At 32.1% G+C, this 288,358-nt stretch overlaps 1 protein-coding gene and 1 non-coding gene across 2 annotated transcripts; both read right to left on the bottom strand.

The window, feature by feature from the left end:
• Positions 1-61,512: 61,512 nt before the first annotated feature.
• On the bottom strand, positions 61,513-273,545 carry LOC149422472 (uncharacterized). Its single transcript, XM_089633303.1, has 3 exons — positions 273,440-273,545; positions 193,174-193,251; positions 61,513-63,185 (listed from the first exon to the last, which is right to left on the bottom strand). The coding sequence occupies exons 2-3, from the start codon at positions 193,249-193,251 to the stop codon at positions 62,322-62,324; spliced, it is 942 nt and encodes a 313-aa protein (XP_089489429.1). The 5' UTR covers positions 273,440-273,545; the 3' UTR covers positions 61,513-62,321.
• A 14,503-nt stretch (positions 273,546-288,048) lies between these two features.
• TRNAF-GAA (transfer RNA phenylalanine (anticodon GAA)) lies at positions 288,049-288,121 on the bottom strand. The gene has a single exon. It is a non-coding gene; the product is annotated as a tRNA-Phe (tRNA).
• Between the last annotated feature and the right edge of the window lie 237 nt (positions 288,122-288,358).

Below are 288,358 nucleotides of genomic sequence, written 5' to 3'. Positions count from 1 at the left end.
GTTAAGCTCGGAAGACTTTCAGCAAAAGGACAAATACATCAACTGCACCATAAACCTGTACATGCTTTCTACTGGTATTTTTGCGTGTGTTTGGTCATTTGATAGAACTCTCTTGGTTTGTTGTAGATTAGTTACAAGGACCACACTGCGTGGCATGGTACTTGACGTATGGTGTGACATGGTCGATTCGGTGTCAACACTTAAATATAGCTCTGCAGTACCACATGGGGACTTTTGGCGTTTTCTTCTCCGCGTAGATGGCATGAACTTTTGTAATGGGGATTGCAAAACCGAACCGAGGCAAAAGCGATAAGCCTTTTTTTCGGTGTCTTACGATTGCATTCCGTGAAACATGTAAGCCAATGCGTGAGAGCATAAAACATTATAAATAAATAATGGAGCACACTTTTGGAGACTCTTTGACACAAACATGAACGTAACCTTTAAATAATTTCCGTACATTCTCTCAACTTGGTAACACGTGATTGAGATGTAGTTGTGATTTAGTGTAATCATATAGTTAATTTGATCAGTGAGTATAATAATAATAATATTTGGTTGATTCGAACCAACGAATGGCAAAAGCAAAATAATGCGCTTTATTTTTGATAAATGTTTTCATAGCCCAATTTTTAGAACCAATGATTTTGGTTTGAGTATCATTATTAACATTCAAACGCCCTATATATTCTTATGAATTAACAAAGTAAGTTATGAACTTAAAAAGAAGCCCTTCCTGCAGATGTAAAGACGATTTTTTCAACGAATTTGAATATCAAAATGTTGTCTTAGCCAAGAGTTTTCCCCAGATGGTTGTCTTTGTAATTTTTTGGGGGGATTTAGATTATAGGGTTGTAAAATGTTCAAATAGCATGGTACAACTTAAAAATGAGTCCTGTGATGAACTGAAGCCAACAAAATAGTGCGATACCGGGACTTCTGGACTAATTGGGTCATCTTTTTTACTAGAAATAGTGAAAAAAAAATTATCCAATTATCCTTTTTTACCACTTTGTAATGTCTACGCTGAGCAAAAAGGTCCCTTGACCAGCAGTTTCCGTTGACTGTCATTATCAGTGGCTGGTGCTGAACATCACTGTACTGCTGATCAATCGCTGTCCCCCTTATCACTTCGTCAGAACAACCGGTAGGCACTGTCCTCGAGGAGACGTCGATAATCCCTTAATGCCAGTGGTTCTGTTTTCTACCGTGGAATCTCCGCTAACAAAGGCGCAATCAGAGGCGGAAGTAAGGAACATGCTGGCTTATTCAAGATCTGATGGTGAATTTTACACGAAATGTTCGAATTTAAGGTTTGTAAAATTCTTTGAGAATTTCGTGTTAAGTCCTAAGTATTAAAAAAAGCACACAAACACAATTCCCTTTTTCCCCTCTTTTATTATCTAATTTATTCTTCATCACCATAAGATGAATCCCTTCTCGGGTTAAAATTATTTTTAAAAAACATTCCAAGCTTTAAAACCACTATCAGACAAAGAAACTACATTTAATTTGCAACAAAACTCCTCAACAACCTTTCCCAAATATAAAATTAATAGAAAAGTTTAATGAGTCCAAATCTAGATTAAAAATATGACTGAAAGAGGTCAAAGAAAAAACACCACAAAAACATTAAAAAAACTACATGGACAACAAATAAAATAGAATTAAATAACTTTCGTCCACCGCAGGACTTCCTAGTGAGGAGGACTATGAGATTCCATTACTTTACTTAAATTAACCATAATATTACAGTATTTGTAGGTACAATGTTTCTTAAAGTTCCTGAAATGAAAGTCAAATTTGTCCTTCTAAGCATTTCTACGCAGGTTGTTGCCTATGCGTAACAACGAATTATTTTAATTTTAAAAATTGGTGCATATTATATGTAATCGTGAAAATATTACTGCACTCCAATATTGAGAAAGACCTAGTCCCATTGGCTTCGACAATTGTGACACCTTTGAAATAGTTGACACATAATCACACAAATATCATTGGAAAACATTAATCTATAGGTAAATCATATGGAATTAGAAAATTATGCGCTGTATTCAGTTCAGTGAATCAAAAATGTAACCCTTAAGACCTGTTCACATAAATTTCAACAAATTAGGTTTCAAAGGAACTCGATTCGAATTTTAAGCCATTTACATTTGAATGGTCTTCAATGGTAATTTGGTGATAGAATAATATTACAGATACTCAATAATAATGTTATTCTTATCATATAACCGTAAAAACCCTTTAAATACTGCTTACCAAGCTTGCACAGGTTTAGAAACATTTTAAATTTTCAATAATTTCAATCGAAAAAAAAAATTATAATTACAGATTTCGAAAGGCGAGAAATAATATCAAAAGAAAAAAATATCTTCCAGATCACAAATTAATTTGTATTCTAAATTTGTATTTAGAGTTATGAATTAAAATTATGGGAAGTGTAGGTATTTAGCCATTAAAGTATATAACAACCTTCCACATAACATTAAACAAATACAAGATACACACAAATTCAAATCGTTACTAAACACTTTCCTTGTTAATAAATGTCACTACACGTTGAGTGAATACCTCACGTAAATGAAACACCTATTTTTATTGGTATATATATTTGTATTTTTTTATTTTTACATTGGTATATTGTTATTTTATCTGTATAAACATTGTAATTAAATAAATGTGGTTAGCTGGAAGAAATGGGGTCTACCCATAAGCTATACCTTTTGTAATTTTAATTTTACAATAAATAATTTTTGATTTGATTTGATTTGATTTGATTTGATTAGCATATCCAAAAATAATGCTTACTAGCGCAGGCCCGTGAAAAATCACGGGATAGTCATAGAAGCACCATTGTGTACTAATATATCGTCGAAACTTTTACTAATTATTACTATTATCACGAGTTGCAATTCGCAGGGATCAAATTCGGTAGTTTCTTGTCGTTTGGTGTTACAGCGTTGGGAGCGTTGGAAGTTAAATTGTATTAAAGTGGAGGTAAAAATGTAAATGTAACTTTTTTTTCGCTTCGTGTCTCATCTATAAAACATCGACGAGAGTAGTCTAAATTCTCGACAAATTAGTTTTTTTTTTGGCAGTAATTTTTTTTTTGTTAAGCATGTTAAGGACTGGTTCTTTACGAGAATTTGAATAATTTTAAATATTTTTAGAGATTTTTTAGAAGTTCTGTTAATATTTCAGTTCTGTCAAGCAACTAGCCTATAAGTAAAAAAGAACTTGAATAGGACTTTCGCAGAACCCGAAAATGAACGATGAAATTTGATGAATTGTTCAAATTCTGTGAAACAACGCAGCCTAAGTGATAGGTAGTTAGTTTATCGCTCATTTGATTTCCCCGTTAAATTTTAAAAAAAATGGAAGTTTTTGTTTTGAGAAATAATATATTTGTAAATAAGACACATACATTCAAAGCAAGAGTTCTAGAGTTCATTGAACATAGGAGATCACTAGCCCGGTTTACAAAAAAGATTGGTTATGATTAGAGAGGTATTGGCTATTATTATGAGGATTATGAAATCTATTCCAACACGTACGTTATTCAATGTTATAATAAAAATAATAAAAATCAACATACTTATAAATCTTAATTATTTTTTTTAAATTTAAAATTAAACAATAACTTTGTTAACATCACTTATAGGTAAATACTTAATGCCGACCAGGTTTCGCTACAACCGTAGCTTCATCAGGACAGTATAATACTTAATTATTTTGTTTTCCATTATTACATCTAATATTTTCAGAGAGAAGTTACAGAATTCGCATTATATTAAGAAAACTAACTGACATGAAATATTGTTATTTTATTAAAAATCTGGTCAAATTATTCGTTTTCCTGTTAAAAACGGAATTAGAGACCTATAAAGAATGATTTGAAAATTTTGAATCAACTAAATATAAACATAATCCGACTGCCAAAGTTCAACAAATATTATGATTACTAGGGCAGATCTGTAAAATTATAATTGTAGGATTTGTGAAGCTGAATTTATAAATTATTTTCCTTATCCCATCCTAGCCCATCAAAAATTAATTAGAGACAATCACAAATTTACCATTACAGTGAACACTGTTTTAAACTTTAAAAATAATTATTATGATTTAGATATGTCAAAAATGTTAACAAATTAAATTAATAATCCACAATATTAACAAAAGAAGTGCTCATTTCAAATATATTATTATTAAATATTAAAATAAAATTATTGTCTACTTTATCCACAGACATATGAATATATAGACTAGAAATTAAAGATGAGGGGTAAAATCAACTGTTGAAGAACGAATGGGGGTAAAGCTGACTGTGATTCGTCAATAAATCAATCTGACAGTATATAGGCATCTCGCATTATAATATCACCATTTAATTCTTAAAAGTAAAATCTGCTTTTGAATGAATAGACATTTTTACATGGGAGCGCAAATTACTCGCCACGTTATGAACAAATTTGCGAAGTCCAAATTCGGCAAAATAAATTTCTTCTATTTTCAGAGTCGAATATTTCGTTTACGTATTTAGTTAAGACACTTTTATAAATGTTCATAATTTACTTCCCAGCAACCAACCAGCTTTGTGTTTCGCGTCCAGACGTATCTCGATGTGATAGTATATGTTTCTACACTGATCCATATTATACGATGTGAATATGCTTAAAATAAAGTAAAATAATGCTTATATATGGAATGTAATACGACAACTGGGTTTATTCTCTTTTTACATCTATTTTTACAAGTTTTCATACCACAAGCCACCATTTTGCCGTGTTATTTCGTAAAATGAACCGATGATGCCTCGACCATAGCTCGAGCAAGAATGATGACGTCACGTTTTAAAAATTTCATTGAGGCCATACGCGAGCCCAGCCGGCTCCAATGGAACCGGTATGGGGAGTGGGGAATAATACGATTTTAATCACTTAGGGCAGGTCTACTAATATTCATATGTCTATGACTTTATCGCTTTTTTAATATGATTTATACTTATTAAATTCAATTTATTAATATTTAAAATTAAACTTGAATAATGTACACATATTTATTGTGTAGGAATATTTCAGATCATGCATGTATGCAGACATCTAGTGGATCCGCAATGCTTCGCTAGTTCTAATGTATTTTTCATTCGTCTCCAAAACTTCCACCATTCTCTACTGTGTACCACTGTTACTGTTAAAAAACTGCATTTCATCGACTTCAATTCGACTTCGTTTCTCATTCCGGTTCAGATAAATTGCGTCAAGTATTCATCGGACGTCACCGACTTCTTCTGCCATCCATTTAGAAAAAAACTTTGAAATTTTCAGCGATATCGGTTGACCACTTTTCGATTTTTGCTGAATGAATTAAAATTAAGATTACATGAATTGTAACAACTTTTAATCAAATAAAAATCATATACGAATGGAATTAAACCATTAATTATTTTTTTTTAATTTCGTAATAATTAGAATTGGTGATTATTAGCTTTGAAAGCACATTCTTGGTGTAAACCAGTGCTCTTAATCTCCTTAAAGCTCTATGCTTATTGGGTTAAGCTCGCGAGTGTCCATAAATACTCTTACTTATAACTTAAAACCCCATCGTTTTGTCCCATATCACAGTTGGAAGTCGGTTATTTTAAATGTATCAAATTTACATTTGACCTTAAATCGGATTTTTTTTTTGTCCTGTCTGTGTTCAGAAGTGTTACTTACTATACAATATAAAGTTCAAATGGTTTTTTGACAACGAAAACCATTTACTTTTCCATTTTGGTGAAATAAATAAACAACAAAAAGAGATTATGATTAAAAAATATATTGATAGGTATTTACTTTTGCCAACACTCACCACGTTACCCATGGCAAAGTTGAAGTATGTTGTGAGACTGAAGGAAGTGGGTAAGGAAAGGAAAGGATTAAGAGGAAGTAAAGAAGTACCTGGTTATTCAGATCTGGTCACCAAACACGCAAAATCCTTTTCAAGCAACGTTTCGATTCAGGACGGTGGTTGTTCACCAGTAATACATATCCTGAGAGTATCTTTCACTCTATCTGTTTCATAGTTCACAGTATTTTTCGTTCACAATCGTACATAATTTTTTAAAAATCTATCAAACGTAGGTAATTTGGTTGTTAGGTACTGAAATCAAACGTATATAGGTTAGTATGTAGGTAGGTACTAAAACAAAACGTGGGTAGGTTAGTAGGTAGGTACTGAAACAAAACGTGGGTAGGTTAGTAGGTAGGTACTGAAACAAAACGTGGGTAGGTTAGTAGATAGGTACTGAAAAAAAAGACATTTTAAGTCAAATTATTACTTTTGAATCTAGAGCTATCATTTAAAGTATTCTAGTTTCTGCGTAGAAAAAAAATTGTGCAAATTCAATTACAGATACCTATATAGTTTATTATTGAATTAAAATATTCACTTTATCCTAAATTTCGTATGACAATATTTTGACTTTCAAACTTCTATAATATGAATATATTCTGAATCTCATTAATACCAAACACTTGTAACTTTGTTTATAACACGACATTTTTAATTATGACTCAACATTTTAACAATTACATAAACACTTCGGTATAAAATACATCTCAAAACAATGTTAGGTGTTGCCTCTGACACGAATACATAAGAATGTCTGATATTGGGTGCTATTTTATAATATATATAGACTGGAAGATTTGATGTTTTTTAATTACACATTAACAGGCTTTTAATACAAAAAGCAATACACCAACAGGTGGGAGATCAAAATTATCACGCGATGAATCTGAAGAATATTTTTTTTTCTTTATTTATATCGTTGGAGTCTTGATTTACAGCTCTTGCTTTGCATTTTATAGCATTGGATATCAATAAATTTTATAATTGTGAATAATTTTTAATATTTTTTTCTTTGCGATTTATTTGACGTGGTAAAATTAGAAAACGTATTATTTTAAATAGAGCATTACAAAATTAATATTTCTAACATCTCAGAGGAAATAACATAGTTATATTTACTTGTTTCAATAAGTGGTTTTCAGTTTTTGAATAAGATAACACCAATATTAATGGTTATTTATTTCTCTCAGTATAAATTCCAATACTTATTCGATTAGTTTCCATTCTCAAGATGAAACATTAAATGGATCAATTCTTAACTTATACAATATTTGAAATTTTCACGGCCAAAATTATTAAAGAGATGTATTTTTAGGGTCACGTGCTGTCCGAAACATAAAAAAGTTGGTAACACAAACGGCTTAATAACCCAAAAATAAATCACTGTCAGACAATATTGGTGAGATTTTAGTCGAGTAAGCAAGGTATTGATAATGCAAAGTAGATTGATAGTTGTACAAAGAGTTAAGCGCAAAAAAATTAAGTTTTACCAAAAATCTATGTAAAAAAAGTAACATATTTATGAGTACCTGTAACCTTCAAAAGTTATTCTAATAAATTGAATATTATTTCTTAACTTGTAGAAATTTTTTAAAAATAGGATATGTAGGTATATCCGAGACACTGTCTAAGCTACACATATATACGGGTAGAACTTTGTAAGTATACAAACATAACAGCAAAAAAAAACGAGAATTCGTGTGAGAAAATATCGTTAATTCTTATATTAAGACATGAACTCAACAAAAATGAAGGAAAAATAAACATGTTTTCTCAATGGACGAGTGGTTAAGCGTTGTCTCGGTAAAACAGAGATCCTGGGTTTGATTCCCAATTGCGATCGATACATTTTTAATTTCGTGTCTTGTTCTGTTACATGTTTAGTTACAATTTATTTATTAGCATTACATATCTTCTTCTTATAATTAACTAATTAATTCCCTGGCGTTGCCCAGGCTTTTTTTAAACTCAGATGTAGAAAGTGACCTTCCTCTTGTTTTGATACGGCAGAACCGCCCGCCATAGACACTCTTTTTTATATAAAGAGACTTATGGATCCCCCGAAATGCTTCGCTATTATGTCTTTCTCAGGCGCCTCTGACTTCTTCCACCATTCACCACTTTATACCATAGTGTTACTGTTAAACTACATTTCATTGACTTGAATTCGACTAAGCATCTCATTACGGTGCGGAGATATTGGATTAAATATTCCTTGGGCATTCCCAACTTTTTCTACCATTTAAACATCTCTAAATACTCCTGGCACTAATAACAACAAACTATTAAGTTTTGCGAGCACAAACATAATGAGACAGAATTTTTACATATTAAGATGTTTCCGAACATTCTAGAATGTTCCAGGATGTTCTGGAATGTTTTGGAATGTTCTCAAATACTCTCGAATGTTCTGGACTGTTTTAGAAGTTTCTAAAGGGCGAAACCTCCAGCCCTTATATTTTCAATAGCACGCCTTTTAGGTAAAATCGGGAACCTTCTTCATGGATGTGGGATAGAGGGCTACGATACCATATAACTCCTTTGATCGTACCGGCACTTCTTTCTAAGTTTTAGCGGTACGCACATTGTTCACTTACATAAGGATTTATTAATAAAATATATTTAAAAACTGTTTCTCGATCTTTTTTTTATTTTTTTATAGTGAATACCTCACAAGAGTCCCAACTGCTCCCGTCTGGAGCCAGTGAGACTATGGCATCCCCAATTGGGGTATGTTGTGAGGCTGAAGGTAAGTGGGGAAGGGAAAGAGGAAGGTGGGGAAGTACCTGGCTATTCAGATCTAGTCACTTAACACGGCTAAAGCCATTTGGAGCAACGTTTCAATTCTGAATGGTGGTCTTACACCAGGGCGATACTGGTAGTATCTTCCACTCTGGAACGTGCCGCAAATATACTATATATTATTTTTTATTAATTAATTGTGAAATAACACAAATTAATCAAATAAATTTTATTTGCGCACGCCGGGTTCGAACCCGCGACCTTCGGAATGGCAGTCCAATGCGTTACCACTGGATTATGCCGGCCGTCTACGACTAGAAGTAACGTGATCCGCTGGTTGGTGGAAATTTGGACAGAAAGAGTAAATCTTTCAGCTAGTACAAACAGGAGTTGTGCAACAAAAATATCTTCAATTTTAAAAGTTGATCAACTAAATTGGTGCTTTATTATATTTGAAATGTATTGGAGTCATTAATTATCACAAATTATAATGCTTATAACCACTTAAAAGACACCAAGTAGTAATAACTATGCATGTAGACATTCCAGTAATTGAACGAGAGAAATAAATTTCTCTAATAATTATATTCACGATAAATATTATAGCTGGGAATGAAGAACGGATGTAATTAATTTTTATTTATCGGCTCGCGTGCGAAAGATGCTCCACGGCTTCAATTAACCCACAATGACGTATAACACCTGCATAATCTCCTTTCGCATAGAACTATTTCCATTTCCCATAAGGCTACGTTGAGGCTGTGCGGCGAGTTGCCCTCTAAACTCTACACCTGCAACCTGCACCCAGTGGATTAACTCGGTACATTAGAAATAAGACATTGCTTCATTTGTCTCGGCCAGGGATCACCAAAACACATTACAAAATAATACATGTATATTTTATAGATATTTGGGAAAAATGAAAAAAAAATGGGCAGGTATTGCACCACCATCTCAGTTTTATTCAAATAAAACACATTCTTAAAAATAATTACTTTATCTAATCTGTAACCTACTTTTTATCTTAATATTTACCATAAACTTATTTTCTCTTATTTCTACTTTGAATGACTATTACGTCGATTCATTGGGTTCCTCTCTTATTATTTTGTTTGCTACAGTACCAATATGGATACATTAAATTGCAAATCAATGTATCCATATTTGTACTGTATTGGTACAAAAATTAAATCGAGAGATTATCCAACACTCCTAATTTTTTAAGAATTTAAGGTATTAAAATTTAATGATCTTGTCCAAAAAAACATAATAACTCAAATAATAAAAGAAAAAAAATCACAGCTTTTTAACTGAAAGTCGTACTCGTCAAAAACATATATTTCCAACACAAAAATGTAACACCACTTTCGCTCAACATCATTACATATATCTAGGGAAAAAATTACTTCAACAGCCTACGCGAAAATATCAGAACAATAAAAAACGATAAACACCTGCTTAAAGCAATAATTGAAGAGAAGTTCAATGTAAAACTACCAAAATGATGAAACTATCTTTTTAATTAATTATAAATTTTAATATTCATAATTACAAACACTAATTACATTTGATAAAAGCTATGCAACAAGTCATACAAACACAAGAAACAAAAACAGAAAATTACAGCTATTTGTAGGTTTACATGATGTATTTAGGAGTATTGTTGAAATAATAATAATAAATAAAAATTAATTGTATGAATTATTTTAGTTAATATTATTGATTATACTCTGTAATACTATTATACTGTATATTGAAATCCCACCCATTTTGCTGGGATTAAATATATTATTTTTATGTTTCATTGTTGTTCAATTTATTAAGACTTATTTTGGGCAAAAACAAAAAATGAAATAGTAAATAAATTCATATTTTTAATGATAAAGTTATGTTTAAGAGACAAGGTTTTTTAAGCATAGCACAAAGGATAACGTATTATTTTGAAGCAATTACTATTAGAAAGAATATTGAGATAAGAAACACCTATATAATTTGGAAAAAACTACTGAGAAAAAATATATGATACCAGATTTATTAAAATTAAATAAATTATTAAATTGACGACATCTGCATGGAGCAGGTCATCTGTGTAAAATCCAGATAGGCGCAGCAGGCAGTCTGTTTTTAGTTCCTATTCCAACTCGTCTAGAAGTTCTCGAGTTCTATGCCCGTTAATTGGCTCACACTCTGAATCGCATTATTACTATGATCCGATCACTAACGAGCGCTTTTGGACAATTTTCATCGTTAACAATTAACGAACAATTCGATATAACCCGAGAATTATTGACATGATGTATAGACTATCCGGTTACTGGACCATTTTATGGATATAAATCTCGATCGTTAAAAATAAACGGTTTTACTGAGAAAGTAATTAAAATTAATCATTTCAAAATTTATTTCATTGTACGTCTTTGCTATGGAGCTATTTAGCTGAACTTGGTGGAGTTCAAAGAATTATTTAATACGTAACTGGAGTTAAACACCTCAAGTTGTGAACTATTGTGCGATGATTGACGAAATCAAAAAATACACACCACATAAAAAATATCCAAAATTTATTTGATTGAATTTTTTCATATACTGTGAGACTGCCATATTATTGCTGACTTGAATCGTATCAGGAAAAAGGCTGAACATTCAAGGCAACTTTTAGCGCGTTGTAACCTAGGTTTAATTTATGTATATTTTACATTAATTTCACGGAAAATAATTTCCTTGGGGATGCTCTGTGGAGGGTCATTTTGAGGAGAGGAAGGAGTGGACGTGGATATTGTATGGACCCATGTTGTAGGAGGGAGGAAACACAGATGCCGGCAAATCGTTCAACAGCCGAGGTGTTGAATTCTAGAACGAGTTGTAGAAGCGACCCGTTCTCATGTGACAAATATAAAATGTATACATATGTTGGGCGAGCGTTTGACGTGTTTCCCAATTATGCACCGGTGCTGAAGGGATCAATGATGCTAGTTCTTTCCAAGCATCTTCCATTGTAATACCGGTAGAACAAGCATAGTATAACTACCTGACGCCTGTGCTCTAAATATTGCAATACGCTTTTAAGATAGGTGAATCTATCAAACGTACCGTCCGTTTCTACGCAGACTTAGATTCAGGTTTTTTCTGGTATTTTGGGGCTCCATACCAGAAGTGCCTGTCAAATTCGACAGTGGGGCGTACTTGCGATTTGTACAGGGTCAGCAGTTGTGTATTATTAAAGTATCTGCGTGCCCTGTACAGTAAACCCAGATTATTTGTACAGGGTCAGCAGTTGTATACTATTAGAATATCTGCGTGCCCTGTACAGTAAACGCAGATTATTTGTACAGGGTCAGAAGTTGTGTACTATTAAAGTATCTGCGTGCCCTGTACAGTACACGCAGATAATTTTTACAGGGTCAGCAGTTGTGTACTATTAAAGTATCTGCGTGCCCTGTATAGTACACACAAATTATTTGTACAGGGTCAGCAGTTGTGTACTATTAAAGTATCTGCGTGCCCTGTACAGTACACGCAGATTATTTGTACAGGGTCAGCAGTTGTGTACTATTAAAGTATCTGCGTGCCCTGTACAGTAAACTCAGATTATTTTTACAGGGTCAGCAGTTGTAAACTATTAAAGTATCTGCGTGCCCTGTATAGTACACACAGATTATTTGTACAGGGTCAGCAGTTGTGTACTATTAAAGTATCTGCGTGCCCTGTACAGTAAACTCAGATTATTTGTACAGGGTCAGCAGTTGTATACTATTGAAGTATTTGCGTGCCCTGTACAGTGTTCAGTACACCCAGATTATTTGTCGAAAGATGTTCTCTTATTGATTCAACCAAACCAACCTGCGAACCAATTTTATTAAATGTGGATTTTTATGAATAAAAATAATTTTCAAGTTTACTGCCTCAACACAGGCAAGCCTGGTGAGGCAGGTTACGCGAAACCTCAACTATAACTATTTATTTAGTATAACTATTTATATAGTATAACTATGTATATAATATAACAATTTTATAACTTATAACTATTCATTTTCATTCTTAACATAGTATTACCTTCTGTTATACATTACTTTCTAGAGTTCATTGAGTGATCTTTTTTGTAAACCACTTTAAACCATATGTATTTTTGGTTATAGTTGCTAATGTATTAAGTACGTGGAAGATATTACATATATTTATAAAAAAAGTCGTATTTTCCATACTTTATAATTATTAAAAGTAAGTATAGGTACTAAGCGATGGTAAGTAAATATGTTGTAATTTTGATTGGAATTTAAATAACACACTATAACAACAACAAAAAAACTGACTTCACTAACTGAAAATGTTGAGAAAATTCGTAATTCAAATTTCCAAAATTCCATATTTGGGGAAGTGAATCTAACGCCATTTCAAAAATTATTTATTCGAACAAACGAAACGCTTATTGATAATAATATCACGCGTGCAATTTGTTTCATTTTTTTGACCCACCTATATTTTGTATGAAGATTAATAATTACGCCTCAACCTCGTGCTCTAAGTACCAGGATACAAGATATGAAATAAAATATTATGCGTGGGTACAGTTTGTGGAGTATGAGAGTTGAAGAAAATTATGAATTCAGGTTGCGATTCTCAAGGCGATACTAGATCATCTTGACCCGTGTCCCATTGGGAAACTATAACATTTCCTGTTACCTTGTAATCGAGTATGATAAACGCATTACGGAGACTTACTCTGCTCTAAAATACATGTCTTGAATACATTAACTAATAAATCGATGTTGACAAGTGACAATAAATATTATGTCAATGTGCTATCATGTTCATGCATAAGCGTCAGGTTGACGACCTTCGTGGCAGAGCAGTTAAGAGGAGCGGCTGTAGCCATTTTTATACAAAAGGTAATTTTGGATTTGATGTCAAAATGATAAAATGTAAAGGTAAATATGGCAAATAATATCTAGTATGGATGAAAACTATTTTATTTATTTGTGTTTTAAATTATAAAACTTAGGATATTAAAGAAATCGATTTTCTTATTATCAACTATTGAAGAAAATAATTTTACCCTACCTAACGTAACTAGCTTATATTTCGTTATATTAGCACAAAAGGTTGGGAAGATTTTTTTTTTAAAATTACTAAATATCAAAAAATATTGCCATATTTGTCTTTGTACCTAAACGTGTAAAACCGAATCTTTTATTGGCCTATGTTTTGTAATTCAAAACACAAATAAATAAAGCTCATGCAGCTCAAATCCATTTTAGCTCTTTGCGAAACATTTCTATTTTTTATAAAATTTGGTTCGATATTTTGGCCTCAAATTCAAAGTTAATTTTTGGGTGAAAAGTCCGCGCAGCCGTTCCTCTGAGGATCATTGGCATTCATAGATCGCGGGTTTAAAATAATATTATTTCTGAATTCAATAAGATATACAAAAATGTTTACCATATTTGCGTCACATTCCAGACTTAGGGGTTAGGTTATTCTCAACTTTCGTCTTCTCCATACCCTTCCCCTCCCCAATCTTTCACCCTCCTAACATACCCTAATCGGGGATAACAAAGCCCCATTGACATCGGGCAGTTGGAGCTGCTTTTGTGTTCAAATAAATAAATAAAATGTGGCCAGGGGATCAGGTTTTACTTAGGCTTTCACCCCATGGTGATATTAGCAGTCGATTTAAATTGGTGAGAAAGGTAAAATAAAATTGTTTTAGTATCTACCTATGAAGATTTTTTTTTTCTTTAGTTTTTTTGAGATTGAGGCCAATTTTAAATCTGAAGAGATATTCCGTTGGAGTATAATAGTCACAGATATGTACAAAACTTAATAAAATAAAAATACTGACTTATTGAAGTCCTCCGTTATTTTCTGTAAGATCCTAGATATTAGTGAACGAGCTCACCCATATAAGGCACTAGATTAGTCTATTAGCTTACCCATAAATGGCATAAGCTTTCAAGAATAACAGTAAATTAATAAGGTGAGAAACTCAAGGTCGGGGTCGATATTATTTATTATAATCACATTAAAAGTCCAAGTGTTTGGTTGAAGCCGAAGTTTAATTGATTAAGAGAGTTTGTGAGAAACTGGCGCAGCCGGTGGGGTCTGATTCCACGCTCCCAAATGTTAAGCTGATCTAGATGTCTTTTATTATCTTTTTTAAGGATGTCACATTCCAACGTTCCTAATATTTATCCTGAATCAATTAGAAATGTATGTAGGTACCAATATAATATTTAGTCATTACGTTTAAGCCATTGTAAACGAAAGCAGTTTCTCTAGATGGTAGCAATTCTCCATTCAAAGATAAATAATGGTTATGATCATGATAAAATATACTGGTTTGATATTACATCCTTGTAAGGAGAAACATTTCACCTGGTCGATACCTTAAAAGCTTGCCGAAATTAATTTATTCATAATATCATCAGAACTAAAGACTTTATTGTTTGTACGGTACTTTGTTAATTGCTGATGGAAAAATAATTATTAATAAAGCACAACACCGTTTAAAGAATGGTCCATTTGACTTACACTGTATATTCATGAAACGAGATGCAAAAAGAGAAAATGATTTTCGAAATACATTACTATGATTCTCGAAAGTTATTTGGAGAGAGAAAGTATTTCTGAAGTTACTTTTTTTTTGAAAAATCAGACACACTTTTGAAATATGGGCTCTGGCTTGATGTAATTTCCGCTGTCTTAGGTCTTGAGGTTATAGTTCAATAATTTTCATTATTAGCTACATATGGAACATTTAAATATCTATAACATATAAAAAAATTGTCCCATATTTTCAAAAAAGTGTTCAATTAGAAAAAGGTAATTGAAATTTCAAACAAAGCCGGGAAGAACATATTCTGAATAATTTTCTAATAATAAAATTCAATTTTTGTAATTGAACATTGTTTGAAAAAATACCACTAAAATACAGAGTAAAAGCTTTAAATTTTAACTTTAAATTTGTTTGATTGAGACACAAAGTATTTTTGTAAAAAATCTGTCAGGAAACACATCTATCAAGATATAATACTTAGCGGTGAATAATTCGCTAGAAAAATGTAGCAAGGCAACTTTTAGCATCGCTTATAAATTTACACGATAAATTTAATAATAATAATTCAAATGGTTAATGCCTCTTTTTTACTTGATCTAAGATTAAATTATCCGCTTAATGTGTTAATAGAATAAAAGTGGGAGTTGTTATTTCGCATACTAGATATAACAGGGTGGATCATAATGTGAACCTAAGGAGGATATGCGAGAAGATACAGATCGATAGGCTCTCTCAACATCGTATCGGGTTCTAATGCCCCTTAATTATAGGCTGTCGAGATATAATATTTCAATTAGCTTTCTTGCGCCGCGACCTGCTGTTTCGATAACCCTGGGGATGCCAGACGCGATTCAATTATTAATCGATTTTGAGTTAGTTATATTATAATTTATAATCCAAATCTTGTATATTATCTACTAGAGTTAAATTTTTTTTTCGTAATATTTTACTGTATGTATAGGATTTTAAGCAAAAATTAACATTGTTTTGTACACGCGTTTATTTAAATGATAAATAATCTAAATAACAATTTTACAATATCGGATATGGTATACCCGATTGGGGTATGTTGTTATAAGGTAGTGGGAAGGTGAAAATATCGGGAAGAGTTAGGTGGGGAAGTACCTGGCTATTCAGATCTAGTAATAAAACAGGTCCAAAGTCATTTCAAGCAACGTTTTAGTACCGAGAGTATCTTCCTCTCTAGAACGTGTACAAATATACCAATATTATTTTATATAAGTAAATTGTGAATGAACATAATTTTTTAAAAATAAATTTCAAATAAATCAAATTTAATAATGTTATAATAATTATTAAGTTCTGCAAGTATTTCTGTTATTTTTACAGTTTTTAATGTGACAGCTGTTTCGGATTTTTGAGGCCATTATCAAACTGCGGATATGTCGACACGGCGACGACTTATTAAATCATTTTATTTATCCCCACCCATTTAAATTTCTATAATGTTCAAAAATGATTCTTAAGAATTGGAATAACCAAAATATTTGGAAATCCAGCAGTGTTTATACACCTGTTAAAATTAATGACCTAAGGGTTTTCTTAATTGTTGGTACGTGGGTGATTATGTTAAGGAATTATATTTTTTGAGTTTTTTGAAAATATTAAGCAGGGGAGAATTGATAATTTTTGTTTGATTATTAATTAGGGTTATGTTTGGATCATTAGTTCTTTTATTTATCTCTAATTGTTCTAGTAAATTTAATCTAAAACCCTTTTTTTCTATGTGTAAAGGTTTAGGCTCGTTGTTGTCAAGCGTTGCAGAACTTAATAATTATTATAAAAATATTAAATTTGATCTATTTTAAATTTATTTAAAAAAATTAAATGGAGTTCTACGAATTAAACACCAAAACAATAAAAAAAATGAACACAAATTACGCAACATTTACGTGATATTAACCCGCGACTTCCGACTTTCTAGTCGAGAACCTTATCTCTTGACCACGGAGGTCGTCTTGCATTTCGTTTAAGTATTTCACGATATGTTCTTTAAAATATTGCAATTGAAAATGACTAATTATTTTACTGTAAAACTACTGCAGATATTTTGCCGAATTTTCCATACCAATATTCTGTTTTCAAGACAATCTATTTTTGTTTTGGTACCCATAAAATAATTATTGTCCTTCTTCACTTGTTAAACTGTTTTTTTTATTATTGTTCTAGAATTTATTGAAAAATAAGTTGCCTAACATGATTAATGTTCTTAGGAATAATTCAGTAAAACACACACTTGAAAATAAATAAAACGTCAGAGCAATTTGAAATAAACTGACAACCAAAATATCTCAATAAGTGATGTAGTTCATTATTATTTGGTTTTATTTACCTAACCAAAAAAAAACGTTAGTTGTTTTTTTATATATTGTTCATGGAAGTGAATAGAGATCGCCTTAAAAATCTCGATAATGCACGGACAATTTTCATTTGTTTAGAAAGCAATTTGATATTTTCTCTGGATAAATTATTATCAAGATAGATTTTTGTAATCAATATCAAAAACAACATTTTTACTGGCTGTCTAACCTTGTTAGAAGTTATGTTACACGAACAGTATAAATATCTCAGAAAAAGCGAAGAATTCATAAATCTGTATTCATTTCAGGGTTGACGGAGATGTGAAGAGCCGCCGAGGGATGCTGTATGGATTATTTTATGATCTGATCACGAACTAGTTTGATCAATGGTATTTAAGATGCAGGCATCGCTCACGCCGTTAAATTAGGGACTAAACGATACCACAACAGGCGCTAAGCGGCTCTAATACTTTTCACCCTCGACTTCATAGTTTTTTTTCTGATTAATTATTATTATAAAACCCGCTTCAATTTTGGATTAATAAAACATCTACTTTCTCATGAGAAAGTTCTTGCTGCAGCATTGTGTTAAAATATTGTTTATTATATACATATTTCCTATCTAACATCAAAATACATATCTTGTTCTGACCAATATTAGTATACGTTCATTTAAGTTATAAGGATAATATTGATAAAACCCCACCTCCAATGGGAGAGGGTACAAGAAAAGAAGTGAACAAAATGTTTTTTTAATGTTTTATGCTATGAGATCAAAAACTATTTCAAATATTTGAAAAGTTAAGGTTTGGAGAATCAACTAAATTAATATTTAATTAATGATATTTTGGCGTACTGGATACTTTAATAAACATCATATTTAAACTCCCTGATCATCTGCAGAATGACACATGTTTTCTTATTATTGACATTAAGAAGAGAACACCTCTTCATAAATAAATTAGTAAAATTACGTGGCTATGACTCATGCTCAAAAAAGAAAAAATATCAGAAAAGAAAGGATTTTTTTTTCATATCTGAGGAACGTATTATTTCACTTTTTTACTCAGGTAAATATTATTTTTCTACTTCATGTTGCATAAATCAGATATCGAATTCAAACTGCTGTTACCTTTGCTAGGAAACATAATTTAAAAGAATCAGTTGTAAAAAAACAATTGTTTTAATTTCATCAAGGGTTTGCATTCTACATAATATGTGAAGCTCGACAATTGTGCATTCTTCTAAAATAGGAAATAAAACAATTTTTTACAAATTTAAAAATTAAAAAGTTTTATTTTCAACAAATTAACGCCTACTTAGATACATCAGCATTACTTTCCAACGTACATTGACACATCTAAGAATAGACATAAATTTTCTACTCACTGCTGACTGGGTCGTCACAAATATTTTTTAGAATAACATTGACTTAAAAAATAATTATAAGCAATAATTATTTGTTATCCTTTATGCTATGCATAAAACATTGTCTTATAAACGTTATTTCATCATTTTTTTTTTTTTTTTTTTTTTTTTTTTTTTTTTTTTTTTTTTTTTTTTTTTTTTTCATTTTTTTATACCGTAATTGTTACATTATCTAGCGATTCCGTTCATTCAATTTTGCTATTGACTTGCCTACCAGTGGACAATGGACAATATCAGCGGGAACATAACAAGTTAATCGATTTAATTGTTGGCAGATGAATCATCTAAATGCGTTTAAGATTGGCGATTGATTGATTTTATTCATTAATTTAATTCATTTAACATATAATATATCCAGCTAACAATAAATTCACCCTAATATAATAGAACTTCCTTCTTCTTCTGGCGTTAGTAAGATTAAATTGTTAATTTTAATTTTAGTTTTAAGTTGCCAAATATGTAAATACTCGTGTATATGTCGTTAAGATAGTAGTTATAGGCCTTAGTCGTAAGTCACTAGATATAAGTCTTAGAGATAAGTCAGTAGTTCTAGTATTAAATATTTAAGAAATATATTTGTACAGCGCCCTTGAGGTGATTTCTCACGAAAACGGCGCTATATAAATTAGCCAAATATTATTATTATTATTATTAAACAATATCATTGACTTAATTTTATTTAAGAGTTGAAACAAAAAAAATTCAACCACACGAATGAGTCACATCTCTAATCTCTACGCTTTCCAGACGATTCAATATGGGATGTTTCATTCCACCAAGGCCGATATCAACGAGTTCATCCTTACCAGAGTTAAGTCGGAACTTTATGTGTTCCACAATTAAAAAAGCCTGCAAACGCCAAGGCTTACGCGTCGTAAATCTGTTGGAAACCTCGGGGGGTAGGTAGGTACTAGGTAGCGAGGCGTTTTGCCTAGGCCTAGGAGGCAGATGAAGTAAGGAATGCTCCAGCCAGCGGCCATGTATCAACATTGTTAATGGATTTATGCAAGTAACAACGGTGTGATTTACTATAAATGGTGTTGGGGGATGATGCCTAATAAGCTCGAACAAATGAAACGATCTGTTCGCGTTTGAACGAGACAAGACAGATGGTCGAGTCACACGGATTATCGTTTACAAGACGGCTCGCTGGAACTAAAATAATAGAAGGATGCAAGAATATGAATTTATTGAGGTATTACTATTTATTTTACTGAACAGATGCGTTATAGTTGTTACATCATGCGTTTTTGAGTCTTTACGGGAAACTTTTAAATCTGATTTTCATGTGGACCTACCTATTTTTAACATTTCTTCTTTCATCATAAAACTTATAAATATAGGTCGACAGTTTAAATAAATATCGATCTGAAATAGGTACGTAACCTAACGAGTCTAAACTTTATTTTTGGTTGCTAGCGGAAATAATCTAAAGAAAAACTGTCAAAAAACGATTCCGGGCAGTTACCTTAATTCAGAAAAACTTAAATATACGAGCATGATTCTTTGGCACGCCAGTAAACCAAGTGATAAATATCAATAGAAACAAATCATTTAAAAGAAAACAGACAAGTATTGCCTTGTTTGTATGAATGTATGCTTGCTTAGCATTAAAAAAACTGCCCGTCGGACGAAAGTAATGTAGCTATTTTAACAAGATTCTCCACATTTATATAACAAGTGCAACAGTAAAGGTAAATTTTTAAAAGATTTGTGAATTCGTGTCAGAAAATTATTCTGGTGAATATTTTGTGATTGTTTTTAACCCCGCCCCATTTTCTATTTGTATTTCTAAATATTTAATAAATTTAAAAATACACTCGAGGGTTTCACACTTACAGAGAGAGTAATTATTTAAAAATCTACAGTTCATATTATGTATTTTGAGGTACTGAGGTATTTGTGGATGTCCTGCTATGGCCGCGCTGAATGTTAGGTATTTGGGTTAAAGTATGTGTAATGTAAGCAAATTGCTGTCTAGCCACTGTTTTTTACACTGCTTTTACCAGTATTTGCAAGGTGGTGTGGTTTTTTCCAATTATCTCCGTCAAACAATATAACTATATCATCTACGAACGTAATAATTTTCCCCCCTTTATGTTGCTTACAGAGTTCGTTAATGTACATAATAAAACGAAGAGGTTCTAGTGTACTTCCTTGTGGCACTCCAAAGTTATTTTATAGTGAAGTGCTAATAGTCTAATTAATTCTTGTTTATTAGAATATATAAGATATATAACTTTGTATCCACTGAAAAGCTATTCCCGTTATTTCTATAAATTGTAGTCTCTGAAACAGTATGTTATAGGAAATTGTATCTAAAGCATTGACCAGGTCTAGAAATAGGGTGTTTGCAGTAAAAATCGTTAAGGCTGGCCGCATACATACGTTTTTCGTATTCGATTTCCGAATTCGTTTTCCGTATTTGGACATCCGAATGCACGGAATCAGTAGAAAATACATTAACTGCCGCACACGTTCGTTTTAGTTCCGAACGGAACAAATTCCTTACGCACGTTCCATGCGGCCAGCCTAAAAGGAAAGGTTTGATAAGGAAATTGATTGTTTAAGGCTGGCCGCATACATACGTTTTACGTATTCGATTTTCGAATTCGTTTTCCGTATTCGGAATTCCGTGAGACTAGCGCAAACGTTCGTTTTTCTCCATTCGGAATGTATAAACGTCAGTACCAGTGTTGCCAACAAGGGCGATATATCGCCATTTAGGCTACTCAGAGCGAGAATCGGCGCCGAAAAAATCTAAAAGGCGACTGGTCGCCAATTAAGCTACTTCAAAAACATCAATTTTAAACATGTCCCGAAATTCTCTAGCCCACCCCCCCCCCCCCCCATGAAATTTATTTTTCTGGGAACAAATTTTATATTTTCTTGAAACTCTCTACCCACCCTCCCCATGAATTTTTTTTTATTTTCTGGGGACAAATTTTATCTTTTTGAAATTCTCTAGCCACCCCCCCCCACGAAATTTTTATTTTCACGTAAAAACATCAATTTTAAACATGTCCCACCTAATAGCAAATTCGGCTACTTTACGCACCCTTGTGTATGAGAAACGGCGATATTAGGTCAAGATCCGTTGGCAACACTGAATTACGAACGGAAATTTCCGTGCGTTTGCGTCGGCACAAACAAACTGTATGCAATAGCTGCGTTCCACATGACGTCATTAGGTTTTTTCCATTCGTTTTCTCCGAATGCGCCGGCTCGCATTCGGAACGTGCGTACGGAATTTGTTCCGTTCGGAACTAAAACGAACGTGTGCGGCAGTTAATGTATTTTCTACTGATTCCGTGCATTCGGATGTCCGAATACGGAAAATGAATTCGGAAATCGAATACGAAAAACGTATGTATGCGGCCAGCCTTAATTCCTTTGTCCTACACGTCAAGACCATATATTGCTTAAAACGAAGCAACATTTAATTATTATAAATGACTCTGGACCCTCCTGTGTCCATGCATCCAGCTTTTGTTAGTACATATACTCTCCAAATAATCAATTCATGTTGTTTTGAACATTTTTTCAATTACTTTAAATATCGCGATTAACAGTACCTAATATTGGCCTTTTTTATATTGGATCTCTTTAAGTGACAAGGAAATATTATTGAAATATATATATATTATCTGTAAATGTCTATATTAAATATCATGAATTTATAAATAAATAAGATAATGCCAAAATTATAAATATATGACACCGGAGCAGTTTAGACTATCTGGACCTTTTGCATGTACGTTTTAGGACTGTTGATTTTTTTGATCTACAGTAGTTGTTTTAATCTCAAATTAAAAAGTTGATTCGTTCCGGAATAAACTCGTTATTATTATAATTTGTTTCAATTTCCGACCCTAAAGTTTCTTCAGTTTTCCGAGTACATTTAAAAAAAATTTTGCTAGCTTAGGGTCAACTGATAAAGTATTGATTAGTATGACATGCAATTTTTTGAGGGTCAGTTAAAGACAAATTTCCGATCCTTTATTCAGATCCTTTAGATATGCCAGTATTTCGTTTGGTTTTAGTCTCTAACAATTTTCAAAATCTTTTTGCTGGAATTATCCTTATCGAGTAGGGATTTATAATGCTTTTTACGTATATTTCGGTATCGGTACTAGTTTTGCTATTTAGCATAGTTCAATGGATTACGTTCCGCTATTGTACGTAGATGGCTCCTTTAATATATAGATTTAACAATGCCGTTATGATTGCAAGACTCAACTCGAAAAAAATGCAATCTAGATAGTGTCTTAGATAATACATCCTAGTTTAATTTCAATGTGCGACATCTATTGACTCTTCTAGAATTTATAGATGGAATATTTGTTTATGTGAATAAATAAAACCTCAAATTGTAATATTTAATTATTGAAGACAATATTAGCTTTTTTAAACGTAAATTGAAAAAAAAGCATAAGGTCGCATCTAGGACATGAACAAAATCAGAAAAAGATACTGTCACATCTAGGACATGAGTGTAGTGTAGGACATGTATACCGAATCTTTTTCTGATTTTCCTGTTTCAGATTTTCGTTTAAATCGCTAATAATTATGGTGATTTCAATATTGCATTAATGAATTCAGTCAATTAAAATTTTGATTTTATTGATAATCATCGGTGTAAGAATCTAAAAAAAATTACCGATCGCCGTTTCTAAACAAATATTCTAAAAAAATTTGGACCGTTGAATGGTGCACCAAAAATGGACTGTATTTTAAATATATATATTATGATCCAAAGTCCAGTTAAAGATACAGAAACCATAAGTATAGGGTTTCAACTAAATATGGCAGCGCTCTGACGAGGCAAAGCAAACAAATAAAACGAAAAATCGGACAGGGTATAATTTTTGATTTACTTTTGCAAAAGAATTGATAAAACCGTTGACCTATTGAATAATAAAAAAATACTCTGCATTTGGCAATCATAAACCAAACTATTCGCACAATAATAATTTAAAAACCATTAAGAAAACGATATCCATATTCAGATAATTGGTGAAAAGGATGCAACACCACGTAATTGCTACTATTATAAAAACGGGCAGTTCATCAAATCATATTTTTTAAATGTTTTCAGCTATTGCGTATTTGAGTATTTAGTTCTGTTGAAAACCATATGGGAACTAAGTGATGTACTGAATTATTAACTGCTTTAAATTAATCTGTGTCAATTGATTAAAACTAACGATTCTCAAACTTAAGCTTACGAAAACTTTTGGAGAATATTAATAAAAAACCGCTTTATTTATTTATTATTTTTTTTTTTAATTTTCGAGAAATCGACAGTTTACTATTACTTTATTTTATTGTTTTAGTTTACTATATTTTATATTATTTTATGGACCTCTTGTATTTGGTAAGTTTGCAACTGAAAATATCAACCTTGGATAATACGCTATTGTAATTATTGCATAGTCTGTTTTGCATTGATCAATCCTGAACAGGACACAAGAGCGTGTTATCATTTGAGTAACAAACAATACTAACTGTTCTATTAGGCTAACTAACAGAACCAACATTTTGGGAGGGGTAGGCAGAGAAAACCGGTACAGAACTCTGTCTTAGAACACGCATACATATTCTTGCATCGTCTTATTCTTACCCGATTAGGACCTTGTCTATCTCAGACTTTCCCAACTTCTTTAACCGTTCACTTTCCCATCCAATAATATCTCCTAGCTAAAAGTTCTAGTTCGATTCAGTGTGTTTTATTAATCATAGGAAAATTCAAAGAAACGTGTAAAAATTTTCCATATGATGAGTATTAGAAGCCTAAATACCAAAGTTTATACTAGACCACATAAAGTAAATCTATTTAAAGAGTAATAAATAAAAACCTGTATTTAGTTAAAATAGAATAGTGTTATGTAAACCGTGCTTACTTCAGGTCTTCATTGATATAACTTAAAATAATTAAAAACAGGGTGTTTAGGAACATACCTTTACTTTAAGTGTACCTGGAAAGACGCATTATGGGACCACGAGATATAGCCTAATTTCAAATGACAAGAGTAGTGAACTGTATGAAAGGAACCGGGTGAAATGGGACGCTCAATGTGTCCATGGTTTGTTAATAAGTGTTCACGGGAACTATCCGTAAACGATCTCCGCTTAAAAAAAAATTAAAATGTGTGTAATTTTTGTACAAGCCATAAACATTGAAAATCAAATGTTCACCACGCCATAAAAGTGTTCGAACCGAATCATTATATTAGTTTTGATTGTGTAATTTCTCATTCATCAGTAAATAATATAATATGACCGTGGGACGGCTGCTTCTGTAATGAGCGCTGTCTACCGCTTATTATGAATAGTAATATAAATTGTGCCACCTTAAATGTTAGACGATCCGGGGTGAGCCATATTTGGATATAATTATTACGCTAACCATATCGGTTTCGAAAATAATTTATATAGATTTAATTGAATACCCCGAAGCGATTGGCCAAGTTTACAATGTTCCGGAAATGTTGATTAGAAGTTTCCTGCTATTTTAATGTATCTTCGTTCGTTGAGCTTCTTCAGAATGTAAGTAATTGATTATTTGCCTAACCTAATTATGAAGCTACATGTTAATTTTAAAAACATATATATGTACTTAAAATAAATATATACTAACTAACCGTCGGGCCGTTTTACATCAGATGTAGGCAGAGAGGACCGACCGCCAAACATCTCGGTCATGGCACACACTCCTTGCCTCATTCACATTCATACATCGTCTCATGCATACTCTGACTCTTGACATGGCCCGACTCAAGTAACTGATTCACTTGATCGTGCCATGTCTCCTTCGTGCGTCCCCGACTTCTCCTACCATTCAAATTTTGCGTATTTCTTTATTTATTGGACAATTTGATTTGATATCACCTCAGGGGCGTTTTACGGTTGATGCGTAATACATTATCTTTAGACTGCTTTCTTCGTTTATTCGCCCGAACTGCCTAAGCGTCACTTTCTTAATCTTATTCATATAATTATAATTACACTAACACCAGCGTAGCGGATCTCCTTATTTCTCACACGATCACACTTGGTTTTATCGCACATACACCTCAGAGATCTTATTTCTACAGCATTCAGTCTACTTTCATCCTTCCTCTGCCAGTTCCATGCCTCACTGCCATACATCAGGGTAGGTATCAGCACTCTATTGTGGACTGCTAGCTTTGCTTTTTGGACTTTATTTTGTTAGCGCTAACCGCGCTCAGTCCTCCATTAATGAATTTACCTGAATTTAACCTTTTTTCAATAGCCTTGTATCTCGTAAACATACATAAATTCGTCCACCTGCTTCAATTTGGAAGACGGGTTGAGGTATCGCCGCCCCGGAAAACATTTATTGGATAACCAACACCCCTGCCATAGGTCACGCCAAGTGGTTTGCCACGTTTTGTGACTATCGAGAAGGGCTGGTTTGGCGGACTCTTTAACCTCTCCAACAGGTCTCTCGATCCTTCGCCCCGCGGTGCAGTGGAAGGGATGTAGTCATATGTCCATCACTCCCATACATACTGATCCCTAGATTCCAACCCAACCTTCATACCCTTTACCTTCCCAGAACTTGTTCACCTTCCTTTCCTAAAAAGGCCGTCCACACAGCATCACAAAAGATGAAATGCCCTGAGGAAAATAATTTGGTGGTGATTGTAAAAAAACATTATTATTCATCATTCACAACCATATTGCGTACTGTTTTAGTACTCTCCCTTTCAAACACCATGACTGAAGAAATTCACCATAAACTCATTCTTTATACATACTTCGTTCATCCTAGACATGAGAGAATGTAGATCTTCCATGCAGTTAGCAATCAGCACCGCATCATCAGCATAAAACAGGCAACATTAAAAATACCTTGTACCAACGACTTAACGACTGTATTATTTAGATTGTTTAGAGTAATAGGTATTATATAGATTCAAAACATTAAAACGATTGTGGATATCAGTGAAAAAAAAATTGTTCAATTAATTTCTCATTCTCTCGTAATTGATTGAAACTGAAACAATATTTACATTTGCATGAATGCCGATTACGCAAAATCTTTTCATAGCGTTATATAAAAAAAAACGATTCAATTACTACAATTAAATGCGGAAAGCACCCAGTGAGGCTCATAATTTTCAAAAATGTCAATTCAAATAATGTCTTAAAATAATGAAAGTTATTGCATCAATTTTTTTTAAAATCGCAATTTGTTGTTAAAAACCCATTCCAGCTTGACTGCAAATTGCTGATGAACAAACAACACCCAACAACGACTAAGTGATCTTAATTCATTCTACGTGTACTGTTGTTTGTACGTTAGCGATCTTCAGTTCTGCTCAGGAATGATGACAAGTTATCGACGTTATCGATAAATCCTTTGCCGACCCACCCTGCTGGATACCCAGGAAGACAAAATCATTAAAACTTTTTACGGTCTACTAATTTATCATGTCCAAAAGGAAAGTATTAATAGTTTTGATTGAATTTATTGAATAAATTATGAACGCGATGTTATTTTAAATTCAATTACTCTGTTTTGGGATCTTTGAAAGGCTTATGGTAGAAAAAATGATATTTCGAAGAGTTCTACATGTATGCGCGAAAAAAATATTGATTTTTTATTGTGTAGTCGAATTTTAATATCATATTTCATTGTTAAATTCTTTTACGGCAGATGGCGCGCATAAATTGTTAAATGAAGCACCGGACTCGGGCACTTACGAAACACAAAGGCATAAATACAAAGTTACCTTGTGTAATGAGCGCGCAAGAAAAGTATTAATTTATTGGCAATAAATGCTGATGATTTCACTGTCGCTCGTTTGTCTCCCGCTGATGGTATCTTGAGGCATACCGACGGAAAAAAAAATTGGATCAGAATATTTGAGGAATCTGAACCAATAAATCATCAACACTGTGTACAGTGTGCACTCAATAACCAGATAAAATAGTCGGGTTCGTCTCGACCGGCTTCGTCACCGGACAGTGTGCACTGACGCGAATTTAAAGCAGGTACCGTAAAGTCAAATACTTTGCCCCTTAAGGGGTGACTTGGCCTATATTTTATTTTGTTTGTTTTGGGAGGCGGTTTTGGGTACCGCCGCCTCGACAAACATTTATTTGATAACCAACGTCTCTGACGTAGGTCACCCCAAGTGATTCGATTTTGGTACAATGGTGAGTACTTAGCAGGAGTGCCCGGATTCTGCTGCTTGGAGGGTCGGATCGGAGGGGACTGATTGAGGGAAACCCTTTGAAATCTCCAGATTCTGTCAACCGATCACTTTGCACCGCAGTCGGATGGATGGATTCATTCGTCTGTCACTCCTCGATACGCTGACTCCGAGATTCCTACCCCACCCCTCATACCTTTTCCTTCCCAGGACTTCCTTTCTTTCGTTTACTTAAAAATACTCCACACAGTATCCCAAAGATGGCAGAGATATTGTAAAAAGAATATTTAAAAAAAAATAACAATTTTAATCGTAAAGTAGTTAACGTACTTTGTTCTTTGGGGTAACTAAATTTGATCATGTATCACAAACTTTTTTGACCGATACTTCCCTTCAACATCTCCGATTATTTCAATTGATTAACTGGTATTAAAAAAAAATATATATTATTTAGAAACACAAACACAATCCTAACATTAACAACCTTATTGTTAATAACTCGAATAAATGTGTTCACAACATGTTTAAAATAAAGCTTTAAATAACGAGATTTGCTCAATGGAGTAATGACGAATGATCTGCAATTAACTCCACTGACGCTATAAGTACATACCAACCATTTTAAAAATGTGATTAAAAAATTGGTAATATCTACATGATTTTATCGTAAGAAATACCGATGAATTTCATCTCTATAAAAAGTAATGATATTTTTTACAAAATCGCAGTGGGTGTTTACAAACAATACACTTCATTTAAAATCTTGCAAAAGTTACCCCTGGTGGGCGAAGTAGGGACTCGTTACACTAATTAAAACTTCAATTAAAACAGCCGAGCTGGAACAGTGGCGTAACGAGTGTGTATTTATGCAAGTGGCGACCCGACTGCGCTTGTGAAAAAACTGCACGTGAAACAGCACTCGCGCTACTGAGAACGTCAAATTGATGGCTCTTTCTCCTTGCATACTAATGTAATGACAAATATTATAAAATTTTAAATGAGTAAATTATTATATTTTATATAAGTTTGTAACACTGTTTACTGCAATTCCGCACAAATGGCTTCGGAGCAACTCTCCGATAAATTGTCCAACGATGAAATAATGATAAATTTGGAAAATGTCCAAATTTTTTTTTATATTTAATCTTTTAATATATAATATAAAGGATACTACGCTATATTGACCTTTTTGTCAATAGAATCAATATAATAAAAAATAAGATGGATAAATCGTAACAATTTATTGTCAAATAAACATTTTAATAATAATTTTAAAGTCATGTATAAACGAGATTAATATTTGTGGGTATTTTTTACCCATAGATAATACTTTTGTATTTCCTTATTGAAAGTTGTCAATAAGACTTATGCAGTGTCAAGAGTGAAACTGCAACAGACAAAGGTTTATAGATAGTAGTATGGGCTGCTCACTCGATTTCGAATCCAGAACTCCATTAGCTCAGATGTTAGTTCTCGCAATATCCATTGTTTCTTGTATCACGTAAATAATTATTATTATTGTGTACTGGATCTATTTTTGCAGTACTAAGCTATATACAGGATTTCCAATAAGAGGTGTTATTTTGAATAGCCCGCTATTTCGATAGATGTTACTTTTGAAGCTGTCATTTTCTGACATTTGACAAGTAGAAACTACGTCATTAATAAAAATGGAACGATACACGCTTCAAAAACGCATTGAAATTATTAAAATTCACTTGAGTGAATCAAATGAAAATCATCTTGAGTGATGAGGCCCATTTCCACCTCGGTGGCTTCGTCAACAAGCAAAATTGTCGCATCTGGAGTTCAAAAAACCCAAGAGTTATTGTTAAAAAGCCTCTTTTTTCTCAACGTGTGACTGTTTGGTGTGGTTTATGGTCCGGTGGAGTCATTGGATCTTACTTTTTCGAAAATGAGGCTGGAGCAACAGTTACGGTGAATAGATTGCGCTATCGAGAGATGATTAATTATTTTTTATGACCAAAATTGGATGGTATTAATCTGGACAACGTTTACTTTCAACAAAACGGCGCTACGTGCCACACAAGCAACGAAACCATTGATATTTTACGATTGAATATCAAAATAACACCTCTTATTGGAAAACCCTGTATAATAATACCTTATTTACGATTTTGCCAATTTTATCCATGGCATCTTTCAAAATATCCTGTAGGTACCTGTATGAATGGTTCTTTTATTTTTCCAACATCTGTAAGGGATAAAACAACTGAAAAAATCTAGGGATGTTTTCACTTATAGAACTCTTTATTTTATTACCAGAATTAATCCCACAAAATATAAGCTGAAATTTATGAATGTTATTTATTGAAACGGTTTTATTGCAAACATTTCCAAGAATGGAACGTGATATTTTTTAACCAAAATAACATGCATAAAAGGTAAGGTGAACTTCATACCTACGGCTATTTTTTCATAGATTGGCATTTTTGGCTGGTTTTTGGTTACAATTTGGGAGTCGGGTATGGGTACCGCCGCCCCGGGAACCATGCATTGGATAACCGACATCTTTGCCATAGGTCACCACATATGGTCATCATTGGATGAGAATTGTCTAGGTCAGGCGGTTGATGTATTTGCCCACGTACTGGGTGGCGTGCCGGATTTGGAGCAACTGGTTGAAGGAGATATTTTTACCTCTCCAGCATGACTCTCTCGACCCATTGCCTCGACCACAGTGAGAGGGATATATTCAAACTCCCATCACTCCTGGACACACTGACCCCCAGAATCCTACCCACCCCTCATACTATTTTCCTTCCCAGATCTTCTTCTCATTCCTCTCCATCCTTTCCTCAAAAAAACCCTCCACCCAGCATCCCCAAAGATGCCTTAAGCCCTAAGAATATATTTTTATTCAGGGCTCCCTGTATGGAGCGAATATCAAAAAAAACTCCCGTGAGAAATTTGCACAGTTTCTTCTCCTCACAGAGTTTCTAGATTGTAAAGTACATGTTGAAGAAGTTAAACAGCTTTGTCATTTAAATTAATTATTTTCTTAATGCTTTATTTTTAATCTACTAAATAATTAATGGCCATATGTGAATTTAATTTCTAAGAAAATTTGCAAACTTTCAGCACAAACACACACAAGAGACGAAAAAAAGAAATGTAATAAGATTCCCCTTCATACAAAAAAATTTGAAGTCAAAGATATTCGATGAATTACTATAGTAAAAACAATTAGAAGAAAACATAAAAAAAATTAAAACATAATAAACGACAAACATTTGATTGATTTATTCTAAAAAACTTTTTTATTAAATACATGTATAAGGATTTTATTAGAAAATAGATATCCACCACTTTGTCAACTGAACTCTTAGATCAGCAACATCATCAGTTGTAGGTAGACTGATGGAACCTAATTGCAAGCCAAATACGCGTACTACGTTTGCAGATCGCGCTTTCGAAATATCTAAGATAAAGGCTTGGAATAAATTCTCTTTAGAACTAAGATGCATAACAAGCTTGACAGAATTCAGTTCTAAACTAAAAACTTACCTTTTTAGGCTCTCATACCCTTAAACTAAATATGAGCCTGAGAGCCTGAGAGCCTGAAAGCCTTGCATATACATTATTTGTAGCCTATATATACTCGTACTTATCAATCGGTCTCTGGGACAAATCACGTTTGGGAAGATAAATTGTAATCAAACCCTTATACGTTTTTACCGCCCAATATAAGAGTTGCTTTTCCTCTCCTAAACTCACTCATTAAAGGACATAAGTTGATAACAGTTTGTCTAGTCTATGTTTATTAATAGGATAGATCATTGTAGAAATATATTATATATTTGTACAGTGACTTTGAGGTGATTTTTCACATAAACGGCGCTTTACAAATCATCCAAATATTATTATGATAATTATTAAGTACTTATTTAAAATACCATAAATAAATTTTAAAAAGCCGAGTTCAAAGAATGTAAATGGTTTAGAGAATTTCCACATTTCGCAATGCAGAATATAATAATTTGTTCCCCGTTTAATGCTCGCAGGTACGGTAATACTGTCATATTTTCATCACCGTTGACAGTTGTGGTTAAACCGCTCTCGAAGCATGCCTATGAATAAAAACATAAGCGTTAAAAATGCACTATGGTCTTGCCTTTATAACTTACGATAGGTAAAAGTACCTCCAGTTCGAGTTCATCCACAACAACCAGCTCATAGCGCATTCTCCTCGCAAGCGGTTATGCTCTGTAATAATTTGTTACAGTTTTTGCGCGGTGCACAACAATAGCTATTGAATAAAAGATTGTCACGTATTGTGATTTCCTCCGGTGGATTTGCACCTAAAGCACCAAATGGTTGAAGGACTTCCTTCGTTAAGAGCGGATAAGTCGGAAATTTCGAAGGACTTTTTTCTCGGGGAGCTCGGGAACACACACAGAGTGACATTTATAGAGCAAGTCACTTAACTGTAATGGCGCGCAAACAGCGGCCACTGTTGGTGGCAACTGGCAACTTGCAACTAGCAACATTCTGTGGGAATCTAGAAGACTCCGCTAATTAACTGCCGATAAAATAGAAATTTTCTCGCCACAAAAATGGGAGAATACAGCGAGATCCACAGAATTCTACGTCGCCGTGAGTGATGTGTAGACACGACCAGTATTTAGCTACACACATTTTTAATTAATACTTTTTTTTTTACTTTATTCTATCTCCTCTCTTCAACGAGAGAGCAGCTTCCGCGGCAAAGGATTAAAAGAGGCAGTTAATATAAATGGCACCTCTTATCCTCCACCAGCATTAATTGGATTATTTTTATGGTTACAGTATGGAAAGAAATAAACACATATAATATGTTTTTTTTTTTTTCATTTTTAACTATGGCTACTCGATGATAGAAGAAAAGTTGTTGAATGGTTTCAAGAAATGCCAGATGAAATCTTGCTGCAACAGTTTTAGTCCTGATATAAGGTTTGATATTTTAAAAAAACTCTCATTTTTAATAAATGTTAAATTAACACTACAATAATGTACAATAACTACGTCTGCGGGGTGGGAAGGAATCTGGGGTTCAGTATGACCAGGTGTGACGGACGTATGAATCCATCCCTCCCACTGCGGTACAAGACAATAGGTCGAGAGAGTCCCGCTGGAGAGGTCAAATTGTCTCGCCAAGACCTAAAAAAACCTCATCACCGATGAATATACACATATAATACAATATTTTTGCTGGGTTTTAAATCAATATTAGAACGTCAAAGCTACAAAGCACAGGATGGAAATAGCATCGAGGGATAGTGCTATTTTACCTGCAAAACAATTTTCTGAATGGCTTATACCTACCTAATTTAGTGTCTATGAAGAGAAAGTTCTTGGAAGGAAAAAGTAATTATATCGAAATGGATAAACTTAAGCATTAATTTATGGAAAAAGTATTTCGATTCTTGCCATACATCACCAGTTTGAATAATAATAAAACAAACTATAGTTGATATGTACAATAATATTAATTTATTTATAAATATATGTGTAGTGGTACGCCACTATTCGAGTCGGAAGGTGTCTAGTACGAGTGTTACAGTGCAAAACGCTAAGGTACCTAGGCCCTCATAGAACATACTGGAAATTTTGGCCGTTTCTCAGCGTTAGAGTAGCAATATTTGTAGCCATAGCAACTAGAATGTTCGGGAACGTTTTTAGGTGCAACTTGAACCGTATTGGCACCAATCGTATAAGCGACAGCGGGAAGGTACTCAGTCCGTCTACAACGCGTTACGTTTTAACGCGCTAATCAAAAGAGAAATGAGTTACTCTTTTCGCGCCGCGATTACTTAAATAATCCTTGCTGTAATAAATATTATATGGTTTATTTTCAACCTTCTCATCATATATATAAATATATCTGTGTATACCTACGAGCTTAACCTTTAAAGATTTGAAATTGTAAATTTTTTTTAGGGTTACTCTTCATTGTTGAGTACATTTAGTACAATTGAAGAAAAAATATAATAGACTATAATAAAACTTGATGTTACCTTAATAATTTGCTTCTTTGCAGTTAATGCTTCACTTTTCCAAATACGGATCGCTTTAACAGTCTTAAGACTTACGCATTATCAAAAATAGATTTTTGTATAGATTTTCAAAAAGGGAAAAATAAACCAAAGAAAATAAAAATTATTGCCCCGATCTGAAGCATTACAGTAAAGTTTTATTGTGCCGGTCTGGAAATGGCGTAATGACCTATTATCTTGTTGACATATAACGCTTCTCCGAGACTTATCACATCTCAAAGAAGTTCGCAATAAAACTTAATGTCTTTCAAAGTGTTGGAGGACGCGATCATACTCCGATTAAATTTCAAATCGCATTTATTGTCATAAAAGCCTGTATTTTTATTCAATTATTGATACAACTGGTACGGAGCGTTTAAAGGTTTGTTTACCCGATGAAAGATTGTAAAAACTTTTAATTGAGGCAGTAAAATATTATGAGACAGAATTATCATTTTTAACATAGCTGCCTACTGTCTTCGATAGCAATGTTAATTTTATCACTGACTTTATTGATTTTATTAAAAGCTTTACAATCTTGCAAACGGAATGCTGGAGTTTATTGCCAAGTTGATAAATAAAAGCAGTTCTATTTTAGATAATAAAGTGAGACCATTTTTACCTATTGAAAAAGCTAATGGATCATGTTTTAAAAGGGCGCTTTAAAAATTCTATTATGTGTTGAACCACCGCAAAAGTGCTACGTTAACTCCTGGGACTGGCTGTTCCACAAAATTTTAACAATTCATCATATTTGAAAGTTTAAATTGAAGTTCTGTTGCTATCCAAGTACCTACCATGAAGCAACCGGCCCGTGGTGAAATAAGAACAGAATATGAATAGAACATTCACAGAACTTGAATTTCGACTATGATTTCGATATGAATTGTTCACATTTAGTGGAACAACCTAACCTTAGTCTGGTTGCGTAATATTCACAATTAACCTACACAAAATTGTGTAAAAAATTATTAAGGAAAAATTAAATTTCTAAAAAAGTATAACCGTATTTATGTCTATATATTTTCTTTGTATCTACTTTCCAATAGAATCGTAACGACGTATTTGGTAATCCGTTGTTGTATTTCAAACCTATTTTTCCTCGGTCGCAAGATGGTATAGTGAGGCAGTGAAGCAATAAATATTACAAAGTTATTGTTGGCGTTTGCGATTACGGCCACGACGAAGGAGCACTCTACAAAGCAGGAGACCAATGAGCCAGCGAGCCAACAAGAGGAGTTCAACTTCCACATTTTCATTGCAAAAAGTGCCTGTAATAAGTCATCCGCCAGGGAGCGGCATTAAGTTATAAATTCCTTATCAAGACCACACCGCAAGCTGGTGAATAAATGCGTATAAATGAATTGAGGCAACGATCGCATTAAATTAAAATAGTCTTGTGGAGCAAAGTCTCTTTGTATGGAACGGAGGCGAATCATGTTATGCCCGCATCTCTTCGCGGACGGGTTGAAAAATTGCAATCAAATTGAGAGTGATGACAGCATCTTCTGCGGTGATCGATAGGAAAGTGGCGGATTACTACTTCAGCTTGTCAGTTGTTTATAGTCTATTTAAGAGTTATCTGTGTGCTTTGTAGCAGCATGGCGTATTTCTGTACGTTTCTTTGCTATTGATGTTGAGAAAAAATAAAAAATTTAAAAAAAAAACAAACTTTTTTTTCATACCAAGTCCAACTTCATGAAGCTAAAGGATCTATAGTATCCAAAATTCGAAAATATTGTGAGGCTAATGGTAACTATATCTAATATGTTTACAAAACATAGTGCTAACCATTCAAGCCGATTTCAAATGTGGAATCTGAGTGGAGACAGTAAAAAAATTTTTACATAATTTTTTTTAATATTTGAAAAAAAGCATTATTAACTTGGTGGCTCGCCATAATTTACAATATAATTACGTAAATTTGTTTTTGACTACTTTATTCAATATATAATTTTATGCAGTATATAATAAATAATAACGAATGTGGTCAAAAACAAATTTATCTGTTTATATTGTACATCTATTTCAATATTGATTATGTTTTCGTGAACCTTGGAGGTGAAAATTAACCCACTTTCCGAATCCGATCGATCTGAAACTCGGCAGATAGACTTGTTGTCGATGACAATGTATTCTATTAACTTTTGAGAATAATCTCGCATATGCATTTATCTGAAATTTGATGAGCATACAGCAGTTAATATGTCTACAAGTCCTTCCCAATTAGGATGTTGCTCAGTTAGAGCGGTTGACTCCAATACCCGAGGAAGATAGTTCAATCCTCTGTCAAACCATTTTTTTTTAAGATTTAAAAGACAGCAATAAGGAGTTAGTCTCGAGGAAGAGAGGCAAAGAAGGTTCAATCCTCAGTTAAACCATAAAAAAAACTTTTAAATACTACATCTTTTAATCAAATTGGATGTAACATAGTAAAAAAAATTTCATTTTTACTGTGTTGATTTTTTTATTTGTTCAGTATACTATGATGATGCTTAAAAACGCATTTTATACGAAAAAATAATGTAGAAATGGTAATTATATTATTAGATTGTTTGCGAATTTTCAATTGTCAGCTGACAAATAAAAACCACATGGTTTTACCAGCAGCAAAACGAAGACAAAAATGTTTTTTACGATAATAAATTCCAATCCAATCTAAAAAGAGAAAAAATCACATTTGTCTGTAAGAATTTAAATTAAATAAAAAAAATTGTTTTGACCACTTTATTCAATATACAATTTTACACAGTATATAATAAATAATAACTACAGTGGTCAAAAACAAATTTATGTGTTTAAATAATTTTAATGAAAAACATTCTCGTGTATACCATAGAAATTAAATTCTTGTTTACAAAAAACTAGCAATTTAACAAAAACACAAACAAAAAGCAAATGTCCTTCTCACATTAAAAAAAAAATCAAATAATTATGTACAAACTTTTATTGTAACAGTTTGACTATAAATCTAGTAATTAACGAGGGTAAGAAAGACAATCTTTTATATTCTTAATTATATTTACTGAACTTTAAATTGGTTGATTATGGCAACAGGAATATAAACACACATTTTTATTTTGTTTTTAGACATGATCATCAATCACATATCGGTATTATGTAAGTTTTTAATATTATATTATATTTTCTTCTAACACAGCAAACTTATTTTGTGGCACCATTTTAATTGAAATTAATAAAATTCTTCGTTTTTACCACTTTTATTAAAAGTGGTAAAAACGAAGTATTTTATTAATTTCAATTATATAATATTACCAATAATTATTTAAATATATTTTGAGATACTTACATTCTTAGACAATATTCACAAAAAGGTCTGTGAACAAGAACAGAATATCCTTTAATATAGTAATTTGACGAAATTATAAAGAGACCCCTCTTGCGCTAGTGGCCTCAATTATTTGAGGTATATTATTGAATGAATTTTTGATAATTTATTTATTTATTTTAATATAAACGCTATAAAATATACCATATACAATAAATTATAAACAGTGACATCAGAAAATATACAGTTAACAGAAACTCTATATGGATATAAAAAATAGGGATACAAGTACATGCAAAACTCATAGGTAGACTAGGTTAGATTAGTATTGATTGAAATATATGATAGTATAGATACATGATATAATATATTACAATAGGTAAAATGTGTGCATTTATTTTCAGGTTTTTGTTGAAAGTAGGTAAGTGCCAATCAAGCTGTTGGTTCACCGTATTCACTATTATTATTGATCCAAGTTTCCTCAGTTGCCCCAAGCAGTTCATTTTATATACATATTTATTTAACTTTTTAAGTAAGTATGAGTAAACTTACATTTTATTGGTCATGATTTAAAATATATGATATTAAAGCCTTTTTTGTACCTAGCTTCTGTGCAGTTCAACAGATCCGCTACATCTGCGTACCTATTAGTAATTTCATGTAATCTAGGTACAAGCGAGTGTTTGAAATGTTCAGTCTTAGAATTGTTACAATTGAACAGGGTTTTAGAACGAGAAGCTCTTAATAATGCTTGACTGTCTTTTTTACGTGAATACCACACAAGAGTCTCAACTGCTCACAACTGTCTAGAGCAAGTAAGTCTATGGCATTCCAAATTGGGGGTATTTTGTAAGGTTGAAGGGAATTAGAAAGAAGAAAGTACTGAAGTACTTGAATATTCAGATCTGGTCACAAAACACGACTAAGTCATTTGAAGCCAACTTTTAATTCCTGATGGTGGTCTTATCAGGGCGATACTTAGAGTAATTTCCACTCTGAAACGCGCCGAAAATACACCATGGTTTGTTAATTTTAATTAATTGTATAACAATAAAAATTAATTTAAGAAAATTTACTTGCGCACACCAGGATTAGAACCGCGCCCTTCAGATTCATAGTCGAGAGTCTTGCTGCTTGACCGCAGAGGCCATCGCAGATTGTGATTTGATTCCACTTAAATTCCAGTATTTAAACAAACATAACATTATTAAATTTGAATTAAATTACTTTTAAAAATTAAATGGAGTTTTTTGATTTGAACACAGAACAATTAATAAGTATCTATTTTTAATGTTTTAGAAATTTCGATTGCATTGTTAAAATAATTTTCAAAGTTTGCATTTATCAAAGCAGGCCAAAACGATTGAAATCTGGCGGGATACGCGTGACGTCGCTTGCGCCCTTGAGGTGATTTTCTCACGAAAACGGCGCTATATAAATAATCCAATCATTATTATTACGTCATACGTACCTAGGTTTTGTAGGTTAACAGTAAGGTCAATCCCTCTCAAGTCGGTACGAAATCAACTAATCACAATATGAATGTTATTAAATATATAAAAAATGAACTCTTTTCAAATAATTTATATACCACATTGGCAACCCGTGTGCGAGTCACGCAGCGTAACAAAATTCATGGACCATCCACAGTGCTTTTATGTCTCGTACGGTTTTATTAATTTTTAAATGACGATTTACTAGTTTTATGTATATATATTAAAACTTATATATAATCAGCGTTTGTTGATCTGCATGAATATGCGTTAAAAGCCATAATATTTTTCACTGAAGTTCTTCATTATACGTATCCAAAAGCATGCCCAATGTCCAACACTGGATGTTTCCCCTCACATCAAATATCTACCATCTACGCCCTACAAATCTTAGCCAATCGTATATCGGTAATAGAAAAGTCGTCTCCGCGCAATTCATTCTACCTTCTGCTATGGATGGTCTCCTGGTATGCCATGTCAACCGTCCTGCAGTATTAACTCCTGTGCCTCAGTCCTAACTCCTGAAGCAACTCCCTTATAAAATGACAATCGATAAACATCGGTACATTGCTCTTGTAAACGCATCGAATATTGAGCAAAAAAGCAACCATATTTATCGTAAGCATAATACGTTTCATAAACCAGGTTATTCAGTTCAATATGTATGAGATGTGATATAAAAATGCAATCATAAATCATTTCGCATGAAGTATGATTATGATTATCTTCTTTATGTCAACATATTGCACAACTATTCAATATGGATATAAATATTAATTTCATGTCCGTAGATAAAGTTTATTTTGTGAAAAAAAACTACCGAAGAAAGGTAGTTTCCTCTTTTATTGTTTTAATTATTTCATCGTTTATTGTTTTAATGTAACAAGTTTCACAGCCCGAATTTACGTCTCTCAAGTTTTGAAATGAAAAAATGTACTCTTGCGTCTGTTGTAGTTTTTCATGATATTGAACTTGAATTTAAAAAAAATTCTTAACTCAATATGGTAAACACGATGCAAGTCGAAAAATGTGGCTTTCACCTAGAAATATCGAATCTAAAAACTAATTAAAATTCGTGATGCTAGACTTATAATAAATAACATGAAAGGTTTCGGGTACAAAGCGCAGTTTTGATCTTCAAATAATAACTCTCTCTTCTACCAAAAATATCGTGGGTTAATAGCGATTGGTGGCTTTTCAGTTTGAGATTTGAGAAATATTAAATATTCAAATTATCATTTCGTATTATATTTCAAAGATATAAAGACATTGTAAAGAACACTTTTAAACTCATTTTTGCAAAAAAAATAGTAATCTTAATAGACGGTGTACGTAATAAAGGCTTGTTCGCCAATCATGCAATAAATACATGGGTATAACAAAAACCTATCGGAAAAACTTATTTAATCATATACCTACGAAAAATTTATCTTAAAACATACTAATGATTAATGCTTTACGCTTTTATATCAAACAAACTGACGTATACCTGGCGTAGATCGGGGTAGTATATTTATTGTTTATTTGTGAAAATCAGTGATCCCAATAACATTTTACAACATTTACATTTACAATTACAATTAATCATCTAACTAACAGTACATTAATCTATTCTTTGCATTTATTGAATCAGTTGAGATAAATCATCGTGTTAAAAAAAAATAACTATAATCTTGAATTCATTGAGGTGTGACTGAAACATGTCTATCTCTGAAGGAAGTTGGTTTAAAAGCCGAGTGATTCTCCCCCGAGAATTGGTGGATTGGTCCTAACTCTTGCAAAAATAAAATGCCTCTGCTGCCTATATCTGGTGAAGTTATCGAGAAGATAGTAATACGCTCTAGAACACCAGGATTGCAAATGTATCTGTTGAGCAGCTCATGTGGTGCTACCACTATTGCAATTTTTCTCCTACCGTATAGACGATTTAGTCCTAGCATTCCAGCGAAAAAGTCAGAGGGAAATAACAAGGGGTAGTAATTTTCGCAAGTAAAAGTGTCGCATAATTTTTTTTGCACCTTTTCTGTATCATTTGTGTGTATGGCATCTTTGGATCCCCAAATTACCGAGCCACTATCGATAATGCCACGAGTGCCCTTGTAAACCACATAAGTTTACTTTCATTCGACTCCGTATCTAATTCCAGTGAGAAATGATACGTTTAGTCTTCCTCGGACGTCCCTGAATTTTTCGAACAATTCATTACTGTATTCGACATTTTTACTATCAAAAACTACGTTATGTCGATCTTTACTGGACTCCGTATGTCATTCCAGTGCAGAGATAATGCGAAGTCTTGTACAGGCGTACCCGACTTTTCCTACCATTTAAACCACTCTCTAAATACTTCTGGTAATAATATTTACCAATCTTTGAAATTTCAGCAAAATCAGTCCAGTGGTTTTTGAGTCCATATGGGTCAAACAAACAAAGAAATATTTTTTATATAAATATAGACTAGGGCCATTCAGAAAGTTAATTTGGCACACCTGGCATGTAGAGAGGATCCTAACGGTAAGTTTCTAAGGTTCCGCTTGTTTGTTGGCCATTTTATTCAGTCACAGTAAATTTTTCTGTGCGAAATCCGCAAGAATTTTTGGATCGTTTTGTAAAGGTGGTAGAAACTTTTCTGGACTATATCGTGACAAGGGATGAGACGTGAGTGTCACTAAACCTTGGAATCCAAAAAATGATCACTTCAGTGACGTCATTTATCTCTCCCAGCCACCAACAAGTGTTCAAGACGACCCATCCAACCGGAAAAGTGATAGCTTTTATGTTTTGGGACCGTAACGGAGTCTTTTTAGTAGATTATATGTCTAAAGAGACTACCACTAATATAGATGCTTAATGGAACATCCTAAAAAAAAGAGCCATTCAGAACCGCAGAAGGAGAATGATGACCCGGGGAGTCACCCTCCTGCATTAAAACGTCAGGCCCCACACAGCACGAGTTTCATAGAAGCTGCTGACATCGTTTGGATGGGATATTTTCAAAGAAGCCGTGAAGTAGTGGCTGAAAGAGGTAGCGACAGAGGTCTATGATACTGGCATACATAAACTGGTGCCTGGGCAACAGAAATATTTCGATCCTGAGTTGTCGTAAACTTTGAAAGTATCCTATGAATTTCAATTAAATACAAGCATTTTTAGATCCCACATAAAAGTTGTAACCTTACTTTCTGCATGACCCTCGTAGATCAATATGCATCTTATTTGAATTGTAGCATCATAAAAAATATGCTTCATAATATTGAACGGTTTACGTTCGCTTACATGAGTTTCCTTTCATTAGTCCGCTTATTATTAGGTCAGTCAGCGCTCTCGTATTTTAAATCTCAAATTTAGCATCTTAATCGCGTAAAGCGTGCAGCCGGAAATCCAAAGGACCCAAAAAGAAGTCCGTGTCTTTTACGACTAGTAATTCTGAATTATGAATCTGTTTAAAATCATAAAAAGCCGAGGCGTAATTACCTAAAGCGTTTAATAAATTCGACCCAAGTGAGCGGGGGGCTTGAAACTCGTTCGAGGCTCCTGGAATGCTTTGTATCATATTTATTATTACGTTTCACCAAAGTGGATCACGGCTCACGGCTACTTCATTTTATTTCCAATATATCAAACTTTGACGCCATTATGTTCTGGCAGACAAAGGAAAATCCTAAATCACGGGATTTGTTACCGAACATCCAGGCATGCTACTGGGTAATAAACATTTTTGGAGTCTGTGAACATCGGATATTTATGATCTTATAAAACATCTTTTGGCTCCTAAGCCCGAGACCTCTCCTACACGTGATAAAAACAATAAAAAGCTTTTACAGCCACTATCACGGCTCAAATCCGGAATGGATTATAAAAAAATGAAATATTATTGAGCTATTTGAGGGATATTAAACTAGCGAAGTAAACGCGTTATTAATTACATGTTTTTATTATTATTTATATGCATCATACAAATGAACAATCAGCAATATAACTTCAAGACTTACAACTGAGCAATAGTACTAACGTGACTGTATTTGAAAATATCCCAATGACCTATTCCGCTTATGGTAAAAATAATCCACATTATTTTTATGTTCAAACATAAACAAACAAATTAATTCTTATATTTATAATGTTGTTTTCGTTGTATGTGATTTTATTTTGTACCAAATTAACAAATAGAAAGGCATTAATTTATTGACTTTAAAACAGTTTTTTTGTACGTATCTTATGACTTTGTATTATAATTTTTTAATAAATAATTTGTTTTTGTTGCACGTACACTTTAAGAATAGTTAGCCATCGAGCAAAGAACTTCAGTAAATTTTAAATAATTATGAAAAATTGTATGATGCAAAGCATTGAAAATCTTTACTTTTATGAACTGGAATTTCTAGATATACAAGTCTTTTCACGTAGATTTCAGAAACAGAAATAGCTGTAACGTATAAAATTATTGAATATATAATATTCATATTTATTTTCTACGAATAGCATATCCTTCTTTTGGTTTAATCCAGATTTAAAATAGCTTTCTGAATCACCTATTAAAAAACTGCTTGATTTAATTTCAAGATTACTAATCTGACCATTTACATCGCCTCACCATAAAGGAGGTGTTCTTGTGCTAGATGCATACATATTTAATTATTTAGTTGCTTGCACCAGGAAGCCTTTTAGTAAAAGTTCTGACACCCGCACGGTGCGCACTTTACGGGAATATTCCGTTAAACTGGCGGTAAATCAAACAAGACTTGCACTTCTGACCGGCAAATTCTAATTTCCATTTCCCCTACAGTTTTCCGTATTAGCCTATTGATCACAGTGACATATTTGTTCGGGACTCGCACCGAATTCTCTATCCTCAATTGGTACTAAACATTGTAAAGCTTCTAGTCTGCGAAGGTTCCATGTATCGTCCGTGGCGGCTCCTTAGAAGAATGACCGCTTATAAATTAATCAAACGGCCTAGGCAGAAAGCCTCTTATGGTCTTGGCCGAAACGGTCATATAGGGAGGCTTCGCCGGTTGGTCGACCAGCACCTACCTACCATTCTACTGACTGTAAAGGATCGACTAAACAATTGAGTCAAGTCCTGGTAAATAGGTTTATTGCAAGTTGTCATCCAGCCTTGCGTTTGATGGCTTTGTGCTCATCTAGGGACGGGTGTATAATCAGTTTGAATTGACTCTTTAAAACATCATTGAAGTTTTTGCCGTCATGTGTAAAAAATGAATTTATTTTTTTAATGTTCGGCAGTGGCGTGGAATAAAGAATTACTTACATTTTATTACATTCCAATTTAGTTTTAAACACTTGATTTCGTTAGTCTTCAACAAATTGCTTTCGAGCACAATATTTTTTCTTCAGAGGCGATTACTGTCTTATAATATTTATTGTTTCTTTAAATTGTATAAATAACATAAAAAAATATTCTACAAGAAAAAATCTACACGTATCTCCAAACAGTATAAAGTTATTCAATTAGGTACAAATAATAGATGTTAATTTGCCAACGATGCTTATAAAGTTTTAAGAACTTTAATAAACAACATCACGATATTTTCATTTTCTGGCAGCGCCCATATTATATTAAATATTTGAGGGCCTAATCTAACAAAATAAGTTGAAAATTTTTCAAAGTGAAGCAATAATACTTTATACATAAAATAACAAACAACCTTTTACCAAAACACTTTTTAAACAAAATTGTATGCAACAAGGACATTCACAGGCACAATACGAACGTGCAATGAAATTGGGCTAGAAAAAGAGGTCAAAACCAATACACAAAAAAGTTTACTATATAAATAAATCTTATATTATAATGCACTGACGGAAAGTATAAAATCTGCACCAATTGATAAATATAAATTGGATTGTATGAGCGATTTTAATTTTAAAAAAATGGATTAATTAGACATTAATTGTAATAAATTAGACATTTTAAAATAAATTGATAAAAAGATTAAGATTATCCAAAACCTCTTAACTGGAAGTCAAATACTCAGCCGTAGAACACCTAACTATGAAGCTATCTTACAAGTCTGTAGTATATTTGCGGCGCGTTCAAAAACGAGGATACTCGCAGAATTGAAATGTCTTAAGCTGTGTTGGTGACCAGATTTTATTAGCCAAGTACTTCCCCAGAAAAACCAGAAGTTATGATTTATTAGTTTATTTATTTTTTTTGAACACGGCATTATACCCCAAAAATAAATCACTATAAGACCTGAAGTTAATCAAAAGGTACACAAGGGAACTTTTTTTGGTAATCTCAGTGTCAAAGTGCCTAGAAAATAAAATAGCATTATCATCCCCCTATTAAAATAACATAATATTTAAAAAAAATATATTAAGACAGTTTCTAGTTTATTTGATTAATTTCTTTCAATGGCGCATTATGTATATTTTCTTCTAATGAAATCGGTCTTACACCGAGGGACGAATCACATTTAGGAATTCTGATCAAAACCTTTTACTGTAGTACCGCCCAGCATAATTTGCTTTTCCTTTTTTTAAACACGCTCATTAAATATCATTAGTTTATATTATTAAAATAAATACTGGAAAGTCAGTCATGTCCAATTTTACAATTTTGTCCCAAATTCTGTATCTAAATATCGCTAATAAAAAATGAGTTAATGTTTATTAAGTGTTAATCTCAAGTGACCTACCAGGTAAATATGGTATTGTATATTATCTCCATACATAGTTAGTAATAACATTGATCATTGCAGAAATGTATTACATATTTATTGAGATGATTTTGCACAAAAACGGCGCTACACAAATCATGAAAATATTAATATTCACTACACCGGAAGCCTACTTTAGTTCTATCAGTCTGAAAGTAGGTGTCGGTTGTTGTGTGAAGGGATGTGTCAGGTTTCTTCCTTTCAGGATTTGACTTATGTTATATTATTCGATTAGTATCAAAAACACCAATTTCGGATATGTCTCTGTCTGTAACTCCGGTCCAATGAACTCTAGAACGTTTGCTTTTCAAAATTGGAAGTGTTTATTTGAAGACATCAGATAAGCACACAATATTTTGAATAGAAAATTATTTAATTGCCATTTTCAAAATTAGAACTGATTTATTGGAAATTCAAACCACCCAATTAGATGAGACACAAAGCTAACAAATAAGTTCCACGTTTTTCACCTCCAGTTAGTCTAATTTGACCTCCAACATTGCCAACACTCTGACACCGAACCACCGGAAACAACCGAATCGGGGGCCCTGCGCTCTGTTGCTCACATAATAATAATAGGACGCATTTTCAACGAGATATTGGTTCGCAATAGTGCCTCTATGACTTGCAGTGATTCTTCACAAATATAAATTGAGTGCATTTAGTTATTAGATCATGTAAAAAATGGATGTTGTCATTAATACAGTGGGTGGCCAAATTATAGAAAATATTGTAATTACACAAGCAAAAATAACATTAATGCCGAATTAAATTTTTAAATGGTGGAAATTTATACTTTTATTTGTTTTGATAGTTAAATTATGTGTTTATGAGAATTAATCTTTTTTTTACAAAAAATACTTATTTTAGAAAAAGTTTTCATCAAAGCACAAATAAAGAACGGGAAAACGAGAGGTATGGGAAAGCTGGTAAAAAAAAAAGTGAAATACAGTAAGTACTGTACTGTCCGAGAGTACGTTGAAACGATGTTAATATTCAAGCAATTTTATTTCAATTTTCTTACCCACGGTCGGTAACTTGGATTGAATGTGAAGATCAGGTTCTATGGTAAATAGGCTTACGGGAGAAGCGGAATTTTTTCGTGTCGAAAGGCCACAAAATTGATCAAATCAAGAGAATTTATTACATGTATTTATAAAGATGAATTAAATGAAAGAACAAACATTTTAAAGTATCCTGCGATATTGCTTGCCGCCACAAAAACACACACAACAACTTTAGTTTAAACATCCGTAAATGATTTTCTCTCTTCTATAATGATAACAAAAGCTAGGAAAGCAACACAAAAAATGACAAGGTAATTTTTAACTATCCATAGCACAATATAAATTCATAAAAAAAACTTATCCTCGCTACAGATGGATGGTTTATGTCTGAAATTACCAGAAGTATATAACTTATATGTCCCAGACAAGTATACTCGTGGAAGGTCCCATACCCTTTTTTATGCTCCAAAAGCGAGGACTTCTGCCTATCAGAACGCCCCAGTCAACAGAGCGACTGAACTGCTCAACGAGTCTGCATTGACCATCGACATTTTTAACGTAACCTACAGGCAGTTTAACAATTATCTTTTGACGTATGTCACAAAGTAGTGAAACTGACCTTTTTATGTGTTTTGCTATACTTTTTGTCTAATTTGTAATCTTCTCCATAATGTATTGGTGAATAACCGTTTTACGGAGAACATGAAAATAAATAAATAAATAAATAATAAATAAAGCTGAAAAAGAACGAGTTTCTTTTCCAGCCACTTTTCGAATTAGATATCTTTCTTCACTATTAGTTTTTTATTATTTTTCTCTCTTAAGATTAAACGCAACGTAAATTATAATCTAAATTTTCATAGAAAGCGATAATTTGTTAAATTCATCTTATTAAATTACGCTTTTTGCAAGTTATTGCTTCAAAATATTGACGATTTTTTTGTTTGCGCCCGTACGTATGCAATATGTATAATAGTATTGTCCGTTTAAAAACACAATTCTTTCTAGAAAGACATCAAAACAATATTCTAAAGATGATGAAATCCAATAATGTATTTGCATGCCTTTCTTGAAAGAATTTAGTTTTAATAGGGACTCATCTATTTATTAATATTCATAATGTAAATGTACGGGCGCAAACAAATAATTCGTCTTAATGTTTTAAAGCATAACTTGCGAAAAGTGTATTTAAGTGAAATAATTTTATTAGCGCCATCTATGAAAGAGCAGATTATGGATTCTTTTAAGTTAACCCTTAACCCCTTTAGACTTACTTATTGCTTTATTGCCACCGACGGGGGTTATTCCGAAAATAATTGGTTAATCTGAAAAAGATGTTTATCTACTTATTTTGTTTGTTTTTATAGTTCATTACAGACATGAAAATATGTTGATTAAAAAAATACATTATTTATTCTCTATTAACAAAAAAAATAATTTTTCCGAATATTGTGAACGTAAAACACATCAGCCTGTACATCCAATACATTCTTCATTGGCTATGCGCAGGATTTTATCAATTCTCTTCTACTACCATATTCATCGGCGCTTTCAACCCACACCTACCTAGAAACTGCGTATGACAGTGACAGTCTAACTCCGAAAAACAATTTCCAATGGGAAATGTAATAAACCGTTGTAAAAATAACCATGGAAACTATTAAGAAAATTTCACTAGATATTTTTACACTGCCCCCTCTAGTATTATTTTTTTAATGATAAACTGATGTTTATAAGACAAGGTATTTTATGCATAGCACAAAGGATAACAAATTATTAAAAGCAATAATTAGTCGACTGAAATATCCATACAAATTGAAAATATCTCCTAGTAAAAATAAATGCCGCCGACGGGAATTGAACCCGCGCCTTCTGATGTCCGGTCAGGTGCTCTGGACCACTGAGCTACGTTGGCTTATTCCCAACACGCTAAATAATTCAAAATCTACTAGTACTTCAATCAAGAATTACTGCTTGGGTTCAATTCCAGTTGGCGGCATTTAATTTTACTCGGGAGATATTTTCAATTTGAATGGATATTTCTGGCGATTAATTATTGCTTATTATAATTTGCCCCCTCTAGTAGCTAGTGGATTGCTTGGCGTATCGTGTGTTGTATGATGTTTCAATGATGCACCAAAGCTGCGTAAGCATTTTTGTATGTATTCTTGTTTACATTAAAATTATTCCATGTTTTTTCTAATCTCCATCCAAAGATTTTTTGGCTCATTGAAGTTATTAAAAATAAGGTGTAAGACTGTGATAGCAATTACATATCCTTACATAACTAACCAAAAACAATCATGAATGTATGTAGATAAAAACAATTTTATTTAAATTAATCACATCTGACCTAATCTACATGCATATTATTTAAGGTAACCGGACAACTCAGGACAGTGGAAATTCAACACACTTTTGAAAATTGATAAAAAAACTAGGTAACGTTGGGTTAGGTTGATATTCATTTTTTTATTTCATCACTTTAATTGATTGAATTGAAAAATGTGTTGAATTGCCACTGTCCTAAGTTGCCATGGAACCATTATTTTTAATTAATTATTTGTGACAAAACACAGATCATTTTTTTGATATTTACTCGCTACAGCCATGATTTGAACCCGTGACCTCCAGATTAGTAGTCGAGTTGCTCACTAATTTATTTTGTCTGAATTTAAGGTAAAAATTTAACATTTTAAAGCTTTATTAGTGCATTTTTCATTAATGTGTAATTAAGAAAGATATTTATTCAAAAAATTTATCAAGCCTGTATCTGACTATTAAAATAGATTTCACTATCAAAACTATGATACTTTGCCAATCTTATCACTTTAAAATTCAGCAACTTATTCATATTACATTAGAAGCAGTAGCATAAAACAACTTATCGACGAACAAGGTTCATAGTTTGAACTTCCCTGTTTAACAGCGCCTCTGAAAGTTATGCAAAAGAGTCAGTGACGTTTGCGTGGCCTCAAAGTGTTATACGTGAACTTGAACCACGATAAGGCGGTGCAATCTACGCAGTCAGAGCTGCACAACCGTACCTACAATCTGTCTAGAAATTGTAGAGAAAAATAACGAAGGGCGTTGCGATAGTTAAAAATAATTTTAAAACACCAAGATTGTTTCAAATCTAAAATCATAATAAATATTTTTCTCGTCAATATCAAACGGTGCGAGTGGTATTTCCTGAAATGGGATGATTCTACATAATATTCTAAGGGGAATTCTAAATTCGAACTTGTTGTGATTTTTTAACACCCTACGGGATAATTGCGTGTATTTTTTTTATTTGATTAGAAAAACTCCAAAAAAGTCTATGCAATAAAATCAAAATAAAACCTAATTAAAGTTGAGCACTATAGTAATCTTTTGACAACAAGTCCCATTGATATTAATTAGAATAGTTTGAAAAAAATTGTTATTAATCTGTTAAAAATCTATTTTTCTTCAAAGCTGTTTTGGCATGTTTGGTTTTAGTAGGAATCTAACATTTGATTTAGACCAATAAACTTTGAGTCCCGTTATCTCAATGCAACATATTCTATTCGTTATATAGGCTCGTTAGGCTCTTTGCTAATCAAATACAAAAAAAAATTAGATGATAAAGCAAAATAAGAACTGTGAGTAAGAAAAGTGAAATTGAAGCATTACAAAATAGAAGCTGTAAGAAAAATTAGTAATGTAATTTTTCCAGTTTAATTCCATTTCAAAGATCAAGCATAGCCTCACATTTAAATCTTTTATAATTTGTTCTAAAATCGCTGTTATTCGGTGTTGCCATTAAAATGAAAAAATTATGTTCCATTTTATTGAATTTCTAAAATTAGTTGACAGACTGTAGATTGTAGATGCTATGCAGTTGTGCGCAGTTCAGTTGAGCGGTAACGACCTGACGGTGTACCGATCAAATTCGCGGGTTGTGCGGGCTTAATGATTTCTCGCCTCATGGGAACGCGAGCCATTAGGGGTTACGATCGGGAAGGTTGTGGGTTTTAACTATTTTACTGTTGGTAAACTTGGCACTCGTTTATGAAGATGGCTGATAAATTTGCATTTTATTTAAATTTGTGCCATCCAAAATTCATTACCGACCTTTCACACTATTCGATTTGTTTTATCTGCAGGCCACATAAAATTTAGCACGAGAGAAGCCATTCCTGTCACATAAAATAAAATAAAAATATGCTCATGGCATATTCGTAGGTAGGTACCTAAAGATATAATTTTTTTTTTAATTTTAAGCAACCGTTTGGAAGGCAACGTTGCTGACATTAAACCACCGACCATGTAAGAACGGCGGTATAAATTCGTTATATTCTGGAGGTAGTGAAAATATAAGAATTTCATTTTTTTAATTTTACAATTAGCATATATTTTTTTATAAACATTGTTTTGTTCAATCAATGAAGTGTGGTCCCCAAATAAAAATTTTTCAGGTCAGGTGTTTTCCAGTTTTGATTTTTTGTTTGTTCTGTTAAAAAAACATATTGTGTCAACAGTTATCGTCTCAGTTTTTGTTGAAAAAATCATAAATAATTAGAAAAAAGTAATTATTTCCCTACAACTACCGTTTTTAATAAGCATTTAAAAAGAACAATCATTTGATCAACTTAACGACAATAAACAACAATTTTTTGCATTTACGATTATGAAAAATATTGATATTTAATATTGTTTACGTAAATAATAATTTAAGTGAAAATTTTTCATATGACACACCATTTTGACAGAACACCGATATGAACATCGCGCATAATTCACGTTTATTTGTAGGCAGTGTAGAAAACATGAAAGACATAATGATTGTTTTTTTTTAAGCGTATTAAAAACTATAGTCGTAGGTAAAAATTTACAAAAAAAATTTAAACCTATTCTGAAACCTATAGAATAAGTATTTATTTTACCTTCTCTATATTTGTGAAAATATGGTGTCGTTTTTATGTAGGTCAATATCAATGGTGAAGTTTGAAAATATACTTTTCGAAATAAATCCTTATTCAAAAAACCGTTTTTTCGATCGTGACCACTCCGAAATATTTTTTTTTCATTTCGCAAAAACCTACATTTCCTCTAAATATTCTTAAATACTTACTGCGTAGTTTTTACTGAGAAACCAAATGTTGAAATCGGTGAAACATTTATTTGGTGGTTTTCCTTGAGAAATGACCAAATTAACACCCACTGACAAACTTCTGAGAATATAAACCTTTTTACAATAAAATGCGTTCTCTTGATTCACTTTTCATACATATGATATGTGTGAATTGAAAAAATCAAGAAATATGATCTTTTTTCCGCTTCAAATAGGATTTAAAAAAACAAAATTATTTCTGTGTTCTTGACAGTATCTTAGATAACATCTTCTTTCATGATGCCATAAATTAATAAAATTACTATATACTACTAGCTAAATTTTGTTCATTTTTCTTTTATGCAAAATATATTAATAAAAACTCAAAAGTAATATGGTGTTCACCAAAACCTTATAACAATAAACAAACTTTTCTTTCTTTGTACAAATAAAAATAAAGGCATAGTGAATATTAAATTTCTATGTTCCCTCTCACCTTTTTAAAATTTACGTTCTCTCCTCAGATTGTTCTGTCTGTGGTCCAGAAGTGGAAACATTAAATCGCATATTTTTCTCTAATCTCCCTCTAAACAAATATCAACTTTTTTATCAAATCCATATCCAAAATTGCCTCATCTTTTTTTTTTTTTTTAATTATTTATTAACCAATAAATTAACATACATTTTTTTTGGTATAATCCACCTCACTAGGCTGAGCCTGTTCTGAGGTGGCGGGAGTTTGATTTAGTTTTAGATAATGCGAATTTACATAGAATCAAAAATATAAATAAAAAGATATATATAAAATATAAATAAAAAAAGATATATAATAATTAGAAAGATAAGAATTTTAAAAAGAAAAGCATAAGAAATAATGAAAATACAAATAAATGAGTTAGAACAGAAGAGAAAAATTCAGGCGTGGAGTGTGCTATAATTTATGGTATTGTAAATGTTATCTGTCCGCAGTATACAATGCCTTTGTTGACTATCCATGTGTGGATTTTGTGTCTTATATTTACACTTGTTGCCAGGTCTTTAATATCTTTTTCCATTAAATTGAAAATTTTTGGGGCCAGATTATGAAAATGTCTTTGTCCATAGGTGGTATTTATCAAATCATCTCATTTCAATATTTTATTTTTCGTCTAAATTCGACTCTAATCTTCCAAATTATAATTTATTAAATTTGCCCAAATAAATAACAATAATAGATATATAAATTAGCATACCCTCCATCCATAATTTTAAAAAATTAAATTTTAGAATACAACAAAAGTGTCAAACTGTGAACAAGTCAAAATTTCTGCTGCTATAAAAACCTAGAAAACTATGTGTAAAGTGTGATACTAGCGAAACCCGACTTCTAATATCAAATTCTAACATCTAATCTCAATTTCAACGATAATATTTGTCTAAAACAGTGCCCGAAAGCGATAAAAAACTAAAATAAAAACCACTTCTGGTAATCGTGACAGTACGATATTGTGAGAAAACTTGGTGTTAAATGTGATATATGTGAAATCCCAAGAAAAAAATAAAATTCAATAACAACCATCGTCTAAATAAAGTGCACAAAAGTTTTAAAAAAACTTAATACATTTTAGTGCAAATCGCTGCAACACTGTGACATTTTGCGAGGTTAAGTTGTCAAATCATTGACATCAACAACACCATCGGAAACGAAAGATTACTGTGATAAAAACAACTGAACTTAAACTAAAGTTAAATAAAAGTATAATAACTTGCTAAAACAACAAATAATTACCAATTATTTCCTAATTTTGAAATACTACTACTCTTAAAATAAAAACAAAAGAACTACAGTGACATCTATTGACACAAACTCAAAGCTAACATTAATAATAATACATACAGTTATAATTGGCATAATTACTCATCGGGGCCGTGGTTCTGTGGTCTAACGCGCCGACCGCTCTCTATAAATTAGGCTACCTCGGTTCGATCCTCAGTCTGGCAAAATCTTTTTTTTAATTTTAAATTTTAAAATTACATATTACAAATCACGTCTCTAAATTTAAAAAAAAATACACAATGAGTAGACAAAGAAAGCCAGCGACATCTAGCGATGCAGAGGAACTTGATGCACCTACAAATAAGACCCAAAATAGCTCCAAACAGAAGACCAAAGACACCCATCAGAGTGCAAGTTCAAGTGACATATACAAATCGAATGAAGACAATATTACCCTTTATGAACGTCTTACAAAACATTTCGATAGTAAAATTACAGAAATTAAAAAAATGTTTACAGATGAAATCAACGATCTAAAGAGAAGCAGTGATTTCATTTGCAATCAGTACGAAGATCTGCTGTCGAAGTTTAAAATAATGGAAGATCTACAAAAGGAATCTAAATTCTTGCGAGAAGAAAATGAAAACAAAAGAATTAGAATCTCTTCTCTGGAATGCCGTGTCGCAGAATTAGAGCAAGAAAAACTCTCTGATAGCTTAGAGATGGCGGGCGTACAGTTGCAGCCGGGTGAACCACCTGTGGAAGCAGTACTTCGGGTAGCCAGTTCCCTGGGATTGCCCCTGCTACAGCAGGACATACGACTGGTGACCAGGACACAGGATCGGCGACAGAATGCCCCGGAAAAACTCCGTGCTTCCTTCCTCAGCCTTAAAACCAGGGACTCTATTTTATCACTGAAAAACAAGGCTAAGACTTTAAATACAAACTCTCCCATTTACATTAGTGAAGTGCTTTCACCGTACTACAAAGAATTATTATGGAAAACCAAACAATCGGCCAAAGAAAAAAATTTCCAATTCGTGTGGTTTAAAACGGGCAAACTGCTAATCAGGAAAGGTCCGGGGGAAAAAATTATGCATATTAAAAATGAAAATGATTTAAAAAAAATGATGTAACTATTGTAGGTCACTCAGACCTCATAATAACATTTTTCTTATTTAACATACCACCATGGCTGATCTACTCACAATGAACTTAAATAGCACACACCAACATCACACAACCAATGATACAAAACTATGTGATTCTATTATTAACACCCCAGGTTCTCTTACAATATTTAACCAAAATATAAGATCCCTGAACAAAAACTATGATGAACTTGACATACTCTTAAGCAACTTTAAAACAGATTTCAAAATTATAATCCTAACAGAATGTTGGATTTCAACAACTTTTACAAAAAAATACAAAAATAATTATACTTCATTTCACACATTAAATAATAAAAATCAAAATGATGGCATTGTTGTATACATAAATGATAGTATTAACGCTTCTGTTTCAGAAATTGACTTAGTAAATTCAAACTGTCTACAAATAATCACCGACTGTAATACATGTATCCTCGCCCTATACAGATCACCATCCATACCCAATATTACACCATTTATAATGGCTCTGGATTCTCACCTAAAAAAATTAACTTCATTCAAAAACATCATCATAGCTGGTGATCTAAACATAAACATACTTCCAAATGGTCACCCTCAAAACATTGAATACCAACTGATGCTCCTGGAACATGGCATTATAAGCACCATTAATACTCCTACCAGGGTAACCAAAGACTCAGAATCATGTATAGACCACATTATGGTTAAATCAAAAAGACCAATAAGTAGTGCAGTATACGAATCAACAATCACAGATCACTACACAACAATGATAGGCCTGACTTCCCCAACTATGAAATCAACTTTCCAAAATAACACTGCAAAAAAATAATTAACTACGAAAACCTAAAACAATGTTTAGAAATACAGACATGGGAACATCTTACAAAAATAAACTCAACAGAAGAAGCCTGGAATTATTTTTTAACATATCTACAAACTCTCATTATACAAAATACCATAAAAACATCCACATCTATTCCACACCGCAAAGTTAGACTAAAAAAATGGATTACTCAAAGCATCATAAACAGCATTAAAAAAAGGGACAAACTACACAAACAAGTTAAACTGAATCCTTATGATACCTCACTTTATTTCTTCTATAAAAGGTACAGAAATATTTGTTCCCTTACAATACGTAAAGCCAAAGAATTATACTACCAAAACAAACTGATAACAGCTAATTATGACCCTAAAACCGTATGGTCAATATTGAGGGAAAGTACGCATTCACAGAATAACAAAGACGATACCATAAAAAAATTACTAATTGATGATGAAGAACTCCACTTCCACGAGAATTCTACACGTATCCTCAATTTTATAAACAAACACTACACTAATATTGGTGTTAGCCTAGCTGAAAATATAAAAACTACGTTTCCTCTCAGAGATATCCAGGAACCTCAAAACAATACAACAAACATCAATAATGATAATTACAACAGAGATTTCAAATTACATAACGTTACGCTAGAAGATACTAATAAAATAATTCAATCATTAAAGAATAACACAACTACAGGACCGGATGGTGTTGACTCTAAAACTATCATAACACTAAGTCAACAACTACTAAAACCACTCACATACCTAATTAATCTTAGTCTAAAAGAAGGAATCTTCCCTAGCTTACTAAAAAAAGGTCTTATTATTCCAATTTACAAATCAGGACCAAAAAATAATGTAAACAACTACAGACCCATAACGCTACTAAATACCATTTCGAAAATTCTTGAAAAAACTATTAAAATACAGCTTCAACACTATCTAGAATCAAATCACATACTCTCGATCAACCAACATGGTTTCAGGAAAAACATAAGCACAGAACATGCAATAGCTACTGTAACGGACTTCATTACAAAAAATCTAGACACAAAGAAAAAAGTTGTATCTATTTACTTAGATCTTTGTAAAGCCTTCGACACAATTTCACACGAAAAACTATTCAAAAAGCTAAAAAGCATGGGCATTAATGGAATAGAATTCGATCTAATTAAAAGCTTCATGTCTGACAGAACGCAACAAGTAAAAATTGACAGCAAGACAAGTCATCCACTTTTGATCACGTACGGAGTCCCACAAGGGAGTGTACTCGGCCCTTTATTGTTCCTCATCTACATAAACGAACTATGTGACATAGAAATTGAAGGTAAAATCGTGACCTTCGCTGACGACACAGTACTTCTCTGTCAAGCAGCCACATGGAAAGATGTATTTATAATTGCCGAAAAAAGTCTATCAGTTGTCAAAAAATGGCTAAACTTGAATACTCTTACCGTTAATACAATAAAAACAAAATACATCACACATAGTATTACACAAAGAGGTCAACCTCCACCTAACATAGACCTGTTTCTACATGACTGTGAACAAACTTCACCCAATTGCCAGTGCAAGCGTATAGAAAGGGTAAACCAAACAAAATACCTAGGGGTCATTATTGATTCACACTTACGCTGGACTGACCACATAACTTTCATTACTAATAAACTAAAAAGAGTCATGCACCTAATAAAGTCAATCAAAAACATTTTCCCACATTCAATACTTAGATCTATATATTTCGCACTTTGTCAATCGATTGTTACATATGGCATTCTGGCTTGGGGAAGCGCTACAAACACTGCAATCGACCCAATACAAAAAATTCAAAAGGCAATAATTAAAATCATCTTACAAGTACCATTCTACACAAATTCAAGCGAAATTTTCAAAACATTAGACGTCATGTCAATAAGACAACTTTATGCCAAATCTGCACTACTAAATTTCCTACAACAGAAACTACACATTCCAATGCCAACTCAAACAACAATAAAAACAAGGTCGACAACAAACAATACCCTGAACATACCGATAACATACACCACACACGGACAAAGACACTTCCAGTATTACGCTACAAAACTTTTTAATTGTATGCCCACCACTCTGAAACTACTACTAATGGGAAATACATACACAAACATTCACAAAAAACTTATCACAGCCTGGATCAAAAAACAAGATATCCATTTTATACAAAACATTATAACACCAAACCAAACATAATCATTGATGAATTTGTATTTATCTATGTATGCGTGTGTTTACTATATGTGTGTATGCATGCATATATATTTATGTATGTATACATGGGTGTATATATATATGTGCGTATAAATATATTTTTTTTCCTTTTTTCTTTAAATAACAATGTACAATAACCATTTAAAAAAAAAAAAAAATTTAAAATCTCAACTTACACTTATATAAGAAAATTTAACCAATACACATAAATACATGTACCATTAAATCAAAACCACGCAAACACCTCAGCACAGGTTCTCCTAGTGAGGTGTTCACGAAACATATAACATTACCCACCACAGTGTCACCTACTCAAACCTGCCTCACACCCAGCATAAAACACCAAATTAACAACAGTTCTAAATTTATGTATTATATACAAATGTAAATATTTGGTAGACACTGTAATGTATGTATAGAAATAAAATAAATAAATAAATAAAATGATGTCCTAAAACAACTTAGAAGGGTCCAAGCAAGGAACATTGAAAAGAAACATGGTGTTGCGTGAAAAAGGTTTAATATTGCTGATAAGATGAGATGATGACAAAATGAGTAATACCGCGTTGATGTTTGTTCAGTGTCGCTTGAAAGGAATGCCCCAGAAAGTCGGAATAGTCGAGCAGTTTGTTGCGTAACATCTGAGGCATTTCCTGCATAATTTCCCGTCTGACCTTTATTATTTCCCCTTAATAATTTGCAGATGTGATATTTCTCATGTAGTTCAGTGTCGTGACTCATGGAGGAAACTGCACAAGACTGCATAAAACTGCATTATGCTGGCTGCACATTATCCGGTCGTGGGACTGCAGACCGAGTGCGGAGTGCAGCGAGCACGCTTATGATGCACTCAAATGCATTTGGATGCGGTCAGAAGCATGGAGGAGTAGACCCAAGGCAGGGATAGGAGAGATGGGAAAGTCTGCTCGATGATCGGAAGTTGTTGTAAGCACGAGGAGCGTGCAACTTATTCATGAATATCAAATCATACCCCATGGGAGAGTATAAACCAATCAAAGTATGATATGAAAATAAAACTGTTTTTAGAATTTATTTACACCATGAAAAAAATAGCTGCCGGGCTGTTGCCTGCTAAACTTCAATAGAAAAGTACACAATATAAGAATTTCCAGAATGTCTTTCACCTATGAGGGAGTTTTGAGTCAGGGAGGGGAATTAAGCTGAGTAAGATAGCACCAGTAGAAATCACCTGAAATTCCAGTGTAACAAGAAAATTGAGAAGGTGAAAAAACTAACTTACTAACTAAGAGGATATGCCGCCACGACACTGCCTTGGCACATATTCATTGATCCATTCACATTCATGTATCGCCTCATACATACTTTTATATTATTCTGACTCTTAACATAAACCCATTTACTTCTGCGTAATACATTCCGCAATCTCACACTCCTTTCTTAAATAAATACATCATATGAAAATAATACATTGCCAAAACATTCTCTCATCTCATCTCTCTGGCAAGATTTTGCTTATTCTTCCACAGAAATAGTCGTCGCAAAACTTGACTCGCCTATGAATTTATTCCAAACAGGCTTTATGATTTTAATTACACTTGCCAATTGAATGAGAATGCCCATCTGCCAGAACAAGGTAACAGTAGTTAACACTTGAAAAAGTACGAAATAATAAATGGCTTATCTTTAAGATATGGAATTATCGCATCAATGGCAATTGTTTATTGCGATTGCTCATTAATAAACGTTTATGAAATCGATAATTATTAAGGTGCACATTTTTAATAAATATATAGAAACTACGTAACCCTCCATAAAACTTCAAAACCTACCCCTTCTGGTTTCCCTTGATATATGTAAGTGACTAAAATTGTGATTGAAAGAACAAGATAAGATTTATTCCGCGGAAACGTGAAATACAGTTGGAGGTTCTATGTAAGTTATCTGAACTCATATAAATCAGAAGGTGCTTACACACAAAAATAAGAAACCTTTTGAATTTTCAGCGATAAACAATATTACAAATAAACTTCAGAGTCAATTCATTCAAAAATTTAGATCTTGACAACGGCGCCACCTAACGGGTCCAGATCTATTCTATATTTCAAGCTGGAACTAACCATAAACATTCACAAAATTTCATTGAAATCGATTGGGCGGTTTCAGAGATAAGCGTGTACGAACACTATGTTTTTTATTATTTTTATATACGAAAATTATCTGCCTGATGAAAATAGATACACTCCAAATTAAAATTATGCTTTTTGAAATTGCCAAGAGACAATAATGACTAATTGATTCTTAGATAAGATTAAAATAGTAATTTAAATATTCTCTCTTTTAAGTCTTTATTTTATTTTTGGTCGTGCTTCTTCCCTTCGAGTGAAGGTTTCTTGTTGTAAATGCTTTCTGGTTTGGTTAACTCATTGTTAACAATTATTATTGGTATATGTCAATATCACCTGTCTTCATAGCGTCTCTCACCAAGGATAGGTAAATCCTCTTGCTCTGCTGGGAACTCACGTCAATTAGAATGTATTTATACATTTATGCACCGCTTCACCAATTGGTTATGTGTCTAGGCAAACATCGCTTGATTTGTGTAATTTGTTGTTTAACCAATGCCAACATAAATCATTGATGATATTTAGAAAGTTCCTCATTGTGAACCTAGGACAATCAAACAGATGCTGAATTCGTAAACTAATTTTCTTTAGTCAACTAGAGCCAAATTTTTCACAGATTCTGAAATGCAATAGATTAATATTTTTAGTTCTTATGATCTCTTTTAAAGTTAAAAGTTGTTTCAAGACGACACCTCATATACTGCACTAAATAATAAATAATCTTCCAGAAATTATCTAATGATTTGCAATACACGAGTTAAACATGTTTCTTTTTGTTGTTCTCATATAAGAAAAAAAAGATGTAAAAATAATGATGGAATTTGTAACTAATTTTCAAAATTACATGAAGGTTAAGGAATATAAAAAAAATATTTATTTTACTAATCAACAATTTTTATTTTTCAAATCATCAATTTCATCAGTAACAAATTTAACACTCTTAGCGACTACACACAAAACAAATGTTTAACCAAAACAAATAATAATCATCGAAACCGTATCCAACGTGCAATTTAAAAAGAAAACAAAATAAAAATATTTTTTTCTTTCTTTTCTGGCACTTGAAACATAAAACATAGCATTAATTATTGGCATGCTTCATTAGATACTGATTTTATCGGCAGTCTCATTATAAATATAAAATATTATTGCATTCATTCAATACATAAACCTACATTTCGTTTTTCACTGATACAAAAACTACTGAGCTCTCAAATTAATTATAATTTTATAATAGTTAATCTCGAATAGAATCAATTATTAAAAAAAAATCGGATTTAAATATGTCCAACATGTTGGATGATGAGATTTTAATTGCTTTTTATAATGAGTTTCAATTAAATTAAATATATTTTTTTTACAGCAAAATATTTTCTGAAAATTTTTATGTTAAGGAAGGAATATCTTTTCACGACATTATATTCAATAATAAATAAGCATATTATTATTTGTATGATAAAGTAAAAAAATGATTTCAAAAAATTATCTTGTAAGCTTATAAATATAATTCATTAAAAAACTACAACATTCCTAGAAAATTAGATATTTATATATATTATTGATCTTTTATTCTAACATTAATGAGTAATGTTCACCTATTGCTAAGATATGTAGAAAATAACAACGTATGACTAAGGTTATTACAATGTATTCCTATTTTTCAAAATGTTTATAGAAATATTTTTATTAAAATAATTATTGTAAGATCACAATAAATAATGGAAATGATAGCGTCTGTATTCAATAAATCTTACATTATAGGAAAATACCAAAAGTACCTTTTTTAATAGGTGTTGTCATTTACGTTATATTTTCATGGCAGTGTGAACTACGTTTTAATGGCAATTTATATCAATCAAGTTAATTTAAAATAAATAAATTTTATCAATTAAATTCAATTTATATTATTGACAAATGTTTTAATGGAATACGGATGAAATAATTTTGTTTCATTCCTTCAGCCATCTGACTTACAAAAACTGGCCTTTCTGTAATAAATATATTTTATTTACAATTTTCTTACATAATAATTAAATATAACACTGGCAATTGGTCCCTCGTATGAGCATGTAGTATAAAATGTATGTTTAGTTACATAGTATTCATATGCATCATCACAAAATAAAATAATAAATTAAACAGTTTTAATTGAATCACACTGGCCGATTCATCAAAGAAAAACAAAGATTGGTAACAATATAATATTTTGAATAATAAATACAAATAATAATTGGTTCGTGAACCGCTCGATACAATTGACAATAATTAATTTATTCTAAGAGAATCATAATTTTTTTCATCGAAGTACTTCACAACATTGTTCGCGTAATAAATATCTCTAAACATTAGTTTACCATTTTACAAAAATACGGTTACCAGAAAACACTGGCATATCAATTCGGATTAAAAAAGGCACACGATCAAGCCTTGTAATAGGGCTACAACTGGCACACTAAATCACAACGATATTTTTTAATGTTTAATCCTTTATTAATACTTTCTCAAAATTATGAACAAGCTTCACGGAGCTACTCGCTACCCCGTTAATTCTTCGGATCGTTTAGATACTAACGTTAAATCTAGAGGTGTTTTTAAGTCGTGTGCGTCCATATCATCTTTCAGGTCAATACTGAGTTCAGGTTCAGAGTCCGAGCAATCATCATTAATAGAAGCTCTGCACGTCATTGCTGATGACTTAATCGACAAGTCTATAGGCTGGTCTTGGTCCATCGCTACTCCCGCAAGAGCTGGGGAGCAGAGTAACAAATCTCCTCCAGTCCTCACGGGCCAAGATGTCAAGGAACCTGCAGGATGCGGTCTCAGCGCCGGGATGAACGGAGCGCTTCTCGCCGAGAAACTGTTAATCGAAGGACCACTTCCGAAGGGAGAAGAAGTAATGTGAATAGTGGGATGTGAGGAAAGCTTTCTTTTAACGGTTTCTTTATTTTTATGGCTACTGCTTGAAAAATAGTCTTTGTCACTGAGGGGTGATGACGTTGGTCTTAGAAAACTCATCGCACTTGCACTTCTAGAACTATCATCTTCAGGGTCAGCCGAAGAAGCTCCCGAATCTGAAGGGGTCACGCTTCTTCTATGTTCTTCTTGAGATTTTGGTTGTTTGTAGTATCCCGCTAATGTGGCTGCTGGCATAAGAGCTGGGGGGAGAAGCGGGTAGACTGGAGGTGATTTCTGTTGCTGCTCCTGTAGGAGGCAGTGTATCTTGAACCAGTTGGAACGGCGGCCATAGCGGGAGCCGCTCTTGGACATGCCCACCAGCAGGCACTTGCGCAGGCGGCACGCCTTGCATGCGGTGCGGTTCTTCTTGTTGATGACACACTCGCCGTTGTTCTTGCACTCCGAGATAGAGCTCAGGTTGTTGTAGGTGCGACCGAAAAACGACTGAAACAAATAGAAACATAATAAATTAGATATTGTGTATAACATTATGCCTTATTACCACGATGACCTAGAAAATGAAAAGATAAGTAAACATTCTCACGCCAAAGTTATCAAAACAATTATCATAAAATATGTGTCAAAAGGTTCGTTTAAACACTGCAGAAAACCACAGATAATCTCTAAGATCATAATAACGTGGGTGATTTTAAATATTCTCCACACTTAATGATCGGACATTATTTACTTTGTGGCATCCTCTATTGAAAATAGGAACGAGTAATTCGATTTAATAATTTTTAATCTTATGGTATAAATTTATGATTGGACGGTGTGAATAATTTTTAATCATCGCTTTTACCCCTTGCTCGCAACCAACAATTTCTTGATAATAGAGCAAACCTGGTCTGAGAATTAATATACAAAAAAAGCTACCAAGTATTACGATTCCTTACTATTCGAGATAGGTAAAAAATGATGTTCCTCTTTTGTGAAGAGGTTTAAAATATCCAGCCAGTTGGAGAACTTGTCTTAAAGGGATGCACCGACAAGCACGTGACGTCTAATTATTTTAATAAACTTTTGTAAACGATAGTTAATATTTAAGTGCACCTATTAGGATCATGAATAATGCTATAAGTGATTTTAAACCACCTGATTTGATACGCTGCACCTTCCTGTACTTAGCAGCTTAGATGTGAGCGGAACGAGAGAGAACAAATTACAATCATTTTATTAATGCAATGCACTACGTCGTGTAATATTTTAAATCGCGCCATTATCCATAACACCCCTTACGTAGATGGCGATAAGGTTTAAATTCCCGCTTAACACCTTCCGCCTGTTTTGATTTATGCAAGAAAAAAACATGGCTAAAGAGTGCCTTTTATTTTATTTTGTGGATGTTCAGGCATAAATATTTAATTTTTTCGATCATTTTATAAATAACTTAATTTTCCACATAATACAATAAAATGACAACCGAAAATGGTTTTGTAAGTAGGAGATTTTGAACATTAAAGCAGTTTTCATAGGCCTTATACATTATTTTTTTCTGGGCTTAAAAAAAGACTTATCTAAAAAATACTCGATTATTTCAAAGGCCAAGATGTATTCCAAAGATTAATATAATAATAGGATAAATTTAAAATTATTAGACAAAATTTTTTAACCAAAAACACATGATTTTGCATTACTACGTAGTGCATCGTCTTAATATAATGTACTAGTATAATGCATACTGCGATGTATTTACATACACACACAAAGGGGTGATGGACAGACCCATTATTTAATATTGCAAGTGCAATAAGTTGTGGAATCGTATTAGTAAATTAGCATTTTATCATCCGACAGAATGCTCCACATATTTTTATCTGGTTAAAAAATGGCCATTGACATAAACGCGAGGCGAACCAACCTAATGATTATCACGGTAATAAAAGTCAGCCCAGACAATTTATCTTACGCCTTCTGGTATCTTGGCTTCACTTAAGGGCGTAAATAAATGCCCAATAATCTGATATTGCATTTTTCAGTGGCATATTCCATCAACATAAAGGCCTACGCACTGAATTGACGGGACAAGAAAATTACTGCTTACTTTCATTCGCAGTGGAAACAGTTTTTTTTTTAAATAAATAATGTTTGCATTACACACTAACGTAAATATTCCATTATATGTGATATTTTAACTTAAATAAATCATCAGTATTTATTTTGAAACATGCAGTACGTAAGAATAAACATTTTTGTGTTAATTTTCGGCAGTAAATATGATGTTTTTTTATTGCAATTTGAAAATAGACGACCTTAGTTTGGTGACCAGTAATTTACCTGTCATTTTTTTTATAGTGAATACCTCACAAGAGTCCCAACTGCTCCCGTCTGGAGCCAGTGAGACTATGGCATCCCCAATTGGGGGATGTTGTGAGGCTAAAGGTAAGTGGGGAAGAGAAAGAGGAAGGTGGGGAAGTACCTGGCTATTCAGATCTAGTCACTAAACACGAGTAAAGCCATTTGGAGCAACGTTTCAATTCTGAATGGTGGTCTTACACCAGGGCGATACTGGTAGTATCTTCCACTCTGGAACGTGCCGCAAATATACTATATATTATTTTTAATTAATTAATTGTGAAATAACACAAATTAATCAAATAAAATTTATTTGCGCACGCCGGGTTCGAACCCGCGACCTTCGGAATGGCAGTCCAACGCGTTACCACTGGACTATGCCGGCCGTCAACTGTGGATGGGATACCGGTGTCCTCCATGCAAATCTCAATGATTTTTTTTAAAGCTATTTTAACCCTTATACAAGGGAATTGTATATAGAATAACTTCAGAATTGCTTGCGCTAAATATTTCTTTCAAAAATATTTTTTATTGGATGTATGCAGCTTCTCTAATGGCTTGGGAATAAATTATCTACGATTTTCGGGTTGTCATTTTTTCTCAAGGTCATGGACATTACCACAATCAACTGGTTTAGCCAGGTACTTCCCGACCTTTATCCTTTTACCACTCGAACTCCCCTCAGCCTTGCAGGTCCGAAGCTCTGTAATCTGTGAAATCCACACAATTAGGAGAATTCAAACTTCATGACGTGTGAATTCATCGATCGAGAGTTTATGCAGCTTCGTATAAACGGATTTCTGATTTATTATTTAAGAATTAAAAAAAATATTGAGTAGGTATCTAACATTATGTAAAAATTGAGATAGTTTAGTATCAGTTTATTCAATAGCTTCGTAATTGAATAGTACACTCACCCGGGGCATGAGTAAAGATTTATGCAAATGGTTTTTTTTTTCAATTCATCATATTATTATATAATTGCTATCGTGATTTATAGAACGGAGTTTTTCGTCGGATATTTTACGCCATTTACGCAAATTTAATTAGCCCATAAAGAGAGATGAAATTCAAAACATGTTATTTAAAATGAAATATAGCGCAATCGCGTGTAGATAAAGAGTTATCTAGAGCCTTTGGTATGGACTTTGCAAATTACAAAGTTGTTAATACATTTTTTAGTTTGTTTGTTTCGCTTACGAAATTTGGAAAATAATATCGTAAATCTTTTAGGAATTCAAAAAAGTGAAGTAAATATTATTGTGCTTTCCCAATATAAAATTTTTACGATATCTCAACATGAAAGAGATAAGTTTTTACCCATGTTTGTTACCAACATAATTTATTCTGAATTGTATCTGCAACGTTAGTTTTAGAAGAGATATCACTTTACTGCTGACGGTTTAGAAGATTCTGTGAGACATGCGAAACATTCTGGCTGAAACAGGATTCTGTCTCGGATAATTTCACGCGAGGCCGTCAACACAGGCTTCTTTCCAGGAGCAGGAGGAAATTATTAGTTACACTGCATTTGTTTCTTATTATTTCAGAATTAACAGCATTTAATTCATATGTAAATTTAATGGTAATTTTATTAATAAATTTGATAAAAAAACACCCATAGAAATTCAGAGAGCAAGAAAATGAGGATGAAAGCGATACACTGCACGTTGAAATGAAGGAAAAAATCATGAGATTTCCTTTGAAAACAAGAGAAAATTTATATCATCATGGTTATATAATATCCCTCATGGTGGGTATGCTGTAAATCCACAATATCATATTTAAAAGGTTAAATTAAAATTACCTAGACAATTCTGGTTAAGTAATTAATTGAAGAATTTACAAATCAAACAGGAAAGCGAGAAAAATATCATTTTATTTCACAGAACTCACACTTAAATATTGAACATGCTTAATAATTAATGAACTACAAGCGTGAAAGCGATGTGGACAAATGTAATTTTCGATAAAACACACATACCAAATCGTGATAAATGGCATCCAATTCTATTCACTTTGCAATCGAATAAAGAAGACATTTAGTAAAATATCGAGCGCCATTTTATTTTTAAAAGCATCACCGAAAGTTTTATTAAGATCACGAAGTAATTTCCACCGGCTAATGTGACATACTCAAATGACCGCTATTTGCGATGGTGAAAGATTTGTGAGGGTGTGGTCCATGCATTTTTGGAATGTTTTCATTACTGCTATCATTAAATCACGAGTGAAGTGATTTAATATGGTAAAAAAAATGTTGTTTGTGTTTTTAAGAGGAAACTACAAGCCAAAAATGTGTATATTCTTGGTATACCTTATATCGTAGGTAATAGGCATTAAAATCGCGAGTCTAGAAACGTTCGATTTCAAGCAAAAAACTTGTTTTTACTTAATTATTTGTAAATAATTTTATAAGAAAGCAACAGATAATATTAGATATAAAACTGTATTTTTTAAAAGTTGTGTCCTTTACGCGTACATACATTTCTATTGAAAAAATATTTTTTGTAGTGGTTGATTTATTTTTTATTTGTAGATTGAGTAGAATTCAAGCAAAGCGAAAGGAAAACCTTCAATTTAACTAAAGCATATTTTTTTGTTTTCATAATTTTCACCAATTTGTTATAAAGATTAATCAAAATAGTGATTTGGCATTAAACTTCGCCTTAAGATGTAAAATATTTTTTTGTTCGACTCTAGTTTTATCTGACGGAAAACTGTAAAACCACAAATATTAAGACATTCTATTTAATGTATGTATGATGGATTTATGTGCATAGTAAACAACTATTGGCTAAAGAATGTTCTGTACATTTCAATAATCTCAGAATCTTCACGATGCTTCTCTAATCCAATCGATACAAATTACACCGGTTAAAAACGTGACCGTTTGGTGTCCAATATCGTGAGCTGGTGGCAACTTAATTAATGTAAAATTCAATTAGTACGTAAAATTTGTGGGTTTTTAAAACATAAGCTATATTTATATAATCTACTCAGTTTAAGAGCCATTTAAAAATGCACTTAGAACGTTTTTATGAGTTGTCGAATTAGAGTAAGTATTGAGGATCGCTAAAATCGGCAAATTTATTGAAAGTCCATTAAGATTAGCTTTAAAAAGGGTGTCCCATTTCAAATGCAAAATAAAAATCTTTTCCGTAAAAATACCGAAGACAAAACTAATCTAAATTAATTTATTGACACCTTTTCGTAAAAAGTTGAGGGTTCATGTTATGGTGTCTTTACACATGCGTACCGAAGTTACAGTTATTTTATTTTAAGCAATTTGTAGAAAAGTTTAACATGTGACAAAAGCGTACACCTTTTATAAGCCTGACATGACTTCTTAAAGTTATTGCACGCTCATCTGCACATACTTTCATCAGAAAAATAGATTTATGTAATATTTTTACTAAATACAACCAATAGTCGAGTTTCTGTAGAATTAATTTTAAAATGTGGAGTTTTCATTGCCCAATATGAAATTTTATGTAAGAAGGCTTTTAGGGGCACTTACCTACATATTTGATGCTTTTTCCTGCAAAACGTTTTAAACCTATATATAAAATGATAAGCGTGTTCGGATAATACATGTGGTGCAGCTATAATATTATGTTGAAACATGCATCTCAAACGGAGTAACTATGATTTATGATACAGAACAGGAACGATTTGATTGAAATATTCATAGATCCTTTCATTCTCGACAATGTTCAATCGGCAAGCTTGACGTTCAGTTTTATTCTCGCATTTCCCACTATACCTATAATATTCTCCAATGCACCACCATACGGGATCGCTAATAATTCACTTTGGAAATGTTCGTTATACGAGTCTTCGGTACTGGAGATCGACAGTTAATAATGCATCAATCATCTTTATGAGAGACATCTTTAGTTGTTTTGTCCATGTGCCCCATTTTATGGCACAGGGATGCCAGCAATAATAGCGATGGTAATAACATATTGAATTTGAATTGAATTCTTGTTTTATTTAAACGGAGAGTGATTTCAGGACTCGAATAATATCGACTGTGATATAGCCAAAGCGAATCAACTACAAATGGAAAATGTCACAGAAAAAGGAGAAATCTTTAGCCTTTCATCTCCAGGAGATATTGTTTTCATTAAAATATTCACGTTTTTTTAAATATACTTGTGAGAAAATAAGTACACTTTTGAGTATCACATTCCTTATAAATCATAAGAAATCAACCACATAAAATTTACCAAAGCTTTGTCTGGCTTTGTTTATTTAAATTATTTGTAAAAAGTATCAAGTAAAAAACTTCTGGTTGCTAATAACTGAAACCATTTTTGTTGTAAAAAATGAACATAAAAAACATGTGTTATTTTGTAATAATTTTACCTAATTGTTTTTTACGATGGTTACTACTAAATTATATTCTCCCGCCGCTTCGTGTTATTTACATTAAATTAAGCGATCGCTTCGTGTTATTTACATTAAAGTAATATTTACATTAATCATTTACATTACATTAAATTAAACGAAGCGGCGGGAGTATACATATATTTAAATTTAGCGAGAATTTTTTTTATTTTAATTATTCTTATACCTATGCCTTGATTTTTAGTAGGTATATTTTGTATACTGGTGAAAAAACCTTTGGTATTGAAACATGTTTATAATTTTAAAAGATAATTTAAAATATCAATACGTAAAAAAGAATTTCTTTCAAATTTAAAAAAATAGACTACACACCGCCTTATTGATTTCGCCAGAAGATCTACCAACGACTCAAGTTTGTCTTACTATAAACACTTCATAAACGTATCTTATAATTTCTTAGAAATCCATTTCTGAAAAACGTAAGTGTCCATTCTCAGTGGAACAAGTCACATTTATCGTAAGTTTGAAGAATCCTCTCCAATAAGGCCCGACATGTTGCATGTCACTGCTACTCACCACGAAACCGTAATACAATAAATAAAACACGTCGCTTCCCACAGATGTTCTCGGAAATCAAATGAATAAGCAAATAAAATCAATGTGGTTTAGCATTTTGTCCTGTTTTACAATAAACTGAAATTTTAGTCTGTCAGCAGTGATTTGTGATATGATTTGATTCCAAATTGAAACACAGCGATACTTAATCAATGTTTTCATTGTGTGGTGAAATGTACAGTTCTTCCATTCTTCAAGGAATAAATAATTGTGGTTAGTTAAGAAGTTCAATCGAAATAAATGGTTATTCAAAAATATTGTTTTCAAAAAATACGTATTACAAAGCAGAATTGACTTCAACTAAATTAGAAATGTTTCAAGTTTTCATCTTAACAGATAGGCAATTATCATACAACATTTATTTTCTAGGTGAAATAAAAGAATAAAGAAAGAACAACGTTATTCAAAGACTTAACTTATATTGTGTAGATCAACGTTAACAAGGTGATCAATAAAATATGGTAGTTAACAGAAACACAGTTCCAACAACATCATAAATATTTTGTAATTATTTGTTTGATTACACAGTAGCAAAATGTTACCAAGACGAGTTGCGGGTAGTTGAATGAGGTTAAGCTAGGCTTGAATCATAGAAAATCAATGGTTATTGTGAGAAAAAAATAATTTTTTCAATTTATTTCCAGTCTGTTTATTAGAATAGGTTGTATTTACTTGATTGATTTTAGAACACATTAATGTAACATAAGTAAATACAACCAATAGATGGTAATAGTAATAAGGCTAAATGACCCGCAGTACTAGTTAGTTAGACACATGAAAGGGCAGTGTTATTCCCCTAGCTAGTAAGAGGATTACGAAAGAATCAATAAAATCAAAATCAAAAATACAGTACAGTACGGTTAATCTTTGCCGCCATTTGGTTCTTCAAAACTGCGCGCGCAATTTGCCAGCGGCCATTTCGATAATTAAACTCGAACTGTCAGCAACGTCAATGGCGGGAAAAAGCATGGCGAAATGACTTTTTCATTTCTAAAGAGCCGAAGACAAATTATTCAAAGGTGACCCCGTAATAACTTAAGATTGGGTGGCGGACAGGGGTTAAATTGCTTGTCGCGGGATTGGAAGATCGCACAATTGATTCTGCGCATTTTTCATCCGCCATTCGCGTATGTGTCACAGGTAAAAGTCGGATATACGTTCGCCATTTTTGATTTACGCTCTCTTGTTTTATGAAGCTCTTTCTCGAAGCTCGCCCGGTCGGTGGGTGGCACACATGCACACGCTCACACACGCACACACGGACACACGAGGCAAGTATTTACTTCAGATTTATGAAAATCTAACGAAATAATGTTATGTATTTATGTGATCTGTTTTCAATTTTGACATTTATAGACCTAGAATATCGGAAACACATTATATACTTTGACATTAATTTTATTTTAAAATATGGGTTAACGATTGACTACGAATGCGCATTAGCTTGACTGGCTAAATCATTCTTCATCCTAGTTCATAGATGATACAGTTTTTTATTTATTATTTCCACTTCATACATTTTTAGCATGATTTGTATGGTGAAATTACATGTCACTTTTTTCATAAATACATTTTTAACAAATTTTGAAATTATTTTTTCAAACACATTCCAGCGGAGAACTACATTTTTCTTACCAGAAGCTCCCAAATTCTTCAAAATTTGATTAAAAGATTAACTTTTGTATAATTGCTTTTGCACTGCACATTTTTCCTTAGTGAATTTACACAACTCAAAGATGTTTAGAAACGTATTTTTTCCTAGAAAAAAAAACTTTTCGGGCATAAAAATGTGTACCTTAAACTTTTTTTCATCAGATTCGCGAAAATATATTTTTTTCCTGTAAGTCAATATCTATTAGTTGTACGGTGTCGTGTTGAAGTAAATTGAACAACAAATTCTAGCAATTAAAATTGACCAACGTATAATTCACACGGTGCACCGCTCGCGTTGTTAGATACGTTCACACTCATTTCGAAACATCCATTCTCTTGAATAATGCACACCTATAACCTGATATGGATACCTTCATACATTTTTACCATCTGTTCATAAGGATACCTTATTTACGCAAAACATAAGTAGCGGATGATACAAAACAAAGTAGCGGATGATACAAAACAAAGTAGCGGATGATATAAAACATAGTAACGGATGATACAAAACAAAGTAACGGATGATAAAAAACAATGTAGAGGATGATACAAAACAAAGTAACGGATGATAAAAAACAATGCAGAGGATGTACAAAAACAAAGTGACGGAAAATCAAACGCTACAATGTTTAATATATTATTTCAAGACATTTATAGTAATTTTGATATATGGAACTGGCAGAGATAGGATGAAAGTACACAGAATGCTTTTAAAATGGGATCCCTGAGGCGTATGTGGGATAAAACCATGTATGAGTGAGAGAAAAAAATCACGCTTACGTAATAAGCAAGATTAGGAAAGGTACGCTTAAATTGTTTGGGCATGTAGAGCGAATGGGCGACGAAAGGAGAGTATGGAGAAATTATGATGCGAATGCGAATGGTAGCAGAAGTCGGGATCGCCCGAAGAAGATATGGCACGATCAAGCGAATCAGATACTCGAGTTGGGCCATGTCAAGAGTCAGAAAAATAGAAGAATATGAATCACATGCTGTATGAAGGTGAATGAGGCAAGAAGTGTGTGTGCCAATACCGAGTTGTTTGGCGGTCCGTCCTCTCTGCCTACCCCTGCAGTGAAACGTCACGATGGTTAGTTAGTTAGTTGATGTACTTAAATTTAAATGTATTATGACTGAGGTGAATTTTGTGATTTACTTTGGATTTTATCCACTGTTGTTTGATAAAACCCACAAAATGAAAACTTCACAGAAGACGATAAAAACGAATATTTACAAACTCTTAAAACTAATTAAAAATCTTGAAGTATTTAAACTTAAGTTCGTATTTGAGACCAAAATACTTAACCAAACTGAAAAAAAAAATTTCAAAAGAGATAGCACATACGAATGTGGATACTAGATTTTTTTGTGTTTCAAATTATAATGCAATTAAAGAAGTCCATTTTCATGATTTTAAAGGAAACGTTGACATTAATAATAATTGTTTAGTTAGAAATATTAAAAAAATTAAGATTTGCATTTTGGTGGGCTTAAATTTAACTTACAAATGACCGGTTTGCGTAGATCACATAATTGTCCCATATAAATTTGAAATTTTAACCCAATGATCGGTTTTTTAAAATGTTTTCATTGTATTATATAAATAAATTAGGTTGAGCCAGACTGCTTTATAATAACTCTTAACTCACATTCACTAGTATTTTAAGCATATTTCAACAAAAATGCCGAAGATACCTCTAAAATCATGAAAAACTAAATTCTTTAATGGACCGTATTTTATAAATAAATAAAGTGCTCGTAGTACATGTTCGTACTAGATATTTGCTATACCTTTTGATTAGCCTCAAATTCAAATTAATGTTTCTTATGAAAAAGGCCGCGCAGCAGATTTTGAAGATGGTTACTAAATTCAACCAATTTCTGTATCTAAGTTATCACGCCCGCGGCCCGCTCTCCGTTTGCAGTCCCGAGTTCGCTACATTAAGGCGAAGCATAATGCTAAATAACAATTTTGATTAATCTTTATAACGAATTGGTGTACATTATGAATACCAAAAAATATGCTTTGGATAAATTTAAGGTTTTCCTATCGTTTCGTTTCAGTAGAATACAAATAAAACAATAAATTACTCAGTAAAAAATATAAATGTAAAACACTAAAAAAAAAATTTTTTCAATAGAAATGTATAAATACGTAAATGAAACAACTTAAAAAAATACAGTATTATAGCTAAGATTATCTGTGACAGTTCCATTTGATTAACTTTTTGCTTTTTTATAAAATTATTTACAAAATAAATAAAAACCAGTTTTGTGCTTGAAATCGAACTTTTCTAGAATCCGTTTGTCAAGCGATTTTAATGCCTATTACCTACAATATAAGGTATACCAAGAATATATACATTTTCGGCTTGTAGCTTCCTCAAATTTGTTTATTGTCATTGCTTCGGTCAACGTTCTCTATTCCGTGTCATTGTATCGCGTCCTTCTGATATTACCATCGTTAAAGAAAGTGTTTCGTATTTCTAATAATTGCATGACAAGTCGAGGTTTTATTCAAAGCCTCCCTCACAAGACAAAAATTTCATTGTTAACATTTGGAATGTCTTAATAATAATTTTATTTGATAATTTCTTCATAATATCACAACCTACAGTTGAATAAAAAAATGTGAAATTTACTGTATAATTTAAAGCATGCATATTACAATACACGTAGTGTTAAGAAATGCAAGTTAATATACAAAAGGCAAGAGATTGTTGCTGTTGAATTCAGTTGAAATGGAAAATTAATGTATTACAGTTCCTCCACATTGATACAGAGGTCATGACACCAAGTCCTTTCGTCACAGTCAAGGATGGACTTATGTTCCTACGTTTGTGTGGTACGTGGATTAAAACCTGCAAATAAATCACAAACACCATGCAGATGTGAACCAAGCATTACCTGCATGCGCGAAAAGCCATGCAAGAGTTAATTTATATCTTGTTACTTATTAACATGTTTGTTTTTAGAGTTGTTTTTGAATAGTAAATCACTGATATTATTAACCAATTTTTAAAGGACGAAAATACTGTAAATGAAATTTAATAATTTTGAGTTGTATTAATTTTCGCAACTTTCATTTTGTTTTATAGCAATTTTCAAACGGTATTTACAACATTATCAGAAACATATTACTTTAATTAAAAAAAATTCCATAAATTTAACAAATTATAAATTTACAAAACAATTCTGTAATAAGCAAATAATGAAAACAGCGATGTACCACAAAGATTTTTTTAAATGTTACCGCTACTGGAAGATTTTATAATAATTAATGTTAATGATTAATACCTAGGGTATGAAAAACCCTAAGACACGTCTTTTCAATGTGTTTTTCTAACCCAAACTCCAGACATTAGGAGCCTTACTTTTAATTAATTACTAATAAATTTTATATAACTGATCGTCAACCATAAATGTAGGGAAATTGTTATTTATCAGTAAGTTATGTAAAATTTTAAACACGTTTTTTAGAAAGAAGATAAGTATTTAAATGTCGACACATTATTATTGATATTTGTTGATATTACCAATACCGTTAAGTTGAAATTAAAACTATGAACGATGTTTATTGAAGAAAGTTATAATGTTAGTGAATTATTAAAATATAAACAAAGAAATAAACTACAAATTAAAATTTCGTCATCACTTAAAATAGATCATAATTGCCAATTTTAGTGAGAATAGAAACAAATATACAGCACAGGTTTTGGCGGCCGAGCGGAAAGAGTCGACAAGTCACGAGGCTAGCTGAAAGCGGGGTTCTGTGCAAGAGTATAGTCCAGTTTCCGTGAAAGAGCGTCGTCCCGTCTTGCCACGCTAGGTTTTAACCCCCTAGGCGCAACAAAAGATAATTCACATCAATAATTATTATTGTGCAAATTATTATAACGTTGCGATTTGCTTGAAATTCTCATAGCAATGTTTTTTAAGAGACCCGTTTTCTATACTCCCTTCACTTACTTAATCTTCCGAGCAAAACCACTTATTTGTCATAACGTTAAAATTTAAAAAATATTAGTTAAGCAGGTAAAACGCGGTATCCAAAAATAATTCAAAATAACACTGGGAACAATATCCTTCTAGAATGCTAACATATCACTTAATACAAACTGCATCAAGATTATTAATCGAGATATTGGCGAAAAGCCAGTGAAAAGTGTGGATCCCGTGTGAACAAAATTGAAAGGTTTTAAATATTCATCAAGAAAAAACGTGACGTTGTTACACCTTCGGGGGGTCCGTTGGCAAAACCTTTAATTCATTTTGGAATGAAACAAATCGAGATTGGCCCAATTCGAAAAACTCGGAAGAAAGTAATAACAGATCATTAATATGTAAAATTACTAACTTGAATTCCGATACGATTTTATTTAAACGAGAACTTCTCGTTTTCTTTTATTTATAAATGGAAATTATTCCAATATCCCTAATCTGGCATCTTTTAGTTTGCTTCCACTTAAATGCAGAAAAATGTAATGGTATTTTTTCCGTACTATACCTAGTTTTCACGCAGTTGCGAGATTCGTTGTGTCATGATAAAAAAATAATGATTTTCTTGTGGCAGAAAGGAATTTAATGTTCTCTTATTTTGTCATTTCGTGAGTCACTAAGTAGCGAAGGCGCTCTGGTTATTTCAATAGAATCCTCTGACACTAAAGATTGAATTATTTATCGACTGCAATATGTATCTGTCCCAGTTAAAACCGTTCCAACCATCGTTCTTCTTCTGCTCCTCATTTTAAGTGGAATAATTTTCTTTGTTAGTAGCAATATTCTACGAACTTGTAGTTTCTAGATAATTAAATGTCTGTTAATTTATTGGAAGTCGTATTCTGTCCCATTAGGTTGTTGTATGATTGGTTTAGTTCACATTGGTAATGACGAGGCTGCGGGGTAAAAATTGGAAAGTACTCATTGCAATGATGGGGATTCATCATTCACCGCACTGATTGTACAGTAGATTTATGAAGGAAGTTCACATGGGCGTCAGAAACAACAAATTATACTAACACTTCGAGAACGGGCAATACAATTCTGAAACAAATTACTCCCTCATTAAATAATCCGGTGTAATGGACTGTCTGTTTTAATCTGTAGCTTCCCGACGATCGAATTTAAGAGAATAAGCGAAAAAGTTGCACCGCTACGTGAACTTTACATTCATCAGTACATGTGGTTTTTTTTTATATTTCACCCTCCATGCTAGCGATGACCCTGTGCTATTATTATTAAGAATGGGTTGAGGATTTGATCAATTCATCACATTTCAAAGTAGATTTTCTTATTTTTTGAAGGTTCTATTCAAGTTCTGTTATTATTTCAGTTGTGTGTAACAACTGGCCAGTAATCATATTATAACAGAACTTGAATGAAACCTTAGCAGAACTTGAAAATTAACTTCGAAATTTCATGAATTGTTCAAATTCACCGAAACAACCAATCCTAAGACAGTAAGTTAAAATATCAAAAAAAATGAAAGTTAAAATATCAAAAAAATTTAAAGTTAAAATCGTTAACAAGTATTATGAATGCTCGACAAAATAAAAACCTATATTTTTATTTACTGTTTCATACAAACTACATGTTCCAAGTAAAACTATTCAAACTATTGCAGACGTTCATACATTCGAACCGTTATCGCAAACCGGGTGAACTTCTTTTGATCACTTCTCGATTTCTGACATCTATTACTAAAGAGCTATTTATATAATAGTACTTTTAAAATCTGCATCAACGAATAAGGAATAAGTCACAGAAGATATGAGATCCTTAAAAAATATATATATCTCTAGTCTTTTTTTGTTGTTTGTTTTTGGGGTGTTATGCCGTGTTGCGCTAACTCCTTCTTTAGCCGACGTTTCGGACAGCGTTGCAGTGTCCATCATCAGGGCAGATCCGGTAGATCCGAAGATGTGTCCGAAACGTCGGCTAAAGAAGGAGTTAGCGCAACACGGCATAACACCCCAAAAACAAACAACAAAAATGCTTTTGGCCGTGAGAATCTAAAAACTTATATCTCTAGTCATTTAGAAACATTTATTTTTTACAGATGCCTAAATTTAGAAAAACATAAACTAAATGATTAAACTGATCCAATTTTTCACATTTTTAATAAATTGTGTACAATATTTCGTACTGATATCTCAGTAGTGTTACTTAAAAAAAACTTCACTCCACTACACCATCTCGGCAAAACGTCGTATGTGAATACGTGTTTTAATGGGACATTGATTAATATCGCACCAAATTATTTGTGAAATATTGGGCTTAACCCCCTAAGGAGATTATGACCCCACGTCGTATTTCTCTTGTTTCGTGAAAGACTTATCGTGAAGATCCGAAATGGCTCGATCGATAATCGCACGCGATACTTAAAAATCGATCACTAAATAACAGCCTATACTGGTTAGTTCCTCCTTCAGCGTTATCTCCGAGCAGTAAAGAAGCTCAACTTAATTGAGTCAATAAACTAATGTATTGAACATGTTTTTCAATTAATTATCTGCCTATAAAGTGTCTGCAAGATACTTTCCGATGAAAAGTCCATGCTTTCAAATCGAATTTCGTTCCAATTATCATCAGCATCAATAGTTTCTCATAATGTCTGAGAAGTGTCTCAGATGAGCGTGTATTCTTATATGGTTAATGAAAATGTTAGAGCATAGAGCATTTTGGGCCAGTAGACAGCTCACTTCTGTCTTCGATTAACCCTCAGTTTTCTTTTTTTTTTGCCATTTTTGGTAAAGCTAATTATTGACAAAGATAAAAAACGTCTCCAGACTTATTAGTTACATAGTTTCATTTTGCTATATGGTGAGTGTGATATCCTTGATATTAGTGTAAAAGCTCACCCATATAAGGCACTAGATATGAGTCTATTAGGTTAGTCATAGATGGCGTTTAGCTGAGAGTACTATGACTTGGCCTCCAGTGTATAATTAATAAGGTGGGAACCTCAAGGTCAGGGTCCAGATTATTCCAACCGCCTGCAAATTAAGACATCAGGGCCCATTGTCAATCTACCATATCAAAAGTGTTTTGCTAAGCCGGAGTTTTATTTAATTTTAGAGTTTGTAAGAAGACTTCGAGATTCAACCGTTAGCTTTAAGGGGATCTTTAAAAGGATTCCCTTGGTTTCCATGTGAGTCAGTTTCTAGAAGTACAAATTCCAATATAGCTTCGATTATTTTGCAGAAGTTTACAGCATATGTACATTTTAATTTAAATAGATAATAAAATCTGAGTATCCACCCTAACACGTCAAGAGAACCCACTTATTACCCCATACGAAATAAATTTTGGTATAATTGAGTTTATCGTCTTTGGAACGTATAACACGATATAGATTTATTTTGTTAGATTAAGTTAGTGTAGTATATTCGCAATTTCTACTTAAGTATTAAGTTATGCAACAGATACTTTACTAGGTTATGTTAACATTATCGTTGGGCGCTGATTGCTCTCTTGTGAGGTTCGGATGACTTATCGACACGTCGGCAACCGCGCTGTTCTCACACTTACCTAAGTGTTTACAAGCGGTACGTGATAGAACCTTCGAACAGGGTGATTCAGTGCTACATTAATCATTCACTTTCTTTTTTTAACTTTTTACACATTACATATTTTATATTTTTTCATTTATTTGAAACAGTTATTTCAAAATACAAATCCATTATAATAATGCATCACAAATACTTGTTTTTATGTGTAGTTAAGTCGATATTATGGCTTTTAGCATTTTCATCAACGTTGATGCCATTAAAGCCTAGTATCATAAATTATTATGAATCTAATCGTAAATCTGTGTTGATATGGGTACTAAAAATATGTATTAAAAATGTATTATTTTCACCATATAATGGTCTTTCAATCTGCAAGGAAAGTATCCAATCTAGGATGAGTGGCCCCTTTCAGTAACGGAAATTAATAAAATATTTTTTTGATTCCCACCAATTGTTCATACCAAACAACTACTACCAAGATCGACTACTCGATTTTCTATCTATGTCACCACAATTTTTTATTATTATTTTAACATTAGGAAATTGCTGGTTCACCCTGTAGAATAATTCCCATGGGTGCTTGATCGATGAGCAGAGTATAGTTTTAAACTCTTCATGCATGTTTTTATGCATGTACCAGTTTAATGCTGTACCACTGTGTTGTCTGCATAACTATTCGGCGAAAGAATATCCGTATATTACAAGGTCAATCTCACCATTGCGGTTACTTGAAAGAGTTTTTTGCTATTTATGTTTACTTAAAGTTTATGATATCAGAACATAAACTCGGTTATAGTTCAACAGCAAGCTTATCCACCGATAAATATTTTATTTTTTCTCTGACTTCGTGAATCATTTAGCTTATTTAGTTCAATATTTTTGAATGGGAAGATGGCTAGTTCTTTCCACTTCAAACAAGATATCTCATATTATATTATAATTGATTGAGAAATACTAAGTCCTGTTATTATAATAATTACAAGAAATATAAAGAACTCTTTTCCAGAAAAAATAGATTATCAAAGACAAAAGCTACTTTCAAGAACTGGAAGAGACATGAATCGCATGAGTGTAAGTAAATGATTAGATGCAGATAGTAAAATTAAAATGTAGAATCATTAGTATAAGACCAATAATTAATTCGATAATAAACATCACACTATTCACTTACATTGATAATTTATTTAAAAAAAGTAAAATTTATTTTGTGTGCGGAAATCAAACTCTAAATATTCTTACTCAATTCGGACTATGTATTGCATTTCTTTCCCATTTTTCTGGAGCGCGGAGGCTTAAGTTCGAAAAAGACATTTTCGTTTAATAGTCATACGATAATATGGAAAATTTTATATATAACGGCAATATCGTGAAAGTCATCTTTAACAGCATCTGTGTTTCTCGAGCTCAGCTACGTTGAGTTGTACCAAGCGGCGTATGTCTTGAATTTATTTATTTTTTAATTACTTATGTTATATACCACTTATGTTTCCAAATCATATTAAGTACACTAATTCCTTTGTATTGACAGACGATTGTCTTAATATTTTTTCATTCTTGTCCTTTCTTAATTAATGAGATTTTAAATAAGTCCCATTAGCTAAAAACTGAATGTCACTCGAGCTGTCTTTATTATCTACTTGTTTCTTCTTGAGAATAATGATAAATAAGTAGTTATGGTTAAAATATTGTTACATTGTACTGTCAAATTACTCATCCGGTAACTTTAAAACTTTTTGTATGTAGTATTACTTTATGTTTGTGATTACTCTATGTTTGCTTCACTCAATTGTAAATTGTGAATCTCGATACAGGCTTACTCCTAGTAAGATTGAAGAAATACAAATATTCCAGAATTACGAATATCCTGACAGAATTTTAAAATCTCCTTCTAGTAATCAGAAAATGTTGCTTGGGTCGTGATGAAGGATTTGTACTCATGACGCAACACGACGCCAGTGTAAGACCCAGAAGCGATGCCAACTCAGCCACTGACCTTGATAGCCAACCTTCAATTGGAGAGAGTATCAGAATAGTAGATAGGTACGCATAAGACATTCTGTTTACATCCCTGTTCAATTTACGCACTTCTTGCTAACGAGAGGCACCACGTGGAAATTACACGAAAATGAAGGGAAGATAATTGTTTCGAATATGCACTTTAACCAAGTGCAAGTTTTTAAGTGAAGGAAGATAAAATATTTAACTTATTAACATAAATAACACTTTAGAAATAAAGCGCAGCTACATAAATCTAGGTTTTATTATTTGAAATATTTGCACGACTCGGTCCATTTTAAAGAAGCTCAAACCATCGAAGGTTTATTGTATGCTTACCGGCTACATAAAGCTCACGGAAAGCTTAATGGCGTCAGAAGTCTGATGCGATCTTACGAGATATGATTTTGGGACATTTAATACAGCAACTTCTTACGCGGAATGCCTCACCAGAGGAAGATGCGAACTATTTACGACACAGCTTCCCCGAAATTACTTTCACGATTTCCCTCCCAAATTGATGATCTTATAAAGAGAGTGGGATGATAATCCGCTTCTTTATTTACTCATACCAAATTACGGTCGTATCTTTTGATATGATCTGTTGAAATATTTCAATACCGAAGACGCAGTGAGGAGACTGAACCAATTTTAAATTAAACTTGTTTGTTTTCTCCGCAATTTTCTCGTAAATTGGCGCGTTTAATATGATATTATTTTCTGTTTCATCTTGTATTAAATTCGCATTCAATTCTGCCAAGATTCGGTTTTTATAAACGCATCCCAAAACAATTTCTTATACATATCGAGTTAATACCTACAAAGCGTGAGTAACCTATCGGCATACAAAAACCATACAATACTCTTCAAAAGCAGCTAAATATATATTTTTTTAAATTATGGCTATTAAACTTGATCGCCAAAAAAATTTAAGTATGTATTAACTATAATATAATACTCTAAGCAAAATTCTTGTCTGAACAGACTATTCAATAATTACAATAGCGTTTTATCTAAGGTTGATATTTTACCAAATACAAGAGGTCGATAAAAGAATATTTCTCTGATGGTTTGTGAATAATCTCTATTGTTTATATCTTTATTATGATTTGATTTATATCTACAACCTCTCTCCATGGCTATAAATGTATTGTTTTGTAAATTTTTCGTTTTATATAATTTTGTGTTATATAAATTTTTTAATTCATATTGCTTTTTCACAAATTTGAATAACTTATTCCATATTATGCTGTCTCAGTTAAAGTCACAAGGAGGAAATCCATAATTAGTTTTATTTTACCATATAATACTTATGTACAAACTGATTAAATGTAAACTGTCGATTTCCCGAAAATGAATAAATAAATAAATTACGAAAACAGGTGACACATAGGCGTAAAATCATAAATATAGTCTGAGCTTTTGTGTTCGATTCTAAGTGAAGGTCTAGTAAAAACTGACGTAGAGGATATATTTATAGTTTCAATTTGGATTGGGACTATTAAAATAATTTCCTGCTAAAATATTATACAATAGGTTAGCACGTTTTTGCTTATTTGAATATTTTTAACAAAAGTGGTTCCATTTTGAGCATGAAATTTCGTTGATAATATTATTTTTAGGTTGATAGGTTTTTATTTTTTCATATATATTTGATGGTAACTTGATAAATAATCGCAGGCCTGTATTTTTCCCAAGAATTCAATTGCAGAGAACGTTAATTCGAAATTTAAATTGAACCTACAAATTTCTCCGGGTCAGGCTCCGAGCAATAACTCTCATAAAACACAGTGCAGCATTACGGAAATCTGCAAATCTGGGATATCTGTTATCTGTTCCAAGATCTAAGTGCGCACTGTACAGTGGTCACAAATCCACAACGGTCGTTGGAATAATAAATTATGATAATTCCTGCTCCCTGGCAAGACATTTATTCAACTCCTATTTGGCTTCTTGAATTGGAGACTGCCCTGAGTCCAAAGGAACGGTGAAATTTTGATTCAACACCACAAACAAAGATGCAAATACAACGAGTAAAAATTTATCTTGTACATCAAATATCACATTAACAGCACGCATCTGGAAGAAGATGTCTTCACATTAAGATAATTTGTAAATTTGGTTACAAATTCGTCTAGTTAACTAAATATATAATTAGCTATCCGCTGGAAATCATCCCATTCCCTTGTGAAAATGTTGTTTATTGAAAATTGTAATTAAAACATTGAAGCACATATAATATAAACAATGTGAATCGAACACTTAATCTGAATAACAGAAGAGGGTCTATGAGACGATGTATGAAAGTGAATGAAACAAGAAATGTTTGTCAGGACAGAGTTAGTGGCGGTACGTACTGACTGCCTACCCGCGTAGTGAAACGGCGTGATGAATAGATGAAATGATGAATTTTGAAAGATTTTTTGGTCATAACTTTGAAATATCCGATATCATTATAATATAATGATAAATATAGGTATTTTATACCCGTGGCCATTCTTCCGCAAACAATGCATCGGTTCATATCTTATTTTCCGTGGCCGATGCGGAATCAGATGCTATCTCTAAAGTAACGATTAAGTGACCCCTGTAGCGGTGACCGTTTGAGAATCGCTGGGTCACTGCTCCGATTCGCACGCCCCTGCCTCGGGGTGAACGAGCGGCTACCTTGTATGCGAATGCTCTCAACATGTGAGGAAGATAAAATAAATTTAAATTGCGTTCTGGCATTAGAATTTATAATCGTCATTTATTGAAATAAACTCGAATATTATCTTATAGTATCCTAAAACCATTTGTGTGTTTACGTATATAATACTTTCAACAAAATTTTATCTCTGATTCATAGATAGGCTAATTAAGATTACCTCTTTTTTGCAATACATGTTAGCCAATAATTAATATCGCACTTAAAATCGTCAACAAATTAATAATATGAAATTGGATGTACCTACCTACACGGAGAAAATGAGAAGTGCTAATTTATTAAGAATTTCTTCATATTATTGGTAATCCGGTTGAAAACGGGATTGCAGGCCTAAACGATGAATTAACAGGTTTCTTTCTTGAACTATGTACTATGTACTGATATGATATAACTATGTACTATGTACAAAATTATTATTAAAAATGTTTTGTATTGTCAAGTTTTAGGAAAATAATATGTAGTAGTAATAATATGGAGTATTTAAGATCGACCACTCTTTTGAATTGTAATTGGTTCACAAGTTCCTCCTTCGTTGGTGAAATCTACTAAGGCTAAAGTTATGGTGTCATAACTCATTTGTGGCAAAGTAAACCCCTCAGACAATCGTCTATTCGTCTCAATAACTCAATACGCTTAACTCAAACTCATTTTTCTTATGATCTCCGGATGCTAATCTAGTAAAACGTAGTACCAGGGCCAGATCGGTCCTGTTTTATGTGAAATGAAAATGAATGAAGTAATGTGAAACATGAAGCTTCACGTTTTACATTATTATTTCAGAACGCCATTCATAATCGAAAGGGTACTTGAAAAGTCGTGTTTAGTGATCAGATCTGAGTGGCTAGGCACTTCGCACCTTTCCACTTCCTCATCAGCTTTCCTTTCCTACTCCTTTCAGCCAAAAACATACCCGATCGAGGATACCACAGCTCCACGGTTCCTAACCTTTTTGAGATTAGGAGATTCTTTATGTTGTCATTTTCATGACTGCTAATTAGAATCTTTGTTGATAAATACAATTTTTATTGAATTTGGTTTTGTATCACCCACAGGGATACCTGAAATTGCCTGAAAACTGTCGTCAAATCACCAAAAGTTTCCTTTATTTTTATCAACGAACTGTCGGTACAGATTACTACGAATCTAGTGAAACCAATTTGTCCCACAAGCGGGATATTATTTTTTTATTAATGAAATACGGTAATTATTCGTGTATTTTAATTTCACAATCATAACTTTTGGGATCGACCAAAGTTTGCTTCAACTGGTTAACCGATTGTAATATTCTTACTGATACCGAGCAGTTGGCACTGTATCAAAGGTGTTTTCATATAGTACTTTTCAAAATCTGTGCAACGAAGTCATTTCATTTTGCCTTTGTTCAATAAGTTGTTTGTCACAATGATCTAACCGGCTTAAAATTAAGATACAATTGAACAAAATATTTATGTTTACTAATGTTGGTACAAAGTGCAAAGCACCCGTGATACCCCTAATCCGACCCTGGACCCCGCATCTCAAACTGGGCTATGTGTAACCGTTCAGCGCAGGGCTCAGACCTCTGGGGTGAACATTATTCAGGATAATGTATTCGCTGCGAGAATTTACGATGATTAGTGGGAGGCTGCGCCGGTAACGCGACAGACACTCTGCATAATAAACTATTATTTACGGCGACCCGGGAGATTTCTTACGTTTGTGCACATTTTAGCAATATTTACGAGGTATGAGATACTAGACTGTCCACTGTGTCTTGTTGGACTTGAGCAGTATATCACGGCTTTTTGTACAATGTCTATATTTGCTCTCATGGGTCCATAGATAATGAATATATATTTAATAGCGTTGTTGGATAAGGTATATTAATACGTTAATTGCAGTATTCGTAAGTTGACTTGATGTCTGTAGGTTTTGGATTACCTACGTATATTACAGCTCAGGACGCCCTGGACTGTAAGACCATAGGCCGTTGGTTCAGATCCGGCTCGAAGGACCATAAACTGAACCATACCATGAGGTGATTACTGATCACAAATTACTAATACGTAAATTGAATTGATATATTATAATGACTGTACTTTTTTGAAAATTTAATTACTTATTGAACGCCCGTGGGGCTTTAACAGATAAAATAAAGCAAAAATTTAACAGCGATCGGTGTTAAATTTTTGTTAAATCGGTCAATTTCATTTTGCACATCCAGAGTCTTAACTCTGTTTTGTTTATAATGGTTTACATTTCACCACATAAATCAGTTTTATTTGAAGTCTGGAATTGGAACTGGAATTTCAGAACATTGTTGGGCTAAATTTATCTACAACACCGGGTATTTGTTTCCAAACTTTGGATTTGTCTCATAGGCGCATAATACTGTGACGTTGTAGAATTGCTTCAATAGTATGGTAGGTACTGTCTTGTAACTGTCCTGCCAGGAATATGAAAGGAAACTAAATGTAGCAACCCAGGGATATTCAATAACGAATTAATAATTTTAAACAAACACATTAAATCTCAAATAATTCTTTTTTCCGATAATTTTAATAAATTTAATGAGTAATAATACCTACTGGAATTTTTTTAATGGTGTGTGCATGAATTACATGATTTGGAGACAAAAACTGTGGAATTATACTCGATATGACTCTGTTTTTAAAAAAAACATTTTATATAAAATATTTAACTGGCTAGGCACTATTTTTATTATTTGTAAAAATGAATAACTTACATCAGTGAGTATCGGTCTAAAAAACGATATTATGTTTACAAACTCGTTGGAATTAATTAAAATGTAAACCTCGCGCAAACCCCTGTTATTTGAATATTGTTTCGTCATAATGGTTCCATGATAACTCAACACAGTGACAATTCAACACTCTTTTACAAAGTGATATAAAGTCATTTGAAACGATGAATTTTTTTTTATAACCTAACCTAACCTACTTAACCCAGTTAATAAAGTTTTTGTTTCATCACTTTCCATGACTTTGTATAACTTTTTAAAGATGTGATGAATTATCATTGTGATGATTTATCCGGTCACCCGTCTTAAGACACGAGTAGTATTTCATAATTTGTGACAGGTTTATGGACAGTTTTTTAGACAGTTTTATGTAGATATTTGGATATTGACAGTGGTAAATGAAATTGGTTTATTAAAATGTATTTACGTAATTTTTATGTCTAATTAAGAAATCTAAATTTTAATAAGTTTGCATGTCTCAAGATAAACAAAACTCCGTTTTAACTATATCTTTAAAATGGTATAAGATACACGCATTAACGATCAAGTAACAGACAATAATTTGCAGAAAGTTTTATAGATACTTACCCATATGTTAACGATGAAAACAATGTGGTCTTCATTAATGTCGCTGTACTTTGTAAACATTTTAAGATTAATAGAGAATAATGTAAGCTACGTTAAATACCTGGAGCCTTAATAATATACTTGTTTACATTTAACGGTGTGTAAATGTTTATTAGTAAGAGGGCTTAATTAGAAACAAGCGCGTGTAAGAAGAATTAGTTCATATATATATTGCAGATACTTAAATGCCTATTTATGGTGGAAAATAATTATGGCTTCAATAAAGTCTCTTTATACCTAACCATAGTAATGGTAAAGAGGGTAAAAAGCTTCACGACAAGTCAAATTCAGCACTTTACGGGATTAAAAAAAGGCCTGCTGTGAAAAAATGTGAACGTATTGAAATGCTCACAACAGTCTGAATATGAACATGAATTTGGCTATTGTATAGCTAATTTGAGAACCTTTATTATAGGGGTATATATCGGTTAATCTAAATAGATTCGTGAATAAAATTTCACATATGAAAATAGCAACATTTATCCGCTTAGAGTATGTGTTCCTATTACATGGTACCATCTTCATGCAGTTTTCTAGTTTGCGGTGGACTAACAATAAATTACTATAAATTTAGTTCTGCGTTCAAGCAGTAAGTCATTGCGCATAATGTATCGCGCATTTCTCATCAGCCAGCTGTATTCATAAACGGGTAAGGTTTATCTATTACCACCTATTTGCCGTAGTTATTCCGAGTTATTACTAATAGCGTACGGTAAAAGCCTGACAAATCGATAAGCAGCAAAGAAAAGCGGTATATTACCAGGTTTTACTGCATTTCCGCGCAAAAGGTGAACAGAACATAAAATCAAATTTGGTTTACCCGTAGGTACATGATATTTTACACTTTTTTATGATAAATTTAAATATATGTAGCCTTGAAAACGACAAAATAAAGATTTTTCTAGATCTTTTAGTACCTTGTTGGTAAGTACCTAATACATATCTGCTTAATTGAGATCGAATACTTGTAAAATCTCCCTTTAACTTTTCCTTAGACACATTTTTAATGAATTTATGGCATCCCTAATTGGGGTATTTTGTTAAGGCAAAGCAAGTGGGGAAAGGTATACGATAGAGAAAAAGAGTGTGGGAATGTTTTTGGCACTTTACATATTGTAATAAAACACGGCTGAAGTCATTTCGAGCACCTCTTGCCATACGTAGAGAATTTTGTTTTGCACATTGTACATACAAAATATTATGGTCACTAAGTTCTTGGTCTTTGTCACTAAGGGGTCCTGTGCTTAGGACTAAATTTATTTAATATCATTTAATAGTCTTCTATATCGTTTTAAGTGTTTTGTATTGACCTCTTTCAGCCAGATTCTAATTCTTGATTTGTACTCATTTTACTACTATATTCGTGAAGGAATCTATATACGATCTGGTGGAAGGATTTTGCGGCGTTTTATTGCAAATGAATTGTAGTTTCTACAACCATCTGTAATACAAGTTTTATTTTATTTTATGTAATAAACATCATCATTTTTCCTTCGTTATTTCACAACTGGCCGAGCATTTACAAAAATCGATAAAAATACATGTTAATTCCAACAACAACATGCATTAATTTAGTATCCTTTGGGTAAAGTTTACGTTTTTCGTGTTTCTGTAAAATTGTCGCCGGCTAACGAAGATGTTGTAAACACATTTTTTCACTGTTCATTTCTTTATTTTATTTTCCAAAACAAACACATTCGTTGCGCAAGTAACGCCCATACCCATGGAAACCAACAAGCAAGGCTGGAGAGTATCTTCATCTGGGAACAACACTGAACACATAATCCCCAGAAGTATGACCTATACCTATTTTAAAGAAAACTGTTGTGCCTCCGGGGTTTCTCACGAACCTGATATAATAAAACTTCGGCTTCAACAAGTGACTTTTAGTATGATAGTTTAATAATGTGACTTTACAACGGGGTACCCCAGTAAGGTCACATTCTTTTCAACAAATGAAAAAAAAAAAAATTAAATAAAAAAATGGTTTTCTAATATCTTAATAAGCAAGCGGTTGGAGTAATATGGTCCCCGACCTGTAGGTTCCCACCTCATCTATCATCTGCAATCTTTGATAGCTAACGCCATATATGGATAACCTGATAGTCTAATGTAGTGCCATCTATGGGTGAGCTCCTACACTATTTATTTATTACAAAATAATAAGTTATAATGTATTATTCCCAGTGAGTTTACGAAACTCATTTCGGGAAAGACAACATTATATTAAAGACAAGACAACATAGATACATTAAAATAAATAAACGCAGAAGTTATTTTGGAGTTCTAAAGCAAAAATGTGTCAGTCATTAATAAAGCTGCTGAGGAAATAGCTTTTAAGAGCTTTTGCCAATGTTTTTTTGTTCGTTGCCGGAAGTTTTAGATTACTAGGTAATGCGTTATATTGCTGATGTGCAATGTATTTTCAATAATATTCCAAAACCAACGAATTTACCGAAATTATTAAACTGATAATCAGGGAGACGAATAGGTGCGAACCGCCCTAGACACAGCATTCTATATTGAAATGGTATTAATCTTGCTTACGTGTAAAGTGACTAGATCTGTAAAACCAGGTATTTCCTAACCTTCCTCTTCCCTCCCCGTTTCTTTGAACCTCAAAACGTACGACCTTTGGATATACCATAGTCCCACAGGCTTCAGTATAGTTGGGACTCTTGCTATAGCTGCTCTCTTTAAAAGAAAAAGAAAATATTTTAATGAAAATATAAATGTTTGGAATAAATAAATAAATGCTAATTAAATAATTTAGACATGTGAAAATTTCGAATAGTATTTGAATTTCTTCAAAAGCAAGAAAAAATCGAGTCTATTTCTGGCACACTGTTACGCCCACAAGAACTTCTATATATTTATATCTTCAGTGGTGCAGAGATACCTCCGTGCATTTGCCGATCGGACGATCAGTATGGGAGATAAGCGAACAGAGAGATAAAGATCATAATTTGTGTGTACAGTGCTGCAGCCGGTGCATTTTGTCATATTTAGTGTAACTCGCAATGCAGCGCAAACTGCAACTGAAGCTGAACTGCGACTGCAGTGCAGAACTGAAACTGCAACAGCAGCGCGTAGAAATAGAGCACTGTAACTACAGTGCACCGCTGAACTGTAACTGCAGTGCTTAGATTAGCACCGCATACCGAAGATAAAGTCCCAGTAGTCGTGATATTAGTATAGATGTTTCAATTGTTTGAGTTAATTTAACCCTCTTGTGTTTTATTGCACCGGATAAATAGAGCAATGTTTGTAGTAATGCAGTTAGAATCAATAATCAATGTAATACCCCATAATTTTTTTTTCCATTATAAAAGACGTGAACGGAAGAGATAGGAGCAATAAACCGAGTAAGATGAAATTAAATTAATTTATTACTCGTTTTATAGTAAATTCTTACTGATTACTGTTTCCATAATAATTATGTTGGTAAAACATTGGAAAAACAAAAAAATGTGCGCATTATAAAAAGGTATAATTACGTCTTACATTTCTACTTAATGATCACGAGCTTTTTTATTTATTTTTATTGGCGTTGTTTGGTTATAAGATGTTTTATCAGTTAAAGTAAAAATTAATAAAAAATGTATTTTTGTGTATGATCAAATAATTTAGAAAATTTTGTAAGTTGTTTACTAAAAATAATAATTTTGATGTTGTATATCTGTGACCAAGTGTAACTCGGGTTCATTGAACTCTGGAACTAAGATTGAATTGATTGTGGGAATGATTCAGATAAACGATAAAGTAGTTAAGAAAAATATTTATTTAATTGAAAATTCTACATTTCAAATGTTCTTTTCGTTTGTTTTAAAGGCAATGCTACTGAGGCATATATATATATATATATATATATATATATATATATATTTGATAAATACTTTTAGCTTCAAAAAATCCACATCTATAATATCTCGTGATTTTTCACGGGTATTGAAATTGTAATACAATGTTATCGTTTAGGAAATTCATCAATGCATTATTCTCTTATTTAATAAGAAAGTGTTTACGCAATATTATAATGTTCCACTGAAAAACCCGAAAGGGCGGTTTTCAGCATGGTTCAAAAAAAAATCATCACTATGTTACATTTTGGAGACATCATGAGTCTTATTTTTGAAAAGTCACTTTGGCGATTTCCAACGAAGAAAGAACAACTATGCATCAAAATTCAATTTAGCGATATCGAACGAAGAAAGAAAGCTCTGCTGTACATCAAAAGTCACTTTGGTGATATCGAACGTAGAAAGAACAGCTGTACATCTAATATATTTTGGTTAGTTTTATGAAAGTAGGGATTATTATTTTATTATTTTTATTTATTCTTACCCAACGGGAATCGAACGAAAATCCGGAGTCAGGTGCACTAGCCACCATGCTATGTTGGCTTATTTTTAAGCCGCCAAATAATTCAATAAATACTAGTATTTTATTCAACCATTATTACTTATAAGATTTTTATTTTTATTTTTAGTTAATTTGTATTTCAATTGCCGGCGGCATTCATTTTTAGTAGGGAGATTTTTTCAGTTTTTATATGTGTTTCAGGCCAATAATCATTGCTTATAATAATTTATTATTATTTTAGTTTAAAAAAACTACCAGAGAAAAAATGAATGCCAGGAAGGCTTCGTACTATAAAATGCTACTTTGTAATATACACATTATTTAACTACTGGACATGTTTATTGGCGCGAGTCCTCTGAACATGGTACTTGCGGTGAGACGACAAATTCGTTGCTTTGACAAACCTGCATCGCTGCAGAAACTGGATGCAGCAGTTGCATAATTCTGACTTATTTACGAGCGCATTATGTGGAAACACTAGTCGCTACTGCAGCCTGCGGGGTATGGTGCATTCTGCATGGACCAGTTGATCAGTTGATGGAGGCAGTTGCCTCCGCGGACTTTACCTACACTGCTCACTGCTTACTGCTCACTGTTCAGGAAACTAGATGATGAACGTTTACAAACAAGACAGGGGCTGGGGCATTACTAACGTTCAGTAAAGTGATACAAAATTATTATAGTTTGGTCTCGTTTTTTAAACCATATGCGAGACTTATCCTTTTAAATTTAAATCAAAAAAAACAAGACGACACAGAATGGTTGCACATTTGCACATCGCAAAGTGGTTGTCATTATTGCGTGAAATCACGACGTTTCCTCAAAAAAAATACATTTAGGACGGGTTGTTTCGGAGAATCTGAACAATTCATCAAATTTCAACGATCATTTTCGGGTTCTGTGAAAGACTTATTCAAGTTCTGTTTTTATATCATTGTTGGCTAGTTGCTTGACAAAACTGAAATAAAAACAGAACTTGAAAAAATCTTTCACAGAACTTGAAAATGAACGTTTAAATTTGATGAATTGTTCAGATTCTCCGAAACAACCCGTCCTTATTCTATATTTATGATAAAATACATAATTTTTTTAAAAGAGTAAAAGTAAGAAAAAGATATATTAACCACAGAAAATCGAACACCGCTTGGAAGGTAAAATATGCTGACAAATACACCCCCAAATATTGCGTAAGAACGGTGGCAGAAATTAATAATATTTATGTAGATGTTGAAAATAGAATATATGTATTTTTTTATTTTTAGAATGTTTCTTATATCACATCCGAAATTGTATTGCTTAGTAATAATTGTAAAAAATAGAGACATAGCAAGATATTTATAGAAAAATTATTAATCAATATTTGATGTTTGTTATTTTCATTTAAATAATATTCGGAAAAAGTGACCTTACATTTAACATTTTAAGGTCACATTGTACAGGTTTTATAAATTGATTAAGAAAAGCTTTTTTGGTTTTTTGACATATGTAAGATCAGTGAATATAAATGAATATATATTATATTATAAGTAGAGCTAATAGAATAATTAGAACACTAGTATAATATGATAAATAAGCAAAGATATATGTAAAGATATTTTATTTTTTATTTTTTATATAAACTCCACACAGGAGGCCCTGAAGAAAATAATTTCCCTCAGGGCCTATGCCATCTTTGGGGATGCGGTGTGGAGGGGAAGTTTTTTTGTGGAGAGGAAGGAGTGAACATGGGTCTTGAAGAGTCCCATGTTGTAGGAAGGAGGAAACACAGAAGCCGGCAGTTCGTTCCACAGCCGAGCTGTTGAACTCAAGAACGAATAGTAGAAGCGACCCGTTCTCATGTGACAAATGTCGACCGTGTACAAATGTTGGGCGCGCGTTTGGCGTGTATCCCGACTACGCACCGGTGCGGAAGGGATCAATGACGCTAGTTCTTCAGAGCATCTTCCATTGTAATACCGATAGAATAAGGACAGCATACCTACCCGACGCCTGTGCTCTAAAGATTGCAGTCCGTTTGTTAAGATTGGGGAATCTATCAAACGGACCGCCCATTTTTGCACAGAGTCAAGGGGTTTTTTCAGGTATTTAGGGGCTCCGGACCAGATATGAACTTCCTAATTATTTAAGACCTAACTTCATTCCTTTCTCGATATTATTATTAACTAAAAATATTCTGAAAATACATCAGTTTCATAAAAAATTAGTATTTTCCGTTATTAAATAGTCATTTTAAAGCTTTTTTGGTTAATAAATATTACAAAAAATAAGAATCGTTTCAGTACTACGATTGTCGTGAGCATCTCGAGGCGTGAGGCGAATCCAAAAATATCCACACCTTTCTGTTAAATTATACGGCCACTACATTAAAAATGTTGTCTTTTTACTTGGCATTCATTACGGATAAATCACCGGGTAGCATTAGGACGAGAAGATCTCAGATAAATATAAAAGTGGTTTCACACGGCTGAGAATTCCTCCGACTGGGCTGTCCGCCGCTAGTTCCGCGTGCTTCCCTAGAAGTCCACAGATAGTAAAAGTATCGACACCAGTGAGGAGAAGCACGTCCATAGCTAAGGAAATAATATGCGAGATTTCCAGAGGAATTCAATATGTCCAAGTAGGGAATACTTGGCACGGACGTTGTCCCATCTTTGTGATAAAGGTAATTAATTTAAAAAGCTGCTATCAATATCTCCTACCTACAGGGATTTCTTTATGCAGTCTTTCTTTGAATGTACACAATGATTCCCAATACAATTACAGTGTGATTATTAAATAAGTGACCACTGATCATAGACTGTGGCAACAGGTGACTATTTCTTGATAAATATGGCTAAGATTGGAAGAAAAAAACGAACTAGTACTTGGGCCACCTGAGAAGAAAACCATATTAAATTGATTGCTTCGCGATAAGAAATTCTTACACTTACAACTCATTAATCATGATTTTTTTAACATCTTCTTGTATATGTTGAATAAAAGTTGTTAAAACGATTTAAAAAAAGTTATATCGTTGTTAATTTGCAGAAAAGTTACAACGACCATAAGAGCAAAGGTACGAACCGCCAACTTTCAGGTGTGTCAATTTGAGTTGTAATGGCTGCAAATAATAAAATAATGTGTCATCAAAAATATTGAAACTTATTAAGTTATTTGAATAATATTACGTTATCATTTCTCCATCCCGTGATTTCAAAGATTATTTAGTCAAAATTTCCCAAAATTTTTGTTTAACTGGCACCAGGCAATACAGATAAAATACAGTTAAAATTTTAGATATTTAGATCGCTAAAAAAATGCATAGTTAGGGACAGAATTACTTAAAAATTATTTTTTAAATACGCGAGTATTAGTAAAATACAAATATAATATAAATTAATAAAATAATCAAAGAACGTCTACAATAAAATAACCTAACAATATAAATTGAATCCAACGTCCAATTCATATGCAAATTCTCGACAGTATCTCGCATACGATCAAAGAATCAAATTAGTTTATTGCCGTGATAAAACTTGTATTCCGTACATTTTAAAGAAAATGGCAATTAACACCGTCTCGGCCAAACCAAATACACCTGTTATAATGGGACCGCGATGTTAATTGGTGCATTTTCACTACTGGCTGGAGATAAGGTATTCACAGGTAATTATTGAAGCTAGCGTTGTTTTACATACGTCCACGCTCCCTTGATAAAATATGTATGACAAACATACCATATTCAATCTGAGAAATTATGTGTGTTTTCACACGGTTTCGAAGCAATTTTTTATTGCTTAGTTGGACCGGTGAGTCGTAGCTAAAATGCAAGTTTTGCGTGAATATTTTTTATTACTACCTCCACACAGGAGACTATGGGGGTGTTTATTTTCATTTTAATTTATTCGTTTGCCCACATAATTTTCGGGTGCCACGTAGAGGATCCTGGGTCTTGAACTCACCCGTGTTTTAAGGGGAGGAAATTTTGTTACATTATTTAAAGAATGTTGTCAAACAGGATAAAACTGCAAGACTTCCTTGCATTTTATGCGAATTAAATATTGTTCATTATATTTCAGTTTTGGCTCTATAGCTGAAGATCAGCAAATTGCCGTGTTATAAAGCTCATCTACTAGCCTTATTTTTAAATGTCAAGCGCTCTACATTTAGTTTTATTTATGGAATACGTGTTATATTTTAATTGGGTTGATTAATTAACACCTTCCCTTTTAAGTGTAATAAGCCCATGCGATATCAAAATTCAGGGCGAATTAATCATTTGCACCTCAATTTGTCAGCATATTGTGTAATTGAGATATCTAGCACATTATATAGTCGCTCGCCTTTTAAGTGTATCGCACATTTTACAATGTACGACATGATTTTCCAATCTTATGTGAATGGACATCAATAAAAAAATAAAAATATAGCTCTTCCGATAATAGCTTAGGTACGACAATATCACATGAAAACTACTACCAATAGCCTATTTTACTGCGCAGAAAGTTTCTATCTACCTAGCTATTTATTTATTATTTATAATTAAAAGTAGCACACTTAGTGTTTTTTAGGCCAGGGTTTAAATAACAATATTAAATTATTTTTAAGCAATAACTATAAGCTTGAAACACGCTACGTTTAAATTGTCCAATATTAGCGCAATTGGTAGAGCACCTGACCGACATGATCAGAAGGCTGAAAGCTTTATTTTAGAGTAATTGTTATTGTTTGCCAACTATAAACGTACTGCTCAGCTGCAATTTTTGTTTGTTCAACCGTATTTAGTGATTATTTTTATAATAATTTGGTAGTTTTATATTTTTAATATTATATTAAATTATCTGTATTATTTTTGTATCCATAATCGTAAAGCTGCAAATCTTGATTACAATATTGTTTTAATAAATAAATAAATAAATGAAAAAACTATTCAAAAGACATACTATACTTAGAGTTCATACATTATATAGATACTTTGACTAGACTTAATCGATTGCTTATAAGAATCCGGTTCATTGAATATAAATATAATACTTCTGTAATAATAAAGGTACTGCAAATTTCTTCTGCTATATTTGACCTGCTGGTAAATTTCAGGTTTCGTAATTCCATTGAATACGCGTTCCGTTGTTTGTCAATCAACACATCAGAGGTTTTTTCCCTTGCGCCAACAAAAGACAACTCAATAGGTCCGATAACAAAGGTTGTCTAGAGAGAAATGTGAGTGTAGTTAAACGGAATTCATTGCTTGTTCGATTGGCGAATGTATTCAAAATGAACAACACTGACTATTTACTTATTAATTACTACTACTGATTATGCAGCTTTTTTATCACAAAATCTTGATGAAAGCATGAATCTATAAACCTTATATAAAGATAGCCACACACGTTGACATGGTATAGGCATTTCAGGTGATTGCTAAGATCCCAATTCCCCTCTATTCTCTCCCCAATCGTCTTCCCCTTGAATTGGGAAAGCCATAGTATCACTGGCTCCAGTTGGTTGGGATCAGTTGGGACTCTAGTGCGGTACTTACATAAAAAATAAACTTCGAGATGTAGTTTTTTGTGATAATAAACGATTTCTATCTTAAAATAAATTTCATTTATTAAATTTCAGAAAACAAAAATAATTGTATCTATGGTTAGAAAAGTATCAAAAAGAATGTACGAGGAATATTCCGAAACAAAAATAACCTGTAACATGGATAAGAAAATATGCTGAACTTTTTTTTTAAATGGTCATTTATATTATAAATAATGTATAACACCTCAAAGTAACTTTTTTAAGTCGCCTGAATTTTTTTAAATTGTATTTTAAAGCTCAGTGATAAATATTTCTAAAGAGTAACGAATGTTGTAAATATGACAACATTATTTAATTTGTTTCATTTTATTGCGTTGTTACGAAATTACCCGAAGATGATTTAGTTATATTAATATCGAATAAAATAATATAAGTTTAATGATAGATTTTAAATAATTTACACACAGTTTTTAGTTTGAATACTGCACTGTACCTATTAGAGATATTTCACCATTGCATTTAATGTGCATTGTTATCTCAGGAGACGTCGCTAATCCAACTCAAAATCTTTCGACACAATCTTTATCGTCTAATGAAGCGATGCGGGAGATAAGCAGCCGATTCGAGATGGAGATAACCAGGGTTCAAGACCCTAACTCGGTCTAGGTATTGGTACATGGACCGGCCTACCCTCTTGACCCCACCACATTCGTTAGAGTCCACATCGCATAAAGTCTAACACTTATCTGCGACCACGCACTGAAACTGTGGGTATGGCTGGGAATAAACCAACATTTATTTTAATGCTTTAGTCGTAAAGTTATATCGATTAAAAGTAAACGTGGAAGGTGCACTATCTAGGAAAAGATATTCAAAGATGTTCGATACAGGACATAAATTTTAAACATAGATAATATCTTTTATTTCACAGGGACAGTAAATTAATAAGTCATTAAAAATTACTTGACTGCAATTAAAAAAACTTACTTTTATATGCTTCTTGAAAAAATTAAACCAGTTTATTTATTAAATGCAATTAAGAACGTTGTAATTCAAAGAAATAATATATTTTTTAATTTGTAATAAAATAAAAACAAAACTTTGTGTACACCACTACTTAATCAAAAAAATGTTTCAAATCCAGTGGCTCCTTCATCAGGATACATGTATAATTCATGTCATAATAATAAATATATATTTATATACATTTGTACTGACGAATAAAACATTTTTGTGTAACATGCAATAACTTACTTTGTAAATTCCACTATTTAACCCTTCAGGTTTTTAAATATTATTACAAACAAGGCCATGGTGAATTTTCTTAGAATATCGGAATGCTCCCGAAGTATCTAAAATGTGATACATATTACTTATTTTTGAAGTTGTCGTTAAAATAAATACTACTTCAAAAACAAGATGAAATTTTCTTTGAATTATTTCCATTTAAAAAAAACATTGATCTTACTAAAATTAATTTTTCAATGTCAAACATGAAAATGTTAACAAAAAACTTACCAGGACATTTTGACTCTGAATTTTTGAATTTGAATTTTGAAAGAATTTGATATTAATAAAACTTATTCCTTTTGTGTACGTAATTAATAATAAAACTGTCACTTCATTTTTATGTCGCTTGTACAATAAACAAATATAAATAAATTTTTCAACTGTCAATGAAAAAATGCCGATAATTCGTAATGATGCACTTTGAGAATTTTTTAAAATTTTTATCCATGTAATAATGTATAAATATTTGTTACAAACTGCGAAAAATATTTTTTTTTCTTTCCAGTGAAGAAAAAATCACATATCTACGCGTTAAAGAAAAAAAGATAAAAATACTGTTATAATGTATTGACACACCGGTCAGATCTGTCCTTCAGACACTAAAATGGAATATGAAGTTTGTTGCTAGTTATGTCCTTCCGAGGCTTGAATGGTTAATCAAAAATAATAAATTTCAAAACCAATGGTTTCTTTGTCTAAATATATAATACATACAATAATAAATACATAATTATATACGTTTATCCTGACGATGAAATTTTTTGAAAGGTTTTGAATCAGGTCGATCCTTTTTGATTAAATAGTGGTGTACAAAGTAATTCATCTAAAATAAATTTAAATGTATTTGCAATTATTAAAGAAATAATATTTTACTAACATATTATATCATCAGCATTTTTCGTCTATGATCAGATAGGGAATGGGAAGAATGCAGTAAATATTATATTGTTCAATTGATATTATTACTAGATATAATATGATTGACCCACAAAGCACCTCTGACTTTAAATACTTCACACCAATATGAAATATTTCAATAGAAAATGCTACAAATCCATCACGAAATCAGCGTTATACTTAAATAATTGTGTGAAAATGAAAGAAGATTTTAACAACTTAATTGTCAGAACTATTGCTCTAGATGCGATTGTAAACTTAAAACGTTATTGAGCTATTCATTCCAAGATGTTAAAAGCAGTTTACAATGAAACAATTACTTCTCTTGAAATGCGCGTATTGCCCGAGGTAATGACACCTTTATGGATCAATCAAATTGTTATTACTCGGAGGTGGGTACTTCGGCGTCTGTAACTTAGTTTGAGGTGGAACTTTGTTGTTATTTTTGACAAGAAACCTAATAATGGTACAAAAATAAACTTATATAAATTTCCTAAACACAAAGTTGAAATTAATGTAATCTACTATAACCATATTGAACTATTTTTAGTATTATATTGGTATTTTTACTTACGAGACATGTACTTTCAGCTTTATTATTTGCATACTCGTATACTGTTTCTAATTTATAATTACATCTACCTATAAGCATACAATATTATAATTATGTATTAGAGATATTTTCCTATAAACACTGCATGGGTATTTATGATTTTACGAATCAGTTTTATGTTAACTTTATTTTAGCCTGTAGATAAAAAAAAATGATCACTCTTCTTAAAAATGTATGTGCTTAGAAATCGTCAATCTACCTATATCTACTATATGTGTATGAATAGATTGTTTAACCTTTTTTAAAAGGTTTTACCTCTTGATTAAATTAAATCTTTTAATTTAATCATTTTGGATCACTCATGTCGTCGCTTATTTTCATAAATCCGTGTAGAGCTCTGTTTTGATACAATCCATATTTACTTACTTCATATGTACTTATATATATTTTAAAAAAAAAGAAAGACAAACATTTCCGGGTTACGAATAACCTGACAATATTTGAAAATCTCCTACTACCGCCACAGTAAGCTGAAAATATTGCTTATGTTGTGATGGAGGACTTTGCCAGCCGAGGAATTGAACACACTACACTTGGGTGGGACCCAAACGCGATGTCAACTCGGCCACCGACCGGTCATAAATATACTTGTTTAATTAATTTTCTAAATAAATAAAGTAAAATAAAGTTATTATTATTTTCTTATTGTTATTATTATTTACTTATTGTTATTATTATTTACTTCTTATTACTTCATTTTCGTATTATTATCTACATTAATTATTATTGAGTTATCATTACCTATCTGTTATTATTTACCTATTTTTATTTAGTTATCTTATATTTTTCTTATAATTTATTATTCCTACTATCCATCTTCTTATTTAATTTTTTTTATTAACGACAATTATAATTACAAAGTTAAGTATATTATTCGCAGTCCTCCTCACTAGGTATTCCTGTTCCGAGGCGGACTGTAGGTTTTTGTATAGGTGTAGATCGTGATTTCCTTGTTAATTTCTACAAAAAAAATTTAAAAAATTGTCTTCACATTTGTTCAGTTCATAATTTTATTGATTTCCTCATCTTCATGTTATATTGTTAGTATCGTTACCATATGCGGGAGTATAATAAGCCAGCACAGGTACCTTGTTCTTTAATTTACAGAAGATCATTATTGTTGCCAACTGACATATACAAACTGCTCAATGTTTCTTTTGTACACATTTTTGTTTTATTTTTCGTACATTTGTTACTAAAAATTTGTTTATTTTTGCTACCGGTCTCAATACAACCGTGTCATTAACTTTTCTTTTGAGGGTTCAAATTTAATTTTATTATTATATTAAGTTGACTTACATGTATTTTTTTTAATGATTTAATTGTAAAGCTGCACATCTTAGCAAAGGAATGCCCTAGTGAGATGTGCAGATTATGTTTTTTTTTATGTTAAAAATTATTTTTTTGAATAAATAAATAAAGTCAATATTAGCGATTCTCAAATGAAAATTTGAAACAAAAATATTATAATATGAGGTTAACGTCATTAAGTTATTCCAAAATAACTCGTATACCCACCGTCGACTATTCCGTAACCACCCGATACTGGATACAAATGCGATGCAAATTATAACACAAATAATTTGCATCACAATGTGTTTCATTTTTCAAAAATTCCTTCCTCTCTTTTTAGGTATTGTTCAGCTTACTCGAACTTTTCAACCTTCTAGTGCGTTTACTAAATTAAACAAAAACCTTAGGTAAATCAATTATATTTCTATTTAACTATAATCAAATTAATTGTTCTCCATAAGTTTAACCGCTTTCTCAATTAACCTTTTTTTTAATTCCGCGAATCCTTGATACTCCAGAGCATTCAGAATACGGTCATCACAGGCGTTGATTGATCCCTTGTGCTTATCAATAACCCAACACTTTTCAACTTGGTATCCACATAAGGATTAATATAAAAATATTTTATGTTTAATAATGGGCTAGCGCTCGAGGCTTAGAGGTAATGTGCAACAATGAGTTTTACGTTGATACTGAAATAAGAGTTACTTTGATTATACTAACAAGGACATCGTGAAAGAATAACTGTGGACTCAAGTCCCCTGATTGTTGTGTTTAAATAATAATGTTACATTTCAAGCAGATTCCACCCAATCAGAGCAAGGAATGATTTAACATCGTAATTCCTAAGTAATTTATATAATTTTCCATGTTTGCTGATAAAACAGAGACTGTTTGAATTGAGTGAGAATAGTTGAGATTTAACGCATGGACGAGTTTGTATAAAGTCTACCGCTTCTTCAATAGTAATTCAGGTGAAATAATTGAAATTCGTACATTTAAACTATTTAGAATTGGCTCTGCTCTGTTGGCCGTGAGTGTAATGGAGGCGAATGAAGCAACTTGTGAAATTATGCCTGGGAAACATAAAGCGAAACTAAGACGAATAGATTGATATTGAATTACATTTTTAATGATATTAAAGGTATAATTGCGTTGTGTAAATAACGTGGCGAAATACCTTTTTAATAATCAAAATGAAATTTGCTGACCAATCCGAGTGGTCAAAACAAAAATTTGTTTATAATTTATTAATTTAATTTCTTAACGAAATTAAATTTAAATTTCTGAGTTAAATTATTTTGAATAAAACCAACTTTCTTTCAACAGGCTTTCAAATATCTTACTTACAAGTCCCAACGATATGAGATAACGAGTGTTTCCGAGTTATTTTATACTATTTACCATTTTTTGAAGTAGTCATAATGAAGGACCATTTTAGAAACTCGATAAAATTATCTGTTAGATGTGTGTATTTGAAATAAACACTATTTGTAGAAAATATTTGATCCTCACTGATATTTCTGAATAATTCGATTACGACAACATTTAAAACAGTGCGCACGTCAAATAATCGCTCCACAAAAATCGCTCAAATTCATAGTTAAAATCTCACCAAAATCAAACAACCGACGGTTGGTGTTTACCTGAAAAACCAGTGAAGTGATTCATCCAATTTAGTTTAGTCTAAACGGCCTAGTCATTACAATTTTAAGTGATTAAAGTGACAATTTGAAGTGACAGTGACCGCCTTGCAAACTCAATCAAAACCTTTTATTACAACAAATACAAACGGACCTGTGCCCTCACAATTAATATTATAATTATTTATCGATACGTCACAGGCGGTCAGTAGCCTGGTGGTATAAACGTTTCGCCAATTCTCTCCGTGGAATACGGGAAGTCAGTTCAAACCCCACAGTTTCCAAAAAAAAAAAAAAAACTTTGCTGCTTTTTTTTCAACCGCATTTTTTTTTTTTTGTTCTTTTAAATTTAATTTTAATCTGCATTGTAACGTGTGATATTTTTGAAACCCTTTAAACAAAAAATATAGAACATCTAATTAAACAATAAACTTATTTTAAAAAATACACAATGAGCAGCACCAGAGGCAAGACAACCATTCTGGATAGCGAAGATAAAATCATACAGTTCCTAGAAAAAAAAATGGACGTAATGAAAAAAGACATAATGTCTCAAATAGCTATTCAAAACATTGAAAACCAAAAAAACATCGATAGCTTAAAAAAAGATATGTCGGAAATTATAGAAAAAAAATTCTCTGCTGAATTAAAAGATGTAAAAAACCTCAAGAACCAGCTGTGCGAACTCACCAAGACCATTGACTTTCTTTCACTAAAAATCGATGACTATGAAGTAGAGAGAAATAAACTACACAAAAAAATTAAGGAAGTGGAAAAAGAAAACAAAAATTTAAAATCTGTTGTAAATCAATCTCTACAAAACTGCCTTGAAACATCGCTCGAAATCAACGGAATCGAAACTAAAAAAGAAGAAAATCCTAAATTACCTATTGAATGCATCTTTAAAAAAATAGGGTGTGAAGATTTACTAAATAATAATTCCATAATAAACATTTACACCAACTCACTAAAGAAATGTATAACAATAAAGATGGCTACAAAAGAATTGAAAGACAGGATCCTTTCCCAAAAAAAGAAAGCGGGATATTTCTCCGCCAAAGATATAAATCACTCCACCTCGATAAACCCTATCTACATAAATGAAAAGCTGACGCCACAAAACAAGCAATTACTCTGGCTAGCGAGAGCAACAAAGGCGATGGGTTACCAATACGCGTGGACGAAGAACGGGAACGTCCTTCTCCGCAAAAATAAGGATACTCCAATTATATACATCAGAGACGCGAGCGACATACCCCTTCAATAACCTGGACTCCCTCCTGTACCTTCAAAGATGACCTCCGGACTCAACTAAAAATGGCCCCTTCAGAAGAAAACAGCATCCCTGAAACTCTTGAATGTGACAATTTTGAAGATGTAAACACACTTTTCTACGACACATCTTTCAACATACTAAACATGAACATCAGAAGAATTCGAAAAATTTTTGATGATTTCTGTATCCTTTTAAATTCGTTAACCTTCCAAATTGATTTTATTGCACTCACTGAAACACAAATGCGTGAATGTACCCCTTTCAACTTACCAAACTACACTACTTTTTCAATTCCGTCTAGACACACCTCTCACGATGGCATAACAATATTTTACAATATACACACCATATCCAACATTAGCATAGACAACACTCATTTCAAATATGCAAATGCCGTCCATGCAACCTTCTCCTCCAAAGGAAAAAAATACTCAATTTTAACAGCATACCGCTCCCCTTCTTTATCCCCAATTTTGTTTACACAAGAAATCAAAACTTTTATCAACAATAACAGCTCTAATCAATTCGATTTTGCATTTTTTATGGGTGATATTAACATAAATATACAAAACGCTGTATTAAATCCGACCGCAAACGAATATCTAAATGTTCTATACTCCACAGGATACCTATCATATATAAACAACACTACCAGACCTAATCATCCAAACGATACATGTCTTGACCATATATTTCTAAAAACACACAAAAATTTCCAACATAAATCCGCTACATTAAAAATCGACATAACTGACCACTATCCCACCTTTTACGGCCATCATACACCAAATTTATCCATCTCTGTTGAACCGAAAAACAAAGCAATGATTAAAATCAACTATTCAACTTTAAATAACTTACTGAACGAAGAATCGTGGATCGCTGTCCTATCTAATGACAACCCAAATTTGGCTTTAAATACCTTCTATGAAATACTTCAAAATTATATTAAAAAAAGTCAAGAAACAATAGCACCGCCAAAAAGTAAGCACAAACACATAAAACCGTGGATTACGCGCGGACTAATAATCTCAATACAACACAGAAACAAACTTTTTAAGATCTATAAAAATCACGAAAAATATTGCACATCCAAAAACGAAGCACAGAACCACACCAAACGGAACGAATACATTTTATTTAGAAACTACCTAAACTCAATCATAAAAAAACAAAAACAACAATACTACTCTACACAACTACATAATGCTCATAACGACTCCAAAAAAACATGGCACGTCATAAACGAAATCTCAAACAGGAACCAAAAAGTTCATAAAATTCCTCAAAAAATCATTACTGACAATAACACAACCATCGAAGACGCTGAGAGCATTGCAAACAATTTCAATCACTTCTTTACAAACATCGCCTCAACCCTCATAGATGATAATCCCAGTCTTAGCATTCACTCGAATCAAATTCCTCCCGGCCTTTCAGATTCTAATGTCACTACATATGAACTATCTACATTCAACGAAATAACAGAACTTGAAATCTCAAAACAAATTGACAACCTTAAAGAGAAGTCTGCAAATGGCCCAGATAACATTAGCAATACCACAATTAAATCAATTAAAAAGCATATAATCATTCCAATACATCATATTTTCAACAACTGCATCAGGCATAGCATTTACCCCAATGACTTCAAACTCTCTCACATCATTCCAATACATAAATCCGGATCTCAATTCAAAACAGACAACTACAGACCTATAACTTTAACTTCTCAATTATCCAAAATCTTCGAAAAGTGTTTAAAACGACAAATTATGAACTTTCTAGAATCTAATGATATCCTCTCAGCTAATCAATACGGCTTTAGAACCAAACTGTGCACCGATGACGCTATCTTTAGCTTAACCAAAAGCATATACTCTAACCTTGACTCTAACACTAAAACGCTAACCATTTTCTTGGATTTAAAGAAAGCGTTTGACACAGTCAACCACAAAATTTTATTAAAAAAAATCTCTAAAGTCGGTATTAAAAACAAAAGTTTCATGTTATTAAAAAGCTATATATTGAATCGCCAACAACGCACAAAAATAGGAACAAGCTTAAGTACCTATGACTTGACAAAACATGGTATTCCTCAAGGAACTGTCTTAGGGCCACTACTCTTTCTAATCTACATCAATGACCTATGCAATATTGCAATACCAGGTAAAATTCTCTCTTTTGCCGATGATACTGCAATAACAGTACAAGGTAAAACGTGGGAAGAAACAACCAGGAAAGCCAACAAATGTATTGCAACAGTCAAAGATTGGCTTGATAGAAATCTCCTCAGTCTAAATTTGAATAAAACTATCTTTATTCCCTTTTACAATTCCCAAAAGTCATCCCCTAAAAATAATCTTAATCTGAAGTTCCACAACCCTAATTGTAACTTTGCGACATGCTTAAACTGCGAAGACGTGAAATTCGGACAATATATCAAGTATTTAGGAGTTACTATAGACTGCCAACTCAAATGGACTTACCATATAGAAAAGACGGTCAATAAACTGAGATACCTAAGTTACATTTTCAAACGAATGAGCAACATTGTCAATATAAGAACCATGAAACTTGTTTATGACGCGTTAGTGCTTTCATCTATTTCCTATGGAATAATTGCCTGGGGAGGAACTTACAATAATCACGTAAAACCCTTAGAAATCGCTCAGAAATCCATCATTAAAATAATGTACCAAAGGACCAAGACATATCCCACCAACCAGTTATTTCAAGAAACAGAAATCATGGAACTAAGACGGATCTATTGTATTCAATGTCTCAAATTTATATTTACGCGTCCTATCAATTTCACCAAAAACACAAATCGCTCGAGCCAGAGACATACCACATGCGTGTTCACAGTCCCTCACTGCAAAACTAGGCTGGGCCAAAGGCACATCAACTATATTGCCCCAAAATTGTTCAATTCTTTACCCAATTCCATCAACATGTCTCAAAACCTGAACTTATATAAGAAAAATGTTAAAAGTTGGATAAGAAATAATTTCGAAGCGAGTAACTTTTTTCTATAATTTAAGCCATCTGTTTCTAAATAACTAAACTACCACATGTCTCTCTGTAAATTAAAGATTAATTTCTTTAAATCAAAGAAATATATACATGCATCTATGTTTTATGTGTGTGTGTGGGTGTGTGTGTGTGTGCGTGAGTGTGTGTGCTTGTGTCTGTGTGTGCGTGTGTCTGTGTGTGCGTGTGTCTGTGTGTGCGTGTATCTGTGTGTGTATGTGTGTGTGTGTGTGTGTGTGTGTGTGTGTGTATATGTTTGTAAATTTAAAAAAAAAAAAAAAAAAAAATAGAAACTTCTCTAAAAAAAAAAACCAATCACATTGATCTCTATAGATACATTTAACAAGTTTAAAAAAAAACTATATTTTAAACACCACTGTTTTATCCTTACACTATAATACCCACGCTCAGGCTTCGCCTTTGTGGGATTTTTTTGTTACTCTTTCATTCTATATTACTATGTATGTACCTGAATTGTATATGTATCAAAAATTTTGTTAATAAAAAAAAAAAAAAATAAAAATAAAAATAAAAAAAACACGAAAATGTTAACTTAAATACATTTTGACTCAAAATATCTACAATTTTGAAAGAATTCGATATTTTGTTATTTTCTGTAGGGAATTAGTAAGAAAAATGTTTTGCCATTTTAATGCCATTTATACTACAAAAAATATGAGTCATTTTCTGACTTTCATATGCCAATGAAAAAATCCGGCCAATTTGTAATAATGCATTTTTGAATCATGATTTTTTTAATGATAAATAGAAGAAAATAATTTAATAATTTGGCGGGTTCTGAATAAGCTGACGTAGTGCAATTGGTACCTGTAGGTTCGATCCCCGCCGGTGGCATGTATTTTATCTCGGAAGATGGATGCAGGTAAATTCTCTAGTTGATGTTTTGTATATTCTTGTCAATTGATATCTGTATCTGTTTTTTCTCCTAAATAAAAAAAAAAAAAAAAAAAAAAAAAGATTATTTCACTTATTAAAGGTGTTTCAAGCTAATTTTTTTTTTTTTTTTTATAGTGAATACCTCACAAGAGTCCCAACTGCTCCCGTCTGGAGCCAGTGAGACTATGGCATCCCCAATTGGGGGATGTTGTGAGGCTGAAGGTAAGTGGGGAAGGGAAAGAGGAAGGTGGGGAAGTACCTGGCTATTCAGATCTAGTCACTAAACACGGCTAAAGCCATTTGGAGCAACGTTTCAATTCTGAATGGTGGTCTTACACCAGGGCGATACTGGTAGTATCTTCCACTCTGGAACGTGCCGCAAATATACTATATATTATTTTAATTAATTAATTGTGAAAATAACACAAATTAATCAAATAAAATTTATTTGCGCACGCCGGGTTCGAACCCGCGGCCGGCCGTCGACTGCTTAAAAATAATATGTTTTCTTTTGTGCTTTACGTAAAAAACCTTATCTCATAAAACATTTGTTTATCATTACAAATAACTAAAGTATAAATATTTGAGAAAAACTGAGTATAATAATTATCATTCCAACCACGAACAAATCATGTACCTCCGCATGGAAGAATTTTTTGTTTAATAATGTAAGAACGCCCCGATCAGAACTGTTCTGTCAGAGGTTCTAAAACTTTTATAATGTATGGACACCCCGGTCAGATCTGTCCTTTCAGAGGCTCTAAAACTTTTATAATGTATTGACGCTCCGGTCAGATCCGTTCCTTCAGAGACTCTAATGGAATACGATGTTTGTTGATAGAAATATTCTTCCGAGGCTTGAGGGGTTAAATGCAACACGAAATCTATTTTTTTCAACAAAACCCCATTAGGCGGACAAGCAATATATCTGAAAACAGTATTTAGATAGTTTAAGTTAATTTGCTTATGGTTTTATTGATTTCCTATAAAGTTATTGATTTATATACACACACAGTAATAATTTCTTTTCTGACATTTAATTTCCGTTTAGCTAAGATAATTCTGCAATCTGCAAATGAAAGTCTGTACCTAATTCAATTACAAATAATACGAGAGTAATATTATTAGTTTGTCATACCTCCGAGCTTGTTTGTCCGAATAAATTAAAGTAAAATCAAGACACAATTTAGTGCTGTCAGCGCGATGTACGCGGGCTGTAATTAAATACGAATTTCTATATATTTACTTACCGTCTAATACGCATTGGTTTAAACAAATTTTCACTGAACACCCATTTATTTACATATTCAATTATGAAATCAATTAACGATCGACCTACCAGTTAGTACGAAAGACGTACTAAAAGATTTCTAAAGTAGTCTAAAAAAATACATTTTTTATTTATTTTTTAAGTCAAGATTAAACTTCCAGTGAAAAAATAGCATTAAGGACGGGTTCTGTAAAAGTCTGGTCCATAATAAGCAATAACATAGATCATTGTAGAAATATTCGATAAGACTAGATTTTTATCAAGAACGGTGCTAGAAAAATCGTCCAAATTTAACAAATATTATAATATTATATGTCCTCCAGATGAACTCGAAATGCAGCGGTAGGATCCTGGGTTTCTGGCTGATAATGTTCTATTTTTATACCGCATTCGATATTAGAAGATGATCCAAGAAATTTCCTGGTAAGTGATCATCATTCGAAATATATTTATTTGAATTATCCTAAACTACATATAGGTCTTTTTTTATCATTCTTTAGTAACTTATAAATTCCTCTAAATAACATTCCCAAAGATTTCCCTGTTAAAAGTTGAGAATTCTATATACCCACCTCCACCTGTTCAGTAAAGTGAGACTTTTGTACAGTATCACATACTAATCATCAGATTTCAATTTATAAAATAAAAATTATGTTTATGATGGGTTATAATATACAGATCGTTCTTACGATGAACCATCCAGTAGCTCCTATACAACTTAGACACATTAAATATCATGCTTATTTTTTTCACATCAAAATTAACTTTGATTGACGATAATTGCATACGGATAATAGAGTTTTGTCCATAATTTGGAAAGATCTAGCTCAGTAAGGTTGGCATAAAAAATAAACAATACCGCCTACAAAAACTGTAACAGTGAGGCTACTGTTCGGGCTTCTTTGAGCGCAGACTCAGCTTTGTCCATCGCTAACGGTCAATTTTGGATTACAGAGCGGATACCTGCATGGATTTAACCCTTGCTGTACCATAATTTCACTATATCAATCCAATAATTTAATATTATATTACGTTTTTGGAAGAGAATCAACAATATTCACAGTACTTTTGAAATGCAGCTTGCAGGGTGAAGATTGCTCTGACCATACTCAACCCATGATAAGAAATGATACCAGATAAAGACTATTGAAAGAACTCACCGAACGTAGTATGTGGTATGTGCTTTGCTTCCTTCAAACTTCCGATTTTTAAGTTTGTCGAGAATTGGTAATGCCAGGAATGCACAGTTATGATAAGTAAACCGTAGCGATTCTCTTAATTGACTTGAGTACAGTCCAGCATAGCTTGAACTGTATTCTTTCAGGAAATTTGGGCCAGTGAAGATTTTTGAGATGCTCTGCAATCTGAGACTATTTAATATGCTAAATCGTGCTGTAGCGTTGAATACGTATTGTATTTTGCTTATTTTGGGTTTTTAAACGCATATATTCCTCAAAGGTATTTATCATTTTTACTCAATCTTTTCAAGATTAAAATAAAGTGATGAACTAATTTCCTGTTTAATACGAACATATTAAATACAATTATTATTCATAAAATGGTTTGCAGAAGAATACTCAAAAAAATATTTACATTTCGATTGTTTGTTTTGGAACGTCAATAGATTTTAAATGCCTGTCATCTACGGAAACTCAAAAGTGTTGCCAAAACAAAATAAGAAAAAAAACATCATTCATGAAGTTCAGCTGACATTAATTTAGAAACTAATGTTATACATAAGACCAGTCGGTGGATGAATCGACATCTCTTGTGGGTCCTACCCAGGCATAGTGTGTTCAATTCCCAGGCTGGCTTAGTCCTCCATCACAACACAAGCAACATTTTCTGCTTACTGTGGTGGTAGTAGAAGACTTACAAATATTTTCCGGTTATTCGTAACCCGTGAATGTCATTCTTAAAAAAATAAATAAATGTTTTAATTTTAAGTATTCATTACGCCCGCAATCAAAACAACACCGGGTTAACGGGTTAGAATCATCCAATTTTTTCCACCTTATAAAGCATCAATCATGCGAGACAGCGCATAATTTATCTGGGCTTTCCTATGATTATGTTTCTGAGCGCCAGCTATACGACTTTAATTGCAGTGTTATTAAATACACACTAGTACACGTATATTTGGCTAAGAATTCACCCAGTGAAAAGACGAACACAGGCTCTCTAGTGATGTGCGCTATTTGATGGCCATAGAATTTTTTGTACTCCGCATCGTGTTATTATCGAGAGCGTATTTAAAATGTATTAATTATTTAGCCGATCTTTTAGAGATTACACTAAAGAGTTTGATGTTAAATATGTGAAAGGATTATCTAATTAACACAGTGTAAAGGTAGATACTTTTTATGTAGATATTATATATAACTCATTATCTAGTCAAAAGCCATTAAACATATATGTATGCATTTATCGAGTCTTTGCTCTAACAATGTTAACATTCTAATTTGGTTAAAACAATAAAAATATGTAGGAATATTTATATTAAAATACAAATAACTTTGTTTACATCACTTTAATATATATAACCTCTACATGTTTCATGAACAAAGTTCACCTCATCAGGAGCAATTATATACTAAAGTCATAAATTAAATATAGATTACAATTGAACAGTAGAAGCAGTGGGGAGGGGTAAGACCCCTTTTTCATGGAATATGTAAAGGTTATATATATTTAAGTGATGTAAACAAAGTTATTTGTGTTTTAATATAATAAATAATGACATCACAAAGTGATAAGCTTTCAGAAGAAATTTTCTCCGAAAAATTAATATGTACGACTATAAATATATGTATATTGTCTGTTTAAAAATATATTTAAGCTGCGTACGATTGAGAAATCAATAAATGATATGCCGAATAATATATTTGCTCTGGTGGTGATAATAAATGTATTTATCAATGAATCGGTAAAATAATAATACACGATAAAAAAAGTTTACTACCACTATCTAATGTTAAGGTTAAACGCGACGCTCGTTATAATATACATGTTCAAAGATGGCTTTAATTAATTATTAATTTAAAATACGCTTTTTGCAAGGTATGTTGTACAATATTAAGACAAATTATATGTTTGCGCCAGTACATACATATGCAATATGAATATAAATAAAAAAAATTGTTCGTTTAAAATCTCAATTCTTTCAAGAAAGGCATACAGACACAATATTGTACAGAAGATTCAATCCAATATTGTATTTGTATGCCTTTCTTGAAAGAATTGAGCATTTATACGGGTAAAACTGTTTATTCATATTCACATTGCGTATGAACGGGCACAAAAAAATAATTTGTCTTAATATTATAATGCAATGCCTTGCAAAAAGAGTATTTTTATAAAATTAATTAATTAACGCCATCTATAAAGACGTAGATTAAAACGAGCATCGCAATTTACCTTAAACTCCGGGTTCTACCTTTCTTTTTAAAATTATTCCTAATTCGCTCATTCTTAGATGGCGCTAATTTAATTATCTTAGGAAAAAAAAAATTGTATTTTTATGCCTTTCTTGAGAGAATTGAGTTTTTTTCATCTCAAGACTATTTTTTCAATTTCATATTTTGTGCGTACAGACGCAAACAAATAATTCATCTTAATATTTTGAAGTATGACTTGCAAAAATTTTTTTGTTTAAATAATTAAATTAGCGCCATCTATGAACGACCAGCTTATGAATAATTTTAAGCTTACTAAGCCACTAAGCTATGACTCATCGCAAACTGTTTCCAGGGCATGTATTTATTTTGGTTTTATTTCCTGAACAGGTTCACCAAGAAAACAAATTGCAGTAATTACCTAACGATCTATTTTATTCGTTATGTGTGCGTGTTTTTGTAATACTTTAACAAAAGTACTCTCTTTAATGTTTAAACTCCACGTTTAAGTATTCACGTCAAGCTTATGGCACTTAAATCTTTATTTGTTTAGCTTTGCGCTATAAAAGATGCATGTTAAGTTGATTTAACACGAATCAAAGTCGTTTATATACTTACGGTTTAATAGCTCCGAGTGGTTTATTCCAAATGTAAGTTGTTTCCATTCCACTTAAGTTGGTAACGCCATAGAAACAAATGAATAAATATCACGCATACGAGAGCGTTCGTATCACATCCAATTAAAACAATTGGCTGAAAGTTTTCACATGATAAACATAATTTGGTACAAACTAAGTATCGTAAATATGAAATATTCAATGATGCTTTTCTAGCTATATGGAGTATCCCTTTCATTTTCAGTGTCCAATTTACACCGAGTTTTTATAGTATTGTGATATCTTTTCTCTTTCTGGCCAGCAGAAAGTTCAACGATGATCTTTTCTGTACTAGAAGGTTTCGGTCGTGGGAACTAATGTGTAAATCCCAGTTCTCAACTGTGAAAACACCAAAATTATTACAGTAAAATAAAGGCGTAGCGCAAAAAAGGACCACGATAAACATTACACCACTAGAGCATCGGTAGTTATTGGGTGATTTTTTTACTAATTTGCCAGTTACTTTGCTAAAAAGTTGTTGGATTGGATACCTGAATCAAGTGTGAATCAGAGTCAAAGAGTGCTAATGTTAGAACTAGGTGCGTTGAAGTGGGTGGTCCATAACAGTATATTTTATTACAATAAAATAAATTATGACAGTCGTTGAGATAAAATTACCTGCCGTCATCTGCTGGTGCCCTGGTATCTGTTTCCATCGAGTAACCATATAGGTATTAAAATTTTATGGAGAATGGATAATTTATCAAGTCGAATTATGTCTTTTCAGAGCATAAGAACATAATATTACATTATCGTGTTTTTTTAGAAAACAGACTAATTTCATGATTTTTTTCTCGTTTGACACCTGTGAGAGCATGTTCTAAAGTTCGTTCATATCCGTGGGAGGTGAGAAATTTGACAACTGTCGAAATGCAGTATAAAATACTGGTGTGTGGGTTGCACCCCGTTTTTATTTTTTCCCCAATTAAAGCGCAATACTCACTCTCTGAAAACAGCCAATAAATACATAAAAAAGTGCTGAAATAGTTTTTTAAAGCACTTTTTATAGAATTATTCTCTATTCACGTTTATATTAATGAAATAAATTAAACAAAAGGTAGGTAGATTAGATGTCACCACCACAATATATTGCCCAACCATTGTTAGGGGTATAGAAAATTGATTGTACATAATTTCTCCGGTTCTACATGACTGAATTAAATGATAGTTTTAATGTAAAAGACAGTGTTATGAACCTACCTATTACAAAAATAAATGGCCTAATTCAGTAAGAAAGTTATCGGAAGTCATGAATTTCTTCAAATCCCATATCGACATTGTGAGTGTCAGCAAACATTTCGTCTGCATTCTGAGAAATATGATTTTGAAATTGAATAACATCACTTACTCATTATTGTTATTATTGATACCCATTTCATGTTTTTTTTAAATCAAGAAGAAACTTCAAAAAACACTTTATGTACCATTTATAGTTGAAATTTACCCAGACTTCTTATATTACTTTTTGATGCATTTTTTTATCTGGTCTTAAATTTGAATGCCTTTATTTTATTAAATTCCTAACACTGTAAAATATGAATGTTTATAAACAAGTAAATAAATCAAATATTATCACACACACACGATGCAATCTCTGAGAGCGAGAATTATACATAAAAATAGTGGGAAAAGCAACTACATTAAATGGAGCCTGGAGACTAGTGTCATCTGTCTAAACGTCCGTTAATGATTTTAAATAAAATAAAAACAACAAAAAATTTACAACACATATTTTCTTTTTATTAACGTCAGTAAAGTTAGGTTTTGTCCTTAATTGTTTATTTATTCTTCTTCATCTATTTTTCATTTTTCACATATCTATTATACAAAAAATGTGTATATCTTAATGGGACGTGTGGGATTGCACTAACCTCCCAACATCCTGGAACAAAAATTATTGTTATTATTAAGTGAACATTGGTCAAATGTACGCAATAGTGTCCCGTGAACCAACATTTTGATGGCATTTTCGTTACTATTCACTATTTTCCATAAATTCAATATGTTCTGTCCTCAACGTGCTATAATTAATGTGATACATTCGCCAAAAAAAACTGAAATTTCGGAGACGACCTCATTTTGACCAAATCAAGCTTTTTAAATAACGTATTTAACTAAAGGCGTTTACAAATCTTTAAAAAACATACGACTAATTTTATTTATAATTTTTTTGAAAATCATTAATCTCAATCGGCCATTGAGCGATGCCGTATCGACGTGCCCATCACTGTACAATATTGTACCTATCCAATGTGGGCGTGACCATATAAATCCACCTTCACGTTCACCCGCCATATGATAATGTGTATCGAATCTTTGTGTGATATGATGTGATATGCTCGAGGTGCCCAGTACTGTACAGTTGTACACTCTTCTCTGTACGGCCAGCCGTTAATTATTTATCGATAACCTTACAGACTCGCTAGTGTTATTATCGACGATGTACGACGAGGCACGAAGTAGAGAGGGAAAGCCAATTAATATTATATTTAGTATTTTGATATAAAAGCGATTTTCTGCTTTATGGTAATGTAATTTTTTAGTAGGTCTACAAAGTATGTGCATTTTAAATTCTAATAGTAATGACCCGGTTTTGCCAAAGATTCAAGACAAGTTTTTACGATATAAACATACGAATTTGTTTGTTTTTTTTTTCTGAATGTAGAACAAAGTGCTATTTTATTTAATATCTCTATTTAAGTTGATGAATTTATATTTCATTGCTAGTCGAATTGCTTGTCACTAGATCTTAGATATCATTTTTTTTTGGTTTTCAGTTTAAGTGCGGTTGGGTTTACAAATTGTGGTAACTTTTGTATGGAAGTTTTACTGTAAGGTTCAGAAAAAGTTACCATTACAAAGTTAGGTGATTTTTTAATGGCGTTTTACCATGAAAATCTATATCTCATATCTAAATCTATAACTATATCTATAAATCTATATCTATAACCGCGGACGAAAGAGAACACTATGCTTTTTATGAAAAACGTTTTGCTGGTCGACGATGAACCTGAACAAAGAAACGTAGAGGGCGATAGATAAGTTTTTTTGAAATACATATTTTTATATATAATATATAAGTTTATTTGTAATTCCAAAAGAAAGGTAAAATAAAGCGATTTAGTCCATTTTTCGCTGTAATACCATAAAGTACACAAGTGCCGTCATTATGTTGATACCCCGACGATTACAATGAATACAATTTATTAGGAAAAAAATATGTGTTCTTAATATATTCTGAATGACTCATATTTTATCACGAATTTAGCATTTTTTCACTTTTTTAACAGGATCATTTTGCATCGTGTTAATAAATGAAAGAGGCGACCATTCATTAATGCAGAAATAGAACAAACTTCAAACCTTTCTTCTTCAGAAAAACGTAGATATAAAAGACTTCGATATAATTTACATATTCAAAATTATCAACAGTATTATTGACTCGCTTGTTTTGTTACAATACATCTAGTTCAACATTTCTTCCCCTAGACTCCGAGATAATGGATTGCTATTCTTTAAACAATTTCAGAAAACAACAAACAAGTCCAGAATATCGTGACTTGCCAACTCAATTACAAGATTTTTGTCAGTCGTTACGCCAATAATTATATAATTTTGAATAATAAGACTAACATATTGAACTATATCAAATCCTTAATTAGAGGGTCGATTGCCGTTCTACGTAATGATAAGTAACTGTCATTAACCTTAAAATTAAGGCGACACAAGACCGCAACAACAGGGGTAGGTTCCGGCGAATTTGTAACGAAGGTACACACTTACGAAAAACGTCAAAATTCATTCCACTCGAACGACGAGTGGGTCAAAACACTCTTTGTTCAAGTGGAATGACTTCGTCGAAAATCGAGGCCCAGGCGCCACGGATTCACTCATTTGCTTGCTTAGACCTCCATCATTGCACAAGAAACCTTTTCAGCTTATAATGATTGAAATAGGAAGAATTTAAGAAATATTTTAATGGTTTCATTGATTTTGTCCATCACCTTAATTGTAAGTCAACGTGGTCTAAGATTAAACACATGCTTTATCGTTGATGAAACTTTTTTTTAAATGGACAATTTTAATAAGCGTTATTTAAAATTCAAAAAATATATAGTTATTCAATCAACGCGCAAATCCGTGAAAATCGCAGAAACAGTTTTAAATTTTTAATGTACCAGGTCTACACGAAGAACAATTTACAGCATATAATGGTACTTCAACGATTAAAACATTTTCAAATTCCCTTTTTATAATAATATATTAGAATCAGGTTTTTCTGAGAAGACGTCGAATGTTCGGTTTCAGGGCTTTATTTAAATGTTTTATCGAATTAATGTGATATTAATCATCACTTATTTAAGATTGCCACTTTATCATAGAGATCAGCTATAGAACGTTCAATAGTAAGTCTGTCCAATGCACAGGGCCAAATCGTTAAGATTATCCATTCCACTTAAGTTGGTAACGCCATAGAAACAAATGAATAAATATCACGCATACGAGAGCGTTCGTATCACATCCAATTAAAACAATTGGCTGAAAGTTTTCACATGATAAACATAATTTGGTACAAACTAAGTATCGTAAATATGAAATATTCAATGATGCTTTTCTAGCTATATGGAGTATCCCTTTCATTTTCAGTGTCCAATTTACACCGAGTTTTTATAGTATTGTGATATCTTTTCTCTTTCTGGCCAGCAGAAAGTTCAACGATGATCTTTTCTGTACTAGAAGGTTTCGGTCGTGGGAACTAATGTGTAAATCCCAGTTCTCAACTGTGAAAACACCAAAATTATTACAGTAAAATAAAGGCGTAGCGCAAAAAAGGACCACGATAAACATTACACCACTAGAGCATCGGTAGTTATTGGGTGATTTTTTTACTAATTTGCCAGTTACTTTGCTAAAAAGTTGTTGGATTGGATACCTGAATCAAGTGTGAATCAGAGTCAAAGAGTGCTAATGTTAGAACTAGGTGCGTTGAAGTGGGTGGTCCATAACAGTATATTTTATTACAATAAAATAAATTATGACAGTCGTTGAGATAAAATTACCTGCCGTCATCTGCTGGTGCCCTGGTATCTGTTTCCATCGAGTAACCATATAGGTATTAAAATTTTATGGAGAATGGATAATTTATCAAGTCGAATTATGTCTTTTCAGAGCATAAGAACATAATATTACATTATCGTGTTTTTTTAGAAAACAGACTAATTTCATGATTTTTTTCTCGTTTGACACCTGTGAGAGCATGTTCTAAAGTTCGTTCATATCCGTGGGAGGTGAGAAATTTGACAACTGTCGAAATGCAGTATAAAATACTGGTGTGTGGGTTGCACCCCGTTTTTATTTTTTCCCCAATTAAAGCGCAATACTCACTCTCTGAAAACAGCCAATAAATACATAAAAAAGTGCTGAAATAGTTTTTTAAAGCACTTTTTATAGAATTATTCTCTATTCACGTTTATATTAATGAAATAAATTAAACAAAAGGTAGGTAGATTAGATGTCACCACCACAATATATTGCCCAACCATTGTTAGGGGTATAGAAAATTGATTGTACATAATTTCTCCGGTTCTACATGACTGAATTAAATGATAGTTTTAATGTAAAAGACAGTGTTATGAACCTACCTATTACAAAAATAAATGGCCTAATTCAGTAAGAAAGTTATCGGAAGTCATGAATTTCTTCAAATCCCATATCGACATTGTGAGTGTCAGCAAACATTTCGTCTGCATTCTGAGAAATATGATTTTGAAATTGAATAACATCACTTACTCATTATTGTTATTATTGATACCCATTTCATGTTTTTTTTAAATCAAGAAGAAACTTCAAAAAACACTTTATGTACCATTTATAGTTGAAATTTACCCAGACTTCTTATATTACTTTTTGATGCATTTTTTTATCTGGTCTTAAATTTGAATGCCTTTATTTTATTAAATTCCTAACACTGTAAAATATGAATGTTTATAAACAAGTAAATAAATCAAATATTATCACACACACACGATGCAATCTCTGAGAGCGAGAATTATACATAAAAATAGTGGGAAAAGCAACTACATTAAATGGAGCCTGGAGACTAGTGTCATCTGTCTAAACGTCCGTTAATGATTTTAAATAAAATAAAAACAACAAAAAATTTACAACACATATTTTCTTTTTATTAACGTCAGTAAAGTTAGGTTTTGTCCTTAATTGTTTATTTATTCTTCTTCATCTATTTTTCATTTTTCACATATCTATTATACAAAAAATGTGTATATCTTAATGGGACGTGTGGGATTGCACTAACCTCCCAACATCCTGGAACAAAAATTATTGTTATTATTAAGTGAACATTGGTCAAATGTACGCAATAGTGTCCCGTGAACCAACATTTTGATGGCATTTTCGTTACTATTCACTATTTTCCATAAATTCAATATGTTCTGTCCTCAACGTGCTATAATTAATGTGATACATTCGCCAAAAAAAACTGAAATTTCGGAGACGACCTCATTTTGACCAAATCAAGCTTTTTAAATAACGTATTTAACTAAAGGCGTTTACAAATCTTTAAAAAACATACGACTAATTTTATTTATAATTTTTTTGAAAATCATTAATCTCAATCGGCCATTGAGCGATGCCGTATCGACGTGCCCATCACTGTACAATATTGTACCTATCCAATGTGGGCGTGACCATATAAATCCACCTTCACGTTCACCCGCCATATGATAATGTGTATCGAATCTTTGTGTGATATGATGTGATATGCTCGAGGTGCCCAGTACTGTACAGTTGTACACTCTTCTCTGTACGGCCAGCCGTTAATTATTTATCGATAACCTTACAGACTCGCTAGTGTTATTATCGACGATGTACGACGAGGCACGAAGTAGAGAGGGAAAGCCAATTAATATTATATTTAGTATTTTGATATAAAAGCGATTTTCTGCTTTATGGTAATGTAATTTTTTAGTAGGTCTACAAAGTATGTGCATTTTAAATTCTAATAGTAATGACCCGGTTTTGCCAAAGATTCAAGACAAGTTTTTACGATATAAACATACGAATTTGTTTGTTTTTTTTTTCTGAATGTAGAACAAAGTGCTATTTTATTTAATATCTCTATTTAAGTTGATGAATTTATATTTCATTGCTAGTCGAATTGCTTGTCACTAGATCTTAGATATCATTTTTTTTTGGTTTTCAGTTTAAGTGCGGTTGGGTTTACAAATTGTGGTAACTTTTGTATGGAAGTTTTACTGTAAGGTTCAGAAAAAGTTACCATTACAAAGTTAGGTGATTTTTTAATGGCGTTTTACCATGAAAATCTATATCTCATATCTAAATCTATAACTATATCTATAAATCTATATCTATAACCGCGGACGAAAGAGAACACTATGCTTTTTATGAAAAACGTTTTGCTGGTCGACGATGAACCTGAACAAAGAAACGTAGAGGGCGATAGATAAGTTTTTTTGAAATACATATTTTTATATATAATATATAAGTTTATTTGTAATTCCAAAAGAAAGGTAAAATAAAGCGATTTAGTCCATTTTTCGCTGTAATACCATAAAGTACACAAGTGCCGTCATTATGTTGATACCCCGACGATTACAATGAATACAATTTATTAGGAAAAAAATATGTGTTCTTAATATATTCTGAATGACTCATATTTTATCACGAATTTAGCATTTTTTCACTTTTTTAACAGGATCATTTTGCATCGTGTTAATAAATGAAAGAGGCGACCATTCATTAATGCAGAAATAGAACAAACTTCAAACCTTTCTTCTTCAGAAAAACGTAGATATAAAAGACTTCGATATAATTTACATATTCAAAATTATCAACAGTATTATTGACTCGCTTGTTTTGTTACAATACATCTAGTTCAACATTTCTTCCCCTAGACTCCGAGATAATGGATTGCTATTCTTTAAACAATTTCAGAAAACAACAAACAAGTCCAGAATATCGTGACTTGCCAACTCAATTACAAGATTTTTGTCAGTCGTTACGCCAATAATTATATAATTTTGAATAATAAGACTAACATATTGAACTATATCAAATCCTTAATTAGAGGGTCGATTGCCGTTCTACGTAATGATAAGTAACTGTCATTAACCTTAAAATTAAGGCGACACAAGACCGCAACAACAGGGGTAGGTTCCGGCGAATTTGTAACGAAGGTACACACTTACGAAAAACGTCAAAATTCATTCCACTCGAACGACGAGTGGGTCAAAACACTCTTTGTTCAAGTGGAATGACTTCGTCGAAAATCGAGGCCCAGGCGCCACGGATTCACTCATTTGCTTGCTTAGACCTCCATCATTGCACAAGAAACCTTTTCAGCTTATAATGATTGAAATAGGAAGAATTTAAGAAATATTTTAATGGTTTCATTGATTTTGTCCATCACCTTAATTGTAAGTCAACGTGGTCTAAGATTAAACACATGCTTTATCGTTGATGAAACTTTTTTTTAAATGGACAATTTTAATAAGCGTTATTTAAAATTCAAAAAATATATAGTTATTCAATCAACGCGCAAATCCGTGAAAATCGCAGAAACAGTTTTAAATTTTTAATGTACCAGGTCTACACGAAGAACAATTTACAGCATATAATGGTACTTCAACGATTAAAACATTTTCAAATTCCCTTTTTATAATAATATATTAGAATCAGGTTTTTCTGAGAAGACGTCGAATGTTCGGTTTCAGGGCTTTATTTAAATGTTTTATCGAATTAATGTGATATTAATCATCACTTATTTAAGATTGCCACTTTATCATAGAGATCAGCTATAGAACGTTCAATAGTAAGTCTGTCCAATGCACAGGGCCAAATCGTTAAGATTATCTCATCTTAACGACTTATTCGCTTTCATCTAAGAGAACTGAAATCCCATTCAGCAAAAAAGTCCTTCATTCCTTGTCTTTAAGTAGACCGAAATTGCCCCTAGTTAACGAAAAAGTCGTTGATTTTAAGGTTAAGGACAGTTCCTTATCCATAGGTAGATCTGCAATGGCTCATTAGGTTTTGACTTGACGCTATTTCTTTGGATATGTACATTGTACAACTTGTCATACTTTTTTGACATTGATATTTATGCATTTAAGATGTGCTCTCTTTCTTAGACTCGGTTTTTTTTCCATTTGTGTAATGTTGTATTGATAATAAATACATTTTTCCGTAAAATGATGAAAATATAAATGTATTGGGATAGTGTCTTAAGAAAAATGTAAACATTAAATCATTAGGTATAACAACGTATAGTCTTGAAAAGCTTGTATGTGATTTACTATATCTGAAGATATGGTGCAAGATCATCACAAATTACAAATATCACGATGATCACTCACACGGCATCAATAATTATTTATTAGTTTAAAAAAAAAGGACGTGGGATTTCGTTCAACGGTTTTGAAAATATACATTCTAGTCAATATATTATTATCACAGATATTTACGATGGTAAAAAATTGAGTGATTGTTATGTATATTATGAACAATAAATTTCACTTATTGGACTTTCCAAATACCATTTCGTCGAAGCAAACTAGTTTATGTGTGAAAAACATAATGCTTAATGGTGTTGTTCATATTATGTATGTCCGTGCAAAAAACAAAAAGCAAATAAATTGACCATAAATTTGAAAATACAATATTCCAATATATTCTCAAATGATTCATTGGAAGAACACCATTTAATTAGTTAATAAACTGCACAAACACCTTGTTATACCACTAAGAAAGTATACAAAGGACCTGACTATATTAAATGCCTCCTTTTTCCATCAATTCATTTACAGATGGAGGACGTACCTAGCAGAGGATGTAACTCTCGTCAAATATCTAGGAAGCCGACGCATTTGTCCATTCAGCTAGAAAACACTTATTATTAAGGCGACTAATAACGGGGATTTTGCTCGATGCTCACAATTGAATTATTTCTGATGAACGTATTACTAAAATTTCAAATTTTTCTAGAAGTATCCCTACGGATGTTTGTTATTTATATGTAATAACAATAAAAATAGGACCTTATATATAAAATATTTTATGTAAAACGGTTTGAAAATTTTTCAACAATAAAATTAGTGGTAAGCACCGGATTTTATTTATCTAGACCAGTGATACTCAACCTTATTCTTCTGCGGGCCACATTCATATGTTTGTAAAGCTACGCGGGCCGCAACACTATACTGGTCAGTGTTGCCAACGGTGTGAGCTTGATTCCCCCTTTTATTATTCGAAATCTATGGGGGGGGGGGGGGTTGTTAGAGAATTTCTTTCTGTAAAACATAATAATTCCCCACACAAAAATTCAAAATGAGTGCTCCCCACAAAATGTTTGAAATCCATGGGGGGGGGTTGTTACAGAACTTCGCTGAGAAAAAATTCCGCCCAGCAAAAAACATCACATGTAATTCCCAACAACAATTTTTCGAAATCCATGGGGGGAGGGGTAGCTACGGAATTCCATTTTCGAAAATTTCCGGCCGCGAAAAATATTATATCATATTATATTATAGCCTTCGTTGGTAGTAACACTGGTAACCATTTAACTTTAGAACTGTCAAAATTTTATGTGTTGCCATGGGCAAAATTATTTGCGCGCATGTTTGTCTGTCAAATTTTTGTTTTTTAGAGATAGATCTAGCGTGTGCAGTTATGGTGTGCAGTAGCAACACTCTTATAGAATATTATATTATATAGATAGTATATTATACTTATACTATCCCCTTCGAGTTTCAACGTCTGTACGTCAAAGTCGCAATTAATCTCAAATTAACGTGATATAGAATGCCAGATTTTGTAAATCATGTTCCTGATATTAAATGTATGGAGGGCCGCACAAAATAGCTCGGCGGGCCGCATGCGGCAGGTTGAGTATGACTGATTTAGACGATGAATAAGTAACTTACTGAGAGTTCACTCTAGAAAAATTGGAGATTTTAGTATTAAGTTCTTGAGAAATAATTTAAATAAACTCCACGGAAAATCGATTTTCTAGGCCTGCTACGCCAAAATCGGCCGTATAGGTCCGTCCATAACGCCGGGCCGCGCGCCAATATTGTTTTTACATGACTTCATCTCTTATGTCGTTAAGATTCCCACTTTATTTTAAAGATTTGATATGGCAAATTCAACCGCAGGTCTCTCCAATACACCAGTGCCACGCGACGCATATTTTTTGCACGGCTGCTTCACTTACGTCGTTAAGATTCTGGCTTTATTTTAGGGTTTTGTCTCGTCTTAAGTAAGTACCATTGATTTCTTTAGTAAGACTTTTCCAAATTCAAGGAGATTTTACTTAGGACGGGTTGTTTCGGAGAATTTGAACAATTCATCAAATTTCAACGTTCATTTACGGGTTCTGTGAAAGTCCTATTCAAATTCTGTTATTATATAATTATAGACTAGTTGCTTAACAGAACTGAAATAAAATCAGAACTTAAAAATATCTTTAACAGAACTTGAAAATTAACTTTGAAATTTGAAGAATTGTTCAAGTTCTCCGAAACAACCCGTCCTTAAAAATAGCTTTTCAGTGCCGAAACATTCAGAAGCGTAATAAAATATTAAGTATTTAGCCAAAAGCAAAATAATTGGGGTTAATTATAATGCTTATGTAATATTTATTTATTTATTTATTTATTTATTTATACGCCCATTGGGATTTTACATACATAGTTAATAAAAAAATAATATTCTGAAGATAATAGTAATAGATAATCTTGCAAGTTCACAAAAGTAATAGTAAAAATACATATAACCATATCCATTTGACATATTATAACAGCAAGTAAATAGTACAAAAATAAGAATATTCCTACTCCTAAGTTATACAGACTTAAATTAGTTAATAAGAAATGTAAAGTTTATATGTAAATGCTAGGTAGTGGCAGCAGTAACATGATACAATACGACACATAGTGTATGAGGCCTTTGAGTAAGAAAGCTAACGAAATATAATATAATATAATGTAATATAATGTATATTATGTAATAATGTAATAAAATGTATAATATATAATGTTTATTATATATAATGTATAACGAAATATAATATAATGTATATTTGTTTTGAATAAGTAATAATATGGAGATCTAACAACGACCATCATTGTATAGAATAGATAACTAGTTCCTGAGTTAATAATTTATCATTAATGCATATAATTGCAATGAAATCATCATAATTGCGAATAAAGACTCAAAGGACCAGTAGCTCACCGTGATATCATCCTTACTTTGTTTAATAACTAGATAAAGGATGGCGTCATCTCTATTTACCTACTTATATATCCCATAAACAATATTTTTTATAATAATATATTCATATGATCATTGACTAGGTTAATTAATGAGTTGATCATGATTCCATGAACTCTAACTGAGAAACAAATCACCTTTTTATGTGATGACTTTTAGACACTCGGGCACACGGTTCTGAGATTTATACCAACCGAGAATGACTGTCGTTTTATATCTGACTCATTTGACACCAGACAAGAGCGCTGACGCAATGGGAATCTAATTTTCTAGTGAATATGTAGGACTGAATGGTGTTGATCTGTATGTTTTTTACATTACGACTTACATACAAGATTTAAAATCAAATAAAAGTGACAAGAACAAAATAGGTAATGCATGATTAATAGTTAACTCAAAATTCGTGTCTAACGATATTTACATTCTTTATGAATGGTCTAATGATGAATTGAACATAGGTATACAGAAAGCAGTCAGTTTTCAATTTGAGAAACCCTAGTTATTGAATTAAGAAATGTCCATTACAATAAGATTATATTTACGCACAATATTACAGACAATATTGTATAAACTTCTGAAAGCACAATGATTACTTTTCTCTAAAACCATATTTTTATGTGATTTTTTATTTTTATTTTTTTAATTCCTTTATTTTTCCCAATTTTTACATTAATTACATACAATATTATATAAATCAATAAGAATAATGGGAACCCACTAAGGCGCAGCCTGTGCGTGGGTAATATATTTAAGTTATTATTTTATTGTACCTAGAAATAAACAAATTGTGGGTATATAAAATAAAAACAAGATTACATTTTGTATAAGCGTTTTGTATAAAAAGTGTTTATAATAGTGTATAGTGAAGTTATAAGTGTTTATTGTAATATATGTAATATATGGTGAATATTTTATGAGAAACATAAATTGATACAAATTAAATAAAAAAAGTTTCAACTGCTGTGTCGAAAAGCCATAATTTTAATTCTTTTAAATATTGAGGAAGTTTAGTTATCACTTGAATATTTTTCGGTAAAAGATTGAAAGTACGAGGTCCAATGAAACTGCAGTGTGTTTGCATTTGTTTTGTGTTCGTTTGGGGAGTATAAAATACATTATTTTTTCTAATGTTGGTTCTGTTTTCATTTATTTCGAATTTATTTTTGTTTTTAAAGATGTATTTCATAGTTTGCAAAATAAATAGTTTACGGAGACAGAATAGTTTAGATTCTTTGTATAATTAATAATAATATTTGTATAATTGTATAATAATATTGTATAATAATATTAATCTTCATTTAAATATTCACAAAATCTGCCTTGTTATATCTGCCTTACTTTGCAAATTTGGTATTGGGAATTCCTTGTAAAAAGTAAAACGTTCTTTAATATAATTGTGTTTATTTATGTAACATTCAATAGTTCTGGATTTAGCTACACTGTTCATTACCCGAGGGTTGGCAATTCTCTGGTTCAAGAAGCTTGTTCCCCGTCAATATCATCTCTCAAGTACTTGTTACCTTATTACCATACATCACACTAATGAGTGTTATAGTTTTGCTTAAAAAATCGCTCATATAATGCAAAAATAAGCACATGTGCGAAAGTCGCGATTTTCAATTAAAAATGCAGAAAAAACCCTAAATTCACCAACTTTGTTGTGTAAAAGATGACCTCTGCTATTTATCTATAGTTTTACCGTTGTTGCTAAATATATTTCTTTGGAATTATATCAAATTTAATCTCTATGTTTATGTATAAAAATATAAAAAAAGACAAGAAACTCTTTTTTACTGATTACAGAAAGAAACATGTGTTAAAATATTTTAAAATCGTCAACATTTTTCTGAAATACTCTTTTTTAAAACATGATAAATGCGGATACATTTATATTGCATTACATGCGCGAAATGACCAGCGTCATGATTAAATAATGGTATTAAAATTTTAAAAGATTTGTCAAATTTTTAGTAAAATTAATTATATCCATCAATTATTTATAATTCACATTAATTCTATTTCTAAATCAATACCTATAAGTGGTATAATTTTTCTATTAATATTAATTATGACAAAAACGCAATCCAAGATGAACATTAATCTCCATTATAAGCTTAAACATAATACACTTGTACGAGATTCAAGAAACAGAAATGAAACATTTAATGTTCAAATTAACGAAAAAAACCTCCTACATATTTTAAATCCAAAAGATGACATGTTTATTCAAATGCCAAAGATTGGACATAACGTGTTTCCATGTTTCCTTATGCCTTAGAGAATTATAATAAAAAGCTATGGTCTACTATTCTAGATTCCGCAGATCGTCTCTGTGATTTATGTAAACTAGTTTGTTGAAGATGTGGCTAGCCTTGTTAGTGCGGTGTGATGGTTATATCAGCTAATAATATATAAATATCACCACTCTGCTGACACTAACTTTAATCTTTTCTCGTTTGGAGTTTCTGGGAAAACGTTGTTATATTTTATTCAAAGTGTGCTCATATAAAATGTTATTATGAGACTAGACATATCTAATTAAAATTTACGACTACTTCAATTTGGAAGAGTGTCAATATTTTTTTGGTATTCCCAATTTAAAAGTTTATGATGTGCATTTTTCGCTCAATAGGTAAACAGTTGTGTAGCCTCTTCGTTGCAAAGACGGTGAAACAGATTACGATTCAGCTAGTTCTTATGAGTAAAAAAGAAAGAGATCAAAAGTTTAAACAAATAAATACAAACTTCAGATGGATAGTTATGCTTGATTTAAAAACTATCGATTTCCAATTGTTATTATTTATAAAGAGAACAAATTAATAATAAGTCTATTACTATTAGTGAAGGCTCTCATGATCAATTTTATTCACATGTATACTGGATTGTTTCCTATTGATGTATGGATAAACGGTTGGTTAAGTTATTTTTATTTTTTATAGCAGTTATATAATTATGGTAGTAATGATTATTATTGATTTATAATAAGAGTCATAACTTTATGAATGAGATGTTTCTTGGAATTTTACCTTGTTAAAATCTAAAATTAATAAATTGTCCGTGAAAAATCACAGATGCGGTATTGTGCACTAATATCTCGTCGCAACTATTATCACGTGAGTAGCAGTGCGCGGGGACAGAATTTGGTAGATTCCGGTCGTTCGGCGTTAGAGCGTTGGATGTCAAATTGGACTAATTGGAGTAAAAAATTGGAAACAATTTGTCCACTTCGTGTCTCATCTAAATATACATCAATGGGGATAGTCTGAATTTCCGACTAATCAGTTGCAATTTTGGGAATTGCATTATTTTTTTTTTGCTGTTGTTAAAAATGTTAAATTATAGGTAGGTACTTTATCGTTTGTCTGAATTCTCCAAATAAACAATTCTAATTTCTAAAATGGTGAAACAATTCAAAGCACAAGTTCTAGAGTTTATTGAGACGGAGTTACACAGAGAAATTAGTATTTTTGAATACATCTATTTGTTTTCGGGAATTAATAAATTCAAATATTGAAAGGGGAAATTAACCCACTTTCCATTTTCTGATCGAGCTGAAACTCAGCAGATATACTCGTTGTCGACGACAATGCATTCTCATTTTTGATGGCAATCACGTACATAACGTATACGCAATTCACTGAAATCGAATGTTAATACAGAGGTTAATGTGCGAAAAAAAATTCGTTCCCAATTGGCATTTGGAGAGATTTATAGAGTTGTCGACTTAAGTTCCTGGGTAGGCAAGTTCAATCCTCAGTCAAACCAAAATTATAATATAATTTAAAAATCAAAAAAGAAGAACTTTATTTTCTTTCAAAATGTTTCTAGCTTTCACCCTTCAAGAGTGTTTTAGGCCATCAATGCGAATTAAATAAAGTTGAATTTATATATTAATTTTGCTCAAATTGGCATATGTAAAATAGGAGTCGAATTCAGACTTAGAAATGAGATGTTGAATGGTGGGGAGATTAATGTTCCCATATCTATACCACAGAAAGTAAAATCTGTAAAGTCAAGCAAGTGAATTTTAAAAAAATGCGAACGAACGGAACAATGTCCAATCCTCATTGGAATAGGTGAGGCAATTTCTTTTTTGGACAAATGGGGGAAATGTTGAAACCACGCTTTTGATAAGATAGTTTTTTGTATTGAGACATTGCTCCCTTGGATTGGCTAGCAAGTTTCCAATACTCTGACCAAAATATCTATCTTGGCGAAAGAAAAAAATGTCAGATAGGAGAATATGGTTTGCCAGGGTAACAATAGGGTTGGATGCTCCTTGTTTTGCTAAAGAATCCGCAATATCATTACCCATGATGCCAACATGTCCAGGAATCCAAATCAGATTTACGGTTTTACCAGAGCTTTGAATGGAGTATTTATGTACCACCCAACATAAGATTAAAGTTGCTCTTCCTCTCCTAAACACGCTCATTAAAGAACAAAAATATAAAATAAATATCAGAATTGATAGTGGCATTTCCAATTACACGTGTTCCAATTATGGCCTCTGCGTACAAACTGCATATAAATTTCTCTTTTAGACAATGAACAGTGATAATCTCAAGTCACCTCCCAGGTAAGTATGGTCCAGTATCTATACTATCTGCCTGTACGGAATGTAAATAAATTGAAATATATATCCATTAGCAGCATCACGTTCGTTGATCAAATGCATTGTACATGTGATTTTATATTAGTGATCGATGAACCGATGGATGAAATCTGTTAGCCATTAGTTGATAATAGTTAGTTTAGTTATGGTTAGTGGCGGAATAAATCATTGTAGAAATATATTATATATTTGTACGGCGCCCTTGAGGCGATTTTTCACAAAAACGGCGCAATACAAATCATTCAAAGATCATTATTATCACCACTCGAATGAGGTAAACAAAGTGATTGTCAGGATGAAGAAGAGGACTGGCTTTAAGTTTTTGGAAAGAATCAGAGAGAATAAGGGAATGTTTGTGTTGAATTATTTTTGATTATATGTTAGTACGGGAATTTTTTAATGGATTTAGGTAATAACTGATAACGCGATGTCACTAACATCTGGATAGCGTGGTATTTAATGTAATCAATATGTGAAAGGCAGAGTAGGCACTCGTTCATAGCTCCTACTAACTATAGATAACTGCCAGTGAGAATATAGAATATTATTATCGGAGGATATCAAAACAGAGAACGTAAATCAAATCGAATACCGTGCTGGCGTGAAATTCTGCATTTATAGGCGTATAAAACAAATGCACATTGATGAATACATAAAGCGCAAAGTGTATTATTCATCTATTCACGCATAAACAATAAACGGCTTCCGTGATCTACCATGTAGCCAGTGGCGCAGTGATAGTAAGCGCAAAAGGATTCAAACCTATCGATGTCACGGGAGAAAATATGTTCATGGAGCTTAAAGTAAGAGAGATGGGATTATTCAAAGTGATTGGTACATTATTAGTGAGTTGCAGAATTTAATCAGTATTTTACTTTTGCCGAGGCAGAAAAAATACATTTTCTCCATCGACCAAGTAATATTTCGATTTCTCAAAGTATTCTTGATATTGCACCAATAATGCTGCACCTTACTCTTTTTTTAGTTTAACATTCCTTACCAGTAAGTAATTGTTAGTTTTACCATTGAACATTACAACGATAACATATCTTGTTTTCTCAAAAATTAGATTTTTATATGAAGATTTATTTTTTTATTTGTTAAAAATTTTAACCTGTTTTTAAGTTGAACCAAAGTAGGACTTTTTCAACTCAATTATTTTTCAACTTTTATAAAAGCTGAACATTTTTTTAGTTATCATCGTCTTTTGCCGACTCATCGGAAATAAAATTATTGTTTAGGTTCAGGTATCAGGTAAAAGTGCCTATGATATCAAGTGCGACAACAAACTTGACAGTGAAGGCTATCATTTGCCCGCCCAGCGCCATTAAATACCTATAACTTTTTATATGGAATCAAATTTAGAAAAAAAACATAAATATGGAAAAAAATGATAACTAGTTATATTATAATATGTTATACGATTTTTATAACACCTATCTAAATTAATAAAATAATTTTATTGAGGTTAATTTGTCGTATATATTATAACATACTGTTTGGACGTTATTATTTTTTTATTATTAAACTTGATATAAAAAACAGATCCTATTTTTTCGCCAAAATTATTTTTATATAAAAAGCTTTAGTTTTATTTCCTCCGCTCCATGTTGGAAAATACTAGCAAAATTCTTTCTGCATTGGAAATAATCCTTTGCATTACATTTGCAGTAATATTGTATTATATTATATTATATTATGACATTAACCAACATTTCTGGTACCATCCATAGTGCCCTACAGGTTGCGTCGCATAACGTCATCTTTAGGGATATTGTGTGGACGGAAAGGAAGAAGTGAACCTTCTCTAAGTCCTCTGAGTTGGTACTCAACACAATTATTTAAAACGTAACGAGGTGCATAATTCGAAGATGCAAGATAAATTCACATATCATTAAAAATTATCATCTGGTAGAAAACGGACACAAAACTAACATAGGTTGTTTCTCTATGTTCGCCTCCAGCTATTTTCACACGACACAATAACCTGCTGGTGTCTGAGGATGCCTAAAGGCAAGACAATATAATACACTTCATAAAAACGCCTCATTACATTTAGTTGCCCATGATCTACGAGAGTGTGTCCCGGATTCATCAGAGAGAAATATAATGAATTCTTCTTCATACCCACATTAAAAAGTTGTTATTGATTTTATTATTCTGATTGGATAAGTAAGATACCGTAAGTATTTTTAATGGTTTTATCCAATGTTTCTCCATGCCTTCCGCCTTAAATATATTTCCTTATTTAGGTAAGTTTGCACATTATCACGAAAAAGCAAGAGTTAAGCAATGAAAACATACTGTACACCGTTTTCCTAAAACCTGTAAAGAAAGGAGAGGTGATTTTGTTCACCAAATATTATTACACTAACCGACTTAATTTACACCACATTTGTAATTTAAAAAATATATATGAACTTGTTTCAAAATCAAATATTTCTTCACAACATTCAAAGTATGTAAATAACAGTTATTTTTTGTTTTTTTTAAATCAGGTAACTTAATTAATTAAGTAAAAAGTAATTTAAGAAAAAAATAACCGTTATATATTACTTATTGTGGAATTGACGAGAAATTGTCCGAGTGGACATATGCATTGGATTCCTGCCCAGATGAAGTGGGTTCAATCATTGCATAATAAACTTTGAAGTAGGTGTAATTTACACGTTGGTGGGTTATTCGTAACCCAGGATTGTTAATTATATATTTTTGAACACAGGTAGTGTAATAAATCAATAATCTCAACTTAATTAATTAGTTTTTTATCTTTTATAATCATATTTTTATAATTTAATCACCTCTATAAAATAACTGCACATGTATTGTGGCATATCGTGACACGTTTGCGTCTTAATACGGCATTAGTGCGTTGGTGTAAAATGTAAATACGCCACTGGCGGCCGTTACGCGCTTTCAGAATTAACATGGAGCAATCCGGCTTATTCATCATGGCCAGCTTCAATACTTTTATTTTGTCGATACGCCTATTATAAAGAGAGATAGGCAAAATCTTCGCGCAAGAAAAGATGCATCATGATGGTTAAACTTGTGGAGGCATCGTGGTAATCTGGATTCTAGAAAATAGTGCGTACAGTTTTCCTCCGAGTATATAAAATTAATCGTCTATCTAATACAATGTATTAAGTAAATCTGCATAAAAAATATTATGTACCGTAATGCAGGGTAACTTTTTAATGACTTTTATCATCGCGAATATCTGCATAATTTAATTGAAATTACTTGGTCCCCTTTTACGATTTTTTTTCAGCAACGTGGATATCTCTCATCGTGGATTCCTCTAAAAAAAAGTGTCAAATTTGACTGTTTTTAATTATGTTCTAATATGTTGTCGGTTTGATTGTTAAGTTTTATCATTAGATATTTTCATTGACGGCCGGCATAGTCCAGTGGTAACGCATTGGACTGCCATTCCGAAGGTCGCGGGTTCGAACCCGGCGTGCGCAAATAAATTTTATTTGACTAATTTGTGTTATTTTCACAATTAATTAATTAAAATAATATATAGTATATTTGCGGCACGTTTCAGAGTGGAAGATACTACCAGTATCGCCCTGGTGTAAGACCACCATTCAGAATTGAAACGTTGCTCCAAATGGCTTTAGCCGTGTTTAGTGACTAGATCTGAATAGCCAGGTACTTCCCCACCTTCCTCTTTCCCTTCCCCACTTACCTTCAGCCTCACAACATCCCCCGATTGGGGATGCCATAGTCTCATTGGCTCCAGACGGGAGCAGTTGGGACTCTTGTGAGGTATTCACTATAAAAAATAAAAAAAAAGACAGATAGAAATTTCAATACAAATTCATCGACGATTGAAATAATTTACCTGCATTTTTAAGTATATCAGTATTTATCTCAGATCATAGATGTATATCGATAAATATAACTTCTTGAATATTCAAGATAACAGTTTTTGAGTTTGTAATATCATTGTTTTTTTTTGTCAATAGCTTCTAAAAATGGCTTACTAGAGTCGCCTCCCTCCGAAAAGTGACGATACAATGTGTTTTTTTTTAACTTTCTTAACACATGAAATTTTAAAAATGTATAATAAAACATTTAAATATTTGCCATAAATACGAAATAAAATTTAACGAAAAAAACGATTTTATAACAAAAAGTATTTGGCTTCAAAGTAGAAAAATACAAAGTCACCCCGCATTACAGTAATTATATTGGTAAGACAAAATATTTCCCATTTATAGAATTTATAAAAATAAAATTATAATATGATTAAAATAGATTATTTTTGTAAAGAGCTAAAGTTCAAAAATAAAACAAATTTGAGAAGAGCTGAAGCAAAAATGAATTTAATGATTTTATTAACTGACAAATTTGCATATTTGTATAAAGTGTCGATGCCACGTGATAGCTTCCTGATTGTAGGTTAGTAACATATTCTCTTTAACTTTTCATCAATCTCTACCAAAAGGTGCATTCTCTCATTGCAGTAATAATATCTGAATAAAGCCTTCCCAATTTTCCCATGCGAACTTCTTTGCTATAATGGCAAGTTGATTGCCTACGTCTAACATAGCCGGACAATCGATTAGTTACCGAGCAGTCTGTATAATGACAGAATCTACCACCACTACTTGGTTTATGAGAAACTTAAAGCTTAATATTGAGAAATCAATGTATTTACTCTATTAAATTAAGATCTCTGAGGCGTATGTGTGGTAAAACTTTTCTTGACCGTGTTATAAATGAGGGAACATCCAAAAATAATGCAAAGCTTATGTAAACGTAATGGTGAAGATAAAGAAAGGGACCCTTTCATGATTTGGTCGTTGATGTTCGGTGGTTCGAGTGGATGGTCGAAGAAACAATATGAATAAATTTAATAAAACACACATTTGATACGCTCTTTTAATGGGAACAGTACCCGCACAGATGCATTGCTTGCGTTCAGCATGTTTCAAACATTTTTTCGAATTACAGTGGAATAGAAAAAAACATTTTTATCATAATTAAACGAAAATATTGTTAAATAAGTCAAATAAGTGTAACACTCGTTAAATGTACATATTCGAACAACAGATCCACTTGTTTTCCCTTTATCACTAAGAATAATAAGAAAGCACGAATAAAATAAAAGGCTGTTTCTTAGTGACGTTTCTCAAGGATATCACTATTGAAAGTGTACACACAATCCTAAGTGTACTTAGCAATATAAACACTTTTTTATTTTTTTTAAATATAATCGTAGATTTGCTTTGTCCAGAAAGTTAAAGAAACCATTCAGAAATGAAAAGCTACTTGAAGTTCTACTTAAAACTCAACTACGCATTCTCCTTTATCCGGTGAAAGAAACACAAATTTTATTATAAATAACAGCATTGGAGAAATCCTTGTGGATAATAAATAATACACAACGCACAGCTAAGCTATTATCCAAGGGTTACGAATCGTTGGTTAAACTATTCACCTAGTTTCCGATAAGACGGTATATAAAAGTGTAATATTTATGGTCAGATGTTTAAGATGAGCTTGAAGTATCGCTCGTAATAATTTTACAGTTCTTCAGACCACCTTTACACTCTAAGTTTGCAATCGTATAATAAAACTAGAATTAAAACAGACAATTCTAATTAGTAACAACAGTAATCAAGACACTTAAACAGATAACTTGGAAATAAATTTGAAGTTAGGCCTGCTTTTGAAAGGGATTTTGGTGCGGGCAAATGAAAGAAATCTGTTCGTCAGGTTGGTCTTGACGGTATGGGAATTTTTATAAAATTGAGGAGGTCAAGTTAGTTACGTTTTGCGGTAAAGGATCAAGAACGCAAAACAAATAGTGCCCCATCGTTATAATAATGCATGACAAAGCTACAATACTAAATTATAGCAAGTATTAGGTATCGAGACATGCGCAATGCGCATTCCGTTCCTTCGGGAGGTATGCAGATGATATGGCGCAGGATTGTTCGAGTCGGCAAGTCTCCGCAGCGTTCTTGTTCAAGCCCTTTATTAGAAATGTTCTCCGTTTTATCAATAATTTATGTGGGAGCAAAGATCCGAACGAGCAGTTGAATTTTCGAGACGCTATCACGTATCGCGCTCAGTGGCATTCTCTGGTGTAGGAAAATAGCCATGTTGATTCAATCAATCAAATGGAGCCTTGAAATATGCTCTTTTAATGTTTTTTTCTCCATTTCTGCCGGTAATGGTAGGTAGTAGGTACCCACTCGGATTACAGACATTGCGATAAAAGTAAGAATTCAACTGGTAAAAAGGTTTATTAATATTGAATTGATAATTTATCCCAAGTAACAAGCCTCCACTCAGGTAAACTTTTAATACTTCTAATTAATGCTCTGTTGCAAATATGAAAAGCGTAGGTAGTTAATCAATACGGTAGTTAATATATTTGTGAAATTTTGCGTTTGTTTTATGTTTGTCCAAATGTAGATCATATTTAGATTTGTAGGATAGAAAGACGAGTTGTATTAATTAGAGAAAATGTCCATGATTATTCTCAGAGTTACTTTTCAGGGTAGGCCTGCAATAGATTTTTTTTCAGCTATAATTTCAGTGCGCCCACAAAAGATTGAAAAAGAAAAAATATTAAAATAAAATAATGCATTTAGTAGAGTTGTGTCCCTATTGCAGTGATGAATTGGGCGAGACGAGGAGGCAATGTCTGGACTCGTGTTCAGCGGCGCAGTGATCCCAGGATGGCATGAGTGTAGTCAATACAGAGGATTAATGCACGGCATTGCTCGAGGGTTGCCAGGTACATAATATGTTATAAGATTTAAATGTTAGAAAGTGATTAAAATTTATCGGTAAAGTGACTACAATAATTCCTGGCCACTTTCCTCAGAATCGACGAATAGAAATAAAGAAAGAAAATGATTAAATGACATATCGCAGATTCACATTATTTACTTCGTGTCCACTATTAATCGGTGACTGAGAAAAGAGTGATATTTATATTTATTATAATAAATATTGATTCGATTACAATATCACACCACAGAAAAGTATGAATTTTTTCTACTTAAATTAGGGTTTATGCTTAAAGTTTGCCGTTTTGTCTTCTCTATATATATTACGACCAACCAAATATATAGTTTTTTTTTAATTTAACGTCCGAAAACAGGGTATTTTTATGTAAATTTTAATAATTTTCCGAAGTATCGAAATAATGTAAAAACAAACCGCTACATAGGTTGTTAGCAAGTTATTTATGATGACAAATTACGCTCGGTGAATTATATTTCTCCACCCCTGGTGGGCTTGACACATCCAACTATACGAGAAAACGCGTTGGCATTTTGATAATTTCTATATTAATCAGGGGTCGTCTTTATCAGGCGGCCGAGCCGGGCACAAATAAATAGAGTCGAACGCGAGACCACTTTTCCAAATTAATTGGTACGCGTCCGCTGTGACAAATTTAATATATCAATTACTACTGACGGACTGATTACTTCTGGATAGTCAGTATCCTTTCTCCATGGTTGGTGCACATACTCAGGCATTCTTTCAGAGACTATTAGAAAAATTTTAAGACAATTTTTTGCCGCCAGTTCGATCACTGTCAGGGTTTGTGCCCTGTTAAGGTGGTTGAAATGCTTCTTTTATTTCTAATAGTAGTAGGTAATCCAATAAAGTGCTAAACAATTCTGCAAAGTTACAACAGTTTGTGTATGAAATTTCTGTGCTGAAATAATTATAAATAAGTAAATAATATAAATTTTAAAAATGCAAAATACAATTGATTGTCCACAAGTCACAACCACTATTTTCCAAATTCTCGTCTTTCTAATATTTTTCAGGATAATTTTTTTAAATATTGTATTCACATGATAATGTACCTAAATGCATTGAGATATGCCAATATAATTACTATATATACCTAACATCGACATTAACATTTCATTTCATTTCTAGCTACTTGTTGATTTGCTTTCAGTAAACTTCTTTCCAAATCTCTCAAGGTTGAACAAACAAAAACTAATAAATTATGTCCATAACAAACAAAAGATCTTTAGTAATTTAACATCAGAAAAAAACCTTCATGATAACCCAGACGATGACTTTTCCATATAACTGGTTGCAGATTATCTTATTTAAGAGACAAACTCATTAATGTGAACAAATTTGTTGAATATAATTACATGAACTTTTAGCAATAAACGAATGAATATCTTTAATTCAATCTAGTTCGTGAGCCAATATTGCATAATTACACGATTTTCGTGTTGATTAATAACTTATTAAAAGTTAATGATGTGTTTTAAAGGTTTTGATGTACAGAACATAAAATATCACGCTTTGACTAGCAATTTAAACAGGATCTTCGTTGCAGAAGACTATCACGCTGGGAAATAAATTTGGCCGTTATTCTGATCGATTTAAGTTTAAAATTTATTAGCGTTAAATTGATCGTAAAAAAATAATTCCTAATTTAAATTGATCAACTCTTTTATTTTTATTTTATGGAAGATCTTTTGTTTTAGCTATCACTTCCTGTAGAGCGGTTTGTAGTGGTATAACAAAGGTTTTATAATGCTTTGATGAAGCACTAAACTAAACATCTTATTACCTACACAAATGCGAGACATCGACAAACAAAATTAAACTGATGGACTTAATAGCCTTAACTGGTATGTTAAAAAACAGACGTGTTCTCAACGACTAGATGAGACTCAAATAAATGCCCCACCGGGTGAAGATATGAAAACTTTGCAGAAGATGGAAGCCGTATTTATCGACAAAATTCAGATAGTGAACTAAACTCAATCCATAAAATTGTTCTCAGAACCAAAAAACCATTACCAGGATTTGATCACAAGGAGTAGGTATTTTAATTCAGTGTTTGTATACGTTTGACATTTTTGTTAACACGCGTTGTTGAATCCAACAGTTCGGCTGTGAAACGATTTGCAGGCATCTCAAATAGTTCCCTCTCTCCACTTGCATCACAAAGATGACATAGGCCCCGAGGGAAATTATTTTCCTCGGATCCTCTTGTGTGGAGATAATGTAAAAAAAAGATTTTAGTATATACAGAAGAGCGAAAATATCGCATAAAAATAGTCATTTTTATATGAATAAATAATTTTAATATTTATAACATCGGTATAAAATATGTGTAAGGTACCTACTAATTAAAAAAAAAATTACTTCACAAAAAAAATGTGACTTACTCAATGTTTATTTAAAGCAATCAACCGCACATACAGAAACAAATTGCAAAAACCTGTCCTAGTTTCAAAATTTCAAATTTGATCTTTCACTATTAATAATTATTATTAATTGGTTTTGGAACAAGTGTGGACAATTAATATACAGGTAGGTATATAGATAACTGTTAGATTTTCAAAATAAATGCTCATCTCGGCAGATATCTTAGAATGAATTAATTCATTTCCATAAAGAAGCCTCGGAGTGGATGTAATGAAATTTTCTCCGAATGACTTCTTCATCTTGCTTTCGTGCTAATCCACTTTATGGGATTGTTACGTGAAGAATAAATTTGATTAATCGATAGATGGTCAATGCCTAAAGCTAGACGCACGCAATGATTCAATTATAAATGTTCTAGTGATATAAAAAATATCAATAAAATATAATTAAGTACAATTTGGATTGATGTTCCGATTCTCACGTCTGTATGTAACGCCTACGGTATTGAATTTCAGGACTAATAAACTTTTTACCATTTGTATAAACAATCTCAATAAAAAGTTTGGTAATCTATTTAAGTTCTTCAGGCCCAACAATATACAAAATACAAGAATTCATTAACAACAAAACCATTCGTTTTACACAGTTACACATTTTGGGTAATTTGATACACATTAAGAAAAGTTAATCTTTTTATTTTAATCGTAACATTTTAAAATTATTTTCTTAATTTAGGTTCTTGGTTAGAATTCATAAAAAAAACATATGGGAATCATCACAGCCTTGGTCGGTAATAACGTTTCTGGTGTAGGGTAAATTATAGGGAGTTTACATTTCCCGAAAATAATGACAACATTACTTTTACCCACATTCTTGTGTGGCTGGTATCACTGTGAACCTGCGCGCGATACCTCGCGCGGCAAATAATGCATTCTATCTCCAGTGGTATAGCTGCCAGTTTAGCCCTAAAATTTCCTCTAACGTACGCGATCTGTTTTGTTCATAAAATTATTGTAACGTGAGTTTTTGTTAAAATGAAAACTAAATTGAAGATATCCGAATTCTCATTTTTGCACACCGAGAGTGACCACGCATCTTTGGATTCTGCGGATTGGAGAACCACAGAATCATTCAGCCAACAACCCATTTAAATTGGTGATAATCACTATCCTAAAAACTGGTAATAATGTTCCCTGTCAAAATTTTTGCACTAAAAATGAACTCAGTTAAAATGTTCCATACTAAAATGTCCCCAGTAAAAAAGTCTCAGAACAAAATATTCGTAGTTAATAGTTGCACAGTTGGTTAGTTTAGGTGAGGTTAGGATATGCGACTGATGAGTCTGATGAGTCTGCTGACTAATTTTGTCAATATAGTGACATTTTACCTATTTCTAATTGGGGAAATTTTAACTGGAGACATTTTTACTAGGAACATTTTGACAGGGAACATTTCAAACCAGGAACCTTATAACTTAGAACCCGCCACAGGCAACCAAAATTGATGAATCAGAAAAAAAAGTACATTATTTAGCAGAGCTAGTATATGTATTTATATTTAAACTACAACAAAAAAATTACATAGAAGCGTAATATAAACCTTATAGAACTTAAGAACCTTGATAGATTAACAAAAATAATAATAAAAAAAATAATCAATAATGCTTTCCGGTTCAGGAACCTTATTTAAATACACCTGCAATGACCACATACGAAATCAATTTACTAGGAAATGTATTCACACAAGTTATTTTTAATTTCCATCGTTGTACAGAACTACACGAGCGGAGAAGTGTGCTACGATTGTGGCATTAATTATTATTAGCCTTTTGATGACTTCATTTTATACCGCCGGATGAAGGCCTCATATCTTCAATAATTTTGATTTAATTTCCTTAAATTATGATTTTATAACTACAGAGCTATGAGAATCACAATGTTTATTGGTTTATCTTTATTTTAAATGCAACTTCATCCATTTTTGTAATATAAAGAAAAAATTATAACAAATCAAATATTTTACATTTTAAACACATACATTTGTTTTGAACCACTTTTTACCGACATTCAAGTTCTCAATTACTTAAATATACTGTTTTAGAGACAAATACATCTATGATCGATGCAATTACCGAATAGGAGCCGAGCGTCGGTGGGACCAGGGTATCGATTCTCCAATCCTAACCGCTCGCAATCGCCATCGAAAGTACATACATTGGTCGACATTTTTATTCTTAAGTCTTGTCGAAGGTACACACTTACGAAAAACGTCAAAATTCATTCCACTCGAACGACGAGTGGGTCAAACCACTCTTTGTTCAAGTGGAATGACTTCGTCGAGAATCGAGGCCCAGGCGCCACGGATTCAATCAACTGCTTTCTTAGACCTCCATCATTGCACAAGAAACCTTTTCAGCTTATAATGATTGAAATAGGAAGAATTTAAGAATTATTTTAATGGTTTCATTGATTTTGTCCATTACCTTAATTGTAAGTCAACGTGGTCTAAGATTAAACACATGCTTTATCGTTGATGAAACATTTCTGTAAATGGACAATTTTAATAAGCGTTATTTAAAATCCAAAACATATATAATTATACAATCAACGCGCAAATCCGTGAAAATCGCAGAAACAGTTTTAAATTTTAAATGAACCGGGTCTACACGAAGAACAATTTACAGAATAAAAAGGTACTCATGAAGTTTCAGTTTTTATGTTTTCAACGATTAAAACATTTTCAAATTCCCTTTTTAAAATAACATATTAAAATCAGGTTTTTTTTAGAAGATGTCGAATGTTCGGTTTCAGGGCTTTATTTAAATGTTTGATCGAATTAATGTGATGGAATGATAATTCTGTCAACTAACTGAACAATTATTACTATGACCTCCACCAATTTTTTTCAACATCAATAATTTTATGTACGTTCATTAGGTCATAATATAAATTAATTAATGTTCAATGCAAAATTTACATTGTTTAATATTCCGGTCAATAGGAATAGATCTGATCTCGGCACGCATACCAAAAAGAGACTTAAACTTCTCTTGAACACGACTTGGATTCAGATTGCCGTAAGAACTGATTATTGATTAACCCGGAGACGAATTCCTCAACTTCGAAACTGAATTAGATTATTGTACCTATTCTGGACATTCTGGAGTAATAAATTAATGTTTTGCGCTTTCGACAATCGAATAAATATGTCAAATCGACGTGTTCCTAGCACTATTTATGTTTTGGCAGTATCTTTAGTCATATTAATCGAACGTAATAATAGTAAGTACTTACGGGTTTAATTACATAGGTAAAATGATAAAATATATTAAAAAAAACGCTTAATTAACCCCTACCAATCGAGATTTTTTTGAGGTATGAATTTATTCACACAGGTGTAAAAAATTTATCCCGTTAGATTTTCTTTCGATGAAATGTAAAATAGTTATATAAATCTCAAAATCAGGAGGCAAATTATTGTGAAAAATGACGTCTTTTATAAAATGAATAAAATTCTCTGACATGTACTTAGAAAATTGAATAGAATTATTATTAATATTATTAAGTCACCTCGCGCAAAGTGTAAATCTGCGAATAGTCGCTCAATTACCATCAGAATACCAAATTGCGGGAGAAAAATAACAATAATATAAATACTGGGCAACTTTTTAATCCAGTACCTAAGTACGTTACGTCGACAGGCTTAGTGAAGCGGGAGTACTTAGAAGTTGACAAGCAAAGGGAAGCCAATGTACTTGACAAGCCCGTTGCGGCCGGTGTATCTCATGCATATAGTAGACAAATGTATGCGGTGGACAGATATAGAAACGGGTGGGTTGCCCACTTGACAGACGTAACGCATAAACAGCAAATAGTCTAGTTCGTTTCTTGCATAATGTCGGGGCGCAATGCTCTGCTTTCAAACGTAAAACATGAGAAGATAAATCTGCGAATTTGTCGCACATTTGTCTAACTAAAAAATAAAATTAAAATTTATGAAAAATTGCGGTTTTTAGATTTTTAATTAATTATAGTGTAATGTGAACACCGCATAAGTTTCCCAACTATTATTAAGTTGGACCATGGCCAATATGGTATTTCCACTTTTTTTTTACTCTCGAAAAAATTAAGATACTGTCGTTATTTTTTAAATTTATTTATGGATTGACAAATAAATTTTGTGTAATGATTTCAAACGTGAAAATTTTGTTCGTTTTTATTAGCGAATTCGGCAGCATTGACGTCACGCCGGGCAACGTTCGTATCAGCTGTCTTACCAACCAGTGGCGGTTTCTATGTCATAATAACGTTGTAGCCAGTTGAAACAGTTTCGGAATGTTCGGTTTTTCAAATCAAAAATTCAGAATGAAAATCATACTTTTTAGTTAATTAAAATTATACGTTTCAAATCTTCCACAAATTTAGTTATTCAACGTTCATCTAAAACGGTAGTGGGGGAGGGTGCCAATTCAAGCAACTTTTCGATTCTGAATGGTGATCTTTAACTATAGCAATGCTGATAGTATCTTCCACTCTGAAACAAATATCCTCCACTGGAGACGTTGAGACTCACGTGCATAAATAAAAACATAATAAACATACACAAACTTTTATTTGTTTTAATTTACAGTTCTTACTACCTTATTTCAAAGTTATCTAGTTCATCCAATATCGTAGATTATAATATTAAGCCATTACACATTAAATTAATTGACCACTGGAAATTGATTTTATATGATGAGAAAACGTAACCTTTTGGTATATAAATAAAACCACTATAATTCACAACACTGTAATGAAGCATTTCATGATTTTATTATCCCTTTCAATAGTGACGTTTCGCAGACGGAATCATTAGAGTTTCTCTATTTCAATTCTGGACCATTCATCAAACAATTTACGACCGTATTAATGACAAGTGTTGATTTTGGTTTTGCAGTAAAATTGATAATATTTACGGTTATTTGCTATGCATTTTTTGCTTTCGCATTAGTAAAGAAAACAGAAAGTATTTTAACGATTTGTTTCGATTAACTTAAGTCGACACCGGACGAGTTTAAGGTACATATTCCCTTGAGACGTTGTTGTTATCATAAATGATTTCCATCTTACTTCCCTTCAAATATATTAAGGCAAAATGTCGATGAATTCAAACTCTAAATTAATTAGTGATCTATTTTGATGATTTAAGTAAGCAAGTACCTAACTTAACCAAACCTTGATTTGTTTGGCTGGGTACCATCACTGTGCATTTTGCTTGGAATTTTTGTTGAATTGTAACGAGACTTGCCTACCATTTTAACGTGTCTGGGTATTTACCGACATTTGTGGTTTAACTGTCCAGATAATCTCTGCAATAGGCATATTATTTTCCGAACTAGTTTATACTTACAGTTAACGTTTTAAGTTAACATTGGTTTTACCATTGGCGGAAAAAATATAAAAGCCTTTTGAGGCGTATAAATATACATTATTTTAAAGTTGAAAAAATAAAGGTATTTTTTACTAGGACTGATCACATTAACCACACAAAAATAATATGATGAATCGCGTAGGCGGGCGTGGTCCAATTTACAGCGACGAGCTTTTCATGCAACCTGCTTTATGCGTGGGTTTTATTAGGATTCCAATGAATATTTTCATATTATTAGCGTCGTTATAAAAAAGCTTAAAAGGTATTCAATTCAATAAAATGCTCTATGAAACTTTTGAAATTCTTCAGATTAAATGATTGTTGATCTGTTAATAAATTACTTGACACAAACACGAAACCATTTGATATTATTCTCGTACTAATGTTATAACTACGGTTTCATTTGGCATGAATTTATGCAATCTGGATTAATAATCAAATATTCTAGTGTGGGTGGTAGAATTTAGTGTCGACAAAGGTATTTTTCATTCACAAACCTAGAACACAAATTACTCTGAAATTTCGATTGAAATCTTACTTCGAAAGTAATTAATAGGCTAGATATTTGACTTAGAGAGGGAAATTTATTTACAAATACTTTGATGGAAGGAATTTTTTATTTTTTTTATTTTTCTACATTTTTTTAGTCGTTAATTCCTTAATCCATTTCCTTTGTGGTTCTGTAAGTACCTACTATTTAAATTGTTATTCAAATGAGTGTTCCTACATCGCGATTCTATTAGTAGTGCATTCAACTACACAAGTCCGGAACAATCACTGATTAGAGTACACTTTCTTGTTACTTATAACCGTAGAACAATATGTTTACAAGATTCTTTGCAGTGCTTAACCCTTCTCATGCAAAGTGCCTGGGCAGGGCCGGGACCAGGAGTAATTTTTCGTATATATCATTCACATAAAGGACTTGACCCTGTACCTACCGTGTACCGAACGTTTTGATTTTATTTACTCGTGCCACACTTGTCTAAGTGTACGAACACAAAGAACGCGTGTTTCGGCTTTCAGATTAGCCGGCGAGTAAGCGACCGACTGGCGCAGGCGCGCCGACAAGAATGTTTGTATCTAAACGTGTGAGAACGCACATAGTAAAGGCAGGTTCAGATTTGTGTCCGCGCGCTGGCGCGCCGAGAAGCTTTACCGGAATGAATTCTTAATTCCTACTCGCCGGTGCGGCCGGTTAGTGAAGCTTGTTTTGGAAGCTAGTGTCAAAACATAAATAAACAAGTCCTGTCAAAATGAGCGACTTACTAATTGCTGCTGTTTTTAACAAATCGCCGATCTGGGATAAGAGAAACAGCTTACACAGCAACAGAAATGTTGTCGACAAGTGCTGGAAAGAAATCAGTAAGGATATGAATGAAAACGGTAAGTACGAACTGAGAAAATTTTATAATAACCTCAAATGTCACGAGTGAAATAAGTTTGCATGCAGTTTTGTTTTTACTAAATACATGAAGAATTTTAAATGAGTGAATGAAGATGGTAAGTTCTCACTTTTGCAGTAACTTCAAATGTCACAAGTGAATTATTTTCATGGGAACATGCACTCAATAGCATGTTCTGCTAGGGTGTTTTTTTATAAAACCATAGCTTTACCCTCTGCAATAGTATGGGGCTGATAAACTAATATCAAACATTTTGTGTCTGTTAATAATGACATTTGATGTTATTGCAAAATAAACCCATGACTTTGCATGAACGGTTGTTTTTACTAAATACACAAATATACGTGCAGAATTTGCGACGAATGAATTAAGATGGTATATTCTCACTTTTGAAATAACCTCAAATGTCACAAGTGAATTCTTTTAATGGGAACATGCACTCAAGTGCGTGTGTTCTGCTGAGGTTTTTTCATATTAAGATGAGAAACAGTAGCTTTACCTTCCACACCGTATGGGGCTGATAAATATCATAAGTTTGTACTAAAAATATACAATTTACAATTCGGGTAAGTTTTTAGATTCTCACGGCCAAAAGCATTTTTGTTGTTTGTTTTTGGGGTGTTATGCCGTGTTGCGCTAACTCCTTCTTTAGCCGACGTTTCGGACAGCGTTGCAGTGTCCATCATCAGGGCAGATCCGGTAGATCCGAAGATGTGTGATAAGATGTGTGATAAAACACATCTTATCACACATCTTCGGATCTACCGGATCTGCCCTGATGATGGACACTGCAACGCTGTCCGAAACGTCGGCTAAAGAAGGAGTTAGCGCAACACGGCATAACACCCCAAAAACAAACAACAAAAATTTACAATTCGGTTTAGGTTTTAAAATTTTGGTTTATCAAACACTTCCAATGTAAATGAACATAAAAATATCCTAACCGATTGCAGTGCCATCTAGCGGTAAAAATGCACAGTAACGAACATAATCTATATTTTTCAGTTAAATTGAATGACTTACATTTTTTAGTTATTGTTCTGACGAAACAATGTTCTATCAATTGAAATGCTTAACTAAAATCAATTATATTTTTTTTTCAGAAACCAAACTACGAAAAAAGTGGAAGTATTTAAGAGACCAATTTGCTGTGGAGCTGGGCAGAATACCACCTTCCCGCTCAGGAGATGCTGCAAATGCAACGTACACCCCAAAATGGCCTTTCTTCAAATCGCTATTATTTCTGAAAGATGTGGTAAGACCGCGGGCGTCGACTGGCAATCTTAATAAGGAAGCTGCATCCATCCATCAATCAACATCCACAGCCAGTACCCACTTCACGGATTCCTGGGATACTGAAGAAACTATTATCTCTCCACAAACCCCACCCATGGATACAGATACGCAGGATGAATACTGCGTTGAAATTATCGATCCTAGCATCGACGATCTTCCGCACACTTCTTCCTCATCTACTCCAGTAAACAAACAGAGAAGAAAGCCGATGAATGTCTACAATCAGGCGATAGTGGATATCGAAATAAAAAAACTTGAATATTTAAAAGAGAAGTCCCGGAGGAGAGAATCCCGAGACAATGAAAATGATGAACATCACCACTTCTTTAAAAGTTTACTTCCTCATGTTGCAGAGATACCAAAATCACAAATACTTTCATTCCGAAGTAGAATTCAACAAGTGGTGGAGCAATTTGCGTATCCAACGCAATTCACATCACCTCCGTTTTCCTATTCAGTCATGAGTCCAAATGCAGAAGACGCAGCCACTGCAGATGTTTCTCAGTCCATCTTAGATTTTAAACGTTAATTTTTTTAATGTATTTTTATGTACTTACCTATATTACATAAATTTTTAATATAGGTAAGTACATATAATCATAGTCTAATACCAACATAATATTCTTATAGTTTTTTTACTGTTAATTCGTGGTGGAATTCCATTGTATTAGAATTGAAATTTAAACAACTTTTGCACTTTGTTCCATTCATTTCTAAAATAAGTGGAACAAAGTGCAAAAGTTGTTTAATTTTCAATTCTAATAATATTCTTGTTTAAATACGTTAGTTTAGTATTTAGTCACCCCAATTAACAAAACTGCATATTATTACATTTTTATGTTTATCTTTATTGAAATAGTATATAATATGTTCAATGGTTACATAATATTTAACATAAACCTTATAATTGCTTATTAACAAATATTTTACCTACATCATGTAGGTACTTAGAAATTACTAAATATATTTTCTTATATTTTACATTTATTTTTCTCTTCTTTTATTTTGACTGGTATATCTTGATTTGAATCAAGGAATTCTGAGATTTAGATTTTTTTCTAAATGACAGTCTTATCATATTTCGTTTTCTTGTAGAGTGGTAGTGGTTATGGTTTTTAGATGCTTTTTAATTTTCATTGTCAGAATCCATTTACGTCACTCCAGAATCTATACCATTTTGTCGTATTGTTCGTTAGCAATTTTACTCGTTTTTGAAGTGAAACTTCTTTACGCGCGTCATGCAATTTCGAGGACCGGAGTAAAACCGACTCATGACCGAAACGAAAATGCGGGTACCCCCACCACCGATTAAAGTTCATTTGATCTAGTCAAAGTTTTGAAGTAACATATAAATGCTTCTTAGCTCATCCCGACAACTGGCGTTGGTGGTGTAATGGTCAGCATAGTTGCCTTCCAAGCAGTTGATCCGAGTTCGATTCTCGGCCATCGCACATTATTTTTTTGTTTTTAACGCCTTTTTCATTCAATATCTTATTTTTTAGTAGGTCAGAACATTTTTTAAAAGAAAATAATATTGCAAAATAATAAAAACACTTATCTCACTGTGATAAAACATTACTCCGCTAGAGCGCGCTTTGCGTTATTGTGTTGGATTAAAATTATTATCTAATCCGTATATTATGATAATTGTATTACATTTATTTAATTAATTTATTTATTTTGATAATATGTAATAATTTACAGAAAAAAAAATTAAAACTATCTCCCTCTGATAAAATATCCGTTCGCTAGAGCGCACTACGCGATCTTGTGTGGGATTCTATTTCTGTACATTGTACATTATTTTTAAAAATATATTATATTTTGGGTGTGATGTAGGTAACATTATAAAACATAACAAGCTCTCATATTTTCAGAACCTACATAATATAATCAATTTATGCGGCTTTGCTTACAGTTGGTGCTCAGCGTGGTTGGCTTTCAATCAGTTAAGCGAGGTTCGATTCTCGGCTGTGGCATTTTTGAAGTGAAACCTTGTTGAGGTGGGGGAGCCGCTCACGAACGTTCTCTCTCTTCTCTTCTTTCCTCTCTCTCAGACACCAGCGAACTGCGCCACGCCAAGCATCAGCTGAAACTAGAAGTTTCACTTCTGTCTTGCGTAGGCTTGACACACCCACTTTTTTTGTTTCTTATTGGTATTTTTACAATTTGAGTTCAATTAATTATTGTAACGCAAAGGATTGTTTGAAAAATATGTTACATAAACATCTCTCACACTTTTAGCTGCATTAGACGATCGTCCTATAGCCTGTCTGTAGTCTTGTCTGTGTTCATTAAATACAAAAACTTCAGTTAGATGACGCTCACATCCTTCCTTGTCAATTATTGTATTATGTAGAACACATATACATTTTACAATATTATCTGCTAATGCTATATCTGTTTCAATGCTTTTAGAAAGCAAACGCCATTTTGAATATAAAATACCGAAAGCACATTCCACAGTTTTTCTAGCTCTAGACAAACGTTTATTGAAACATTGTTGCTCAATTGTCAAACTGTTTCCACCAAAAGGTTTTAATAAATTAGTGAGAAGTGGGTATGCTTCATCACCTATAAGCACGAAAGGAGCCTTCACATTCGTTCCAGGCAAATTATCCGGTTCTGGAATATCTAATTGTTCATTGTAAAGCTGGTGGTAAATATCAGATGCTTTGAAGGTGCCTCCATCACTCTGTTTTCCATAACCTCCAATATCTACTGATATAAATTTGTAATTAGCATCTGCAACAGCTTGCAGCACCACTGAATAAAATTTTTTATAATTATAAAACATAGACCCAGAGTTTTTTGGGCATTGGATGCGAACATGTTTTCCATCAATTGCACCAATGACGTGAGGAAAATTCCAAACTTGAAAAAAATCTTTTGCTACTGAATTAAATATTTCTTTTGTTGGTACGGGCATATGCAGTTGATACAATTCTTCCCACAATACAGCAACCGTCTCGGCAACAATTTTTCCCACTGTAGATGCTCCCATTCGAAAAGTAAATGCAAGAGTCTTGAACGATGACCCAGTTGCAAGATATCTGAAAAAGAAACAATGTTTTAAACTATATTTCTGTTAAACTATTAATTCGAGTGTAAGTTTCTCACCCAGCAAAAGAGGCAGGTGAGTAGAGCGATTTGTTTCTGTTGATTTAATTTAATAAGGTACTATCCTGTTATTTTTTTCTTCGTAAAACATTCTATTATATTTAATATATGCATATTGATTGTGCCTATGAATGAAACATAAGTTGAACCTTTTATAATAAAAAAATATGACAATAAACATCTTATAATATTATTGATGTGCAAATCTCACCCCACCCACCCCTTCCCTACTCCCCCGTTATATTGCTAGGTGAGGCCTGATTTAAAAAGAAAAGGATTTGAAGATGGTGGATTGCATTTTATAGGTAGGTACTCAACTCACCTGAGAGTAACAACAAGTCTTTCTTCCGGAAAAATAGGTTGACGATGCCAATTACACCAGCTTTTGCTTAATCGATGTTCCACTTTATTTAAAATGTAGTTAAACGTTTCGAAAGTCATTCTGGTATATTTAAAAAATCTTTCTTCGTCCGCCTTAAGCTCACAAAACAAGTGATGATATTCACCATGACTTTTTCTACTACGATTAATTGGATGAATGCCAATTGTTTTATTTCTTAATTTAAAGAAAGAATTCTCCAAAAGTAAAAAATCTTCTTCTGACGAGCTTGACATTTTGTTAAAACTGACAGCTGCTATCAGGCTACCGCGCAAATGGCGCGGATTTTACCGGCGTTCTATGTGTCCACAACTCGGCGCCTATCTTCTCCAGCGGACTCAGGCACTGAGTGCTGTTAATCTGAAAGCCGAAACACGCGTTCTTTGTGTTCGTACACTAAATCAACAAAAAGGTTTATTGAAAAAAAAAGGTGGTTTTTTTTTAAAATTTGTTCGTCCGAAGATACATCAATCATTTTGAGGCTGCATCACAAAATATTACTATAAGGGAGATTGAGTTAAAGGTAGGTGATAGATGACGTTTACATCATCATCATCACTTTTGGCTCTACAACCCCTGGTGGGTCTTGGCCTCCTCAAGAGTCTTCCTCCACTCATCTCGGTCCCGCGCCAGCTCTCTCCAGTTTCGAAGCTCTAAGGCAGACAATTTTTTTAGAACGTTGTCGCTCCATCTTAACCTTGGCCTTCCCAGGCTCCTTCTCCCTATCGGTCTTGAGCTCGGCAGGGACTTTGGTTCTTGATGCTCGGTCATTCTCTCCACATGACCTAGCCACGGAAGTCTTCCCAGTTTTATTAACGTTGTGACGTTTAGCTCTAAGAACAGAGTATAGAGCTCATTGTTATAACGTCTGCGCCAAAATCCATTTTCTAGAACCTGTCCGAAGATGCGCCTCAAAATTTTCCTTTCAAAAACATCCAGTGCTCGGTCATTCTTCTTAGTTAGATGACGTCTACTTTGAAAGATAAAATTATAATCAGTTTTTTTAGTTAGTTTCAGGGTAGTAAAATAAAGTAGGTACATGGGAAAGCTTTGTACGATTAAAAATAGTAAACTATTTTTGTGTGATATTTAACGTCATACTTTACATAACTGCAATAAGATTAATTTGATTACGAATATAAAACTATCATCCTACCCTGCTTTTCGTGTTGAGCGGATGTTCTGTATCAAGCGACAAGTTCTTAGTACGGCGGATGGTTGTAGCAGAGGTGCTATAGCCCCACTGGTGCTGAAGTACGTGCTGAGGATGTAGGTGCTAGTCACAAGGTGCTGCGGAGTGCATACAGGTCCTATGGACGCTCGCAGGTGTTTGTTGAAAAGCGTGGGTCCCTTTTAAGACAATTTAATCTGGAAACGAACAGACCCCACACCTTGAATACTATTTACGAATTGGTACCGTTTGTAAAATGAAAGATTTGGTTTTTCAATACACGCTTAACTTATGTGATAAACAATACCTGGAGCTTTAGGATTTACACTACTACTTAAGTACATTGTATTTTATGCATCATATTATAAATTCATTTACTTGAGTTGATTCACACCAGGGGTCGTTATGTACAACAGAAGAAATTGTATGAATGTGAATGAAAGGAATTGTGCTGAAATAAATTTTTTGGCCACCCCTGCGGTTGTTTGGGATAATTTGTTCATGCGCCGACCGTTTACTGTACCTTAGGTAAAACGCATTTTCATAAGGTACCTCCACAACACTACACTTATACAACATTATATTTCTCAGTCGACCTACTTATTTTAAACCTAAATTAATGAATCAATTTAAAAAATTTATACTAGAAAAAAATATTTTTAACACAGAAAAGCAGGATTGAACACATGAAATTGCGCTACTGAGGATATTGCATCTAAAGTTATAATGTGTATTTTTATTTCTAGAAACATTACCAACAACAAAAAAAGCACATTTTTAGTGAACTATCCATTGAGTATGCAACTTGTTAGCCATAGTTATACCTATATATATAGTTTATTTGTAAATTTACAGATTGGGTGAAAATGATGCTATGTATATTTTAACGTTAATACAAAAATTATCAGCAACGGAGAAAACAGTATGGGAGAGAAAAATGTTTGTCCCTTCTCAGTACTTTGAATAATTTGAACTTTGAAACAAAAGCATTTTGATTGTATAGCAATGGATTATCAGAAAAAAATATTTTTCCGAAACATAATTACAAATGAAATTTAATCGGTGTTTTCATTTTGTATTCCATTTAAATAATTTTCATATAAATATAAATCTTTAGTGTTTTTAAAAATTAAACTTCCTTTGATAAACTGGACTTTCACGGAATGCACTTAGAACGCAGCAATAAAGTCAATTGTTTGTGCAAGTCTTAACTTTCTCATATCATAATAAAACTGATAAAAGATGCACTTCCTATGTCGCTTTCAAAACCACATCAAGGTTCATTGGTTGGCTTTTATTGCTGTGAATTGTGATAAGAAGAAGAGATTCATGTTTCTAAATTATACTACATACATTTATTATAAATGTATTCAGCAAACATCCACGCGAAAATACTATTAATGAAAGGAAACGCTGTTGACTTATAAATAATAATAAAGTTGTTATTTATTCGATGTGTTGCTCTCTTTTCATATGTATGTATTTTTATTATTTGAAACTGTACAAGAGACCCAACTGCTCCAAATCGTCTGGAGCCAGTGAGACTATAGTATCCCCAGAAGAGGGAGGGGAAGGAGATGGGAAGATTAAGGTGAGAAAGTACCTAACTATTCACATCTCGTCACCAAACAAGGCCAAAACCATTTTAAGCAAGATTTCAATTCTGAATTCTGTTCTTACACTAGGGCGATACTGAGAGTATCTTCCATACTGGAACGTGCCAAAAATAAACTACACATTATTTTTAATGAATAATTTGTGAAATAACACAAATTAATTGAATCAAATTTACTTGCGCACGCAGGGATTTGAACCCGCAACCTCCAGCTTGCTAATAGAGAGCCTAACTCCTCGACAATGGAGGCTGTCAAAATATGATTTTTTTTTATTTTTATAGTGAATACCTCACAAGAGTCCCAACTGCTCCCGTCTGGAGCCAGTGAGACTATGGCATCCCCGATTGGGGGATGTTGTGAGGCTGAAGGTAAGTGGGGAAGGGAAAGAGGAAGGTGGGGAAATACCTGGCTATTCAGATCTAGTCACTAAACACGGCTAAAGCCATTTGGAGCAACGTTTCAATTCTGAATGGTGGTCTTACACCAGGGCGATACTGGTAGTATCTTCCACTCGAATAGTAGATATATGTCACAAAAAATTTAGTGCCTAGTAAGTTATTGGCGTTTAGTAAGTTTTTTGTGTTTCACAAATTTTAGGATTAATTAGGCACTTATATAAATTTTTTTTATTATTTAATTTGGTTTTATAAAAATGAATAACAGAAATATGTTTTTTAACACAGTACCTTATAAATTAGGCATTACGTTCTGAAGTACACATTTTGATTATATTGAAAATATGTAAGGTTTTTTTATAAATTAGATTTATTAACTTCAGATATCTTGTTGCTAAGAAACAAGTGCACAGGTATCTATATAATTATTAATATAAAAAAACCTCCACCTTATTATCAATGTATCTACCTCTAGATTCAATGATCAAAGGTAAATGGGGCACTTAGTCATGCGGGTTCATGTGGGCGATTTGAATTACGACTTGTAAAAACAATCCATTTAATTTAAATTTTGCTCATACGCTCCGCTGTTAATGCAAAATTTACTAGCAATTAGTTACCGATAAACATTCTTTGAGAAACTCCATCATTATAAATAATAATAATAACGGTAACTCAAAATTAATTTAAAAAAAAGTGGAAATGATGTAGGCACATTGATGCATTTCACACTGTCAATTTCTTTAAAAAACCCAATTTATCCGCGATATAATAATAATAATAAGATATTTTTACGGCGCCTTTGAGGTGATTATGCAGCAAAAAAGCGCTATACAAATCATCCAAATATTAAGATGTATCGTTAAATGATAATTTCAACCACTTAAGATTACTATCTCAGGTACAATATTAGTTTTGTTCCATTTGCACGGATTACACCATCCACATTACAGGGTTGTATTTTCAATTAATGTATTTATTGCAATAAAACTTTTGCATTTGTAATAACAATATGTTAAGCTATTAAATAGATGAGATTCGTTAGTGACAAAATAAGAAAGAAGACATTGAAAAAAGGGTTAAATCATTGACTAAAGAGTATTACAAAAAATGCCTTGTGGACGTGTTTCATGATAATTATGTGATTTAATTTCAAGGGCAGAACTGTTTGAGCATCGTGATCGTGGCGGCATTGGTTTCCATTCTAACCCATTTTATAAAGTATTCTAGTTTTTTTTTTTCATTTTATGTGTCTAAATAATACCGTATATTGGTAGATGAATCTCTACGAATCAACTTGGTTTGAATTCGGGACACGAACCCAAAGCATTACATTAATAAATAAGAAGTTCTGCCAATGGGATTACGTATTAATATGAGTATTATTTAAAAATTGACAAAAATTATAAAAAAAATAAAATATATACTAGATTGTCTACATGAAAGAAAAAAAAGAATAATTTGAGTAACTTACTTCATAAAACAATTTAAACATTTTTAACCTCAAACAATTTTCTGAAGAAGCAAAAATAATGCCAAAATTGGTCTATTTCAATATTTTTTTTAAATAGTGATTTGCCCTTTTGTGAGAATCCATATACATAGGGAACTAAAAAAATACCTTCACGAAATACAAATAAAGACTATTAGTTCTGTAAACAGTAGAAATTGCGACGGAAAATATTTTTCTAATTTTCTCTCATTTAATAAATCAAAACCAAAATTGCATCTGAAATCAGAAAATTTGTATGTAGGTACTTAAACACCCGCAATATAAATAATATACAGTTAATTATAAACCATATAAATACTTTTTTTATCTAGCACTTATTAAATTAAACAATTTGTCCAAAGAAACGTCACTATCTCAATGACAAGTTATGTTTTCAAACTTATTGCAGGCAGGTAGGCATTTTAAAAAAATGCGAAAAAGAAAGTACAACTAAGCAAGACGATTTTACATTTGAAAAAATAGTCTTTACTTAACCATTAAAACGACTACCATCTAGAAACGGAACGAAAAAATAAATTTCGAATGCGCGAGTTTAAACAGGACTTCGCCAATCAAAAACATTTTTAACCATTGATTTTAGCAAGAAAAAAGTAAATCAATATATATATATTTTAAATTATTAAAAAACAGTGCTTTGTCGTTTTGTTAGAATCCATATATATATATAAAATACCAGTAAGTAAGAAATATACATAAAACCATAAAAAGCGGACCTGCTTCGATTCTGTGTAACCCCGCGCAAAGAAAGCAGATCTGGTTCATTACAACAATGCAAGACACCCGTTCCATATTGATTTGTCAACAACATTTGCATACAAATGTCATTGCCTCGGCATCTCTTCTCTTTATTGCAAATAAATAGGTGTTTCTCAATGCATATTAAGCATCAAGCAAATTGGAATACGGCTCAGACGAGCGGATTTTAAGGCTCTTTTTTTTTATTTGAAGATTGGGATATTAAGGCTTTTATTTGAGGAAAACGCAACCCAGTTATGGGCGGTGTTGCCCGGTAAATTCGGTAGCAGTACTAATGCCATACAGTAATCTGAGATTTGATGACTTTTAATACCAAATATGATTGCTACGGATTTATATTTAGGTTAATAATTATTATCCGACAACTTATGACGTTATTTATCGGGGATTTAAATGAAGGCAGTCAACGAACTTATACGTGACGTATTAATAGGTACACTTGACTTCATTTTTATCTCAGTACCTACCCAAAGTAAAGACACTCTGAATGTACCTAGATTCTTAGTAGTTAAAATATTTAGTAGTTATTAAGGACATTATATTTATTACTTCTTTTAACAAAAATAAAGAATTAACATTTTTTCATGCACAGGTAATTTTAGAAATTTGAAAAAGTTCATATCAATACTCAGTTAAACGATATTAATAACCAAATATTTTTTAAGAATAGCCAATTCCGAAATTTATTTTCACATTAATGTCTAAATTATTTTTTTTACTGTAATACCTAGATTCATTATTTATTTTCACATTAATAACTATATTTATAATTTTTTTTCACAATAACACCTATATTCATAATTTATTTTCACATAAAATGTGATAAATCAATAAATAAATAAATAAATAAATCACACGAAGATGTGAGCTAACTTAAGATTAATAAATAAATAAATAAATAAAATAAATACCTATATTTATAATTTATTTTCACACTAATACCTATATTCATAATTTATTTTCACATTAATGACTATATTCATAATTTATTTTCATATTAATACCTATATTCATAATTTATTTTCACATTTATACCTATATTCATAATTTATTTTCACATTAATACCTATGTTCATAATTTTTGTGTTGTTATTTAGGCATCTTTGTTGCTCAATGATTTAATTTTATAATGCTTTTTTTATGTTATCATTACACATTCACACTTTTCACATATATATAAAAATACTTTTCATATATATCATGTAATATGACAGAATTGGATCGCAGTACCCTGCCAGTCATGCTGGATTAAAAACTTAAATAAATATATTATAGTTATGAGTATTATAAAGTATTTTATAATATTTTCAACGTAATTTTATTTTTATTTAACAAAATAACTCAATAATTACCTTCTCCACCCGCTTATTGCTTCATTTTTGTCTTTGTTTACTTATTTGTATACGCTTATTCGTTGATTTTTGTGTGTCTTAATTTTCAGTATATGACAAATGTGTTGTGTGCTTTGTATCCCGAAGAAGAAACCTTCTGTTTCGGAACATGTTGATAATATTTATTTAATTTAAAATAATGCCAAAAGTAAATTTGAAATTATTGACGAAGTTACTTAATAATTATGTTTCGATAAATAAATGCTGTTTTTTTTCACAATAATATAAAAACAGTGAAATTTCCATATTAGTGATGCCACAGTAATATTTCGCAGGGTTGGGACTGTTGTGCAGTATTCAAGTAAAAATAGTACACACATTTAATATTGATATATCTACATTCACCCACTATAAACGCTACAGAAAAAATAGAAATTATTGGTAAAAATGCAATCCTATTACAAAAAACATAAATAAATTTATTTCATAGTCCAATGAAATAAATTTATGTGAAATCTTCTATTCAAATGTGTATGCATATAATAAGTTTTTTTTTGTCATTATCTGTGATCAAATTTTATATTTATTTACAATTATACCATAATCTCCAATTGGTATCCTTGACTCATCGCCTTGCGCCGCAGCGGGGCGGAAGAACATTCGTCCGTCACTCCTGGACACACTGATACCTAGATTCCTGCCCATCCCTTATACCTTTAATTACTCCCAAAACATCCTCTCCTTCCTTTCCATTGAATTTAACTCACCACAGCATCCCCAAATATAACAAAAGCTCTGAGGGAAATTATTTTCCTTAGGGCCTTTGTGAAATTGTCAAATTTACCTGCTGACATACGGCTTTGGTAGTCTAACGTGTGCTTGTAATGATTAATAAAAAATAAAAATAAATAGGTCGAAAGCCGTTAAAAAATATATTTTTGAACCATGTTATGGCTTTAGAATTCCATAAAATTATTTTTTCTTTCCTACTAAGTTCATCTTTTTTGTTATAATATGTACATTACTTGCAAACAAAGCGGAAATAAGCCACAAAATTAAAAGGCTGCTTTTTATCGATCTGGATCAAATTAACCAAATCTGGATCAATCTGGGATAAGAACAATCAATAAATTACTAAAAGTTGTAATTTTAGAATGCTGAAAATGTTTACTCTTTTTAAAATATATAAATTGGCCATTTCTGAATACGTTTGAACTAATTCATATTGTTAGTACTGTTACATATTATTAGATATGGTAGGAAATATTTTTTTATTATCTATGGGGATGCTGTATGGGGGTATTTAAAAAAAAGTAATAAGAGGAAGTTCTGGGTACCGGGAAGAAAAAAGGTACCATGGGAGGGTAGAAATCCAAGGATCAGCGTTTCCAGGAGTATCCCACCTGCTTCATAAGGTGATGAGTCGAGAGAGACAAGTTGAATAATAATATCAAGCTTTTATTACAGTCCAAAAGTGATGTTAAGTGAGTTGGCAAGTCTTAATCTCAAAGGTGGTCTTATTGAATACTATTTAGTTAGTAATTAAGGAATAATGCAAATTCAAAGTGCTTTGTTTTTACGTTGCAGTGGAAACCAGGCCTCAAATGAACTAAACGATGCAATTAGGGCACATCACGTTTGCCTTTCGGTGCAACAATGCAAAAATCATAAAACACTCCTTTTCGATATGCACTAACGTTAAACCACGCAAGTTACATGAACTTTGCTTTTGATTTCTATTGAGGTATTGTCGAACAAGTGAACTGTGCACGTACCGAATTCGTTATGCAATAAAAGTAAAACGTGTGCCTATTCCAAGCGTGCCCACGCATAGATTCTGTTCGGTGGAAACGATAGGAATGTTTTTATTGCCTTTTCAATGCTCTATGTGTCGGCCTCTCAGTGACGTTATAAACCGCGATTTAAAGTATATGGCATCACAATCACAGGGCGTTAAATTATTTACGTTATAAGAAATTGAGTTTTGCGATTTTATTTTTAGTTATTTGCTCAAATTGAACAATTCTCTGTATCTCACTCTTGCAATTTCACCGCCAAAATTGAAAGCATGTCAAACAAGGAAAATGAAATATAAAGTTTGTTTAGATGCACGTTTTCGTTGTTTTGTTGTTAAACTATCGTACTACACTTGCGCAGTCATTTAGGGCTCTAAATAATAGATAACATTACTAATTTTATTTGTTTAGTACATTTATTTATTTTATATATATAAATTACAAAAAATGCATAACAAAATGAACCTTTGTCTGTCCAACGTCCAACTGGGAAGGATTCCCGTTTCAGGACAGCCAAATTGTGTATTTAGTACATAATATTCTTACAATGGAATGGCGATGCTGTCAAAACAAATTTTGGGAACATTGTTGATTGCATTCGAAGTGACAGGATGGTTTCTTTATCCTTGAAAAAATTGCAAAGATGTAATTTATCACCAGGGTCAATTTGGATAACATTAGTAATTGCATTCAGAATAGGTGATTGTTTTCTTTCGGGACATCACAAGTCTCAGATTCTTTCAATGGCATTTTGGAGAACATTTCTGGTGTAACTCTAATGCAAGATTCATATTTATATTTGTGTCATCTACGTTAGAAAGAAAACAATACTAGTTGACGAGTACGTTGCTAAGGGTTATATATGAATAGCTTGGGGTAAATTAGTTTTTGACGATATGAATTCTTATGTACCTGAATACTGGCTATAGTTTAACCAACACGTCCTGTCTTCGCAGGGGTGAACAAATCGGTCTTGGCATACAATCCTTGCTACACTCCCATTCATACATCATCTCACACGTACTCTTATGTTATTACGACTCTTGACCTGACCCAAGGAAGTATCTGGTTCACTTGATCATGCCATGTCTTCCTTGGGCATCTCCAGCTTCTACCATTTACATTCGCATCATATACTATCTTTACAATCCTTTAATCATTAATTCGCTCTACATGCTCAAACAATCTACGCGTTTCTTTCCTAATCTTATTCATTACGTACATCAGACTTGCCTTCTTTGCGAATCTCCACATTTCTCCCACGATCATTCATGGTTTTGCCACACATACGCCTCAGGGACCTAAAAACTATTTATGTGAAGAAATGAAAGCGTTTATTTTGTTTTCATTATTTGTTTCACTTGATCGTGCCATGTCTTAACAGGGCGCCCCCGACATCTTCTACAATTCACGTCCACGTCATACATTCTCTTTACATCCCTTTCGTCGTCAATCACATACGCCTTATTTATTTATTTATTAACGGATATCGTCCAAATTACAAAATAATAACACGAATACAGTAAAATTAAAAATACAGGATTAGACAAAGGTACATGAAAGCAAAGACATATGGCAGATATAATATAAAAAAATAAAGTGACAAGTCAAATCAAGTCAAGACTACGCCGTGGGTCAGGACCACAAAACACTTATAATATTCCGTCACTTGTTTAGCGACAGGCAAAAATCATTCAGACTTATCCCAAAAAAGTTAAGGCTTTGACTTGGGTTGACCAGTCTACACGTTCTGGGTATCTATTCCCCAGTCTCGATCGCTCGCAATTTACGCCGAAAGTACATACACTGGTAGAGTTTGTTATTCTTGAGCCTCAACGAAAGTACATACTACACGCCATACGTCAAAATTCATTCGACTTAAACAACGAGTGGGTCGAAGAAGTAGAGATCGGCAAAACTGTCAAAATCTCATTGCATCCTGGTGAATTGCCTTATACAAAAAAAAGATCGTTTCCCGCGCGCTTTTCGAAATTGGTATCGGATTCGTTTAGTTCTGCAAAGTTGTTTTAACCACTAGGGTCTGATATTTTGATTTTTCTGGCATTTCGATATGTATCCACCACCGCCATTCATTTCAGAAAAAGTGCGGTAGCAAATAAAAACGTTGACAGAGCGACGCGGCAACGGTTTGTTTTTGACATTTCAAATTAACTCCATAGAAACCTCAAACACATCAGAAACATAGACAATATTCACAGGGTTGCCAACACAGTCATCTCTTTTGTGCGACAACCGTGCGACACTCAAGAATGTATAAATATAGAACTTATTACAAAAGTCGTAGAGATTTTCGTTCGTAGATGGCGCATAGCGAGTAATTCGTGTTAGAGACTCTTGAATACATACCCTAGACAGTGGTGAATAATATCCATAATTTGTCGAATGATGGTTGAGGAAAAGCAGTTCATTATTTCTCAGTCTGTGCGAGGGGATATTGAAGGGAATGAGTTGCAGTAGATTATTATGCTACATGTAAGTATTTGGTTCACTTGATCGTGTCATACCTTTCTTGGGTCTCTCTTTACTTCTTATACCATTCAACCTACTCTCTAATCACACCTGGCTCTAATAAAAATAAAATTTAAAATTTTCATTAAAATCAATCGTGTAATTTTTGACTACATAAGGCACACACAAATTAACATTGCTTTTAAATTATATAACCGTCATCGAAGAGAATATTAAAAAAATATCAATTCCATAAATTTAATCGAAAAGAAGACTGATAAAAAAAATCCTCCCATAAGCTGAACTGTATCCACAAAATAAATTTAATTTGATCTTTATACACTTAAACAAAATGTAATTTATAATCTTACCACTTATATCGGAATCACAAAAATGATGTATTCCATTTGATACATTAAGTTCAACTAGTTATTTTTAATTCCGACTGACAGCATGCACTATCTTTTCCATGATCACTTGTCAATTCAACAGAATCGTTGAAATTCTTCAAACTAAATTATTCCTTCCGCTTGTATCTAGTTCATCGACATGCAGAGTTCTTAAACCAGTTTCAGCGATAATGGAAAATACATTTTTTTAATTAATCCAAAAGAGAGAAAAATAATTGGGTGAGGCTATTTCACAATTTGATTATTTAAAATAATATAAAGTTTATTTGCAGAATGTTCCAGAGTGGAAGATACTATCATTATCGCCCTGGTGTAAAACCACCATTCTTCAGGTACGTACTTACCTTCCTCTTCGTCTTTTCCTTCCCCTCTCCACTACATTCAACCTCACAACATACCCCAATTAGGGATGCCATTATCTCACTAGCTCCAGGCGGTTAGGAGCAGTTGAGACTCTTGTGGGGTATTTACATAAAGAAAAAGCAAGAATCCATTTATCATTATATTTTGAAATTGCAATTTATAGCAAAAATATGTGCATACTAGATTTAATTTAATTTATATCATTTAAAAAAATACTGATACTAAATAACAATCTGACAGTGTACGAATAATTTTTCCAAAATTGAGGATTTTGATCCTGCGATGCTTTGATGGGAACCTGATGCTTGGGACCACTGTGCCATTAACTAGTTAATTTAAAGCATTGTTCTTTCAAAAATGTGTTATTTTTAATTTTTTTCAATAATACCTGAGTTTGCAATGCCAAAATTTACAAAAAAGTCAAATATTTAGGTATTGTTCAAATCAATTGCGATAAACCAATTTATCATGAATATTGGAACAAAAACAACAAAATAATAATATCACTTACACTATTGCCTTTTTTCAATTAACGCTACAAATCATCTGAACTTAGTTCTATCTGCCGTACTCGACTCCGTCCGTGATCTTTCAAAGCCTCCAAAGGCTGTGGTGTTTTTCTAAACGGCCCGAAATCCCCAACACAAAGGTGCCGCCTAATGAGAGGTCTGGTCCAATAGATTATTATTGACGGAGTAGTGTTGATCGTAAACTAAGACCAAATTGTTATTCGGCGGTGCTCTACAGTCTACGGTACTACGGGATAATTTTTTCAATCGAAACCATCGCCACGTTTGAGGAAGATTTGTTTGGGAACATTGATAAAAACAATTAATTAGAGAACAGTTATTGGTGTTTGAGAAAATTTTGTGATGCTAGGTTAGGTGAAGTATGCCTACCTATTGGAAGAAACTAGAACTGCCGTATGAGTATGAACTCTAGAACTCAGATTTGATTTAAATTTCAGAGTCATTTTTAAAAATTGGAACTGTTTGCCTGAAAAATTCAGACATGCTATAAAGTTGGTACCTACCAACCTTTAATTTATTAATAATTTGACAGAAAACTATTGTATATTGCCTTTATTATACTATTGTATATTGCCTTTTATACTATTATATAATGCCTTTTTATTGTCTATTGCCTTTTTCAAAAATTGAATTATAATATCTTGTGATTTTTCACGGATCTGCTCTAGGTGTTTTATAAATAAAATAAACGTCAAAACGTAAATTTGGCTACAGGACCAAAATACCAGGAGCGCATAAATGTCATAGGCAAATTTGTGTACATTTCCGCAATGGCAATACGCAAAATAATAAACGTCAAAAGTGAACTTTTCGACAAAAACAAAATACCAAGAGCACAAAAATATGATTGGGTATTCCCATTTGGTAATTGTTATAAACATTATTGCCCAGTGACAGTAGTTGATAAAAATGACATAACAAGAAAATAATTAATATTTGTAAAATGTATTACAATATTTATTTTTCAAATGTTTCTGTGATTTTGACGGATCTGTGCTAGTATGTATTACAATATAAGAGTGATGGGTCATAGGTGGTAACCAAGTAGGTAATTGTTTATTTATGAGATTGAACCATGAACCCTACATTTATTTAGCATGTACATTGTACAATAACTTTGCGAGAAGCGGCTTGTAAGATCTGTGTGAAGAAAAAAATTCAGATTATGGAGGAGTTGAAGATTTATACCATCTTCGACTTCGAGAAATTTGTGGAGATGAAGTCTTCAGAACCCAGAATACTGGCTTTATCACTATAAGGTGAGTGCGTTGCAAGTTAGTATTTTAATAATTTATTTTTGCTGAACCGCACAAGATTTCCAACTGATCCCAGCTGTCCTTAGCCAGTGGGAGCGGGGAGAGGTTTTAACGTACATGGCTACTCGGACCTTTTCAATAAACATTGTAAAAGTAATTTCAAGAAACGTTTCGATTCTCAGTGGTTGTCTTTCACCAGAGCGATGCATAGTATCAACCACTCTTGAATTCTCTCACAAAAAAAACAATTTTAAAATAAAAATACTTTATTTTCGTAAAAGACAAGAAATGTTCTACACTTTATTAACCCAATGTAAAATAACTGCATTATTTCGATTCTCCAGTAACAGATTCGTACGTATTCGTATAATTTTGACAATTTTTCACCAAAAATGTAAGCATCGTACACAAAACTTAAAGTAGCAAAGTAAAAATTTTGTTATTTTGAATCCAAAAAATTAATTATGAAGAATATTATAAAACTTAAATTAATAAACCGAGCAGAAGAAAACAAGTAAGTTGCTTCAATGGAGCAAATAGGGCACTTTTCTGACGACCATTCTTCTCGGAATGTCACCTGAGATATGCGGATCTAATTACCGTGATTTATTATTCTGCTTCTCGTTTAGTATTCTCCACTTCTGTCGTTAGAGCAATACCCACTCTTGTCTTAGAATTCTACACGGGATTGTTTGCATTTAATTATTTTTTACTGTTAGAAGAAAATGCTCGAATTATCTATTTAAAATTATAAATGTTCACAAAGGTTCAAAACACCATGATTTTCATACATCGTAATAAAGTATATTTCAGAGTGGTAGATACTCTCAGTATCACCTTAGAGAAAGATCGACATTAATCTAATAGCCCGTGAGATAAAACAAATCCAGTAAGAGGTATTTGAAAGATTGTCATAAAAAACACAAAACGCACTGATAACACGCTTCTAGTCACATTTGGTTTGGTTAAGTACCAATTAATACTGTCCTAATTATTGTCATCGTTTAAGCCGGGCGTAAGCGCTAATATTACCGTATTTAATGACCAGATAAAGAGCTAGTTACTTCATAACCCTCCTCTTCCTTAAATCCTTTCCTTCCCCGCTTCTTGTGTGCACAATATGATATTTTACCTTTCCCGCACCTTTCTTAGCTCATAAGATATTGTACCCTCCACATTTCTTTTGTGCCTAAAAATATACCTTACCCTGCCCGCTCTCTATGTGCATAGTAAAATTCAAAATATTTTACCGTTCCAGCTCCTATAACAGCTAATAAGATGTTTTACCTTCCCCGACTCTCTTGTTCCTCAAAAGATACCTTACCCTCCCTGTTTCTTATATTCCTAATACGATACCTCACCCACTCGCTTATTGTGTGCACAATAAGATATTCTACCCTTATAGCTTCTTTCATAGCCAATAAGATATTTTAACCTCCCCGTTTCTCTTGTGCCTGATAAGATACCTTACCCTCTCTGCTGCTCCTTGTGTGCATAATAAGATATTTTAATTGTGATGCCTACTGCTGGCACCAAACATTTGAGAATCTTGTGCAGCAAAGACATTAAAAAAAATGGTTGGAATACAAAAAGTAACAGCAATTTCAGAATTGCATTTCATGTTTGACTCTGGTATAATTTGTAATAGGGCTGAGAAATGTTTTGTTTTTTTCAGGTTGTAATAATAAATTGCTCTTAAGGAACAGAAATCTTGCTTTTAAAATGGGACGTAATAAAAATAATTTGAATTTATCTCGCGTCGTTGTAAAAATAATGGTACAACAAATTTTCGTAATTTTCCATAAGTGATTATTCTTTAATTTATTACGTCGAATACGTTCTTGATGCGCATGCGCCGAACTAGAGCGGTTCAAAGCGGCCAGGCAGACGCTTAAGCCAAATATAGGCAGTGATTGCCTTCGCAGGTGAGTTATGTGAAATGATTGAGAAAAAACACTTTTACGTTTAAACGGTTAATTTACGACCGCCTCGGAACTTATACTTGCAATGCTGAAGTCGTGGACAACCATTTATTTAATAATTACGTTTGTAAATTAACAATTAAATTTTGATTATTAATTTATCCAACCAATACCTGCACCACAATAACCGTCAAACTTTCTGGAAATTCAACTGCAGTTCGGGCCATGGATTAAGTATATAAACTAACCTAATCTAACCTATTCTAACCTAATCTAACATAAATCTCGATTCACTTCGCCTATAGTATGTGTTGTAATTTTCACCAAATGTAAAATATGTTTAAATTGACAATACATTTTGATATTAGAATTCAGTAGTTTGATTAACACGATATTGAAACATGATTATTTCATTTTTGAGAAGTGTAACGCTTCATTCAAGATATTAGTATATTAGCTCACGCATAGATGGCGCTAGATTAATCTATTAAGTAACCCATAGATGCAGTGGCGGTTTGTGACTTTTGGGTGTAATAAAGTGCAAACATTACAAAAAATAGCATTATTGATGTTGTTATAGCTGAAAACGATTTTCACACGACCAAACTGAAAATCTTCATCCAAAAAATCGTATTTTCGAAAAAAATAATAAACCGTTTTTAGCTGCAACAACTTTAATAATACCATTTTTCTAACATTAGCATTCTAGTACACCCAAATGTCACGAGCCGCCACTGCATGGATGGCGTAAGCTGTAGAGAATAATAGGTTAATAAATAAGGTGAGATCCTGAAGGTCTAAAATATCCATTATCACAATAAAAGTCCAAGTGTTTTGTTGAAGCCGGAGTCTTATTTATTAAAAAAGTTTTTGAGAAAGCCCCGGAAATACAATAGTTACCTTATTTGGGTTGATAGGGGTGGCTTTCTTTTCAAAAAACTTATTCCACGTGTAAAAAAATTACACTTTTTAATTATCAACTGTTCAAACTATTTCTCCCATTCTTCGTCTTATTAAAGGCAAATAAATTTGTAAACAACATTCATAAGTCGAAATGAAAATTACTATCGATGTTTAATATATTCGTTAACGGTGCGAACGCAAATTGAATCATAATGAACACAGAACGCGGTAGCTAAATGAATTATATTAAATACAATCCGCAGTACTTCAGTTCTTCAGCGCTTTGTTCCTTGCAATGTTGGCTTAAGACAAGCTTGTCTATTTCTCTGTGTTAATAAATACTTCAGACAATTTATAAGAGAAAAAACGAGACGAGAATCTAGACAAACTGCTAACAAATAAGAGATCTTATAATGTATGATCTGGTTTACGGAAAATACTATAACGCAATGCGTCTGCGGCTTGGTATGAAGTGTTATATATTTTATACTAATGGATCATGCGCAGCCAGTCTTTGATTTAATTATATCCAAATGAACATTCATTTTATATCACTATGTTTATTTATTTCAAAATTAATGGTATGTTTAATAGAACGGCAAAAATGGTAAGAACAATATTGTAGTTATTAGAATATTAGAAACTGGTAGTATGGTCAACAGTTAACTAGACCTGGCATCCAAAAAATGTTTCTAATTTTAACTTATTTAAAAATCAAAACCAAACTTTTCTCTGAAACTGAAATAATGAATTGTAATTAGGTACTTAAATACCTACCTTTTTAATTATAAACCATAAATGTTTTGTGCAACTTAATTTTTTTCAAATAAGAAATTATTAAACATTTCACACAATCCGTGCCCAGTATTTCTCAGTCGCACGTAATGCCACAGAACACTGCAATGTAGGTGCACGCACGTCTAGTGTCAACTGGTATTTTCGGAGTTGAGTACTCTCTCGGTTTAGATTTGACACATGTTTACCTTAAGTGTAACTTTTTCCCACAAAAAAGGACAATAAAACTAAAATTTTCTAGTAAAGTTCATTTCAGTAAGCTTGCAACATGCAAACATTATTTGTAACTTTCTATTTTTTTTAAAGTTGGGCTTATATTCAAAGAAAATTTTCTTAAATCTAGATTAAAAAAATCACGAAAAAATAATTGCTATTTTAATTTCTGCTTCTATTTGTCTAAATTTTAGTTGAGAGGATCAGTTATTTTGATTTTATAAGATTTAATTAGAAAAGTCCATATCAATAAAGTACACCTAGGATTTGTAGTGTGATTATTCTTATTATTGGATGATTTTATAACATGGTGTAAAAAATAATATTAAAACAAATACAAAAACAAAACAAGAAAATAACGCAATTACAATGTTTACATAATTGAATTCGGGTCCTATTAGACCCATGTATACCTTGTACGTAGTTGAAAATAGAGTTGATATCTACCACTGAACACTATAGTAGATTCTAAATAGAAACGTTGATAGGTATTTCAGTTAACGTGTGCAGTCGGTACCTACCACATTTATACGAATGCCCTCTATAATGACGACTAAAAATAACTCTACAAACTACAAAGCTAATGCTGTTCTTCCGTTTACCTCACTTCTCATTTAAACTTAATTAGACAATAAATGTGCATTCAAAATGTCACACAGTACGTTAAATAGTGCATTAGACTTGGATAAGCTCATATTTATGTGCGACTCGGATACATTGTAGAGAAACGCACAAGTATGCCGCCTTATCATTTAAAAACTAATACATATTTAGTGACAGAACTGGCTCGACAGGAATTTCTTATAGTTGATTAGTTAATCCAGTTGTTAGCTTTAGTATTACGAATGGAACTGATTGAATATTTAAATAAATTTGTATTAATACGCAACATGTGCATATTTGCAAGCCTCATTTATGAGTAGAGCACTGTTGTTAATTTTGAATTGACTTATATTAATTTTTAAATAGACCTTTTTTCAAAATTTTAACAACAAATAGAAATCGTGCAATTTTGTATCAGAAAAAGTAGATAAATGTTTATTTATTTATTCTTTCGGTATAATTTTTTTTTCACTGGTATGAGAGAACTTTGACTCTCCAACTAGGATGATTCCGTTATAAGACAGTCGAATGATAAGCCCTGTTCATATTATTAAGAATACAGTCAGATGTCAGTAATGTGATTATTAGAGATACTATTTTTTTTGTATTTGGGTACGACCATGAAATAGAATTAAGTAAAAACTCCAGCTGCAGTGGGTGTTTGTATTCCAAAACCGCCTAATCGCAGTGTGAGCTAAGCCTAAGATTTGCCGTTCTCAAGCATACTTTGTAAAGCCAGTGTCAGACCAAGCTATAAGCGTTCTATATTCTCGTGGCTTGGCATATTTAAGCATATTTATTTATTTATTTATTTATTTTTTCATGTTCTCCGTAAAACGGTTATTCACCAATACATTATGGAGAAGATTACAAATTAGACAAAAAGTATAGCAAAACACATAAAAAGGTCAGTTTCACTACTTTGTGACATACGTCAAAAGATAATTGTTAAACTGCCTGTAGGTTACGTTAAAAATGTCGATGGTCAATGCAGACTCGTTGAGCAGTTCAGTCGCTCTGTTGACTGGGGCGTTCTGATAGGCAGAAGTCCTCGCTTTTGGAGCATAAAAAAGGGTATGGGACCTTCCACGAGTATACTTGTCTGGGACATATAAGTTAATCTCTTTCAAAATAGGTGGATTATGTATAGTTCCAGAGATTATCTTAAAAAAATGTTTTCCTAAAAATATTTTTCGGCGGGCTTCTAATGTATTAAGATCGAGCATTCCTGCTAAGAATAAGGATGGATACAGGAAAGGGTAGTACATATATTCCCTCATATATAGGTAACGCATGAATCTCTTTTGTACTTTTTCTATTTCGAGAATATGGTTTTGCTCAGAAGGGGCCCAAATAATGGAGCTATATTCCAAGATACTGCGAACAAGTGCTTCATACGTTCTTCGGATTGCGATTCCGTTGGTAAATGATCTTGAATTACGAAGAACAAATCCAAGCATTTTGTTGGCACGGGAGACAATATCAGATATATGGGATTTGAAAGAGAGATTTGCTTCAAAAATTACGCCAAGGTCTCGAATCTCATTTTTACGTGTTAATTCATGTTTATTAATGTGGTAGGGGAACAGGAATGTATCTTTGGACCTTGTAAATGTAACGACACTGCATTTCTGAATACTGAAGGGTAAGTTGTTCAGTTCCGACCATTTGACAAGAGAATCAAGATCGTTCTGCAGAAGAATGGAATCGATGTAACTTTTGATTGCTTTGAAAAGTTTTATATCGTCAGCAAAAAGGAGATATTTTGAGTGGTTTATAGTGTTGCCAATGTCATTGATGAATAAGAGAAAGAGAAGGGGTCCTAGATTCGATCCCTGGGGAATCCCGGAGTTAGTTTTGTATTCGTGAGAGATATGGTGTCCGTAACTGACATACTGACGACGATTGCGTAAGTAGCTAGCCACAAAAGCGAGGAAATTCTGAGAGAATCCGATGTCACTTAATTTTTTTAATAAAATATCATGGTCGACTTTATCAAATGCTTTCTCGAAGTCTGTATAAATCACATCAACAGGTACAAAATTTTCAAATGAATTATTAATATAGGTAATGAGATTCATAAGATTCGTTGAAGGTGACAGTGTGGGACGAAATCCGTGCTGATTTTCGGTGAGTGCGTGTTTTGTTTGGTTATATATCTGTGAATAAATTATGGTTTCTAAAAGTTTTGCGGGTGCTGACAACACAGCTACAGGTCTGTAATTATCTATTTCTGACTTTTTTCCTTTTTTATGTATAGGCGTTACTTTCGTTAGTTTCCACATTTCCGGAAATATATTTTTGCGAAGTGATAGGTTAAAAATATGTTTTAGAGGTTGAACAAAATAACTTGCATATCTTTTGAGGATTATAGGTGGAATACAATCTGGGCCGACGGAGTATTTAGGTTTTAGCTTATGGAAAGCTGCAATAATATCGTCATCGTTAATTTCATGAATTTGTACAGGTAAAGAGTTAAATGACGATGAAGCTATAGAGGATATGTCAAGTTTGGGGATATTGTCGCTAAATACTGATTGAAAATAGTGTGCGAAACCTGCGGCGATCTCAGACGATCCATCATATTTATTGTCTTTGTAGTCCATGTGGTTAAGTTTGTCACAGCCGCGGCGTTTATCGTTAGTGTAAGACCAAAATCGAGTTGGGTCTGTTATTATACTGTTCTCGGCCTCACGTGTAAAGTCAGTGTAGGCCTGACCAATTAACCGTTTGATTGATTTTCGCAAAGTTTTAAAGTTAGCTAAGGCATGTTCGGATTTTGTTTTTTTCCAAAGATAGTGCATTTTAGTTTTTTCTCGTATGAGGTGAATGATTTCCCCATTAAACCATTTCGGATATTGTCTAACATCTTTGAGCATACGTGCAGCATCAGGTCAACATATATTGCCATTGGGATTGTATGGCCAGCAATATGCTGAAATAGGCCAAGCCATGATGCGTATAGCATAATCTGTCAGCCCCATAAACGTGATGCCGTTTAAATACCGGATAAATCATCAAAATGATAATTCATAACACCTTTAAAAAGTTATATAAAGTCATGGAAATTGATGAAACAAAAAATTTATTAACTGGGTTAAGTAGGTTAGGTTAGGTTAGGTTAGGTTAAAATATATTTTTTTTCATCGTTTCTAATGACTTTATATCACTTTTTAAAAGTGTGTAGAATTTTTACTGTGTTGAGTTATCATGGAACCGTATAGTGCGTTGCACGGGTGCGCTTTCTGCGACTATAGGGTTCTGTGTGAATACGAATATTATGAACAAACTTTGTTCCACATGTTATATGAAGGAGGTGATATATTTTTAGACTTAGTGAAAATATCCAACTATATAATATATGTATATTTATTTTAATATAGGTACTGAACCAAAATACATTGAATCGTTGAAATATTTCAAAAAAATCTAGGAATTCGACAAAATTCATATCAAATAGTCTAGATATGTAGATCTGTAATAAAGAATATAAATTAAATTGTAAGTATTTTGTTAAATCCAAAAAACATCAAATATAAAACAATAGAAAAGAAAAAAAAGTTTCCTTCTAGCCTTCTCAAACTGACATTTATAATAAACAACACATTTCTTAAACATCATTAATTTATGTCAAATGGTTGAAAAAAAACTACGTAGGGAATTCGGTAGCACGAACGGTAATATATTTAGATTTCATGTATTATAAAAGATATTATTTTCGAATAATCATTCAAGTATAATTTCAATTGCTTCAGGTATCATTCCCATTGCAAGCGTTTGCCGTGAAGGCAGCGAGCACAGAGAACATTTAAATCACAGTTGACTCGGAGAGATGTCTATGTGGAACGTGTTGAAGGGTTTAAATTGTTCGATTTACTCAAGGCTTGCGTGCACCGCCATCTCGCATCGCTTCCTTCAAACGTTGGACGTGCACACATCCAACTGATAATACAACTATAGCACTTGCAAAACAAACCAACATGCAACAACTAAAAAAATTAAAATTGGTGGCAAAAAAAAATTATTTTTTCAACAAAACGGAAACAATTTAAATTTTCAGTGGAAAGTTAGTTAAGAGCTTCCTTGATTACGATTTTTGCATTTTTTTTATTTTTTTATAACCTATTGCCTGTTTCATATATAAAGAAAAAGTAGATCATACACACAACATAAGATTTAGTCAAAATGAAGACATGGTCATTCCTGAAAGTACGAATAAATACTGTCAACTGTCATCTTGTATCTCTTTTATTTAATATGATGCCAATGGATTTAAAAGGTGAATTGAATCGCACAACTGAATTTTTAAACATCCGAAAAAATGATTAGTAGATAAAGATGTTTATAATTGATATTGTCTATAAGCACCTGTACATTACGATCCTTTGATTTTATGCCTCTGAGTGCGTTTGAGTATGATATGTACCTTTGAGTGTGTGTATGTCCATGAATATATTACCCGTATTATATTTATCTATCTGTGTATTTTGTGTCTTTGTTTTGTCATTAGTAATGTCATTCTTCTATCTCTATTTTCTATATTGTAGTTTAATGTTATATTTGTGCTTTAGTGTTGTACATAATTATTTTTGTGAAAATGACCTGATAACAAATTGCTTTGGCAGTTTAGCGGGTATTTGTTATGTTGAAAAAAATCAAAAAAATGCTTGGGATCACTCCAATAAATTATATTATTTTATGAGGTCAGGAGTCATGAAGGAGGTTTTTAATAGCTAAAACCTTTTAAATTTTCAAATACCAACAATATAAATCGTTTTATCATCGGAAGACACCTTTTTATGAATTATTTACAATTTGATAAACTGCAAAGAAACACATACAAACCAATAGTAAAATAATATATTTATTAAAAACCAACTTGTTATTTATGACCCTTTATAATAACTTATGAGAAGGTTATGTGATAACAAATTCGGGTCCTAACTGTTAGCGGTTAAAAACAAATTCTCCAACACGGGATCATTAATCCAACAACCAATAATTATTCCTCCATCAAATTTACCTATGCAGGTATTTGTGGGTGTGAGTATTTAATTCAAGCCTTCATCGACGCAGTAAGTGACAATTAATTAATTTGTCTCGCAGGCTTAATCTTTTCGTGACGGCAAACTTACACTCCATGGTCCGACTGATCCGGCCCGATGGACCACACGCGGAGGTAAATATTTTTTAAAGCCAATCTGTCACTGTGACAGAAACAAACATATCACTGTGACAACTCAATCTACAAATAAAGTTTTTTTTCCGTTTCTCCGAAATTTATGGGAATCTTGTTACACGCTTGTTAGTATCTTGATGACATTGATTAAAGGCAGACAGGATTGGCTTTACAGGTAAAAGAAATGACATTAATTATACAATTTAAAACGTATTGATACTAATGTTTTTTTAACTCTTTCAATACAAATGACAGTGGTCTGTGCTGATGGTTTTATGCTCGTGAATCGATTAAAGATATGTACTGCTCTTTACTCTATTCCAGAATAAACAGGTTATACTTTGTATGATAAGTACATGTTTTTTACTTTATATTATTTACAATATACAGTACGTACACTTTGTTTATAAAACTGTGTATTTCGGAGTGTATAACTCAGAATTTCCTGCCTTAAAAAAATATTTCAAGAATCAAAATAGTTTTATAATAAAATAACGAACATAACATATTAACTGCTAATTAAAATACCACAAAAACTTATTTTTCCAGAATTTTTTTTAATGGCTAGTCAATAATATAGATACCTACTATAACCACTCTATAAGTAAAATCATTTACCTAGCTACCAGCATACATAACATGAGGTTTGTCGGCTTTTAATCAGTTGGTTCAATATTTTTCTAGTGGTGGGTTCATCTAATACATTCTTTACCATAGGTTGCTAGTTACTTTGTTTATTTGAATATCTAATTGATATGCTATATATCAAGAGAACATGACAGAATAGTGATAGACTATTGAAACACAAGAGTAAACGTCTCTTTACACACTTACGAATTCGAGTAATTTCTTATCTCTATAGGCAGGTATAAAAAAGTGTAGGAAAATTGTCAAATATTTAAAAAAAGTAATTTAATATATTTTAAAATAGTAATGATGCAAGAGTTTCAAGTGTCGGAACCTTTTCGACTACGGCATTCATATTTGCGGAGTATTTTAAAACTGTGAGAAGCAGAGAGAAGACGGAGAACTGATAGACGAAGAACATATTATAGATAAACAAATAATACCTACTGGTCCTTTCATTTTCATGGTACAAATATGTATGAAATTATATTTACGCTTTCGAAGGGTTTGAACTCTTAAATTTTACCTGTTTTCTCTAATCTATCGGACGAAATGAGTTCGATGCTCACGATGGATACTGACTTTTCGAGTGATCTATATCCTGATGGATGTGATGCTCGGCTATCTATAGGACGAAATGAGTTTGATGCTCACAAAGGATACCGACTTTTCGAGTGATCTATATCCTGATAGATGTGATGCTCGGCTATCTATCGAACGAAATGAGTTCGATGCTCACGATGGATACTGACTTTTCGAGTGATCTATATCCTGATGGATGTGATGCTCGGCTATCTATCGGACGGAATGAGTTTGATGCTCACAATGGATACCGACTTTTCGAGTGATCTGTATCCTGATGGATGTGATGCTCGCTTATCTATCAGACGGAATTAGTTCGATGTTCACGATGGATACCGACTTTACGAGTGATCGATATCCTGATAGATGTGGTGCACGGCTATATATCAGGCGGAATGAGTTCGATACTCGCAATTGATACTGACATCACCGACTCAGTTTTCACAACAAGTTACGCTAAAATTGAAAAAAAGTATTTCTCTTAAAAATTACCACTGGAAAGAATAGCTAATTCAAAGTTTTTATTATAAAAAAATAAAAAAAAATCGTTACATATCACTTTACCATCAGTAACAAAAGTTTTCATTTACCAAAAAGTCTTTACTTACCACAAGCAACTAACATCTCCCACACTTTTTGTATGTAATTTGTTAGTCGTAATAAGCGTCGAAGTAATTTGACTGAAGGTCGTTATTTACAGCAAACGTTTTCTACTAAAAAAGTTATAAATTACACGCCTCGAAGTGGTATTTTTATTAACACTTGCAAAATGATTAAACCGGCTTTTTGAGATGCTTTCAATTATTTTTTCAACTGCTCTCACGCTTACGAACATAAGGCGGAAGTCACAATTATAAAACAAATAAAACTCTCCAAATTAGCGAACGTTCTCTAAATACCTGAACGCAATCTTCAAAACAAGTGTTAGATATTTAAAAACATATAAATTACTTTATTCCCGCCGTAAAACATTCGCGGTTCATGCTTCGGGCTACTGTATTTATATTTCTTGGACCAACGCAAACGTGACGAAGTTAATTGCCGAGTATTAATTTGAACGCCGGTACAATGTTTGACAAATTATTCAATTTAGGCCCAATAAATTATTATATGTCTCTTCATGAAATGAAATTATTGACGGGTGATACATTTTTAATCATCAGTCGTTTAAATTCTATCAGACCAATTTGAAATGCGGGTTTGGGTATAGCCGCCCCGGAAACCCTTTATTGAATAACCAATACCTCTGTCATAGGTCACCCCAAGTGGTTCGCTTCGTTTGGTGATTAGCAGGGGTGGCCGGGTTCATCGGGTGAGGTGTGTTGAGGATGAGCCTACCCACCAGCTGCGTGGCGTGGCAGCTGAGAGGCTGGTTTGGAGATATCCTTTGATCTCTCCAACTAGTCTCTCTACCAATCGCTTTGCGCCGCAGTAGGAGGGATATGTTCATATGTCCGTCATTCCTCGACAAACTGATCCCTAGATTTTTACCAAACCCTCATACCTTTTACCTTCCCAGAACTTCCTAAATTTACTTATTTTCCTTAAAATGAACCCCCACACAGCATCCCAAAAGACGACAAAAGCCCCTGAGGGAAATTATTTTCCTCACGAGTTTCTGTGTGGGATTGATGTAAAAAAAGTCTTCTTTTACAAAAAATGGTGATTTATTAGACCGACTGTCCAAATATGTTTTATTGATTTAAAATTTTTGTTTTATTTATTTAAAAAAACAATAAACGGCTCTAATCGGTGTTCTAGGTACCTAGGTATTTTTAAACTTCAAAGTTCGTGGTGGAAAAGATATTGCTATCTGAAAAGAGTTGCGTTTACCTAAAAATAGAGAAAGAAAAATCTGCACGAATTACACCACGATCATTTTTACAGCTTCAGGTATATGGATTTTCTGCTTAGTTAATTCTTTATTAAATCATAAGTAGATAACTATATTTTAGAGAATATTGTAACACTTACAAATTAATGTGCTGATATATGACAGTCTCTGTAGCGAGGGGAAAGGCTCTCGACTAGCAATTCGAAGGTGGCGGGTTCAAATCTCGACGTGCTTAAATAAAATGTTATTTGATGAAATTGCGTTATTTCACAATTTATTAATAAAAATATATTATTTAGTATACTTGCGGCACGTTCTAATGTGGAATATACTCTCAGTATCGCCCTGGGGAGAGACCACCATTCACAATTGAAACATGGCTTGAAATAGTATTATCCGTGTTTGATGACCAGATCTGAATAGCCAGGTACTACCCTACCTTCTTCTTCCCCAAATCCTTCAACTCCCCACTACCTACAGCCTCACAACATACCCCGATTAGGGATGCCATAGTCTTACTGGCTCCAGACGGTTTGGAGCAATTAGATCTCTTCTCATAAAAAAAAATTAGTTGTTACTTATTTCTTAATTCATATGAAGAAAAGTTTATTTTTTAAAGTTATTTAAATTTAATCAAAAGACTTTAAGAAAGATTAATTATCGGGTTGTTTGACATATGGTGTGATTTACGTGTTGGTATAAATAAATAATAACATATTATCTTGATCTATTTAAAATGATCCATATAATTTCTCCACCTTGTTCTTGAAATACTGTTTGATTTATGTGCAAACATTACTGTTCCGGTAATGTTATATTATTCGAATGTTATTCATAGAAAGTGCTTAGATATCCAACGGTGATCATCGAACTGAAGAGATTGAAGAACATGGTTAAACTTCAGTGTTTAATTAAACTGAAACAGTTTTTCAAAAAGATCAATAAGAAATACATATTTATACCTAATGCTTATAGAAAGGATTAAATAATTTGTAATTATTGTTGACAATTTTATCGATTTTCAAATGCCTTGCCGGAGGGCTGCTCTACTAATTGAGCTAATAAGATCCTATTTCCTTCGGTCATATTAAACTGTATCATACTTCGAATAAGAACTTCCAATATTATCTTCATTTTATCACCGCATATTTTTATTAGCTGCTATCTTTATATATGATCTCAAGATTCAACTCGAACAAAATGTAATCTAGACAGTTTCTTGGATAAATATACGATATTTTTTGTATTTAAATGTGCGACATACATTGACTTTCTGCAAGTTTGGGATGAATGTTTATTATTTAAATTTGGTATTTTTATTCATTCAGTAAATTCAAAAATAAAATAAAATAATACTAATCAAGTATTACTGAAACTCTAAAATGTTGAGAAATTTTACAAAGCTGTTTTTTTTGTTGTTTTTTTTAATAAACTAACTAAGTGATAACAACTTAAGTCCATTAAAATAATATAAACAATGCCTTTCGCTTTTCAGCATAAGTAAAACATGTAAAATAAGGTTAAACGTAAAAGGATTTCTCGCTTACCGTTGTTGGTTAAAAGAGTGATTAAAAAATATGTATAAAAAAATACTCTCTACATATAGAAACGGTTACAGAACAGTATAAAATTATGCAAAATATAGTCTAGCGAAACAACTTAACGCACAAAGGAAAAGTACATTTGATTTATTTTCGATTTTGTTTTCTTAGGATGACAGAAAAAATAAATGAAAAAAGTGGAATCTTTGAAGTAGAAATTAACCCACTTCCCCACATCTGATCGAGTTGAAACTTGACAGATAGAATCGTTGTCAATGACAATGCATTCTATCAACTGTTGAGGGCACTTATGCAGATTCCTATGAAATTGGATGACGTTATACAAAATTAAAGCAGTTAATTTATTAAATCAATCTCGGTACCATCCAATTAAAATTTGGATTAAGTGATAGATCAAATCAATCATTTTAGTCAATCCCTGGGGATGAAGGTTTAATCCTCAGGTAAACCAAAAAATTATGTTTTTTAAATACTTCTTTTAATAAAATAAAATAAAAACTATACAGTAAAAAACTTCGTTTTTCAGGGCTTAATTTTTTTATCTATCGTCTTTATTGCTTCGAATAAGTACTAAATAACTATACTAAATAACACATTTCATTATAATGAGTAATTTTTGTATTGAGACAGGGTTCACCGTAGTTTCGATGTATTGAGACAAGCTCGACCGTACTTTCGATATATTGAGACAGGCTCGACCGTATTTTCGATGGTTCTTTCGTCGTTAATCGATTTTCACTATTTAATACAAAGCTCGCTCAAAATTTATCGCCTCATAAAATACAGTAAAAGGCACTAACATTTAGCATCGTTTAAGGTCGATAGTTAAACAAATCTCTATGCAGTTTGACGAGCCAGAGCGATTAGAAATCCGTGGGAAATGCTTCATGTGTCGAATGATACCCCGAGAATCATTGCTATTAATCATAATCAATGTTTTAATAATGAATAGTAATGATCTGTTTCTAATTGCTGCTACTGCAATTCAATTATAATTATAGATAATTCTTTTAACACACTTTAACTGAGGGTTTTAGTAATAATTTGGGGTTCCCCTTTAACCGATTATTTCTGATTCAAACATTTTATTTATAAACAAAATGGCACTGAATTATTTTTTGCATAAAAATATTTTTTTTAAATGAATCAAACATGGAAATCAGTTATATCCAGAAAATGAGCTTATTGGGAAACAAAATACTATTGAATTGTGATAACAGAGTTACTGTAAATTATTTAAAGTATTTTCTACGAGAAGACATATCAGTCCAAAGAACTTCAATAAATCCTAATTTCCCTCGTGAATAGTCTAAAAGTAAGCTTTTGATTTTTGTCATTAAGTAGGGACCAAAATTGTTGTATTTACTGCTACGCTAATGACGAAATTATTTATTAACTTGAGAATTATGAATACCTACCTTAGTACTATTGTGTTTTACATATGTTTTTGTAATTTATTTAATTACAAGAGAACACCATACTTTGAAAATAATGGTTGCAGCTTTGCCAATTGCAAATGTAAATATATTCCCTCCCTTTACTAATACGTATTACGTAAATTAAAAGCAGCAGGCGTTGAATATCATACATACGTAAGATGGAACGCCTAGGGAAAGGATATTATACAAAACAAAACGGCTAAAAGAAACATTATCGTTATTTTATTCGTTACAAACCAGTAAAAGGAAACTCTTTTAAAAAAGATATCCTCTCTTCATAAAATTCTTCACAGCCTTTAGAGCCAATTCACAGCTAAGTGTCCATTATCTCATCAAGTTTTTTAAAACCCTTTCCGACGACTTGCCATTCTGCCTGGCGCCATTTAATAAACCTAGCAGCAAGACAAACAACCCAGAGAAAACTAGGCATCCGAGTAATCGTTCTCGAAGAAACATAAATAACTGAACGCCATTATATTAATTATTGTGTAATCCTGTCTAAGCCTGGAACAAAGTAACTACATCTTACGTATATACTAGTAAAAAGGGACCCAAAAGTCCTCATTCAATTTCCTATTGCATCAACTTTGTAATTAAAAAATTATACACACAATTATTTCATGGTTTGTCAACGATAATTCTGTTTCTGTTTACTAAACAAGTGTCAAAGATTTGGACAATTTTTAAGAGTCTAAGATATTTCCATTTTCAAGAAAACGTTTTTACTTATTTCTAGATATGCTAACATAATATTACAGGTTTTCCGTCTCTCCCATAAAAAAATAATCTATTTGAAACCAAGATAAATGACCCACTGTACAATGTTTTATTTTTTATTAGTCAAACTTTCGTTCACAATATTAACAATAACTCAGGATTTATATTGGGTTACTTTGTATCTTCTGAACTGCTCTTCCATTAAAAGCATTTGCTTGTGGATGGAAGAGGAGTGTATATTTGAAGAATAAAAATAGTTTAACTAAAAATATATTATGGTATATCTGTATACCGACTTTTAGAATATATTATGTTATATTTAGATTAAAACTGGGGACTGGTGAGAATGCGAAAGTCGTGAAAAGACGAACCACTAAAATTTAACATATCGACCATCTATCGCTTTACATTGTTGTAGACGCTAACTTATGCACACGCTTCGTCATAGCTATAGGCTGACCTTTACCCACGGAATTTTATGCTAATCTTTGCTTAAAGCCAATCTTATAAAGCAATAAAACCATATTTGAAACGAAATAATAAGTTCAGAATGCAAGCGGAACACGATACACAATGATGGAAAAATCATTTTTTTAACCTTACTGTTCCAATTGAATGAAAATGAGTTTATTTAATTTTTTTTCAAAAGGGTAACAGCACCTAACAAAGTATCTCCGATTGATATTTAATAATACTTATTTGTGATACCTTTGAATATAATGATAACCTCTTACAATTTATTTAACAAAAATGGCTGCCCAAGTTGCCGCATTAAGAGTAAACTACAAGCCAAAAATGTGTTTGATCTTGGTATATCTTATATCGTAGGTAATAGGCATTAAAATCGCTTGACAAACGGAGTCTAGAAACGTTCGAGTCAAAACAAAAAACTGGTTTTTATTTATTTTGTAAATAATTTTTTAAAGAAAGCAAAAAATGTAATCAAGTGAAATTGTCACGGATAATCTTAGCTATAATACAGTATTTTTTAAAAGTTGATTCCTTTATGCTTTCATACATTTCTATTGAAAAAAATATTTTTTAGTAGTTTGCATTTATATTTTTTTATTGAGTAACTTCATTTTGTATTTGTATTCTACTCAAACGAAGCGATGAAGAACTTTCAATTCATCTAAAGCATATTTTTTTGGTATTGATAATGTACACCAATTCGTTATAAAGATTAATCAAAATATTGATTTGGCATTGACTTCGTCTTAAGGCAAAACACTGCGAAGTAAATCAAAACCATGTGTTTTTGTTTGAAAATTTGATTGCTTGGAAATATTTTCGAAGTTTTAATTAAATACTGCTAGTAGATCACATCTTGGCATTAAAAATAATCGAGCAGTCTTTTTAGAAGCCCAAAAAATATATCAGGCCTATAAAAATTGCTTTAATGTTCAAAATTTTCTACTTACAAACTTGTTTTCGGTTATGGTTTTATAGCATAATGTGACGAATTAAGCTTATTAGAAAATGATCATGAAACATTTAAATCCTGAACTTCGCAAAATAAAATAAAACACACTCTTTGACGATGTTTTTTCTGCATAAAACAAAAACTGGTGTTAAGCGGGAATTTAAACATTATCGCCATCTACACAAGGAGTGTTAGGGCCCGTTCCCACTTCCGTTTTCAAATGGGGGCGGGTCCCGTTTTAAAATCGGATGCCCTAGTGGCTGTAGTGGATGTATGGAGCTGTTCACACTTGTCCGACACGATTTGAAAACGGATCCGACATTTTTTGTCGGATGGCTCGCCTACGCAGCGCGTCCGTTTTCAAATCGTGTCGGCACACGCTCGCTCATAGTGTTGTATGGAGCTGTTCACACTTGCCGTCCAGTCGTTCCGGCAGAGTCCCCGCCAAACCCCGACCCCTCCCCGCCCGCTCCCTGTCGCAAGGAAGCAGGCACACTGCGTGCTTGTATTTGGTTATTTTGTTAAGTAAATAAATCAAAACTACAATAATGGATAAGGAAATAAATCCCGAAAATTTAATACCACTGGTCGAAGAAAGAGTATGGTAATATTTTATCTTTAACTAAATAAAAACAAAACACTTGGTGTACACAACTTTTGTACATCAAAATTTTTATGTTATTTTATTTAAGTTTACTTTTTTTTAAATTTTAAAGCTTTAATGAGATGCACGGAAGAGCGTATTAGTTAAATAAACACATAATAAAAAATATTTGAGTGTTTATTGTTTTCTTACTTTAAAATATCGATAGCCTTTCTTCAGGACAAATGCACTTTCTCAATTTTGTATTTTGATATGTTAAGCTCTCTGAAACTCATTCCAGTAGATGGTTAAAGGAAGTGATAGACATTCTCTTAAGCCATTAAGCGCCCTTGAGGTGATTTTTCATGGTGAAAACGGCGCTATATAAATAATCCATTCATTATTATTCTAAAATAATTAAAGAACTTTAGTTCATCACTTCTTAACTCACCAATTAACACTTGGAAAATTCCTACAGAAAATCATTCGGCTATGATTGGGTGTACTCAAAATTTTCTTTTCACTTTTTTCCTTCTATTTAATAAGTACCACATGACAACAAGAGCTTCATCGTCGTCCATTGCGCACCATTACTGAATAATGAGCAAATAACATGTTTTTGGTGAATCGACAATTATTTTTTTTCGTAGAGTATGGTCCGTTTTTAAAACGGTAGTGTGAACAGGGCCATTGGCCGTCCGTTTTGAAAACGGGACCCGCCTCCGATTTGAAAACGGAAGTGGGAACGGGCCCTAAGGGCCCGTTCCCACTTCCGTTTTCAAATCGGGGGCGGGTCCCGTTTTAAAATCGGATGCCCTAGTGGCTGTAGTGGATGTATGGAGCTGTTCACACTTGTCCGACACGATTTGAAAACGGATCCGACATTTTTTGTCGGATGGCTCGCCTACGCAGCGCGTCCGTTTTCAAATCGTGTCGGCACACGCTCGCTCATAGTGTTGTATGGAGCTGTTCTTACTGTTAGCAGCACGATATCAGACCATATTTTTAGAATATAAGAAGTTCATATGTTTTTGGTAATACGAGTATCTAGTAGGTATAAGGAGACCAAAAACATTAACTAACAAATAATATTAGTATAACTTTACTGAATAAATGCAAATTTATTAGGTATACAAGGTGTGCGGAAACTCGTAGTACAAGCAAGAAACTGGCGAATCTACATCACATTCGGAATAGATTTTGTGCTTTAACTTTTTGTATAATATGAACTTTCATTTGAGGAATGAATAGGGTTCGAACTACACATATTTGCCGAAAAAAAAGGAACAACGTAAAAAAGTTTTTTGTGTTCTCTATGTGATACCTATAGATTTAGAATTTTCCCGCTTGTACTACATGTTTCCGAACACCGTGTACACAAAAAATAGTAATGTACGTATTATCTATGTAATAAATTTAAATATTTAAACACGCGACTTCAATAATTAGAAATAAGCATCTCCACAGTAGTCGATGCGAGAAATGTTTCTGTGACTTAAGCCGGTTTATTCATGAGCTTAAAAAAATCGAACAGATATGTAGATGCCTACATTAAAAAGGCCTTACCTCCAATAATGTGGAGCAGTGCTAAGAAAAAATCTTGGGACCCACCCACGGGAGTTTTTTTTAACTATTACTTGTCGGTGGTAGATGATATTTTATCCCACGGTAACTTCCTTATTGTTGGTTATGTTTATACCGAAAATTTGGTTTGACCTATCGACGACTATTCAGCAGGTGAATGAGGATTGAATCTAAATCGTACTCATTACGGTGAGCACTCATTTAAAAATAGATTTATAAATAAGCAAGCGATGAATATCCAATGTTATTAGAGTACTATATAAACCTCTTGGTAATCTATATAAATAAATAAAAATGTAAATCTGAGTTTATTCAAAATGATAAATCTCCGTAAGTTCTTGAACGATTATTTTGTAATTTTGACACAATGTTGCATTCGAATACGTGTGTGTTTTATTTATGTAGATATATTATAAAGATGTCACCTGAGACAGGTAAAAATATGCTTTAAAAAAAACAGCGCCATCTGTTGGACGTCAGATGAAAACGCGCTATTTTTTCTCTTTATGCACAGACCGATTGAGCCATAGCAACACATGGCGGGGTACAGCTAGTATTTAATAATAAACAAATTTAATGTTGAATTTTCAACTAAAATATGAATTACAATCGTCTATGAGCGTCAGTCAGTTAACCACAATACAATATAATATCTTTCTGGATTTTTGAAGAAGAAAAGTAGAATATTTTATAGCAGAAATATGAAAATAATTTAAATTTAACAATACAAATATAAAATACATAAATAAGAACCATTTTAACACTACGTATTTATTGCCTTGCCTTTAGAATATCAACCACACCCCATATGTTAAAAAACTTGTTACACCAATATTGAAAAATGTGTACGTATTTAAATATAAATTTTTGAAGTTCTCACAATAATTATTGGTTTGCACCTATATGTATCGAATCCAAGGATGGAATCAATGTAAGTATGGATAATTGCTTATCAGTAAAAAATCACAATTATGAATAATATTGGTAGGTATGTGACAAAATATAGGTAATTTACAATAATACAAATTACGTATCAGGATTCGAAGGAGACAGGCCCTTGTATTTCCTACGACCCGTAGGGAAACTGGAGCTTTGGGATATTTCAACAGTGGAACACTTAATTGAACAATAATAATTTGCTTGCAAGACCTTAATAAGACAATTAAAGTGAAAAGTTGTAAGCTTTGAAAGGTCGTGCATTAATTTTACTATCGAAACTAAATTTTTCTAATACATTGTTAAATTGAAGTGTGCACGGTAAAATACGCTTGATAAAAGGTTAACAATGATATTGTTATAATAATTATCAGTCATCACCTACGCACTATTACCATAAACCTACCCACATAGTCAGGCTTACGATTTCTGTATTACCTTTCAAATTATAAGCGACCATATCCCGTGTAAACGAAAACAAAATCCAACCGCGTTATTACGAATTAGTTTCATCCGTAAAATATTTACAGTTCCATAAAAATAATACGAAAGTAACTAAGTATCTCCCTGTCAGTAGATAATTTATGATTATTGATTCAGATGACCATATTGGCTGGCGGCGGCATAAATAATAGCTTTAATCAGAGCATCTTGAGTAATGGAAGACTAATTTGTCTTCCGACACCGACAAGTGGTGTTTTGTTGTTCCTAAGGCAATCGACAAAGAAACAAATTGCCGGCCATGACGTCTCAATACGCACTACTTTGAAAATATTTTCAATACGATATTTTCAAAACGTTATAGAAAAAAAGGCCATTTTGTTTTCATATTACTATAAGTATTACACCACCCTTTTTAATTTTTATGTGAAACCGCACAAGAGTCCCAACTGCTCCTAAACGTCTGGTGCCAGTAAGGCTATGTCTGGCATATCCCAATTGTGGTATTTTGTGAGGCTGAAGGTGATGGGGAGTTGAAAGAGATGGGAGGGGGGGGGAAGGTGGGGAAGTACTTGGCTATTTAAATCTGGTAACCAAACACAAAGTCGTTTCAAGAACCGTTGCAATTCTGAATGGTGGTCGTACACGAGGGCGAAACTGAGAGTATATTCCAATTTTTTCGCATCTTTTTATCAATCAGTTTAATCTTTGGTTTCTATAATAATACATATTTTATAATTTTTTTTCCATACTGTTTGAACATTCTCATTTCCCCACCCGTTACATTTCAGGGCATTACTTTTTACATCATTAATAGTAATTTATTCAAATTTTGTTCAACAGTTTGCTTACAGTGAGGACTGAGATTCCTTGCCAGAGAGTGTAGATTTACGCCTTTGACCTACACGGAGTTTATTTATAAACTCTCAGGAACGAATTAAATGTAGCAATTTTTATCTATCAACCTCGCATGCATTATCTTCTTGTCCTTATGAAACTCGCAAATTCTCGCGAAACTATAGTAAAACCTTTTAACAGGAAAGTGTCCTCTTTAATTTTTTCAATAATGTATTATTTATATTTAAAACCAGATGAAAAAATAATATATATTATTGATTCCACGGATATAACTGGGAAAAACATTCATTCAATGAAATAAAAAAATATAAAAGTTGTTGAAAAAACTGATCATTAAAAACGTCGAGAAATGTCGCGGAAGAAGACGCATGGCTTATTCAAACTATTCGCTTCGTGATTTATACTTTGAAATATATCCAACTAATATATCACCACGTGCACAAAATGGATCAAAAACTGTATTTTTGGCTATAAAATCGTGGTCGTTAAAAGTAATAAAAGCGGAATTTTTTATGTATTTGGATGGTGTTCAAAATAATAGCGTTAGATTCAAATATTAACTTTTTATGCTCGCTTTAAATAATAGTGGATTCATACGGTTTTGCTGCTTCTATAGGCTAGGCTAGACAGTAGACAGTGACTCTTTTACTAAAGTGTTTATCACTAATAAATAAAATTCCATATATAAAATAAGTGTATTCGACTTAAAACATATTTTCATAACCTAACTACTCTCTACTCAACCTAGATTTGAGTTTCATCCAACAAAAACACAATTTGTGACGTTAAGGTGTTAAGCTGGTATAAACAATGAAAATGATGCTGTGAGATTCGACTTTATTATTTAAAAAATAGTTTTATCTTTATCGTCATCAAAGTATCAAGCTATTGATGGAATTATCTAAACGCGATAGTATTTTGCAACAATGTTTTACCAATTTTCATTGATCACTACTGATGATATTATTAATCCATATCTGTCTATTTGCTAAGTGTGCAACTATTTATAAACAAATATTTTATCTTTATGCCGTAAAAACTAACAAACTTATAACATAAGTCAATACGTGTATTATACGCTCTAATCGGTTATGCGAACCCCCGAAGCTAAGATCAGAGCTTTGATGACCCTCTATTTATTTTTATATCGATCGTATTTTAAAGATGGCAATCAACACAATTACCCTTCATATCCTTCAGATTTAAAATTTTCATTGGATTATAATCAGAGATTATTTATTACAAAATCCATCCGGAGAACCATTACTTTCCATCTACTTTAAAAATTTTGCGGTAATAATGATTTAACGTTTTGGAAGAACGTTGTTGATCCATTTCCACGAGGGAACATTAACATTTGGTTTCATGTTGTTCTATTAAGACATTAACCTCCCACAAAGGCATTGAGGAGGAGGTGATTTCCTTGCCAAGGCCCCAGGGTAGCAGAAATGACCGACGCATATTTCCAGCAGTCGTGAGAGCGATCTTACGTTCGACCCAGACTACTTGGTATCCATTTACTTTCTCGCACTCCTGTACTCCTGGTTATAATATTAAGCGAACTACTAACTGTCCAAAGTGCTAAAGACGTCAAAAAAGCATTTGAGAAGGTCGACAATGTATTTTATTTTTAAAAAATCAGTGACATCGGTGTCTTTTAAGGCTAGCTACTTATACAATTGTCGTCAGTATGTTAATTTTTGACACCATCGTACAAATACAAAACAAATTCAGGAATTGAACCGAGCACCCTTCCTCTTTCTTTTATTGATCAACTACGTTGCCAAGACAATTAATCGCTCAAAATACCTCTCTTCGCCGATGATACCATATTTTTCGAAGCTTTTAAAAGTCACATCGATTCCAATCTTCTGAAGAATGATCTTGATTCTCTTGTCAAATGGTTGGAACTGAACAACTTACCCTTCAGAATTTATAAATGCAGTGACATCGCATTAAAAAGATCCAGACACACATTCTTGTTTCCTTACTACGTTAATAAAAAATAAATTTACACGCAAAAATGTGATTCGAGACCTTGGTATGAATTTCGAAGTAAATCTCTCTTTCAAATCCCACTTATCAGATTGTCTCCTGCGCTAGCAAAATGTCTGGATTTGCCCTCCGTAACGCGAGAACATATTATAACATGAAGCACCTGTTCGCAGTATCATGAAATATAGCTTAATTATTTGGGCCCTTTCTGAACAAAACCATATCCTAGAAATAGAAAGAGTACAAAAGAGCTATTTGCGTACTAGGAGGAAATATATAAATAAATATTTTCATATTTAAAGTTTTTTTAAATTAATAAACTATATGTAACCCACCGATTTTGAAAGAGGTTAGCCTATATCTGGCTAACAAGCGTACTCGTAGGAGATCCCATGCTCGTGTTTATGCTCCGAAAGTTAGGACTTCTGCCTATTGGATTGCGCCAATCAACAGAGCGACTCAACTGCTGAACAATATTTCATCGACCGTTGATATTTTCATCGTTACTTACAGACAGTTGAGCAACTATCTTTTGACGCATGTCACAAAATAGTGCAACTGCCTAAATGTCCTTTTTATACTTACTTGTTCATGAAATTTGTAATCTTCTCCTTAAAATATTGGTGTACAACAGTTTTATGGAGAACACGATGAAATAAATTAAATAAAAACGTGCTGTCAATATCCCAGCTCATTTCAAATACAACGGTCTTAATGTAGCACATGTGTTATTTATTAAACTGCACAAAAGCTCACCTTGACAAAAGCTTTTTTTTATTTTACGATGTAAAACTAACCAGGCGATAATTTCATAATATATTTGTGACAAACAAAAGATTTTTTACCGTTTCAAGTTGTCAAATTTTTTTTATGAATAAATTTAACAATATCAAAATTAGGAGATTATGAGTTCAATTGGAAATCACATAATATACGCATATGATTCAATACAAGTTCTCACCATTTAAACACCATAGTTTTCATGCGCATGAATTTTTCATATTCAATAGAATAAAATGCAACGACGAAAATTATGAACTTTTGGAGCATCCTTTTATGATATTGTCGATATTGAGATGTTTCAAAGAACAGGTCCTAAGTATTTTGAAAAACATTAAAGATTTTATTTTGATATTAACATACATTAACATGGCCATCATGTTGCTGATTGCATCTAGATCAGATCAGATGAAGCATGATGATGAAAATAAATAATTTATCACTAGAATCTTGAAGTCGCACCCTTAGGGTGTCGAGATTTTGCTCACGAGACTGGTATGTACTTGCAGTGTTCAGTGACGTGCTGAAAGTAAAAATATATAGCATTGGTATAATATTTCATAAATATATTTTTATTTAACATATGCAAACATAGCCCCAGTTTCTATTAAGGGTATTTTTTTACATTGAAACGTTTCTATAAACAGTATTATATAAATTCATAAGATTGGGTGACGTCTTCTCAAGAAAATATTTAAATTGTTTTATTAGACACACTTTGACGGCATCAATGAATGAGTGGTTACTATCCTAGGGTGAAGATAAGGAAGTCGTGGGTTCTAATCCCGGCGTGCGCAAGTAAATTTTAGTTTATTTTACATTTGTGAAAGACCATCATTTAGAATCGATAGTTGCTTGAAATGTCTTTAGCCGTGTTCAATGACTAGATTTGAATGGCCAGGTACTACACTACCTTTCTCTTTCCCATCTCCGTCCTCCCCCCAAGACGTTCAGCCTCACAACAGACTTCAATTGGGGGAACCATGTCCTCACTTTTTCCGCTCGGTTGCGAGTAGTTGAGACTCTTGAGCTTTTAAATGTGATAGTGAAATGATACTGCGAACTTAATTTTATCACCAGACTTAAAGAAAATAATACCAATGGGCCAAAAGCTACACTTATTTCCAAGCGGGGCTGTTGTTTTGCGTACACAGCAAAATTAAAACTGCTTGACTGTAACTCACGTAGATATAATCTACGTTAATTTACTTACAAGTTTATTAAAAATAAATTAAATCAGGTCATTTTGATTTTCTTTTACGCCAATGGTGTGAAGATCCTTATTATGTATATTCCTCTCAGTAATTTACATCGTTTCATTACTAACCCATTAATATATGTTTTACAAACATTTTTATTTTAGGAATTAAGTTTACTCATATAAATTACACTTGTTCGACATGCACTTTAGTAATCTTACTTTGTTTTTTATTCCGTATAATTATTTATTTTTTACCTACTGATGGATTTTAATTTTAACAAACGGAGAAAACTTACCGTTAAAAAATATTGCTAATTAATTAAGAATCTCTTCAAATTATTCGTGATCCAGTAAAAAACGGTATAGCAGGCCGTTAACGAATATATTAATAAGTTTCCCGATAAACCATTGGTAAAATACAAATAAATAGTCAGAATGTCGGATTCGTTAAAAAAAATTACAATTTTTGCATTTTGTCATTACATATTATTAAGAAAAACGCAGGTAGATGAACTTATTACGAATCCACTAAAAATTTATCAGAAATCGGCCTGCAGTGCCACTTTTAACGGATTTACAATAAAGTGGAGAGATTTTTAATAAAATAGCAATACTCATTTTTCTCAGTGCACTTCGTCTAGTTTCAACACGCAAAACGATGGAATACCATAACCTACAACTATGCCACAAACGGTGACCGGATAAATCATCAAACTGATAATTCATCACATCTTTAAAAAGTTATATAAAGTTATGGAAAGTGATGAAACAAAAACTTTATTAACTGGGTTAAGTAGGTGAGGTTAGGTTAGGTTAAAAAAATAATTTTTCTATCGTTTTTAATGACTTTTTATCACTTTTTAAAAGTGTGTTGAATAGTCACTGTGTTGAGTTAGCATGGAACCGCCACAAACTTATCATATAAGTAGAAACATGATATTTTATTACCAAAATAAGTATCTTCCGGATAAATAACATTTTAAATGGCGTTACTCTCTAAAAGTACTCAATTAATTATCTTGCTCGTATCATTATGTAATAATAATAAGTATAAGAGCCTTATGTGTTATATTACGAGTGTTTTGTTCGCAGATATAAACATGTCCTTATTCTTGTTAATTATCGAATAAAAAATATTTTTAATCGATTGTGATAATTAACGCAGTGTCCATAGGATGCCTTCTCGTGTTTTATTGCCCCAGCGATCTGAACTTAGAAGATTCTTCGTATTATTTCCCTTTGGCGGCTTGCGGATGATTGCCCTTATAATAATAGTAATGCTGCTGGTGGCAAGTCTTTAAGGTTTATCTAATTACAGTGAATTAATACAGGAAAGCGTTAATCCTGCGCAAACCGCCCTCAATGACGTATTGCATTACGTTGGGTGGTACCTAAATAATTACTTCATTTGAATTCAACCTTACTTTGAGGCTGCATATATGTGCATTATTTAGTTAATCAATGTAATATTTAACCATCAAAGAAGATAATATTAATAAGTCTAAAAAACAGAGCAAAGATACATAAAACTTTTAAAAGGTAACGGTCGCAACTGGGGATCGAATCCAGGACCTGTCTTACCGGGAAAACACTATAACGTCTTTAACCACTGAGCTATTGAAACCCGATTATTTATTATCGAACGCACATATTTTAATTATTTATTAACTGGCTGTACCCCGCCATGTCTTGCTGTTTCTCAGTCTGTCTATGTAGATAGAAAAACTGTAGCGCGTGTTGCTTTTACTTCCAACAGATGGCGCTATCTTTAAAAAAAGGATTTGTGTCCAACAAATGACGCTGTTTTTAAAAACACACGCGTATTCAAATGCAACGTTGTGTTGTGTCAAAATTTCGAAGTAATCGGTGAAGAAATTTCGGAGATTTAAGATTTTTAACCTGAAAATATTTGAAATCCTCCTATTACCATTATAGTAAGCCTAAGATTTTGCTCGTGAAATGAAGGAAGACTAAGCTTAGAAAAATGAATCTCCTACCAACAAACCAACTAACCGATCATGGTTTCATCATTTTGATTGGTATAACTATGATAATTATACATTTTACATAAATGGCGGACCAAACTAAACACACAGCGTATGACAAATAAATAAATTGTCATTAGATTTACACGTAGATTGAAAATTTCATACGTTTCACCCAGAAATACACAGATCAAGAAAGTAAAATACATGATAAGTTATAACGAACACTTTTGAATTGATAAATTTACAGCGCATAAAACGTAATGTTTTTTTTTCAAGTGTAACCATATTTCATACAAGATACTTAGCGGGTAAAGCAATTAAAAGGCACAGTACCTTGCATCCTTCGCACGTAAAGGCTCCAAAATGAAAGCCTGCTGCAGGCTCCCCGCACACCTTGCACTGCTGATTCATCTGAAACAATTAAGGGTAAGTCAGTAATCACTTTTAAATTTACACAGGTAATCAATTTTTCCGTTATTACTATATGGAGTTAGTTAGTTTTCGACACCGCTAATCAATTTATTACATCCGTTTAAAAATAGTAATTAAAAATGTTATTATCCACTCGATTGATTTTTGGCATATTATGCCGAGCTTGCAAAAACCTCTTGACTGATCGCACGCCATAATATGCCATTTAATGGAATAATACCAGTGATAATTCTAAACGCGTAATAACTGAAATTTTATTTATAATTACTAGTTTTAATACGATTTAGACATTTAAATGTGGAACAATAGAATTAATTTCTGTTGAAAATTTAAGCAATATCCTGGATTTCATCTCGATAAATAATTATTATGAATGCAATATTGCGTTTATATTCAGAGTCGTAGTTTATGATGGCGAATTGTTAATTACATCTTTTAATATATTCTGCTGAATTAAAAAAACCTTTTTAAAATTATTAGTCTTTTTAATTGCTTTTCAACTACCTACTGAAGATTTAATAATGTTTATCAAAAGATTTAAATTGATTAAACAATCAATTCATAACGTTAAGCGTTTTTCTTAACAAAGATGAATGGGCACAGGTAATCTCATTTTCAAAACCTAAATATACTGCTTGGCATGTTCCGGACTCATAAACATAACAATTTATTGCGTCTTGGTCCATTTAGCGCATGCATCGATCGAATCCCTCAGCTTATAATTGACCATTCACTTATTTTAAGAAGAAATTATACAAGTTGTTTTGCTGATAAAGTCGTAAACATGGAGATCCGGAAATTGAATTTAACCGAATATACGATAAGAGGTGAAATCCTTTCCATTTGTTACTTGCCAATGTTACGCATTAGTATTTGAAATCAGAAACCAGTACTTTAAATATCTACGTAGAATCTTTAACTAATTGTATCAGTGTTTAATAAAATTAATTATGTATGAGATCTCAAAACATCCCTTTATCATATACTTCGATGGATTGAAAACCACTTCTTATATCAAACTATGATAATTGTATTCTCTATTTTCAATTGTTCGTTTGAAAAAGCTAATATTCACTTCAATAATAAAAGATTTACTAATTAAGTTATTCCATAAAAAAATAGCATTTTATGTCTTCGACTTAAGAATTTGAAACCAGAATTGATTAATATTTTTTAAAAATGAAATAATCTAAAATCAGTGAAGATTTGTACATTGTTGAAAAAATGAGAGCACAAGCTGATGACTCTTTCAACGAAAATTTTTTTCGGTGGCTTATTAAGTGTATTAATTTAATGAGAATGACCCAAACAGAGTCAACGAAGAAATAACCCTTCAAAGTTATTGAAAAATGGAATATAAATCCTCCTTAATCTTTTAAAGCTACCATTATATTTGCTCTCATAAGGAATAAAAATTAAACTTTACGATAGCCAGAGGTTCTCGATAATCCGTGAAGAAAGTCATACAATTTGTGGTAATTTTCCTTATTACATGGTATTACCTTATAAGGAATGAAGTTTTCTCTTTTCGATGGTAAACTAAAAATAGAACGTAGTATAGATGGGTACATTGCAATAGTAATAGCTCGTACATTATTTGTTAGAAGAAGAATTAAATTTTGTCATTGAATGTTCATTTTATTATAAAGACGTAAAATTCTTGATCCAGACATTTATATATATCAATTGCATTAGTAAAGGTAATAAGTATTCAATATAGGTAATTTTTCAGTTCCTCAAAGCGTGATATATAATCATTCGCAGTCATTCGTTGGAACTACCCCTGAAATTTTACGATCACAAATCGTCACATCCATGGTAAAATTGCCAATCTACAAAAAATCAATTTTTCAGGAGAGTAAAAAAAACGTCTTTTTAAATATTTTTATTTATTTTATATGTCATATGCGCAAGTCGTTTGTTGTCTATTTTATTGATAATTCATATTTTACACCATGGTAATAGTTTTTATCTATTTTTTTAATGAATTTACGGTTGATTCGAATGACACGTGTATAATCAATGTTCGCAAATTTGACAAGTTTGTTAACTCCCTATACGCTGGAGACAGAATTTTGTTAATTTGCCACTGTGCGAATCATCAAATAGAGATTTATTTTTCATCAAAAAGTTATTTTCACGTAAATTGCAGATTCGCAACTTTAGCATGGAGGTGACAATATCACAGGTGTGCGATTTCATTTCTATCGTGAAGCTTTTGAAATATATATTAAAAGATATACAATATGGGTTCTCCTGTTACCTATCCAAGTGGAATTAGTTGGATGAACTCTATAATTTGTTTCTCTAAATACAACGAAATTAATGTTCAATAATGATTGATATCTTTTGGAAGCACTTAGACGCTCTTGAAAGCACTGGTTCACACTCTTCACAAAAGTAACTACATATTCATAACAGCAAACCGTAACAAATTTCGCCCGAAATTATAAAAATGTTGCAAGTTACGTTATAATCAAGATGATTATTTAATTATGGATGCTCAGAATTGTTGCACCCAATGTGCATTGCCATAATTGTGTGCATTTTATATAAACATATATTTTAGGTTTCACACTGCCTTCAAATTTAAGGCTGTTGCATGTTTGCAACTCAAACATGGGTGCCATAATGTCTAAATTACTGGGAATAAAGCGTGTGTGAATTGGTGCTACCTATGTTTTACGCATCAGGAAATACTCATAATATTAAAAATGCTTATTTGTTTAAGGGAGGTAATTTATTTAATGCATCTGCGTGCATCGTTGGTCAATGGGTCCCGCCCAGTTGAATTTCACAGCCCGAATTCCGCTCTCAAGATAAAATAAACATAATATTAAAAACGCTATCAAAATTGGCCGTCAAAGATATTTTCAAGTTAACTTTGGCAGACTTTATGATGTTCGTTAATACTTGTATATTCAATTATAATTTTATTAATGCCCCGTTGGACTTTTATTATGTGAACATTTATTACGTTTGTATTATTATTAAGTAAGTTTAAACAGGGTAAGTAGGCATATCTAGCAATAGTATCATAAGTACAAAAATATTTTTTTTATTGTTTATATCGTCGTGGTTTATTGCAGAGTATGGAACAATCAAGTTACCTAAGTACCTCCAAATGTTGCAACCATAAGTACGTAGTAAAAATCAATCAAGATATATTATAATAAAACTTATACAAATTACATTAGTAGTACTACTTTGAATATTGAATTTTAATAATTAACAATGCGACGGTAAGCAAAACAAAATAAGGCATATTAATGGACATATAATAAAAAAGATATTATTTTAAAGCAATAATTATTTGCCTGAAACACGGATCGGATTGGTAAATCCCCTGACCGGCAATTAGAAGGCTGCGGGTTCAATTTTTTCAATTGTAGAGGTGTTTCAGGCTAATATTATTGCTTAAAAATAATATGCTATCCTTTGTGTTATGCATGAAAAATCTGATAATATTATTACTCCAGCGTCTGGACGGTGTAGGCCCTGTGATTGGTCAAATTCAAATTGTGTTTAAATAAGACTTTAAAGATTAAGACACCATTTCATACTGAAATAGAATCGCCACATGTAATACGATATTTCTTAAAAAATATCGTTTCTGCTCCTACAATTTTTGGATAATATCGAAGAAAATATGTCTTAGAAAGTTCATAATCCATTGGATTAATTACATTACAGTGAAAATTATCCACAATTACGTGATTACGTTTGACGTTTGACGAAAAAAGCAGGCGTTAATTCAATATGGCCGATTCCCGATACGCATCGCGGCTAGGTGGCCGACAGAGCGCCCCTCTGGCGGTGAAGAAACGAATCAAATGACTGGCGCGTATATTTAAATATGCAAAATTACTTGAACATCAAGCATTTAATAATAAGATTTCTTCTGGAAGTTTAGTTCTACTTTGCAATGGCATTTTTCATTATTATTTATAATTTTTTTTTTTGCTTATTAATTACATCTGATTTTATATTGACATGTTTTCTAATTTCTAAAATTTCTAAATTATTTATTTGCGATGCTTTAATCCTGAGTGAAGTATTTTAAGACCTGAATTTTTATCGAAAGTGTGATTCAAAAGATGATTTGCAAACTCATATTCACTATTTCCATTTAGAACCCTGAGATATTTTTTAGTTCTGACTTCAAAGTTTCTATTGGTTCTACCTTTGTAAAATAAATTACAAATCCAGCCCAATTGAGTTTATAAACTCCTGATTTTTTTGTTTGATTTTCGCAATCTATATTATTAAGAATATATTTATTCATTCTGTTATTAGTGTAAAACGCCGGTTGAATAGTACCAGGAATGTTTATATATATCATTTTAGAAGTGTCGTTATCCACAAACAGAATTCTACGCCATTGTTTATTTATATCTTAAGAACTAGGGTAAAAATACCGTTTGAAGATAATATGTTTAATTATTTTATTTAGTATTTCAACTATCAATTTATTAGAATAACCGTTATTAAATGTTATTTGTCTTATGAATATATTGTTTTATGGTTATATGCAAAAAAAAATTTCAGGTCTTAAAATACTTCACACAGGATATAAAGCATCACAAATAAATAATTTCGAAATTTTAGAAATAAGAGAACATGTTTATAAAAGTAGATGTAATTAACAAGAATTTTTTTTTATAAACTCTCTTTTAAATATTTTCCCACTTAACTGGTCTTTCATATTGTAATTCATAATTCTTATAAACCCAGCCTACTCTTACCCCTCCCCCCTCCTTCCACTTCTTTTTTCCAATTGTAATCTATATTTAATTTTTGACTTCGGTGTATACTTCGTTCATGAAACATGTATTGGTTGTATATAATAAAGTGAAGTTAAAAAAGTTATTTGTTTTTTTAATAAAATAAAGTTTAATCGGATAACATTATTTTATCTATTTCCATTGTATATCAATGCATACGTACATAATAAAATGTAAACATTATATTTATTTATTAATTGGACAATTTGCATGGCGCCGCTTTTGTGAGATATTACCTCAGGGGCGCTATATTGTAATAATCTACCTTTATATATAGATTTTTACTCTCCTGATGAAGGTGTATATATAATCTAACTTTAAACTTTATTAGATACAGTAACAGTTTTAGGAAAAGAATTACCACCAGTTGGAGTAAAATTCACACCTTTTAATTAAACCGACTGCTAATCACATTGCACCATTACCCTCCTTTTATCCATAAACACGGGTACAATTAATCAATATGTAATAATGTATTATTTCAGTCAACTTTGTTGTAACTATCTTTAATTGTTGTGACAAACTATACGATATTGATTCAACTTATAGACATTGACGGTTGTAACACATATTTAAGCACTGCAAGTCTCCTATGAGCAAATTATATTAGGTACCATAACAGTTAATATCAGTTGTAGACATGTAGTCAATAATAGTGTTTCATTTGAAATAATCCATCACAAATACGTAAAATTTCATTTATTCAAACAACTGTCATTCTTATTATGCCTAAATTGAGCATGTTATTATTCATTAACTCCTTCCTGTTCCGTGTTTTAACAATATATACTCACCCTCTCTCTGTGAATGACCTAATATCTATCTATTAAATGTAACTGTTGTTAATATCACTTAAACTGGGCGCAGCCCAACCAAGTGCCGCCCGCAGGGCCTAGCAGCAAAAACCCGCGGAGCGGGTTTTTAACTGCTAGTCTTTTATGAATATGGATATATATTTGACTATTTACTATTATTTAGAACACGCCAAACAAGAAAAATTACTAACTAATGGTGGTTGGATGTGGTGATAATAACAATAATACAAAAACATAGTAAAACAAATGATTATGTAACAACATAAATAGTTATTATTCGAAACGTCCATTTCATTATTTGAGCAGAGGTGATAGAGTTTTCCAATAAGAGGTGTTATTTTGAATAGCCCGCTATTTCGGTAGATCTTACTTTTGAAGCTGTCATTTTTTAACATTTGACAAGTAGAAACTACGTCATTAATAAAAATGGAACGATACACGCTTCAACAACGCATTAAAATTATTAAAATTCACTTGAGTGAATCAAATGCAATCATCTTGAGTGATGAGGCCCATTTCCACCTCGGTGGCTTCGTCAACAAGCAAAATTGTCGCATCTGGGGCTCGGAAAACCCAAGAATTATTGTTGAAAAGCCTCTCTATCCTCAAGGTGTGACTGTTTGGTGCGGTTTATGGTCCAGAGGAGACATTGGACCTTACTTTTTTCGAAAATGAGGCTGGAGCAACAGTTACGGTGAATGGATTGCGCTATTGAGAGATGATTAATGATTTTTTATGGCCGGAATTGGATGGTATTGATCTGGACAACGTTTACTTTCTACAAGACGGCGCTACGTGCCACACAAACAATGAAACCATTGATCTTTTACGATTGAATATCAAAATAACACCTCTTATTGGAAAACCCTGTATAACCTGTATAACCCTGTATAATTCAAATCAGGTAGGAGGTAAGTATACAGAACTTTTATCAGTATACAGATTTTTTTTATCTTCATTGGAATGCGTGTATGTGAAAAGGGAGTTAGAAAGAAAAATGTGTTGTTATTTGTCTACTTATTCTTTTCATTTTGTTAATTTTATTTTTTATTCATCTGATTCATTTTACCTCTGACCTCTTATTCGAAAACCCTTTATATAAATGTTAATATAAATAACATATACACATATTTACAAAAATCAACGCAGTATCTAATTAGTTTTTAAAGTGTGTTTTAAAGCATTTACGAATTTTGTGGGGCGTTTTAATGCATAGTGTGGTCGTTTTATGAAAGCCAATTGAATATAATAAATTTGATTACCTATATACGTCACCACGTCTTCTTATGTTCTGGAGATTTATCATTGATTAGAACCTCTGTTGGGTTGAAGAAGTAATTTAATTAAAGTAGACACAGTATTACATACTATAACCTTGTTCTGTGAACGGTAGACCTCAGACCTCAGATCCAAAAAATAGGTAGGTATGTTTCTAATTTATTAAATCAATATCAAAGAATTTCCTCTGAAATCATAAGATTTTTAAGTAGGTACTTAAATACCCCCCTTAAACCATAAATGTTATGTTACATTTTTTTTTATATTCAAATAAGGAATTATACAATTTGTCCAAAGAAACGTCAATGACAATTCTTTTTTAACTTTCTACTGGTAATCTTTACTGAAAAATGCAAATAAGAAACTCCAAATAAACACGACAAATTCACATTTGAATTTTTACTGAATCGTTAAAACGGCAACCATCTTGAAACTGAAACGGAACGTGCAAAACAAATTTTTGGACAGACGAAATGCAATAACGGTCGAGTAAATGTAGGATTCCAGTCGGTACGCTTCGCCAATTATTCGTATTGTAGGTTTTTCTTAAGGTATCATTAAAACGTTCCATATTACCCTGTAATAAAACAATTTCCAATATAGTCACATTATTTCTGTAATCTGACAAAGGCTTTTTAGATAGGTATATTATTAAAAAAAATCATGATTTAGATCGATAATAAAAGTAGTGTATGTATCTAAGGACACATCACAAGTAGTTTACCTATACTGTATTGTACCTATATAGCAGTTTGGTTTATGTTGGCAAGGAATTTTATTCAATGTCCTAAGGAGTCTGTTATTTAAATATTGTCTCACAAACACCTTAAACATCTTGCATTCCAGGCAAAACGTCGGGCATTATACTATTGTCCTTCAAGCGGTGATCGCCGAAGAGAGATGCCTCACCTAGATGTGATGGGCTACAACTATGCACCAGGGGTAAACTCACTTTTATTTATTCAATATTTACTCTTTCTCTTTTGATTATGGTTTCCGCTATCTTAGTGGGCCTTAATCGATAATGCAAATCTCAAATCGGGGTAAATTCATGTATTCTTTTAACGATTAATTTTAATTAAATGTATCGTTTTAAGAGAGTAGGGGAAAGTAGTTTTTGGTAAGTTTCTAAATGTAAAATTCATAAACATCTTAATTTTTGTGTCAGTAATATGGTTGCAAAATAATTTTATATCTGTTTTGAGAAGAGCGTCGGCATAATTTGGAATTCTAAGAACTAGTTTTCTACATCGGTTCAAAAGCAATACTGGGAGGGTTTCTGGTGAGCGTATTGTAAAAACAGTATGCTTCAAGAATTAAGAAAATGTATCAGTTTATCATTATTTGTTACGCACGATCATCCATGCCATAGATACGGCACGGAGAAAAATGAGTACGGATGTTTTATAAAAATGTAAGTGCATGTCCACTTCCTAATAAAATATTAGTCATTCAGAATATATCTGAATACGTGATCATGCAGGTAGCCTTGTTCTCATAAAGGTGATGGACGAGATGCGAAAGCATTATAAATTAAAAGAACACGTGTTCTTCATAATAACATATTCTTGCTTTACTGATAGTTTGTTATGAAATCTGTTAATTCATTCGTTAAAGAACTGCAGTCCCGCTATTAGCAGGAAAATAATAAATTGACCAGATTTTTAATAAATTAACAATATTTTATATTAGTAAGTTTTTTTCCGTGGGGGGCACAGTGAATACTTTTCATTTTTCAGTTGTAAATGTTTTAAAAGTATTCAAGTTTCAGGTATATTTAAAAGTTTTTTGGGTCTCAGAGAGTTAACTGTATTTAAAATAATTCTAAGAGCTTTTTTTTTGCGGTTGACTTAACTTTTCCCGAAGACACATATGTACTTATTATTGCTCACTGAGCCAGTTCGTGCCTGGAAAGCACTCTGCTCAGGTATTCAACAACCGGCGTCTTGCCATACACGGCGTCGCCATGACGTGTGGCGTCTATCAACCCATTGGGCGTCTCTAAAGCCTTAGAAATGCGCGACTTGTACGGACGAATGTAGATAGCGGTGACAAGAATGGGCGATTGATGGTCGCGATTGTGATATCCCGCGATAGCGATTCTAGTCTACTTTAAAAGATATAAACGAGAAAAAAACCGGTGTACTTCTGGGCATACAGAAGTCAAACGTTGAGCATTCTAAGATCTGTCTGTCTTTGTAAGATGTTTACTAAAACTACCATACATTTCTATATTCTAAAATATTTACTTGTATTATATCTACAAACATAGGTGTTCCTATCTGATTAGTTTTTTGTATCTGCACTTGCAATATTAAAACAGCTTGATGGTTATATACCTACCCGATTTACCAGATAGAAAATTTTCCAGAATCGTTTGAATTTTTACGATTTTTATTAATATATCTTGCGATTTAAGTTAAGTAATTATTAAAAATCCGTTAGAGGCATCAAAATATTCATTAAATTGAATATACTTACGCACAGTTGAGATAGCTTTTTTTACATGTGGGCAAATAGGTAATTTGTGTTGAACTCCTGTACTTAAAACACCATTTCGAAAGTTTAAAAGTAATTTATGTATTCCAATTGAATTAATATTTTTTTCCATTAGATTATAATTCAAAAATGTTATGCAAATATTGAAATTAACATTTAGCAGGATTTCGCACCTGTTTATTGATTGTGGTTTAATGCGTTTTCGTTTGATTTATTATACTTTGCTGATATGAAGTGGCAGACCACCCATGACTTTTTCCTCAAATATTGATCCGATTTCTATTGATCTAAAATCATGCTAATGCTCACCGCTACATAAATATTTGATTTTAATTTTTACACTTTTTTTCCATTGAAAACATAATGAGTAATCAATAGATTTTCAATTTATATTTAAAAAAATATAAATTCGAATGAAGCCTGACGTCATTTAAAAACTGTCATCTTTTGAGCATATATTGTGAGTCAATTGTGAGAAGTCAATTATTGGAACTTTGTAAACTATATATTTTCAATTCTGAAAGAAAGAAAAATAGGTATACAAGTCAGATATCAAAAAAAAATCAATTTACATTAACTTACAAGGTTTATACTAAGATGTATCTAAGGGCAATTTATTTTTAATTACAGGTTTGTGCGAACATGCATTTAAGAACAATTTGTATTTGATTACAAGTTTGTACGAACATGTATTTAAGGTCTTTTTTATCATTTCCTAACATTTTCTCAATGCGATAATGAAAAAATATACAAGAAAATTGATGAAGTTATTTGAAAAAGTTACATCCGCTAGTTTTATCTAATATTATTGACCTGGTTATAATGTAAACATCCCTCAAAATATGAAACCGTGTCACATTTGGTATTAGCAGACCTGTCAGATAATATTATGGATCTTGGAATGACGTAAATTCTTGAACATAATCGTCTTGTAAATTGTTCTTTTGTTTTCTGTCTCACACCTCGGATATACTACATAATGGTTTGATACTTTTTTAAAAATGAACTTTTCTATCAAGAAGTAGATTATTGTGTGAACATCTACCTACCTGTATTATGAAAAAAAACTGTTAGCTGAAATGAAAAGTACCTTATACATACATACATATTTAAACATAAATTACATGAGTAAAGGAATAATTTAAGACTGACTTAGGCATACACAAAATTAATCACGTATGTCGGGACCTAGTAAGATAAGACATATATTATGTGAATGAGTTGTTACTGTTGATGGTGTATTAGAAATAATTAAAAATTTAATGAAGACATTCTTCAAAATAATTAAGACATTAAATATTAATCACACGATATTAAAAATCAAAACATCTCATTAAAAAATTCAAATTTCTGTCCTTTTTAAATGCCTTCTCGAAGGCTAGTTTTTCAAACTGGCACTTTCGAATTTCGTAATTTTATTCCATTGACAGAAAAGTTACCCAAATAAGATTACAGAAAGCGAACACACACCTTACCGATAATTTAACAAGTTACAAAAAATAAAAATACTATATTCCGGTTCGTGTGTAAATCTAAAAAGTACAATTAAAAGGTTTTTGTATGGGTAAGTTAAATAATACAAATTTTTCCATTGAAATCTGGAAATTTTTCGCGTCATTTTGTTATCGGCTAAACATAGTTAGATCTTATCTTCTAGGCCTTGTGTGATTTAGGCTGTTTAAATTTAGGTAGATGATTTATTCAAATTTTATTTTTAAATTTACACAATCAACTCAATTATAAATCCTACAAACATAAAACCAACGATGAAATATAGGAGAATTGATTGGTTTTAAAGTACATTAAGCAGTTTATATATTAAATATTAATATTCGGAGATAGGATTATTTGAATGAGCACTGCCGAATTCAAATCCGAATGCCCGGATATCTACATTTAACTTTCTTCTTTTAATGACATTTTTTCAATACACCTAATTTTTTTCCATTTCGAAAAATTTAAAAAAAGCCATGAAATATGTGTGTGACATTAAATTTAAAAGATTTGTAGCTCTTGATGATAGTGACATTACAAGCTAAAAAAAATTACACTGACCAGACATAAATCTCATTATTTTCGTAAATACGCAATACACGTTTCATATATATTTTGCTTCGGAAAATTTTTTTTTTGCGCTCTGAAATTTAAAAATACTTCATATTTCAAGTTGTCAGAAAATTGTTCACTACCCACTGATATAAAATAATCATTTTTCAATATTGATCAAAAAGAGATCGAGATAGGTTTCATTTAAAACTTATTTTTCCACACTAACTTAAACACAAACTAACGAACAATAAAGTAATTTTTATTGATTCTCGTTATGAATCTTAATCTCGTATAAATTAATGTTTTTACTAAATGTATTTTAAAAACCGCCCCAAAGCACAAAAATAAAGCTTGGTTCACATGGCGTCTGGGGTCCGGTGTCCGGTGTTCGCGCGCTGGCCGAGCGAGAAACGACGAGCACTGTAAGTGTTTCGTCACGAAGCCGAGGCACCTTTAACGATCATCGTCTTCGCCACCGAAATTAGATAAATTGTTGACTCGTCCGTGGGTTATTACTGATTATTCGGCATCCATGCAACACGACTTCAGCATTTGTCAAGACTCTCACTATGGGTAATATTCAATAAACGCTGAACCTGCCGTCAATAGGTCCGCTCTGGAACATTCATCATTCGTGCTTTCCTTGTAATACCCACCATTAAGGAAAGTACTGCAGATAAATGGGAATTAAACTAAATTACTTGCATATATTTACATTCTAGCAATTTTAACTGCTTCACAGTAACCATCATTTATAATAGTAGTAGAGATTAATAAGAAAATTAATTATAATAAGATAGATAATAAATTAAATTGACACGAATTCTAGATAAATTAAACTTTTCAGCTCGCTGTGTCGTATAGTTCTCTGAAACATCATTTTAAGTGTAAACAAATAATGAAAGATGGCATATTGCTTCTAGGTACATACAAAATAAAAATAAATTCACACACAAAATTACAAAATGGATTAAAGAACAAAAAAGACAAAATTACCAAAATGTCATAGCATAAAATAAAAATAAAACCTACACGTAACACACAAAACCAATATAAACACACATCACCCACAAACACACAAGATTATTTTCAATGTATTATTTTTTAATTTTAAATATATTATTATGTATTTTTAATTTTAAATGTATTATTTTCTCTTTAAATGTATTATTTTCCCTTTAAATGTATTATGTAGATTACATTTTCATATTATAAAATGAAGGCCTCAGTACTGACAAGCCACCGAGTGGGGCCTACATTACTGGAAAACTTAAAATGTAAAAAATATTGTACAAAATAAAATAAAAATAAAAACATATATTACTTTTCCTGAAAACATTTTTTTTAAACAACTGAAGAAAAACACTGAAATATTGAGAGAAGCCGGGTTACAATAAGTTATATATTAATTTCCTTCTCAATTTCATTACATTAGCATCTTATGCGATGTTTATCCACTCGAGCGATTTTTGGTATTAACTTGCAAAAACGTTATAAAATATGCTATATTTATAGAACCTAAAAATATGTGATAAACGGCGAAATCTCGGCGTAAGCAGTTCACATGTTTCTATATTAATAGTTTGAGGAATAATATTAAATATTTTAAATACATATATATATGAAACCAATCGATCGATAAATTTTCGAGTATCACTCTACTTCTGCGTTGATTTCATTGAGTTACTTTATTCTTCATCCTGAACCCTGAACACAAATAATAATATTTATGATATCTACAGATTTCAATGAAATATGAAAGTCATAATGTTTGTAGCTTTTAATAATTACGTAGAAAGTCATGTAAGCAGTTCATCACAGATTTTTTTAAACTTTGACTCAATTGCTCGTGAAATGAATTCGTTTGGCTTTAAAACAAATCATTAATTTAACGAATATGATGTGTTTTTTATGTCCATTTTGAAAGTTTCATATGTCGTCTTCGTGAACGTACGCACGACTCAAATATTTACCAGGAAATGGACTAAACATCGATAATTTGTCATCATTTTAATGAGTCTCATAATAGTGGAATTGATTGATGTGAACATGTTTTGTAAAGCTCACTAAAAATGTTAAATTGATTATAATTTTGAAAGATTTTTCTTACTACCTACTAACGTACTTATCTAAACATTTCGAAATTATCGTTGTTTTTTAAATCTACCAGTTATATTCTAGCACCAAGAGATTCTTAAAATCTTAACAAAAAAAAGAATATACATATATAAGAAGTGGGACATCAGAAATTATTTGTATTATTAATATTACAGACCGGTCGGTGGCCGAGTTGACCCAGGCGTGGTTTGTTCAAGTCCTCGGCTGGCTAAGTCCTCCATTACAACACAAACAATATTTTCAGCTTACTGTGGTGGTAGTAGGAGATTTTTAAATATTGTCAGGTTATTCGTAACCCAGGAATGTTTGTCTTTCTTTTAAAAAAAAAATAATAAAAAAAAATAAAATTAATATTACGTTGTCCTAAACCACTTAACATAGGTAAACTAATACCGTTATGCACGTAGAAAAATGAGTACTGCTGATTTATTAAAATCCTGTTAAGAACGCAATGGCACGCCATGTCCCAACAAAATATCAGTAAATTCAGAATATATCGGAGCACGTGTTCTTGCAGCTGCGCTTATCCTAATAAATATAAAATATTAAGCAAAAATATTTTAATTTTTATGAACACGTCTTCCGACATCCTCATAACACATTCGTGTTTCACTGAAAGTTTTTTTAGGAAATCTGTCAATACATTCGTTAAAAGCCCGCAATTCTAACAAGAATACGAAAAGTTCGACCAGATTTTCAATAAACTAGCAACATCATATAAGTAAGTTTTCTCTGTGTACTACTCATCAAACTCGTACCTGTATTTTTTTATGTAAATCTTTTATATGGCGCACAATTCGTGTCACAAGTGCCAGTGGCCCATTTCAGAATGTTCGTACTAAATAAATGAGACTGACGGATTTAATTGTGTACTTCGACAAAAGTTCTGCATTTCTTGCATCCAATTTAAGCTTTCCAGCATTTGCATACCTCCCGGACATATAACAACAATTCTTTTGGACATAAGTATCCATTGAATTTTACTTAGTGTTGTAGAGTTTTTTGTCAAATAAATACAGGTGGCTTCTGATTAAATTCACAAATAATGTTATCTTTTTTACAATATCCGCGGGCTACTTTTAGGAAAGTTCAAATATGATACCATATTTTGTTAAAAATTTTCTGAATTTATCGTAATATATTTAAGCACGTATTTGTCAATTCCATCAGCATACATTATAATTGATATGTTCTTTTACGCTAGAGGGTGCCTAAATTTTTTGCGATTTATTCTAGAAATCGAGAAAAACAGACAAAAGTCAGGATAAGTCGCCTTGAATTCGACATCACCATGTCAGTTTTGTAGTTTAGATAAATTATCACCTTTATCTATAATTCTTTTTTATTACAACTAAAAATAGCGTTTTAATAGAGTGGATAGTTGCCTGTTTGGAGATACCTGTTTTGTTGTTAATCGTAAGTCACGTTTCCCGATTACGGTGGATCCGCATTTATTCAATTTTAATATTTTTTATTTGTTTCTTCAAAATGGTTCGCAACACATCCCAATCAATTCCAAGCCCATTAAGCAAAAACATGTTTTACAAGGATGTGAATCATTCAGTTTTCATCATGCTCAAAGCAAAATGGCGTTTATCACAACCTATTTATTCAATTTTGATCTGGATGAGTAAAAACACCGCATAAAAAAGTTGCGTCTTCTTCATGCAAAGATAAAAATCTTTTTGTTGATGATTTTGACCTTTGATCGAAATGATTTAAATTAGCGTGTGTGTGTTTTTTTTTTATCTGGACAATATGCGATATATACTATGTGTCATATAATTCAACCTTGGTTCAATAAAAAACCTTGAAGTGCTCGATTTGGGGTGGCTCAGTAAATGCTCGTATACATGTCCAGTGTGATTAAAAAGTATGAGTTTGGTCGGTGCAAGGAAGCAAGGTGAATTTATTCGACATAAGGAGTTCATAGCGGCAGCCTTTAATCGTCCCGGCCGCATTGCACGAATTGGTCGAGTTAAATCTCATCCGGGAATGGATCCAGTTCATTTTACAGTGACAACAACACGGTATAATCAATGTGATACCTGACTCAGCATGCGCTGTTCACATTATAGTAATTTATGCTCAGGTACTTATGTAAAAAAATGAGCAAAACTCGTAAAGGATGCCGTTGATATTTAATAGGTCAGTGTTTGAATTAGACCTTTATCTCATGGCATGTTTGAAAATACACTACAATCCGGGTCTTCTTATTTCAACCAGGTGCTTTATTATGATGATAAATGATTTACGTGTTATTGTGGCTCCTATTTTTACATTATAAACCTTGTACCAATGAACCGATATTAGCATCTTGTAAGGTGGGTGCGGAAAGATACTTGCGCTTAGCATGAAATTCAAATACGTGTTTTGATGGAAACCTTTAAACTCATTGATCGTTACATTAGTTACTTCGTATAATTTATGCGCCTAGTACATGTAAATAGTAATATTGATTTACGGATAATTTCTAACGACGTTTTGTGTGAATATCGCCTGAAATTAATCGTGGGCTTGGTGAAATTTCACTCTTCCAAAGATATTGTCAGAACCTTAAAGAATACATTATAAACTATTTTGTCTTTAAAGTTGAATTCTCACTTCATTCTACATGTCCCAGAATTCTACATAAAAGTTTTCTAATATTAAACGGGAATAAAAGGACATTATCATAAAAAATAATCTTATTTTCAAACACATCTATTTGAATTTTTGAATCTTGGAAGGGTAATTAATCCTCTTTCCTAGATACGATTGTGCTGAAACTCGGCAGTCTCGTTGTCAATGACAATGCATTCTTTTAATCACGTATGTATACGCATTTGTCTGAAATCGGATGATATTACAGCAGTTAATATACGAAATAAATATCGATATCTTTATATTTATCGGTATCCTACCCAATCGGCATTTGTCAAGGTTGGTAGAGTTGTTGACTCAAATTCCTGGGGAAGAATTTTCAATCCTCAGACAATTTTTTTAGAGTTTTATAAGACATGTTTAAATGGATAATAAAAAAATTTGTATAAAATCATGTTATAAAATTGTTTTTATGGATTGATTTTTTTTAATTCAAAATGTTTCTTCTTTGACCGAATTCTATACTAATTTGAAGATTGATTTAAAATTACAAGTTATACGTAAAATGCTGATTTTTTAACATGAAAGAAATACCCTACCGCGATGGGTCCACGATAGCAATCTGCCTTAAGATATGGGTGTATAATATTAACAAATTACAATTTTAAGTGCCCGTATCTCGTGCAATTGTATAGCTCCGTCGATATCTTCTGCAGATAACGAGCATGCTTCCCAATCATGCTGATATGTGCAATCATTTACTCTTTGAGTGAAAGAGATTGCAATGAATTAGTAGGTTATAAAGTCATTTTGGAACGGTGCATTCAGGATGCATTTCTTTAAAAAGCGAGCGATTCAGTTCAGACTTCGGAAGTGGTTGAAAACAAAAATTTAGAAAACCTAAAAAAATAACATTTAAAAAGTTGTTCATCTTTTAATTTTGATTTGCATTATATAGTTTTCTTACCTTAATATCACTCTATTTTCTTAGTAAAATGACTTTATTTAGAGATGTTCTTGTATTTCTTCTCATTTGAATGTTATCCTAACGAAAATGTAATTAATAAATACCCCAAAAGATTTGTTTGACCGATGAAGTATAGAAAATGATACACAAATATCAGATGGGTATATAATAAATATATACCCATCTGATAAAGACTGATTGATAGTTAAAATAGATAGTTTTAATATATTTATAACATTCATTTGTACACTAATATGATGGTACAATATAATGGTTTTATTAAAACACATAGCACTCTTTTTAGGGTGAATTGCCTAAAACAAAAACAAAAAAAATTCAAAAAAAGAGGATTGGTTCTTGTAAGTAACGATTTTGAAAAGGATGTAAAAAAAGAGCAAATATGAGGTGATAAACCGAAAACCTAAAGATACTACAAAAACTATAGAACTTACCGCTTCGGATTACGATAACCACAAAAAAGAATAACCTGATTTTTTTAAAGGTTTTATTTAAACGAACCAAATTCCGATTGGCTACGAGCGAGTAGAAAATGTTTTGACATTGATTGCTGCAATGTTATCCATTTACAGAGAAATGTCCGTATGTCAGGATATGTAGTTGACAAAATGAATTGTCATCGACAACGAATCTATCTGCCGAGTTGCGAGGAAGTGGATTAGTTTCCCCCTTTGCATTCATTAAAACGAAAGTGAAATTTAAATAGATGTATTTGAAAATTTAGTAATTGCAGCAAATCAATGCTGAAAATAAAAATGGTCCGGTCGTGAAAAAGGTTTTTTAAGATTGTGTTATTACAAAAAAATAAAAATATAGCTTATTTTTACAATTAAAAAGCAATTGATACGCCATATTAAGTTTCGAGTTTCGGTGAAAAAGAAGAGCTAAGGTGAAGCGTTGATTAAAATTGTTAACGAAATTAAAAACGTGTTGTGCCGCCGATTTTCATCAAAATTAATTTAAGATATTAATGTTGATTGCCCGACCCGGTTAATTTTATTATGTTTAATTTATCATTTTTTCTTGCGTTACGAAATAGCGGTTCAAATAACATGCAACAATATTAATTTAACGCCTATATTTTCAAAGTATATTTTCCACTTTAAAAGCGGATCGCTCATAAACTCTAAATGGAGGATGTTATTTTTTTTGGAAACTAGTAGTTACTACCCGGTTTGGCCCTAGTTTCAGTCGTATTTGAAAAATGAAAATTCTCTAATGCACAGAACGGTGATTTGCGGTGTATTTTTGCAGTAAAATGGATAATTCGAAGTTCCAAAACACAAAATAGAAACAAAATTTCAAGCTTTAAGTTTCGTTGATCTAGATATCCAAATGGGAAATGTTGAACAAATTTCTAAATATTTACATTATTCTTAAGATATCTTATTAAGTCTTAATTGGATCTTTTTATTTAACTTAAAATATATTTTTTTTAGTGTGAGTTTTTACTCGCACTGCGTCACTTTTCGCACAAAATAGACCTTAAAACATCAAATGAGCTCATTGAAGAAGATAATATTAAAAAATCTAACGAAATAGGAAACAAAACAAAATTTAGAAAATAAATAATAAGGTTACAGTCGCAACTAGGAATCGAACACAAGATCTCTGTCTTCCGTGACAACGCTTTTAACCAATCGGCTATGGAGACTTGATTACTTTACGTTATTTTTGTTTGTTTTATGTTTCGTTCAGATTTATTTATATTATCTTCTTGGTCAACATTACACTGATGAGTAATAAATACCTTCCAAATTTATTCTAACAAATTTGAAGTCCAATTTTTTTGTTGGTACCTAAGCCAACGAAAAAAAACTGTTACGAATTCTTCTTAAGCATTTGTCACTTGTCAGGAATTCTACTTAAATCATGGTTTAAAATCACGTTGTCTAAATTTTGAGAGAAATAAGAGGTAAATGAGAGAGACGTAGATATAAGCATCAGTAACATATCTGCCAGGGACCCCAGAAAAAGCGGTATTTTTCATTTAATAGCAGTGGTGGGTGGAATGTCCCCTTGAGAGATGGCAGCGATCTGGATACATGGCTCTATCGGACTGGAGATTTCAGATGCGGCTCCGGACCGGGATGCTGCTGAAACTGTTCACGATGCGCCATGTTTATTATGATATGGGAGTCCACAGTCGTTTATTTGTCGTGACGCCGGATCGTGAGTAGCGGAAGTGGTTGTAAGCACAGGTTAAATAGAAAGACGCTGAACATAAAAAGTTGAATACAATAAGTCTTTTCTATAAATTGCTACCCCATTTCCTTCTAAAGTATAATGTTTGATTGCATTTCTTAAGTACGGAGGTGTGAGATTTTCTAGGAAAAGACAGTCAGAATTTGTGTTTCAAAATCTACAAGAATTTTTTAAACAATCAACGAAGGTACGAGTGAATTTAGAGTAAGGTAATAAACAAAGTATTGAAAAAAAAATACTGAAAAGCTGTTTGAAGATCAAGAAAGAAGTTCGTCAAAATAACTCGAAACTTTCAGATTCAAAATCCCGCGTATTCTCTTGAATTTTTTTAACCATTGTTAGTCGAGATCTGAGTTGGCTGAATAAAATCTTACGGCATTGCAAGGCCTTTTTCATAGGTACTAAAGTAATATATAAAAAATTCATATGAATAATAGAAAAAATATATTAATAGAGTATATGTATTACAGATAAAGGTGTAATATTCCTCCCTTTCTATTTACACCGCAGTGCAAATTACTAGGCATCAGAACTGTCCATTAATCCTCAATCACAGAAAAATCAATTTTGGCCTAAAATCATTTTATAACATTATTTTTGTATTTTCAAATAGATCAGAGAGTATAATTCGAGTGTTCCTATAGTTAATAGTCATAGACTCGGTCACCAGATGTCACTAGGTGAGCAGCAGTGGATAATGCTCAGCAAGAGTGCCTATTCCGCCGGAGAGAACATGATTCGTCGTTTACAGCGCTAATGCGCCGGTACCTCTAGTACCAGTACCCAGTCTGTACCCAGCACCCACTGACAGGTGGAAGTGTGTTTCTGCAAAGGTTGAACACATCTCGTGTTCAGCGCTGCCGGTACAGATGTGCCGGTGTTTGGTGTTGAGAGTCAGAGTACCTTGATTTCTTTCCGGCCAAATTAATTATCGTGTCGAATCTCAGTGTTACCTGCAACCGGCTCACTAAGGAGAATGGTTGACCTATTATGAGTAGGTACAACGCAATTTTACATAAATATTATATTTTGTTAATCGATTTTTAATTATCTTGTAGATTTAAAGCAAAATTTGGATACTTATTAGAATTATTGTAATTTAAACTATGAGTATTGATATTGCCCCAATGATAACCATCCTCCAATGGGAGAGGGGGCCAGAAAAAATCAGACGATAAATTCTTCTACTTTTGTAAATGTAAGCGAAAAACGTTGCTTTTATTGTAATGGAGGAGCCAGCCGATAAATTGAACTCACGACGCCTGGGTGGTACCCAAACAGGATTCAAACTCAGTCACTGATGAGTATTTTAATAATATATATTTGATTAGCACGGTTTGGTTATTTTTTGTCGAAGAGTTGTTTATATATATATTTTTTTTTTATTGCCTAACAATTTTATTTTGAAAATTTAGTAAGTATTCTCCAGAATAGCTGCAGATCCTTTCGTTTAAATCCCAGTAGAGACAGAACGTCTCACGAGATTTTATGATAATTAATATTGATTAAATATTATTTCTATTTTCAGCATAATCTTCTTGTTAGTTACACCTACACATAAAATTATTACCTGATTTCACAACATAATCTTTCAAGTTCATATTGCACTCATCAGACACTTGTAAGATACCTCGCAAACGTATTTTATGATTCGTTCACGTAATGTTGATTAATTCAGTTATGAAATAATATCGAATAATAAACTAGTGAACCTTCGTACAATAATATAGATGGGCACGACGCCAAACGCACATACACTTGACACAGTTTTTGAATATAAAATTGATCATTAAGCCGCAAACAAATCGGTTTATATCTAGATACAGCAATGCGAAGTACATTGATGTACTAGTTTTAGTTCAGTAAGATGAGAGAATTAACCCTAACCTTTGGTTGTGAATTATTTATTATTCGTGACATTTAACTGAAGATGTTGTAACGAGAGCAATGCTGAGATTATCCGTTCGTTTATTGTTTTTCGATAACGACCTGATTGTATTATCGTGGTTGGCGAACTACAATGATATTTTTGTTTGAATTAAGATTATGGTAATTTGATATATTGTTAGTAGGTATAATTTGTTGTTGCTTGTACCAACCTTGTAGTTCAATAAAGGCGATGCACTACGTAGCGATGCAAAATCATGTGTTTTTGGTTTGAAAATTTGGTCGCCTAGAAATGTTTCAGATGCTTTAATTAAATACTGCGAGTAGAATACATCTCATCTTGGCCTTTAAATTTTTTTAGATAAGTCTTTTTATAAGCCCAGAAAAAAATAATGTATAAAGCCTATGAAAACTGCTTTAAAGTTCAAAATCTCCTACTCACAAACCCATTTTCGGTTATGGTTTTATTGTATAATATGGCAAATTAAGTTATTTATAAAATGATCAAAAAACATTTAAATATTTGTGCATGAACATCCACAAAATAAAATAAAAGGAACTTTTTGGCCATATTTTTTTCTTGCATAAATCAAAACAGGTGGATGGTGTCAAGCGGGAATTTAAGCCTTATCGCCATCTACGTAAGGTGTGTTATTGATAGCTGCTCGATTCAAAATATTACACGACGTAGTGCATCGCCTTAACATACTAATTTCGGTTGCCCATAATGTGAAATATTCCTTCGTAATGAACTCGAAATTTGTTACGAAATTTTCAAAATTGGAACTAATGATTGTGACAATTCAGACAAGCGATAAAGTAGTAAGTGAAACTTGTATTTTGACAGATGATTTCGATGGTTTCTAAAATTTACAATGTTTATTTTTAAAATATTTTTTCATTTATACTTTCAGCTTCAAAAATCCTACAATTATAATATCTCGTGTTTTTTCACGGGTCTGCTCTAGTAAGTTATAATAATACTACTATGCAGAAATTTACTTTTCGAAAGAAAACCGTTAGTAAGAATGAAAAATTAGAACATCTTATAAAAAAATTTATAAAAGAAATACGTATTTCAAAACAGATGATTTTGATGGTTTCCATGTTTATATTTGAAATATTTTTTCACGTACCTATACTATTTAAAAATATATTTTTCGAAAGAAAACCGTTAGTAAAAATGAAAAATTAGGACATCTTCTAAAAATTAAAATAAAAGAAATACCCTTTTCAAAACAAATTGATTAATTAATTAATTGATTTAATAATTCATTGAATAAATTTTGGTAGACCTACTTTATGTCTTGTCTGAATTGGTCCCACAATCAGTTCCAATTTTGAAAACGACACCTAACAAATCGAAGCTCTAGAGTTTATTGGTCCAGAGTAACAGACAGAATCAAAATCGAAATTAGTACTTACTTACATACTTTATATAATTTAATATATATGTATGTATATAAAAGCCCATTGGGGGTCGAAATGCATAAATATCCAAGTATTCACCATTAAAATTTCTTATTCAACGTGATCCTGTTTGGATGCCAATAAATTAACAATAATTACTAATATAATAAGCTAGACACTCCAATTTTATGTAAGTATCCAAGTTTTATTACCACTTAATTGGACCTCAAAACCTCATAATATTAATTGATAGAATTTAAACTGGAATACCCGCTCTTTTATCAGAGAAATGCAAACGTTTTGCAATTAATTATTTTTAAAGATAGAAACGAAAAACCGGTGTATTATAAAGTTTTAGTGATAGTCGTTAAGAAATGATAAGATCTGGGCGAACCTAACCTAATTAAAATAAACATCAACGTCTAAATAAAATTTAAATATTATACACTAAATATACTTTTCGTAACAAGTTGTACTTTTTATGTGAATACCGCACACGAGTACGAACCGTTTGTAGCCAGTGAAACTATAGCATCCCCAATTGGGGTATGTTGTGCGGCTGAAGGTAGTGGGTTGAGGAAGGAGATGGGGAAGTGGAAGGTATGGTAGAACCTGGCTATCCAAATCTGATCGCCAAACACGGCCAAAGCAATATCAAGTGACGTTTCAATTCTGAATAGTGATCTTACACAATGGCGATAGTGAGAGTATCTTCCACTCAAGTGTAATGCTGCAAGTATATCATATATAATTTTGAAATGACAAAAATTTCTTGCGCACGCCGGGATTTGAACCCGCGACCTTCAGATTGCTTGTCGAGAGCCTTAACCGTCGACACGGAGGGAAAAATTTAAGTAAGTATAATATAACACACCTAAAAAGCTAATGCTTCTATGGAAGAGGGGTCTTGAAATATTTGATCATATATTGTAACAAATAAACAAAAATAAAACAATTCTTCGCATCTTAGTGAAAATACTTTATTGGCGTATTTGTCACGGGATGACATAGTCTCACTGGCTCCAGATAGTTGTGAGCAGTTTGATTCTTGTACCGTATTAAAATATATATATTTTTAAAATTAGGAAATTTTAGGTATGCCCACATTTCGTTGCGTAATAATTATTATTGAAATTACCATAAAGAATAATAATAATGAAACGCAAAATTTAAAAAAGCTTTTAATTGCGCCACTTTTAATTGAACGAAGAAAGGAGCGTAAGAGTAATATATGACGCGAGTGTGAATAGTAAAAGAAGTCGGGGAGCCCCGAGGAAGACATGATGAATCAAATACTTGAGTCGTGCCATGTAAAAATTCAGAATAATAGAAATGCGAATAAAACAAGGAGTGAGTGCCAAGGTCGTGTTTTTTGGCGGTTTATCCTCTCTGCGTACCCCAGCGTGGTTAGTTAGTTATTAAAATATCTGTATTTCGTTAGATGGAATGTTCAATAAATTAAATACTATATTATATTTAAATTACAACTGGAAAGACTGTCAAAATGGAAAGAGAGAGTCTAATATACGTACCGGTCTTTTAAAGCACCGTTTGCATCGTACATTCATCAGAGACATGCCTTCACTATTATTCCATAGTCTCTGACCTACGTTCATTACAGTTAGTTAGTGAGTAAATTAACGTTTTGATTCCGTTTGAAATTCGCTAAAATTAAAGCTGTATCCGCACTGCATAATATGCCGTATGATTAGATAATAATACATGTTCGTGTGTGCTCTGCAAATTTTTAATTATATTAGGTATACATTAAACTCTGTTTTCCCGAACATCAGTCAGTAAATAAAGCTACTGTATTTTATTTATGATTTCCCACCATGGATGGTTTTCAACGAAATTACGAAGAAGTCATATTATCGAATGACAATAAACAATAATAACCATAAAAGGTGAATAAAGTCTGCTCTAATGTGGCGTATTACCATTCAACTACAATAATCCTTGTTCAACTGTTGCAATACTACAATAAATAACGGATCTTCGGAGAGACACGCGCTCGGAGTCCTGACTAACAATGCAGCGGGAGTTTCGTATCTGTGTTATGGCAGTGTATGGATCCATTCTCAGTGGGTCGTGACGGTCCACCAAGGTTTATTGTTTTATTATACTAGCCATATTATTGGAGAACATCGGAGAATCATCACGTGAGACCCCACTTTACTCCCTTAGCTTAAATATTCACTAAACTTATGAAGAAGAACTATGTAGTTACTACTCGTATATAAACAGCATTTATATAATTATAAATTTAATAGCGTAATAAATACCTATAATTATTAATTATTTTGATATGACGTTATTCATTGTGTTCCTAAGCTATAAAAAATTCTGAAGGAACCGTACACACAAGCTATTTATATAAACGTTTACTCTGTGGGTTTTCTTGAGAATACCGTTAGGAGTCCCAACTGCTCCCAATCGTTAGTCGAGCCAGTGAGACTATTGCATCCCCAATTGGGGTATGTTGTGAGGCTGAAAGTATTAGGGAGGGGAAAAAGATGATGAAGAAGAATGTCGGGAAGTATCTGGCCATTCAGATCTGGTCACCAAACACGGATAAAGCCATTTTAAGCAACATTTCAATTCTGAGTGGCAGTTTTACACCAAAGTGATATATCTATCTGAGAGTATCATCTTCTCTGTAACGTTCCGAAAATATGCGAAAATATTGTGAGCAAACATAAATTACCTCCGATTTGCTAGTCGAGAGTCTTACCTCTAATACGGAGACCAACATTTGTTTTAATCATGTCATAAAAACGAGTTAATAATTTGGTATTTTCTTAATATTTTTTAACCATATACCATAACTTTGTCATATTTTTCACAGTTCAATGAACATATCACAGCTAAAAAGATCGTGGTGGATATGATATAACAATTTTGCCCAGAAAAGGACTGAAAATTTCACGGATTTCAGAAAACAGACAACTGTTTCAAAATTAATAAAAGCTTTAAAATAATAATATACTCGTATATGGCAAGGTGGTTTTGATTTTGCTATACAAAACTCTCCCAGAGTTCATGAATGTTTTTTTTCGGATTTATAAGTATTTACAACTACTGCATTATCACAATTCACTCACCCATCCAAAGACTGGCCACACCAAGAATTATTAGATTACGCCACGAGTAAAGTTTAATATATACATGCCATTTAATCCTCGAGATAGTAAATCCAGTTAAGATAGAAACACAGACGATTTATTCACTCCGGTGTCTAAACAGATCTCGCGAGCTTGTGCGCATCGCAGTGGTAAATGTATGGGAAAATTGCAGAAACGAGTGTCAGTTAAATGTCATGGCGAGCAGATCCACTTTACATCGTCATGCCCCAGTCTACCGTACCCACTACCTGTATTGTACCCCGAGCCTGATACCTGTGCACCGTTTGTACCAGTCTGAGTAGGTACTAACGTACTGTGTTTTGTGTACTACTCCGATGGCACGAAGCAGGTACCTACCGGCAGGGATAAAATCATGATATAATACGTCATTATGTAATACTTTTTATTACCAGATTTTTTATGGGCAAAAGTATTACTTTCGAATTTTCTCGAAAACTTAACTTCCTTTATTAAAGGGGGTCGTTTTTTATAATTTGATTTGTCTCGCTCCTTTAGCCTTTCATTGATATTAGCGACCTCAGAAAGAAGGCAAAGCTATAGATGCAATCATTAATTAAATTTTCAAAGCGCTGCAAAAGCGAGGGAGCGCAAACATATACTTTGTACTTAATAATCTTAGCACGCTCATGGTTGGTAAAATATTGTTGTTATGAATTAACTTGTTTCCCACCATTTACGTTGTGATTCAAGTAGGTATTAAATCATTATATTTCTTAAATGGATTACAGGTTTCAACCTCCATGACCTGTAGAATAATGAATTACACTAAACATTATATATAGCTACACTAAATAAAACAGATATCAGAAATATACAGTTATTTGATTGAATTTCGAGTGTGGTTTGTAGAGTGTTAGTGTGGAGTGTGGAGTGTGTAGTGTGGAGTGTGGAGTGTAGAGTTTGTAGTGTGGAGTGTGGAGTTTGGAGTGTGGAGTGTGGAGTGTGGAGTGTGAGATATCAGGCTGCTTGAAAGGCCTGGTGCGGTGAGCCGATGAGAATCACCCATTAAGTCCGCTCGGTATATGGGTTAAGATATACACGTTCCTGTGAATAGGATTCTAGAATGGCAAAACAAATGGATCTGTTCTTAGATTATAAAACGACAGAGGATACAAGACTGACATAAAACCCTACATATATCGGTCGCGACAATCGATATTTTTTTTTAATTTCTCCTTAATGACCTGCTTTGACATGTTCAATGATTTCGACCCTGGACAAGACCCAAATTAAAATTCGCTGGTGGTTTTACGTCTTACTAGACTCTTACATCAGAAATGCAATTGTTCGTATATTTACATACTTTTCTTTTGCTTTGTTCAATTATATTTATATCTTTGCACGCAAATGATCCACGACATTAGACAATAAGTGTAATACATTATTTATATAAAGGTATTAAAATGTAATACATATTTTTTAAAAAGCTTATGTTAAATAATATTTCATAAAGAAGTGTTAATTTATAAACAAGTTCCGCTGTGTAATTATTACTATGATTGACAGCTGTATCGCTTTCTAAATGCAGAAGGTTTTAAAAATACAGTTTCATAATACCTGTTAACAAATACACTATGTATTTAAAAAAATATTAACATAAAACATTTAAAACAAATAACGTAGTTAAATATAATTTTTCTGTGACAATTCAAAGTTTCAAATAGGTAGATAGGTACGTACCCGATAAAAAGAAGTTTCGGTGAAAATTATAATTTTACTATTTTCATTCACAATAGAAAGTTTAAAACTAGAAATTAATTTTTGCATTCATCAAATTGTAAACGCAGATTCGTTCCTCCGTGATTCTTTCCTCCCTCACCGTGTTGATCTGATTGGGTTCTAGCTGAGTGTATAACCGTGTACTTCCGATTAGGGCGGTGTTCTCATCGCGTAAATAATCTCGGCCATCGCGCCGGACGACCTTTATCATTTCAACTGGAAAAGGTGGCAACGTTCAACGGAAGACAAATTGATATCCCAGATGATTTAGAACCAGATGTGTGCAAAACGCGGGAATACTTTGTTTACAGAGAATTGTTAGTGTTTTAACGAAATCAAAGTGTTTGTAGTCTATTAAATGTAATAGTATTGGCAATATGTGACCGGTCAGTGGTTGAGTGGGCATAGCGCTTGGGTCTCACCCGAGCGTCGCGTGTTCGATTCCTCGGCTGGCTAAGTCCTCCATCACAACACAAGCAACATTTTCGGCTTTCTGTGGTGGTAGTAGGAGATTTTCAAACATTGTTGGGTTATTCGTAACCTGGGAATGTTTGTATTTCTTTAAAAAAAAAAAAAAAAAAAATGTGTATTTTGATGTAATGATCAAATTAAACAATCTATCCCAACTTACAAAAGAAAATAAAACTACCCCTAAATCCTGCTTGAATGTTTTAATCTCTGTATATTTAAGGTTGACGGGATCCAATCTGTTTGTTTTATCGATTGAAGAACGGGAAATTTTACTAAAATTTTATGTAAAATGAACATAATTAAAGAGAAAATCTGAACGTTCTATGACCAAGATCACAAAATGAAAATAAATAATTGACCTTTACTTAAAACATCCTAATTGCGAAAAAAGAATACAAAATTTGCGTCACTGGAGTTATTAACTTTGATAATCTCTAATCGGTTCTGAATTTGAAACCTGAAATCAAATTTTAAATTTTCAGACAGATGTACTAATTTCAATTGTCCGTGATGCGTGTTATTCTTGCTAGTTATTTTTAAACCGCATAAGTATCTAAGAAAAATAAAATTTAAAAAAATTTATCATTCGTAACATGTTGCCGTCGATAAATCATTAAAAACATAATTTTATACTACAAAAATATACTCAAGAGAAAAATTGACACAGTAACTCTTTTCTGAAAGTACCGACAAAAAAGTGCTTATTTTTTGCTGGTAAAGATTCGATCAAACTACACACAGTACCTACCAATGTATGTACCTATTTACGTACACTAAGTATTGCAAACGGCTCCTCTAATCTCGTTCACCACGTTCAAATTAATAGAGCACGCCTCTCAGCGTCTTACCTCTGTTCCGTTTTTTCCGATCTTGTGATGAAAAAGCTAATCGAGGTAAGTAATATTGCCAAAAAATTTCCAAAAGTAAGTGCAATTAGGGTACCTTTCTACTACACTAACATATTATTATTACGGACAAATACATACGTTGTATAGAGGAACCAAGTTTAGGGATCTTACCTATTATTAAAATGAGATTGGGGATACTCTATTTAAGAGACGGGTATGTGTTTGTCCCGGAAACCATTTATTGGATAAATAAAACCTCTGCCATACGTCACCCCAAGTGGTTTGCTACGTTTGGGTTCATGGGATGAAGCTGGGCCGGGTCTTGGCAGCGGATGAGTCTGTCTACTTTCTGAACTCAACTGCAGTGAGTGGTGTGAATTCATCTGACACTCCTGGACACACTGACCTCTAGATTCCTACCCACCCCTCATATTTTATACCTCCTAGAACTTCCTCTCATTCCTTTCCTCAAAATACCTTCCATACAGCGTCCCCAAAAATAGACTTGAGGGGAAATATTTTCACATGGCTTTCAGCTAATAGAAAAATGAGCTAGTTGGTTTCTATTTGAAATTTCCAACTACGCTCCTAATAGCAATGTGGCAAATTTTACAAAGGAAACTCTCAATTCAAGCTCACATTATATAGTGTAATGATGATATAATTTGGACACGTTTTTTTTAAATCTCTGGATTCCACAAAAAATCATATTATACCGACTGTCATGATTCATGCGGGATTTCTAAAAATATCCTCTTAGTTGACTTACTCGTATATTTATTCCCGACTGGCTTGTCCTATATTCTCCTGATACTTAGTAATTTCTCATTCAAACCGTTCTACATACTACCCAAAACCTTAAAAACATCAATTTGTGAATCCTACTTACTCATAACGCTTACCTCGGCCTTACACACTATTTGGATATCCTTATTCAAACGTATGAGGTATAACGTAGTACGTGGTTTTACCACACATTTGCATCGGTGTTTCATTTCTTCTACAGTACTCAGTTTATTTTTGAACTTAAACTGCCACACAAATAATGTGACATTGTATGTCCATCAAAGGCTTGATCTTGTTGGAAATAACCACACAATTTAATTTTTGTTATAATCTCTACAGTTCTCTTGTCCGGGTTCCTGCCGCGTAGATACCTCGTGTACGACATAGGATCGTAACTCTTCTATAGGCAGATAAGATAGTGAACACAGGAACAGTGAACGGTAACAAATGTACCTAGAATAGCATGTAAGTTGGTAGGTGTGTACTATGCATTACCACCGCTGGGTAGAGTGTACTGCCCGTGTTTCATGTTCATACTAGATATCCTTCTCCATACCGGCGGCACTAAGCTCAGAGTACGTGCCGTACCGGTAGAGCTTTTCCACGTAAAGAGCTTATATTATATTCCGCTGACCTGCCGTCGATTCGATTACTTTGATATTTGATTTATGACTGAATCGATACTGTCGCAAGATATCTATGAGATACTGTGACAACTTGAGAAGAATAATTTTACTAGAATATCTATTAAATATACATGTATTTTGTGAAACTATCGGTTACTAAACCCGACTTCAGCGAAGATATTATAAAATAAAACTATCAAGAAGAACATTACTATTATTTAAAAATATATAGGATATAAAAATTGGATTGGAAAATTTTATTGTGTTTGTTGATACATTCCAGAAAAGTACTAATGTGCGAAATCTCTCGCAATAAAGAAACAGTACCTATCTATGCCACTATGAAACGCCTCGCGGTGAATACGAAACCTTCGATTCTCTAACTATGTCCAATTCTCCCCTATAATTTGACATGCACACTTAGCAAGTAAGATTCAATTGACATATGCGATTTTGAATGCCAATTCATTTAATGCAAAGCGGTGCTTTCCACTGTAATTCACTCTTGCAACTCAACTACAGGTTAACGCCGCAGGTGTGAATTAGGTTTTGTAGAAAAGGAAATAATTTCTATTAAGAAACCTACTGGAAACTATTCATAAGAAACGTGCTCTCGATTAATGAAAAAACAAAACATTTCAAATTTATAAAATCTTATTTATATTTAATTCGTGGAATCGAAGACACGGTAAAAATGTTCTACAAAAAGTTTATGATTTTTCTATAAGATTTACGTATATTTATCTTTATGGTGTTTGATTATTTACAAAAACCTATGCATGCAGTGTTCGATTATTTACACATATTTATGTGTATAGTGTTCGATTCTATAAAAAAGGTAAATCTTCTTTTATTATATTTAACAGAAAAATTGATGTTGCTATGCTTGTTTTTCTAGGCAGAGACAAGACAGACAGGAGTTAAGACAGGCATATTTAACAATGCTGGTTTGAACAATATTCAATTACAGTGATTGTTGTTAAGCGTAACATTTCTTGTGTGGAGCTTAGGCATTTCAAATTAATAATAGAAATGGTATAAAACATAACTATACGAATGTTATCAACATCAATAAAGAAATCAAGTAAGTAACAACTAGATTTGCAGTAACACTCATTTTTAGGAATTTTTTTTAAAAAAAGACGTGCTAAATCAAAGTGTTGTCGATTTTTCTTGGATCACCAACACTAATGACTTAGCAGTGGTACACAACGCTCAAAAATTTTGCCTTAACTGAACTTCCTCAGTTTCCTTTTCCTAAAAAGACCCACCACGCAGCATCCCCAAGATTGACATTGGCCCTGAGGGATTTTTTTTCCGACGTTGACGTTGATGACGTACCTAATTACCTATTTAGTTTTAGCTTTTCTGCTGGGGCCCTGCATGATTGTTAACTACTCGGGATTTCAAACCAGCGACCTCGTACATCTGAACATCAGTACATCGTGACAACACTAAACAACAGGTACTTATGTTCATATTATCTTCATGAGAAACTGGGTTCATAATAGAACCGACTTCTTTGCCTGAATTGATTTTTGGCATTAATTTTTAGTTTACGACGTTATAAGATCGTTCCAACGTCGTGACGCCATTTGACATCGGGATACCTAGTAATAAATTCATTTACTTAGTATCTGGAAAATTTATTGTTTCAGCCAGCAATCGTGATTTAGTGGAATCTTGTTGGAATAGAGTACATTTTGCCTATAATGAAGTTTATATGAATTTCATGAAAACATTATATTCACCTACGAATCGAGCTACATACATTCCAACAATTCCAATAAATATAATTCTTATTAGGAAATTATTCTGCTAGAATACCTATATATTATATTAAACATCCGATATAAAATATATAAATCTCAAACTAAACAAAACAAATGAAATTATGTACAATTCGTAATTGTATTGTGATTAAAAATATTTTATTGTAATTAAGTGGGGATACAATATGTTTTTATGTGAAAACCGAATAAGAGTCTCGACTGCTCCGAGCCTGGAGCCAATAAGACAATGTCATCCCCAATGTGTGTATGTTTTGAGGCTAAAAGTAGGAAGGAGGGGAAGAAGATGGTTTCTGGCAATTCAAATCTTGTCACCAAATATGTCTAAAGCCAATTTAAGCAACGTTTTCTGAATTTTAGAAATTCTAATTGGTGAATCCTGGATCATGATTAATTATGAAATAACACAAATAAATCAAATAAAATTTACTTGCGCACGCCGGGACTAGAACCCGCAAACTCCGAATTGCTATTCGAGATCTTTACCCGCTGACCACGGAGGCCGTGGAATTATTAAAACATGCGTGTTTAGTTCGAAATGTTGTCTATCGAGTAGTGTATGGTCCTTCCACTGAGCTTCTATGTAATTTGTTTTCTGTTAGGTACGTATGTTGTTTGTGAGAATGATGGAGATATTTCAATGGACCTCTCAGCGGCATGTCTTCTACTGTTGTGTTCCGTAGCCACGTCTGGTGTGGATACCATAAATCACTGCAAAAACCCTCGACGCGTGTAAAGCGACGCAACCCGTTTGATGGATTCCCCTATCCTGGATCGCGAACGTTGTAATTCAGATGGCAGGTCTGTTTTTCTGGTATTTCCGTGGAAGATGCCCGTGGAACTAGTTTCTTTAATCCCGTTAGTACCAGTGCCCAGAGAATAGACAGTAAACTCGTGCCCAGAGCCCAAACCAAAATTACACTTCCTATTCCCGAAAACGAGTAAATTTCTATATATTAATTACTCAGCTCGGATTATTTTTATAACTTTATGACCCCCTAGTCTAAAACATAGGTTTATTGAAGACTTGGGTTCTACAGTCCTCATTTCCCGTAACTCCAAAGATGGCATTTGATTAGGTTTCCTTCGGGTTTATATTTAAATATGTAAAAATAAAATAATTAATTTACATCAATATTTATCAAAAGGATCGACATCTTTCTAAATCAATGGTTTCTTTATATGGATAAATAAAGAGGGTTATTAATTGATTATTAAGTTATTATTAGGGTTAAAAATCTTATATACGAATACAATTGGTTTACAATTAGATAACTCGAGATTTTAGATAAATAGACATATAATACCATCTCTCAAATTCATTTCGTATTAACTGTGTTGATAATTTTTTTATTTAATTTTCGTTATTTAGACACCTTATTTACCTCTTGATTAAAATTTCTTAATTCATAAAAGTGTTCGATGTAAACATAAATGTGTTAGTTTATAAAGTTTTCGATATATAAATAAATGTGTTCATTTAAGGTAGTTTTTGATGTATGCATAAATGTGTTGGGTTTTAAAAGTTTTTGACATACACATAAATATAAATGTGTTCATTTATAAAAGCTTTTGATGTATTCATAAATTTGCTAATTCATAAAAGTTTTTGATGTATACATTAATGTTTTAGTTTGTAAAAGTTTTTGCTATTTACGTATATGTAATAATTAATATTTTTATGCTCATTAACATGTATGTAATAATTAAAATTTTTATGCTTATTTATATATATGTAATAATTAACACTTTTATGCTAATTTAATACTTTAAATAAATTAATTAATCACCTCTCATTTTAATATTTTTGTCTACAGGTACTTAATTGTCTATTTTTAAATTTATAAATTTTCATTATGTTTTGTTTTTCTGACGAAAAACCATTGATTTATAAAAATGCCGATCATTTTGATTAAATATTGGTCCACAAAAATAATTTTATTTTCGTATAATTAAAATGACGCCACAACGTAATTCTGCAATAATTGTAAAAGTTGATATTTTAGGTTGATATTAATGGGTTTCAACATTGCGCGAGAATGTTGGATTTGCTTATGTGTTAGTATCCTAATAATCAAATTCGAGAAGTTTATGAATAATACTCCCATACATATAAATAAAATGAGAATGTATTATATACTCATTTTCATCATCTGGAAATTATATTAATATCTGTTTCTTAAATACTTCCTGCCATATATTAACTGGAATAAATCAGTTTGGTCGTCAAATACTCATAACGCTAATGTTTAGTACGTAGTTAATTTTATTTCACAATTGCTTGAATTCAATTCTTATGTGTTGAAATAAACAAAATACTATGAATGGTTTATTAACACCTCTAATGGAATGCCAAAATGGTAATTTTATACATGGTTAAATTAATATTATCATTAACATCACGTTATTTTATACATTAATTTTATTTAACTTTAATGATAAATAATAAAATTTATGACAAAATTTAATGAAAATAAATCACTTTGTTTGCACCACTGTATCAAAATAATTGACCAATGTTTTCTTGTTAGGATAAACGTATAATAAAATTAATAAATTTAAAATCAGACAAACAAAATTTTTATAAAAATGTCGATTATTTTGATTATTTTAAAGCCGCTTGAGGAAGGTGATTTATTTTCATTAAGTTAAAATGATGCCACAAAGTGATTTGCGAATACCAAAGAAATAATTACAAGAGTTTTTCTTTTCTAGGATTGAGGATAATTAAAAATATATACAAAGGCGTCAAATAAGACTCCTGGATAGACGATATCAATAAATAATTAAGTATTGCAGTAGTGACCAAGAAAAACTGTATATTACTTGATTTTGTAATAATACGAGTTCACGTATCACGGCTAGGATAGCTCTTTTGGCACTAATTGAGGGATTTAAAGATAATTGCACATCTAATATCACATTGAGCTTCCTCCCAAAAGTAGAAGTAATTTTTTTTGTTCTAATCCCAATCTGTTTGTTGTACGAGGAGACTAAAACTACAACGTTTTTCCGACACGCGAAGATCAGTTAAAGACGATGGTGACAAACCGATTAATAAATATCTCACAAATCTCACTCTAAGGATATCTAATTATTACAAACACTTATACAAATTGATAAAATCTTCCGAAAAAAATTCACCGACGGGAATTGAACCCGCAACCGTCTATACTAGTAAATATTGAATTATTTGGCCGGTTTAGAATAAATTCAGATAGTTTATAAATTAATATAGATTATCTTAATAAATTAAGATAAGCAGCTGACCGGCAATCATAAGGCTGCGGATTTGCTATCATTAGTTTTTCATTAAAATAAAAACAATTTAACTCTGCCTCTGGAAACCAATCATGAGAATTACAGAGAATATTTGCTAGATTTCGGTCTATTAGCCCTTAGTGTATTAATGAAGTCGCTTTGTCGAGCACCATTTTACTGTCTGGAGGCATTCATCTCTTGACCAGTGAAGAAATAAAACGCAAAAACCTAATCAAATAGTGGGCAGGTGAACTAGATTCCAAGAGAAAACGATTTGTCATCATAAAAATAAACCATTTTTTAAAATATAAGGGTTTAAGTTTCGAGCATTGTGCCAAGCGAAATTAGCATCAAAACATATCCGCGTTGGAGTTGAATGCTAATACTCCTAACGCTATAAACTTAGCGTCAATTTCAAACTCCATTACACCGATTAACAAACTTGATTCGCCATTCGTAAATGCTCTTATTTTAATCGCGAGTTTCAATGTTGGTACTAAATTTAAAGCTTAACCACCAAGCACACTATGTTAGTATAAACAAATTTCAAGTAAAGATGGTGATCTGTTAGATTCCAGGTTGCTCGTGGTAGCACTGTCTATACTGTATTTAGTATAAATTCAAAGCCTGGCTTTAAAATGGTGTTTTGATATATTTTATTACAAATAATTTTATATGTGATTTAAGATTTTCACGGCCAAAAGTATTTTTGCTTTTTGTTTTTGGGGTGTTATGCCTTGTTGCGCTAACTCCTACTTCAGCCAATGTTTTGGACAGCATTGCAGCGTCCATCATCAGGGGAGATGTGTTATTTTTTTTTTTTGTAAAAAATTTTTTTGTAAAAAGTTTTTTTGTAAAAAAATAACACATCTGCCCTAATGATGGACACGGCAATGCTGTCCGAAACGTTGGCTAAAGAAGGAGTTAGCGCAACACGGCATAACACCCCAAAAACAAATAAAAAAAAATTATATGTTTTTAATTCCATAACTGTGAATTAATTACATTTTAATCCTGTTGAATCTTACAATGTAAATTGCATGACGAACTTATAAATAATATGGTAGTTTTACTTGTGGCAATTAAATTAAATAAACAAGTTGGACTTATTTAAGAATCTGTGTCGAATCTCGACCACCGTAAGTATAAAATCTAATAAAATGGTGTTTTGACCTAATTAATTAAACCATTAATCAAGTGGAAATCATTTATCTCTCGATAAAGCAAATAAAAACATGATTGCATTCTAAAATAAACCTTATTCCTGCATTTCTTTAATTATTTGTTATTACCATGATAATTGTTCAAATGGATACGAAACAAAAATACAGCTACTATACTTTTTTTAATAAAAACACTTTTTCATATTTATTTTTTGTCGCGTACTAAATTGTAATTTAAGAGGTAAGGTTATGAAGTTACCACTTTTTGAAGAAGCCCCTAGTTAATCGTAGGTAGTTACCTATACTAAAACTGAATGTTCTGATCAAGCCGAAATTAATCCCGAAAATATTTCTTCGATTGCTAATACTTTCGAGGCTCGCCTCACTAATCTCCACAATCAAATCCTTTCAGCACAGTATCGCAAAAACGTACCAATACATGATTGAATTAATTATGTCGATGTTACAAGTTAAATGCGTTTAATTAAATTAAGGTGGGATAAAAATTGGGAGCAATTGATGAACCAAAGTAATGTTCGTTGAATGTAAAGTACAGTTTTAAAATATAATGACACTTGGTGAATAATATTCGATTTACCTATTATTAAACTTTTTTTCTTTGATATCATTTCAAAAACAAAATTTGGCTATGTGTAAACTGTTTCGTGGAAAACGCTTTCCTCGTTACAAAAAAAAATCTTATTAAGCACAAACATATTCTTTGTATAATGGTAATCACCTATGTGTTGGTGTGTAAAGTGGTCAGAAGATAGGTCAAGTTCTACGGTACACATATTATTTTACGAATCGACAAGTAATTAGTAGTTACCTGTTATGTGATGCATTGTATTCACGTCATTTAACCACCTAAATAAAAAAAAAATCTCGAAATAAAGTCATTTTGAGAGCATCAAAACCAAAACCTCGGTTCGGTTGGTCAACGATAATTATTTGTTTCAAAGATCTTTGAAAAGTCGAAAAACGTGTTAACACAAATAATAATCTTTTCGCATCTCGACCTTTATAGTTATTTGGACAAGGAAACCCGCGTTGAACGCGTGTTCAGATATATTCTGAATGACTAATATTTTATTAGAAAATGGTTATTGTTTTGTCTCTGCTTTACTTGCAGATTTCTGTTTTAGGAACTCTTTGATAAAGTAAAAGGTTCTTTTACTATGATTGTGTTTATTTACGTAACAATTATTAAGTCTGGATTTAGCCACACTGTTCATTACCCGAGGGTTGGTAATTCTCTGTTTCTAGAAGCTCGTTGTCTGTCAATAATATCCCACAGGCAATTGCTACACTCTAGCCTCATCTGTCAGACTCTGGAGTAAGCTTTATGGCTAGTGCCATCTATCGCTTGAATACCCAACTTATTACCATACATCAAAGTCATGTAGTCAGATTTTTAACAGTAAAGTGATGAAAAAGGCCGTTCTCATTTTTTATCTCAAATTTATAATTTATGTAATAGTTTCATTATAATTTTTAGATTAATTATTAATTGAAATGATTTCAAAAATGACAAATCATAATATATTTAAATACAGATAACAATGCACTGAAGCTAAGATTAGAGTAAAAATATTGTGATTTATAACCGTTTATTTCATAACTGTTTACAGTTTGCAAATTCTTTATAAAATAACAATGTTTTAAGATCGAAACAACATCCTGATTTTCTCTTGATAATAAACCTATATTCCAACATTAATAAGTAATATTACGTTGGTAAGTATATTTTTCATTAATGTTACCATAAAAACAGATCGCTACGATCAGAGAAAATAAACGGAATACATATAAATCAAACCAGGTGCGAAGTTATTAAATCATAAGATTGAATTTATAAGAAAACAATATTTCTTTTGTGCAACAGGTTTGTAAATAAGAGAAATTGGCATTAAACAACACAGTTATTGAAATGAGATGGGCAGATAATGCATCACGAAAGTGTAAAGGTAATGCAGTTCCTTTGTGTAACTTTATGTTCGGATATCGAATAAATAAAAATACGTTATTAATTTCACATGCTAAGTCGTTATAAATTACAACGTAGTGACCGAACCCAGACTTTGCAAGATATAATATAAGACAAACATAACGTTTGTTTTTTTAAATGCGAATTATAATTCAGATATTAATTACGATCTGTTTGCTTTGGCATGGAGTATCATCCCTGTTCTCGGTATATGGACCTTTCAAATTAACTCTCTCTCCGCAGTACTGAAATTAATTACAGAGCGCTTTTCTCTTCTGCTGCCCGGGGTGCTTTATTTCACGATTGCCAAATTAAAGAGGCCTATGCGGTTAAAAAAAAATTTAGTTCAAGTTGTATTCGTTCGAACAACACATAATATTTATTACATTACAATTTAAGGGGATCACGCTTTCAGATGCGCTTGCTCTAAAAGTTCCGTCGAGCAGAGCTTGGAGTAAAAGCTGTACAGATTTAAGAGTGAACTAAATTCATATTTTCAAAGACCTTATTTAAAATAATTTATTTATGTGCACATATCAAATAAAGGAATTTCAAATACTAATGATGCCAATGTATGCTAAGAAGTAAACTAAAAATAATGGTTTTTAACTGATATTTAAAAAAATGTGTTAAAGAAAATGGTAGCAAAACAACCTCTAACGATTTTGAAGCTTATTCTCAATCTAACTAAATTTTTGCAGATTTCAGACAGTTGTAAATATTATTCCGCTTCTCGAATATTTAACCACAGTTGTTTGCTCTTTCTTTAACCTAAAATATTTTTTGCAAAAGTTTGTCCGTAAAAATTACAAAAAAAATTATTACGTACTCTTAAACTAAGTTTTTATGCATCGGAATTTATTATAAAATAATGTACCTCCCTCTAGGCTTACACATGTTATTTTAAAAACTTTATATTCAATTTAAAAGGCATCATATAGGAGGGCGTCCAAAGTAAACAGTAAATATTAAACAATTTATTTCAAGTTATAACCTGAGGGGACAACTTCCAATTTTAAGAACAAATATGTCTAGACATGATTCGCCTTCTTCACTGTCTTATCACTTTTTACAGAGAAAAAATAATAAATTAAAATTGCACATTGTTTTATACTAACAAAATGTAATTGCACATTTAAAGAATTTTGGGATAAAATTAATCGGAGCAATAATACTCTCTTCTAGAGAAGAAAAAAATGATTTAATAATCAAATATTAACAACTTCTTCAATAATTGCAAATTCACTTTGTGGTGTCATTTTAATTTAGATGAAAAAAACTTTGTATACACCAATATTTTATAAAAATAATCGACATATTTCAAAAGTAATTATTGTGTTGTGTTAATAAATAAAAAAATGGTGTGTGCATAAATGTGATAATTTATAAAAGTATTTGAAATATTACAAATAACAATTTTATTTAACTATTATTTAAAATTTAAAATTAAACAGTAACTTTGTAAACATCACTTATGGGTAAATACTTAATGCCTAGACCGGGTTTCGCTACAACCGTAGCCTCATCAGGGCAGTATAATACTAAAAATCTAAATATTAAATTAACATGTGTAGATATCACGGTAGGTGGACAGTCTGAGCTACAGTGGAAGAGGTAGGGATAAGTGGGAGATTGGGAGGCGAGTGTTCTTTGTCAATAGGGAACAATCTGAGTATAGGGCTTTTATTTAGGTTTATTTGGTTGTTGATGACTTTGCTATTGACGTTTATGGCTTTCCTTAACTCTAACGCTTCTAAGTTATCCAACCTAAGACCTATTCCGTTTTTATGTAATAGGCTGACGCCAGTATTTTTGTCGAACGTATGGTTGGTTGCTATGAGGTGATTTGCAAATTCGGAGAATCCATTACTGTTTAAGCATCTTAGGTGTTCTTTGACTCGCGTTTTGATATTACGCGCTAAAAAAATCGTAAAAACCTTAATAAAAAATATTTTATAAATTTAAATGCAACAATAAGCTTCAACTTTTATCAGTCATGAAATGTAGTAGCTTTTGTGGGCATAACCTAAAAGCGTAATACAAAAGGTAACAAGCAATATTTTACTGAAAAATTATTTTATAAATGTATGCACCCAAGTACCTACGTGTATAATAACATAAATTGATAGGTATGGAAGTCATGTATCTTCAAAATATTATGTCTTTATTTTAATAGCACGTTTTTGGCAATTTATTGTTTAGTGCAATGTCGTAAATTGTATGGGTTAAATGCATTTTTATTTATTTATTTATGGTAAGTTTCTCGTCCAAATTTACAAGATGGTGTTAACATTCCGTAGCGTCATGTATTTGCGAGTCGGCAATATTTTTCGAGCATTATTGTACGTATTGTGTTGAGGTACCCTTTCTTCAAGCAGTTTTGTGGGTCAATTATATTTTCCGCCTACCCTTGCGGGCAAAAAGCATCCTGAATGTTTATTGATCTTATTTTTTAGATTTGTTCGTTGATGAGGTCAATCTTTTATACTGCACGAGCTAGAGTGTATAAACACATTCTTCCATTATTATTATTTGAATACGAAGAGGAAAATATCGGATTTAAAAATTTTGAAACATTTCATTTACGTCTTACCAGTAGTTACTACCCGGCTTTCCCCGTGTTTCAACACTGTTTACGAAAACGATTTTTGTTATTAAGTTTATGAAAACTGCGGAAGATGCATTATAAAAGGGTATTATTTGTCAAATTGATTGGATATAGAAGATTTGGACTTAATGAGGGAAATTAATTGATAATTAATATGCTAGTTAAAAAAATATACGAGAAAATTCGAGATATTAAAAGTTTGAATGAATTTTACATCGCAGCGTTCACCATTTGCGAGTTTTTATTGGGGCAGTTCAACGGATTTTATGCTTAGTACTAAATATTTAATCATTCATCTCAATCAAGATTTAAAGAACAAGCTGTATTTGTACACTTTACTTACCCACAGATAAAAAAATGTTTGTAGTATTTTTTTTATTTCTGTGATTAAAGTGATAGATATAGAAAGCGTAACCATGAAAGTGAAACAAATAATTATAAGCAATAATTAGTCGCATGATATATCAATACAAATTGAAAATATCTCCCAAGTAAAAATAAATCCCGCCAACGGAAATTGAACCCGTGCCTTCTGATGTCCGGTCAGGTGCTCTGAAACCACTGAGCTATGTCGGCTTATTTCCTACCCGCCAAATGATTCAATATGTACAAGTACCTCAATCAACAATTACTGCTTATTTTGTTTTCCACCTGAAAACAACCAACTTTATTTTTGCAGGAAAGGCTTTGTTAGTGCTAAATAAATAATGTTTCTTAAGATAAAAAATGTTTTTTTTGTTTATTTTTCTTTAAAAATCTTTAATTAACTAATTAAACCATTAAAACGGCAAACTTTGTGAAACAGAAACTATAAACAAATTTACAGAAAAAAATTCAAAATGATCGAGTTTATTCAAAACTTTGATATGCTTATTGAAAAGGACTATCATTAACAACCAACTAGTCATAATATCACTTTTCGTATGTGGCATTTCGTTCAAACAGTAAAAAATAAAAAAAGTTTATCTTTTAATACTAAAACCATTAGCATCTTTTTGTGAGCGTAGTACAAATTGATGAAAGCTCCAGGCACGCACAGCCCAATGAATACGGGTTAGATGCGATGATAAAGAAACGGAAGTCGAGGAAGAACAAATATGGGTAAAGAAAATAATAACACAGCAGCCTTCATCCGCGGATTGATACTGCCTCCTGACTCCTCTTCCCATGCAGATGATTAATGATCATTGGCTGTTGTGAACAAAAGAGCCGCGAGCTTTCGCACTGTTGCCCTTTCCTTTTTGTTTCGCAAATAGGTGCTTTTTCATATTTTATCAGATTAAGCTGGTGGCAGACAGTTGAGCTTATTCTGCAAGGGCGCAGTTAAATGCCTTATCGGCCCCGTGAAAAATTATATTATTTTTCGATCCAGGAACGAAAGCTCGAGCAAGGAGAGGGGAGGGGGAGGGAAGAATTCGTGAACGGGCCGCGTGATAAATTTGGAATTCACGAAAAATTCAACGGTACCTTGAGGCGTTACTTTGATGGTCTTTTTACTGTGTTTTTTTTAATCTTTGGCGTGAATTTATCAACTTGCACGTGTGCCCAGTGGCAAATACTAAAAACTCAGGCTTGCACAAACGTAAAGCATTTTCAATATCTCTACCTTAAAAGAGGCAATGGATGTATAGCTTTGCAATGTTTAAACAACTTATTTTATAAAACAATCAAAACTTTTCTGTCATCCAGTATCCTGTTACTTTCTTCGAAATCACGATTTTTTTTAGTATATTAGTATTGTTTACTTTTTTTGTAGTTAAACAGATATTTCATAGCTTCGTAGGTCATCAAGGGTACAGTTTTGCATGTTAAAAAGAGCTCAGTTTAAGTCAATGCAAAATAATGAAAAATCATGTGTTTTTGGTTTCATAATTTTTTCGCTTAGAAATATTTAATTAAATACTGCGAGTAGAACATATTTTGACCTTGAAATTGAGCATTGTTTTGATGCTAGGAAAAAAAAAGTATTGGACCTATAAAAAACAGTTTCAAATTTCAAAATTTCCTTTCAGTAGTTGTTTGGAAAATTATCGTAAAACATTAAAATATTCTCTTCGTAATTTTTTTCTTGCATAAATCAAAACAGGCGGATGGCATTAAGCGGGAATTTAAACCTTATCGCCATCTACATAAATAGTATTATTCTTAGCGGGCCGATTCTGAGTGCTATACAAAGCTGTACATCGCTTTCACTAAAGATTGCACCCAAAAAATATATAGTGAAGTAGGAGTAAAACAGTTTGAGACTGTACGATGTATTAAGCCACCGATTTTTGATGAACACATAAAAAAGATTATGACCGTTACAACGCTTTTCATATAACTATTAGTAGGTATCACAAAATAATTTTTCTATATAACAGTAGTATGTACTAAAATTAAGTACACGTGTAATTGTATATTATAAGTACCATAAATATCGTTTACTCCATGCATTATGTGAATATAACATCTGCAAATATTTTGACTTTAAAAACATTATTCCAAACCATTATAACTAGAGTACCATTAACCATATCAAATGACTACCCTTGAAACTACATAAGCAGGGAAGAATAATATTACCAAACTCACAATAACCGAAAATAAATACAATTACATTTAGGAACAGAAAAAAATTTGCTCTAAATGATGCGAAATACAGAAGAAGATATTGAATGGAAAAATAATTCTTAGACTCGTTGGCGATGCTTTGAATTTAATATAAAGAATTATTTAGACTTTACAAAGGAAACATCATTAGTAACTGTCACACCGTTTGGGATATGATCACTGTCACCTCCGGGGAGAAATATTGACTAAACGGATTGGCCATATTTTGAAGTCTGAGACAACTTGCAAAATCATGCGTCGTGTGAGTTTTGCCATTTTTTATACAACCATGTCGAGATGATAGATTGAAAGTTAAATTGTGTGAATTTTGATTATTTTTTCTGTTAGCAGTCTGTCAGTTTCTTAAAGTATAAATATTTTTACTTTTATAATCGTATCAATTTTTTAAATAAATAAATATCCGGTTACAAATTATTTATTTTAATATCAACGGTATAAAATATACCACATAGGTACATTAAATTATAAACAGTGACATCAGAAAATATACAATTAACCGAAACTCTAGATGGATATAAAAAGTTAGAGATACAAGTACATGCGATACATACGATTAGTATTGATTGAAATATATGATAGTATAGATAAATGATATAATATATTACAATAGCTAAAATATATGCATTTATTTTCAGGTTTTGGTTGAAAGTAGGTAAGTGCCAATCAATCTGTTGGTTCACCGTATTGACTATTATTATTGACCCAAGTTTCCTCAGTTGCCCCAGGCAGTTCATTTTATATACATACTTATTTGACTTTTTACGTAAGTATGAGTGGACTTAAATTTTATTGGTCATGATTTAAATTAAATTATGATCGAAAAGAATTGACAGTAATTTGATTGAATTAATCAAGTAAGCGGAGTGATTTAAATGAACTAAATCGAATTAAAAAACAAAACAGGATTAATACAAATAAAATAGGCCTTCTGTGTCTCGATTAAGAAATATCATTATTTTAAAAATTCATTTGGTATGTTACATATTACATCATATAGAAAAGAGACAGTAATCTATTCGAATAAATGATCTACTAGTCGATGTCATCAAATATTTCGAATATCGAAATGATGCAGTATTACGAAATAGCTAATGCAGTCGTAGGTGAGTAGGAGCAAGTAGTAATGGATAAACCACAGTCAAATACGGATATAATTTAGCTTTCGCTATAAATAGACTGGCAACGCGATAAAACTGTGCATTGAGAAATGAACATAAACACTGTTTAAATAATGACTACTTCTTTTTCTTTCGGGGTAATGAAATATTAACGCATCAATGTAAAAAGTGGTGAAGAACTCGAGAGGACTTAAAAACCAGTTATTTCAGCACCAGTTTAATAAAATCATCCATTTCGAACGCTTCACTGACTATTATTCTTGAATAAATAATGGGTATTTGCATATTAATATTTTTCATGTACTCAAAGTTCTGAGTGATATATCGCTAAATTATAAACTAGAACTTGAACACAATACGGTTTGCAAAAAGTGTAGTAAAATTGTAACAACCCTTTGAGATGTATAGAGATTGAAGTACACAGGAATCGTCAAGTATTGGGGTAAACATTGACAAATAATGTCTGGGGTTAGTTGCTCCCCTTTTCTAAGGGTGGGACACTCAATCGTTTTTTACAGATGGATGCGGAAATATAAAGTCAGTATTAGGACATGCTCCCTTTTTGTCGCCCGTATCAAACCTGTATCATTACTCATCTGGGCTGAATAAAAACCAGATGGCCAGGAAGCACAACCTTTTTACAATTATTGAGAATTAATATTAAATTGTCTCTTATTAAATTACAAAAAAAGTTCCAATAGATTTGATACGAATAGGTCCCTTTTAGAGCACATATTTTTAATGTAACCATAAATACTCATTGTTATATTATTTAACTAGAAATCTATTGTTAATTTGTTACTCAGGATTCGAAATTAGGTAGTTTTAAACGCACACAATGTGAAGCATGGAAAATTTTTAATATTTGTATTTCAAGAAGGTTTCACTACATAATGACACACCATCAAAAAATATTCATTAAGAGGTATATACATTTAAAAAAAATATTTGCTCTTAAAATTGCTGTAAATAATTTTGGTATCGTTTCCTTATCCTGCTGACTTCCTAATATGAGCAAATTGTTTAAACAACACTTCATTTCATATTGATAACTACAAATAATAAATATTTGTTTCGGTGGATATAATAAAAGAAACACCAAATTTCAATCAAAGTGCAAATTCTCAAAACATCTTTTGCCGCCATCTTCGATTTTGTTATGCTAAATGCGCACAAATTATTAAAATAACCCAACCTAATAACCTAATTTTTATACATTTTTTCCATCTACTCCGACCTAGTTATTTTTTGTGAGAAAGCAGTGAAAGAAAACTATACCTTAATGTTAATCACTGCATTTGATGAGTCAGGTCCTCACTTTCAAACAATCACCTTCTCAACATAATAATTTAAATATAATCTAATCATTTAAACTCATATGTGGAATTATTACCTGATTAATGAAAATAAAATAAATCAAATTTCTCACTTCGACGCGGAACTACCCTAGTGAGATGAGAGACTTATGTTAAATGCGTTTTAGAGGGATTTTTTAAAATAATGCTTTAAAAGGTTCACATTTCCTTGCTGCAAGTATTTACATCCAAATAGTAACGTCCCTAAGATGCTCTCGCTTATACGGGTCACTTGTTCATTGTTGGCCTTACAAAGGCTCGTCTTTAACCGTTTGTTGCGATAATAAGGAAGAATTATGTCATTAATCTTGCGCGCAGGAACCGTGCGCACAATGCCTGCGCGGCGTGCGGGTTTTCGTACAAAGAGGGTTCTAATCTCGGCGCCAAAAAAAGTAGGTAGGTAGGTATACCTTCGTACAGTAGTAAGTATGTTTATCGCGTGTTTAATCTGTATTAAAACCACGAACGTCTATTAAAACGGATGAAGGTGACTCGGTGGGAGCCTACGTCCGATAATCTGGAATTAACCGCCTGCTCGTATTGTGTAGCATTTATAAAACACTTGTAATAGTTATATTATTTTTAAATAGTTTGGAAACAATTACACATTATTACATAAAATGTATTTGTAATTTTTGTAATGTTGCTTCCATGCCAAAAACTATCGACGACCTATAAACAATATGTTATTGCGAAGATTAATCCGATACAAAAGGTGAAAATTTTAGTTTATATTTTTTTACTTGGATTTCATACCACATCGTTGCAATATTGTGAGTTAGAGATGCCGTATTTTGAATACACAAATTTGGTTCCAGAAGACATCTCTTAATAATTCAGAATAAAAACATTACAAATTTAAAAGTTTTTTATGGATTACTAGGTACCTAAGAACAGGCACATCATTTTAAAGAGTACACTTTGAATGTATTTGTTCACACCGATACTATCGAAAGATCCAAACTAGTTTAGAGTACCGGCCCACAGTCCACTCATATCACGCAAATGCTCAAAGATTCTACTGAAAAAGACAATGTTTTAATTTTAATATATGTTTTTTTGAATTTACGATTAATAATAAAAAAAGGAAAAAAGGATGTGGAGAGAGAAAGGACTTAAAAATTAAGTGTGTATTTAAAAAAAATATATCACGCTAAAAAAATTAATAAATTAATTTGGACGTAAGCAAGGAATCGTGAAAAATGTTTAAGAATTTATTTTTTTCCTAGTGGGTATATGGTATATGTTGTGATTGAGCGAGTAATTGTTAAGTTATTTGGCAAATTATTATTGTTGGCTTCCATATAAAGAAGGGTGGTATTCTTATTACGCCTCGTTGAAACATAAACGGAATAATTATTAGCAGATTGTACAGAAACTATAAAATGATGTAAAAATCTATGGAAACATTACGTAGCATCATTATTAACAATGTCTTATTTAAGTTGTTCTTCTTGTATTCCGTCTATTAGTTTTATCACGTTATCCGACCCGCCATCACAACCTGCGCAAATTCTGCCTTCAACACGTTTCCTACACAATGTTGTAGTTTTGTTATGAAATGCATCATCGTGATTATAAAAAGGTTTACACGAAAACATTATGGTTAATGATTTGTGATGTTACATTCTTACAATCTTGCGAAATCGGACCACGAACTCGAGTTCCAAGGTCGATCAGTACGACCGTTCTCTTCCAGCCATCATTAGTTATCTCCGAGGAAGAGGATAACGATGGTCATTTTGTGTTTATTCTTATACTTTGAAGGTGTTTGAATTTTTTTTCAATTTTATATTTGCTTGGTATTTTTGACTGCATTTTAGCATTTGGCATTTCATCTTCAAGTTAATTTGTTTATTACGTTCCGGTTCTGGTTCAAAATGGTTTACAGTACTTTTTTGTAAACCATTTATGAATTATCATAAGGGCAGTGTGCCTGTATGTCATTTTGTATAGTAGCTACAATAAGCAGGATCTAAATTAATTATAGTGACAATAATAATTATCATAAGGGCAGTGTGCCTGTATGTCATTTTGTATAGTAGCTACAATAAGCAGGAACTAAAATAATTATAGTGACAATATTTTGGTTTCTTAAGGTTACCATGGTAAATCATCCCTACAAAAGTCACAAGTATGTATAAAGTACAAACCCAAGCCAAATAATACAGGTACTGCATTTATCAACATATATATTATTGAATTAAGCCTTCCCCATAATGTCGCCCATAGCACTATTTAATGTATTTATAACAAAGAATAATATTCTTTGAATTACTAAAATCAATAGATATTGTGTATTTTCTCGTGGTTTGGAAGAATGACTAGCAATCGGACGTATCGAGTTTGGCAACACAAGTTACCTTCAAAAGTTTCGAGTACAAATCATAGTTTTACAACTAACTAACTTACCATCAAGCCGCAGTAGGAATATGCAGAGAGGATGGACCGCTAAACCACTTGGTCTTGGCACACACTTTTTGCTTCGTTCAAATTCATTTAAAAAGTTACAACAGCCCATAACCATAGTATTCTTACATACTTTTAAAAATTAAGTATCTACTGTCGTTAAGCTATGTTTTTACCTACCCTGGCATTAAAAGGTAGATACTAGGTGATTTTTTTTGGTTTCATTTTATAATCTAGAGTCCATATATAAATCACAAGTTAGCCTAATTAATACTATTGTAAAATAATATATAATACTGCTAACGCAAATTATTCTATTTAGCACAACACACGGAAGACCTAAAGCACGTCAGATGTTGTGTACTTATGTTAAATTAATCAAATGAACGTAACAAAAAAATGTTAAGGTAGGAACCTGCCAGTTGTAATGCACGCTTCAAAATACATTTAAATTGAAGCATGTGGATTTGTTCTTCTTTTGATCATTAATTAATAGTATTGAATTCATATAACCTTGCATTTCACGAATCGACATCGCTCATACAGCAAAAAAACATTTGTATAGACGATATCCAAATATGAAAATGATTTTTTTTCTTTTTGTTTCATACAAAACTGCGACCTCGATCAATAACGAAATAAGATTACCTTTGACTAAACTGTTTTATTTTTTAATTAAACACAATCTTTGAAATTATATTTCGGTCCATTGGATTAGAACCATTCATCAACAACTTACTGTTATGAATAGTATAAAATGAAGTCTTGTATAATATGGCGTGATGCTACATGTATGAATTAATTAAACTAAGATAATTGCATATTAAATTCGTGATAAGTTCATATGTGAATGTATAATATACGTCATGCTACTGAGATTACGGTAGGATCATGAAAAATAATAAATTAGTTCAATGAATTGAATACCGTACAAATAAATAATTAACTGGGCTGTATTGAAATCTAATCAAAAAACTGTTTCATAATCTTTGCCATCCAATCCTTGAATGGTTGTCCTTCTTTGGTTACATAAAAAAATAGAATAATACTTTAAATTTGATCAAATTAATTATTAATTTAGTCAAATTCGTAACGCTCGGTGTTAAATAAGGTCGATGTTTAAGTAACATGATTGCTAACTTGCGTTGATTTCACTTTCTTTACAAAAGAAAAAATATATTTAGGTACCTGTATTATTAAAAAAATGTATTTATTGCGTAAAATTATACACCGTAATTCACGTATGTTAATATCGCAAATATTTAAAAGGTTCACGATAATCTTTCTGTTAATCAATTTTTATATTGAAAGGGTGTAGATTAATTCCGTCAAGCAAAAAAATTATACTTAAGGCCTAAAAAGAAGAAGTTGTTTTGAAACGGAGATTTTAAATGTGAAAATATTTAATAAAACACGACTAGTTTAAAATAGAACAAAAAGCTTTCGAAAAATGCCTAAGTTGCATTAAAAGGTGTTATTTTTTTTTCTTACCTATAACATATTAAATAACAGAACAAAATGTGTTTTATTAGTTTTCGAAGCATCCATTGCGTATTTTTACTGTCGACGGAATTTCATATAATTACCGTTTTTCTCTACAAATGAGAAATGTCCCTAGAAACATAAGCGGAAGAGTCAATTTTCTTAAATTGTTGACAATCTAAAAAAAACGTTATTCAGTAACATGAAGGAAATTTTGAATATTATTTAAGTAAACTGATTTAAAATTAATATTTAAAATCATTTATATGTATGTGCATTTACATGTAAAACAACATACCTATATATTCTTTAGGAACATTAAATTTTAAAGTTTTCTAGAGAAAATGTTAATTCGAATTCGAAAACCGATTGCGTTGGCTTCAGTACTAAAGTTAGGCCTGAAAATTTTAGATATATATTGAAAACATTTAAAATATTTTTAAAAATATTTTTTTTAGCAAAGCATCCGTACGGAAGGAAAATAAATCTTTGTTAATTGAATTTTACTATGATGTTTTTCGATTTTTATTTTAAGACTAGATTAAAAATAATATATAGCATTTTTCCCTGTAATTCCGCATCATCAGCGTGAAACAGTGCGAAAGCAAATGTTTTTTATTTGAATTCATCATAGAAACGGTTAAGATACGAATCTTTACAACATGTTATTTTTTAACAATAAAGTTGTAGAACAAAGTTTTCGTACTTGGACCCTTACTCTTTTGTACTGTGCATTGCAACCACACTATTTTATTTAATGCTTTCATTTCAATTTAAACTCATTCTGTGACATCAACGCGTCTACCGAACCGATTTATTTCTGTCATCTTCTCACAAACAGACACTGGTGATGTGTGCGCGCTTTGAAATGTGTTTTGAAACGCGCATTGCTACAATTTATCTTTTTCCTAATGTCTTTTCACTTTCAATTGCCGTCATCTTTTTTAGCCGGAGTCTTGAATGCATTATGTATTTCTACGTATTTGTACGCGTACAATGGGCCCTGCCATTATTTGCCTTTTGATCTCGACTGGCTGCTGAAGCGACCGAGACTTTATGGAGTGTCTGCTTTTTTCAATTACTTATCTATTATCGAATTTTCGATCTTTTCATGAACGGGAGCAAAGACATAAAGGACCTTTATGCAATAAATCGACTGCAATTTGTCACGTTTCAGAAATAATTCAAGTTGTGGGGAACGCTCTCGCAGGTAGGTAGTTATGTGATACAGATCTGTATTTAATATATTGATATTATATTGTACTATTATTATTAAGCTCTCATACATTAAATTCATGATTGATAGTTTTATATAAATCAAAGCGAGTTATCTTTTTTGGGTGTCATTGCTTAAAAGTGCCATAACCATGACCTGTGTAGTACTCAATTGAGAGAACTAGAAGAAGGTCAAAACAAACAGCGAAATATGCCTGATTATTCAAATCCGGATACTAAACAAAACGATCTATTTCGAATAACGCTACATAACTTCACCCTAGATCGAAGTGAAATAATAGTTTGCTCCTATCTCTTACACCGAGCTCATTAAAATGAAATATTACCATCCTTTAAAAGGAATTTTTAAAACTCACTGTAGGTACATGCATAATTTATCTAAATACGCAATAATTGTTGAAGTTATATAAATAACTCAACCATTTTTAATGGTGTGAGTAAGTGTGTTTTTTAAATTTTATATCTACCTTAAAGAATTCTGTGAATCAATGATAATTATTTTTCTACTTCTAAAAGGTTCTCGGTATTTTCAAGTACGTATTTTTCTTATTTAAAATGAGGTCATTAATTTGGGTATTGTGTATTTCAGGACAAGTAAAAATCAACACATATGGCAAAAAAATATAGCTTTATTATTCAACCAATTTTTAAATAATAGGTACAAACGACTGAAGAATCTTAATTAGACTTATGCTGGAGATAGATTCAACCCAATTAGTTGTTGCATAGAGACTGCAGAGTTTTTCAAATGACCTTCCACTTCTCAAACTAAATTATTAACGAAGCAAGTTTTATATATTTGGTCTACAATATTTCGCTAATTGGATCCACCGTAATCCGTTTCAGGTAGTTATCTAGATATACCTCTGTTGATTGACAAGCTATTTTTAAAAGATAATATTTAAGCAAGTAATGTCATCTCAGCCATTCATAGATTGAATTGTGTGATAATTTGTTGTAAATAACAGCAAAAGTCACAGGTAGATACAGTAAAAGTTACTCTAGTTTTGATACAAGTAGTTATTTTACGCAAATAATAAGTACAACTTTCGGGTAACTATTACTAACTACATCGATAAATTTATACGTGAATTGTAAAAACTAATAGGTACATCGGAATTAGTATCGTTATAACAACTACTTATCGCAAAAACCATGTTTATACAAAAGATTTTTGCTATGTTGCAAGTAGTTATGAACTACAAAATTATAAGATGGAAACGCTTACTTCGGAAAAATTAAATTTAAACTGCACACCTAAAGCTAAACTTAGCATTAATTTGGTACTACTAGGTTTGTGCAGCAAAAAAAGTAACTCAACTAATATTATTTCGATACATATAGCTAGCTAGTATGTAAGAACTAAATACCTCTACTGCCAATCATAATCAAAATGTGTTCCACATACTCACCAACAAAAATTACAAACCGATGTGTCTATTGTAGTTGAACCGTGGTCAATTTGATTTTCTCAAGACCACGGACAAACTAAATGGATGTCTAATTTCAAGACAGGCAATACTCAAGACTGACGGCTATCTAATCACTTGTTGCCCCGGTGTTGGCTCTCGGTTCGCGACAGGTGCAGAGTGGATGAGTAATCGAGTGAAACTAGACAATACCGTTCTTAAAACAGCGTATAAAGAATAACGTGTGATTGGCTTGTTAAGCTAGCGAAATCATCTAACGGGGACGAGACCTTGAACGAAATCACAATAAGTTGAAACGTACAAAATTCTATGTAGCAAAGTTTGAAGCTTTTCATAAAATAAACGTTTAACATGATGGTTTTGATACTTAAACGTTACCTTGTAACACAATGCCGTTATAACTACAACCGTTAAAACTAATTGAACCATGCTTGAGCTTTGTAAGACCCTCAGAGAGCAGTTTTAAATTAACACTTAAGGGAAAGCATAACAAATTATGCAGGAGTTGATTAATTTTTTTTTTTAATATTTTACGACCAATTTTTCATAACATCGTGGCCCTTATGGCCGCAAATGTGTTTCGATATTGGAAATTTATGTAAATATTGATCGTACAAACCGTTCGACAGCAATCAATTATCAGAGATATTATTGATTATTTTTGCACTTTCAGTGAGACCATCCTAATTATTTTGTCAGATAAATTTATGGCATTGAGGAACCTTAATCAATTTACATGTTTTTCTTAAACAAAATGTGGTCTAATGACATTTAATGAGCCATCGTATTTACTACTTGCATTAAAACTAGTTATCTTTTATACAATTTGTTTTTTTGTTTGTTATTTTAATTAAGGAATCAACGTATTTCGTCGGTTTCAAAATACAAAATAATGTACGTCGTAAATCAATGATCGTTCAATATCTATGTGTTTACCCTCGCTCTGAATAGGCTTTGTCATAATTGAAATACACAGGTAAATATTTTCGCCTACAATAAGGACTCAGGACAACTCGCAACAAACCGCCGCGCGTAATTTATGAGATGTGACGAATACTTCGAGAGGGTAGCACCAAAAGGACATAATGAAGGACTATTACTGCATATTTTTTTCCTTTTTTTCGACGTTAGTCACGGGAACTGCTTCAGAATTTGAAATTTAATTTATATTATTATTTCCGAATTATTTCAGAAGGGCCTTTTTTGAATCCTACTTACTAACATGAGATCGACGCGTTTTAATGAATATTATTATTTTTTTAATATTGAAGCTCATTTCTTTAACTTGTTCAACAAAACCAGTGTTGGTGACATCTGAAATTCAAAAAAATATTTTTAATATGTTGATTGTGATTCATCAATTCATTCACAGTTCTAACTACTCATTTTTATCGCGTCTCAACCAAACTGCCAATACCTATAACTCAACTCTATCGCGTCTTCACCAAACTGTCAATACCTATAACTCAACTCTATCGCGTCTTCACCAAACTGTCAATACCTATAACTCAACTCTATCGCGTCTTCACCAAACTGTCAATACCTATAACTCAACTCTATCGCGTCTTCACCAAACTGTCAATACCTATAACTCAACTCTATCGCGTCTTCACCAAACTGTCAATACCTAGAACTCATCTATATCGCATCTCCACCACTTCGCCAATACCTATAACACAGTATATAGACCTTTTGGACATATTGAAAACACCATTATTTTCAATCAAAGCAAAAATTATCAGATACTTTTTTACGTATATCTTTAATTTCAAGTTTCTACTATTATTTTTGAAAGGCTACCTCCTCTTATATTTACCCTAAGACATGTTTGATGTCTGCATTATGTTTATTTAAATTTTTAGTTGGAATTGTGTTTGTCAAAACATTACGGGGGTTTAATAAATTAATTTTTGAAAAAATAACTACTAAAAAAATCACTAGAAAACCTATGTCGTAATTATCACCAGTTTTTTTAAATAATTCTAAGTTGATTAAATAATATTAAGAGTGGTTCTAGTTGTTTTTGTATCTTATAATAATATTATGTGAAATCAAATACTTACCAACAAAGCACCTGGACGCATTAACTCTGCAAAAAAACATTGTAATCGTACCTAACCAAAAAAATAATAATTATACGATAATCATTACATGTTTACAATTAAAGCACCATTTCCTCATCATAAATAAACAAGGTTTTTGTGTTTGGTGGGGGAATTAAGTTCAACTAAAAAAATCATATAATTAATAAAATAAAGTTTAAAAAAATAACATCTACGTGGGATGACATTTTCTATTGACCTTGAATGACCGAAATTTGAGATTTTTTTTTTGTTATTTGTTTTTGGGGTATTATGCCGTGTTGCGCTAACTCCTTCTTTAGCCAACGTTTCGGACAGCATTGCAGTGTCCATCATCAGGGCAGATGTCTTATTTTACAATAAGATTTTAAAATAAGACATAAATTTTAAAATAAGACATCTGCCCTGATGATGGACACTGCAATGCTGTCCGAAACGTTGGCTAAAAAAGGAGTTAGCGCAACACGGCATAATACCCCAAAAACAAATAACAAAAATACTTTTGGCCGTGAAAATCTTAAAAAAAAAAAAAAAAAAAAAAAAATTTGAGATGTTGGGACGCTGGAGGAAGCGGAGAAAAAGTAAAGATTTTGAAGGACCTGGATTCTACATAAATCGTATATGGTCACTAACCTAATCAAATAATTGACGTATTGTATTAAATATTATTCTAAAAACGTTTCGTTTCCAGAATTTTGTTTGTCTCTGCACCACACTGAAAGAAAAAGGCCTATCCTGAAAGTATCTTGAGTGGCAATATTGTGTGTTGGGAGAAGAGGTAAGTATATATTTATAAATTATGTATTTAAAAGAAGCCATATTTTTGCTAAAACAAAGTATTTTTTGTGAAATTGTATTACATAACATATCTGTATTTACGTAAGTCAATTTGAAGGGGATCAACCATTGTAGAGGCACTCCATTTAACCCGGAGAACGCTAAAGGAGACCTTTGCTTGGTCGTGACATCATAATGAGAATGTTTTGATATACTGCACACACTCCACTACAGTTTTATAATGCGAAGTAGTTGCTACAATTGAGTAAGTCGTCGTATAAATAAATATGACGCTAAAGAGGATGTGTGTTTTTGAGAATTAATATTATTTAATACTAGGTTAACTGAAGGGTGTGAACAAAAGGTTGGCAAAACAATGTTGCGGCCTTTTTTTGTTTTTTTGTAAAGAAATAAAATTTGATCATTGATGATATATACGTGTTTTGATCTTTTATTTTCATTTGAAGTACTAAAGTGTTGATTTTTGTTCCAGTAAAAAACTTTAAGGAATAAAAAAAAAATAGTAATAAATCGTAAAAGCGCGAATTTTGTTAGTAAAAATGGCATAATATGGTGTGCGATCACTCAAGACGTTTTACAAACTCGGCATAATATGCAAAAAATCACTCTAATGGTTAAATCAAACACTAATTTGAAGAGAGCATACGCTTTATATTACCACATTAAAAGTACAACATTAAAATAAACATGAATAGTACAACATTTTGTACTTTTAATAAAGGGGTGAATCTTGGTAAAGGTATTTATAATATTTTCTTCGAAGGCCTGTTGTAACACTAACAACGCTACATTGTGGAATATACACGTTTATTACTACAGATTCCGTAATACATAGAGCTTAATTACAGGTTTTCAAAAAAATTACAATAATATTCTCATGTTATTGAACCTGAATCCTCGACGTGTTTATGATCTGATATTATAACATATAATATCAGTTCTATCGTACCTTCACAAAAGCACAAAAACACAATTAAAAGGTCCCTACCGTTGTTATGTCGAGACTCTTGGAATGATTTACTGCCTTTTATTGCACATTTTGCACTGCAACCATTATAATATAATTTGGTTTACATGCCACAATTCTGAAGAGGATTGCAAGTCATACGCCAGACCACCAATGCATAATATTTCATTAGAATTTAAAAAATTCAATAATTTAAATAGGGAACGTTTTGCATATCTCAAAGTGAATTTGCCGTTAAAAAGCTGCATGTAGGTAGATCATTGAAAATTTTATTCCCACACAGTTTAAAATCGTTTCATTTTCGTGATTATTTTTAGCCTTGGTGTTTTGATAGCACCCAATAAATCATATTTAGTTTTGATTGCAATCACGAATTTACAAATTAATACCTATCGGAAGACTAAAAGTAAAGGCAATGAAAAGAATACTAAAATATGTTTCAACGAATGTATGTACCTATATGAAGTAATGACAGCTGTCAAAAGTATTGTTACGATATTAATAATTGATTAAGTTATGATTTAACGATGTGATTCATTATTTCTTTTCACTTCCAACAGAATCCTTGATCTCCAGTAATTCAAGGGCGTTAGGCGCTGCCATAAAATGTTCATCAAGTGAAGATGAAAAAACTACAGAAGACTGTTAGTTTCGTGTCTGTCGATTGAGAAAAACATTTTAATATTTCAAGCATCTGACATTATTGTTAGATTTTATTTATATATATCGTATATACAAACACTTGATATAGGTGCTGACGCATTATTGCCCATATAACTAGGTGTAAAACGCCCATGTTGATATTGTATTTTACTGCAGTCGTTGTTCATCTAGGCTTTTTTTATATTAAACGATCGGCAGATTAAAATTTATCTATTTTATAAAATTTTAAAACAAAGTTTTGAACGAACTTCTTCGAATTACTTATTTCATATAAAAAATAATACTCAGCAATGATTAATTATTTATTAAATGATTATTCATCACATGAAAAATAAACTGAATCGGAATTGTATAATTTACTATTATGCTTATTATTAAAATCTTCACTCTTCAAATCTTCAAACAGGGGCATCCCTAGCATGGCTGTTGAAATAACATTCAAAATGTATCATCCAATGTAAATTTTCTTTGAAAAAAAAAAAAATTAAATAAAAATTTTGGACAATTTGAATTTACGTTAAAAAAAGGCACAACTTTAGCAATACAAAATAAAAATAAAGAATAATTCGACTACCAAAGCGACTTCCTCCAGTTTTTACAAAAACCATTGAAAGGTTGGCCTAAAATTTACTTTCAAAAAATTGTTTAAAAAGTTTAAAAAAATATAAAGGTTCGTAATAGGGCATATACATTTTAGATGAATAATACTTTGTTTTTGTGATTTTATTCAAATTATTTTATTTGAGTTCGACAAAGTATTGGTTAAGTGGTAAGTATAATTTTAACTGAAATGTCGCCATCTTTGAGATATTTAAAACGCATTCATTGAGAGCACATCCTCTTAGGCCTTATAATCTTCGCATCCAATGCGGATTTAACAATAATCATAATAAATCCAAACAGTTCTCAGATAATCAGTCACGCTAAACAATAAAACAGTCTATTCGAGAGTCTGAGTTTGATCCGGTAACGTTCTCGACTTGTAAAAGCTATCCGGAAATATCATCATCATCGATATTTTCATAAACAAATGTTCTCATGTGACAGGGATGCCACAAATAATACGCAAGCAAATAATATGAAATTCAAACAACCAATGTCCTGTATAATGGTCTATTTCCAATATATGTATAGAGTGTGTCAAGTTGTATAAACTTTAGTACGTGATTTTTAAGCTTGGCGTTTCTTTTTAAGCTTTGGAGCACAAAAACAAAATGTCAATTTGGTTTTTAAGTTTATTTATTGATTTTTTTTAAATTCAAAATTAAAAATCTTTCACAAGTCGACAATGGACACTCAACCCAAAAACCACACTGTACAATACCTACCGAGATTGAATGTTTTTGAGTGAAAAAAGGGGACACTACAGACCAAAATGCCATGTACATTTTTGCTCCAAAATACTGATTAAAATTTGTTGGAGAGGTTCTTAGACACTATGTATAACTCCCTTTACTAAACGACATAATCGTAAGTTAAAATATTTATTTATTTATCCGTTATCAAAGAAGTTTGCTAGAACGCAGTTGTTACTTTTTCGAAAATGGTCACCTCAAGGATAAATTTTTAAACTAGAAAAAGATAGTTTTATTCATAATGCTATTATTTACAAGATACTTGCATGCCTAATGATAAACTGAAATTTCAATAATGAAAAGTCCACGAAACATCAATGTATGAAATCATTAATTTTAACATACATAGTTCGAAATAACAATTTTTCCAATGTCGCATCCTTGATCAAGTCATCGTTCGAATTCCTCAGCCATTTGCTCACCCGTTCCATGCACCTGTACCCAGCATTCAACTAGCACTGAATTTGTCATAACTCGCCTCTTATCACGATGGCGTAAACAAAAGCTTTACAGTCGATTCACTACTTCTCACAAGGCGACCAGTCCTCTCGCTATCTGCCCTACATCAGTCGGGAAGATGAACGCTGCAACACGAACTCCCGTGGTAATGGATATAATCAGTGTTTTATTTTTCAATGACATGTTTCAACTGGGGTTATAAAATATTTTTAGTTTGCATGAGTAACGATTTTTTCAATATATTCATTGTAATTGAGGAAATATGTGGATTCTGTAGTGTTTTATATACGTATTTATAAAAACAAAATTACAATAATAAATAAAAATAATCACACCAAGAATAAAAGAATAATGTGTATGAGATGCTATATGAATGTGCATGAAATAAGGCGTTTGTGTTTGTGTAAGTAACTGAATAAACTCTTTTAACAAAAAGTTAAGAATTTTAAAATGTTTTCAAAATTTAAAAAAACTTTGACAGATAATTAAAATTCCATTAAGACAACAAACTTTTCTGATGTTAGCTAAGTAGCTACTAACATGCCCAATGTACTGTTACTTCGAAAAAACAATCTTAAATCGAGTCTCAATTGCTCCCAACCTCTGGATGACTATGGCGTCCCCATTGGGGTTTTTTACAAGACTGAAGGTAGTGGGAAGGGGACGGAGTTGGGAAAGAGGAACGTGGAGAAATACATGTTAATTCGTATCTGGTCACCAAGCACGGCCACAACCATTTCAAGCAACGTTTCAACTCTAAACGTTGGTCTTAAACCAAGGCGATACTCATAGTATCTTTCACTCTGGAACGTGCCGCAAATATGCTATACATATTTTCTTAAATGAGTTAAGTATGAAATAACACGAATAATTTCAACAAAATTTAACTCGACCTTCGGCTAGTTGGTTGAGATTCTTACCCCTTGTCCACGGAGGCCTTTTGATATAATTTAACGCTAATAAATAATAATAGCATGAATATAGGAACAAGTCAAATTCACTCAATATTAATAATCTTTATAATTATTTGTCGATCTGGTATCATTTTTTTTAAAATTTTGAATAAGGTTATTTTCTATAGACATATTTTTTTCAAATACTAGTAGACCTTTTTAAATACATCTATTTTATTTTCGATTTTATCTTTTTGAATGAATCTACGAATGAAATCGATTCTTGAAAGTGGAAATTAACAGATAGACTCGAGGTTGATGACAATGCGTTATATCAAATGGTGGCAATTTATTTGAAAATGGATGACTTTATAGCAGTTAACTATGTAAGTAACTAACCATCGCGCCGTTTTCCCGCAGGGGTAGGCAGAGAAGACGGACCGCCAAACAACTCGATCTTGCACACACTCCTTGCCTCATTCGCATTCATACATCGTCTCATACATATTCTTCTATTATTCTGACTCTTGACATGGCCAACATTCAAGTATCTGATTCACTTGGTCGTGCCATGTCTTCCTCGGGCGTCCCCGACTTCTGCTACCATTCATATTTGCATCGTATATTCTCCTTTCAATCCTTTCTTCGCTCATTCACTCTACATGACCAAACCATCTAAGCGTCCCTTTCTTGATCTTACTCATTACGCTTACATCAGCCTTGCACATTTTTCACACGATCATACATGGTTTTATCACACATACGTCTCAGATATCATTTCTACAGCATTCAGTCTACTTTCATCCTTTCTCTGCATACAGCAGTTAATATACAAAATAATTGTCGGTCCTACTCAATTGGGATTTGGCTCAGTTGCTAGGGGGAGAGAGGTTTAATCCACAAAACAAATGAAATGTGGATTTTAAATAAATCTATTGATAAAAATAGATATAAAATTGAAAAAAACTCTTTTTCGAGTTTATTTAAATAATATATATTAATCTAGTAATATTATTGATGTTTTAATAATTTATATACATACAAATTTCAAAGTCAATCTGATCGTATGCAAAAATCAACAAATGTAATAAAAGTTAAATAACAAAAAATTTATCAACAATTTAAAGTTAAAAAAAGATTGTTGGGCAGATACTCAAAAGACAAGAAATAATTTAAAAGGAAATAAGTACAATGATTATTTCGATTGTAAATAATGTTTTCTTAAAAGGTTTAACATTAAGAAGATTGAGACTAAACAACCGTCTCGCGATTCTCGTTACTAATGACAATGCTCTAATCACATTTTCATTACAGGCCCGAGCAAGGATCGTGACAGAGGAGATTCTCGCCATTTGGTCCGTGGCAGCCTCTATTTGCTCTCTATTTATCACGAGGAATGAGTCCGTTTGCCGTTCTTGCTGACCTCTAGGTGAAGAGAAGATTATTTAACACTTTAATGACCCAAACGAAAACTATTAATTCTATTAAAGTGCATAATATCTATTTTTAAGATTCAAGTGACAAAAAATTCTGGTAAAACAGTGTGAAATGTTTTAATGCAATGCACTACGTAGTAATTTAAAATCATGTGTTTTTGGTTTGAAAATTTGGTCGCCTAGAAATGTTTCAGATGCTTTAATTAAATACTGCGAGTAGAATACATCTTCGCTTTTGAAATAATCGAGTATTTTTTAGATAGGTCTTTTTATAAGCCCAGAAAAAAATAATGTATAGGTCTATGAAAACTGCTTTAAAGTTCAAAATCTCATACTTACAAACCCATTTTCAGTTATGGTTTTATTGTATAAAGTGGCAAATTAAGTTATTTATAAGATGATTGAAAAACATTAAAATATTTGTGCCTGAACATCCACAAAATAAAATATAAGGCACTTTTTGGCCAGGCTTTTTTCTTGCATAAATCAAAACAGGTGGAAGGTGTGAAGCGGGAATTTAAGCCTTATCGCCATTTACGTAAGGTGTGTTATTGATAGCGGCTCGATTCAAAATATTACACGACGTAGTGCATCGCCTTAAGGAGAACATTTTATAAAAAATATTGAAATGCATATCGCTCAAATTTAAAAGCGTCTTGTTAGTTATTTAATATTTATAAGCGTCTTAGATTACTATCACAGCATTGCTTTGAAATCAAATACATAATATACATTATGAACAACTACCTACTCATAAAAGAACATGAGGAAAGAAAAGTAAATAAAGGTTTTCATCGAAAGCTCTAGAATTATAGTTGGTGTAATATGCTAGTTATTCATGTAAGAGTTCACCCATAGATGCCACTAGTACTTGCAGTAGTATAAGGTTACCCATAGATGGCGTTAGCTATCGAGTAATGTAGAGACCGAGTGCATAACAAATAATGTTGGAACCTCCAGATCGGGATACATATTGTTCCAACCGCCTGCTAATTAGATATAAGACCCATTGTTAATATATCACATTAAAAGTCCAAGTATTTTGTTGAAATCAGAGTTTTATTTAATAAGATAGTGAGAAACCCTAGGGACAAAAAATTAAGTACCCATATGAAATTTTCACTTTCCTTAAATTGTTTGCACATAATAAAACAGCTTAGATACGGTTAGAGTAATTGTCACGAATCGTTCGAACGATTACACTAGATTAAAAATTGTTTCCGTTAGAATTATAAAAAATATTAAATTAACAAATTAAAGGCCGTTTATACTATAAAAGACCGTGCATACTATAAAAGGCTGTTTACACTATAAAAGGCCGTTAATACTATAAAAGGCCGTTTATACTATAAAAGGCCGTTTATACTATAAAAGGCCGTTTATACTATAAAAGGCCGTTTATACTATAAATAAATATATATTACTATAATGTTGATAGCAAACCATTTATTAGACAAAATAGCAAATGTTATCACCTTCACTAGCATTCTAGAACATGGAGCGTAGCGGGTTAAATGCCATCGCTTAGTTTAGATGTGAAATTCATTTGGATTCGGTGAGAAAGTGGCATTGATTATCGTCCCTGTGTGAATCGGCTCTAATCAAGTGATTCTAGTGAGGCGAATAATTGTGTCACTGAGGCAAATACATACATACACGGCACATACACTTGAATAAAGAAGATGAACTTTAACGTGTATGTATCAAGCCTAATAGGTGTATAAACAAGACCTAGTTTTACTACGTTTACCGTAACGTTGTAATGAAAATTGGTCTATTTTCAAACTCTATTTTTTTGTATTCCGAGAAAGTTCCTCTAGTTAATTATGAATAAATTAATTCTCTTAACAACCGCAAGTTTTTGTTACCCATTGTGTTGAAAATTTGTTTCGATTAATTGTGGGCATTGAGAATTTATTTTAATAATGGCTGTATTTGGTAGGAGTTTGGTTATGAAGTATTGACCTGTGTGATTTGGTCAAAGAGTTAAAAAAAATTGAATAAATATATATTCCACATTCAGGAATCATTGTTATCTTGAATAAAAATTCACAATTACAATGCCAGATGCAATGACGTATAATCGCTGACTTTTGGCGTCATATTTTAGGTAAAACATCACAAAACATACATTGATATGTATTAGAAATACTAGCTAACAGTATTCTAAAACAGGTGTGATTTTAGACTCTTTCGTTCAAAATTAATAATTTAGTTGAAATTTGGTTTCCAAAGCCACGTTTAAGTTCTTTCTCTTTAAAATTTTAGGCAAACCAATTAACTAACCATCACGCCGTTTCCTCGCAGGGGTAGGCAAAAAGGACGGACCGCCATAATTCACATTCATACATCGTCTCATATGTACTTTTCTATTATTCTAACTCTCGCATTGGCCGAATCAAATATCTGATTCACTTGATCGTGCAATGTCTTTGTCGCCGTCCCCGACTTCTGCTACTTTTCGCATTTGTGTCATACATTTTTCCTTACATTTCTTTCTTCGTTCATTTGCTCTACATGCTCAAACCATCTAAGCGTTTCTTTCTTAATCTTACTCATTACGCTTAAATCAGCCTGGCACTCTTTGCAGATCTCCATGTGACGAAATGTAACAATATTCAGATTTTAATAATCACGTGTTCCAACATCATTAAAATATATTCGTAATTTACTAAAAGTTTATCGGAAAACCTGTTAATTCATTCGTAAGGCCTATAATCCCATTGTATAATAATAATTTGAAGAGATTCTATATTAGCAATAGTAATTTTTTTCGTGCACTCTGACGATGACCAAATAATTAAAAAAATAAATGAAAAGTTAGATAATAAAGAGAAGGAAAGACGGAAAGATGGAAACGTTGCTCAACATGTTCTCTCATCCATCTTCTTCCCTTCTGCCTTAAAATATAATCCATAGGGATACCATAGTCTCCCACTGGCAACAGAAATTTAGGAGCAGTTGGGATTTTGGTGTAGTATTCATACAAAAAAGTAAACATGGTATTCTAAATAACTCCACTCCCATTATGTGATTATTGTGATTCATATTAATCGATATAGAAAAAATTATAATAAAAACAAACAAAACATAACACTACACCTTTGATATGCATTGTTTATTTTTTCATTGCAAAAAATGGCAGAGCCTTCCTGCAGTAAAAAATAGGATGCACATTTAAAGGGCAAGGCGCAAATCAAATGGAAGATAATGTTATTTATGAGATGACATGAATAAAAAAACATGGACAGAACAGAGATGATCAGTTGATTTTATTAACCATGATCTATGATATTATGCTAGGTCTTCAACTTCAGGGCAGACTGCTTTATTCCTGCTATTTTCATAATCCATGGCTTACATTCAATATTATTAATGGTTTTGAGATAATTATCGTGTACTATTTAATTCGCCTGTATGCAAATGGTTATGCATCATTACGTAACTGCACATAGTTAATAATATGATAATATATTCAACAAAATATCTAGACATCGCCATAAAATGCGATAATTTTAAATATGATTATTTTGTTGTTAATCTGATACAAAAACCCTGTGAAGCTATTTGCAGTTACATGTATTTTTTTAAATAATAAACCACTGCAATTAAAAGCTATTTTATTACCAGTATAAACAAACAATGCGAACCAATTTATGATTTGAAATACCTAACTATAGTAAAAAACATGAAATACGTAACTAACAAATTGCAGTTATTTGAAAAATACTAGAAATAAAGGTTATGTGGATTCGAACTCGGGAAAAAATAATGTAGTTGACTATGGAATGTTGAATTTATCACTTGTAATATACTATACTATATAATATAATTTGGTATGTTTTTAGTGCACATTTTTCGCAATGATAATCCGCCAGTAAAAATCAAACGAAAAACATCCTTAATGTTAAACTTGTTAGTTTAGGTAGGTAGATTTTTCTATAATGTTCCGTTTTTTCAATGTTCCACTTCGAAATGTAACCCCTAAATATACTGCAAATATTTATTAATGATGGTACAAAAGCCACCACAAAAACTGACAGTGTGATATATTTTCTCACAGAAGCTCCAGTATCCAGTTCGAGTATCACCAGCAAGCGGCAAGCGGCAATCTTCCGCCAGCGGCCGAAGCTCATCAAGTTGCGCGCTTTCTAACTCGTCGCGCGTTGAGTTGATAACCTACGGAACTTGAATGCGCCTCAAGTGAACTTTTACAAGAGAAAATACACCAGTCTCGTACTGTATTCTTTGTCTAGCCCCTTATTTGTATTCGGAATTTGAATTTCACTATCTTGTACCATCTTCATTATAATTAATTGCCCGCTGATGGGGAAACTCGTAGAATCCTGTAATTTAATTTAATTTTCAATGCCATTTAAAAAAATAGCCGGAACGATACATCACTTCGTCCATATTGAGATACGATTTCTCTTTGCACTCCATGACTTACTCCACTGATTTTTATTGTTATATAAAGGTATCTATTTATACTATAACATTAATACTATATTTATTATTATACTACCTTCCCGCAAATATTAAGGGGTCATCGCAGAACTAAGTTGTCCACACTTCCCACTGTTAGGTTTTGAATTTCTTAGTTTTTTAAAATAATTGTTAATATCAAAAATATTAATTCCAATAAATTATCATTTATACCTAGAAATTGGTTGAATTCAATTATTTTTAACATTCCGAATTATGGGATTTTTAATACGTGTAGTGCTAGTGCAGACCTAAAAATTCACTGAATATTATAATAAAGTATTCATAAAAATAAAATATGCTTCAGGATCATTGCTTTTGATAATTAAAAATTTACACCGTTAGCAAACTTGAAAATTACGACATATCTATCAAAAACTTGAACAGAACAATTCACATATCAATATAATGTATTATTATTTTAAAAAATTGTACCTACTCAATCGCTTTTCTGAGTTATTCCTGTAATCAGTCCCAATTTAAAAAATTAAACTTAATTTCGAAACAAAATTTTCAAAGTTCATTAAACAGTAGTTGTAGACAGATCCACAACTGAAATTAGTATTTTTGTAATTAAAATAAACTGTGTGTACAAGGACAAGATGTTACTTCGTAAAAATAATATAGATAAATGTAATTTTGTACCAGGCTATTAATACAGAAACATTCAAAAGCAACGTTTGAAAAAATAATACTACCATAATTGTTCAAAACATTGAAGCAATCACTAAATTAAAATTTAGTACCCAATTCGTTCAAACTTTGATACCCGACTGGTTCACAGTATTCACATATTCGATTGAAAACCCACATTCATGGAACAATTTGCATTCCTTAATCTCGAGTGATGGCCGAATTCCTATAACAATTCGTTATTTGCTTTTAAAATAGAGTTTCCGAAACCACGGGAGCTGAGTTAGGAGCGCGCCGAGGTAATATTTTAGTTTACTTTATTTTTTCAGAGCTTCGATTCAACGCCATGGTATTTGTTAAAGAAACTTAACACTCAACAGATAACCCATAGCGATCGACGGAAGTTCAAGATATTAAAAGTTACGACCTACCTAGATGAAGAAGAATTTAATTCTGATACATTGGTCGCTATTTTATTTACGTTACATTATCAAATAGTAGTACTTCTGAATCTCGACGGAATAATAACCTAAAATAAATCACGGTAATACTTGTGGTATTAAAATCTTAAATCGTATCTTGTGAATCTCTGTTAATCTGATAATAATAATAATGTGCTAACTTTTCTTTTTGCATATTTTAGAGTTTAGACTGTACGTAACAGCGGGAATCTTTAGAACTTATTCAGTGTTAGGATATTTTATTATTTGGAAAATATCTTTTTTAAAGGTGTGTAAATTTTTGACAGATCGTAATTTTTGTTTTTTCACTTTTATTTTTTTGTATTTATTCGAAAGGTAAATTTTCTGATTTCCAATTTGAATGATTGATATTTCTATTACAAAGAAAATTGACAGTATTTGTTTTTGTTAAACAATGCGGAAAATATTTTATTTATAATTTCATATTCATAAATCCTATAATCACAACATCCAATGAATGTTCATGGGTGTGTGCTAGTTTTACGATATTAATGCACAATGTACTTGAATCTATTCACTGATATTATCGTATAAAATTTCGATATTCTTGATGGTAATCCATGCTGCTTTTTGCAAACATAGTTAGATTCGCTGTTGTGCACCTCACATTTTGCTGTTGAACAAAATGATGTTAACACAATGAGCTTTCAGGAATAATATTGATGTTGTCATGCCTTGTGCCGCAATTAAAGAGGATTGTCCTCGAAGTATCTGCCACGGCACGGAACGATGCGCGGAACCAATTGATCAGATATGAGATAACAAACTAAATGTGATGGCGTAATGAATGGACAGGGTGGTTGCTGTGTATCTACCCTGCCATGTTATTGTTACGATAAATAATCTACCTATGTATTTGATTCAATTATTATTACTGTACATCATATCAGATAAATGCCAGTAATTTTATGGCACAAGGGATCATATCTGGTCTAGTTCACTGTTCTTACTAATTTTCGTGAAATCTTTACTTTTATTTATTGTGGTTTATAAAAATACTTCAGTTATTCATAATCATTCTGAAAGAAAATTATGAATTTTTGGCAATTGTGGCAAAGTAAAAAATAGATCGATTATTTTAAATCAGTAATTTATCACGTTTTTATTCCAATGTCTAGAGACAACTTGCTCCTGTCTCTAAATCTGCCTTAAATAGTCAATTCATAAAAAGATTACGTGGGTTAATAGTAATTTAATAACAAAAAGGTGTTGAGTTTCTAAATGGCTATTATTTGTAACATCGCGTGGTCAATCATCGTGTTTTTTTTTACCCATTCACTCCTTGCCGGTGAATAGGTAAAAAGAAAATACTAAATACGTTTTATTTTTAAATGGCTCTCATTGTAGAAAATTCTGTTAAATGTCTTTTAAAGGAATATCTGTTATAAAGCTCATTAATTAAACAACCTTCCATAAAATAAATGCCGATGATTTCTTTTGAAATAAGTAGTAAATAAATAAGTAAGTACATTATTAATCGAATAGATTTCTGTTTTCTAACGAAAAAAGAACAAAAAAACATTATTAGTAACTGTTTACCCCCGTGCTTTCTATTGAAGGTAAACGAAAGTAAACTGGAATTATTAAAATGTTTTTTTTTTTATATTATAGTCGATAAACAAAACTGCTACTGCATGAAAGACCGAACATTGAAGCTATGATATTCTGGACACATTTTTAGAATGAAGAATCACTACCCTTTACAATATTTAAGAAGAAGAATATAATTCAAAGCCACTGTTTTTGGCTCCATATGATAAAGTCATCGTTTTCAAGCACAGTTGTATAAAACAAACAAATCAGTCAGGTGAAATTGATACAGTTTTCAAGACGAGGGGGTTAAGTTTTTCATGTAACTCAGCAATATCAGGAAATTCTATTTTTACAATATCATATAGATATCTGGCGTCTTAATAATTAATGATTTAAAAAATTCTTTCAAATGCTCATCTTCTGTCTCGCAAGTGAATCTTTATTCACAAAACTTCGTGTTTACTAATTTTGTATAATGGGCAAGTATTAATACTGTAATTTGAACGATGCCTTCAAGTCACATCCTAGCTTTTTAAAGCGCCTTTGAGATGATCTTACACCACTAAAATGGAGCTATAATATTGAACCAAGTATGTATCTTTTATTTATTAGTATAATTATTAAATCTCACCGCCTTGTGTGTGTAAAATCCTTCTATATGCGCCACTCGGTGCGCCTCTGGGTGCAACTGTTCTACTGTTTACAGAAGACACGGCGCATCTGTGAGGACTCTGCGGGTCGGGAGATGCAGTGAAGATAAGCCAAATAAACGTTTTGATTGCATTATGTTGCGGCTCAAACATGTACGGTTGGGGTTGCATGTAATTGAATGCAGTTGGCATGGATTTGATTGTAGTTTTATCTGATCGTGGAGGCATCTGTGGTGTGATGGCTCGATAGGGACCCGACACCGGGAATTGTTAACAGTGTTTTGATAACAATGCTCGACATACGTCTATAAGCGTTAGTCTTTGGAGTGTGTGCGATTTATTCCACATGGAATATCTACAATATTTTTTCACATTATGAAGTTTTGATGTAACATGTACGTATTCCACATTAAGTGTTAAAAAAGGTTTGTTTTGCGTAAATAAATTAGTTGAATTCTTGGTTACATTGGTAGGTAAAATAAATTATTGATTGTCAGAATATCAGATATGTTTTTACGTCAGTAGTATAAAATATGCGTTTACGTTTTCTGCTAACATAAGTATAGTTTTAAGAAATTTATCCATTTCTAGAAATACAATTAAGATTTATTGATAGAAATTTACACATATTAAAGTAATCGTTGTTCATTTATATACATATTGACAGTTCGTGTACTCAAAGGCTTAGGTTTATTTCAAAACCATTACATTACTACCCATACACCTACACACTGTCATTTTCAACGGCTTAGGTTTATTTTAAAACCATTACATTACTACCCATACACCTACACACTGTCATTTTCAACGGCTTAGGTTTATTTTAAAACCATTACATTACTACCCATACACCTACACACTGTCATTTTCAACGGCTTAGGTTTATTTTAAAACCATTACATTACTACCCATACACCAACACACTGTCATTTTATTTCAGACAGTTTTTTTGGTTAAGTGATTAGGTATCTAAATACGAAAATCATATAATAAATTACTTCCACAACGTTAGTATTGATTTTGAAAGGTACGTACAGACCCATAAAACTAAAATGAAATATATTATGTCTTCAATTGCTCGGAAACGATACAGACGATAAGTACCTTAAAAAACGCTACCGCAATCAAGCCTGCGTAATAAAAACAAGACCACTCACAACATTCAAACCAGATCATTGGAGGCTTTGCCTTCTGCATCAACATAAACGTAATCACATAAAGGCAGCAAGTACCGCCGAGAGATGACTGGCGACACTTGATCTGATCTCGGAAAGGGGGTGGGAAGGGGCATTATTTGAGGGGGGAATATAGCTCCGCCTATTCCTTATGCGCAATTGAGTGGGGAGATTTTATATTGTAGATATTTATTGTAGAAAACTTGCAATGCGTGAAGTTTGGTTCATACGTTTATATATGATTTATAGTGACAATTTTTAAAAAATAAATGTTTCTTGAGCAGAATTCCATACGTATTATTTACGAAAACGCTAAAATCTTTGTAAAATGTAATTTTAAGACCATAAGATGAATTAAGGTAATGTGTTTTTGTATAAATTTCACTTCAACAAAACATTTATTGCCACCAGATTTTTTAAAGCGGTAGCAAGTAAATATTAAGCCAGCTTACTTCTATAATTTTTTTTCTAAAATTAGAAGACATTATTACAAAGCGATATGTTTTTGTAACGTTGCAAATATTAATGTGTTTTTTTTAATACTTTTGCTTATCATGTTGTAATTCATACATGTTGGTACTAAGGTACTAATGATAATCGTAAACATTATTCTTTGAAAGACAAGTAATGCTTTTTGTAAATATTATTTTTTATAGCCAGCACATTCGTATGTTAAATGGTATGGATGGCATGTAAAACGGAATTTTTTTTAAATTATAACAATTAAATTAAATTTAGAAACATTTTCCCTAACACCTTCCATATTGAATGTAAAAACATTAATAAATAAATTATCGCTTCACCTCTGTCAAGGGAGACATTGACAGGTAAATATATTTAATGACTATTTCTTTATTAGTCCTTGCGTTTAGACGATGATTAACTATTTATTCTATCTGCATTCTTACAATCTAATTCATATTACCGACAGTTTGATACGTGCAAATTATTCACTTTCAATGTTCACAGATTAGCATAATGTTAACGCGTATCATAAATCATTAAAAGCCAATAGCAATTTATATTTTGAATAATGGCGTTTGATTGGGACGACTGAGAGCAAACTACCCATTGGATGCATCTATCAGATGCTGCAACTGAAGCTGGTTGCATCGATATGGATGAATATAACTTTTATGGACAACAATATGAACCGACGATGAATCAGTGAATGTATCTATGGTTCATGGTTAGTTTTTAAATGGTGTTTATCAATTGGAAAAATATTTTTTTTATAGCACCGTTTGAAAAATTATTTAGCACTTAACGGTAATAATATTTTTGTGTGAAGTTTTAAAGGATGATTAATTAATTAATTAATTAATTAACTTATTGGTTAATTTAATTTAGGGATGTTTGAATTAAGTTTATGAACTAACTAAGTACATACTACTATTAACTTTTGAATAACATCTATATCTGGGGTGATTAGTTTAAATAAGATAATACCTAGATAATCAAAAATTGAGCATTATTGCTGGAACATTATCAGTATATCGGGTTAAATTATTGGTAGATACTTTAGAGGCTTAACATGTTAGTGTACCTTTACATTTGCGAACCAAACAGCGAACCGTACTAAGGCGTTTCGCCCCATTTGTAATTGCTTCGTTTCTTTCCCATAAGTTGAGATTCAGTTCGGCAGTTCGGCTCGTGGATGTATACTTAGCATTAAATCACATTTATAGGACCTATCTAGTTAGTTACTTATCAATATTATTAAATAGCGCTTTAAATAAATAACTCGAGAAAACAGGCAATATAGTAATTACTCTTTGACACATTAATTAAAAATCCAAAAATAATCGACGTGTGAGCTTTCGACCTTTTACCACATAACATTTTCATATTATTTTTAAAACTTACTAGCGCAGAAATACTTACTAGCTCGTGGAAAATCACGGGATATTCATAGAGGCGCTATTACGAACTAATTTATCTTCGGAACGTGTTTCACTGTTATCACGCGAGAAGCTGTGGGCAGGGACCGGATTCAGTAGTTTTTGATCGTTTCGGTCAACGAATTCGAATCGGACTAATTAGAGGTAAAAAAAATTGTGTCTCTTTTATTTTATTTTATTTATTAGCGTTATAAACAGTCTTTATACATGCATATATGACATTGATCAGAGTAGTTATGTCATTGACCAATAAAATGACGACAAAACAAACCATAACAGAAAAATACATAACAACATACCTAATACAAACAATTCTGATAAAGTACATCAATTATCAAAAAAGTATTAATCAATTGAAATATTTTCAAAAAATCAATGAAATATTAAGTTTTTTGGTTAAATAAGATGCAGTATCACTTTTTAACGGATGCTGTGAATTTAGCTAGGTTCGTGTTAAACACATCGATGTTTGGGCATAATCTATTAAATGTGCTACAGCTTCTTATAAATACATTTTCAAGGTAATTTATATTGCTTTTAGGAATATAAAACGTATCCAGAGATCGAATAACTCTTTTTGGACATTTAAAATGAATATTTTGTAGTAAGTATGGGCTATCAATATGGTTATGAAGTATCTTATAGAGCATCAATAGGTCTCTGATATCACGGCGTTGTTCAAGAGATTTAAGGTTTATAGGGACATAGTATTCATCATTTCGCACGCGATAATAGACATATTTGATAAACTTTTTCTGAACTCTTTCTAGATGTGCTGTATAAGTAGAAAAATGAGGGTTCCACACTGTTGAAGCGTACTCCAGGTAGCTTCTGACGTAAGATATGTAAAGAATCTTAAAAGTTTGTGGATTTTTGAAAACTGAACTTACTCTAAGTATAAATCCCAACAATTTCAAAGCCTTCGACGTGATATGCTCGACGTGAGATTGAAACATAAGCTTACTGTCTAATAGAACTCCAAGATCTCTTATTACATTTACCTTGTTTAAAATATTGTTCTTAATTAAGTATGGATATAATATTGTGTTTTTCTTTCCAGAAAAAGAGATGACGCTACATTTATCTGCATTCAGAAGAAGACGATTTTCTAGACAATATACATTAACCAGAGAGTTCAGATCATTCTGGAGCTCCATACAATCCCTCTCAGACTTAATTATTTTGACAATCTTTTTGTCATCCGCATATAGATACAGCTGAGAGTTATAGATAGTTTTGTTGACATCATTTATAAAAATATTAAATAAAAGGGACCAAGATGATAATACATCAATTGGGATTGTCCGAATTTTCCTAAAATCAATTCCAATTTAATAAATGGCAATTAATTAATTTTCTGTTTAAGATATGATATTATAGGTTTAAAAAATTTCAAGACAAAATTTAAATTCAAAGCATAAATTCTAGAGTTCATCACAGAGTCAGAACCAAAAATAATATTGTTAATTACTCTTATTAGCAAACAAAATACTTTTTTCTACTCTTCTAATGTGTATAACGAAGAACACCTATTTAATAATATACTTTCAGTTGACTTCGTTTTTGAAACGCGACCCTGCGGCACTACGTTTGCATTCGTTCGACGCGAGGATCCGACCAGCGACCCTGGAGCGTCAATCACGGGGAAGTGAGAGTTAATTTTTCATGCCGGTGCGCCTGTCAGAACTTCACAAAATCTTCCAACGAGCCATATCTTCTTCACGGCATACAGTCAGCTGCTCACTGCACTCACTGTACCTACTCTACACCGCAGACCATCTAATTTACAAACTGTACACTGGATACTCAACAGTCCAAACTCTCAACTTCGCGACAGTGATATTTAAACTAATTATGTTATAACATCAAACGTTGCTATATTTGCAATTTTAGTATTTTTTACCCAACACCCAAGTTTGAAAACTTAGTTTTTACACTTGGGCAGTAATTAAATTAGTGAAGAACTTAATTTGTGCATGAGGCTTTTTTTGCATCAAATAATGAAGAGTGTAATATTTGTAGGTACGTAAATATTAAAATAATTGTAGGTAAATCATATGAAAGACGAGATATATAAACCTTACAATTTTACGTATTGCCATTGATATCTTGACTTTTTTAATATGAAACCGCAAAAGAGTTCTAACTACTTCTAACTGTCTGGAACCAGTGAGACTATAGCGTCTTCAATTGGGGATTTTTTGTGATGCTGAAGGTAGTGGAGAGGGGAAGGAGATGGGAAAGAAGAGTAGGGGAAGTATCTGAGTATTCAGATCCGGTCATCAAACACGGCCAAAGCTATTTTAAGCAACGTTTCAAATATTAGTGGTTGTCTTACACCAGGGTAATACGAAAAGTATCTTCTGGAACGTATATAATATTTAAAATTAGTAAATTGTGAAATAAAAATATATTTTTTTATATTTGCGTACGTGATATTTGAATCCGTGACCTTCTGTGAGGGTCTTACCACGGTGAAACTTTATATAATTGCGTTAACCCAAACTCGTAGAAGAAAATGGAGAATTTTGGAGCGCAATTTTGAATTTAGCTGCGCCATCATATATCTGGTTTATGGTTAAGATTTTCTTCGTCAACTATTTCATTGATTAAAAATTATTGAAAATCTATGTCAATGTCTTAACTGAATTTGTTAGGATGGATAACGCACAAGTACCAACGTATTAAGCGAACATCTTGGAAGTTAATAAAAAAATTGTTAAATCACTGGAAATTGTGCAATTTTAACGAATCGTGTATCGCAACATTTTTAACGAATGTTTTCTTGCATTTTTTCCATAATATTTTTTAAAATACGTAATATTTATAATTAATTGCCTATTTATAATACTGCTAAACTAAAAAATAAAAATCTTTAATTATTATTATCATAATTACTATCATTAATCAATATTCCGATTTTCGTTTGATCTTGAACGAGAAGAAAAATTTAACCCAATAAATCTGAAACGTCAATTTTAACACTCATTAGGAAAAATAATGCTAATGCAAGTAAAGTTTATTAATAAATAGCTACGTTTACAATAAATAATAAATCTTTCAGCGCAGAAAATATGGCTCATGAAAAAGCAGTTCTTCTTCAATAATTAAAATACTGGTTTAGTGAATAATTACAAATATTTTATATTTCTTACATTTTTATAGCTAGGTTATACCTACCATAAAAATGTGTCTGATATTCTTACTTTAATGATATTGGTATGCATTTTGTTAATGTTGAATGTGACTGAAAATAATCAGTCGGGTAAATAATAAAAAACAGTTATAAGGAGAAGAAGTCATAAATGTCTTTGGTGTGATATTTGATAAAATTGTGCCATCAAAAAAGAGCCTAGTACTAATATTTAATTAGGTACTTTGTTGAGTATTTACAGAAAGAGTGCCAATCATCAAATACATCGTGAATATTAAAAGATTTTTGTAAAAAATAATATTTTAAGAAACTAAACAATAATATTTTATAGTACTAATAATTTAGTAGCATCCAAAGCTGAGCTAAAACTAAAGAGTTAGCAGCATGATCTCCGGTGTACCGGTACACGTGCGTGAAACTCAACGGATACGAGCGGAAAACCTATTCACAATTGATTTCCCTCCATGAGAACGGGTCGTTTTTTCGACTTGTTGTTGTGTAAGTCGGCTTGAATGTGAAACGAGTAACCGGCCATCGTTTGTCCTCCTTCAAAACCGCATTAATAAATCCCTTCCTACTGCCCCTACTTTTACCCGCCGCACAACGTTGCCTAACATGATGGCGACCTTGTTCCCTCTTGGGAGGTGTCACATAAAATTTAAGTGTTACATAAAATTGAATAAATAAAAATTAAGATAAAAAAATCTTAATTTATATTTTGCAGTGGTTTCAATCTTATTGATGATACGAAGTTTTTTATGTGGTTTTATTTGGTGATATATTAGTATAATACCAAAATACAAAGTGTCCGATTCACCGCAACAATGCGGTTAATCCGGGATCGGATAACTGGATGTTTGGCTTGCTATACTCACAAACGGCATAATGCGAGTCTAGAGTCGAGAGCGAACCCGCCTTATATTATTCATGAGTTTAACCGAGAGAGGCCAAAGTGCTAGTTGCTGGTGTTATAACTCTATCAAGATTTATGAATAAATTTCTAAAAGATCATACAGAGGTACAATAAGACCGTAGGAGGTTTTGTTTCAAATTGACAAGGCTGGGATTTCATACTGTTCCTTATGGATAGAATTTTAATTAGATTTAGCGGCGGCTAAGCGGTGAATTTATTAAAGTTCTTAATTAAATGAATTGATATGTTAATCTAGCTTACCGGAATAAAACTTAGTAATACTGAGGAAATAAGATAATGATGTCTAGCACGAGCCATACTGTTTGAAAATCTGTCAATAAAAACATTTAAACTGGAATGACTCTAATGATGCCAACTATGGAAGATATCATAGTAAGTCAAACATCCAAAAGGATTCTGAATATTAAATCAAACTATCGGTTAGTAGCTGAGTTGATAAAAGCTTCGGCTTCCCATCCACGCGTCGTGAGTCCATCAATATTTTTTGTAAATTTTTTCCACATGTAAAATGATGATAGCTTGTGGTTTTTAATATTGTCAGGATATTCCTAACAATATTTGGTTATTTTTTACTAAAAAAATAAACAAGCGTGCGAGGCGAAGAAGTATCGTAAATATCTAAATGGTGTAGAGACTACATTGAAGATAAGGATCTGAATGGAGGCTTATCCTAAAAGAGCCGATAAAGATAATGAAGATTTTGATGCAGTTTATTAGTGTTGTGATTGCATTATTGTTCATACAGATGATTCAAAAGCTTGGATTTAAAAACGAATCTTTAATTTTTTTTTAAATTTTTTGCCAAAAAAAACAGTGCCCACTCGATGTGAAGTCTAAGAAAACAAAATCAATATCACTCACCACTAGGGTGATTTCACCGAACTGCCAATACATTTTCAGACCTACTTGATTTAATATTAAAAACCTCTCAGTCCTACACTAAACCAAAAATAATATGTTATGAATATAACTTATGTTTCTGTATTATGTTTGTAAAATTTAAGTATTTATTGCGCTGATATTTAGGTATGTAATTATTATATGTTTTTAGCTGATCCGTACCCTGTACTCGGCGTTACGGGGGGTTATTCTTAGGAGATAGACATATACCACTTTTATATGACTTTTCTCTTTTATGACAAAATTCTCCAAATGAAAGTGAAAGCCCTAACAAAATCCGTTGCGTAGTTTATAAAAACTAAGCACACAAACAGACAGACGCGGCTAGCGACGTTCTTTTATACTATCTAGAGATTTTCGTATAATTTTTGTGAATTTTCGACATGAACATATTTTCATATTACGTTCGTAAAAGACCTACGGTAATAAGTATCTCTAAATAGTGTAAAATAAAGTCGCTATCCGTGTCTGTCTGTTTGTGTGTTTATTTCCTCTAAATTACGCAACGGATTTTGATAGAGTTTTCTCCATCATTTACAAAATTTCTTCCGAAAGGTTTATTTATATTAAACATGCATATTTTATTTGCAGAAAGTAGAGAAAAGTCTCCGAGCAAGGCCGGGTACACGTAAGTAATATTAAAATAAATATGTATATTTTACCACTGCCTTGGGTAATCTTCGAGATTATTTATTTTTAATTTGCATTTAACTGTAGTTATGATCTGTGGAACAACGAAGAAAAGCAACAAAAGTTACAATTTAGATAATTGTAGAATTGAAAATAAATTGCTATTTTGCAATTATCGTACACCTACTCTGTGTACAAGTACCTACATGTAGATAAATTATATATACAAGAATTGACTGGATCCTACTATTCAATTTCAAAGGCGGGTTTGAGTAATGCCGCCCGGGAACCATTTATTAGATAATCAACACCCCTGCCTTAGGTCACACCAAGTGGTTGGATACTTAGCAGGGGTGCCCGTGTTCATTGGGTGAAGTTTGTCTAGGTCTTGGTGACGAATGTGTTTGCCCACCTTCTTCAAGGCATCGGGAGATACTGGACGAGAGAGACCTTTTGACCTCTTCAGATGGACTCTCTTAAAACCCATCTACTTGCACCGCAGTGGGAAGGATGGATTTATACGTCCGTCACTCTCGGATCCCCATACACCCTCGTACCTTTTCCTTCCTAAAACTTTATCTCATTCATTTCGCTAAAAAGACCCCTCAACACAGAATCCCCAAAGATAACATAGGCCCTGAGGGAATTTTTTATTTAGGTGTGAAGCTTATGTAAAACAATCTGGATAGAAATAACCAAGTCTTTGCTTAGGTCGTACCCAAATGTGTTTTTACAGTCCAAAAGATTTAAGTGTATACATATAGTATTTATATTTTTACGAAATAACTGTTGCAAAGCTTTTAGAAGGAGAAACAGCCATAACGCAATCAATAAAACATGTATTATAGATCAAAAAACATTTTAATGCTCTCTGTTGTGACAACATGTTTTTTTATTATTATTTGTCATTGTATAATGTATATCACATTCTCATGGTTATGAGATCACTTCTCATCGAGTATTTCGGTAATCAGCGTCTTGAACATATTCCTAAGGAGCTTTGAAACAATGCTTTTTTGGGATCAATGTTGACATAATGTTATGCAATCTTGTGACCAAAAAGCTATTGTTGTGGTATTAGGAATTAAGCGTGTGAAACAATATGCTAGGATTATAGCATATACGTGAACCCGATATCCTGATTAAGAAAAACACATTGTCTGTTGATTTTAAAGACAAGTTTTGAAAAATGTAATCAGAATAATTTATTTTAAAGCTGTCAATAGAGTGCATGGTGACAGAAACAAAAAATGAAGACCAATTTTTCGATTTATTGTCAGTAGGTATATTACAGGTATGTACCAATTATGATATTTTACTTGTGACTAATGCTGCTTGAATTGTTTTACGTATTTGATGCGATATCAATAATTTAATGTATTATTTTTTATTTAGGGTTATCAGAACATGTCAATTAATTAAGATGTTATATAACTATCGGCGGAAAGCATTTAAGTTGAGCCGTCGGAATTTAACAATATCTTGATATAAGATACGGTAGCACCCTTTTCACGTCTTTATCTACGGCCGTATTTTTATTTCAACGGTGAAAATTTTCTCGTCTAGCAGAGCCTTGAGGGGTAAGATATATAAATTATTTGATTCCGTTCTAATGAACAGCATTAATACAATCCGACGCTTTAAAATAAAACTATAGAAATCTGCTTTTGAATGCACAGTACACACCACCCATTATCACTTGGGAGGTTTGATACCTACGCAATTTAATAAAATAATACGCTTTATGCTTATTTAAAAAAATACCGTTTGCTATTAACATGCATTTTTTAATATTTTTATCTATTTTTCATTAATTGCTCTCTGTGAGGACGAGAAATATATACATATTATTTATTATTTTTGCCTATGCTTTGGATAGTAAATATGTCACAATTGGTATGTAACATTTACATCTGGATTAAATAATGGTTCCGCTGCACAGTTTACTGTATAATATTCTGTGCACCTTTTATCGCCTTGGTAGAAGAATATTATTGTATATTATAGCAAAATTATAGATAGATATTTCAAACGCTTAGCGTATATGATATAACTCATAATTTTACAATGCAGTAAATAGATAAGTATGAGTGTTGAAATTGACGACATGTAGTTAGGTACATTGAACGCCATACAATACATAGATACGTGTTGTACGGCGAGCTACCATAGAATCACTACTAACATTGATTGATGCGTATGGTGTATTTAAACAGTACCTGTTTGGTAAAACAACAATAATAATATGACTCATAGTGGATTGGGTAAGACATTATAGAATAATTTATATATATTGAATACATAGAAAAGCGAATCAAGAACATTCAACATTTATTATTTAACATCTTTAAAAATGATTATCGTATAATGTTCTTACCTTAAGTTTTTGCACTAATATTGCCGCATCCAAGGAACTATAAAACAGTGTTGTTCATAAAAATAGATTTAAAATTATTTTAACAGTCTTTAAATTTTTACAAAACCCTTTGTTTTTTTTTAAATCAGAGTGAATAAGAGAACCGTGGTGACATAATACTTTAAGTAATAATTATTCTTATGTAGTTTCTAGGATTTTGTTTTGTTTTTGATCAGTATGGTTAGGTTAAAATAATGTTCGATCTACAATCACCGAAACTTAAAAATAATGTCACACAAGGATGTTGAAAAAGAAAATGTTTTACGATTGTTATATATTGGTCGTAAATGTTAATTGCATGTCCATTGAAATAAAACGATTAAATGTGTAACACGTTTCTCTAGATTGCATCCATAATATGGCTTTGTACGGGATGGTTTAAAGTTTTATGGCTGATTTTACATATTCTCTCGACCGTTAAACCAAAACAGAACACAGTCCAACAGAATTTTTATATGTCTTTTTGCATCCTTCATGGCATAACATGCAGAGGGCACTAAATGTTAAACGTAGTATTCTGTCGGATGAATCTTCAATGAGTTTTTCCCAAAGAGCTTTCACTTATCTGCTGCTGTCAAGAATGACAAACTTTTAAATTAATTTTTTAATTTTTTTTGAAAAATAACTGATGCACATTGCTCTTGTCAATAAACACTATTTTATTTAAAAACAAAACTGTTTTTTTTAAAATTATTATATCAATCACGTTTTTAACACCGGATATAGAAGTACGTATAGAAGGCATGCAAACATGGTTTGTTGATAAACATCACTTGTCAAAAAATTGTTTATAAAGGTTCATAAAATTGATGATGTTTGCATAATGAGTCAAGTAGCAAGTCTTGATTGAGTTAATTAACCATTTAAAAAGTGGTTTATTTGAGTACTTATTGTTGGTTTAGTATTATTTGTGTCGTAGCGCTACGGTGCTACGCTGAATCGCGACGCAGGACGCGATGTATCCCGCGTGACGTTCGGTTCCGCGGTCGCGGTGTGACTGTTGTCGCTCACCACGCGGCGGGCGGCTCGCGCACCTGTCCCGCACGGGCCGTACGAAGATGCGCTAGCCGCGTCCCGCTCGCGCGACCCGGAGGCTGACACGTGAGAACGGGCTGATACGGCGGCATTCGCGGGCCGGCTGCGGCGCGAGGAGCATCTTCGCCCGCGAAGACCGTAACTGGGTCAGTGGGCAATCACCCTTTACGCCCCATTCTGCCCTACAAAATTGAATTGTAGATAGATCGGTATGTATTGGGTATTTGATTAATAATTGATAATATATTCTAATAAAACCATGAACTGCACATATTTAATTTAAACAAATTTTCAAAAAAAAAAAATAGTTTACTTTTTACTACAAAAGGAAGACACAGAATGTCAAAAACAAGTATGTATGAATGTGAATGAAGCATGGAGCTTGTACTAAAGCAATTTTGTGTGATGATCTATCCTCTCTGCCTAGCCCTTCCAGGAAACTTTTTTGTTACTAAGTTACTACAAGTGTGCAATATACCTTATATATCTAATTGCGTACATTATCGTGGAGTGCAAGGTAAGCGGGCAAATGAATATTCTTAAGTACGCAACACGCTTTGAGAAAACAGTGAAATAGACAAATATTAAAATAACTTGATTATGTCATTTGTTTCCTACAAATACAACTAAAATTATTTTCACGTAAATTTAAAAAAAAAATGAAGGCCAAAATTAAACATCTTTACGTAATGAATCGTTTTTTAAATGTCTTAATTAATAATTTATTTGAAGTAATGACAATGAAATATCTTACAATAATATATCTTTATAAGTTACCGCATTACGTATTTCTGTCACTTAAATATTTAAATTCGTCGAACCTTTTAGCATGACCCCTCTGCAGAGTGCCCCAAACTCCATAAAATAACAATAAATAATCATCGACACCGTTAGAGTTTCGCAACGGCGAGAGAACGAGACAGAACTCGTCTCCTCGCGAGATGAATCCGGTAAAACTCTCAGTGGGTCGTCCTCTGTGCGTATTGAATCATAGTCGCGAGATGTGAATCCGTTACTCGCATTCTCTGATACGTCTAACGCTAAGCCCCTCCTAACTGAAGGGGGGATTCGAATCAATGGTAGGGGAATTAAAACGATACGCCCTGTGACTCTAAATCATCTACATGTTCGATATAATACTGTATTATGGTCGTTGGAGGGCAGTGTAGTATGGTGACTGTGTGCGTGCTGATTATTGTGAAAGCAGCGTGTCATACCAGATACTAAATACGACCAACTACTACTGGTGGCTGGTGACCCGGCGCGAGAGATTTTCTCACAACATGCAGGCGACTTATGCGAACTTCTGCGATATGAAAATACATCAATGCGCGGACAAGAACGCAACTTGAATTATTTTAACTGTGCGGCACAAGATTTTAACGATTATTATTCTTATCAATGGCAATGTTCATTCAGCTAATAAAAATTATCATAAGGGTGATTAAAAAAAATATCTCGTTTTTAAGTTAATTGATCACAATTAAACCTTGCAACTGTAGGTAATATATTATATTTAATGAAAATCATTCGCATTAGTTAAAATTCCATTAACCAATAATCGTATAAGATTCTGGTTTGCCAACTGCAGGATCATCCTTACACCTACTTGAAGAAGTCAATATTTATAGTGATTCATTTTTGGGGTTTTATGACGTGTGGTGCTACTTCCTTCTTGAGCCAACGTTTCGGAAAGCATTACAGTGTTCATAATCAGGGCAGATGAGTGATGATGGACACTGTAATGCTGTTCAAAACGTTGGATAAAGAAGAAGGTAGCGCAATAAGGCGTAATACCCCAAAAATAAATCACCACAATAATGTTGGCTGTGTCTCGAAAAATCTCAAATCATTCTGAGTCAATATTTCTTTTCTTCTCCACGACTAAGAATTAATACTTTTAAATACTTTAAGTTTGGCGTGATGCAGCAAACACATCTGAAGTGCGGTAAGTTCAAAATTCAGTTACAGAAATAACCTTAATTGGTTATGCAAATTATTTTTTAATAATTTTTATTATATTTAAAATCATCACTGAGTACTATTTAAAAGCCTTATCATTGAAAAGATAATAATAATATTTTATTTAATAAATCAACCTTAAAAAACAAAGAGTTTTTTACAATCATACAACTATTTTTATTAAAAGATGTATTTAAAAATATGTATATTTTTTTTTATTATTTGACTTAGGATTAAACCTTCCTTCCTAGAGACTGGCTTGTAAATGCTGTGAACTTTTTAAATGTCTATTCTAACTTTTTTTTAACCGAATATTGAACCTTCTCCCACCGTGGACTGGAGTCAACCTCGTTAACAACTGTTTCAATTCTCTATTGGGTAGGAATCACATTTGTTTCGTATTATAACTGCTGTAATGTCATTCAATTACAGTGAAATGTGTATTTGTCTGTAGGTGTATGCGTGATTGCCACCAAAAGGTGAAAGAATGCATTTTAAATGAATAATTTATTTTCGTTTTCTTATTTTTGTTAGACTACTTGTAATATTTTAAAAAAAAATAAGATTTAGTAAGCGTTCATACATTTTATAACAATAATGTTTCTTTAAGGTTTTTATGTATACTTAGATGTGATATGTATCTGAAAAAAATCTTAGATTACATATTTAGATTACATACTTAGATTACATGACATATTTGTTCACAGTAATTAATATTCGCCCATATTTTTAAAACTTTTTATGAACCTTTTTTAACATATAATATATTTATAAATATATTTTTTTTGTTATTGTAAGAACGTTTTAATTTTTTCCGAATTATTTTTTTTTTTACATTTATCGATTTTCAATAAATGTATATGACTTCCGATGCGATCACAGTTTCCAAAAATAGAAAAACATCGTTTATTTTAAATGGAAATAAATAATATTTTGGTATTTATTGAGTTTCCCTTTTCCAAATTAATTTAATAAAAAATTATTCATAATAATAATAATATGAACATGAATAATAAATCACATTGCATAAAAAAATAACAACGGGATGTTAAAATCAAACCAGGAAGATACGCACTAAAAACTCTCTGCAAGAGTTTCAGCCTTGAGCCGGGAGATGGCAGAGGTTACACTTTTCATCGAGAGCTTTTAATAAAAGATATTTTTTGATTCTTCGAACATTTTTTTCAGTTTTTAATTTTTTTCACAGCTTTTTTTCCACACACTTGTAATTATTCATAATATTTATTATGAAAGATAAAAAATATTATACACACTATATACTAATTGCCATAATATTACCTGATGATAAAATTAAATATGGACTTCTTGTATATTATTTATACGCGCCCCTGATTTTGTTATTAAAAAAACATGTGATTACTCATTTTTTTATGGCATTTTAAAATGATTTCCACATATATTAACCGTTACGAATAATAATTAAAATTCACCATAAATGTCGTTTTAATTTACGTTGCATTCTTTAATAACCGTTTCAATTGTAAATAAACAATTAATAAACATGATTTGTCGCCGTTGATTGCAATAATTCTGAAATTCAACCCCACAGCTCATCCATTTTTCGCTCGACTTATAAAGCCGGAGATCTGTAACTGCACCGGGCCTTGTAAGAACGAATTGTTTGGGTCGTAAATATTTAAAGAATCAGATTGGATTTCATTTTAACATAAAACAAATCAAAGATGACATCGCTTAAAATGAAAAATTTTTCACTGAAAAATCTTCCTGAGATCGGAATAATGCAATTGCGTTGTAACTTTTATTTAACATTGTATAATTATTTTAAAAAAAACCAAAAGATTGTTACTTCATTAAATCAATAACCGATAGCTGCTACTTTTTGGCGTAATGATTTAACTGCACTATGTTTGGTACAACACGAACAAAAGCCCGAATATCTTTTTAGTGAATTTTTACTTATTTTTATTACAATTTGGGAGTTAGGTTTGGATACCGCCGACCCGGGAACCATTTATTAGATAAGCAACAACTCTGCCATAGGTCAGTCCAAGTGTTTCGCTACGTTTGGTGATTTAACAGGTGTGCCCGGGTTCATCGGGTGAGGTGTGTTCATCATGCGTCTTCCCACTATCTGCGTGGCGTGCCCGATCGGGAGATCCTGGTTTAGGGAGACCCTTTAGCCTCTCCGTCTCCATCATAATTACCTCAACCAGGAAGAATATATTCACTCGTCCATCACTCCTGTACACACCGATCCCTAGTTTCCTACCAACCCTTCAAACATTTTTCCTTCTCGGAACTTATTTTCCTTCCTTTCTTTAAAAAAAACTCTCCAAACAGCATCCCCAAAGAGGCCTTAAGGGCAATTACTTAAGGCTTCCTGTGTGGGGTATTTAAAGAAATAAAATTAAAAAAAAAAACGGCGAACAGTACCTCGCGAACAAAAAAGTATATTTCTAATGTTATTCTATTTAATAAAACTAAATCATAAGTTTCTATAAAGTTTATAAGATTTGTAATTGGGTACTGAAATACCTACTTACGTTCTGCATAATTATAAACAATGAAATATATATATTATATTGTTTATGGAAAAAAAATTCAAATACTGAGTTATACAATTTGTAAATGATAATTATTTTTTCAATCTGTCTTCAGGCAGGTAGTTACCATAATACGAATTAATCATATTTGACAAGTTATTTGAGAAGAAATGGCCAATATCTTGAAACTTAAACGTAAAGTTGCAGATAGACAAGATGCCAAACAGTCGAGTTGAAACAGGACTAAAACAATGTCATAGGTTCACAAAGTAGGTAATTGGGGTTTCAAAATAATAATTGAAGTTACTAAGGTTTTCACATATTACGTGGTACGTCGAAAAGATTCATCTTAGTAACAGAGTCCACAAAGAAAACATTCAACTTACCACCAGAGTCCACGAAGAAAAGATTCAACTTAGTACCAGAGTCCACGGATAAAAAAATGTGTCATTGAGTTGGTACATTATATAATTATGAAATGGGTTTCCTGCTCTTTTGTCTTGTTTGTGAATGAGAATTTCTGAAGTGGTGCATTTTAGGTATCGCTCTGATTTCTGTTTTTTGATTTCTTACCCTTATAATAGCTGACAATGATGATGTTAAAGAGCTGACTCGCGCAATATGTTTTATTCCTTCAATTGCTTTAAATAACAACTAATAATCTTGAACTAGATTCTTTCAAAAAATTTGATTACAAATATATTATCAATAAATTTCCACGTCTTTATGTTTTATTCTGGGTTCCTGCGGCACGTCACTGACATAAAAAATGTTTTTGTTGTTATAATATTATAAAAGAGTTAAAATTAAAAAATAAGGATGATATCATATCATTGAATAATACAAATTATTCTGGCACTCAGACAAATGGGTGAGATAAAAAAATGTAGGTGTGCCAGGAAAAAAACAATCTCGTTTTTAAAATATGCAAATCCAATAATCACAATGAATGAAATCAAGATAAGGACGTTCAAGTGCATTACAAATGATTAAGGACCATTTTAAAATTTACTTCAGTGTCCTGAGAAATACCATGATTATGTTATATTAGTATCAATAACCTTAAACCTTTTAGACGTACCATTTTAAATGCTTCACTTTATGTGTAAAATAAATTATTTATTTATTATTTTTTTCACTTTATTTTCATATTATAAAATGAAGGCCTCAGCACGGAGGCTGCAACTTGGAATAAACGCAAAAGTTCAATTTTATTTTTTTTAATTTTGAAAAAATTTGATATTTTTTGAAAAAAATTAAATGTTTAGGCCTTGTGCGGGAGACCTAAACATTTTTTTAAAAATCCAAAACTTTTTGTGGTAAGTTGTGGTACCTAGTAGCAACTTTTTTTCAACTTGGAATTTGAAAACAAAAAAAAAGTTAAAAATCGATACACCCCACTATTCAGTGATGATGATATTAATTAGTTTTGTTATCACAGGCTGATAAAACTGTGCAAAATGCACGATATCAGTTTTCATAATTCGAGAGATTTTGTTTGATGAGGAAAGAGAAATCAACTTTATTTAACGCTTACAAAAAAATATTTTTAATAAATCAGTACCTAAGTCAAATTTAATATGGAATCATTAATTGTTGTAACATCGAAAATGCTGCATCATGCTTGCCAAAATACACCTTTTATTTACTTTATTATTTTTAAAACAAACTTAACACAATAACAAAAAATTAATTTACAAAATTCTTCCTGCTCTCCTATCTAATTTCCTTTCCACGTTTTGCTCAGTAAGGCACCCAAAAGTCAGTTTGCCTTTTTTTCTTACCGTCGATAATCTGTTTAGACACTCAATGGAGCGAAGTCTATTATAACGAAGGTTTTGTTTGCAAACATTGAAGGGCTGTGAAGTTATTTTTCAAACAAAAGCCTTTGTGTGGAGATGGTTAGGAGTCGAGAAGGGGATCTTTTTTCTATGACAGTTGTGGTATTCCAACAATGTATTTTTTCTGAAAACTTGCATATTCGTATGTGAATAAATATCTTACAGATAGATGTGACAATTTTGGAATCAAAATTTGTAAGCTTTTTGTGTTGGTTTTATCTAGTGAAATGAATAAAGGTTCTTAGAGATCTTGACGATTTGTAATAATTTTAACTTTACAAAATGTTCTATGCTTATGGAAATACATATTGGCACCTACCTTGGAATTAATGAAATTTTTCAAAAAATCATCATTTAATGCTACAATTTATATGCATACATTAAGAAACATGAACCGTTGCACGAAAAAAAATTTAAAAAAAAAGTTTTTACATCTCCAGTCGTAGAAGATTATTTTTAAACGTGATGGCTGTTTTGAAGAAATTGTCACCGTTTTTCATAGTGTATTTGTGTCATATGCTTACCCTGAGATTGCGAATGGATCTTTCGAATATTCTGTAAACAAATAAGAATATTTTAGAGGATTTCACTCAAAGTAGTAATATTTCGATTAAATTACGCATAAAATTAAAATTAGTACGCTTTGTAATTTCGTGCTATAACTGTAAAGGGTAAATAAATTATCATAAAAATATACTAATACATTAAAAAAAAACATTAAAACTTCTCTATTACACCTCTAATATCAACAGTTTAGGCTAAGTCCCTGGACGCGCCCTCATTACTCAACTTCCCGAAACATAAATTCATTGCAAAGCGTAAGGCAAGATCATCGGCTATAATATATTAACTCGACCATAAACATAATGATATTTAAGTGAAAAGGGTCCAATATCCAAGCAACGCTCGCACCGTTAAAAGGGAAATAAATTTTCAATAATATTTGAAGCGACGCAGAGCGAAGACAGATAGCCTAACGATAAATCTGCCGAATTTCATTATGTTTTCTCTCGAAGCGCTTTGTGCGCCCGCGGTACGGAGCGGTATCGTATTTGCTGTGACTAAATAGCTGGTATGTCTCAAATATACCAAATATCTTCTCAAATATCGTAACAATGATGTTAATACTTGAGTCTCTGAATGTGTGGTATATTTTATGTACTCGCGAGGTGGCAACAACCTCCAAACTTTTGTCAAATAATATTATGTTCTCTCACTTTAGGGAATTACAGAATAAGTATACCATAACATGTACAGGTAAAAAATGTCTATTATTATGAAAATTGTAAAAGTACGAGCATGTTGTTTGTGTCGCTTTGGAATTATTCATTTATTGCGGAGGTAGGTAGCTGCAAGCTGTTAAAGCAACTCATACATATTTTTAAAAATCTGGTAACACCAAAAAATGCATCTAATTTTAACAGTTTCATTTGGCAAACTGAATGTTTGTCGAGATATTTAAAATGTATGAATATTTTTGATTTAGATATCTCTAGCTTTTAAAAAACACTGAATTGAAATCATTACCACATTTTTAAAGAGTGTTTTTTTATTCAATTATTTCTTACATAAATTCACTTGTTCAAAACTTTGAACTTTTTAGGTTAGAAATTTTTAAAAAAGGTTACCTATTTTTGTTTTAAGATGATGGTTATTAGAAAGAAGACTTCTTATTAGAGATAATCTGGTAGGTTCGAAAGGTTACAGAAATTATTAACTTCAATAATTAACAAAGAGACGCTTACAAAATTCGTCACCAATCCATGCCCCAACTGAATGGACGATGCAACGAAAGCAACGGAAAAGATTAGTTTTCTTGCAATTTTACTACACCCACCGCACAGTTAAAAATTAACATCAAAAGGTTCCTAGTTCACTGTCTTAAATTTACCTACAGTAATTCATTTTCATTTACAGGGAGGCAGTAAAAATAATAATAACAATTTAGATCAATTAAACAGCTAACAGTTTGAGAAGTGCTCTCAGGCCATCTTTCAAAACATGTGATAATACTGCCTGCAGTGCCTATCCGTTATTTATCGGCGATGACTCTTGATCCCAGAGCGTTCAAAGGTGACTGTTATTAAAATGGCTATTCCTTTGATTATTAAAATATAATATATCAAATGTCTAAGACAATACGTGCGCCTGGCCTATTTCTCAGGACGGTCACTTAAACATACCTACATAGTACCTAGCCATAGTCTATTAAGTGTATCTATTTTATATTATGTTCAATAATAACATGGTATTATTTATAAAAATTATAATTTTGTGCGGAGATAAGATTATGGAATAAATAGTTGGGTTTGAAATCATTATGCCGAGTCTCATAATTCTTTCAATTCAAATAAAACTTGAGTTTTGTTATTTCTTACAAAGTCAATACCTTTCCTACCTAAGTTTATATCTATACCAAATATACCAACAATATATCTATGTATTAATCACTTTAAAAAAAAATGCTGATTGTGTACTTCACAAATACCTATTTAAGATTATACGAAAACTTTTTTCTTTTCCAGGTAACCGTTGAGTACCTTTCACATTATTATAAACTTTTTAGAGTTACATTGAACATTTTAACTAGCCAATTTATTACGTTATGTTTTGAAAAGTTTTTTATAATTCTATTATTATTCAGCGTTTATTTTTAAATGTGTTTCATTTACACTAAAAAACATATAACTTTTTTGAGTAGCATCAAAAGTAAGTACTTAATTTGTTTATTGTTCGACAAAGTGGATCTATCAAATTGCAAATATTTAGGAGTAATGAGTAATAACAACTATAAAAGCGATTAGTTAATGAAAAGAAAAAGTTTTCTCTATTTTTATTTTTCTTATTTATTTAGTAAGTTAAAATAAATTTTACATTTCACTTTCTTAGCTTAAATTAGTACATACAAGTTGTTTTCTTAAGTATTTTTTATTTATTACCTCCACACAAGACTAGACTGTCAGGAAAATAATTTACCTCAAGGTCTTCGTAATCTTTGATGATGGTGTGGAGGCTCTTTTTGAGCAGAAGCAGGTCTCTTCTCGTAGATGAGATATGGTCATATTTTATAGGAAGGAGGAAACACAGATCATTCTACAGCCGAGCTGTTGAACTCAAGTCATGGAAATGACGAGTTCTCATATGCCAAATGTCGACAGCGTAGAAATAAATGTTGGGCGCGCGTTTGGCGTATTTCCCGACCAAACACGACTTCGATCGAAACACGTTCATTGGAGCATCTTCCATTGAAATATTGGTAGACTGGACAAAATTCCCACGTTCCGCCTTTTAGCGGAAACAGTAGAGTGCACTTTCGATTTGCAAGGGTTCTTGCTAATTAATATAAAAAGGTGCAGAAGTTGTGTATTATTTGAGTGTAGTAGATACATAAACATGTTGTCAATCTACGTTATATATCTATGTGCTCTTATTAAGACGTCACCTCCTTTAAAATTCTGATAAAGGACTCGATGAAATCCTTCCTGAGCAATAATATTAAACTTTCTTGTATGGATTCACAGACGACATAAATAGCCGTTTATAGAAAAACGTGTCTACAAATTTATATACTTTTGTTATGTAATAATGACCATTCATAATGTCTATGGTGCAAACAAAAAATAATAACTTACAATGTTGTAGGACACATTTATCTAGGAGATGCAATCGTGCGCGCATACTTATTGCGCATTCAGAATGCACAATACCTTCGTCAATACAATAGTCGCCAGCCAAAATATTGGTGGGTTGTACCAACATTTGACACGGATGGTTACCGAAACACCAAACACTGCCGTATTAGCTACCCTATACAAAATTATTAGACGCTTATATCGAATAACGTCGTAAGCAACACTTACAGAACAAAATTAAAATATTTAACAGAAGAATAAGATGTAAGAATTATAAAGTTTCGATTCTCCCCTTTATTTCGTAATAGCAAAAAATATCGAGACTAAAGTAAACCTAAGTTGTCTTTTCTTTTTAAATATAAATTTTATTAGTTATAGAGACTTAGAACTTGCTGGAGAAAGATACATTTTGCAACATTGTTGAATAAAACAATTGATTTAATTTATTTAGCTTGAGATAGTATACGTTAGGTGCAGTGGTTACATATACATGAATGTGCTAATATATAAATTATATAATATACAGAAATTAAGTAAGAATCCGTACAGTATTTAAAATTACAGTTATGAAAACTGTACCAAACACAAAATTTAAAAATTATGCTTCTCTCTAAAAAAATATTTTAGCCCGATTTCCTCTTTTTTATACTGGTCGGAATTTTTGAGAAGATCTTCAAGGCTTTGCGTGAGGTAATAAGTTTTGAGATTTTGATTTCTTCTGAAAGGGAAGTCTTATTGAATTTTTTTTCTCGTAAAGTAAATATTTTTGTGTTGATGATTATTAAGTTTTCCCACATTTGTTTAACTTTGTTGCCTGTGAAACATTTAAAAACGAAAAACTAATGCATTTAAATAATTGAATTGAATTTCGGAATCTTGGCTTAATTTTAAAATACTATTAGTCTTCCAAATTTCTCCATTTTTACCAATTAAGGCAATACTAAGCCTGCTGAAAAAAATCTGCTTGCCTTGTTTTTCGGGAATACCGGAAATTTCCTATTTGCCTAATCAAAAATCTTTTCAATGTCGAGTTTCTGTCACAATAATATACAGAAAAGGTGGCTTGCCAAACATTCGCTATACACAATGGCTGGTGTAATAAATTTATTTGGATGGGTACCCACCCAGTAGATATGAGGATGTACGTACCTGGGCTGTTAACCCGAGAGGTCGACATGCTCAACTATTCTCCTTGATGCTGTTGAAATGTTTTAACTGGAGGATTTAATAATGTTTAATATAATATAGGAATTAAAAAAATGATTTTTTTAAATCCTTAAAACTTGAATACTTTATTTCTAGGAACGACTATTTTTGTTTGAGACGTCCTTACCAAAATATAATATATCTTTAAAATGTGTAAGGGTAATTTACACGAAAATGTCGTATTTCTCAAAAAGGAGTATTTCTCTAACACATGGTTCGCCGTTCTACTGCCAGAGTGCAGTAGTGCTACTTTCACCACTTGCGGTAAAAAAAAAACTCTTCACCCTTCGGTAAAAAAGGAGGACATTACGTTCATGTAATGCATATGAATAAATAATAATAACACCACATAGCAAACACCAATCAACCTTTAACATGGCTGAAGAAAACCATATACATGAAAATTATAAATGTACAAACCCAAATGAACTAAATCTACTTTTTAAAAATGTTAATTTCTCTATTTTAAATATGAATATTAGAAGTTTAAGGAAACACTTCGATGAGCTCTGTATCCTTATTAATAACCTAGATTTTTTTCCAAGCGTAATTGTTTTGACTGAAACACAAATGAAAGATGTTATTCCATATAACTTATCAGAATATACCACAATTTCCTCTGCCTGTAAGCATACTGGTCATGATGGAGTCACTGTCTTCTTTCATAATACTCTGAAAAATGTTGCCACTGAATTTATTGAATTTAAGTCAGCCAATGCAATAAAATTAACCTTTTTTCAAAACAACTATAAATATCACGTATTAGCCATATACAGATCCCCATCATTAAATGATTTTTTATTTGTAAAATAACTAAAATCTTTTGTTAGAAATCTTGACAGAAACAATTTTACTTTTTCCATTTTGACAGGTGACATTAATATAAATATTAATGATAACAATATAAATGTAAATTGTCAAAATGAGTATCTAGATTGTTTATCAAGCTCTGAATATACGTCATATATTAGCTCACCAACTAGAGTAACCTTAAGTAACTCTGCATGTTTAGACCACATATTTGTCAAGTCGCACAAGGCGACCAATATTATCTCTTCAATTCTTGAAACTAATATCACAGATCATTACCCGACCTTTTATGGACACCATTTCAAAAATACACCTCTAAACCAAAAATTCTGTAACTCTAGAAAAAGTAGACATTGATTATAAAACTCTAAACTCTTTACTTCAGTCAGAAAACTGGGAAAATGTAATATCAATAGAAAATCCACATTTAGCATTAGAGAATTTCTATAATACTCTTAGAGAGTATATTCTAAAAAGTGAAAGTAAAATAGTTGTCACTAACAGAAAATATAAAAAAATTAAACCTTGGATTACAGTTGGATTAATTATATCAATTAAACAAAGGGATAAATTATATAGAGAAATTATTATTTTTTTGATAAATTAATGTTTTTAAGACAAGATTTTATTTGTGCATAGCACAAAGGATAACAATTATTTTTATAAGCAATAATTGTTCGCCTGAAACACTCATCCACATTGAAAAAATCTCCTGATAAAAAATACATGACGCCAACGGGACTCGAACCCGTGTCCATTCGATTTCCGGTCGAAAGCTCTGACCACTGAGCAATGGAGGCTTATCTCTTACCCGCGAAATTATTCAATATATGCTAGTGTTTCATTCAACAATTACTGCTTGTTACATTTTTTTCACCTGAGAACAACCAACTTTATTTTATATGAGAAAGGCATTGTAAGTGCTAACTCTCTCACTAGATGGCGTTGAGACAAATTGTCTACATTTTTAGGTGAAATACTTGAACTTGTCAAATATTAATTATTATTTTTTTGATAAATAAATGTTTTTAAGACAAGATTTTATATATGCATAGCACAAAGGATAACAATTATTTTTATAAGCAATAATTGTTCGCCTGAAACACTCATCCACATTGAAAAAATCTCCTGATAAAAAATACATGACGCCAACGGGACTCGAACCCGTGTCCATTCGATTTCCGGTCGAAAGCTCTGACCACTGAGCTATGGAGGCTTATCTCTTACCCGCGAAATTATTCAATATATGCTAGTGTTTCATTCAACAATTACTGCTTGTTACATTTTTTTCACCTGAGAACAACCAACTTTATTTTATATGAGAAAGGCATTGTAAGTGCTAACTCTCTCACTAGATGGCGTTGAGACAAATTGTCTACATTTTTAGGTGAAATAATTGAACTTGTCAAATATTAATTATTATTTTTTTGATAAATTAATGTTTTTAAGACAAGATTTTATTTATGCATAGCACAAAGGATAACAATTATTTTTATAAGCAATAATTGTTCGCCTGAAACACTCATCCACATTGAAAAAATCTCCTGATAAAAAATACATGACGCCAACGGGACTCGAACCCGTGTCCATTCGATTTTCGGTCGAAAGCTCTGACCACTGAGCTATGGAGGCTTATCTCTTACCCGCGAAATTATTCAATATATGCTAGTGTTTCATTCAACAATTACTGCTTGTTACATTTTTTTCACCTGAGAACAACCAACTTTATTTTATATGAGAAAGGCATTGTAAGTGCTAACTCTCTCACTAGATGGCGTTGAGACAAATTGTCTACATTTTTAGGTGAAATACTTGAACTTGTCAAATATTAATTATTATTTTTTTTGATAAATTAATGTTTTTAAGACA

The sequence above is a fragment of the Hesperophylax consimilis genome, chromosome 7 (genome assembly GCF_061612785.1).
Source record: "Hesperophylax consimilis isolate HC1 chromosome 7, BYU_Hcon_1.0, whole genome shotgun sequence".
Classification (NCBI taxonomy): Eukaryota; Metazoa; Arthropoda; class Insecta; order Trichoptera; family Limnephilidae; genus Hesperophylax; species Hesperophylax consimilis.
This window is presented reverse-complemented; position numbering and strand designations above follow the sequence as displayed.

Excerpts from the sequence above, each read along its gene's own strand:
- LOC149422472 (XM_089633303.1), bottom strand. The coding sequence starts at position 193,251 with ATGAATCAGCAGTGCAAGGTGTGCGGGGAGCCTGCAGCAGGCTTTCAT. Across the intron at positions 63,186-193,173 it reads TTACGTGCGAAGGATGCAAG|TCGTTTTTCGGTCGCACCTA; the intron begins GTACTGTGCCTT and ends TATTTGTTTCAG.